The sequence below is a fragment of the Ptychodera flava genome, chromosome 22 (genome assembly GCF_041260155.1).
Source record: "Ptychodera flava strain L36383 chromosome 22, AS_Pfla_20210202, whole genome shotgun sequence".
Taxonomy (NCBI): Eukaryota; Metazoa; Hemichordata; class Enteropneusta; family Ptychoderidae; genus Ptychodera; species Ptychodera flava.
The window spans coordinates 20,868,823-21,157,180 of NC_091949.1; the positions used below are offsets into that span (position 1 = coordinate 20,868,823).

At 37.2% G+C, this 288,358-nt stretch overlaps 5 protein-coding genes across 16 annotated transcripts; 2 read left to right on the forward strand and 3 right to left on the reverse strand.

The window, feature by feature from the left end:
• The first annotated feature begins 15,654 nt into the window (after window positions 1–15,654).
• LOC139122923 (Golgi-specific brefeldin A-resistance guanine nucleotide exchange factor 1-like) lies at window positions 15,655–66,624 on the forward strand. The gene is given in 35 exon segments (XM_070688795.1): window positions 15,655–15,951; window positions 18,871–18,937; window positions 36,851–36,982; window positions 38,788–38,906; window positions 40,272–40,380; window positions 40,703–40,806; window positions 41,164–41,595; window positions 42,011–42,185; window positions 42,428–42,512; window positions 43,404–43,539; window positions 44,035–44,226; window positions 44,611–44,680; window positions 44,683–44,711; window positions 45,224–45,449; window positions 46,181–46,342; window positions 47,857–48,166; window positions 48,679–48,802; window positions 48,974–49,099; window positions 51,537–51,619; window positions 52,055–52,291; window positions 52,774–52,873; window positions 53,552–53,793; window positions 54,226–54,352; window positions 54,909–55,096; window positions 55,610–55,763; window positions 56,460–56,703; window positions 57,627–57,796; window positions 58,222–58,486; window positions 58,632–58,825; window positions 59,054–59,204; window positions 59,551–59,783; window positions 60,270–60,383; window positions 61,088–61,265; window positions 61,392–61,535; window positions 61,913–66,624. Coding segments are annotated over 35 exon segments (5,796 nt in total). The 5' UTR covers window positions 15,655–15,837; the 3' UTR covers window positions 62,173–66,624.
• Window positions 66,625–71,635: 5,011 nt separating this feature from the next.
• Window positions 71,636–147,740, reverse strand: LOC139122922 (uro-adherence factor A-like). Of its 4 annotated transcripts, XM_070688792.1 has the most exons (17): window positions 130,292–130,453; window positions 121,079–121,137; window positions 113,145–113,294; window positions 109,785–109,949; window positions 108,624–108,715; window positions 108,223–108,369; window positions 104,043–104,165; window positions 97,054–97,205; window positions 96,523–96,629; window positions 88,242–88,345; window positions 87,383–87,476; window positions 84,826–84,951; window positions 83,824–83,982; window positions 83,357–83,515; window positions 82,830–83,057; window positions 79,815–82,220; window positions 71,636–79,449 (listed from the first exon to the last, which is right to left on the reverse strand). In XM_070688792.1, exons 2-17 carry the CDS (start codon window positions 121,128–121,130, stop codon window positions 76,424–76,426), a joined length of 7,290 nt encoding a protein of 2,429 aa, XP_070544893.1. In that variant the 5' UTR covers window positions 121,131–121,137; window positions 130,292–130,453; the 3' UTR covers window positions 71,636–76,423. The 4 variants fall into 4 exon arrangements, with proteins under 4 accessions (XP_070544893.1, XP_070544892.1, XP_070544891.1 ...); XM_070688791.1 differs by lacking the exon at window positions 130,292–130,453 and adding an exon at window positions 147,622–147,740 and having other exon boundaries at window positions 79,815–83,057; XM_070688790.1 differs by having other exon boundaries at window positions 79,815–83,057.
• On the forward strand, window positions 147,734–155,304 carry LOC139122932 (uncharacterized). The gene is made up of 2 exons (XM_070688808.1): window positions 147,734–148,121; window positions 151,741–155,304. Exons 1-2 carry the CDS (start codon window positions 147,854–147,856, stop codon window positions 152,442–152,444), a joined length of 972 nt encoding a protein of 323 aa, XP_070544909.1. The 5' UTR covers window positions 147,734–147,853; the 3' UTR covers window positions 152,445–155,304.
• A 5,835-nt stretch (window positions 155,305–161,139) lies between these two features.
• LOC139122935 (core histone macro-H2A.1-like) lies at window positions 161,140–180,574 on the reverse strand. The gene is made up of 8 exons (XM_070688813.1): window positions 180,057–180,574; window positions 178,281–178,387; window positions 176,012–176,239; window positions 170,448–170,558; window positions 167,658–167,748; window positions 167,021–167,110; window positions 166,173–166,347; window positions 161,140–162,988 (listed from the first exon to the last, which is right to left on the reverse strand). Exons 1-8 carry the CDS (start codon window positions 180,226–180,228, stop codon window positions 162,829–162,831), a joined length of 1,134 nt encoding a protein of 377 aa, XP_070544914.1. The 5' UTR covers window positions 180,229–180,574; the 3' UTR covers window positions 161,140–162,828.
• A 7,254-nt stretch (window positions 180,575–187,828) lies between these two features.
• LOC139122936 (microtubule-associated protein futsch-like) lies at window positions 187,829–281,139 on the reverse strand. 9 transcript variants are annotated; one of them, XM_070688815.1, is made up of 15 exons: window positions 280,954–281,139; window positions 255,338–255,499; window positions 208,121–210,144; window positions 207,096–207,326; window positions 206,074–206,265; window positions 202,043–203,080; window positions 200,818–200,972; window positions 199,859–199,973; window positions 199,224–199,318; window positions 197,974–198,177; window positions 196,944–197,151; window positions 196,070–196,521; window positions 193,063–195,689; window positions 192,560–192,661; window positions 187,829–191,890 (listed from the first exon to the last, which is right to left on the reverse strand). In XM_070688815.1, exons 3-14 carry the CDS (start codon window positions 210,006–210,008, stop codon window positions 192,601–192,603), a joined length of 7,266 nt encoding a protein of 2,421 aa, XP_070544916.1. In that variant the 5' UTR covers window positions 210,009–210,144; window positions 255,338–255,499; window positions 280,954–281,139; the 3' UTR covers window positions 187,829–191,890; window positions 192,560–192,600. The 9 variants fall into 9 exon arrangements, with proteins under 9 accessions (XP_070544916.1, XP_070544915.1, XP_070544919.1 ...); XM_070688814.1 differs by lacking the exon at window positions 280,954–281,139 and having other exon boundaries at window positions 206,074–206,262; XM_070688818.1 differs by lacking the exons at window positions 255,338–255,499; window positions 280,954–281,139 and adding an exon at window positions 251,222–251,418 and having other exon boundaries at window positions 206,074–206,262.
• Window positions 281,140–288,358: the final 7,219 nt, after the last annotated feature.

A 288,358-nucleotide genomic window follows, 5' to 3' on the forward strand; every position in this document is an offset into this window, starting at 1 on the left:
TGAATTTTGAAAGTTCCTGGCCATTAAGTACTCTTTATCCCCGTGGTTCTGAGGACACCATGCAAGTGCATGTAGCATGTAACATATTTTTTTTTCATTTTGAAATAATATTGGGAGATCATCATGCAACTGACTGTGTCGTCTTCTGAAAATTTTTGTTGCCCTTGCCTTGCATTGCTATCGCTTCCCCGTTTTCATAGTATGCCTGCTTGAGAATTATATATATATATATATATATATATATATATATATATATATATATATATATATATATATATATATATATATATATATATATGTATATATACATATATATATATATATATATATATATATATATATATATATATATATATATATATATATATATATATATATATACATATCTGTGATAGTATAGGGGTGACCTTGCACACGCGCGAAATGCAGTTTTTCTGTAACATTTTGATCGATACGTGTCAAGTTTGGAGAATGGTGGCTTTGCCCGTAAAATGAAACTTTGCGACGTTTTCATCGCTATCTTAGATCTGTCGATAGTAAAGTTCAGTTTGTGATGTTCATCGGCTAACACTGAAAGGATTGTAATTACTATTTGATCAATAATAAGGCATAAACTTATCTTGAACGGCGGGTTAGGGAGTTCATTCTTGAGTTTCAAGATATGACGGAATTACGTGGAATTACAGGGGTTCGGGAATTTCCAGGAAACCACTTACCACGGTAGAATCATGCGGAAGCCATGACAAGCACGCCTGTAGCTCTCGCCCAACGAGCTTGATGCCCTGTGATGGCGCTCTCGGGTAAAATAGGAACCCATGGCTAGCGCCTGTTCTCAACATCCCGCTGGGGGCTCCTGTAAAAGGAGCGGGCGTTTTGTTCATCATAATTATCCGTGAAAACATACCAGGGGATCCTTTTTTCGAAAAGCTGGATAAGATTAGCATACCCCTTTGAAATCTGGTAAATACTTTGACAAAATGTTTAGCCATGCCCGCTCTAAATTTGAATTAACATCTTTTATGGCATCATTATGTACATTTTTTCCAAAGCCGCTATCATGCTGCTCCAGACTGTAATGAAGGTAAACTTTTACAGACACCAGCGATAAACTACAGATGCAATCTCCTGATCTATAGAACATTCACATAGCTCTAACTGTATTTGAAATTGTCTCTCATCTCCTAGATTGTTTAAATTAACACAAATAGCTCATTAATAACCCAGTAAAAAGACAGATGCCATTGAGTTGATAGCAGGCATTATTCCTCGGCGCCTAAGCAACAAAGTTATTGTATTTGGTCTGACTTTCCGGCAATGGGTACATGGACCTCATGAGAAGGGTTCAATTCTGATTTGGGTTCGTTGTTTAATTGAGTTTTAATTGTGTAAACTTATTTTTGGTAATTGGAAGATTGTTGGTTTCGAAACTTATCAAGAGATATAGATAAAACACAACGAAGGAACAGCATCAGCAAAGCATGGACTGTCACATGATCTGGCTGAAGAAATGCCCTTCAAAGTTTGCAACGATATTGTACGCATGTTCGTTCGTGAAGGCAAAAAAGGCAACAGTCAAGTAATGTTACTTTTATCGGGGATTTGTCGGCTTCAAAGAACTACCTCTTCGTTCCTCTATCGTTCTTCTTTCGTTCTCCTCAAAATCTTATAATCTAGGGCTTTAAATTATTTTTACATATGTATAATCTCCTCACTTTCTTAAAATGAAAGGTACTGACATGTTAAATACTGACATGTAAGGTATTAGACAATGCTTAAAATTTAGAACATAAAGTTTACACCATAAAATACCCTGTCCGTGTCACTCGGTACTACGTGGAATTTCTACGCGTTCTTTGTGCTGATCAAGCTTCACCATGCCATCGTTTAAGGAGTTTCGGGATTTGACCCGTGCACTGAAAATAGTTCAGCAGGATTATTTCACGCAAGGACAGAAGATTCAAACTGGTCTTCGTTCATTGTATGTCTAAATGATCGGTAAATATATGTCTCTTTTGAAATTGAAGTTATAAGATAGCGTCATATTTTCCTGGTCTTTTCCGGAAAACTGCTATTAACATGATTGGAACTAATTTGGGATAATTGTGGAGTAAATTAATGTTGATTTAGTCTATAAATGTAAGCTCATCTGCTTTTCTTTTTACGCTACACACTTGTTTTCATGAGTAATTTGTAATATTGCAACAATCAGCTATCAAGCACCGAACACTTTTGAGAAATTTGAAAAATATAATCATCCAATTATCCCAAATTAGTTCCAATCGTGTTTATTATAATAAGTTCAAGGTCAAGCCTCCGAAAACCCGACGGTAATTGACATTAATTGTGCACCACTATCATTGCACTCTACGTCCCTGTATACCGAAACTTGTTGTGCAGTGAAACTCACTACACATGATTTACGCATGCGTGTAACTAACCTCCCATCCTTACGGGGAATTTCCCGCGAATGCTTTGAAATAAAAACCATTTGTCAAATGCATGTGACCGTTCCCGTGAAGCTAGACTTCCTGATCCGAGCAGGCCTCACCAATTAATCTAGTAATACGACTGCAGTTACATGTAGAACATAGCTGCACAACATCGTCCTCTTGCACGGGTCCGTTAGCATCCAGCTGCCCAGACAAGAGACCTTGGCAAGCGAAGATGAGCTGCAGCTGCACGGGTAAGTTACACCTATTTGATTAAATTGTGTCTCACTGCTACCTCTATGGTTCACTGCTAAACGTAGGGTATTCCATCTGACACATTAACTGAGAATCTAGGAACTTGTAATTAATATATATATATATATATATATATATATATATATATATATATATATATATATATATATATATATATAATATATATATAATATATATATATATATATATATATACTGAGAATCTAGGAACTTGTAGTTGTCACTCTACAGGCTGTTTCATGCGCTAAGCAATCATCAGGAGCTTAGCTTAGCGCATGAAACAGCCTGTAGAGTGACAACTACAAGTTCCTAGATTCTCAGTATTACCGCCCTGCAGAAATGCATTGAGCACTATACTTTGCCTGCAGTGACAAGCAAACCATTTTCGTATATATATATATATATATAATATATATATTATATATATATATATATATATATATATTATATATATATATATATATATATATATATATATATATATATATATATGTATGTATAGGATAAAGCCCGAGTACAAGGCTCTTCTGGTATATAAAGTCCAACCCAACGATAAAATGTCGAGGCCGCAGGCCGAGACATTTATCGTAGGGTTGGACTTTATATACCAGAAGAGCCGGTACGAGGGTTTTATCCGACTTAAAAACTATCGCCCCTAACTGATATATTTTCGTTTTCAATGTGTTTACGTCAACCGTCCCCTTTGTCAATGTAACATGTTTAGGATATGTTAAAACTTTTATTTTTGAAATAGCCTTCCAATGTAATGGAACATCCTATAAATGCCCTAGGGCACATTATATAAATGCCCTAGGGCACAGCAGATTTTGTGTTGCAGCTGGTTTTCGCTGTGTTACAGAATTTGAATTTTAAAACGTACCAGATGGCTACAGAATATGACATGTTCGCTTTTGATTGGACAGTATTTTACTACGGCGCTGTCATTCGTTTCAGGAATTCGGTGACCAAGGCTTTACGAGTAAATAAAACACCCTGAATTGAGCACTCTGATTGGTCAATCAACAGTAGATAGTTTTTAAAATATATATATAATTTATTTTGGGGGTATATTTTGAACATTCAGTCATTCTGCGTTTTAATGAAATTGTTGACATATCAGTTGTCAGATAGAAATTTTAAAGTGTCAATTTTAAAATTTAAATACATTATTTTGAATGAGATGTGAATGTATTTCACACTTTCTATTTATAACCGGATGTCCCAAACTGTTGTACAGAAATGGAAGTTAATTTTAATATCAAACTGATAAACGCGGTAAAAACTTTGACGGATGTTATGTCATATACATTAAAGTCATGCGCCCAAAGGGTGTGCTGAAAAATATGTCTGACGTAATAACGTAACTCGCCTATTGTGTTAAATGCACTGTTATTGTTCAATTCTAGTCGGGACCAGAATTCACTTGTCAACCATAATAACACGGTTTTTCACTATACAGGCTGAGTTAACAACACTGTACACTGTGCTTTGGGAAGTACAGCAAGAAATTATGGTTTACATTAAAACAAAAATAGAGAAAAATATCATCAAATGTTAGCATCACTGGCCCTTCAATTAAAGATTCTCGAATCTTCAATACTACGATTTTAATTTTATTTTGCTTTTTTTCTCGACAGAACTGGATTCATCTCAAAACTCTACTTACAGTGTTTTTCACATGATTACACCGCCCACTCTTCAATCATGTGTTCCGTTTCCAGTGTATTGTTGCTACTATCCGCGCTCTGTCTAGTCTCGTCTTTTGCATCGACATGTCTAAATATTGGAAATTGTGCAGGTCGATACATCGAGTCCGATTACAGAAACCTGACGGTTAATTGTTTTGTTGAAAGTTTCGCTGCGCTGTTAGTCCAACCCAACCGGTATTCCACATTTCGAATGTATTCTGATATGTTTACAATATTTTTTGTTCTGTTGTTTTATTTCGTTGAACGTCGCCGGACCTGTGTTTTCCGAATACTTCTATACCCCTTTCGCTATTCATGGACTCTGAATCGATTGGTCATCATTACCGTCGTTCTACTTTGTCTGTGGCATAGCTGGATGGAGAATGACGACGACGTCGGGATACGTGTGCTGCATATCATCTTAATGTATGCTCTTCTCTTAGCTACCAATATTCTTGGTCCGATGATGTGCGTGTACACTGGCCGGTTGCCAGCTTTGTTCGTTAAGTTGTGCTCATCCGTGTTTTTCTTCAGTGTTAGCCTGAACAACCTACTACTGTTTACAACGTATACCTATAACGAAACTAAAGGGGTGATCGTCGACGATGAATGGAAGAGTGACAAAAATGAAGAGAGGATTTGGGATGAACTGAAAGTTATTGGGTTTACTGCTTATATCGCCGCAAGGTGAGATACAAAGTGTCTAATTTATCAAGTTTAAGTTTCTGATTGATGGGCAAAATGAAGTTAGCTGCTGATATTGTCAACGAAATCAAAGGATTTTGTCCATTTTAACTTTTATGAGGACAAAGGTAAACTTTGTGATCAAATATGCGAAGCCTTGTAACCTATGAAAATAAATAAAATTCGTTTATATTCAAACGTTGTAAGGTTTTAAAAAGTCTTTACATGTTGTTGATATATAATTTAAGTTTGGTATGACATGTGGTCAGCAAACGTAGCTATAGATAAATCAGTCATGACCAACCACATTGTACAAAAGTGTAGTTTTCTCCGATATTAAAATGTCGGTGTAGCTGCTTTACCAGATCCTTATGTAAGAATAACATCATGTCACCACCAAATGTGCCAATTATGTTCGATCTTCCACATCCGCAGTTAACTTTCAGTATAATCAGGGAATCCTTAGACGCCAAAAACTATTGTCTGTCATGATTGGTGGAGGAACTTATTTGCTGTATTACATGGGATCACCAACAAGGTGTTAGCACACTGACTCTTGACTTAATGGCCGTGATTAGTTCAAGCTTGAGGGCAGAGGAATCGCCACTAAAGGCTAGCAAATTTTTGTAACCCTCCCCTGCCTCAATTGAGAAATTTAGGTAGCTCGACTGCGATCTGGAGAAAAATTTATAACAATGCACAGAATAAAACAGAATTTTGCAAATAGATGACAGTTCCATGTTACATCAACAACAATTGCTGCAACAGAACAGTATTGCGGAGCAGCATCTCGAACTGTTGATACATTTTTCGGGGGGGGGGGGGGTTGTGACATATTTTCTGTTGTACTCCCCAACTATGTTTAAATGTGCAGTATGGGACTTGTCGGCAAACCTGTATATGTATGGCAGGACTGCCACACATAAACATCCTGAATCAATTAGATATTTTTCTAGACTATCCAAATAAAATAGATATTTATATTTACTGAACAAAGCCACTGACAAAAGTATATTTTCATAAAGGGCTGTGCTGAAAGCCACACATTCAATGGTTTAATAAGCTCTTCATACAGTTATGATCTTTGATCTTCAGTTGCCTCATTCACTCAAACAATAAAAATACTGAAAAATCCTTAAAGTTAAAGATATTGTAGCTTTACTTGTAATTGCTATTGATCCACGATATGTTGTCTGATGAAGTATAGACATCTATCATTTGTGCTCATCGGTAAACGTGGATATAAGTATTGAAGCCTCTAGTAAGTTTTATGATTCAGTGAGTGCTGGAACTGATGGAGTGTTGATTGAACAATGAGGTATGGGCGGCTGGTCTTTGAGTGCTCTTGAGGTCCCAAGTTGTCTAACAGCTAAGTACTTCATTGAAGACTGACTAAGTTGACGAATATTTCAGTGGGGATAAAAGACTGGTATGCATATGCACAGTGTAAATAGCCAATGTAAACAAGAAACGAAGGCAAGAACCGGGGATTGAGAACTGTCCTGCTAAACGTATCTGCTAAATCATTTTACATCTATAGCTTTCGTTGAATCTTATTCTTAATCCGATTACATTTTTGTATTTTTTTATGTTTATATATTTCATTCACTCTTACTGCATCCAACAGGCGTGGACCAATATCAGAATCAGTCAAAAACACAACATAGTAAAAACAATTACAAGACAAAATATAATGTACATGATATACACCAAAGACGATCATAACAGCAAATTACGATTTCTAAAAAACTTATTAGGTAAAAGGCAGTCGCCAAGGTCCTTGAGTGGCGTCTCCAGTCTTTATTAGCAGTTCATCAAGACTGTATAATTGAAGTCAAGATTTTAATAAAACAAAATGAAAATGAAAGTGTAGTACAATGGTCTTAAGCATGATCAAGGCCGTAACCGGGATAGATCTTACGACAGGAATTATCTAAAGTTTGAAATGAAAATAAATAACGATGTCTCAACATCAGTTCCTTGTCCGGTTTGTGCGTAATGTTCACCGTTAAACGTTGTTCACGAACTCTGCTGAAATCTGACCCGCTTATTTATCGTAACTTTTCCTAGACTGGATTTTGCCACGTTCTTTTGGAATATGGCTGTCCTCTCATTGAAGAAAGATGTCAAGATGTATGGCGGCCGGAACACGCTCTTGAGAGAAGTTACTGACGATTGGACACCGAATGAAAATGTCCCCTTCACGGACATCACAGAATTTACAGATCAACCTGATAATGTTCCGAATACGAATACGGAAGACGGACATGCGGAATGTTCCGATCAACCGGAGAATATTCCAAGTGCAAGAACAGAAGAAGGACAACCATTGGCACATGATTCAGGAGCTAATTGCAGCTATGGATCGGTTGATGATAATTGTACGACCGATTCGAAAGGAGACAACACTACAAGTAGAGGTGCCGGAACCGAAAATGTGAACGCTTTAGTTTGATAGACGGACCTGATAAATTTTTTGCACAACGTGAACCATTCGTCATTGCGCTCATTGCGACGTTCAGGTGATGGTGGTGCCTGGGAATTTGTCGAATGCAGTTGATTCTTTTCAGTGACAAAAATCTTGTAATTTAAGGTGTAGCCGTTAGAGAAAGATTACCCAATGCATGCAATCATAGACCCTAGTTTTTCGCAAGGTCTATGATGCAATGCATTACAGTGATTTTATTTCGATAAATGTCAATAGGCCAAATTGCAAAGAAACTACACGACGAAAGAATTTTTGACGTTCTCACGTGTTCATTTGTAGGTTTTTGAAAACTAAACTCACTTCCTGCTACTACCCAACTCACTTCTTATAAAAGTTCGGACCTGTAGAGTTTTTATGAACTTGCTTACCAGTACTATACAAGTAAATAATATATACCTTATTGTTTTTAACACACGCCGACCATATACAATGTAACCATGCACTACTGATCCAAAGACTGTTATCTTTAAGTTTGAACAGTTTGAAGAGCCTGTAGCTGTAACTGTGATAATTTGGTCACAGCAGTACATGTATATCTTTGTTTTGAATGTCACTTACAGCCGCTTCTTGTGCTACACACCAAACCATGTTGATAATATGCACAGTATTCAGCTTGTAAAATCAGCCTGGACTGGTGTGAACTGAATTGTTTTAGTTTTAGGTTGATGAGCTAAATAGTTGGATTTCAACATACTATGACTAGCAAAACAAAAATAGTGAAAAGTCATCAATTTGATAGATAGATAGATAGATAGATAGATAGATAGATAGATAGATAGATAGATCCATCGATCGATCGATCGATCCATCCATCCATCCATCCATCCATCCATCCATCCACCCACCCACCCACCCACCCACCCACCCACCCACCCATCCACCCACCATCCATCCATCCATCCATCCATCCATCCATCCATCCATCCATCCATCCATCCATCCATCCATCCATCCATCCATACATACATACATACATACATACATACATACATACATACATACATACATACATACATACATACATACATACATACATACTGTTACGTGCAGAGAAAACGAACAAAAGGGTGAACTCAGCAGTTTCCGTTTAAACAAAATTTATTACGAAAATAAAACTAATTGCTAAGTCAGGGATAGAGTACAAGCTTTAAAAGTGTACAGACTACTTATCTCAGCTGGGACGGCAAAGCTCCAGTCTCAGAGTTGTAACAGCCTGTCGGATGAATGAACAGTCCTTTGGCTTGCAGGCTTGAAGTTGCACAAAGTCCACAGTATAAATCCAGCGTTGGCAGTGAAGGTCTTGAAAAGTCTTGAGAATGACTACTGCTGGGTTTCCAAACACATGTAGTAACACACAAGAGACACGATCCCAAAAGTCTGACTGGAAGCTGTGCACGTCCCTTTTATACACATGTGCTTACATAAGGGCATATAAGAACAATCTAGAACTTTTATTGACATGCTAATTACTGTTCTAAAATTATCTCTCTTACACAGCTAACTGAATTTCCAGAACATTCCAAACATGACTAATTGAATTCAAGGTTGTGAGGTCATTAAGGGCAGTGACCTTGAGAATGTTCTAGACTAATTGAACTCAGGTCATGATGAGTGTGGGGGGAAATGACCTACATAACAATACATACATACATACATACATACATACATACATACATACATACATACATACATACATACATACATACATACATACATACATACATACATACATATTAAAATATGCTTATTACAATCATCTCATAATTTTTCATTTGCACTCAGAGGGAGGGGAACGTCTGAACTGTGCTCAAAGGTCGTATGAAACCCCGACCAACGTAAACACTGTATCCAACTTGAAGGCATGTTGGCGATTGATGAAAGTTAAAACATGTATGCCATAATGTACATTGTATTTTTTTTAATGTAGCAGCTATGTTGACGTGATGCTTCTAGATATCGTGCATGAAATACGTTTGTCAAAGAGAAGGTAGCGCAGTCGCAGTTCCGTCGACCTCCTCCCTTTAAACACTGATCGGAGTTTTCGTAAACTTTTGTGAAAGTAAAATATTGTAATGTTTTAACTGAATATCTTTCTATGTCTTGTATAGTACTACTTTTATGATGCTCTGGCCCGACATCTCGGCATATACTAGTTGTATAAAAGCTTGAACGTATTACAAAATCTTTTTTAAGGTGTGGATTTAAAGAAGGACATTTACTCTGAAAGTATATCTTACAACAAATCAAATCATCGACATTATAAATTGACTGATGGACTGTGCATGAAGTAAGACTCGAATGAGTCACCTCATTTTCCGTGAGTAATAGGCTCAAAAGAGTGTCAAAGGTCAAATGTTTGAAGAGGAAATAAACACACCAGAGTGATATAAATATTATTTTATCAGCGGCATTACATTTGCAGGTTCAAGAGATACTTGAACAGGTACATGTTTCAATCATTTTAGGCAGTTCACGCGTCAAAAATTAAAAGCCTTAAACTTTTGCCAAACCTTTCCTCAAGGAAGCTCTAGTAAACTATTGCCTTCGAAATAAAGAATAAGGGGTTACCATGACAAAAATTGCTACTTGAAAAATAAACAAATTACCGAATATTTCATAAAAGTAAGCAGGTGAAAATTTTCGTTGTGTACGCAATGGACTTCAAGTGGCAGACCGAACTATATATTGTGAAAACTTGAGCGTCCGAATACCTATCTCCGAAGCGCGTTATTCTAACTCTAAGTATAATGAATTACTTACTCGTATACGTTTATAGTCAACTGCAGCGCTAGGAATGTGTCTCTTTTGCAGTGTAAATATCAATTTTGATACAATGGATATTTGAATTCGAGTAAATTGTTCACAAATTTGAAATTTATCAAGTTTCATTATTGGTTAACATGGCCTTTACAACGTCTGATGCAAAGATAGGTAAGTTGCGCGATGGAAAAAATTACGCCCTCTTCAGTGCAATATTTTTTTATAAATCCGAATGACATAACAATTTTTTGCACACCAAGCTCCTAAAAATTCCATTAATTGTGCTCGTTCGCTTCACAAATTTAGGTGTCGAAACTTAGCGTTAGACCTAATGGCCCTTTTCACAGTATATTGCAACACAGGGAACATATTACATGAAATTCAGTTGTTTAATGATATGCTGAAGATGGATTAAAGAGGCACTCCCATTTGGTAACATTTTTAAAACACATTTTTTTAATGCCAACGGTCGATATTTGACGTGGCGACTGCGTGCGGATCGCGAAATATCGATAAAAACATGTCTTCAAAAAAGTAAAAGTTTGAAATCCGGTGGCCCACCTAAATTCAGCTTCCGAACATCGAACGTTCGGCACTGGGGCCATTGTCAGCTAAGCTATGGAGTACGAGTCTACACTGACGCTGATGTACGCCACAGTACCACTTGCGTCGGTGATCGGTCATGCCCCGTGGGAGAAAGCTGAGTCTTACTGACTTGGTGATAAAACGAAAAACAATTTTTGCTGATTCCACCAGAATTCGCATAGGTGACTAGCCCAGTTACGTGCGGTTGATACATAGCGGCCACCGCGCGGTACTAACTAAAAAAATGTGTTTTAAAAATGTTACCAAATGGGAGTGCCACTTTAAGAACACTGTTTTAGTTGCAATTGTTGTTTCAATCACGTTGTTGACATTGCAACGCTATAATACTTGAGGTTTCGTTGCTATTAAGTGTCATAGGTAGGTCCTATACCGAGTACATCGATCGCCGAAAGATTCTGTATATTCCAGGGCATAGAACACAATTTTTCAAAAGAAGTTTTATGTACAATGGGGTTAAAATATGGAATACTTTGCCTTGAGAGATCAAATCTAGCTCTTCACTTCTATTCTATCATTCAAAAGAAATTGCAAGTGCCATTTTTTTAAATAGATGGGATAATCTTACTTTTATGTAATTTTTTAATCTTTTTTATATTTTTTTTACTTGAAGCGTTATTACAATTTTTTCAGTATAAAGTTTTCTTCCTGAATTATTTTTTCAATGTAAATATTGTAAATGTTGTTTTACTCGACTCTGTGTGAGAAGAGCCTCAGGCTCAACAGTTTATCGAGTTTAAATAAAGTCTAATAATAATAATAATAATAATAATAATAATAAAGATTCACTCCTCCCTACATGCCCAGGAGGAGTAAACATAAACAACAACCAAATTTACTTATTTCTTCAAGCAATAGAGAGAATGTATTGCTGAGTATCCTACGTCTCAGGGTGACGATGGGCCGTTGGTGTCGCTCTTCAGATCAACACTTGTAGGCCAACATTGCTTTCCTGACAGAGTAATTTCTATCGGATAAAAGCCTTAACTCCGTAAGTTTTTCTCCGAGTCCAAACCTCCAACCCCACCAGAAACGCAACCAGGTTATATTAGACCCATTCCCAGGTTATTTCTATGTCATGTGAAGCAGATGATGGGGAGACATCATTAGTTAATTCTGTTCTAATGTGAACCACCTCTGGTGGTTTACACATCGCTGGTTTTGACCACAATTGGGCAAAAACGTACCGGCCAGCTGGCCGCTATTGCACAAGCGCACCACCCCGAACTCCATTTAATTAAAATATCTACTTTGAGGGTGCATCAATACAGGATTTTCGGTCACAACAAATATCAGTAGAACAGAGTGCGTTTCGATGAGAACACTTGATCAGGGCTGTCACAAGTGCGTTGGAACAACGACTTCCGTCCGCTGAGTTCTTCTTAGTATTTCACCTTTATTTTTTTCAATCTTTGGATCCCTCTGAATTTTAAATCGATTGACAGATACACATTTTCGGGCAACCAACACCCACGATCAACCTCACCCCAAACTAAAAGGATTAAATTACTGTGATGTACTTACGAAAAACCAAAATGGGAAAGACAATGGAGAAAGTAATACATTATGTATGTGTTTTACAAACTCAAACGGAAATATTTAAAAACATTTTGAAAGTTTACAAAACAATTATAAAGACGTAACGGAGCCAGCCCTATGGTCTGATGATGAAACTCTCCTCGGCACAAGTGAGCTTTTCAACCCTCTGAGATGAAGAATACTGATTACACTAGATATGGAAGAAGAGAAAACACATGTCGGACTTGAATAGCTCGTTTCGAATTCAATCGTTGTTACGGTATTACGAGTAATGGCCAACGATATCGTAGGAAACTGAATTTGATGTTTTTATATATATATATATATATATATATATATATATATATATATATATATATATATATATATATATAGATATATAGATAGATAGATAGATAGATAGATAGATAGATAGATAGATAGATAGATATAGATATAGATATATATATATATATATATATATATATATATATATATATATATATATATATATATATATATATATATATATATATATATTGTAACGTGGCTTGTTCGAGTGGAGGTCGTTACAGTTAAATTCACAGGTTAAATTCTAACCAATCATCAAGCTATATCACAATATATCTGCAGGATATCTGCAGGTCCTTCCTTTTGCACGCACTCATATAGAGGTAGAAAAGGTTCAGAACTTCAGACTCGGAGGAGAAGCCATGCAACAGAATACGTATGGAGGAAAAGGGTCAAGAAAACTGAACATATCATCATTGAAACAACGGATAATGAGAATAGATACGATTGAAGTTTATAAGATAATGAATGAAAGTGATTTCGCCTATCTGAGTTCATCTACCAGGAACTTATTTAACAAGGGAACAACAAGAATATACAGATATAAGAAGCCAAAGACACGACTTGAGATCAAGAAAAGTTATCTGCTCGGAAAATGGTCAATACCTGGATCAACCTCCCAAATAAAGCATTAATCGCACCAAATTTTTAATAATGTTTTAAAGCACGCCATCGACAGACATTTTAAGGAACAGGGGGATGCTTAGAATCCTGAGATAGGATCGCTACTAGTATACTGAGATGAACTGAGCGCTGCTTTCGTTTACCCACAATGCAAAGTAATGAACCGGTCTACGTCAGCGATGATTCCTACACATGCGCACCACGTCACGATAGCTCGTTCGCTGTTCAATAATCGGCCGACTCTCAAAATTACGAGTATTCGACGCGAAATCAACCGCCCTAGCCAAATACAATCAACAACGTATCATTGGTAAGGCTTGTTTTTAGTTTATTGTAGAATTTTGTCGTCATTACCGTCTAGATTTGACAGGAAACGAAACCAGTTGTTACTTTTCAGATTTATGCCTCTGGCACTTGTGTTGTCGGCCATTTTGAGCGAGCTGGGTTCAGCTGGTTTGCTTGTCAAGCGCATGTGTATCTATGATAATATCGTATCTGGTTCACAAAGCAGAAAGCTTTGTCCTGCAACGAAAATGCAGCCCAGTTTAACTTCAAATCTCATGAAGCTCATGTTGTTTTATCCTATATAAACATTGAGGGGATGTATTGGCTAAAGCAGCCGGCTCGACCGAGGCGAGGCGTATGCCTGCGCTGCATCACACAGGCAGCTTACATTACAACCATGTTCCAATCTCCTTCTGACACTGGACTTCTTTCTCATAAGTGTTACCCTTAAGTTACATACACCGAAGGTTTTTTGCGTTCGTAAACCAAAAGATACGACATGTGTTTCCTACCGGCATCACGGTCACACGTCTCCCCGCCTCTGCCGCGACGATAGCTATGCGGCGTTCCACTTCCGGGTTCGTGTGTCTATTGAAGTGTGGTTTATTGTGACGACACCTGTATAAACGTAATCGAAAATTGTAACCTGGTTCGGTGCTTGTCAGATGGGGCCACGTAATCACGCATCGTAATACCCCGTCACCGACATTTCAATCTCAACCGACATCACGCTGGTGTGCACCAACAGTAAACCCATTTCCCCGTGAAGATCGGTGCCTGTGGCTTCTTCTCGATAGGTACAGTAAGTAGACCATCAATTTGAGAACCTGGCAAATTTGTCTAGATCATTTGAGTTTGTCTACGTGCAAGCAATACAACCAGCACATGTCCATTCTACTTAGGTTTGACTCAACTTATGTCGTCCCTGAGCAGTGGAAGGACAACTGAATTCCTATTTCAGTCCAATTTTTGTGTACAGTGGTCCGGGTCATTTTTAAATCAATTATTTATGTTTGTACAAGTATTGATAGTGCGTTTTCAGTTTTATTTCGTTACACTTACATGTAAATGTAGTACAATACATTGCGAAAGATTGTCCATGGTTCTGTGACACTTTCGAAAACTGTCAAGATGAACAGTGGCTGTACCAACGGGTCAGCCAACATTTGGATTGGAGGTCAACAAAATTGAATGTACAAAGCGTGTTGCTTTCAAAATTTATGTTCCTTTTCAATACTTATATGACAACTACCCCAGCAGGATTTTTTTATTCATTTTTATAGTTCAATAATTATATAAAGTAATCTGGTTCATTTGGGATTAGCTGATTGATACTTTGTTTGTATAATGTTAAAATCCAAAATAGAATTAGAATAGGTTAATTTATAATAAGAGCACTAGGCCCACACAGATCACTTTCACAAAACAACATCATCCTAGGGGGCCAAGCTGCTTTACAAAGTGGAAGGTTCAACTAAGCATACGTTATTCCTTTCAAAAGGAGAATTGGGCCCAGCATCTTCCAGTGACAGGGTCCAAGACTCTGTTTTCATCATCTAGAAATGTGTATATTTGCTGTTCTTTGATACTATTAATATGATGTAGATTATAACATTCATCCAAAAAATTTGCCAACTACTGTGCAGCATTCATATTTCCTGCTTGCATACATGTATAGTGTGTTAGTATTATCATAGTGCTTTCCTCATTATCAATGCAATTTGTAAAACTTATCACATGTACAATGTAGGCTTCTGTTTGAGCTGATTTGTGTTTGTGAAAGACAAGTACCATACTGTGTAATTTTGTGAATTTGTTCAGTATGGTGTGATTTGATTTATTCAATGTGTCTATTTTTATTTCCAGAAAACACCTGGATTTTTATCATCTTCAGTGGACTTTCAATTTTAGAAACTACGGATCTCATTCGATTGCCACATAAATGGATTAGCAATCAGAATACCAAGTATTGTGCCAGCTTATGAAAGACTGATCACAGTAAACATCAAAGACAGACAGTGGTGCCACTGATTACCAATTAGATGGTGTGATTTGCGGAAGATATGTTATGCGTTGCTTAGAAACCAACAAACCTATTGGTGCATAAGTTTGGACACCTATCTGTAGTCGACATGGCAACGAAGATTTCAGCTCCTCCCAATGGAATTTACATCGTCCAGGGAGAGATGTCCCTGGTGGTAACAGCAATGAGACGAAATTCAAGATGGAGTTCTCATAGTCCACAGGTAATGTACAGTAGTTGTGAGAGTGTTATCAATCCACACTGAGCTCGCTGAAGTAAAACCCTAATGATTAAAATTATTATTGATTATTGATTCAAACAATTATGTAGTGGGTTTCAAAGTGTCTGAGCTTGTGGTTGAGGGGAAACACTGTCAACTTTGTGTTTGTGACACATACAAGTAGCCCTGTTTACAATACTGTAGTTGCACTTAAAGGTGCAGGTTGTTCCTGACCTTCATTTCAAAAGAAACTGACTAACTGACTATAATTTTAAAGGAAAACAAAGGACTGACAATGTGTAGATAGTCGATGTGAACTAGAACTCTTGCAAGGGCCACGGATTGAAGACTGGCCCTGTATGCTGAACTTGACAGTCAGCATACACATGTGATCGTCTGTAGAGCTGCATCTCTGCAGAGCTGCTGTCCTCGATCCCTGATTCTGGCATTGGTCCCTATTGACATTGACTGTTTATTTGATTTCTAATCCTTTATTTTACTGTGGCAGTTGTGTTCAGATTTTAAACCAGTTTGTTGAAAGATAAAGCTGAAAAATCTGCCCCTTTCAGAATATGCAAATACGTATGAATAATTAACTGATAGCTAAATCAAATTAGCAGCAGTGATCAAGTTAAAGTTAAAAAAATCTGTCTATTGAAGTTAGGATACACCATGTACTTTGGACCTTTTGCATTTGAGGACTGAACATCCAAAGCAATTACATAAGCTCACAACATCCTCATGGTCTATCTTGTAAGTTGTAACACAGACAGCTTTCTTTTCTTTTATTAAGTATTAAAAATACATTTCAGACAGATTTGGTTTAGTCAAGAAAAGGACTATACAATTGTGTCTACATGTACGTAATATAACATTTTATGTGCAAAGTAATATTCATTTCTCATCGACAACCCATACAGTCTTCTGACAATAGTACCCATACCTGATGATAGACCTATGTACCTATTTCAGAAATCATATTAGAAAAATTATAGTAGGGTAAAGTTTGTAATGACAGAAGCACTCAGTTGTGAATTCATGTACAATGTACCAGTACATACATACATGAATACACATGTACCTTTGATGTAATGATGTACATGTATGAGGTGTGGAAAATATCTGCCATAAAGGATTTGATTACAGTTACCTACCAAGCAGTGGTGCTTTATCCTTCGTTTTTGCCATTGGCTGTCATCAAGTTTAATATAAAATCAAATTTAGTAGTATGTTTGTATTCAAGAGTACAACCTGTTTGGCCTGTAATTGATTGTTTGGGTGAACGGGTTACATAATGTGACAGGTACATGTGACCCTTCAGAATAATCTCAAGTTGAGAATGAAATAATAAACAATAAACATACAAGTTGACTGTCCCTTACTTGTAAATTATGTAGCAACAACAGAAAATATACTTCATATCAGTAAAATGGTATGTTAGCATCGCTGTAGTGTATGGGACATGTTTAACACAGCAGAAATTCCTCAATTGTACTTTATATCGTACAAAATAATTCACACATGAATTCATGTTCTGTAGAGGTACACTATACATGTTTATGTAAGTGTAGATGTACATGTAGGCTGTGTGGCTTAATAAACAATCAAAGGTTGGACCATAGACCCTAAAAAAAAGACTGTCATTACTTTAGTATGACCTTTACACTTTAAACTTGTGCCCTTTTAGTGCGGGTTGATGTTTAGAATCTTTAATAGTCAGAACATGTTTCTGTTGAAAAAGTTTGGAAAAAATTGCCACTTTATGTGAGTGAATAAATGTATGTTACATTTGTTCTGAAGGAGACAAATTGACAACTTTACACTTACATATACTTTCCTGTAACATTGCAGTATGTCACTGTTACATGTAAAGCGTTTGCAGGCTTCATCATGGTTCTGATTCTGTGCCAACATTGACAAACTGTCAATAGTGAACATTTGAAATCTTCTCATAGCATTTTAACACTGAACGTTTCTGCTAAAGCTGGCAAACGCTTCCGTCCCACACGGTTCATTTCTGATAATCTGTTTCAAAGTTCATTACATGTACATGTAGGTGCCACTTTTTGTGTTATTTCCACACTTACTTTCAAAGAGTCTTGCCTGTAGTCTGTGGGCTTATACTGTAGTCTGTGGGCTTATACATATCAAAACTGGGTGAAATGAAGGAATGAAAATTGGCAGGCATTTGCACTGATGGTGAAGTGATTGTAAAATTGAAGCCATACACCTTGTGCTTTGACTGTCACATGTACATGTATACATAGGTATTTGGGTGAACACAAACACTGGACATGGTGCAAATATGTACTGGAATCCTCATAGAAACTGCATGTTGCCATCCATTGGAACACATGGTGTTGAATGTCATCCACATGCACGTTATGTATATTCTGTCTCCTATTTGCAATATGGAGACACTCTGACAGAAGAGTACAGTTATGTATTTGGAAATGGGAGGATTTTAAAATGAGGTGAAAATTGCTAAATTTGCTCACTAATTCTGTCAGAAATGTATGTTGTTATAACGCAGTGAAAGGCTTTGAAGACCCTAATCCTAGCAAGTTCATATTTCACTGTCAATCCTAGTTTGTGAAAACTAGTGAAGCAAAACATGTCCCATATGGCACACTTTAATAAAAGATTTAATATTTGAAAGCCCCTAAAACATAGATACTGTAAACATGATTTGTATGGACAAAAGTGGCGATAACAGCCCAAGCCAAGTGGGTGAAAATACATATGGTTTTGGCTGGATACCACTTTTTACTGACTTGCCCGATGGGGACGTGACACTGTCTTGAATGCAGGAAAGGTGTTAATCAGTAGAATTCAAAGAACATATGAGAATATTGTAAGGTATTTTAATGTCAACAAGATGCAGCTTCAAGTTCGTTCAAGATTATAAATTTATATTTTCAGGATGAAGATCAAGACCCGCTACTTGGGAGCTTTTCTCAACTAAAGGAAGTCATCAACAACATCTCTGGTAAGTAGCTGTCCACATGTGATTGTTTATCCATGCAGTACAACTGTCATTTATTTCTCAAGTTGTTTTAGGATGCAAGGGATGAAGACTTTCCTAGCTTTCAGTAACTTGTAAATTATGATACAAAGCTGTTCTACAGTATTTTCTATTACATTGCCCCTAAAACAAAGTGATTTCACAGTTTTGACGGCCTCAAGGTTGAATGTAACACATTGTGAAACGAAGCCCTCAATATTGTAATCATCAGGAAGGATGGCCCTACATGTACATGTCCCAAATATGTACGTTTATGCAGCATACTGTCCATCTGATGCTAGTTTTGACCTCAGTGAGTACATTTGGAAAGTTCTTCTTACTGGCTGTTTACTGTACCAGTCCCTCCAATATGTAATATTTTGTTGCATCAGAAGTGCCATGTCAGTGAAATTAACCCTTTTCCTGCCAGACAGTATTTAGACTATTACTTACCCATCAGCCAAGTCAGTAAAAAGCGGTATTGAGCCAAAACATGAGGTATTTTCACCCGCTTTGCTTGGTATGTTATAGCATCTTTAGTCCAAAAAAATCAAGTTTACAGTATTTATGTTTTCAACAGCCTTCAAATGTACAGTATTATGTTAAAATACACCATATGGAATATGTTGTGTTTCATTAATTTTAGCCATCTTGACCTGGTGGTGAAATATGGACTTGGCAGGAAAAGGGTTAAACAGGGGCACCTTTGTTATATGAAAACATGTGATGGAGATTGCTATTGTGTGACACAATAGTATATTTTGTACTTGTCATGTGCCTTGAAAGTAACATGTGTGTCATGGCCTTCCTTGTAGTCATACGTTTCCAGAAAGTCCATACCCAAGGTTTGATCATTTAAAATTCAATTTAACCAAATCTGCTTATGCATTCCAAGGCCTGGGAGTAGACCGAGCTTTCATTTGTCACACTTATGTTCATATTTTAATACCCAGAAAAACAGTTTTTCATAATGATTTTATCGTTTGCCATCAGTCATTTTCATATCTGTATGACTTCCTGTCTGTCTCTGTTAGGTGCATGTACATGTACATGTATGTCAAATGTTAAACGATAACAGCCGTAGCTCAAGGTAGTAGAGAAGCTTGTTATCATCTTGTTATGCCTGTCAATTACAACCTTAGGTTTAGCTCGTGCAAGGCGACTGTTTTACCAAGTCTAACCCAATGCGGAAGTGAAACATCCTACACATATATACAGCATACTGTATGTGTACATTAGTACATGTATGTGATAATCGGCATACTGTAATCTCCAAGCTATACTGAAAGCCCAGTGAACCAGTCTCTGTAGTGCAAAGCATACCAAATGTATACCCTCAGGTCACAAGTGTAATCTTGTTCAAACCTTTTTGTACAACCAGCATAACCTATTCACATAGGCTGTGACATATTCATCTTCAAATCTGCTTACCAAGACATCATTGATGGTTTATGGAGTTTACAAAGATCTGTTTACCAAACAGACAAGTCATCATACACAATGCAATTAACCCTTTGAACGCCAAAGTCAATTATATCGCGTTAAATTTTTTTCAGATTTTTGCCAAAATTTTGATAAAAAACTGTAGCCAATGAAATGCGGCGTCCATTTGGTCCAAAATTATAAAAAAAAATCGCAGAAAAAATCACAAAAATTGGTAAAATGTTGCACTAAAATTTTGGTGGGAATAAATTACAGCACTCAAAGGGTTAAAGTATGTTCATTGCTCATGGAAAGGTATTTTTCCACTTCAAAAGGATGATCTCAAGCATTGAAAGTGTCAATTCAATCTTTACATCTCTTATCTTCATCAAGTCTCTCCTGTGCGACTGCCACCTGAGATTTCACCTTAGGTGAAAATCTAGTCTGGTGCAGATTTTACCCTTTCTGGCTGAGAGTTCAGCACTGAACAGTATACTGTTGATGTGAACCACAAGCCTTGGTCACAGTAGTGTAGTTAATTGATCTGTGAAAAAAGGTCAAAATGTGTGCCTCTTTACACAGCATTGATAAACTATATACATGAAGAACTCTAACACACCGATCATCATTGCATAACATATTTCAATATTCAACTTTCATGTTCTGAAATATATAAGATTCTTCATCCAAGAAGTGTTCTCAGGGAAGAATAGTGTAGATGTGGGATTGCAAATCTGTAGCAAATAGTTGAACATGATCAACATTGCAGTAAAAAGACATGGATGCTGTTTACCAACATGTTACATGATGTCCTGTGATCAACTGGGTCAGGCTTAGACATTCTGTAGAAAGGGTCATTTATACTGGTACATGCATGATTATTAGTGGTAACATGCATTATACCAAAATTAATGTTGATGGAGGTCTTTCTGAACTGGAAAGAGATGGCAGCTTGGTATTGTGGTCAAGACTGTTTTGTTGTCTGTATCCGTACACGTTTTATTCAACAAATAAAATAAATTTATTTAACAAATTGATTCAACATACTACAGTCATTCGTCGAAATGTTTCGTGAATGTCAAATGAGAAAAATGTGTAGAATATGCACATGTAATAACTAGGGCTGAAATGGCTCACACTATCATCCTCTCTGAAAGTTCAAATTTGCTCTTGTTGACATCTCCCAAATTGTTATTGTCGGTTATGAAAAGAAGTAGTTTTAAATTTTCTTTGAAGGAAGTTCATGCAAAAGTTTAAAACTTGATATTGAGGCACATGCTATCTGAAAGGTATCTATAGAAGCTAAGTAGAATTACTTCAAAGTTCAAACCATATCAACAGCCTGGAGATATTTTGATGATACCCTGCCCCCTCCCCCACCCCATCCCCCTTCATGAAGGTACTTGTACTCTTTATGAGTGTTATTATTAGAATGCTGCGTGCATTATCAAAATGTTGATCTACAAATTTCAATTGCAAATTAAACTCAGTTGAGGAAATAGATTTTCAAAATTGTATTCATATTTCCTGATGTACTGACAGTCACCATTGTTTTCACTCACTCTATCAATGCATGCGGACATTGCTGTGAGTGTTGGTGGCATTGAAGACTGTATTGTAATATACTTTGTGTTATGTAAAATTCAAAGTCATTCTAATTCATTTATTCTAAATACATTTGATGGTAAAATTGCAAATCTTTTTTTAAAGACAGCGCATAATGCCATAACCGCGTCATTCTATAATACCCTGAAATACATGTGTACATACCTGCTCCACTCTATTGAAACAATGGGGGCATACCGGTAGAAAAGTCTGGCTCTCTTCTGAAACAGTTCAGCTAAAACACACCTCAGAAACAAAAAAATTTAAACACCTGTTCATATTCTCCTTCATAATAAAGAAAAACATCAGGGGTTACGTGAAAATTGCATGAGTATCTCACAAATTTTAGGATTAAACAAACAGATTACCTACAATTTTTATATTCATATATTTCACATTCAAAATGGTCACCATTCATTGACAGTGTTCGGTGAGAAAAAATACAGAGTTTTCAATTTTCATAAAAAACAAAATAGTTATTAAAAATGTAATTCTCTGCAGGTTTCACAAAAGCCAGTATAGACCATAAAAGAATCAGTCGAGTTTTGAATCTGATTATCTGTCCCTGAGGCACAGGCATCTGGTATCTAAATTGTTTGGGCAGATGTTCATAGCATTTCTACAATGCATTGTTTTATAGAGCTGATTTTTGGTACAATTGGTATTCACCCCTATTTCAATGTAAGTAGGTCTACAATCAGCATTTATAACAATGGGTTTAGGCCAAACTGCGTTTGTTAAAGGGATGTCAGCATTCACTCCAATCTACAAACAGTCATCCTTTATAGCACCAGTGCAAAATATTAGCTTTCTTTGTATGGAAATTGGTGATCGGTGTGCCACCTGGCTATCTTACTCAAATTTAAGTAATATTTAATTTCTTGAATGCCTCGTGTATCATTTGTCAAACTTGAATCAAAAGATCATTTCTGAAGTGTGAAATTCTGTTTTTCAAAGCAACAGGCGACATATGTAGAAGTTTGTTATTTGATAATAACAAGAAATTTGTAACGTTCCCCATTTCAAAAATAAATTTCCTTTTGATGTTGAAAGCTGCGACATCATGGCAAATGCTGTAAGATATTTCAGGCAATTCCCAATGGGTAATCACTTCAGAATGACATATACATATAAATGTCACTGATTTATTTTGTCAGTGAGTTATACAGTATACAAAAAGAAGATTACATATTGACCAATTGCCCAGATTATGCCTGTAAGGTATCTGTCAACTGCCTTGAAGGCAGTTTTGGGAATTACAGTAAATCACACACACTGTATGCATATCACTGTTAACCCTTTTCCTGCCAAGTCCATATTTCACCATCAGGTCAAGATGGTTAAAATTAATGAAACACAACATATTCCATATGGTGTATTTTAACATAATACTGTACATTTGAAGGCTGTTGAAAACATAAATACTGTAAACTTGATTTTTTTGGACTAAAGATGCTATAACATGCCAAGCCAAGCGGGTGAAAATACGTCATGTTTTGGCTCAATACCGCTTTTTACTGACTTGGCTGATGGGGAAGTAATACTGTCTGGCAGGAAAAGGGTTAAAGTGGCAAAATAAAATCAACAGTTGTAAACTAACCTAATTATTCTAGCAATCTGACTGAGATTTTAATTGTACAATTTTTCCCATAATTATTTAACTAGCGTTGTTGTGTCATCGTTAATAAGTCTTTTTAGTCCCCACGGACACCGTCCGGGGGGACTTATAGGTTTGGTCATGTCCGTGTGTGCGTGCGTGCGTGCGTGCATGCGTCCGTCCGTTCACGCAGATATCTCAGAGATGCCTGGAGCGATTACATTCAAACTTGGTACAAGGATTACTTCATATGTCATACAGATGCATGTCAATTTCTTTTGTGATGCGATCCAATATGGCCGCCAGGCGGCCATTTTATTACAATTTTTTCATGTACAGAGCCATAACTCAGGCATGTTCCAACCGATTTTATTCAAAGTTGGTACAAGGACATTGACCAATGTCATAGATATGCACGTCAATTTGTTTTGTGATACGATCCAATATGGCCGCCAGGCGGCCATTTTATTACGATTTTTTCATGTACAGAGCCATTACTCAGGCACGTTTCAACCGATTTTATTCAAAGTTGGTACAAGGTTATTGACAAATGTCATAGCTGTGCACGTAATTTGTTTGTGATACGATCCAAAATGGCCGCTCTGCGGCCATTTTATTACGATTTTTTTTATGTTCAAAGCCATAACTCGGGCATATCTCAACCGATTTTATTCAAAGTTGGTACAAGGACATTGACCTATGTCATACATATGCACGTCAATCTGTTTTGTGATACGATCCAATATGGCCGCCAGGAGGCCATTTTATTACGATTTTTTCATGTACAGAGCCATTTCTCAGGCATATCCGCATGTTTCAACTGATTTTATTCAAAGTTGGTACAAGGACATCGGCCAATGTCATAGCTATGCACATCAATTTGTTTTGTGATGCGATCCAATATGGCCACTGTGCGACCATTTTATTACGATTTTTTCATGTCCTGAACCATAACTCAGACATGTATCAAACGAATTCATTCAAAAGTATTTTTATCACAGACCTAATGAAGAGGACTCTATCCTCTCTGAGGACCTGTAATCAAAATACCCATTAACAAGTGGGGACTGTGTCATCAACGATGACTTGTTGTACTATGGTTGACAGCTATCAGTCAGTAAAACCAAACGCTGCTCCCACATACTGTACATGGAGCAAATGAAGGAGTCTGTTCAATACAGTGTGAAAACATTTTTATCTGCGGAAACTCCATATCTGATTGTGGCTTTCATACTTTACATATGCAGACAGAAGCTTCAGACAGTCGGAGAGTATTCACTTAAAGTTATGAATCTGAATAATATTGTTAACGGAAATAGTACACAGCACATACACTGTACGTACATGTAGGTCATAGATCATACAGTACATGCATCAATGTGTTTTGAGAATCATTTCAATATACGTCTCATCTTTCATCTTCCGCTATGGCATGTTTTTCTTGTAAATATCATAAAGTCATTTTAATACTTGTCTAATCACATGACTAAGATACTGAAATGACGGGAAATTGAATGTCAAGATATTGAGAAATGCATGGCAGCAAATCATACAGGGAGAAAACACAACAAATACCATGTCTAGTCTGTTATTAACCTTTTGCATATGTCATGAATACAATACAATAGCTAGTGTTCTCACAAACTTCAAGGATACAACGCACAGTATTAGGGAAATCCAGTGATTATCACAAGATGATATTTCTTGCCCTGCATCTAGTGGAAGTCATACATACTGTCAAATATTGATAAGGCCACCCACACATTGTTATCTATGTTGTAGTTGCAATATCGAGATTGGTGTACAGCAGGGATGTAGAAAATAGCCGACAGCGGGCAAAAACGACCGGCTGTAAGCTAAAATTTGCCGGCTGTGAAAATTTAGTTTAAGTAAAAAATCAGGACATTTTGCTCAAAATTCATGTGCACATAGACTACATGTACTTGTAACTGCCTGTACTTTTATTTTTGCCACCTGTAACCAAAATTTTCTGCATCCCTGTATGGGGTTTGACGAAGGGACAAATATCTATTGTGTACCTGACTATGAAAATTTAATTAATCTACCAAAGAAGTTAATGCCCTCATGGGAATAAAAATATTTCAAAGCTTTGTGTTTTAAAGGTTATCTGTAACATGAAAATGAAATTGAAAGAACTAAAGAATGCAAAAGAACAATTTCAAATATCAGTTGCCTGCTGTTCACCATGTAGGCGTCTTTCCTTTTCCTTTTTGCCGTTCAGCATTTTTCGTTTTAAATGTACCTAGAATGTAATGGTTATATATGTTGCATTTACTGACAGTGGCGAAAATAAGCCATTTTCTGTTAACAGTTCACTGAATTGGCTCAAATTTTATCTCAGGTTAATCCTGTTTGTCGTGTTGTTTGGATGAATAGCCAAACACTGATGATAATGATGGGGTTAGATGCCTTGCTAATGTCTGTTCTTGGGTTAGAAACCTTGCTGATGTCTCTAAGCAGTGATGTGTTCGTCTAATGTCCCCCCTGGTACTTGAATGCATTAGCTTGAGGAAACTAATGCAAAATTGTTGTTCGGTCACGTCAAGGATGATTTAAGTCCCTTTGTGAATATACATGTACATGTACATTATAGATGTACTTACCGTACTCGTCCGAGTATAAGCCCCCGGTTCGGCAACACTAAACAGCGGTAAAACTAGGGGAGGGGCTTATACTCGAGCAACCCTGTGTTATCTGGCATGGACGCTTAATTTATGCTAATTTTATGCACGATTTTTTTCAACACCACTCGATCTTTCTATCGCTTTCAAAATCGACTTACACATCCAAAGAAATTGATTGTACAATCTCTGAATACAGAAGTGACATTTTGGTGAAATTTCAGTGTCAAAAAAACCCCCAAACTTGAAACAAAGACGTCATGTATGCTGCTGATCAACAGTAATGTGAACAGGCATGCATTGCCCACACGGAAAGGCAACTCAATATTCCAATATCAAACTGTCTACATCTTGTGAAAACAACAACATAGCAGTGAAAATTGCAATAGTCACCAGGAAAAGTCTTCACAAATGAAAGGATAATTGCTTCAAACAAAAGAAACTGCATGTTTCAAGCATGAAAACATCGTGGCCGTGAATGAAAATGAACAATGGCTGACGTGAGTGAGACTGTTCTATTTAGGCGACGGGGTGAGCAGGGTCAAAGAATCAAGATAGTACTGGAAAAACGTGTCATTTTCCTTACGATATTGTCAAGGGAACTCCAGTTTCCCATCGTTTTAACATCTTTTAATAGTTTCTTTATTATCTAAAAGTAATTTTACCAAGTTAAATGACCAAATATACTCTCCTAACCTTTCTGTATTTGAGTTACACTAGGGTAGGGGCTTATACACGGATGTAATGTATTTTCTAAAATCCTCTAAAATCAGTAGGGGGGCTTATACACGAGCAGGGGCTTATACTCGGACGAGTACGGTATGCACTGATTAGGTCTATGAAAAACACTATACAAGGACGAACACTGGTTTAATCCAGTCTGTGACGGTACCACAACCGACTAACAAACCGCCAGCTTCCTTGTCACATGTGAATAATAACCAGCACAAGCATAACACAATCTGTATTTCATTTCACGCTAACATGATGTAAACAACTTTATTAATTTATTCTTTTGATGCACATTTTTCATGAAGCACAGTGAAAATTGTGACCCGGGAAAAACTGTTACCTGTTGGAAGCAGCTCTAAATGTAGTTCAAGTATTTAAACAAGTAGTAAATTTGTAAATTCATGTGGTGTTGGTTTTAGATAATGAACATTTGTTGTCCAGTGCATTCTGTTTTGTGCAAAGAGGCAGCTGATTTATTCATGATAATTATTTTGAAGAAAGTGAGTACAGTGTGTGGGAATTGATAGAATGTCAGTAACACTGACATATGTCATACAGTATTATAATGGCTCTACAAACTTACATTTGTACCTATAGCAGAATTTAGAAACCTCTTGTCACACTTTGATGATCAACACTAATTTGAAGAAGTTTACTTGTATTTTGGTTTAATACATGTACGGTAGATTGAACAGAAAACACTTTTCCATGGATTGAAAATTTAACAAAAATCAAGGTCTTGCAGAGGAAAACATACAGATAACTCGATTATACAATGTAGTCAAGGTACCCCACTTTCCAATATATTCATAATTTGAACAATTTTGCATCCATCAAAAGGTAAATATTGTCATAGATCAAGAAAATACATGGTTCCTGTAGTGACTTTTGTGTACATGCAGTACTGAATGTAAAACATTGATCAGTTCACTTTACATACATGTACGCGTATCTCTTTGTAGATTCTTGAATTCTCAATATTAGTGCTAGCACAGTGTCACAGTGTACATCTAATGTACATGTATTATACATGTATTGCTGTCAGGAATTGCATACAACCGCTCACACGTTCTTGAGCTTTACAGTATGTACATGTATGAGCAGTTTTGTCTTTGTCCATGAGATGATCATAGGAGAGGATTAGAAATATATCCGATTGAAGTTCCTGACAACTACATGTAAATATCAGAGGTCATATGAAATAATAAAAGCATTATATGACATTTGATACATGTCGGAATTAGATGTCAGGGGGAAAATGAATGTCGGCAAAAAGATTGAGATAAAAGCCCACAGGCCACATGTATGTTGCTTTTTATAATGTTCAGTATGTACATGCAAATCTTGTGTTTATTCCTTGTGTGTGCATACAGTGTACATGTACACTTATAGCTTTCACAGGACCATTTTCTATCACTTGAGATTTTCTTTAAATTCTCTGTTTTCCAGATATGTATATGGCTGTAAGTATTTACATTGCGATAGTCACATTGCATTTGTATCAACATTGGCGTACTTGTATGTGTATTTGTAAATATGTATTGTTCAAAATGTAGTTTTGGATGTCCTGTATGTGGTTTAAAGGCTGGGGACTTGATCCCTGGGATCAAGTTTGATCGAGTCTGTGATAGGATTGTTGAAGGTGTCATAGCCTGTTGTTTTCCATTGAAATTGTATAGCAAGGCAATATCATGCCTGACATAGGCCTTTAACCCGTCACCAGTCTTTGACACAATCTCGTCATTCTCTATGGCAAAGTTGGACCACCTCACATGTAATCGATGGGTTTGAAAAAAAACAGCAGCCGAAATGCAAGAGATACATGTATGAACTTTTGCCTGTTCCAACAGGCCAATATGAAGCATGTTGTGAAACATTTCTCATGCAAATATCAGGTTCAACTAAGGGGCCGTCGATAATAAAAGCTGACGCACAAGAAACGTAATTCCTTTGTTTTACTTGAAACCCCTTCCCTCCCCCCTCAAAACGAAACTTCTTATGCGAAATCAATTTCGTATTATGATGCCGATTCTGACAAACCCACAAGTACCTCTCCGAACTGCACGCCCATGAAAAAATACCGGAAGTGCACATTAATTAATAAACCTTCACTTTACGCATTTCACTTTTTGAGACAGAATATTTCAATGTATTTCGTACGTAGGGAAACGTTTCATGTACTTGTTTCACTTTGAAAAAGCATACAAGTTTTTATTTCACATGTATGTCTTTTCGTTGTCTTTTTTGTCTCCGTATTTTGTAGTCATTCTGTTCTCGATGAACGCGAAGGTTCTCGCCGCAAAGTCGCACTTCAAAAAGCAATATACGAAAATCCTTATGCGATTTTGACGCACACAAAACGAAATGAGCTTTTACCCCCTCCCCCCTATACAAATGAATTACGTTTGTCGTGCGACAGCTTAAATCGACGGCCCCTTATAAAGCACTAGTAGCACCTGCCACTGACCTGCACATGTGTAATGTTCAATGTTGTCATTGACATCTGACTTTAACATGTCCACCCCCATTTCCCTCTCTAGAAGTCCAACTTTACCATAGAAAACAATGCAGTTGGTTTAAACCATGGTGGTGAAAGGGTTAAGCTAGACTATACCGGTAGTTCACTTGTCAACAATAAGACTGCATGGGGAACAGTGCCATGCATTTTTCGAGGCTAATAAACATTTTTCATAACAATATTCTCTTGTAAGAAGAAGAAACTGTCCTAATTCTCTGAAACAAAAATCATGAAAGTCTCAGCTACTTATATCTTTACTGTACATGTATATTGCTGGAAGAAACAAGCATGTGCCTGTACATGTACATGTAATCATGTTTGTAAATTGACAGTTGTATTTGCATAACAAAGGGCATTATAAATCATTGTCCTAAATATATTGATGACATGGATTATTGTAGTAATTTCCAAGTATGGAAGGCTACCAATAATTCTGGGCAAGGTTGTATCAACCCATACCAGTACATGTACATGTATCTGTCACATGTAACTCAGCTCCATCCAAGGAAAACACTCATTTCAAGGAAATCACCTTTGCCAAACAAAACCAAGTCATTGATTCTATGTAAATACATGTACATGTACATACATCAGATGCTCTACATGTATCGTAATGATCACATGACTTTGGACACAGTGAGCAGGGTTCCAAGTCAAGTACTGACAATACTTATGTGTCTTGTACAGTGGTATGTCATCCTAATAAATTAATTTGTGTTATGTACTGATTAAAATGTATGCTGTAAGTGTGACACTTAGGATAGATGAGTTTTCATTGTGATAGCCTAAGATATCATTAGCCATTTCCCATTTGTGTACAGTACAATGTATGTAAATTGAGAGATGAATATCATACCAACTCTATCTGTACTTGAATGTTTTATATGCACGGTGCAAGCCCCTTGGTCCATTGTAAAGATCACATACATGTACACTCAGAATACTGACTGTTGGTTCTGTTCTGTTTAAACAGGCATCATGTGAACAATCATTTCTGAAGCCATACAATAAATATGCCTTAGACACTCCTGTTCTGATTCAATTCAACATCATACTGTACATTTAGTGTTGTGATAAATTGCCTGTCACTTCAAAAGTGTGCCCACTTTTTAGCTCCGCTGTCAGCGACGCGGAGCTTATCAAATAGGTTGATTTTCCGTCGTCGTCCGTCGTCCGTCGTCCGTCGTCGTCGTCGTCGTCGTCGTCCGTCAACAATTGCCTTCTCCTCTGAAACCGCAAGTCCAATTGCTTTGAAATTTTATATGCGGTTCACTTGGGGTGACCTCACTTAAGTTTGTTCAAATCGTGGTGAAATTTGCATATTTGTATTTTTGGGGCATTTTTTGGTGTTTTTGGTAAAAAAATCTTCTTTTCTCAAACCGCTTGTCCGATTGCTTTGAAATTTAATATGCAGTTTACTTATGGTGACTTCAGTCAGATTTCTTCAAATCGTGGTGAAATTTGCATATTTGTATTTTTAAGGCAATTTTTGTCATTTTTGGTAAAAAAATCTTTAAAAATCTTCTTCTTCAAAACTACCGGTCAGATAGCTTTGAAATTTGGTACATATGTCCCTAGGGATGATCTATTTAAGATTTGTTCAAATTGTGAAGAAATATGCAAATTTGCATTTTTAAGGCAATTTTTGCCACATTTTGGTCAAAAATGTATTTCTCAAAAAGTACTGGTCTGATATTTTGAAATTTGGTATACAGGTTTCTATAGATGCACTTAGTAATATATATTGAATTTCTGATGAAATCTGTAATTTTGTATTTTTGGGCAATTTTTGCCATTTTTGGTCAAAAATGTGTATTGCCAAAACTACTCATCTGATAGCTTTGAAATTTGGTATAGAGGTTCCTACACATGAACTAAATGATATGTATTGAAATTATGATGAAATCTGCAATTTGTATTTTTGGGGCAATTTTTGCCATTTTTGGTCAAAAAATGTGTATTTCCAAAAGTACTCATCTGATAGCTTTGCAATTTAGTATACAGGTTCCTACAGATCACCTTAATGATATTTGTAGAAATTATGATGAAATCTGCGATTTTGTAATTTTGGGGCAATTTTGCTATTTTTGGTCAAAAAAACGTGTTTCTCAAAAAGTACTGGTCTGATAGCTTTGAAATTTGGTATACAGGTTCCTACAGATGAGCTAAGTAATATATATTTAATTTCTCCTGAAATCTGTAATTTTGTATTTTTGGGGCAATTTTTGCAATTTTAGGTCAAAAAATGTGTATTTCAACAACTGCTCATCTGATAGCTTTGAAATTTGGTATACAGGTTTCCATAGATGAACTACATGATATGTATTGAAATAATGATGAAATCTGCAATTTGAATTTTGTGGCAATTTTTCCCATTTTTGGTCAAAATATGTGTTTCTCAAAAAGTACTGGTCTAACAGCTTTGAAATTTGGTATACAGGTTTCTATAGATGAACTCAATTGATCTTTTGAAATTATGATGAAATCTGCAATTTTTATTTTGGGGGGGCAATTGTTGCCATTTTTGGTCAGAAAATTTTATTCTCAAAACACTACTCATCAGATAGCTTTGGTTGACATGTTCCTAGGGATGATCCGATGTGATATATTCAAAGTATGATGAAATCTTCAATTGTGTATTTTTGCAGCTTATTTTAGCCACTTTTTTCTGGCCACTGCATTGAGCTATCAAAGATTTCCTCCTTCTTCATCAACATGTGTCAAAAATAGTTATTCTCTACATAAACACAGCGGAGCTATATCGGCCGCTAGGTCGCTTGTCTACTTGAAGTTGTCACAATTCATTCAGGGATCTGATTATCAATCTTGGCATTCACACCTTTTCAATAGGATTTAGTCGCAGGTGTCACTTCAAGTACAAGTATAGTGGGCATTCATCAACTGCAAAACTGATCAGAGACCAAGTTTTAACACTCTGCATCATCTTCACAATCTCATCTGTGTGAGCATGAGCATACTGTAGTCTAATATGTTATCATAAATGCATATATACAGTACATGAAGGATATGCTCAGTGATGGCTTTACATATGCAGCTGAATGTGCTCATGTATGATATAGGTTAACATGTCCATGTAAATATTTTCATAAAATAACACACTTGAGCCTTGCCGCAACTCTGGGTTAACAGTGCAAAAGTCTGGAACAACTGTCTATTAAATTCCTTGCATGATATATACATACATGTATGAAATAAATCAAAATGACATACAGTATTTTTAATTTGATGTGCCAAATTTAAATTTTACATATCTCAAAAATTTTAAATAGAATAAATTTTGAATGCCATGTCTCTATACAGTGTACATGTACACATTGATTTAATGATTCAACAAACATATTTCAGTATTTGTGACGTACATGTATTCTGAGAAAAATGCAGTTATAATTTGTGCAGTAATCTGTACCTTTTAGAGAGATGTAGAAAAATATGCAGTAAATGGTGAATATGTACAGGTCACCATGAATAGCGATTTACCTGATTGGAAAGGATGCAGGTTGGTGGTTACCATGGAAACTGTTGTCATGGTTGCACCATCTACGAAATCAGAGATAAAAATAGAATTGGATGTACACACACCTTAAAGCATTAAGTATTTTTTTGAACATGCTTCAAGAAGGCATCCAATGAATATTTGCCATCTCTGACTTGTCAGCCTGCTAATCGTGAAAGTTAATCTGGAATCGTGACTTCAGGGCCATCAAATTACTTTTTCCTGTAACAGAAATCAGGCGTTTTATGTTTGAAATGTTTCCTTTTCATGGCGAAGTTTTCATACTGCGCACAATAAAAATAGTTGTAGTAATTCATGCTTGTATTCTATTACCTGAAGGAATTTACAGAAATGTGAGATATCTAGAGATACATGTAACAAATATGGAAGTGAATCGTATATCATAAATTGTGAAATGAATTATTGATAAATTATTTTGTCAGGTTTAGAATGGCAGATGTTGGAAGGATTTCATATTAATAGCTTTTCCGTATCACCATGTTTGATAACGTCTCGCTTTCAACACTAAAGGTAAAAATACTAAGTGGGAAAAATTGAAACACACATCACATTGTGTATACATATGAAAATTTTCATTAACATGATAATTGAAAGAATTTTTATATCTGGGAAATATTGTGCTTGAGGCACATTGTTTATGAGTGTATTGTGTATTGCATTAGCACATTACATGTTTTATCTACAGTGTACGATTGAATGCCATTGTATTATTATTTCCATTCCCATGGGATGATTACATTCCTTGTGTTGATAGATGTACGCATTAATTATGTACACGCATTGATGTGTACAAAAAATTCTACCTCGTGCATTGTTTCTGATGTTCAGTGTTGTAATTTGTTGTGAACACATAACAGTGAAAGCATGTTTGCAAATAGTAACATTGGTAACATTTTGGCTGAACGACGTGATGCTAGTTCAAAAAAATAACATCATTATGTTTATTTCTACCAAAATAGATAGATAAAATTATCTCCTGAACTGTTGTAGGTTACATCAATTTCCAAGTATGGCACGTAGAAATTCAGCCACAATGGTGTAAAAATTGACATCACTGTAGTATTTGGTTCAATAATTCATCATAGGCTTTTCAATATACGTATGGTCATGTGACTGTACAATTCCATTGGAAAACGATATACATATAGAGGTATTTGTTTATGGAGTCAGAGGTGTATATTTGCTCTGCCGTCTTTGTTGGTGCTACTCACATACTAATCACTGAACAAAGGACTGTATCACCAATACATTATATGTTGCTCTTGCTCTTCAGATTTCACAGATTCAAGTTGCACATTTTACATAGGAAATGGTCCTTTTTTGTTCATCCATTTTAATGGGGTCAAAAGTTCAATAGTCATCACAGGCTGTTGTACATCTGTGTGTGATGTACATACACCGTAATCCTTATAGTGACAGGTACATGTACAAATGTACTTTGTTTGGTATTTCCAAAATGCAGTGTGTTCCACCATTGGTATACATGAAACTTACAGAATTTGGACAACATTTAATGATTTTCCATACTCAATATATTTTGGAACAGTAATTACACCTATCAGAAAATATACAGGATTGTAACCTATGTTTACTGTACAGGCTTGTTTTAATTCATTTCCATCATACTACTGTTTTGCTAGTCTAGGGAAGAATAAACTATTGATAGAAAAAAAGTTTGTGCACGGTATGAATATTATCAGTTCACTGTATAAAAAAAGTTTCAATCGCAAGAGGCATATTCTGATGTGACATATCAGAAGGCAAATGTTTATTTTAAATTAAACAGATAGCAAAGATTCATTTGATGTAGTTATAATTATAATTACTAATGGGTATGTTTTGTAAAGATTGCCTGTAAATACTTTTTAAGGTCGTATGTGTCTCAAAAGTGAAAGACTTCAACTTTTGCTCAAAGTTTCCTCAAGGAATATTTTAACTATTCTATTTCAAAATCAAGGACAAAAATTGGGGTAACAGTGCAAATTTTGGTACTAATAATAAATTACCCAAGATTTACTTATATTTGAAATTCAAAATGGCTGCCACCCCTGGGTTAACTGTATGGAGAATAATAAAATGTTCTATTTTTCAAAAAAAAAGACAGTAAAAAGGTTTCGCAGGCTGAACACTTAAAATGAACCCTCTCAAGTGGTAGATCAGAAAAGAATTGTAAAAGTTTGAGAGTCAAATATCTGTCCCGGAGGCTCTTCTTCCTTAAGTTTATTATTTTCAGGGTGAACCGCAATTATTATGAATTAATGAGTCTTAAATTGCAATGTACCTTATGAAATGTGGAGTGTTCCTGAAATACAAGGCATTCAGAATGATTGTGTTGCCATTAAATATCTATATTTTTTTCAAAAAGGTACATTGTATATTTGAATGCTAAAATTTGTGCTAAGTGAGCAGCTACATTGCAGTGAATAGGTTATGACCCATGTCTAATTGGATTCACTTAAAATACCTCTTTTCTACAAATGCTGAACTACATGTAACAGATCAGAGTTCTGAGAGTATTTCTGAGTAGGATATGCTTGTGTGAAGTCAAAAAAGAAATGGTTAATGACATCGTCCTGTGCTTGCATACATCTCTGTGTAGGTTATAATAGCCAGCCTGTGAAATGCCACGCAGGAAATAAAATCAGGATGCAGCTCAGAAGAACATAATGCATGGATAGGATAGTGTTCAGAACTACTCAATAACCCATTCACTGTGCCATCAATTCTGCTCTGTTGAGTGGTAAATTTTTACCGACACATACAGTAATTGCAATGACATACCTAATTATTAGTGATGCAGACGATTTCTCAATGTATGTGAATTTACACAGGCTTTACATCTACACAGAAAGTACTTTCATGCAGTAAATGTACATTGAAAGTCAAATGGGTTAATCCTGTACTGTAGTTGTATAGTGTACATTTATTGCAATTCATATCATAGATTGCTTTTCTACTTCTTTCAAACCAGAGCTGGTGTTTGTCTCCGGTACTTTCATTTGTCTACGTTTATTTTTGAAAGTCAAATGGATGAATCCTATAGTTGTACAGAATACACATACATGTACACTACTCCGTATCGAAAGTTGTATCTCTTTCAAACCAGAGATGATGTTTATCCCTGATCAACATACGGTTATTTGATTAGCGGCATCTGTGGTGCATCTCTGCATGTCACAGATTTAGAGAACACTTGTGGTGTATTTCATCAACAAATCAGTTCCAATGCTAATCATCCATACGTGTCCATCTGAGGACACTATGAAGGTTCTTTGTCGTGTCAAAATTGAGGACATTTGAGCTTTAGAATTGTACCAAATCCAACAGCCGTCGGTAATTTGTCTTTCACAGTTGACATGAAACCAATTTCCACAACACTGTTCTTGATATGCATTCATTCAACGTGCATTCAGTTGGAAAATAGCAAATTCACAACCTCTTGAACTGTGCTCTGTATATTTCACAGCCTCTCTGCAAGGAGAAATAAATGTTCTCCCAATCAACGCATTTCCTATGCATGATTGAGTCGCTACATATATGTACGCTTTTATTGGCAGTACCATTAAAAAATATGAGTTCTCACCTCTAGTGTCCATGATGCTTAGCAAATAGTCTACATGCATGTGCGTCTACAGATATCCATATGCATGTCTGTTCAGAATTCCGTTTGTTTTAACATCAGTTTATTTATTGGCAAATCAGACACAATAATCGTTGGACATACTGTATGAATCTGTATCAAAAAGCAACCTATAGATTTATAATCCTCAGGATTGTATTCCCGTAATAATATTATTGTGGCAGGTGTACTCTATAACTAACTGCCCATTTCATATTTACAACACAGACTTGAATGAAGTGGAACCCAATGCATTCCTGACATCATTCCTAGACGTGATCCGATCAGAAGATACAACTGGTCCCATCACTGGCCTGGCACTCTCCTCAATCAACAAATTCCTCTCATATGGACTTATAGGTAAGAAAACTTTCCAGCACAGGAGACGTCAAGCACCAATTGAAACTGATGCACTGAATCACAGAAAATGATTTGTTTTCTTTGATATATTATAGACTGGGGATTTGATCCCGGGGATTAAGTTTGTTCTAATCTGTAAGTTGATTATTGAGGTGTCATAGCCTTTTGATTTCCTTGGAAATTGTAATCTAGTAAAGTCAATTTCCTGGCAAGACAATCTGACGCCTGACACAGGCCATTAAAGAGAAATAATCAAATTTCACGGACTGTAGTGTATTGTTGTGTGCTAAATTTTCCATAAATCTGTCCTCAAGGCCAGATGTGAACAGGTGCTATGATAAATTGTTAATAAGGGTACATGTGTATCTCCTGGTTCAGATGTTTTTCTGAGGAAATCTTTGTATAATTACATGTACCCCAACTGAGCTGTCAGTGATTACATACAAGGTACAGTTGTATCAGTGTTTGCTCAAATTTAAAAACATAATCAATGGATGAACATTCCTGTGAATCCATGTAGGAATTTCACAACATTTAGCTTCACTCTACACAGTGCACTAAAAATGGAAAAGTTTCCATTATCAAAAAGAATGTTTCTGAGTCAGCAATATCAATATTGCTTGGCCAGTGATCTTGATTTTAGATTGGGAAGCCTTCGGATCACGGTAACTTTAGAATCAATCACACAGTTCTGCCTTGATTTGCTTTGAACTGTTCATTTCCATGTAAATTGCCCACTCCTGAACATGACCTCTAGTGTCGATGTCGATAATGTTCTAAACATTCCTGAATCCCTCCAAGCTGTCTTGCGAAACTGAGGGAAAAAACAGAGGTTACTACTGTACAAGTAATGTAACTCGATTAACATCAACCCATGCAATTTGTACAGATTCTCAAAAGCAAAATATAGTCAGTGCTTACATTCTGAAAATAGATCACACGACTTGGAGATGTGTATCTAGTTTGTGACTGCAAATGTCATACTGTAGATCATTGGAGATATGCTGTTGAGATTTATGGCTGTCTGTATAATTTTAGGAGACCTATAGACTGAACTTGATGGCATCAGACTCAGGACAGAATTTTAATTTGCATATGGTCAATACAATTACAGTACAGTATGTCTATCTCTTTTGCAAATTCATCGTCAGGGATGATAAAATTACAAGAATGTTAGAGTTAAATGTACACCTGTATGTTACGCTGTTTCACAAAACAAGTCTCTACAGTCATGCATCCTACCGTTTACATGTGTATTTTACAGTGCTCTGTGATACGCAGATCCCCAAATATGAAGGGATTGACCCAGGGTCCATTTACAATCACATGTAGTTTACTCCAAATCAGGAAAAAACTACATACGTATCATATTCTTAACCCTCTGAGCACCAAAGTCAATTTTTGTCACCTTTATAAAATATATCCTAGTCAATTTTTTCAGATTTTTTGCCAAATATTTTTCATTAAAGCCTGTAACAAATATAATTTGATGTCCATTTGGTCCAAAATTATCAAAAAACACAGAAAATTCATAAAAATTGGTAAAATGTTGCGCTAAAATTTGGCGGGCAAAATTACAACACTCAAAGAGTTCAGCTGGTTTGTATAGAATGACAACCAGTATGTACTACCTTGGTCTGTGTAGGAATTTTTAAGTTTCCTGTAATAAGCCGTAAACCAGTATGTGCAATCTTTTGAATTTTCTTCTGACTGACTTTCATACATGTAAATCAGTGGTCAATATAGCCCAGAGGCACATACATACATGTATACTGATGAAGACTGGTTTCTCTCTTTTTTCACAGATATATCCTGTGAGGGCGCTGCAGCAGCGATAGAAAACATGGCTGATGCAGTGACGCATGCAAGATTTGTAGGAACTGATCCAGGCAGTGATGAAGTGGTCCTTATGAAAATATTGCAGGTAAACATTGCAACTGCAGAGTGTACACTGTTGGAGGGTATAGATCCTAGATAATGTCATAGGTCACCATGGGGTCAAGGGGTCATCATTGGGTCAGAGATATTGATTTTTCCTTCATTGAAGGATGGAACTGCTAAAACTTGCACCACACAAACTATGACGTACTACTGATATTCCATAACAAAACATGGCTGACATGTGTCTTTTACCATATATGGAAAAATGCCAATTTCCTGTGATCATGTAACTCTAAGGAGTTTCTGCCTTAGATGATATAACTGCTTTTTTGCACTAGATTTTTACAAACGGACTGTAAGGGAAAGGTATGGTACTGTGTTATTTCTAATGTAAATATATTAATCATCTGTTTTCTTCAAAGTAAAACTCAAAAGCCTATGTATAACTTTTGGAATGATGCTTGTAATTAAAAGTCATCAAAAGCTTTTCAAATGGTCTATAACCCATTTATCTTGTTTGAATGTCTTGCAGGAGCCCAAAATTCCCAACCCATGTGAGACATTCAGTCATAGTTTGTTGGGATGTGATATTGTATTGGTGATGTCCCCTACACAAAAATTGTAGTTGAATACTGTATTTCATAGTAGACAATTGTCATCAGTGACCTTTCTTTTGTTCTTATCATTCTCTGAAAACAATGCTGTTTGCATTCGTTCAAGTCAAATGCCATGTGAAACATGTTTATGCTGGTGAGCGATTCATTCTCAAGCCTGAACCTTTTCAAACATTATGTAATAATTATATTGAGATGAATAAATCAGTTTAACCGCATTTACTGGTATTACAATACTCTGGTTAGTCATTTGTCGCCAGCTTGAAACCTGGAAACCCTCTTACTTTAATGTGCGGTGTCTGCCTATGCTATAGTATCAGTTTTACACAATGTTACAATAATATTTCCTTAAATTATGTGCACGCTACATACATGGGAACAGGGAATGGCCAATTAGCATTCACCACATGAAAATATATTCCCCTTGCGTTGTAATATAGTGTTGGAAGAATTCAATTGGTGTTCTCACATTCCTTGTTGCCAGGGATGTGAGACTCAGAATTCCTCCTTCCCTGAATATGATAGATAATTCTTGAAAGATTATAGGATTAGGATATCTTGTATTAAGGGTTTTATTTTATATAAGAGATATCATACTATCAAACTGTCAATTCCATATCAGTCAACCAAAGTACATAAATAAATTGGAACTGTGAAAGATACAGTAATAATGAGAGATTACTTTGTTAACAGCCGTATACCTGTGACTGTAGAGCTGCATCTTCTACATCGTATCTGTAGCTCTGACATGTCCCATCTTATGAATTGTATTCGGTATGATTATCTTTCTGCAGGTGTTGAGGACTTTGCTTCTGACTCCGGTTGGAACTCTTTTAACCAATGAATCTGTTTGCGAAATTATGCAGTCCTGTTTTAGGATTTGTTTTGAAATGAGGCTCAGTGGTAAGTGGTTTTGTACAACTTTTCAGATAAACAAAATAATGTGTGTACTTCTTCCATAGAGGGCGCTCTAAGTGACCATGAGATATGCGGAAGGAGTGGCTTTTGGCCCAAATGGCTACTTTTTTCAGACAGTACTTAGTCCTATCATATGCATACTTAATATCTTCACAGTTTTGTAGATTGGACTTCATTTGCCATTAATGTTGAAAATATTATATTTTCAAAAAAAGATATGATGTGGCATTTGGTGTGACTCCACATAACAATAGAGAAAGGTCAATGAAGTGATATTGTTTCATAACCTCTCATCTTGCCCAAATAGAACTACTAAGGAAGTCTGCTGAACACACACTGATGGACATGGTGCAAATGCTATTTTCAAGATTACCTTACTTCAAAGAAGAAAAACTTTCCAGCATGAGAAAAGTAAGTACTAATTACTAATGTGCAGCTGCTGGAAAGGTCATGTCTGATTGGTCAATTTTAACTATTTACAGCAACTTAAGGAGTCTGAAAGTAAGACTTTGTAAAGCTGATTGGCTGTTAAGAAATGAGTTAATGACAATGTTATTCTGTTAACCAATGAGCTACAATCTTCCAAGATCCTGCATATTGTCTCACTGGTAATGTAAAGGGCAACACTTGTACACTTCAGGCTTATATGATGCTTCACTGAGCTGCATAACATCAATATGGACTGCTATGATTTTGGGGCCACAACAATAAATCTTGTTTAAAAGTTCAAAGATGGAGTAGTAATAATTGTATTTGATTGTATTCCAGCTCAAAATGAGAGCAGGTGGAATTTCAGACGCATCCCGCAGCAAGAAACCAAAGAAGTCGCCCAAAGTACGGCAACGAAAGGAAAGACAACCGGCAACCACTGCGGAAGACAAAGAAAAAGACATCACGACATCGGTGACGTACACTTCAGCGCCAACATCCACGTCCGGCACCACAACAACAACCACCACCAATGCAGCCGCAACGACAACCGTGCCACCCACTGCGACATCGGCCTCGGCAACTCCGGCAACATCACCGGACATGCCTCAGGATTCCAACCCCATCACTCCAGTCGGCGACAGTGGAGTGGAGATGAAGGAGTCATCGCCGGAGACAGAAAACAAACCTGAGATTACAGTGACAATGGCTGATAGTGAACCAAAGTATGAATGTGAATTGAAACCACCAGAGGAACAAACTGAAATGAAGGTAACTATATACACTGACAGATGTACACTGACCCTTCTGGCTGCAGCTGTCTTAAAAACAAAATATTTGCTTCAATAGATGGACAGATAAGTGAAAGTATAAAGTTTAAACAGAAACTCCCTTTATAAAAGCTGGATTATCCTAAATCTATACAAATGTAAAAAATCCATGCTACTGATCGGACGGACATGCTACGTGTTCGGTCCCAGAATCCCAAAATTTTGCCATGTTTCACTAAACTTGAGTCAAACTTGAGTATTTTGGATCTCCAAAAGTCCTTGAAAGTTGCTTCAAAGCCCAAGAAAGTCCTTGAATTTTAAGTGACTTTGAGTGAATGTACCATGGGTGTAACAATTACCAGACATCAATACAGTGACTAAATTCATATGTATCCATGGTCTGTCTCTGTTCACAGAAAGCAGGCAGTGAGTGTGATTTAGCCACAGACTCTGAGAAAGCCGAGTCCTTACCTGAGATAGCTGAAGATCTAGACTCCGTCACTGAACAGTCTGATAGTGCGTCTGTGCAAGATATGGAATATGTCAGCTCCAGAGGGGTGCGATTTACGCCTCAACAAACAGCAAAAGATGGTATGTTGTCAGTGACAGAGTACTTTGTGCCTGGTAAAGGAGAGTACGGAAATGCCCTGAGGAATTAAAAAAGTTAATAATCTGTTCAAACAAACTGTTTCATGGTACAAACCTATGTGACATGGTGGTGTAGCTCTGTGTGTCCTAAACTGTGATCTCCAATGTGTCTCAGATATGATCTACATAGAGCGTTTTTGTGTACATTTATGTACTAACACATTTGTATCATTTTACCTTTGTAGGATCAGGACCATTGATACCACATGGTTTGCCGTGTGTCAGAGAGCTCTTCAGGTTCCTTATATCCCTCATCAGCCCACATGACAGGTAGGAAAACATGATATGCATACATGTGTGAACAAATGCGGAAATGTCATCAATGGAAAAAGTTGTTAGAGAATAGCATGATGAATTCAAATTGACTAAGCATAATGGTCTCGTCATGAAACTCATTGTGAAGATAAATTGAGTTGCATTGCCTGTATCGTCACAATGGGAAATCACTATTGTTAAAATGCATGAAACGCCAGATTAGCTGAAACAATATACTTTGGTTGTGGTGGGTGGTGATAATGCCACAGGAGCTGTAGTGTCCTTTCCAAGCACAGGTACAGTGGGGCTTGTGATGCTTGTCTTTGACAGAAATAAATAAATAACCAGAAGTGACCATTGAATCTACAGCTGCTGTGAAACTTCAGTGTATTCGTAATCATTGATATTTCAAGCTGAGGAAAGCAATAATCGGTTCATGTAAATAAACAGTGTAACTGAATCTAAACATGCAACCTGACAATAGAAAGTACAGGGTTTCTCAACCGTATGTGGAGTAACTTTGCTCATATAAACAAAAGTTTGAAACTCTGAAAATCCGCAGATGAAATTATCATGATTTGTAACCTCAACGTGATAAATTGCTGAAAAAGAATTTTTGAAATTTTAAACTGCTGATAGGTTTTGGAACGATAAAATTATACTTTAAAATAAATTTGAATAGTGATTGAGCATCATACACATACATATTGGTGCAAATTTGTGCACTATGAACAAAATTTTCTTTCCCTTTTCCTCCCAACCAACCGTAGCTGGTTTTATCAGTCAAGTGCACATTTTAATTATCTGTGGCCCCTAATATAATAATCAGACTTAATGACTTAGAAAGTTTGAACATCGTGTAGTGGATGGATGAATAAACGATGCAAATGTTTTTCATTGATACAGGCATAACACTGATGTTATGATTCATATGGGACTGAGTCTGTTGACAGTGGCATTAGAGACTGGTGCCGACCACATCGGATCCTACAACGCTCTGCTAAGTCTTGTCAAAGATGACATGTGCAAAAACTTGTTCTTTGTAAGTGAAAGTTTTTATATTTTATGCCATGTAGTGTGCGTTAGTGATTATGTGTGTGTATAATCCAGAGAGAGAGAGAGAGAGAGAGAGAGAGGAGAAGGGAAGGAGAAAGGAGAGAGATGGATGTTTTGTCCTTTTTCTACCAATATAAATTTTGTTAAATGTCTCTTGAAATAACTTTATTAGTATCCCTCAAAATGCTGCGTAAGGTCATGGGGTTCTGTCATATTATGAAATTCTTCAAGTCCAAGATAATTGCAAAATTCTGACTGTCAGTAGGCATCAAAGAGACAGTTTATCAAAGAGAAAATTATAAATTTGGACGATGTAAAATAGTTTAGCCGTCTCTCAATAAACAAGTTGGTGAGTGCTAAATTAGTGTGTAGTTTCTGAAAAGTATGGCCTATATAGATACACACAGTAAACAGAATGAATGTCAAAGTTGAAATGTCAAAGTTTAAATTTACCATTATGTGCATCCGCCTTTCCTTTCAGTTACTGCAATCAGAGAGACTGTCATTGTTTGCGGCGTCTTTAAGAGTTTGTTTCTTACTCTTTGAGTCCATGAGAGAACACCTGAAGTTCCAATTAGAGATGTATTTACACAGACTGATGGATATCATAGTGTCAGAGACACCAAGGATACCCTATGAACAGAGGGAAATGGCTTTAGAATCCATTGTACAGGTGAGTCCAGCTACAGTCTAGAGCTTTGCATAGAGCAGATAATTTGACTTGTTTTGAATTTCATAATTTAAAACAATTCTGGAGGAAGGGATTTCTTTAACAACATCAGGCCTGAGTTCTGGAAAGGTTAGATGTATTCCAAATACTGTTTCAGAGAACACAACTCGTTTTCAAATCATTTTCAGTTTCACTAAAAAGTAATGCTTTATGTGGCGTGTCATATCTGTTCATTATAGAGGAACATTTTAACTTCTTGAAGTGTATTCTGATATCTAGAGCATTTACACACAAAAAGAAACCTAAGATTAAAAAATGTCACTGCTAAAAATGTTACAACTGTATCCTGTCTAAGGTAAAATATTTGTTTTTGTTTTTGTTTTTCAGCTTTGGAGGATACCTTCACTGGTGACAGAGTTGTATCTAAATTATGACTGTGATGTCTATTGTAGCAACCTCTTGAAGATCTCACTAAACTTCTATCAAAGGTGAGTTCAGTATACATGTTAAAGGTAGTGTACCTGTCCAACTTTGGGCTTAATTAATGTATTAGTATACTCATAAAAATACACTCTATCGGTATTAATAAACAGACTTCTGATTTTTGATGCAGCTTTTCCATTGAAAAAGGTTAGTTGGCATGAAACTGTCCGATAGGGTATTAAAACTGCATAATGGAATTCACAGATTGTCTTCACAGCCATAGAGTCTCTGGTACATAAAATACACAGTGATGTAGTGCTATCAATGATAGTCTTAATGGTATTGATAGTGTCTTTGTTTGCCAATTTGATCACCAAATTATCTTGGTAGTAGCCATATAAAAATGTTTGTAGTGATCGACAAGCTGACAATCAGATGAAACCCTGGCAAAAATCATTGAATAAAGCCCTGGCAAAAATCTACAATGTAGCGAGGGAAATTTATTTTTCAAATGATATTTAGTACAATAATTTCAGTGTTCTTGCCTCATACAGTAATTTACATATTACTTCCACAGAATGCATTTCCAGTGGCTGGTCTTTACACAACACACCTGCTATCCCTAGACGCACTACTCACGGTAGTCGACAGCATTGAAGCTCATTGTCACAGTCGTATACTCAATGCCTCGGCAGCGCAACAAGACAGCGAGCAGGATGACTCTGAGCCCAGTGACAAGAAAGCAGTTGAAGTCACCATACACGTAGAAGACATTCCTGAAGAGGACGAGGAAGAGAAAGAAAGTGAGTATTTTCATAATTTTATCCTTTGAAAAAAGTCAATTCGATACTATAAGCAAGTCATTGTAGTTTTATCAACCTAATTACAGCACTTTTAATCCGTGAATGTGAATATTTATACTGCATTGCTCTTCACTCGGTTTCAATATAATACCCAAGCAGCCACAATTTGTGTGGTCTTCTATTCCAACAAGCTATCTTTCTGTGTGACTTTGTTGCCTGTGCTACTCTGTAAATTTCACTTAATTCTTACAGACAGGGCCAACATTCAACTTACAAAAAGCAGACTTTTATAATTTTGTACATTCCTTGAGAAAACATTGAATGTTGCACTGGTTGTTCTGAGCTTAACATTGTGTTAGCAGAAGGACTTTGCTGTGAAAAATGCAACTTCTAATTTTTACTATTTCCCATATTAGAACCCTGACCCTCAGGTAACCTATGACATGATGCAGAAATTATTTTATTCTGAGCAGGGTGCAAAGGATTAAAATCAATGTTCTTTAGAATTTTTGTGTGAAATATTTAAACCAAACTATTGACACCAATAGCTTTGAGTCAAAACTCAGCCATGAATGGGAAAGTATCATGGACAAACAAACTATTGTAACCCTTTTCATCACTTGATTGTGATATGTTCCTATTATTTTCAATATGATGGGTTGACCTATTGTGTGGAAATAAGGATGAAATTAGCCTGTTTTCTAATGTGATACCATCTATGATGTGTTCAGCTACAGGCAAGACGAGGACAGTGTCCACAGCATCGGCTGACGGTGAAGACTCTGGTACAGAGTGTGATACTCAGAACACAACGGCACCGCCTCCAACCACATCAGGGTATGCCATGGCGCAGTACATAGCCATGCAGAGACAGGAATCCAAGGATGACATTGGTAAAGCTAGGAATACCTTACATAATATAGTGGGATTAGTTATTCACTGGGATTTAATTGTACTTTTTTAGCTCATATTTGGTTTTATATATAAATACCAAAAAAAGCTTATATGATGAGTCTGAGTGGCATCTGTATGTCTGTATATTTGTGGGTATGTATGTGCGGATGTATGTCCGTCACACACAAAGGCTCCCATACCGCCAAAGCTACCGTCTCAGTATTTGGTGTAAAGGTAGATGTAGGGGATGAAATGTGAATTTGTTCAAATGAACAAATCAGTGTCAAAAATGTGCAAATGAGGTAAGAAATAGGGAAATACTGCAAGTGTGCAGGAATGGTGGCAGTGAACTGAATCAGCCCACACATCTGAATAAGAGGATTTTGACCTTTAACCTACTTGTATGCAGGGTACCTATTATGTTTGGGAGTGGTAGCAGTAACTGAAACAGCTAATTTGTCATTTCCTTTCATTGTTTATGAACTGTGATATATTAACAGATCTGCTGAAACCATGGATGTCTATTTTTGTACATCCATTGTTGAAAGATTCTCTGCTATGCATGTTGCTAAAGTTGACCTTCAGTACCTAAAGTTTCAGACCTTATTTACTTTTGTCATTCTTAATTTTCTGGTTTAAATATTTCTTGTTGTTTTTCTGGTTGTGCTGTGCAGAAATTGTCATAACATCAACGTATAATTTTCCTCCACTGAACAGATAGAAATAACACTTATTGTTGATCTTTGGTATGTACCAATTCTGATCAAATTTGAGCGACACCGTATAATTGCAGTATTTTTTATTGATAGGCATAATCCACTAGACTTGAACCCAGAGAAAATATAGATCATGTTGTTTTGCACGAAAAATCAGTGAAATTAAGTCCCAATGAAAATTAATGATTTTACAGTAATTTATCCATTGAGTACTTCAAAACATATGTCAGATTTTGCAACATGTTAACTGTATTTGCTTCATAAATTCCACACTACTAATCTCACAATACAATCAATGCACAGGATATTTCACCTCCTGTGTGCTGATTTTCACTGCATTTGATACTTTCATTCCTGAGATATTATGTACATTTCTAAGCATATTAATCTGAAAGCAGCCATCTTGCGGAGAAACATTCAGCCCTAGCTGTGTGCCAATGTAGGAAATTCATGAAAAAATTACAACCAGATATCTAGGCATATGACTTTTGGAAAGTTGCTCGCCTGAGGGAAAGAGTACCTGCATGTAGCTCATGATTACTGTCCAGCATACTGTATACTTGTGAATCTTGCTTCTTACTTCAGCAAAGCAAAATGAGAAATTTTTTACACCTGTCCATCAGGCAGGTAACTGCAAAATTTTACCTCCCTAGACTAAAATTATACTGACCATGTGCAGGCCTATACTGCCCACACCAGTATGGACAATTTCTTGATTTGTAGAGATCGTTTTTGAGTCAGTGGTTCATGAAATTGCCTCAGAAGGCTCACTGATAAACATTTATGTATCACGACAGGAAAGTCCAGTACTTGTGAAATCAAAAGTGGCAGAGACAGACGAACCAAGTTCTGCAGTAACATTCCCACAGTTGATGATCTCCTCACCATCAAACAGAAGAAGAAGCTCCTGCTGGTTGGCTCTGAGCAGTTCAACCAGAAACCATCCAAGGGTATAGCATTCCTGCAGGAGCAAAACCTGCTGAAAGCACCTCTCGATCCCAGGGAGGTTGGCCTCTTCCTCAGGGAAAACCCCAAGCTTGACAAGAAAATCATCGGGGAGTTTGTGTCGAACAAGAAAAACGCGAAAATTTTGGACGCATTTGTCAAGTAAGTGCAATACATTGGTTTTGTTTTTGTTTATACCCAACCACAGCAAATTACTGATAAGAACAATAAACCTATGAACACCAATAAAGTTTGAAACATACAAGCTGTATTAGCTAAATATAAGATGGAAGCCCCTCTGTGTGTGTATTGATCCAAAGCAACTGTAATCAGTGCAAGTGTTAGTAGATCCTACAGTATCTCACCTCTTCTAATCTTTGTTGTCTCAGGCCAGTTTATAGAGGTGTCCTTACCAGTAATTCGCAGTGGTTGCATTGCAGGCATTGTTCTTCCTTGACATGATAACGTTTTCCAAAATTTCACTTTTCATGTAAAAAAATAAAGATATCATGGGGATTTTTTTGAAATCTTGTAGAAAGTATCAAATTTTGATTTAGAGTATCTTGAGATGCAGACATGATGGAAAACAATTGCACAAATTTATTCTTTGCATCGTACTCTGTGACTTTCAAATTTTGAGTGAAGTTTATATGAATTTTTCTTGTTCACCACAGGTCATTCAGGTTTGAAAGTACAAGAATAGATGAAGCCCTGAGGATGTACCTGGAAGCATTCCGACTGCCTGGAGAAGCTCCAGTCATACAACACCTACTGGAACACTTCTCAGAGCACTGGCATGTAAGTATTCATCCAGGGCTGGTAGGGAAATGTGTTTGACTGAAAACACGGAAGCTTACTCACCAAAGTTTATTCACTCTAAATGATACACTTATGCTTCACAGCTGATAGGGACATCTGAAATGTTGGGTTTGCGCCAAGGCTGTAATGTTCCTGTCCTTTGTATTCCAGACGGCAAACCATGAACCCTTTGCCAACACAGACGCAGCGTTCACTCTAGCCTATGCCGTGATCATGCTTAATGTGGATCAACACAACTACAATGCTAAGAAACAGAACATACCAATGACTGTGGAGGTAAGTCAAACGTCACATTGTATACTGTACACCAAAGTCATTCAGACATTTATAATATGTCAGGCAGACAGCAGTGAAACAAAAAAATGCTTATTATAGAAATGCTATGCTTAAAAGTAATGTGTGGGTGATAAATGCACCATCAATTGTAAAAGAAACAAACAAAAACAAACAGACAGAGATGACAGCAACAGGCCGCACAAAAGATGCTCAGAAATTTGCCGTCGTGCAAGCAAGATTTTATTTGTTTGATTTCTACACTCCAAGAATTTACTGTACATCAACCCTGTACACATATTCTGCATATAAATTTTCTTGTGTGAGAGAGACCTTTTCTTATCGGTGCTCACAGTCTCTCTGTCCTTAATATTTAGTGTTCATATTTAACTCGACTAACTCAGCAGAAATTGCATCAACTCCATATTAGTAGGGAGGCCAACAGGTCGCCCAGGACGTGCTGAATTGACACTCAATCACCAGTGACTTAGTCATGTTCAAAATTGAAAAACATCGATAACGGGAAAGAAAATTGTGGAAAAAAATACATGAGGCTAAAAATTAAAAATGCAGCTATTCTCTCATATGTTTTTTATTTCTTTATATGAACTACTTACTTTTTGAATAAACTGCAAAATTGAGCTAGAAACGGTACCGGGAACGGCAATCTGAAACATGGCAGCACCTAATATTTACATCGCTGATTTTGAAATGCATTTTTGAAGGTGAGCCAATCAAAACATCCCTTACATCGAATACTCATTTGAAAGCCCAGATCTCGCTCTTTCTCGCGATATAAGGTTCTTCACCGAGATAGGGCAGTGTATATGACCAAATCCAAGACAAAAAATTGAGAGCGATTTTTCCAAGACCTAACCTGACCAACTCTCAGTGAAACGTCCTCTAGTGCGCAGTTTATCATTATTTCTTTTGAATTTTTGCTAGAAAAATGAGAAATTTTGAACAGCTCACGTATTTATTGACGGAGATATTGACCACGCTTCACAGTAAGTGAAGCTACCCACAATTCTCCATGATCCGTACACACGGAGATCACTCATTGAACTGGAGCAAATTTCTTCTGTACACAGAACAGCTCGGTCCATATATCAAAATTCTGGGACCATAGTTTTGATAATCATAATTCTCTAATTTCTCACGGTGAATAATGAGAAGATCAATCTCTTTTGCGCAGAGGAGATAGCAATTTTGTGATTTGTTGACATAGATTTTTGACAGCCATACACAATATTTTCAAGGAAACTAAGGGAATAAGTTGCATCTGTGTTGGCAAAAGAAAGGGTATTGATTTTTTAAATGTTTGTAACAAAGGAAATTTGCATGTCTGACAGGTGGTATGATGAGACCATCTTAGTTGCTGATAACTTTACCATGACAAGTATGCAATTTTTAGCACCTCCAAACATCGACTTCTCATTCAATTTACTCCTTAATTTTAAAGATGATCAATAATTTTGGAACATAGTTTTAACCAATAATCCTTAAATTAAATTCTAAGTTTCAAATTGTTCAGAAACTGATAAAATTGAAGAAGCCTTTACCAAATAATGTCAAAACTCCACATGGCCCCAGTGGTGATGTTTTGAAAGCCTTTATTTGGATAAAATACTTTTGTAGGTAGTTTTAATGCAGTAGAGCTATTCAAAAGTGTCATCAGCTCAAAAAGACCTTCAATTTGATATATCACTTATGCCATTTGAGCTTAATATTTTCATTTTGTCATTTCTCGTTAAGTGTCGTTCATCCGTTGCCATGGATAAATCCAATATGGCCGCCATCGTAATCGCGTAATTTTAGGATACATTTGTGTGTGCTATTGAAATCTATCTCCATGCCAAATTTGGTACAAAAAGATGTTTTATTAACAAAGTTACAGCAAATTTACTGTAAATTTCAGCTAAAACTCCTTCATTTTGTCCCATTGTTCCCATTGTTATTATATGTATTGTCTTTCTACAGAAAGAGTAAAAGTGAATGTTTTAAAAAGCTATAAAATTGTAATCGTTCATCCAATTTCGAAAATTAAAAAAATGTTTAGCTTCTCTCATTGAAATCTAAAAAACTACATTAATTAAAATGCAGATTGAACATTTCAAAATTTTAGTTGGCCTCCCCCATATTAGGCTTCCAAGACTGGTTTTTAGAGGCACCCTTCACATTCTGACATAGAGTTGTCCTGCCCATTGTGTCGATACAAAGAATGGAATCTTCTATAGTGTGCCTCTCATCGCGATAAATTCCTGTAGCGATCACTAACGCAAACCCCTCTTTAAGTTTGTATCGCTTAGAAACATGGACAAGTATCTTAACCTTGTGGAGCAATCCAAGAATGTACTTTACAATATTATGAAAGTCATAGCACTCTACAGGAGTGATAATCTTCAGTCCCTTGGTAAGGTTTTGCCAATCTGTCTTTCAGGAATTCAAGAAAAATTTGAAGAATGTAAACGGAGGGCAAGACTTTGATTCTGATATGTTGGATGAAGTGTACAGTGCTATCAAGTAAGTTGGAAAAACGTTAATCAAGATGTGAAAACTTAAATCGACATGTGAAAACCACCTCAACATGTGAAACATGTAACTCAATGTGTGAAAACTGTAACTAGCTATGTGAAAACTGTAACTCAACATGTGAAACTAACACAAAATGTTAAATCTGTAAATCAATATGTGAAATTTGTAACTTGACATGTGAAAATTGTAACTCACCATGTGCAAATCGTAACTCAACATGTGAAAACTGTAACTCAGCATGTGAAAACTGTAACTCAACATGTGAAAACTGTACCTCAACATGTGAAAACTACCTCAACATGTGGAAACTGTAACGCAACAAGTGCAAACTAACTCAACATGCGAAAACTCACTCTCAACATGCGAAAACTGAGTTTCTGATATATTAATGAAGTGTGTAACATTCACATCTCCTTACCACAGAACTGAAGAAATTGTAATGCCGGCTGAACAGACTGGTCTTGTCAAGGAACTCTATCTGTGGAGGGTGTTACTGAAACGTGGCTTTGGAACCGGTGGTAAATTCATGCACATTCCCAGTGGTTGCTTTGATCAGGATCTGTTCATGCTGACGTGGGGACCCACTGTAGCTGCCATTTCCTATGTCTTTGACAAGAGTTTGGATGAAACTATTATACAAAAAGCCATCTCAGGTTTTAGGTAAGTTGTGTAGGACCCAGTACCCGCCTTTCAAAAATTCTTGTTTTGCTTTGCAGTAAATATACAACAAAATGGTCTGCCCTGTTCCCACACCTCTGTTATATCTGTCAAAGATAAAAGTCTTAGGCAATCAGAGTAAAATGGTTAAATCTGCTGACTGACGTCATTAAAGTGTTTTATTATGCATCAGTGATCTTTTTAACTCGGCTGAATTCCAATATACATTGAAAACAGTAGACACTTTGGCAGCTGTGTCTATGAAATGTGGATGAAAAGTGCCACCATCGTTTGACAATTATGAGTTAGTCTAAGATCAATTCGCATTGCTTTCATAGATATTGTTTGGTTTACAGACACTGGCATAAAAGATTATAAGAGTTCAGAGTCTCGGCAAGTGTTGTGCACTTTGGATGGTTAAATATGTCAGAACAGTATGAAATGTTGTCTTTGTATGATCTCTGTATTTGCATTGATATTTACAGGAAATGTGCAATGATATCAGCCCACTATGGTTTGAGTGACGTCTTTGACAACCTTGTCATATCTCTCTGTAAATTTACAACCTTGCTCAACCCTCCAGAGGTAGGTATATTTCAAAGCTTTTCACAGCATTTCAGCCATCACTCAGCCCTGTATCACAATGCAGCTTCATTAGACTTACATGTACAATGTACCTTTATGATGTGGAAAAATCACATTACAAATGTGGATTGACCTTCAGCCAAGTTTTCAAACTTGCCTGTTACAGCTTGTAGTAACTTAATAGATTCAGTTGAAATAGTCATTCATTTCATTAAGGAAACTGAATTATTACATCTTCAAACATTATGAGATATTAATGTAAACATTCCTTTCAACAGAAGTGTAATATTGATATTTAGAAAGTAATTTCCAATATTTAGACTTATTAATAGCCATGAAGTAGATCACATCTGCAAGCTTATCAAACTGAAGTATATTTCAACTTTATTCTCTCTGGTCATTGCAAATTATACATACATATAAACTTGGGAATATTATTAGAATTAGAATTCTCTTAGCAAAGTCAGCATGTCTTCAACAGCGATACTATAGTTATTCGGTCTGCTTATATTCTATCCCTTTGATTATTGAGGAACGCTTTTCCTCATTAGATGTTGCCATCATTTGGTCTTGAATGTCTTTTCAGATGTATGGTAATAAAGTAACTGTTATGTGTAGTTCAAATGATGTATTCTAAGTGTGTGAATTTTGATGTTTTCTTTTTAAATGCCACCACAGTCTGTAGAACTGCTACCCGTGGCATTTGGCACCAATGTTAAGGCCCAGCTAGCTGCCAAGACAGTCTTTGCCCTGGCGCACCGCCATGCAGATATCCTACGAGAAGGCTGGAAGAACATCTTGGACTGCATGTTGCAGCTGTACAGGGCCAAGCTACTCCCCAAGGTCATGGTCGAAGTGGAGGACTTTGTGGATCCGTCTGGCAAGATATCACTGATCAGAGAAGAATTACCAGCGATGAAGTGAGTTACTGCAGTTGTACCTATTGTTGTCTTGCCTCTTAAAGGTATACTGTCACCTGTTCCAATTTTACCACAGCTACCATGGAAAGAGAAAATTGTACCAATCACAGATTTTAATCGGGTGGCCGCTTTTTAAAAACAGCGCCCTCACATGGGCATTTTGAATACCAAGGAACACCCCTTTGACCATATATGGGCATATTTAGATTACAGGTGACTGTATGCCTTTAATGCCAGCTTGTTGGTAACCTGAAAATCAAAGCAGTTTTCTCAGACTTTGCAGGATTAGGGTCAGTGTTCTGAAAGTTGTCAAAGTGAAGTTGTCAGATGTAATACACCATAATGTTTAAAATTTTCACTGAGTTGTCAATCTAATTTATAACTCACAAATGTTCCACAGAGGTATTGATAAGTGATTTTCTCTTCTCTCAGTCGTACAGATTCGTCAATCTTTAGTTCATTTTATCAGTACATCACACTGAACCCTGAACCAGCCAATCAGAGAGGTCCAACAGCTGAGGACCAGGAATCCATACAGCAAGCACATGCCTGTATCAAAGTAAGTTTAATTAAGAATGTCTGATTTTGTTTTCCTTGTTTGCATTTTCTCATCTACTCAATATGAAATATAGGACAGTAATACATGTATAACTCTCATGAAGAATGATGTGTGTTGTCCTCAGATAATAATACATGCACCTGTCAAAAAACTTGCTGCATTTGTCCGTGAATCCCCCCTTTGAAAGAAATTTTTGAAGTGTGAAGACCATTACATTATGATTTGAAGTTTCTGTAAAACAATAAATTGCTGAGATAGTTTGTTGGAAGTTTATAGTGCTGGCAGCTTTTTTGATTAATAACCATCACAAAACAAAATCTGTAAGGTGACTGAGTGAGTATCATGCAGACGACTGCATCTTCTCAAAACCTGTATGAAGATATTTGCATACAATTTTATACAGTATTAGAATGTGATCCTTCAAAGAGATCACAGCTTGAATCTCTCTGATTGATCATCTGTACTGATCTTTGCAATTCAACGTTGACAAGGATGGTGGCCTTTTTTACCATTTCTGTACATGATGAAAAGAGAAATAACCTTTCTCGTTCATTAGGAATGCCATCCAGAACAACTTATCACAGAGAGTAAATTTCTGCGACTTGATTCCTTGCAAGAGCTCATCAAAGCGCTGACGTTTGCGTCATCTGGTCCTGACACAGCCGTTTCGTTGGGCATCAATTATTGTGAGGAAGCAGCTGTCTTCTATCTTGAATTACTCATCAGGGTTATATTACAAAATAGGTAAGAATTTCAGACAGTGGTCATAACGTTTGAGAACGCATCAAGTCACAGTTTTTTCAAAGTTTTAAAAGGCGTGTAGCCGTATCTTGTGATAATGTTTTTCACCATTATTGTTATATTAATGTCAACTACAGATTCTCTTTTCACTCCCCACAACATAGTGATATACTGATAATTCAGCTTGTCAACTTTGCCTGTGTCCATGTAAAGTGAACCGTTATTGTTTATGTTTGAATTCTGGTCTGGACTAGAATTCAAATGTAAACAATAACAGTGCATTTTACTCATGTACAGATGCTGCGTTTACAAGCTGAATACTGTCTCGACATGCTTTGGGAGTAGAACCCAAAAATAGTGAAAAAAAATCATTAAAAAATCATGAAAATGTTACAGCTACTGGCCCATTAAATGGGCTTGTTTTTGGCTGATAATCTGTGTAAAGCAACTGTATATTTGCATCACTAAATATCATCAAGACTCGCTCAACGATCCATGACCCTTGACATTTCACAGAGACAGAGTGATATCTGTGTGGCAGGCCATCCGAGATCACCTTTACAACTTGATTGTGGACGCCACAGAGTACAGCATGCTGGTAGACAGAGCAGTGGTTGGAATTCTACGCCTAGCAATCAGATTACTACGCAGAGAAGAAATTGCCCCTCAGGTGAGAGCATTCAAGAATATAATCAAACATACTTCATGTTGTGATAAGTTTCAAAGATATTACATTGAATTGGATGACTGTAGAATTTCAAAGCAAAGGTTTACATGTTCCCTATATTACTACTGTGTTTCTTCAGTAGTACAATATAAGAGCCATAAGGCACAATATAATTGATTCTCTGTTTAAACAGATCAAACAGTGAATATTAAGTCGATGAGAAAAGGAGAGTGCGTGAAAAACAAAATAAACACCTATTTTCAAAAGTTCATTTGTACATGTACGTGGACTCACTAACAAAACTCAACATTTTAATAAGTAATGATAATTTTGTTCAAACATGTTTTAAGGAAACTTTAAACCATTCTTTTTCCATATAAAAATAAAAAAATAGGGGTCACTGTGGAAATTTTGGCACTAGAGAAACAAATTACCTTAAATTGATCTACATTTGTAATCCAAAATGGCTGCCATCCCTGTGTTTACTCTGTTGGGAAGTATTGAATTTTAAATTTTCTCAAAAACAAGATGGGGAAAGTCTTATAACTCAAAGAGCTTCAAAATGAACCAATTTAAGAGGTAGACCAGAGAGTACATATGTCTGTTAAATCTTGTGTGAATACTGTAAATGTAGGTTTGTATAAGAAAAATACAGAGTTTCACAGTACTCATAAAAGATGTAAAAATTTTGTCTTGAAGGTCCTAACTTCTTTGAGAATTCTTCTCATGATGAAACCCAACGTGATACAGAAAGTTTGCAGGCAGGTCTCCTTTGGAATGCATGAGTTACTCCGCACCAACGCGGCCAACATCCACTCTACCAGTGACTGGTTCTCGATATTCACCATCATGAACTGCGTGGGAGCTGGTATGACAGTGCCGCAGATGGTACAGTACCCAGTAGATATGGATACTGATGTCCCCAACGTGGTACTTGATAGCGGTAAGTGACTCAGTTGAAATATTAGCCGCGGCTTGTGGAGCAGATAGCACTTACCTGTCTTCAGTGGAAAGGTTCAACATTGACATTGAAACCAATATGGCATGACCAAAGCTTTATGATCAACAGGTTAAGGTAGAATGCGCCTTGAAAATAAAAGGCCAATAAACTTTTGCTCAAAGTTTCTGTAAGAAAACTTTAAACAAACCCCATTTCAAAATAAAAAATCAGTGTTCATTGTGCAAAATTTTATATTAGAAAAGCAAGATTACTCATATTTACTTACACTTGAATTTCAAAATGGCTGTCATTTCATGTTAAACTTTGGGGAAAATCAAATTTCCAATTTTCACAAAAATGACGTGGTAAAGGCTTTATATACTCCATGAGCTTCAAATGAGCTCCTTCAAATAGTAGACCAAAAATGTACTAGTATTGTAAAAGTTTGAGAGTCCTGTTATCAGTTCCTGAGGCGCATTGTACCTTACAATGCCCAGTGTTACCTTAGTTTCCAACCATACAGTCACCATACTTCATCACAAGAGTATCAGATCACTATGTCAATTGACATGTAAGACCTGACCATCAGAAATGTATCTTTGTCAGGTTTTACAGCACATTAAGGCCTTGACTACCATAGCCAGTAATATTCCACATATCAACACAATGTGAACATGCATACTGTAGAATCTTGCTGGAAAACAATTCAGGTATATAGTCATTATGGTGCCAAAAATTTCCATCATTCATGACAGTCAACAGGTTGATATACAAGTTAGTGTATTGAACCCTACAGAAGTGAAGTCATCTTCTTGATGGTTCAAATGTGTATAGAATGCACATATAGTAAAATACCAGTGTAGTGCCAGAATAATGTTTGTCTCTCTGTGACTGTATAATCATCTTTTTCATCTAAATTCTTTCAGGAGCTCAGTCAGACAGTGAATTATCCACAGGATCATACGGCACAGCCACCTCTGAAAGAGGCTATACTTCTGATAGTGAACTGTACGAAGCCCAGCAGAGAGTTGGACGCTCCTCAACAGATGTAGACCTTCACAGCTCAGCAAGTGGAGCAACAGGAGAATGGTTGCTGGTAAGTTTGTGATTTATTAGTCAGTGTTCATCAGTAATTTTCCAATTTATTTTTTTGTCAGGGTGGGGGGCAATATGACCCCCAAGGTATTCATAAGTAGAGTATACATTGAAGTCTAGATATACAATATGTGTACATTATTTGTAGAAGTCCATATATTGAATATATCTGTGACTTACAAGTAAAAAATAACATCATTTCTAAATGTGGGTCGGGCCGTTTGTCATCTGCATATGGAAAGTTAGGATTTGTAACACTGCTTATATACTTTATCAAGTGTGATGAAAATCAGTAGTTGCTAATGATTGAAAAAAGGTTCCACGGTCGCACATCAGTTTTGATTTCAAACCATCTTATTGAAAAATAAAAAAAGAGACAACTACTGGGGCTTTAAATAAACAATATTTATATGAACCCTTACGCAGGTTGGCAAAGAAGGGGAGATAGAGCAACGACAACACAACCACCACCATCATCACCATCATCATCATCATCATGGTTCCAAGAAGATACACAACCAGTATGAGATAGCCATTGATGAGGAATTACAACAGCATGATACCAAATCATTGATGAAGTGCTGTGAATCTTTGGCGTTCCTGGTCAGAGATGCAGCGCATGTCACTCCTGATAACTTTGAAAGTTGTGTCCATTGTATCAGGGTATTTGTAGAGGCTAGTGTCAATGGAGGTAAGTTGGTAAATTGTCATTGTGTCAATCTTCAAAATCAATCTTTATATAAATTTTCCAACAGTCGTGGATACTTTTTGGCCAATGACCCCTTTTAAAAATAAAGTCATTTTAAGATTCTAGCACAAACCATTTTAACTTTCAGGGAGGCTGTCAGCTGAGTACAAGAGACACAGGCACGCCAAGGAGAAAGAGAGAGACAAGAGTGGAAAACATAAGAAGAAAACTGGAATGAAGAAATCTAAAACTTCTCCATCACATCTATCAAGAGTTGCCAATGACAATGAAGATAATGAAAATGACGGCCCACCAGGAGGCTACCAGTCGCTGTCGATACAAGTGAGATTTTGTAGCATCCCACTATTCTTCATTTGTTCAATGGGTCAAACCCAGAATTTGAATAGTCAGTGGTACAAAAAAGTCAAACTCATGTAGACCAAAAAAAAGACGCTTTGTCAGTAATACATAATATGGACAATTCAAGTCAGTTTAGTTATGCACACTGTCCTATGAAAGGATTCTATTATGCATTTCTGATGTGGGACTCTGTTCTACCATTGATTCCAGTTATTGGATTTGATGCACACATTGCACACCAGGGCAGCCACCATCTTCAGTTCATGGGCGGAAGAACAAGAAAGAGAAGGTATAGAAGATAGGAAGGTTGATGCCGGTGCCAGTGCCCTCTGGATCAAATGTTGGTGCCCACTTCTGCAAGGTACGTACAGTCTTTACAATCTCAAATGCATAGGGGCTTTTCTTTTCTGAAGCTTTTACCCAGCCCACTACCTCAGTGAAAATTGTGTGAATGACTCAGAGTGCAGTGTTGGTGTGTAAAAATTCAACTTCACTTGCTTTAGCAATTGGATGTAACAGTCAGTTGTATCTAATGAGGCTTTGATCTACTGTGTAGCTGTTTTTCAGTAACAATTACAGCTGAAAGTCAGAAGAGGTTTTCTCAGCTAAAACCTTCTCACATACAGAGTTGTAACACTGAATCAAAGTGATGATTTATACATCGTTTTCACCATGTGTATATATGTCTTCTCCATGTTCATCTTCAGGCATTGCAAGGCTGTGCTGTGACGTGAGGAGACAGGTACGCATGTCAGCTCTGACGTACCTACAACGGGCATTGCTGGTGCACGACCTGAAAACACTGTCGGCAGTGGAATGGGAATCATGCTTTAACAAAGTCCTGTTCCCATTGCTGTCCAAGCTGCTGGAAAATATCAACAGTCAGGATCCAGTGGGAATGGAAGAGACCCGGATGAGATCATCAACATTGCTGTGTAAAGTGAGTCTGCGTTCCATCATGCTTTTTCCATGATTTCTTAACTATGTTTTAGAAAATCTTGAAAATATTCTTGCAATAAAATTTTGGTAACGTTCTCATATTATTTGCACAGTTTAGTACACAAATTAGTTTGTTGCAGATGATACTACATCAACTACAACAAAATTGTCAAATCTAGTTTAGGGACTTATAAGGTAGTGTCATTACTGAGTGTCTTAATAATGTTGACTATACCTGTACAAAAAAGGGTAAATTCTTTGAAAGTTTAATAATACACAAATGCAAGTGAATAAATAAATCAATTGGTTAATAATAAATGAATTGATTATAAGTATTTATGAAGGGATGATCCATTTTTGAATTGCCACACATTTGTGATGGAAAATGAATCAATAATGTTCAATCAGCCTGTGTAATTTCCTTTCTGCTGATAAAAATTCATCTTTATTTTTCATCAGCTAATTCATAGTGTCTTGAATATTTCAGGTGTTTCTCCAACATCTGACCCCACTGCTGTCATTACCGACGTTCACAGCGCTATGGTTGACCATTCTAGACTTCATGGATAAATACATGCACAAGGACAAAAGTGATCTACTGGTGAGAACAAATTTGTCACGCAGTATATCAGTACCTAGCGGACACCAGCCTCGCAAAATCCAGAGTCTCAAGAATGAAAAGGATCAATTTTGCCATTTTACAAACACCATGTGTACCGCAGTTTAAGGAGACAGTAGCTGTAGCTTTTTATTTTTTCACTATATTTATGCAGTTTCACGTTGCAGATACACAGTATTCAGCTTTTCAACTCAGCCCCTACAGTACATTTTATAAACTGCATTGTTAGTGTACACAACAATGCATTTTACATTGCAGAAGTTAAATAGTAGGTGTTTCAACGTGCTTTGGGGAGTTGAACGACAATTTGCAATTGCCATACTTAACAAAAATAGTGAAAAAAGCATCAAAAGATTCAGCTACAGGCCCTTTCAATTTGCTTGGTTGATGATATCAGATCACAGCTTTCTGTTAATCTTGTTGTTTTTGATGAAAAAAAAACAATATTCAAATGTACATTAGAGTGAAAAACAGTCTATTTTAATCAGAGCACCAGCTTTGGGTGTAGATGGAAGAAGAGATACCTAGGTGTACAAGAAAGTAGTTATTTATTCTCAAGAAGACACAGATAGAGAAACTAAAATGAGAGGGTTGCTCAGTAGATTTCAGGAAGTATAAACAGAATTGATCCCATTGCAATAAGTTCATCACCAAGTTCATCATCATAATATCCTTGTCTATTGCAGTCAGAGGCCATTCCGGAGTCCTTGAAGAACATGCTGTTGGTGATGGATACAGCCGGCGTGTTCAGTAACATGGACACGAAGGAAGAAGACCATTCCCAACTGTGGGAAGTCACCTGGGAAAGGATAGATTGCTTCCTTCCGGGGTTACGGAATGACGTGTTCAAACCGCAGGAATTGAGTAAGTGAATAATCCTTCCACAAATGACTGTTTACTTTATACTTGTACAGGATAATTTCCAGCCATACTGCTGAGATAGGGATAGAGAATATTGATATAATGAACTTTCCAAATTTTTTTTGACAGTGAATCCCAAACCAATGAAAAGCAAAGAGGTCACGGAAGCTCCAAATCAAGATACAAGTATACCAAGAGATAATGCGCCGCCATCTCCTCAAACAGTACAACCATCACAACCTCCATCAATGGAAGAAAACTCCATATCTGGAGGTAAGTATACACAGAAATACAACAAACTGTTGCGATCTTTTTGATGTTATTTTTGCATGTTATATAAATGGTTTGTTTTATCCAGCATGCTAAAACACAATTAGTCACCAACTGCAGGCATATTCAGCTTACAGCATGCATATTGATGTGTTAAAAAGGTAAATTGTAAGTAATACCTGTCACTCTGGAAAGCAGACATATAGGAACACTTGACATTTAACTTTTCATCACAATTCGCTCAGCAACAAAAAGGAAACGTCTAGCCCAATCTCATTACTATCAGTGGTGATTTTGGACCTGTCTATAGGGAATTAGGTGTGAACTGGTGGAAAACCCAGTCATGTGGTAACATGACTTTTCTCTTTTGTCCCAAACAGAGGTGAGCCCTCCAAGGCCAGGCAGTCCACAGCCAACGACAAGCCAGCCAATGGCACAACCATCGCCAGCAAGTGCCGGTAACATCATACTTCAGCCGCCACTGCCAGCACTGAGCAGTCCAGTCACCAGCACCAACACAGCGGTGACATCAGGAACTGTACCCATCCTACTCAACCCACAAGTTATGCAGGGTGCACCCCTGCCTGTGTTAGCTGTCACGCAGCAAGCACAGGCCATCACTACTGAGTCTGCTCAGTAACCTTTGACATGACATATTCTCAGTTGTTTAGATAGAAAAAAACAGAGAGAGAGAAAGAGCGAGAGAAAGGGGAAAACTATGCATGTATGTGTGCTTGTGTTCATGTACACATGTGTTGTGTGTGCAAGAGAGTGCAGTCGGTTGCAATTTTTCCCGTACTGTGTGTAGATACATATAGATATCACAACAAAATTAGCAACTTTATGAATTACTGAAACCTTCTACGGGAGAAAAAATGCATGTGTGTACAATACAAAGCAGGTATTTCTTATGTAAGTTTGCATGGAACTCCCACAATGAACTGGACTCTTCAGTCAGTGACTTGATTTGAACAGAGCGTACAGAAAATAGCTGCCTCATTACCTAAATCAACAAATACACATAGACTGAATATAATACTAAAATACAGCAGTTTGAAAAATAATATCAATTTTACCTGTGTATTGCTTTAATTTAAATGTACCATCCTTTACATTTTGTGTAGTGACTAGGTTTGTGATGATATTTTCATTTTGAATAGGTTTCTGTTGTAAAATAATTAATCGCAATGATGGATATACCTGATGTAATATAGCACTTGATTGGTGTAAAATTGTAAAGTTGTACTTAATAAGAAAAATTTTACCGATTCTTGTTCTGAACTGTCCTTTCCCCTCTCCCCCATGTAAATGTTTAAACTCCCCCCTCCCTCCCCTTGTGTATCATGACAAGGTGGTCTTCCAGTGTTGTATTTTTTCAGAAATCAAGAGTCCTCATTGTCCAGTTTAGCTGTACATCCCCATCCCAATTTTGAACACACTATTGAGATCAAACAGGGTCTCGTATGCATTAAAGAAGAATTTCAAAACAAAGAAGCATATCAAAGGTACATCCCGACTTCATTCTGAACGATATATATTAAGCATTTTATCTTTTTTCTTATATGTCATATGTGACACCAGTTAATGAAATTGTCGTATTGTGATTCAAAAGTCGTAGAAATCTGTGTTAATTGTGTCTCACAATGCCTTGGTGACTATCGTAAACCACTGTGCGCCTCGAAAACAGAAAGACCTAAACTTGTGCTCAAACTCTGATCGAGGAAACTTCAAACTATTCTCTTCAAAATTCAAGAAAAAAATCAGGGTTAACTTCTACAAATTTGTGCTGTAGAAAAAAATTACCTAAAATTTACTGACACATTGAATACAAAATGGCAACAATCCCTCTGTTAACTCTATGCCGAAAAATTGAATTTTCGGTTTTCACAAATGCAAGACTGAAAACTTTCATTAGCCAAGAGCTTCAAAATGAGCGCCCTCTAGAGATGGACCAGAAAAGTATTGTAAAAACGTGACTGTCTGAATATCTGTCTCCTAAGTGCATTCCACCTTAAGTAGATGAATTTTACTAGTAGATTGTACTAGTGCAACTAAAGAACTTTTATTGCTCAAGCACAGAGTCCCGGGATACATGCACTGAGCTAAGACTCAAAGATTGTGCATAGGGTGCACAGCCTGCGGTGGCTGAGCAAATAGAACTTGCATAATTGTTTTGTACAGTGATCAACATCATAGATTGACCGCTTTGCCATCAAAAGAGATGGCTAATTCATTATGTTAACTTGACAGTAATGCGACTGAATGTAAATTTTCTCGCAAGCTAGATTTTTACTGTCTATTCTCTCATGAAATTTACTGTAGTCTTGACACAGTTGTCATCTTGACACTGGGATGAAAGCTTTGTCCATCGCATTCAGGTTCGTTCTGACGTGCGAAGTTGAAAAGTTTATTTCAAAAGCGTGAGCTTGAACACTGGTCTTTGTTGAAATTTGTGATTTTCTCTTGCAAAGCAGATTGATCAGTCTGATGTGTATTTGAAAAGATCTGCCACAGATAAATTTTCCTATTTGTGCTCTCATTTACTCTTGGTATCCCATTCACGTGAAAAAGAAAACTGTTACTTCTCCTAGTTAGATAGCGCCTTAATATACAGTACATAGCGTACCCTTTAGAATGTTTCGCTTCAAAAAAGTTCTGCAACCTTCAAAATTGTTTCATCAATCAAGTTTCTTCAAAAAGAAAGATTGAAATGTTGCAAATACTATAAAATGACATGTCTTATAAATTGAATAATGTCGTATTCATCTGAGATACATACAGTGTCATACTTCTTCAGCTTATTCTGTCCCATGAAAATAAATACTGAGAGGTACTTTGTTACCCATAGAACTATACCATGCTATGTTTACTGAAATAGTAGTGTACATGTAAATTATGTCTGAATGTTTTGTATTCTGTTCTTATCAAGAAGCCTTTAAATTAAGTATACAGAACTGATCAATTTGGTATTAGCAGGGGACATACTTCCTATAGAAAACGAGTAGGGTATTTTTCACGTCATTTTCTGTAAAAATTTGCCATTCAGAGTTGTATGCCCACAGCTGTCCAAGATACACGTAATGCCCATTATCATATACCATATTGCTGATGAAAGGTTATGGCACTAGCGTAATAACAGATTGATCAAAATGTAACACATGTGAGTAATCTAGCTTCAGTTCAGAGTTGCATTATGTTGAAAGTTTCAGAGCTTTACTGCAAAGCCCCCACTGACCAGATACGAGTGGTAATTCCTTCGGTGTTATTACAGCTTTAGGGAAATTGTTTAAGAGTGGCCACCAAGGCTGATAATATCACAGTTTCACCAAAGGAAAGGACAGGGACACCAGGACATGTGTTTACAATGAACAGCGCATAATTCATGTACATCCCAGAAAACTTATATTCTTATAGAAATGCTAATAAAAATGTATGATAGTAGCAAGTATTCTCCAAAGACTGAAAAGCTGAGAAGTTTTGGATATACAAAACAAGACTGCTTACACATAGGTGATAGGTGTCAATCTACACAAAGGCTTGACTCAGCAAAATATTAATGCCATGCCCACAAGGCTCATGCAAGGTCTTGATTTGGATGAAGTGAATTCTGGCAGTCTTCAGAAGAAACAATGTACAGCGATGATATAAAAATGTATGGTGAACAAAATTAGAATGGAGAGTTTGATATTTGAAGCATTCTGTACAAGTTTGAAATTTAAAATTATTTCATTTATAAGTTTAGGTTCATGAATATCCAATATTTGTGCAACTTAATCTTTTGGTTTACTGTATATCATAAAATTTATTCCTAGAAATTAAGATTTGTTTTTTTTTATTCACTGTTGATTCAAGTAATAGAGCCTCATAATGTATGTGCAATGTTTTTGTCGGACGTTTTGGCATTGATTGAGTCGGGAAAGATTGTACACACTATGACATGAGACAAGACATAAATATTATATTTGATTTTGAGGTAATATACAAAGGTTAGAACAAAGTACCTAAATTTTACCATGATTGTTATCGTGTGCTTTGAAGGATAAACCAGTTGGACAAGTGCCAAATTTTATTATTCTTCAATTTGGCCCTGTTAGCAGGATGATGTATCCTTTTGCATTTTAGTTGAATTGAACTTGACAATATTCATGTTCAGGGGACACTAGGAAGGTACATGTACATTCAGTGTGTTGTATAGTTATTTTTTTAAAAGTCAGGAATAGCTGATTTATTTTCACACTTAAGAATCATTCAAAAACTACACACGGAGCAGTTTGTCCTCCCACAAAGTAAAACCTTTGCCATGCATGGCCATATTACAAACGATACACATGACACTTTTCTGAAAAGATCATACTCTTTGCTTCATTATTAAGTTTTAATGTTGTTGTTTTTTTGAAAATGGTTTCTTACATACCATGATGAAGATAAGAAATATTTTATAAGTGTCCATGTAAAGAGTCTTTGATGATAATGAAATATGGACATTTGCATATTCACCAAAGACAGTCAAAACTATTAGGTAAGGTATTCCAAGGAGGAGAACGTCCAATGAATACAAAAATGTGAAGTACATGTTTTTGTGTGTTATCGAATAGCACTTGGTTTATGCAAGTGTTGTGTGGTAAAATACTATTAAAAATGAATTTTTTGTTTCAGTACAAAAGTAGTTTTTTTGATTTTGTTTTGTCATAGGTTATAAAATTGGTGCAATTATTTGTTGTTTTTGGCAATGTAACAGTGGAATTCAGGAAAATGTCGCTGTTTAACAAACATCAGAGGAAAGTCCAAGTAATGATGCTACCTATAGTGCACAAAAGAAATTTCTGAAGTTTTACGTGTTTATTTCAAAACACATTGTAATGAGGGTATCGTGAAGTTCAATGAGGTCAGAATTCCTATCTTGAAAAAGGATATGATAGACAACAGTTCAAGTGTTTGGCAACTAGATTTACAGCCACACAACATTACATCTAGTTCATTTCCACCTTGTTCATTTGGCCATAATTTATATGTGTAAATTGACTTGGATGTAATTTGTTTGTAATGAATGTGTTGTGCATTCAGACAGTAAATAAAATATCTATAAAATACATTATTGAAGTAGTAATCCTTTCATTGATATCAATAATTGCAAAGATGTACATGTATATCCCATTGGTCAAGTTAAAATTTTTGGGTTAATTCCCACATATCTGTCGAAATTACTAGTAATGAAAAATGTTTAATTACCTTGTTGAAGAGTTGAAACTTTAACGTTGAAAGAAATGAAATACACAGGGCTCGAATACGATGTCGACTTCGAAATCTCACATGAACTTCAAAAGTATGTTGTCAACACAAGAAACAAAGTTTTTTTCATTCCTTTCAAGTTAAAGTTTGTATTAACGTTTTATTTCGAGAGCAGGCGTTTCTGATGAGAAAACCTTCAGTTCTTTAACTCTTAGCTGAAATTGTAAAAAACAGTTACATTGTAGATCAAGTGTATCTCTCGGTCTAGACTGCAGCTGCCCTATGCTGGTTTACTGTAATTAATCAATGGGTTGGTAGCTTTGAAATGTGTCGTGATACTCAAGCTAATCGTTTGGTTTGTGCGTGAAATCTGTCCGTCTCATACGCTGAGTTGCGGTACCTTGGTGAAACGCACTGTAATAAACCCGACCCAGCAATTGTATTACTATTACATTTTCACCAGTTCACGACATGTATGCACGGGGTCACTAGATTGGTATACCCGTTGCTCAAGTTGTTTACTGCTAGCATATCATAACAGTTTATTGAAATTCTGGTGTGAAATTTCAAAAAAGGGATTTTTCTTTACCTTATAGGTCATGTTTGTTCCAACCGTGTAACATTGTGAATATAGCACGGTTATTTTCACATGTTGACCATGCAACCAAAATCGCTGTATTTGCGCCATCAATACAATGGTATGATATAATTAATGTATGGCAAGTTAATGATTCTATTTCAGATAAAGATTATCAAGCCAGGACAAATTCTGGCATGCGTGAGTAAGGTACGAGCCATAGGCTACACACACATGTCTGATCAGTATGTTTGGCGATACGATCGAATATGGCCACAAAGTGTCTATTTTGTTAAAATGATTTTATTTCCATGAGAATAACTTCGGTTTACCTAAGCGATTGGTTTCTGCATTGACAGTAGACGGGGAGTCTATGGCTTCTGTCACAGCTGACACGAATACAACACTAAACTACTCTTACTTGTCATTGGTGGGGTGGGGGAGTCCTTCCTTTACTAATGTGCACGACTGCAGCTGCACACACTGTGTAGCAGTTGGCACATAACGAAGCCAAGTCATCGTAGGGTCAAATAAACAGATGAAAAATTTGTCATCAAAGATGAATTAATTATGTAACTGAAGGCGGTTGATCGTTGATCTTATGCCTAGCTCTCAGAATTGTATGAATTCCAGACTAAATATTATTGATCACGCACGTCTAGAACTTCTGCCAATGATGATCTAGTTGTGTTTTGTCTGGAAAAACAGACTAGGAGCAGGCACTTTCATTTTCGTCATTGTATTAAATTCAGTAAATTTTCGATCGGATTCGAACTTACAACGTACAGCACCCAGTCACATAGAGAACACATCGCAATCAAACCGCTCGGCCAAATCCCAACCCTTAATAAACCCTTAATAAAAGAGAGTTGTTCAATAACTTAAGTATTATAATTCACCTGGAGTTACATGTCCTATCCACGGAGCCAGGGTGGGGAAATAGAAAGAAGCGCACAAACCGCAGGTATATATGTCAGCAGCGGTCAAAATCATAGGCGCGTGGAGTGTTCAGTGTACATTGAAGTAAAAAAAAAATGCGGATATACATCTTTTGACTCCTTTGGTCTAGATCACCTCACCGTGTGGGCAAGGGTGTCATAAAAATAATTTATCACTTTTCTAAATATGCCATATGACTAAGCCGATCACGATAATGGACTGATACATGTCGTATCTGTTGATATTCGGGATTTTATATCAAATTTGATATTTCGAGTTTCGGCTTTGTGACCAATGTAATGACTATTTCATTTCAAGGCTTAAGGTAGACTCGGAACGCGCCTCGGGGACAGACATTCGGACTCCCAAACTTTTACAATTCTCTTCTGATATAGCACACATGTGGGGGTTCATTTTAAAGCTCTTGGTGAAAGAAAACTTATCACCGGTTTAGTTTTTCGAAATTCGAAAATTTTATTTTTTCTCCATAGAGTTAACACAGGGATGGCGGCCATTTTGAATTTTTAATATCGGTAAATCTTGGGTAATTTGTTTCTCTAGTACCAAAATTTGCACGGTGACCCCCTATTTTGATTCTTGATTTTGAAAGAGAATGATTGAAAGATTCCTTGAGGAAAGTTAGAGCAAAAGTTTAAGTCTTTCACTTCCGAGGTGCATACTACCCTAATCAAGCCATATGCAGTAAATGTAGTTCTCAGAATTGTTAGTTTTCAATTTATGTATAGGAACAGTCCTTTGGGCCTAGTGCATACTCCTTCCCTACTGTTGCATGTACAAGTAAAGTCGACTTTAAGTTCTTAACAGACAGCCTGCTGAAAACTCATTCGAGTAGCATATTTTGTGAAGAACCGAGACCATTTCAGCTCAAAATATACGCATACCATCTGTAGTCTGGGTTCGTGCAAGAAAATTCAATTGGTCGCGTGACTTGGCGGCCACATTGCGACTTACGAAAAAACGTAGTTAACCATGAAAATATTGCTTCTATAAATCACCTCCTAAATGTAAAACATGCATTTTGACCTATAATTTGATATACACGATCACTAATCAGACTATTGGACGGGTGAACGGCATTTTAGTTGGTTGGTTTGTTGGTTGTTGCGTGCTCTGAAAGTCATCTTGTATCTTAATACTTCTGAAAATCCGGCATGTCAATTTTCGCTTCACAACGATAGCTTTGTGCAGAGTTTTGCAGAGAGTCAATGGCTTAATTGCGTATATTCAAATAACTGAGGATCATTTCGACCTGTAAGCAGGCATTGTGCCGGGTATATTAAATACATTTTACTAAATATGTGCATACGTAATTGCGAGTCGCTCATCAGAGCAAAAAGATCGGGATTGATGACAAGTTGTCACTGCTTGTCAGCAACATGATTATTAGTCAACCAAGATGACATCGTTCACGATACAGCGTCTCACACGTCCTGACCTAACCTTGGTGTTATACCAAGTTGGTATTGTGTCGTCTTGTGTCTCATTTGCCGAATCATATACTTTTAATCTTTAATTTGAGGTAAAGTAAAGACTGAAGATCGGCAGAGGCAGCAATTTCAGCTGTGATGACGTTGTTGATGTGTGCAAGGACTATCGTACTTTTTATGTCGTCTGATCGATGATATCTTAATTACAATAATTACAAAGCGTTAACCGCAGCCGGCACTCCTAAAGTTAAGAAATCTATAGTACGAAGGTCGATGTAATTAAAAGAGTTCATGGCTTTTGCAGATAGAAGACTTTGAAGATATTAGTTTGTTGTGTGCACTGATTATTCATGAGTTGAGTAAAGCTGATAACAAATCACAATTGACGAGATTTTATCCTCAAATTCTACCGATGTACCTCGGTCAAACCCATATATATCCAATATGCGCGTCTCAGAGTCCCGTCTTATTGGTGCCAGATCAGCCATATATATTACCGTAACGGTACATTACAATGTACATTTTGTTGTATGATATGATCCAATGCAGTCGAATACGATTTGCAGGGGCCATTTTTTCAATTTGCACGTCCAGATAAGGAGGCATACTCCAAATACATTTAGAGAAAGCAAATAGTTTCAACCGATTTAAAATTTTACTGAATACTTTTGTAAGGCACGAATTACTTAACAAGAGCAATACGTGTACCACCGCAGAACAATGTGTACCACCTCAATATCTTTCGTCCATGCTTGAAAACTACCAGTAGAGGACTATTGACACAACGGTATTACTGCACGACTATAAACTGTGTGTCATTATTTCTTTCGAAATAAATTCCAAGGACCATCTACCACTACACATTGATACCGGTCAAAGTTTATACAAGGGGCGCCAATGGCGTTAACGACGACATACACACTATATGCCAGTTTTCAGGTTGCGTAACCAATTGCTGATGTCCGTAAAACTTTTACTCTGGAGATCAACTTATACAGAGTACTTTCCTGAATAAAGTTTATTTTAAATTTACATCAGCTTTATGTCTGGATAAAAGAATTAACTGGACACAACTTTCAAACGGAGGAGAGTGGACTAATATCGCGCAAACGATCATGTCCACAAGAACTAATGCGAGAACCATGGATTGAGGACTGCCGTTTTAAAGCGACAGTTCTCAATCCCTGAATCTCGGCACAATTTCGAAGCACATTGGCTATAGCCATAACCTTGGTTTCATTCAAGGTTTTATCATGCGAATTTCTTTCAAGCTATACCTAATGCACGACAGTCGCCTTTGAGTCAATACACCAACTTTAACAGATAAATTTTAACACTTTCATAAGCACTGTGGACTACAATACAATTACTTCCAAATCAATAAGGACATTGACTGGATTTTCTTCCTGTCAGTTGCGGGGTTATTTTGCCAACTTTTATTAACCGTGCGTAACTTTTGGTAGCGGATTAATCCCTATATGTATATTCACAGGAGCCCGTGGGTTGGGTAGTCGGCTAGAGCGATCGATTTTCTGCTTGATCTATCGATCCCGTGTTCGATTCTGTTTCACACCTTGGGAGTATTTAGGTTGCAGTGGCGGGCAGATCGAGCACGCAAACTATGGATCAAGCAGAAAATTGATCGATCTAGCAGACTACCCAACCCACGGGCGCCTGTGTGTATATTGCTTGTGATGTCTTTTTACCCAGCTGTGGTTTGAGCGCCTATTATGCGAGAAGGAATTAGCATGGCACGTCGAGCACGGTATCCCATAATATCCATTTCGTTTAACTGTTTATACAACCACTGTAACCAAAAGACGCTATGAAGGAACTCTGAAAGCTTGGTACGTATTACGTAGTGAAACGTACAAAATCAAACCACAATGAGTTGCAGAGTACACAAAAGCTTAGATTTGAGTATAAACAGCTTTAATGCGCAGTCATAAAACGTCTGAAACAGCAAAACGGTGGTACCACAAAAGTAATGCCCATGAATTCTTAATTCAATCCAACGTATAAATTTTTGTCTGTGAAATGCCAAGACTACAAAAATCGAATACAGTACTATCTATAAGTCTATTTCAAAGATACTCAAGGAACACTGTAAGACCATTTGAACCAACTCGCTGAAAATATATACCATTTGACATCAGATTATTGAAATAACTCACTGCTTATACGTCTACTGTCAGTGGAGTGCGAATACTATTCACAAGCGATATCAGGAAAACACCGTCTACATTATGATATACAGAGTTTGGAAATTGCGTGGAAACGACTGTGGACATGTAAAAAAAATGCACTGCACAATCGGATCACAAAACTACTGATATGAGAACAACATTAAAAGCTAGATTCTCGCATTACTTTTTGCTGTAGTAAACTATACACATAGTGGAAGGTCTTTGCTCTCTTTAAATTTGAAACTTTATCAAGCCCTTCACCTTGTGTTGAGATAAAACTGATTAAATACCAATGTGTCTGCGTTGCCTCCACGAACAAAAAATTTGCTTTGAGGAATCTATGTCAAATGCAGAATTGTGAGAGAAAATATTTCGAGGACGATGAGTATCAATCGTAAAGATCACTTTTTGTTATTTCACAACATTTTGGTCCCCCGACGGCAAAAAATTGGCAACTGATGTTGCTATCAGTAGCTTGACGCTCCGACCATGTGCAGTCTTGTCCAACATGTTTTTTGTACAGGCTTAACAACTGAAGTTGTGGTACAAACATGGAACTTCAAGAAGTCGTGCCTCGAGAATGACAAGTTTCTCTCATGAGCACGTACGCATGGAACAGTCATTTGAATACTTGAAAATAGTAGCCGCGTCAATTGTTTGAAAGTAACGCAAACGATCCGTCGCTCTTTACATCTTTACCAGCAGGGAATTTGGTCACGGTCCTTATATTTTCTATCACAGCCATGATTAATGATTCAAAATCAGACAGCATTTAACATTCCATCCTGAAAAATCCTGACATGTTAAACATCCATTCATTGAGAGATCTACAGACGTATGGCCATTGCAACAGTAACCGAATCTACTACTTGCAATTTGAAAATTCCACAAAGAAAACCAAAATCGTAAACGAAATAACTTTTTTGATAGGCGGAATAGATCTAGATCCTCTCAAGATGGTAGATTTTTGTGAGACTAATTTCGGTTGCAAAATCAAAAATAGTTGAACTCAATGTCTAACAATTTTGACTGTTATCAAGACATGGAGCTAAAGTGTACCTGGTAGATTGCAAAATATCTTCTGATATGCTGTATAAGTAAAGTGCACCATTGGTAACACTGTTTCTTGATTTCAAATCTCGGAAATCTATTTTAAACAAAAGACAAATGGACCTTTTTATGCCAAGGGTTATTGGTGCATTACTTCATACAGATCTAAATAAACACTACAAAAATACTTGGCAAAAATCGTAAAGATTACAAACTAAGTAAAAAAAGTTTATCACTACACTTAAAGGGCCAGTAGCTGTATCTATTTCTTTTTTCTCAATTGTGGTTTATGTCAATTGAAATCTCTTGTTCTACTCCCTACAGCACGTTGAAACACCCACTATTTAATTTGTCAACACAGCATATAGAGGTGTAAAATACACTGTTGTTTACATTTGAATTCTAGCTGGCCTAGACAAGAGTTCACTTGTAAACAATTAAGTCTAAATATGTACAGACTGAGTTGACGAGCTGAATACAATGCATCTTCAACATGCTTTGGGGAGTAGAACAAGAAACTGTATTGACATTAAAAAAGTAGCATCAATGACACTTTGCTCACATTTCGTTAGACATGACAGGCCTGAGTGAGTGTACCGATGATATTTATTAACTTCTACGGTATGGGCCTTAGGTCGTAATAATCATGACACATTTTGACGCACAAGCCATCAAATACCAATGTGAAGTGCATAATGAATGGCAACTGTTGCTATAGACACACACATATACAACTCCATGCAGCCTGGTACATCAAAATTAGTGATACAATCTACCATACCAAAGTAAAGATGACCTCTTGTAATATCATATTCCACGTAATCAATGTGACCAGTATTTGAAAATTCATCAGGCAGTAATGTTTAAGAAAACAACTTATCATTGGTTTGAAGATCTTCAGTTGTGTTTCTTTACAAATCATCACTAACATGTAAAATTAGGACCAAAAACAGCAAAAACTGTCGCTAAAATAATTGTGCAGGTTCTGTCACAATTTGAACAAAACTGATATAGATCACCTCTAAGGACATCCATATCAAATATCAAACCAATCGGACCAGCAATTTCAGAGTAGTTTTGACCGAATATAGGAGAAAATGACCCTAAGATACAAATATGCACAGTTCACAACAATTTGAACAATCTCAAATTAAGTTTACCCCTAGGAACATGCATAACACACTGCAAAACAAACTGAGAAGTGATTTCAGAGAAGATGATTTTTTGACCACAAATGGACCCAAAAATACATGACTTCTTCACCAGAATTTGAACACATCTGACTGACATCATCCATAAGATCATGCATACACAATTTCAAAGCGCAGTTTCAAAGGAGATGATTTGTTGACCAAATATGGGAAAAATTGCCTAAAAATACAAAAACAAAAATTTCACCACAATTTGAACAAATCTGATGAAAGTGAACCCCAGGTTCATGCAAATCAAGTTTTACAGCTTGTGGTCGAGTTGTTTGAGAGAACAGTTTGTGACCAAAAACAGGAAAAATTGCCCGAAAATAACAAATTTGAAATTTCACTACAATTTGAACAATTCTCATAAGTCGCCCTACTGAACCTGTATACCAAGTTTCAACCAAATCTGGCCTGTGGTTACAGGAACTTTGCAGGATTTTGCCTTTTACCTCATTTTGCATATTTTTGACACTAAATTGTTCATTTGAACAATTTCACATCTCCACCTTTGGGCATTGGGTACACCTGTACACCAAATACTACAACTATAGGTGCTGCAGTTTTTGATTTTTTGAGATGGATGGACATAGGTACGTACATTCAGACAGACGGACATACATACTTACCCTATAAGCTGTCTTTGGTACATATACATTTACCAAATTGAGCTAAAAATGAAAGGAAATCACAAAATATTACAGCTATTGGCCTTCTAACATGTGATAATGCCTAGAGGTTACAATTCCAAAGTCTACCTACAAAGTAAAGAAGTGTCTAAAATACCAACCATTGATTAGAAAGGGCTGGTTCATATCAAAAATAATTCATTTTCCTCTTACAAGACTGAACATTTTTTCAAAGGGTATTAAAGTAGCACCATATTGGTTTCCATAAACTGGAATCAGATATAGTTCTATAAAAATCACAAAAAAGAATTGTTCACAATTTAGGTGGCAAGAAAAATATTCTCATTTGGCACAGAAATGGATTGGCTAAGAACGGTATACAGAAAAAGTGACTAAAATTGTTACAAATTCATGAATAGCAAGAGATAATGTCATGACTATGTTTTGGCCTTGCTAGCATTATGAAAGGCCCTCAAGAAGAGTTCAGTTGTCACTGCATGATTGCGATCTGTACAAGAAGGAAAATGACACATTCCATTCTCACAAAAATATCTGAGGAAATATAACTATTTCTGAAACCAATGTCAATCTTTCAAAATCCTCAAGGATGAAAATTGTTCCTTTCAACTACACAACAAAAACATTAAGAAAAAGTCAGAAAAAATAGATGAAAGTCTACTTATAGTCTTTCCCATAATTGAAAGAGACATGTGATATGTTGTTTCATTTGAAATAACAATGCTATCATGAAAATTGAAGAGTTGAACAAATGCCATTTATGCTTTACACTTTCAAAGAATACTCTTTATACCTTGCTCCTTTAATACTTTGAAGTGACCAATGCTTGACTATGCAAGATATACAGTGAAATTATGCAGTCTACACAAAAAACGTCATTTGGCATTTATCTCTTATGTGAAGGAACATTTTCATTGTTACCTTGTCTAACGACTTGACAAGCTAACTAAAGTATGAATGGGAATACTCAAGATGTATAATGACTTAGTAGAATGAGTTAGTCAAATTTATGAATAATGTATGAAATGTATGAAGGCCATACTTACCACTCCAGGAGAACATAAAAGTTCCTTGCTCTGTTCTGACAGCAAATGGTTATTGAAAGTCTGAAAGACTTAACAAAGTTTACAAATAATGGCCTTTTGAATCATCAAACATGATCTCATTCTGAATTTACTACTTGGTGTTTTGACATTTTACAAAATCCAAAGTCAAATGAGCGATGATTTTAACATTTGATTTTTCAAACACTTCAGCATGCCTGCGACCAATGGCTCATTTTCAGATGTGCAAAGAGATCTTACTCTAGAATAGATATTGCTGGACAATTTGTGAACCAAATGGAACTAACTCCCTTTACATCGCAGAAAAACAGTGTTTTATGAAGAATAGTTGATGACCATTGTTCAGGAACTATTTTGTTCCCTTTTATTTTGCAATTTTTGGTTTGTAAATCAAGCTGGGGCTTAATAAAAAAAGTCTCTTGTGTAATTATCCAGCATGAAATTTGTTATGGAAATGTTACCTCCCTAATTCAATGTCACATAAAGATTTCAATCAGAATGAAAATCACTTCCTCAACATTAAGCTCTGACGCAGTTTTTCTTGATCAACAGATATGATTATGTTTCGGTCTCCTTAACCTTTGAGATGTCCTGTTTGGATGGTCGTTTGCCTATTGAAAGTAGTCCCTTCATGAGTCTTTCACTCTCTTTCTCTTTGTTCTTGTTACTTTGCAGGTGTATAACCTGACTGTCTGCCAAAGACAGTGAATTACACGTTGGGTCATCCCTTCGACATCGCTTTGCATGCTTGCAGACGTCTTCCAATGATTCATAGCTTCCATCTTCAGAACTTTCTGGCAAACTATCGTGTTTGGCATTGCCTTCTGTAACAGAGGTACTGCGATCATCTTGAGCTGGGTCTGTGTTGTCAAGCTCACGTTTCTTCTGTTTGGGTTCGTTGCTATCTTTGGTGGTTGACACATCATGTTTCAAGGTATTCGAATTTTGATCTTCTTTAATCTCCACAAACCTTACGTCATGATGAAGAATAGGTTCTGACCTCCACCTTTCTGTAGCCTTTCCATGACCTCTTTCAGAGACTGATAACTCTTGTTTGGAGGTGCTCTTCGGACTCCTCTCTTCACTATGCCTTGAATATCGATCCAACAAACCATGATATGCCTCCCTAGATAGATTCTCAGATTTGTCAAGGATTCTGCCCCATTCAACTCGACTTGACAAATATGGTGCATCATGCCGGCAATCTACATTTGGTGAATACCTGCCCCTTCGTGTACTAGAGTCTCTTTCCATCTTCTGAAATACGTCTAAAATTCTACGTATCATGTTTATTGCTCTTTCAACGTTAGAAGGTTTGCCGGAAATTTCAAAACAGTATTCCTGATCAAGAAAATTCTCCTTCTTAAATGGAGTATCTGGTGTTTTGATGTATGTATCTGTTTCTGTTTGGATCTTCTGGATTGTTCTCCCACGATTACCAATCACAATACCAAACAAATTCAGAGGTACAGGAAGAGATCTTGTTATCACATTGGCAGGGTTTCCACAAAAAGGACCAAAATCAGGGAAATTGGGACCTTTCCTCTCACTGCTGGATCTTGAGATCGGTGATTCTGATTTATATTCTCTTTTAGACCCTTTATCACTAGCTGAGCTGCGGTCAGAACTTCTTGACTCTCTTTCACTTGACTTTGCTTTGTCATGCTTGCTGTACTTTCCAATCTCACTTCTGATAGAAGGTCCTTTCTGAGTACCAGTGTCATCTTCCTTTGTTTTACAGGGTTTTGATACAGTCTTGAGGGACTCATCTCGAGGTTCTTGTATTTTAGAAGATTTTACACTGGTTGTATTTTCTTCATATGAATGGTCCTTTCCAGGTTTTGGATGGTTACCCTCTTTCATCACTTCCGCATCATTAGAGGGCACAATAGTTCCCATAATGGCTGTTTTTGATAGTCTGCTTTCAGCATCATCTTTAAAATACCATTTATGCTTTTTTTCTTGGAATATGGCTGTTCCTCCCTCTGAGGTTACATCTGTCTTATTGTCTTCATCAGAGTGGTTATTTTTCTGCACACTTTCCACAATGCGAGTTGTTCTCTTTGAACCTATCCTGTTGTTTGCTTCATCACATGCCAAACCCTTTAATGCACGCTCATTGACTACACTGACTTCAATATTTGGCTCATCTCCTCTGTTGTATCCATCACTTGCATATTTGTTCTTCGTTTTGTGTACTGAAGCTGTTGACTGACTTCTTTTCATAACTGAAATACTCTCCAGGTAAGATAGCTTCTGGTTACTTACGCCCTCTTCTTTAAACACTTTTTGAGTTCTGTCTTTCTGTTGCTTTGTGACAGAAACATCATTGCTATTACTTTTCTCTTTGTACATCAAGTGAGGGGAATGAGAAGTATATTTGATACTGCTAACCATTTTTTCTTTAGATGGCTGAATGTCCAACACTTGGCCACTCTGGTCAAATAGCTTCTCTTTCTTCTCTTTAAGTTCCCCATAAAGCCTCAAAACATCTTGTTGTTTCTCTGTCAATCTCATTAACTGCCTGATTTTCCTCTTTCTTCGTAAGTTTGCCATGAAACTTGGTGATTCACTTGTAGGGAGACTGTCACCATCATCACTTAAATAGTCTACCGCCCTCAATAATGCAGGATCCACAAATCCCTCACTGTTCATCTCTGCCTCCAAGATAGTTTGGCATTTCTGAAACTGATAATCACTACTGCTGACTAGTGTGCCATCTACAACTGATTCCAAGTACAGATGAGCGAAATCATCTTCGGAGTGTGTGCTGTGTCTTTCCGCTGCTCGTGTTGGTGTGTTAGGTGGAAGAGTAACCCTCTTAGTTGGGGAAGCGGAACAACTTGAAGAACTTGAAGGCGAAAAAGTGTGCTCCAGAAAAGGAATCTTTCTCTTTCGAGCTACCTTACTGACCTCTCCCTGGCAAACATTTTCTAGCCACTTGTCATCTGTATTTGCACTGTGCACTAGTTGCTGTGAATTACAAGTGCGTTTGGTTGGAGAGGCTGTGTTAAAATTTACAACTTGATCGTTGGACATAACAAGATGTTCATGTAAATTGGAACTTGGAGTTGACCACTTTCTTGGTATTACCCCTATCTTCTTTGGTGACTCACTATGTTGATTTCTTCCTGATTCAAGAGATGCTGCATTTTGATTGATAAGTTGACCTTGCTGCACTTCATCTTGATGATTAAGGGCTTCAGCAGTGTCTACGGTATATGCATCTACAGGCATCATACCATACATATACTGCATGGCTGTTGGGTCATATGCTGAGTGAGGATACATGTACGGCATAAACTGTTCCATTCCAACATACTGGCCAGCGTATGATGACAGATAGGCATTGTATTCCTCCCAACTGCCACCATAAGGGTACGGCCAATACTGGGACATATCATAAGGTCCCGTGTTATACATGGGGTTTGCATGAGGTATTCCAGCCATTGTGGAATTCATTTCCGTACGTGGTAGACTCTGACTGCTACAGGTCTGCTGCTGTGGTTGTGAAGGCATTGCATTTTGCAGTGACTTCATCTTTTCCATGGTCTCTTCTATGGGTGAGTTATCAGGCATTGTTCCTGTTGAAGAGATGAAAATACGAGAAAAGTTTAATTTAAAGATGCTTTTGACAGTGATGAGCTCCTCACTCACAAAAAAACATGAATCGTACATATACTTATTGACAAGAATGAACAATCCCGACCTTGTGATGTGATTTCAAGGACACAGTCAAATAGATAAATATTTGAGATGAAAAATGTAAATTTAAAATCTACGAAACATGATGATCACTTTTCTTTGAAGTCCAACAGAAAAACAGCCTTAACATCCAGAATCATAAAATGATGGGCATGACTGAAAGCTTACAGTTTAGAGAAATGTACAAACAGTAAAGCCATCAGTTTAAAGGTTCACAATGAACAGAACTTATGAATTTTCTTACCTCCACCTTCAACATATACTGCCATCTTCTGGACAAGGTTTACCATTTCTTGCATGGTTGCTGCATACTTAACATCCGATGTTGCTAGGTGAATATTACTTTGTAGGACACTGAGAAGGTTACTTATCATCTTTTTGCCTTCATCTACAGTTGGGGGCGCACTTTTGTCATCATCATCTGAACTCTTCAAGTGTCCATCTTCACTGGTGCTGCATTTGTTGACGTCCTCAGTACTTTCCTCTTGCCCCTCTATATCCATTAATTTGTTGCATTCACAAATTTCACCATTTCCTTTTATATTCGCTGTAACAATGTCACATGTGCCTTTGCATTGGTGTCTCTCTTTTTCAGGTGATGATGCCGGTATATCGGGAAGGTTAGTATTCAATTTGATGTGAGCTACAGACACTGAATTTTGCTGTTTTTTCAAAGATTGAACATCAAGAGGATCATTTTCTTGCAGTGAAGTATCTTTCCGTTGCTCCTTCACTGGGTTTTCACTTTCTGAGGCTGTTGCCTTTTCCTGCACACTTTCTTTGCCTTTGGCATTGACTCCAAAATCTCTACTACTTTCACTATGGATTTCATTTCCAACATCACAGGTTGTATGAGTCGCCACCCTGTCGCTTTGATGGTTTGTTTGGTCTTCATTGGTAAAATCTTTGTTCTCATTTGTTGAAGTTTCCCATCTTATAGGATGCACAGACATGCTTGGCTTTTCTTTCACTGGCTGCGAAGGAGATGGAGCAGCTATCGCATTGTCCTCTTCCTTTTTCTCTTGCACAGGATCTTTCAAACTGACAGACAAGTCTTTTCCAACACCTTTATCTTCCGGGGTGAGTGATGGTGGCACATTACAGCTGTGCACAGTCGCACTATTTTTCAGTACCTCTTCTTCTTTGCTATCGATGCCAAATTCACTTTGGTCAAAATAGCCAAGGGAACCATTACTTTTTGGAGATTTACTGCCTTCTTCCCTGTCAGGGATCTTTGCACTTCTGGTAGAAGTCTGTTCATCAATTCGTATTTGAGATATGGGGAACCTTTTAACACTTGCTATATCTGTAATTTCAACACCTGGGCTGTTAATGCATGGACTGTGAACATCAGCTTTCTTAATGTCAGTATGAGACATAGATATAGCATTTGTCGGTATGGTATGTGTTGAGCTTTCACTTGGATGTATAACATGTGCATTTCTGGCTTTCAAATCTTTCCTGTCTGTGCCATGTGCATTTCCGGCTTTCAAATCTTTCCTGTCTGTGCTATCTTGAGGTTGCCCATTGGGGAGCTTTTCCTCTTTTGGAGGTAAGTCCGTGATTTGAGTTGCAGTTTCTTTGGGCTTTCTTTTGCCTCCTTTGGAGTTCTCATATCTGTTTACCCTTGGATCCCTGGCATCAGATTTTAACTTGGATTCGTTTTGAATATTAACACTGTATTTCTGAGCCCTTTGGAATGATGTGAAATCAAACTGACTTCCCCTGCATCCCCTCAACATTAACCTACTTTTGGTATTTGGTGCTTTCTGGACAGTTCCCTTCTCATGCAGCTCTTCCTTTGTTTCCTCAGCATTAACAGATACTTTTTCATAACTGGAAAATGAGTTGTTATCGCCATCTTCTGACTTATCCCCTTTTGAACTAAAAGATCTCTCAGTTTGCGATTGTCTCCTATGACTTGGTTTGGTTTCCAGTGGATCACGGATTTGTACTGACACATCTTTTCTGGACTTGTGCTCATCTGCATGAAATTGTACATCTGGTAATGACTTCGTTGTGATACGATTGATCAAATTTCCAGAACTGTTGTTCTTGTTGAGTGTCTCTGAAGTGGAATCATTTGATAAACTTTGTCTGCAGACAGCTTGATTACACTTTTCTTCACGTTTAGAAAACAATACTGAGCCCACTTTGGTTATTCCTTCGGTTGATTTGTCACATTCTTTAATTACTTCTTTGTGACTAGGTTCTTTGAGCTTCTCAGCAGACAAAGTATGATTATCAACTTTGCTTTCATTAGATATGATAGTGTGGTTTTCAGCCATATTAGATGATGTTGATACTTTGGTGTTTTGTGACAAAGCTACGCTTGCATCTGCATCTGCAGAAACACCAAGTTGAGGAGAACTTGATCCATTTGAAGTGAGTTGAACCATTTCCGCACCTTCAACTTTTTCCTTTGGTGAAATTTGTACACCACTCTCTTGTCCTTTTATGTCAGTTGCTTTCTCATGATCTTGTCCTTTGGAGTCATTGACGTCTGGTGAGAGATTTGATTTCGGTCGATCCAAACAGGCATCTGAAACTGCCACTGTGTCATCTGTCGGACTATTCTTTACTGGGGCAGCATTTTCCATTGGATCTGTGTGTTCTGCTTCCTTCTTGATGGCAGTTGGTATATTCTGGACTGGAAGAGTGGAGATTGGTAATGTTATGAAAGTCTTCTTGATATCTGGCAATTCCTTTATCATGTTGACATTGTTTACAGTAGCAGCATTAGAACAGACGAGTGTTTCCCCATTACCATAACCATCATCATTGAGACAAACATTATCTTGGCAACTGCCACTTACAGTATTGCATGATTTAGTCGTTGCTTTCATTGTGGATTCTCTATTACCACTTTTAAATGAACAACCATGATGTTGACTACTTCCAAGTCTACATTTTTCTTTGAATGGATTCCTCTTATTGTAATCTATCTTTGCATTTTGCCTTGATTTGCACAAAGTGCCACTGTGACTGCTGCAGTGCAAATTTCTCAGCTTTGTAGCATCTAGCAAATTTAAGTGAACACCCAATATGGTAGCAGCATTATCTTTAAGGAGCAATTCAAGTTTTGGTAGTACAACACTGCATTGCTTGATGTTGTACTTGTTCTGCAATCTTTTAGTATGATACTTTGTCTGGGGTCCAGGGCAGAGCTGAGTATTAAGAGCAGATAACATATAACTTTGATCCTCCGGTCCATTTTTCTGTTCAAATCTCTTAGATGTTGTCTTTGAATATGCCTTACTTATGAATGTCTCTTTGTCTTCAATTTTATTATTGTCCACTGTGCTGTTGGGTTCTGGGTATTTTTTCCGGTAACCTTTCTGTGAAGATGTTGATGTGGCGTTGTAGTTTAATTGTCTTGATGCATCATGGTGCATGTCATTCTTTGTAACTGATTCTGTTTCCTCTGCCATCGAAGTCTGCTCTTCCTTTATGGGAGGTCTACCCATACCAAGACTAACAGATGCCACTGAAAGGGGAAATGCAAAATAATAACTCGTTTGTATTTCAAATTTTTAATATTTTACCAAAACATGAGTTTTATATTACAAAACACACTTGTCATGTGTGTTGTATCACCCTGAACAAATATGATCATGATGTCCATTTTCTTAAGGCCACATACTTACAAGTTTGTTGATGAAATGATACAGGCAGTGCTTTGGGTATACCACTGGTATAATGCATAAATATATCTGATATGTTGTATTTGCATTCGGCATGTGCATTTGAGCGTGCTGTTAAGTTCTGGGTATTTTTTCCAGTTACCTTGCTGTAAAGAAGTTGATGTGGCGCTGTAGTTTGCTTTTAATTGTCTTGACGCATCATGGTTCATGTCAGTCTTTGTAACTGATTGTGTTTCCTCTGCCATTGGAATCTGCTCTTCCTTTATGGGAGGTCTACCCATACCAAGACTAACAGATGCCACTGAAAAGGGAAATGCAAAATAACAACTTGTTTGTTTTTCAAATTTTTAATATTTTACTAAAACACGAGTTTCATGTTACAAAAAATACGTGTCATGTCTGTTGCATCACCCTGAATAAATAATGATCATGATGTCCATATTCTTAAAGCAACATACAGGTTTGTTGATAAAATGATATACATGTAGGCAATGCTTGGAGTATACCACCAGTATAATGTATTGATATATCTGATACATGTATGTTGCATTTGTATTCGGCCTGTGCATTTGAGCATGCGGTTGGGTTCTGGGTATTTTTTCCAGTTACCTTGGTGTAAAGAAGTTGATGTGGCGCTGTAGTTTGCTTTTAATTGTCTCGACGCATCATGGTTCATATCAGTCTTTGTAACTGATTGTGTTTCCTCTACCATTGGAATCTGCTCTTCCTTTATGGGAGGTCTACCCACACCAAGACTGACAGATGTCACTGAAAGTGGAAATGCAAAATAACAACTCGTTTGTATTTCAACTTTTTAGTATTTTACTAAAACATCATGAGTTTTATGACACCAAACATACTTTTAATGTCTGTTGTGGCACCTTGAATAAATAATCATATACATTTTATTTTCTTAAGGCAACATACCTACTTATAAGTTTGTCCATAAAATGATACAGGCAAGGCTTGGGGCATACCCACCAGAATAATGCATCAATACATCTGATCACGATCTTTTGTGGAGGGACTGTGATCTGATATGTTGCGTTTGTAGTCTGCATGTGTATTATATAGATACAAAACAGGCAGCTACAAAACTCCCTATTGAGTTGAGTGTACATTTTGTATTAACCCTTTACCTGCCATATCACTTCCCCATCAGCCAACTCAGTGAAAAGCAGTATTGAGCCAAAACCTTACACATTTCCACCCATTTGTCTTGGTCTGTTTCAACAGCTTAGTCTATAAAATTCACGTTTACAGTATATCTCAGGGGCCTTCGAATGTTCAATTTTTTGTTAAAATGCACCAAACAAGACATATTGTGCTTAATTAGTTTTAACAAACTTGACCTGATTGTGACATATGAACTTGGCAGGAAAAGGGTTAATTTCTCATGGTGTGGCCAATTTTATCGTAGGGAACACTTTCACACTTGATGTTTAGTTATTCGTCAACAAGCGCAATAATTACGCTAGTGACATGACAGATTTGTCATTAAAGTAACACATTTATAAGGGACTCCATCTTCACAAAAATGGTAGTACTTATTCTTAATTAGTTATTAATTACTATACCTAAGGGTTTGATAGACCATTTAAATATGCTTACCAAATTCTGATGGTAAGATCTGGTTATTCCTTGTGTCCTTTGATGTCATATATCTTATTTTTGTAGGATCTCTTATGCGGAGAATTCCATACAGGGTTCCTGAGCTTCTTGCAAGATTGCCAAAACCTGTAAATAAGCAAATATGCAATAAAGTACAATGTGGATATACTGCTAAGTTTTCAAAGTCTTTAATAACATATCAAATGGCATTGCTGTTGATTAATGACCCTGTAATAACTATCCTTTAACCATATCTTGGAAAGAATATAAAGTTTGAAGGATTGTGACATCACGAGACATGTCCTGTATTCTGTGACAAATTACTCTTGATATTTAACCACTTACATACCTTGCATGCAAGAAATTTCAAGCACAATATGACATTACTTTATACCTCAGGCACAAGAAAATTCTGGTGAGATTGCATATATTCACTTGATCTTTGGTATGTGTGTTACTTTTGGCTCATGCGGTCAACGGTTTTACAACGTAATGATGAAATGACCACCTTAATGTTGCTTAATTGACTGGACACTATGACATGGATGTAAAAATGGTAGTCTTTGCACTATGTAGCATCAAGTTTACAAGAAATGTATCAATGTAAATCTTGGTCCTGACTCTACACTTAAAGGTCACAAAATTGGTACCAAACACCCATATTGTCTTGTATCAAAAATATATATTTCACATGTACTAAATTTTTCTGAATGGTGGTTCCCATATGGTGTCCTATATATGTGTATATTGGTATATTGCCCCTATAAAATTTTTGCAAGAGAGTAGCAGCCAATAAAGCTGTACAGTTATTTTTGCAAGAAAGAACCTTGTGGATTACTTGTCTCTGTTTCATAGCTAATAATTTGCCAACAGTCATAATGGATAATTGAAATTTTCAAAATGCCCTTAGGAATTTCTTTCAAATTTTTACAAACAAAATTCTGTGGCATATAGGCAGATCAATTTTACACATAAACATCAATACCTTCTAAACATAGATATGCAAAGAAATTATGCAGATTTTAAAACTAAGCCTTTTATCAAGCTTTGATGTATTTACATTGAAGACAATATTGGTTTTTGTAACGTTCTTTCTGGAATGAACTCAAAATGGTAGATTTTCTGGAATTCTGTCCCCGTGTTGCTTGGTTTGAGGCATCTTGAATAATGAGGGTGCTGCTATCTCACTCCTTTTAAAATCCCGCCCGACCCTTTAAATAAATGTAGCAAGTTTCATTCAATTTGTTCAAGTCCTTTGAAGCCCTAATTGTGTAAATTCATTAAATATGCAAATCACCGTTTAACATGAAAATGCAATTTGTCTTTTCCTTCACTAATGTGTTGTTTTGAGTAATACCTGTACTTTAATTCTTAATTTATATTTGGTGGGTAGTAATCATATTACTGTAATTAAAATCTTATTAAATATGCAAATTAGCAATTAACTGATATGGAAGTGCTAATATCTTTCACTGCAATCGTGTCTTTCTACCCTCAACATGTATGGCAAGTTACATAAACTCACAGACAGAGGGGTCTTCCCCATAGACTGTCTACGAATAACTGTGGTTAATGTAATTTCAGCAAATGGGCAAGTGGGTTTTGTCCTTCCTAAACAGACTGTATGTACCTGATGTGATTCCAATCTGATGAAAGGAAAGGTTCTTGAGAAATCGTGTTTACAAACATCAGTATGGTAATAGCTCAGATAAGTTTAAATGCACACATGCAAATTTATGCTAATTCAAGAAATTGTATGTAAAGCATATTTGTTTATAATGGTACCAAATATCGAAGCAAATGGATGGGTGATTGATGAGATCTAAATGATTAAAAAAGTTGAAAAATGGACCAGTGGTATCAGAGAAGAAATATTCTTGATTAAAACTGTGAAACTTGACCCAATGTGCTAATTGCAAATTTTGTCATTATTTGAACAAATGTAAGTCAGGTCGTTCCTAGGGACTGTAACTCAAATATAAAAGTATTTTGAGAAGAAGAGAAGAAGTTAAAGGAGTGAACTGACAATCAACCTGACTGACAAGCTCTATATACCTTCCAGCAGAGTTAAGAGAATTTCAACTATTGTTTCATCTGCTGTGAACACTATCCTACTCATCTAATGCTTGATTTCTGTGATAATGTAACAATTTATGCAATGTGTAGTAATGAACATCATGTAAGTATGTAAATTGATTTATGATGATCAATACTAGTGAAAAATATTCATATGCCATAGAGGTACATTATCTAATTCCAATCAGCAATATTGTGACAAGCACTTCATAAGTTTAAATTTTCTTTGAGAACAGTATGACGTCTAATTGATATTTTATCAATCAAACCAGTTTTGCACAACAGAAAGTACAGTTACATTTGTATCACACAAAATATGACTGACTTTAATAGTTTCATGGGCAAGATTACTGGCAAGTTCATCGACATCAAAGACATTTGGTAATACAGAAGTACAGAAAACTTATAAACATATGCTGTCATAAAAATTACATAGGCAAGTTGACATACACAGATATTTCATTGTACTGTCATGTCTTACCTAGCTCTTCTGTAAATTCACACGCTGGTAGCAGGAATAGTTTGTTTTCCATTTTATTCCTTTTGTTGAGAGATGGCAAGATGGTGACTGCAGCCTGTGTACAAAGCAGTTCAATAATTGACACTTACAGTGATGGTACATGTATCATCTGCCCTTTAAGGTGAATAAAACTTGGCTCGATTGAACCCAGCTTTGGATTATCAATATTTTCCAATGGAAAAATGGTAACTTAACCCTTTCAGGACTAAATGCTAAAGCAATAATGTAACCCCCCCCCCCCCACCCCCCCGGCCCACAATGAAAGAAAGCAAACTTTGCACGACATAATGGACAAGGCAAAGCCAAGTATATTACGGAGTGAAAAGTTTGCTTCAGTCTATTATATGGCCGGGAAGGGTAAATTATTGTTATTATTAACAAAGCTAAAATATATGTATAGGGGCAGCTCTGGTAAGTTAGCACAAAGTCAGGCCTGAAAGGGTTACAACACATCCTCAAACAAAGAAGTGCAAAACTACCTGAAACTTTCAGTCATACAAATTCTGTTAAATTGTGTTATTGGCCATCAGGTGAAAATGTGTAATTTATAACCAGAACATACAGTATGTCATGCTTTTGTCTTAATTGATATTTTGAATGTAAGCAAATTAAGTTTAAAAAGTATGAAATGTGTAGGTTAACAGACAGTATGCGTAAATATTTTTTCTAAAGTTTTTGGCCTAGTTTATAAAAGCACCCCTGAGAATAAATCTGTTCTTACATGTGGCTGTTGTAAGTTAGGCTCATTTGAAAAACACATGATCACAAAATCCGCCTGATGTTTAAGCAGCCATTCAAACATTCCTTTCAGTTCCCTTACCTTGTTGCATCGGTGAAGATGGTTGACCAGTGCATGGATAGCAACTTGTGATGATATGTAGGGTTGAACAACAAAAACGTTGTATGTGCCTTCTACACATTCCACTACAATAAATATAAATTCAATTATTTACATGAGGATACCATTCAAAGTGGAAATGATGACTGTTAAAGCCTGTCTTTTTCACTTCTCGTCATTCCACTCAAGCATGTTTTAAGACCTTTACTGTATCCATAGATATGTCTGGTGCTCCACTGCCTATGCTATTTTGTTTCCACTTTTTTCAGCATTACGATTACTGTATCTCTGTCTTCATCTTATCTCATGTTGAAGGTCATTCCCATTTGAAGTCACAGATGATGGTCAAATCAAACAAACAATGCATGTTGTATAGTGTTTAATATACTGATATACTAACTGGATCTATATACAGAGACGAGATATTTTAATCTCTCAGATATTTGTCTGATAAGACCACAGAGTAACAAGTCATTGACAATGACATAGTCCCCCTTGTAATTTGGACTTTGTCACCGGAAGTGACTAGAAATTGAAGTCGATATGATGCGCACGAAAAAGGAAATGAGGGTACCAAAGCCCTGTCTGTGACTGATGCCAATATTGGATTGGTTTGCAAACAAGTAGACATTAGTAATAGTATGAATGGCATAGGGTTAGGTCCTTTTACCAAGTTGGACGAATTAGGTATGTCCTGCCCTGGCTCATGAAATGTCCAAATTCAACTAATCTGCATGAAACTTATCCAGGCATGTCTGAGTAATGGCTCTTTGACATAAAAAAGTCAGAATGCCAGATGTGAACCAAAAATGCCCCCATGTTCAGTACAGAACAGACTTCCTATAATTAGCTATTGATATTGCTAAATGCCTTTCTTGAATGGTAAATCTTTGTATGATCAACATCTGCAGCAAGTGTCAACAAATGTCATGCAGTCATTCAGTATATAGATCTCTAATTACAAACATTCTTTCCCTGTTAAGCCAATCTGGACTGCCACCCTAATCACAAACGGTCATTAAATAATCAATTAATAATTTATCGACAGGATGTCGCTACACACTTTTACACTACTGTCAATTATAGCCGGTCACCGGCGGCAAATCGCCGTCTGACACAGGTCTTGCCGCCGCCTGTTTTCCCTATTCAAGGCCTGCAATAATGATCTTTACACACGTTATGAATTCTTTCCTGTCCAAATTCTACCGTTGGCTGCGCTGTGCTACAGGGGCGCGGCCCCTAAGGCTCGTTGGTAGCCGATTTCTGATTGGTTTTAATCGGTACTGTCAAAAAGCTTTACGTGTTCTGATTGGTTTTCGGACGTACACGATCGATATGGCTACGAAAGTCGACAGCCTCGTTGGATTTATGGGTCCAAAAAGACCCCGAGAGGCTCACACTAGCTCTGGATATAAAGTAATGTCAATATTGTCAATCATTTTATTTTCCTGAGGAATTTCAGTGATCGGGGTTTCAATCCATCAATGGTATAGCATGCAATGCAGATTTCACGCCGCGTCTGAGCAAAATGCCATAGCATTACGTGTATTTAGCGACTGGAATTTTTGATTTGTTTTCCCGTTTGGAGATCGTGAACGCTCTTCACAATGAGTAAGAATCGTTTACTCAACGCAAAACAAACTTTGTGGGGATTGACATAATTTTTAGTGAGTTTTGACTACCACTGAATTTGTTTGCACCAAGCCGCCGTTCTATGAAATGTATTCATACGGTAGTACATGCTGTGTACTGTGATTGTTTCGAAGGCCCGAGTATTGAAGTTTGATAAATATTTTCCGACATCCGAAATCTTTCCTCAAAAGCAAATATCGGTATTCCGATCCTTCAAAATCATTTACCAAGACCAACATTTTTTAATGTTTAGGGCAATCACAAAATTTAGCTAGGCTTGACTATATACTTTCGCGGTATCTTGCACGTACGTGCGGCGCGGAGGTAAACCATGTTTTGGATATGGATATAACATGCATGTAGTGAGCCTACCCACTTGGCAGGCGTGGGTTTCGACAAAACTCTGACTATTGTGAGGGATATCAGAATAGATACTATGATAGTCATCAGGAGAAAATATTTGATCGTTAACTTTCACGCGCAAGGATTTACTACGTAAATAAATCAACATACTCTCAATTTTGTCAACTGAGAGGCCGACGGACAACGAAGGCACGCAATTTCATTAGTGGATGTAAACTTGAGTATTGTAATTGTTTGTATGACATAGTGTCTACTCAAATTGTCTCTGGTAATGGTCTCGTATTTACCCCATTACATTTGTAAATTTTCACGCTGGAAATTCATAGCCGGTAACTCTGAGGAGAGGTCTTGAAACAGACAAAATAAAATTACAGCAGTATCAACCAGACGCAGATCGGAATTTTTTGTCGTGACGTTATGACATCAGTTTTACAGTGGGGACAAGATTTTTTTAGATTCTAATACGATTAGCTGTTTTTGAATGGGAACGTATTACAATTATTGAATTACTTTCTGCAGATGTTGTTTCTTAAGAAATAGTTTCTGCAGGTGTAGTTTCTAAAGCTACATCTGAACACGGTCTTTTGTGGAGGGACCGTGATCTGAAGAAATAGTTTTTGCAGATGTGGTTTCTGCTGAAGCTACTGTTTCATCAGCCTGAGAATCACACAATATTGAGGTATTGTCAGCTGGTACTGCTATACCGATACAAGCCTTGGGCTTAGATGAGTACTCCAGTGATTCTGATTATGGTTCAGATTATGATCTTTATTAAGCAGGTTGTAATTCAACACAATTTGTAGGCAAATAATAATAATAACCTGGTGTATCAATAAACATATAAACTCTGTAATACTTCTGTTTGTCTTCCATAATTTATTTCACAAGATTCAATTTCATGTTACTTTTTATACTTCAGTTATAATAAACTTGACAGTAAATTGCCCTCAAAAGTGCCACCACAGGCCACCAATTGAAGATGAATAATTAGAAAAGCTTCAGCTTCAGGAGGGGCGACACCCCCCTCCTGGCCTCCCCCGCGTGCGCTTGCGCGCACGCCTTGCTCCGCTTCGCTCCGCACAAGGCTGTACCTCCTGTTCTTTCACTTGTACCCTTCTATTCTGAAAAACATTGACAGCCCTACACTTTTACACTACTAGAAGTACCATGTTTCATCAAATTTGGAACAGTATTTCTAGACATAACACACTAATTAGAAAGTTCATTAAATATGCAAATTAGCAATTAATTGACAAGATACTGCTAAATTTTTTTGTATGCTATTACAACACTTTGAGATCAACATCTGTACCAAGTTTCATAAAATTTGCTGCAGTATTTCTTTACATATCACACTGATTATTACAGTTCACTAAATATGCAAATCAGCAATAAATTTACACAATACTGCTTAATGTATTTGCACAGTATTAGACTACTGAGAGATTAACATCTGTACCATGTTTCATCAAATTTGGTGCAGTATTTCTGGACATTAGGAAATTAGGAAAGTTCATTAAATATGCAAATTAGCAATTAATTTAAAGTATATTGCTAAATATTTTTCTTCACTACTGTTCTAAACATCTGTACCAAGTTTCGTCAAATTTGCTGCTGTATGTCTAGACATATTTCCTTAATTACAGAAATTAATCAAAAAAGCAAATTAGTAATTAAACGATATGATCCTGCTAAATGTTGCTGCACACAGTTACAGCTTTGGTATATGAATATCTGTACAAAGTTTCATCAAATTTGAGTCAGTATTTCTTGACACATTATTGGAATTATGAAAATTCATTAAATATGCAAATTAGCAATTAAATGACATGATCCTGCTAAATGTCTTTGCCCACTGTTACAGCTTTGGTACATGTATATCAACATCTGGACCAAGATTCATCAAACTGAGTTGGTATTTCTTGACATAGCACCCTAATTACAAAAATTCATCAAATATGCAAATTAGCTATTAATTGACATGATCCTGCTAAATGTCTCTGCACAAAGTTACAGCTCAGGTATGTTTCCATCTGTAAGAAGTTTCATCAAATTTGAGTCAGTATTTCTTGAAATATCACCAGAATAGTGAAAATTCATAAAATATGCAAATAGCAATTAATTGACACAATACTGACATATGTCTTTGTGTGCTATTAGAGCTCTGTGTGACCAACATGTGTACAAAGTTCCATCAAATTTGGTTCAGTCTCTTACGAAAGAGAGCTTTTTCCAAAATCACTAATTACGTTAATTAGCACTGATTATGCATACCACACCAAACATAATGGACGTGCATTTATATGCCGTAGGATGGACAAACGGATGGACAGACAGTACCACATCAAACACAATGGACGTGCATTTATATGCCATAGGATGGACGGACGGATGGACAGACAGACAGACGGATGGGCACAGAACTTAATGAGCACATACATAGAAAGTTACATACAGAATTTCAACTTTCAGAATAGATTCAGTAGATTTTCAATTGGATTTGAACTCACTACATATGGCACCCGGTCACCTAGCAAAGACATCACAGTCGAACCCCTCTGTTTTGACCAAAATTGACAACAAGTGACCTATCAGCCAATATATTTCCAGTGTTAGATTTTATGATATCAACATTAATAGAATAACTGCAATTCAATTCAACTCAAAGAAAACTCACAGGCCTAGAGGAAATTGCTATTTGTCTTTGACACAGATTAATAAAATAATGTGCTGTCCAATTCTTGCATGGAAAGTGAGCCACCTCCAGATATGTACTCAGTTATGTTATATAGTGCAGCCTACTAATTGTGGTATTTGCTTATACTATATAATGAACTTTGTAGTGAAGATATGCAGAAATCGCACTTCCTATTTACTACAGTGGAATTTGATTGAGTGTCCGGTTTGCCTCGCAGAGCTCGACAAGTCTACATGTTGCTTATCATTAGAAAAGTAAACATTTGCAACAAGTTGAGTCTTTGGTGTTAGATTACAGCGCGCGGCGAACGTTTCCCAGACACTGTCTCGTCTACAATCACGACAGTCGTTTCAGCATGCCACTCACTACAAGCTTGGCACTGCACTACATACACACATCGAAGTTGTCATCATACACGGCAACGAGTAAGTTAGAATGGAGGAGAAGACGATATCAGATCTTTACCTTCAAAATTTTCTTCACCTTGCAGAAGCAATGTTCAACTAAACGCCTAGACCAAGTCCGGTTGATATTGAGGACTTTCTTCGAGATGTAGATTCGACACTCGAAAAAATGCCAGTGTATCGTTGGAGTTGTATTTCCTAACTTTGATGATGTGTAGTGCAGTGTCAAGCTTGTTGTGAGAGTGGCATGCTGAAATGAATGTTGTCATTGTAGACCAGACCAGACAGTGTCTGGGAAACGTCCGCCACGCGCTGTAATCTAACACCAAAGACTCAGTTTGTTGCAAAACTTTACTTTTCTCATGATAAGCAACGCGTAAATTTGTCGAGCCCTGCAAGGCAAACCGGACACTCAATCAAACTCCACTGTAATAGTAAGGAAATGATTATGATCATAACCTTAATAACCTATCCCTGAGAAGCTAAATATTGAATTTCAAAGCACTGTAAGACCAGTGATATGAAAAAGTTTTGACTAAAAACATAAAATATTTATACACAAATTTCATCATTGTTTGAAAGAAACTTGAATTAGGTCATCTCTGAAATTTTTTATAAAAATACTTGATTGGTATCAGACAAATAGTTTCATAGCAGAATTTGTTTAAAGGAAATTGAGCAAAAACATGACAAAAAAAATCTCACAAAGTTCAAGTAAGGCAATGACAATTCATACATAACTAAATAAGGGCATTTCTGAGGAGATACTTCTTGACTTTGGAAGCTGTACAACAGGGAATATACAATGTTTTGAACAAATATGAGAACCTTGTCCCTACAGTTTGCATACCTCACAAATTTTATCATCATTTGAATAAAACAGAAAGAGATTATCCTTTGGAATGTATGAAACAAATGTGATTATAATTGGTTGAATATTTTTTGACCAAAAAAAAAAATTAACAATAATTGAGCAAAAAATAAGAAACGATCCTCAATTTCAAATATGCAAACTGTATGCTAATTTTGTTAGAACTTAATAAGAATATCCCTAGGAAGCTTCTTAATGCATTTAAAAGCTGTAAGACCTATGGTATGGAGAAAGCCATGATTGACAAAATTAGTCCAAAGATTGCATATGCAAATTTTATCATCATATAAATAAAACTAGGTTTTTCCCAGTTCCTTGTGAAACCAAATTTGATTGCTACTAGATAAATAAGTTTCATAAAGATATTTGAAATAATTTTCTCCTAATAGCAAAAAAATCCTAAAATATCAAAAATTGAGATTTTCTCATAATTTAGACAAATCACTAATACTTCATCTATAAGAAAATGCATGCCAAATATCAAGCTGTCTGAAAAGCAGTTTGGAAGATTTACCAAAAATTTTGCAAAAATTGCCCTATTTCATCACAAATTTGACACATCTGATTTAAGTCATCCCTTGGGACCTGTATACAAAATGTCAAATTAATTGGACTGGCATTTTTTCAAGAAGAGATCTAAAGCTAAAACATTGATGGATGGAGAATGAGGATGGACAGCCAACACCAGATGACGGAGGATAACCACCTATTTGATAAGCACTATGTCGCTGACAACAGAGCTGAAAGTAGCCAACAAAAATTGTCTTAGCAAATTTCATTGCTATTTGAACAAACCTGAACGAGGTCACCTGTTGAAACCTTTGCACCATATCTGATAGCTATGCAGACTTTGATTCACAGGAGATTTTAGAAGATTTTGCCAAAAATTAGAAAAGGGGCCTTAAAATACAAAGTTGCTTACCAAAATTTGAACAGATCTTAATTATCTTTTTAAGGTTGGACATTTAGCTAGGGTGTTTTGACTTTGTGTCTTTGCTACACGACAGGGTTCCGTACATTCTGTTTGAATCAGATTGAGAATATATTTAATTTTCTACCCTGGGTTGATATCTCCACTGATGGACACGATTGTTTCCAAGGCTTTCTTTTGCCAGTTAAATGATGTATTCATTGCTTTGATAAAGTTTGTAAGTGATGTATGACAGCAAGTATGTATGTGCAAGGGTTTCATGGACTCTACAGCATGTGAAGGACTCTCAGTCAGATAAATTGTAACAACTTTGCTTGGTTATTGAACCACTCTTGTTTTAGCGTGAGGATTTGGCTGAACTGTCTTGACTGTGATGTCTTCAATAGGTGAAGGGTACTGTGTGTTGTGAGTTCGAATCGGATTTAGAATTTACTGAATTATTTAAGTTATACATAGGGACCTGTATAACAAAAATGAAAGCAATTCGACTGGCAGTGATCAAGAAGAAGCTTTAAAAGACGAAATGTGACAGACAACCACAGATAACAGATGTCAATGGATATACACCTATATGATAAGTTCAACATCGCACAGTAAGTGAGGCTACCCATGATTCTCTATGATCCATACACAGAGAGATCACTCACTGAAGCAAATTTCTTCTATACACAGAACAGCTTGGTCAATATTTCAAAATTCTGACAACATAGTTTTGATAATCATAGTTTTCTGATTTCTCACTGTGAATAATGAGGAGATAAACCCCCTTTCCGCGGAGCAGACAACAATTTTGTAATTTTGTCAACATTGATTTTTGACAGTCATAAACAATATTTTCAAGGAAACTGAGGGAATAAGTTGCATTTGTGTTGGCAAAAGAAAGGGTATTGATTTTTTTAATGTTTGTGACAGAGGAAATTTGCATGTCTGACAGTTGGTTTGATGAGACCATCTTACTATTGCTGATAACTTTACCTTGACAAGTGTACAACTTTTAGCATCTTCAAACATCGACTTCTTATTTAATTTACTCTTGAATTTTAAACATAATCAATAATTTTAGAACATAGTTTTAACAGATAATCCTGAAATTGAATTCTAAGTTTCAAATAGTTAAGAAACTGATAAAATTGAAGAAGCCTTTAGCAAACAATGTCTGAATGCACATATCAAGGGGCATTGTGGGTAGCCTCACTTACTGTGCATCGATGACAGCACACCTATAGATTGGGGTGATATGTCTGTGTGAACAGTAGGTTAAAAGCCCAGGTAGTGTGGATGAAAGAGGATGATAAACCATGTCCAGTGGTATGTATAGCATAGCAGTCTAGCCAATGTATGAAAACAAAGTCATGGGTTCCTACCTGGATCTGTCCATGAAGCGGCTAAACAGTCTCTACATCTCTCAGAGAAGGAACGTTGTTTTAAATAATCTATGGCAACACATGTATCAAAAGTTATGGTATCTGAGCTGTAAACAAAATGTAACATTAAGTGTTAACATGAGTGTGAAACAATATACTGTGAAAGTATGTTGTATTGAAAGTACAGGTACTACAATTGTTATAGCATTGTTAGGAGTATCAGAATTGCTTGTGTGAACTTAAAACCAAGGTTCCTGCTATATGTTTTCGGCAGAAGTGATTATATGGGTCCATAATTTGCTGATTTGTTTGACATTATTGTGCAGCTTATGTAAAAACAGGCATTGATTTCATGGAAGTGGGAAAAACAAGCAAGCATAGGCTAACAGTCAATGATTAACATAACTAATTTTGATGAAATTCCATCAACATATCAGGAAGAAAAGTATGTCATATAATAACTGTTATAGTGCCATTGATATATATTCATCAATAATTGGGAAATTTTACATCAAATGTTTCCATGCTTACAGTTTAAGTGGCAACTGTTTTCCCGCTACAAACTGCACAAGTCCAATGGCATTGTCTTTGTGTAGAAGCATGCCCTCCCATACTACCGTGTAAGGGATTTCTTGGTCACCAAACGGCACTGTTGTTGGAGCTTCATCGCAAACAGCTGGAATCTACAGGAAGGAAAATCACAGACTGATACACATGTTGACAATATAGAAATAAAGGGCCATGCCCTGACCATTAACCCTTTGAACCCGGCTCGGACATAAAAGTCTGATGACGTCATAGAGTACCAGGGGGTCAGGGTGCAAAGGGTTAATGTTTATTTATTGGCAAAAGCGAGAGGACAGCCAAAAATTAATGGGCAAGGCTTGCCAAACCTGTTCATTTCGGTTTTCCTCTAGCCCGTGCCCATAAATAAACGTTAATGGTCAGGGCTGAGTCTGTTATTTCCAATATATTATCAATGAACCCAAGAAAACTCAAAATTTATGAAAGACAATGGGGCCCCAGAACTTGTATTACACAAATGTTGTATTCACTGGACAGTGATATGCTGCACCATATGCAAGCAAAGTGTAAAAATAGTAGACATGATGCACTGTCATACGCACCATAAAATGTTGCAAATCTGGAGATTTTTTGGGGAAAAAGTGTCTAAACTTGGCCCAAAAGTGCTCCATTTTATTTTGTGATTGATTATGATCTTAAGTCAAATCAAATCGGTGCATTCAGTACTGATATGTGGCCCACTTACAAAAATTCACTGAATGAGCAAATGAGCAAGTAATCAATATGTCATGCCTATCAAACTTTCAGCAGAACCTAAGTACAACCAACATAACTCATAGGTGTCTTGACATTTAGTGCATTGCATTTTGATGTATGGTATGATGTAAAATAAATCGTTATAAATATGCAGATGAGATTATAGTTCGCAAGTTTGTCAGTATCACCAAACTTTTAGCATAGTTACACCCTAGAACAGTTTGAGATTTTGCAGAGTTACAACTTCCTCGCAAATTCTTAAGATTCAGTCCATTGATTATGCAAACAACCTAAGTTATCAAAATCGCACCAACAAAAATATCATCAGCTCTAGATCTGCCGATGATTACGCTATATACCAAATTGCATGACATTTTGACCAACGGGTGTTGAGTTGTACCAGGAACAAATCTCTCAACGGACGGACAGACAGACACACAGTGTCACATAGATAGATATTCATCGACACACTTTTGGCCTCCGGCCCACGGTGTCCAAAAAGGGCTATGAATATCATATAAACAGCCAATGTCAACAAGAACTACCGGTAATGCGGCCCAACTAAGAAATGACGGCTGCCGCCTTACAGTTACATCGCGGTGGAGTGACTGTGTTTACACGAGCACGGATTACTGAAGAACATATGCCAACTCGTTTGAGGTTCATCAGACGACCACTTGTGCTGCATGCTGGCCGAATCGTCTGAGATCGAGGTACAGCTCTAATATATTCGAGGATCTCGGCGACACTATCAAAATATACACTTCCACGCGGTCATTCATTTATTTATGCATACCTTCCGCAATATGCCCCACATTATTCTGTTCAGATCATGTAAGGCGATCGACAACTCTCCATCATGGCTGCATTACAAGATAAACTCAGTACAGTGTATCGCATACCATGATGAATGAGATCTCGTGAAATACGTGAAATATGTACTGCCCGTCTGGCTGCTTTCCTCCAACAATGACAACTTGCTGAAATATGTCGCAAAGGTGGTAAGCGACAAAAGCAAATGGCCCACCTAAGCCTGTGTTAAAGCTCGTGAATTGAATGACGATGCCCATGAATGCTAATACGTCTTGGTTGTAGCGTATATTTTTTCAGAACCGCGATTTGAACTGTCATAAATACCATCTGCCCAGAGATCTATATTCTAAGGGACTGGTCAGTTTCTTCGGCCTGGGGGGGGGGGGGGCGGTGGATTATTTTTTGCCGACGTCAAAAAGTGGCTGACCCCCCCTATTCCAAATTTTGAAAACAGGGTGACCCCCCCTATTCCAAATTTCGAAAACAGGGTGACCCCCCCCCCCCCCGGCACGCAACATAGGTAAAACAAAAGGTGGACATAAATTATTTATATATATATATATATTATATTTTACATTTTACATATATTTTATATTTATATTTTAAATAGTCATTCTATGTTTTAATGAAATTGTTGACATGTCAGTTGTAAGATAGCAATTTCAAAGTGTCAATCTTAAAGTTTGAATACAGTACATTTTGAATGAGCTGTATTTTGAATGAGCTGTGAATGTATTTCACACTTTCTATGCTTAACCAGATGTCCTGAACTGTTGTACAGAAATGGATGTCAATCATTAATATCAAGAGGAAAAAGCAGTGAATCAAAACTTTGATGGGTGTTAAGACTAATGCCAACCATATAATTAAATCTCTTGAGGAGCCATAGAGAGCTTTTTTAGCCAAATCTGATGTGTACAGTGTCTGGGAGGACCTTTTCTTGTAACATTGAAACCATAAAAGCACAGCTAATAATGACAAAAACTGCTTTTTTTAACTGTTATTTTGTTCACAAAAAAGCATCTTTCTACAGGAAACCTGTGACACAAAGGAAAATAATTGCATCAATGAGAAGGAAAGATATCTTGTCATTTTTCTATCTCTATAATAAGTCACTGTATCAAATATATATTGTGAAATATTTGTGCATGTTGCTTTCTCATACTGAATTCTCATAGAGAGAACAGAAAAGTATCAGGAATTTGTCATCCTTTTCATATGAAATGCAGATTTCATAATGGTACACTTTCACTTAGCAAACATCAAGATATCTCTGATTTATTAAAGTATGGCGCCCGAAGGGCGCGCCGAAAAATATGAAACATCCTGATATCTCTGATATATATGCCTTGTATATTAGAGTCATGCAACTGAAGGGCATGCTGAAAAATGTCTGATATATTAAAGTAATGAGCTTGAAGAGCACGCTGAAAAATATTGAACATACAGATATCTCTGATGTATGTATGCTTGATATGTTAAAGTTGGGCGTGCTGAAAAATATGACTGATTATTAAAGTTACGCGCCCGAAGGGCGCGCCGAAAAATACAACTGAATGATGAAATTTGTGGTTGACACTAGCATTTTAGGCAATGATGAGCCTGTGTCAAAATTCAAAAACACACTGACCCCCCCTATTGGGCATTTCAAAAACATGGTGACCCCCCCTATCACCAAAGTCAAAAACAGGGTGACCCCCCCCCCATGAATCCACCGGCCCCCCCCCCAGGCTGAAGAAACTGACCAGTCCCTAAGTTCAATTGAACAAACAATGTGAGCACAACTGTTCCGAGTTGTTGGAAATGTGTTCGTTTTTGACACAACCAGCCCTTTTGACACACCTGCATTTATGACATGATTATTTTACCCATATCATAAGAAAGCCCTGATCTAATGTACGTTTCCCAAAATATCAAATGACCTTTTTTCATAGAGGTCTTTTGTTATTTTAGCATCTTGAAGTAGGCGTTGACAGTTCAGACGGGTGATCCATCAAACGAAATAACTGTTGATTCCTTATGGTGCAACAGTGAGTCAACAGTAGGATAATATCTGTGGCTTTGTCTATTATTATTTTGAAGAAAATATGACACCAATGTGGTAAGCGATATCACACCCTTAACAATTGGCCTCTTGTTCCTTTTAAAGTATGCACCTCGAAAGTGAAAGATCAACTTTTGCTCAAACTTTCCTTAAGGAATCTTTCAATCATTCTCTTTCAAAATCAAGAATAAAAATTGGAGGCACCGTGCAAATTTTGGTACTAGAGAAATAAATAACCAAAAATTGTTCGATATTTAAAATTCAAAATGGCCGTCATCCCTGTGTTAACTGTATGGAGAAAAATAACTGAGCCGGTGAAAAGTTTTCTTATTTCAAGACCTTTAAAATGAACCCCCTCAAGTGGTATATCAGAAAAAAATGGTAAAGATTGAGAGTCCGAATATCTGTCCCCGAGGCGATATATGAGGATTACTGAACCATAATTTCCCCTGAATAACATAATTATGCGACATGTTTGAATCGACCGAGGAACCTCTTTAGGTCGTTTGATGACCGGGCCTTGGTTTTACGCACGAAAAATAGTGTTACATCGTACTATGCATATTTTAATTAATGTTGTATCTTATTTTCAACTTTTACTCTTTTGGGCTGAGCAGAAGTTTCGGACCGATGCACATTTCTGCAATGATTATCAATACACGTCCTGTCGTTCAAGCAATGACTGGCATTATTAATTCATTCAAACAGACATGAAACAATTTAAATTGGCCAGTACCTTCAGGGTGACCTACAATCGGTTATTGTTTGAATTAAATGTTGTCACACACACACTTCATTCAGTAACTTTTAGGCATAGTGATGGAGGGACTGTGTTCTGTGTTTATGAGAAACGGGCAAACTGAAATTGCAGTGTGTTCTTGTCAAATTATGTTCGATTGGGAAACTGTAATTACAATTTTGATTCAATTCACTGTCGTAACGTACTATCTTACCAAGTCAAAAGAGCGGTCTGAAATAAGGGAACTAACAGATCATAATCAATTTTATTCATATAGGCCTATACTCAGTTTGTGTCCGAGTACTTCATATGTTACGGCCGACGGTGTTGTCCGAGACGAGAGGAAAATACCTCGGCTGGACGATGTACTCGTATTTTGTAACCTTAGATACATCATTTTGAGTTGGAATTTAGTCAAAAGCATAGTATTTTAGTTGCGCTGTGCTGTTGCATGCCTTGGTGTTGACTGGGGACGCGTCCGGCAAGTCAGCTACCTCCATGGCTGAGCCTATGAAAATTCAACTCGTAAAGAAATCTCCGTTCATTTTCTTCACATATACTCACAGTTTTTGGACAGGTCTTCGTCTATTGTGCAACTTAATTATTATGGGGCATATTCTTCCTAAAAATAATGTGATTGTGTCTGGTTTTTATTGCTTTTAAATAAAACAGTTGGCAGGTCAAAGGTCAAATAACAGTTAAGGTACGGTCTGCACGTCAATATTATGGGCTCCGCGTCCAGTCGGTACACGATAAAACTCCCACTGGTTACAAAGAAACAGGTCATGTTGACTCTGCACTGTATCCGTGTAATAATTCATTTTATGAAACATGTTGAAGCTTAGAATACAGACTTATTACACTACATTGAAGAACACCAACGTGGGGTTTGCAATGCAACGTCAAGGCATCTTTTCCAAATTTGAAATAGACAAATTATCATTACATGATCGAGTTGCGTAGGGAATGACTGATCACAAACGTTTCGAATTTTAGGCGATAATGAATAATCGTTGAATCTTGTCCTATCTTTGTTCTTCTTGTTAGGTATAAAAGTTTCTTATTCTTGCACAAGCTTTGTCTGATTAACTGTAATGTCCTTATTTGTAACTCAAGTAGTTTGAAAGATTTGACTTCCTAAAAAAGATTGTGCGAGGATACCGGTAATTCTCATAGATGCAATTGATTGCTCATGAAAAGATGTTAGGTTTTTATATGACAAATGTCACTGAAAGAACTGGTAATTTGTATATCTAACTTCTAGTCTCGAAACAAAATCATTGATTTTCATCTATTCTGTGTTCCAGGGATTGTAATTCGTAACGCTGCAATATCACAGAAAAGCAGCTTTAACAACTTTGAGTATCGTTAATGCCACGTGAAATACATGTACGTCATCGGGTCATGAGAACCAAGAAGGCTGTTAGAGTGAGGTAGGCGAATATTCTTGACAGATCATGGAGTAGATCGTCAGAATGTTGAAGGTTTGTCATTAAAACGGTTACTCAGTATCAAGACAAGTGACACAGTGGTACTCGGAAGGTCGACTGACGAGCTCCTTAAAAATGATAAAGTGATTCATTAGCTATTACATCAATAATAAATTTGACAATTTTGTATTAAATTCTGACCGCTATGGCATGCTAGTAGGTACGCTTATCCTGTCCGAACAACTGGTACCACCACTCACTGTAAGTAGTTCAGGATGGTCCCATTTAAAATTGATAAAACATGTCCTACAGACCTGGTAACATTTTAACTTGAGTGGACATAATTACTGGACAAGTTGTGATGATGTCACACATTGTGTATTCGCAACTATCATAAGAATCGATGATGCCTATTTATCGATATTGTTATCTATATCAAACCAGTTAAAATCCGCAATTACGTTTTAACTTTAAATGCTTCGACAAAATTATTGAACGAAAGGAAATTACGTTAGTTATTTCACATTTCAGAGCATGTATAACGCACAGCTAAAGTAAATGCGAAATGGTGACACGTAAATGGCACAACCGCCAAATATTGTAGATTTATGAGAAATGGCAAATTGAATTCGTCTTCTGAACGTCACACATGTTATGTACGTAAGAGTAAAAGTATCAACTTCAATAATTCGTTGTGATTGAGTTGTATTATCGATGGCACATTTCAAAGTGTGCCATTGCTATAGTAAGTTACTACTCGGTGTTTTTGTTCGCAAGCATTGACTTCAACTTGCTGAGCTATTTTTGAGAATGTCAGCATAACGTTACGCAATTGTTGGACACGTTCACCAATGCCATCGTTTTGTTGGGATGGACACCTTATGGTTTTAAGCTGACTACGAAATAATATACGACCATATGTCTAAAATGTACCTGGGATTCTAGAATAAGACAGCTAATTTTTGCAATACAAGTTCTGCACGAAACTCTCTCACGAGCAGTATCACCCATATCATTTATCGAATTCGGACTATTGTTACAGTATACCATCCGATAAAAATGACTCGAAATTTCCCCAATAAACTATGAGTGCATTGTTGTATATTGGTTATCGGAGGGTTTGCTAAAACTCTACTGTCTCATGTAAGAACAGCAAAAATGTCGAAATAGATCTTTAAAATATACAAACAGCAAAGTAAAAATAGTTACTTACACTGACGGGTTCCTTGCACAATTCAGCGGGCTGTCCGGTTTCGTAGCTCACCACAGCATAGGGTAAGACTTGCCTGGGTCTGTTGCTCAGACCTCCGTACTTGTTAAATTCATACAGATATATCTGCAGAAAAGTAAACATGAACTTCAACATTATACACCTATTGCTAAGGATATGCAATTGAAACGACAATGCACACTTACCTTGAATCTCCGGATCAATATTTGAGCAGCATACATGATTAGCGAATCATTGTAAATGAGACAGTCCCCACATGTAATTCAGGCGATTTGGTTCGGTGTATTAACTGAATTGAAGTCAAAATAATGCACCAACTAGAATGTGTGACTGGTAAGCATAGGTATAGTCATAGCCATACGTCACATTATAATGTCTTTGACAGGTTTAAATGAAATTGGTCTTGTCGTGTCTGGATAATGGCTCCGGCCTGACAAAAATTAAAATAGTCCCCACGCGGGAACATTGGATCACATCACAAATAAGAATTGGTGTGCATCTGCACGTCATGGTGCAACGCCCTTGTACCAAGCTTTGTTGAAATCGGACCTGAAGTTTCTGAGTAATGGTTCTAGGAAGACATAAATGACTGCCAGATGGCCATATTAGATCATATCGCATCTGTATGTCTTGGTACAAGGGTAGAAAGAGAATCAAGACCTGGACATCACGATACTGCAATCTTGTAATAAAAATCTAAAGTGTTGCTTACAACGGACAACTTGTTAGTCAGCATCAGTTACTGAGAGCATTGCAATTCAGACTGATACCTTAACTCACATTCACTCGCATAACAAATGACTGAAATCTGTCTAGGCATGTCTGAGCACTGGCTAAACACCAACAAAAATTAAAACAAAATTCTAACAGGCAAACATAATTGACTGTATTGCAATACAGCTGTATGTCATAGTACTGTGTCCTCGTGCCAAGTTTGAATGAAATCTGTCCAGTCATGTTTGTGTGATGGCTCAGGGAGGACAAATAATAACAACCAGAATGGCCGCAAGAATGCCATATTGAATTCCATCGCGGCATAAATTGACGTTCAGATAAACGTCAATTTATCTACGATACAACTACTATGTCCTTCCGTGTTTGATTGGAATCGGTCCAGTCATGTCAGAATACCAACTCTACACAAAAATTAAAAGAAAATGGCCATCAATCGCTTGTGTTCGACCGTGTCGCAAAACAAATTAAAATACATAATATCAGTCATAGTATCAGTCAGGGCGTGTGTACATTATAGCTCTTCATACAAAAGACCACCTGGCAGCCATATTGGATCGGACGACGAAATAAATCGGCATGCACATGTAAGCTAAGCAATAGTGTGTAGTCCCTATACCAAGTTTGAAACAAATTGGTCCCGTCATGTCCGTTCTGACACACGCACCGACACACGAACGGACAAACGGAACCTAATCCATAGCTAAACTGACTGCGTGGCATACCTTTAAAATATTTGACGTACGATCTTAGCCGGCAGAGAAGTATTCCAGGTTGTCTATGAAATAATCTCCTTCTCAAAAGTAACATTTCTGTAATAACCACTAAAATACTGTAAACGAAGTACTGCCAGAGTAATGTAAGTGTTCCTTTGTCTTGCCGAAGGTGTGGCTACAAACATATAGGCCCTATATTACAATTTCACTTCTCATGAACGCATAGTGTGGACAATATCGTAGGGTTGAACAAAAACTTAAGGTTATATCACCTATTCGTTATTCTATATCGCGGCAAAATCGCATTCACCTACTTACGTACTTCGGCACCAACCATTGTCGGCGTATCATGAAGAATTGGAGGTTTGGTAAAGATACAATGTCTTCCATAAAAATCTGACAATCACAGTAGCCGCATGAGTACGGTTTCGATTAACATCGATAGATAATTATGCATAAGAGCTAGTGGAACATGGCAATTATGCCGTTCGTTCGAATGCGATGGACTTATTTTGAAAAGTGATGCCGTAAAAAATTCGTGTGGAGAACAAAAGTCTGATAAACGTGATAAAATAACAAAATAACCAGGCATAAACGTCGTTACGATGAGAATTGCGACGGGAACACTGTTCACAACTTACGATTTTGTCCTTGTATCAGCTTTGAAAAAATGACATTAAATCGATTAATGCATACAGAAGTAGTACTTATGGTTATAAAACGATGGTGACAATAATCACGGCGGCCATATTGTATCGTATCGCAAAATACGCATGGCAGTCTCACTGGATTCAAATGCAAGACCAGTCAGATGTTAGTCAGTGGCATCGATAGAAATCGGTTAATGAATATCTTCAAAATGGCTCCGAGTATAGGCATAGAATGAATGTCAGACTGGATCATATTGTAAAAAAAACGAGGAGAAAATGCACCCAACAGCGAGGTATGTTTTAGCGTCACTCCGCTTGTTCTCAATGTCTATCTCACGTGAAGGGGCCATCATTGTTCTTTTACAAGATGGAATGCGATCTCCTGCGGTTCTACTTTACAACTGAATTATGTATTTGTACAAATTGCTGTTCAATTCATCTTGGGTAAAGCATCAATTTCAAGCCTCAGGAATTCGTTGAAGGCGTTTACTCAAAGATTGAGACCATTGGTCTTGTAGTAAAGTGTATTTCTGGCATAAATTTGAACAACATCCCTCTTTGATTAACGTCTTTTGTCCTGAAAACATCTCATTGGACAACTCTAATAGTACCGACACAATATAGGTATAGCCTCAATTTTTACTTCTAATTGCAGCCTTCCTTTTATCTAAAATAGCGTTTGCCAAAATACGTAAATTGTCAGAAAAATCAAACAGGATATTCGATCCTTTAAATCTGCGTCCATGAACCTGTGGCGTATTTCTTGCAATATTGTGAATGTCACACCTGCCAAATGAATGACAGATGCTCTGAGCAGAACGGTGTCCCCGACTTTCTTGAAATTGACTCCACCTTTGCATAGGAGAACTTATCTCTGAGAATCTCGTATACCCTTGTTAAGCTTTTAATCCGAATGCAATGAAGCTGGGTTGCAAACGAATGTAAAATGTGAGCGGTAATCATTATTTATGATAACTATATCTGTCCTTTTTACATCGAGCTAGCTATAGCTGTGGCCCTATTTGTTGCAGCATGATTATTTGTTTGTTTACACTGTATGTAGCGATCCTTGGCAATCGAAGTGCAGCACCTGATGTTACAACAAAGCGGACTCTGGCCCTGAATATATGCGTATATAAGCTTCATCGCGACAATAGTGCACGTTGTGGATATATTATGGCGTTTACGAACATAGTAGGAAGTGTATCAAAATGCTGGTGTTTTATATTTTATCATATAACAACAGCTACCACACCTACATGTAATAACTTCAGCTAAGAATGAGAATTGACTTTTTCATCTTCGCATTCATTACATCGCCAGCACGTCTGCAAAACGTACTCTTGCGCCAGATCTCGTCGGTTTATTACAATGGCTCGCTTTCCAATATGTCCATCTAAATGATCGGTCTGACATCGATAAGTTCAGCTTGATTTGTCAAATAACTACTTATGACAAAGGTGCCAAAATACTGACATAGGAAGGTTTGATCGACGTTTGACGTTTGCTTCTATCTTAATATTTTAATGTACTGTAAAAGCCAAATGCTGATTGGCATAAATTTGCAATCTTCGTGAGGAGCTATTTCACGTATTTGTTAAACATTTGCACATTTTAGAAAAAAATGTGGAACATGTCCTGAAGTGCACTGTTCAAATCGAAAACAGACCATGATGCTATATTCATTTTTATGTTCATGGTTAAGGTGCGTTATTTCGCCAACTTGTTGACATTTGCTCAACTTATTTCACTCTGGTGTTCGTTACATAGATGGGCACATTTGCTCTTTTAGTTTAGATTGTCATAAATTTGATGGGTTTCTCTAGATGAACTACGGCGACAATTAAGGCATGAACTTGATATCAACAACTTCTCTGAATGCACAGCACGATTGTACGCCAAAGTGGAACTAAAGGTCCAGCCACAAAAGCAAAGTTCGAGCAAACAGAAACATGCCTGCTGTGTTCTGTCCATTTGTGTCCCGTTCTCAATTGCGTTTGAGCAAACCCACACCACTAAGGTCAAGGTTCACCGAGCTGTATGTTACCAGCAGCAACAACTTACCATGGTCCTTTTCATAATATTTGATATAGTATCCGTTTCATAGGTAGTGTCATATGATATGTGACAGTCATAGTTGGTTGTTGGTACAATTTTAGCATCAGCAAAACTTGCTCTTGGTAGTACAGACTTTACTCTTCCCCTGGTAACCTGTAATTAACAACATGTACAGGATTGTCATAGTTAGAAATAAGAGTAAGATTTGAATGAAAAGTTATCAGCAGCATTTACTTCAATTGTATAGCAAGGCAGCAAAGTCAAAATGCACTGTGCTTGTTCTGTTCGCAAATGCACTCCCTTCAGGCATCTTTCATAATGAGTTCAACATGTCAGAGATTGGTAAAAGGGTGAACTTGAGTATCTTACCAGCTTAGCAAGAAAACTTATTTTATATAATAACCTACCTTAAACACAAGCAACTTTGGCTCTGGAAAATTCCTGGCTGCGATACAAACATCCGGGCATCTCCAAAGCGATACTCCTTGAGTATTGTCGCCTGAATCGTGAAACAAGATGGAAGATCATATTCAGTCGGTTCTGTGACTAAAATTGAATTAAATTTGTACATTTACTGAAATGTAATGATTTAAAGAGCCATGCACTGTTTGCGATAAAACTCGGTGAACGGACAGATTTGCAAACATACATGCATGCATGCATGCATGCATGCATACATACATACATACATACATACATACATACATACATACATACATACATACATACATACATACATACAGGCAGGCAGACAGACAGACATACAGGCAGGCAGGCAGGCAGACAGACAGGCGGGCAGACAGACGACGGACGCTGCACAGCTTGTGTTGCCATATTTATATAAGCTGCTAGGGAGTAAACAAGTTATCGCAGGTCCTTGACTTGGCTCCCGGTGACCTATAGCACATCGGGGACTGTACAGCCATTACTGAGCCTTATCAGATTTAGTCAGGTCCTGTTATCAAGATTGACACAGAAGACTAAACCTCGTAATTGGCACAATTTGTTTTCTCTGTCGTCTGTCTGTCTCATGCTTTTACAGTATTGTAATGCGCTACTTTCAGGTTGCGAACATAATGCATCAAAACATAGGAAGTTTGTTGTGCGAAATAATTATCGCATTTTCGTTCACTCTTCACAACCAGATGATTTTCCCAATTTCGCCTGTTCCTTTGATAGACCATTAAATTGCCATGAGTATGATCTACGGTGAGAAACTAAAATGGCGATGTGATTGGTTGAATAATGACGAAAGAAGATAACCAATAATTATAAACTCTTGCTAATGCATCTCATGTAAACTATCACTAATAACAATTTAATGCGATGTAACTTGGATTGATCATTACAGAAATTGGCATATCATGACAACAAGAATCTAACACTGCCTAAAGAACAGTGGCAACACTCTTATTTAGACGAACTGCGTGGGTGGCTTTGGCAGTAACATTTTGACAAGTAGCATTTCGATCCGTCTCGATGACCTACGCTGTGCTCCCCGAAAAAGCATCTTTACTTACTTACTTTACTTACTAGGCAGTAAGGCCATGAAGTTTGCTTAAGCTTACCTATTCGTCCAAACGTTTTACTGTTGCCCTTATCAGTACACAATCCGTGTCTTGCGATGCTGAACAGTTTGGGACCATTATTTTCAAGGCGATACAAAAACAACTCTTCGAGGTCCTTCGTTGGTCTGCCCTCCGCTTGTATTTCTTTCCTTTTTGCTAGGTATTCTTCATGAATAGAGATAGATGTACAATTACAACATCAAGTCGTTAAATGTTAGGAACAAGTTGCTCATTTTACGCAAACAAACGTGAAAGAATGTTGACCTATTTTTGTGGAAGTCAGCAGTCGCCCCCATGAACAATAAACCATGGTATCATGTCATGATACAAACCTGACTCCTGCGTTCTACACGGAACAAAGACGCACCGTACCATGAAATTCTATGTGACCTATGCCAGGTAAAATCCGATAGTGTACACAGGAAGGGTGAAATCCGACTGAAAGCGCCGTGGGCCGAGACGTCAAGTCGGTGAATATGGTGTAAACTTCCTATACAAAATCATAAAACATACCAAACGTCATATATAGCGATGGTGAACACGGCTAGCGAGATCTCAATATGCTATTGAGGTTTACATATTCTGTCCTTGACTTTTTATGTCTTATCGATTGCAGCTATCAGCCTCGCTCCACCATTCGAAGTCTCATATTGTAAAAATCTCGCAATGTAAAACTAGAATCATCGGCACGACTTAGGATCAGTGTCACAAACATCTGGATACCAACTGGAAGTGTTTCTTGGGGATCTCCGTCTATGTATATTACTGTTTACGCTTACGACCAACCAAGGGTCTACCGATTAATTCAAAATGCTGCCTATATCCATTAATCAGTAAAAGCTCATCATATTGCAAATAAACAACGATAGCAAATACACGCTACAAACTCTCAGGAGGCGGGTATTTGAGATTCAGTTGTCTGTTGAGTTTGGCTAGGGTTGAAATAACCGTTAATTGTGTTTTCTGGTATTCCTAGACAAGCGTACAGTGACAAATGAGCTTTCTGATGATTTAGACTGTTTATGCTGACACACAAAACTCTACTCCCTAATTGCGAGAACTCGCGAGAGTTAGCTACTCTGAGTACAAGTCCGTTGCCTGTCATATGATACAAGTCCAGCCTTTACGAGTAATAATGCAAGTGAGATATCTACATAGTTACACAACATTGTGCACTTTTTTCTGGACTTCGCAAAGCCTTGGTCGCTAATATTACAGTGTCTTCTTTCTCTGCAAACGTCATAGCTACGTCAAATCTCGTGAAATCTCGTAATGGTCATGTTTTCTCTCTCCTTGCACAGTATGCATGTCTTTACAATAGCACTTTTCATTGCACAAAGGTGACTGGTGCAACTGCCCTACATTTGCCATTGGTCAGTTTGTCACAACAAGAAGGTAAAGCTCGTTTATCTTTACAAGTCCCTGTTATCTGAAAAGGCATTGGCGAATGCGTGGGCGTCTATTTGAGCAGGCCTTTTGAAAGGGTTATGCCACAGGCCTAACCTTAAAAGCAGCATCAGATATCAGTCGGTCGAGAGCGCAGTTTATCACTCAATCAATCTTCAGCAATCGTATAATGGTCAAGATACGTTGTGGATTAACTAACCTTGATCAGAGTGTCATATTTATTCGATCATCGTAACTCAAATGTATATGAAAGGTGCCCAAATGTCGTTACTCTAAACATGCTAATCTCGTACAATATGACTGCATGTTTAAACCCCAGCACTCAACACTATTGCAGCACTAGGCAAAATAATGTATTACTTTGGATGTAAGTTTGAATTTTTGTTACTGTAATGTCAGTTGTATTACACACCTCGAAAAAATACCCAAGGAGAGGTCGACATAAGATTTATTACCTAACAGACAGAACAATGAAAACACAAATATGATATGATTTCTGGTAGATCAGTGGTGGAAGTACATTCTATAAACATGTTTTGTTCTAAACCTCGAAATAAACCTACGTCGAAATAAAATGCAAATCCTAACTAGAAAATTCCTAGTAGATATTGGAAGTGCACCTACTATTGCTTAGCAGGCGGCTGCTCTATCCAATTGCACAGGGCATGAAATAAGTCTGGTTTTCGACTTTCAACAAGTCATCTACTGACCGCATTCGAGTAAATTGATGTTTATGTGAAGGTGCTTGATTTATCTTGATTTAGGAAATTCCTCAAATAGAGGTCTCATCTCTATAAAGGCTTCAGTGTAAATAACAGTATCATCAAGGCTTAAAAAGCAACTGTACATATCCTTGTGTGACATCCAATCCTAACGATTTCTGACTACTGAATGTGTTCTGGTCTGCTAACATACACAAGCTGCCTTACAATCATTAAAATACTTGATATGCTCACTGTTATCATAGACCAGACCGTGTAACGAGAGTTCTGATTCCTTGTTGCATAGCCATCAGGTATCGCAATAGGAACATGTTTAGAACATCTAAACATTTTATAACATGTCTACCCAATACCCTATGCACACTTAAAAAGAAACAAAGAGAGTCCACGAGATCTTATCCGTTTCTGTCACAATATTCATGATCACAAGAGACTATTTTATGGTGCTTCACCGCGGAGAACCAGTTCACGATTCGAATACGCCAACCTGTTATGACTTTCTGTAATATGGTACAGGACTGCACACAATCCCTGGCTTGTTTGTTTATTTAAACAACAATTACAATATTGAAAACTGCATAGCCTACAAAGTCACCAGTTTCTTTAACTTTTAAAGTATTGTTCGATAAAGCCACACCAAGATCTTATTAAGCCGCTTATTTGTTCAATCAGTGAAATTCTCTATAATTGATTAAATTCCAATCGTGCGATAGATAAGTTCTTGCCCATAGCAAGATCTTGCGAAAATGAGATATGTGATATGAGTGTTAGACAGGTTTCAGTCACGTGGAACAACTTAACTCATTAGTGAAAGCCATAAATCTGTAACGTTAACGGCAACAGTGGATTTCATGCAGTATTCAATACTGTATTACACAAGATGTCTTTCGTAATCGCAAGATGTGTCGTGGCAAGCTCAACGGTGGAATTCTCATCGACATTATTAGAATCAACAATCTCACTTGTGTCCGTTTTATAGTCTGCTCCGACTTTCTTACATCATTCACTAATCTACACAAGTACTGTCATACCAACAAGTTTTGTCGTCGCCGGTGTAAACTTGATCATATATTCTAATATTCTGTCACTGAAAGTATACTTCCATTTCCATAAAGAAAACTTCTGCTGTACATTATATCGTCACAAATAACGCAAATGATCTCATCTCTGATAAAAGATGTACGGAGAGTAATATACTGAAAGAAGATGAAATTTAATACAGCCAACCTACCTGCCTGCAGTCTTCTGTTTTCAATCAATTCTACAGCAGTCACTTCAGGTCGAAGAAACTTTGCTCCCCATGAATTTTTCCTGATTTCATTCTTGATTTCCATGCTTTCCTTCGACGTAAGGTCAATGCTTTGAAGAATTCCCCTTTTCTCTATAAACGGGAAATACAAAGACCAGACAAAAAAAGGACATTTATAGGTAATTTTTCTAAAATTACCATATTGTAAGTGACATCGTTCTATGGATATTTTACTTTGGTCAAACTATGTGAAAATGGGAAAATGTTGTATTTTAAAACCAATTAAAGTATTAACGGTAATGGTAATAATGATTAGCAAATCACGCTGACTTCAACGCCCGTCTACATTACTCAAACGACTATCATGCTATATTACCACCTGGTTGTAATGTATATCTAATATATATATAGCTTTAGAGATGAACATTTGAAACAAGTCATTGTCAATGACATAGTCCCTGGCAAATATAAATCTGTCAATGTGCCTCAGGAAAAGTTTACAAATGTAACTGTAAATGCAGTTTTCAAGTCCACAAATGCCAAATAGGCAAAAAAAATGTTTCCTACATCATTTTATATGTAAAGTAATCAGAGTAAGCATGAAAAAATCAGAACAAAATGGCTGCCTGGCGGCCATATTGGATCGTATTGTGAATAAATTTGACGAGCACATGTAAGTTATAGCGAGCACAGCGAGAGAGGCCCAAGGCCGCTCGCGAAGCGAGCACTTTAGATAACGTATGTACGTGTATTTGGAATGGAATGGAATCTCTATATACCTACGAGTACGAGTTTGAAAAGAGCGCGCTTCAGGTCTTTACACGGGGGCGGCCATTTTGACAACTTTGTCACGGATTGCGTGAAATAAAATATGCCTTCTACCACAATTCCCACCCGAAAATGGACTTTCCTGACAAGGGAAGCTCTCTGTTGCGAAAATAGTACCAAATTTGATTTGAAATGATTATTTTCGATCACTTTTAAAAGCCGGGCTCCGTAACTGCTGTGTGCAGCCATTTTGAAACAAGCCAACTCTCGCGAGACTGAGCAATACAGACTGCTAACTCATGCGAGAATTCAGAATCAGCTAGTTCCGAGCACCTTTTACAATATTCTAACCTAATCTAACCATGTAATTTGCCCAGAATAATTGATTTTCGTTGGTCAACTTGATTGTTGGGTAGTTTCAAGTTAAAATACTGAAATCTACTGTTATTTTTGAAAATATTTGGTAACCCTTCTCCATCTGCAGCACTTTGGCAAAATATGCAGCAAACATCGTAATTGGCATGCTATGGGAATATTAACCTCAATGTCAATACCTCACGCTGCTGCGCTCGCTTTCAGGTCAGACCTATTGCACATTATTGTGTAGTCCTGGTGCCACGTTGAAAAGAAATCTGTCAAGGCATGTCTTAGTAATGGTTCTGGGCATTAGAAAATTGCAAGAAAATGGCCGCCCGGTGACCATATTGGATCGTATCATGAAAACATTGGACATGCTAAGTCCTAGTGTGTTAGCCTTGTGCCAAATTTAAAAGAAATCTGTCAAGGTATGTTTTAGTAATGGATCAGAACATAAAAATAAAACGCAAGAAAACGGCCTCCTGATGGCCATATCGGATCGTATTATGAAGACATTGACGTGCGTATGTAAGTCATAGTGTGTTTTCCTTGTGATAGTTTAAAAGAAATCCGCTGAGGCATGTCTTAGAAATGGTTCTGAACATTACCAATCGCAAGAAAATGGCCGCCTTGCGGCCATATTGGATCGCATCATGAAGAAATGACATGCTAATGTAAGTCATAGTGTCGATGGCCCAGTGCAAGAAGGGGCGTTACTCAATTTTTCGACATACTGAGTTAGAGGGGAATAAATTTTCTAAAAGCCTCTAAAATTCATTTCATTTGTAGTTAATGGTTTTATCAGTCCTGGTTATGTCACACTGGAGGATAGTACGATTGGCCAATTCAGCGAACCTCAGTCACCAACTGCATAAAGGATTAACCATGTAAACCTAGACTTGTAGATGACAACGATTTCAGAAATTTTCGGCTAGATTTCACCCTTAATGTTTAGCACTCGGCAGTTTTCAGATGTAGACGTTACGCACATTGTTCAGTACAGTCGAGATGGTGACCGTCACAATTGGTTAGTACATCGAAAATTACTTCTTTGGATGGCTTTCCTGGACAGGTACTGCTCCTACGAATCAGGATTTGATCCTTGTAAATTTACAGTAAGTTATTTTTCACAAAATATCGCCTATTTTCGTCAAATTTTAATTTAACCTTGCCATCTTGAGTATGGAGAATTTTTCAAGCTTTGCGACGATGAGTCAACTGTCTTGTAGGTCATCGGAGCACGATAAAGCACGATTTTTTCGATCACCATGCATTTCCCGGTACCATTGACCCTTCGCTCAAAAAATAAGAACGCGCGCCAGATCAGTCGCCAAAATGTTAACCAAAAGCTGGAAAAGAGAACGAAAAACGTCCAATAACTCTTTGTAGAACATGGTCAAGGGGAAAGAAACTCAGAAAGCTATTTCTGAAGAAATCCTTAAAACTTTCCAACACACGTCTCAAATCGACTCGGGCTAAGACACTTCCGGGTAACCAACAGTTGCCCTCGATCGGCATGATCGGTAGATCTGTCGGGTCATATCGCGATCTCAGCATAACATTTCAAAACGAATGCACGTAACCTTTAACCCTTATTACATGTATAGTACATGATAAGTTCTTACCTTAACCCTCATTACATATACGGTACGGCATTGGCTCTTCCCATTACTTTTTATTGGTAAAGGGTAATGTCATAGATATATAAAAAGTCATAAATGAATATTATTATAATTATGTAATCAATTTATGAAAATTGCAAAATTTGGAGTTATTTCCACCTTGCACTAGCTTTCTGAGTAGAAAGACGTACCTCATCATCTGTTACGTGCTCTATGGGGCGTAACTCATAATATGTTACGTCCTTTATGCACAGGTCGATTTTCTTTTTTGATTAAATATTCATGAATAGCATTCTAATTATCAGACGTTTTTACATTTTGTTGTTTTTACATTTTGCCCGTGCAAAACAGGTGTAAGTGTTGAGTTACGTCCTTAGTGCACTTACTTTCTTGTGCAAAATGGTCGTTACTCAAGTTACGTTCCCATGGCAACATGAGTAATATTGAGATTTTTACTCAAAATTTTCATAAAAGATGCGTTTCAGAGTCCTGAACGAAAATATATCAAAACTCAATTTTGTCCGAAAAAATAGATACGCCACTCTTGCACTGGGCCATCGGTGTTATGCCCTTGTGCCAAGTTTAAAAGAAATATGTCAAGGCATGTCTCAGTAATGGCTCTGGACATGAAAAATCGCAAGAAAAATGGCAGCCTTGCGGCTATATCGGATCGTATCCTGAAGAAATTTGACATGCTGATGTAAATCAAAGTGTGTTGTACTTCTGTCGAGGTATGTCTTAGTTATGGCTCTGCACATGAAAGAAATTGGGCCAAGCATGTCAGGAATATCTGCGTGGACGGACGGAAGGACAGGGCACAATCTGTAAGTCCCCGGACTTTGTCCGCGGGCACTAATAAAAAGACGGCCGCCTGGTGGCAACATTGGATAATAGCGCTAAATAAATCAGTATACATGCGTGTGTATGGCATAAGGTTATTTCGTTGAACCAACTTTGAGATAAATACGCCAAGACATCTTTTTAGCTCTTGACATGAAATATTTAAAAAATGGTAGGTAGCCTGGATGCCATATTGCATCGTATAACGACTGAAAACAATAGCCGTGATAATCGATCGCGAAACAAATCGACGTGCAAATGTATGGATATGTTCTTGTATAAACTTTGACAGAAATCGGCTCCGAAATCTCTGAGAAAAGGCTTACGGGCGGACGCACACATGCAAGCACACTCGCACAGACGATCAGGACGGCAGACATGACGAAAAACCGTAAGCCCCAACTCTTTCGTCCACGGAGACCTAAAAACCTATGGCAAGTTGTAATTTCAAAGTCTGATGAATTTTAGTTCTGAAAATCTAAGGTTAGTCTTTAGCACTCTAGCACACTAGACATTGGCAAGCCTCGCCCGTTAATTTTTGGACTTCCACTCACCCTTGCCCATAAATAAACGTTGATGGTCAGCGCGTCTTCCGTTATATCTATATTGGTGTTTTTGTATGGAAAAGCTGTGGCGAGAAATGACAGGGTGTCTTAAGGCATTCTTTAGCGCGAAGTCTAAACTTTGATACTTTTGCACAAATTAGTCTTTAACCTTGCCTTCATTGTCCAGTCAATAGATTGACCTGCGCACATGACTTTTTATAGAGACAGGGATAAAAATCTGTTATGAATTTTGTCAGGTATTGAAATCGAATTATTGAATTATAAATTCTTTAATAAATGATCTGTGCAAAATTACTTTGCACTTTTTCCATACCGTTATGTCAGCGTCAACATACAATGGATTGTGGAGGTGATGAAGTTCGCATCTGTCAGCGCTGAAACATAAAGGCTTAGTCCTGTAATACTTTTGGATTTGTTATGAAAGACTCAGCTGATGCATTCCATAGTCACTATTGTAATACGCCACATGCTCATTCCGTGACGTGAAAATAGATACGTGTAGTCCCCAATTGACTCGACAAAAGTGACGTAAAAGGGTATTTTTGAAAGAATATTTCCCTAGGGAAAGCTTTTGGCCAAATTTGGACAAGTGCCCGCTCACGTGACCATACGCGTAGTGTCGTCTGCTGCTTTGAAACAATGGTGGGTGACTAGAACGTGATGAGCGCCCGAGGTTGAGCGACAAACACTTCTCTAAAACGGCAAGAATTTTCATTCCAACAGCGTAGGAACTTGAACAGCTCATCCACGACAAAGATTCAAGTGCAACCAAGGATGTTGCTATGTATGCTTAGGATATTTTTGTGAAGAAATTGGTACTACTGTACGGCTGTAGAGAAATCGCCAAGTAAACTTGTCACAATGGATTGTTGCAAAGCATATTATCAAAATATAAAACAACATGAGCTGGTGGCGTATTATAAAACACCTATAATCTGGTCTTTATTCGGGCTATAGCACCAGTACATTACGCCTCGTGGCCGTGTGTTACCAGAAACACATCGCTAAACCCCATGGCCTACGGCCTTGGGGAATAGTGATGTGTTTCTGGTAACGCATGGCCCCTCGGAGTAATAAGCGGGTGCTTTAGCCCTCATGACCAGGTAAAAGGTGTTCACTCAGAGTCTGTATTGCTGCTTTTGTTTTCCATGCACTGTGTTGTAGCTCAGACCATTCTAGTCGTATAGTGGGTCATAGACAGTTCGGAGAGGGACTTTCTTTTCATATTGTCTCTTTGTCTTTTGAGGAACAAGCGCTTTAACTTTTGACAATGTTTTCATACAAGATTATTGTTTTACTTATTTCATTCTTCGACTTGCTAACACGGTAAATTGTGTATAGTTGGCAAATTTACTGTTGACAAATGAATTCCGATTTCTAGTAAGTGCAAGAATTCAGTTATCAACAATAATAACCCAGCATTGCACACAGGCAGTGTTGAAAAGTTAATCATTCGTCATTTTGTTATGATTTTTGTCAATGAAAAAAGAAAGTGTACATAAGAAACAGAACAAAAATGATGAAACGTACATCAAAAGTAACAGTTCTTGGAGCTGTAGACCAAACCTTCTTTACTGAATAATAATTACAACCAAACACAACAGACTAATAACAATGGGATCATATTGTTATTTCCACTTATTACATTAAAAATAAAACATCGTCCAATATGAAGATCGATAAAATACCATCTCTGAATTATTTTCGTATGCATCACGAGACAAGTTCACAGGTATATATATTGCACAATTCGTTGAACATGTAATACGATGACAATCAAATAGCGCTGTACAACATAATAGTTGTCGGGCAGCCACATTGGCTCGGGTTGCGAGGAAATGTTGACATACATACGTATGCTACAGTACGTACACTCTCTTTGTGTTCGGTTTGAATGAATAAGGTCAGCCACATGAATCATAGATTCAGACGGCCAAATTCCTTCAAAACCTACCAAAACGGTACTAATCGTCTTGGAAAAACAACTTTACTTGCATGTGAAGGCAATATCACGTTATCCTTGCGCCAAATTTGAGCAAAATCTGAAGCACGAAAGTCCACCATGTGAGTCTACGGACGGACGGACGGACGGAAATGTCTAGATGTAAGGAATCAACAAGTTCCCGCTTGTCGGGGACTAAAACAACGGCACCACAATCAGCTGATATGCTTGCGGAGACCCGGACGCCATATCAAAATGGATAAGTGTGTCCTTGATGTTTGACCCTCAGCCCGGTAACTTATGATAAACAAAATACCGTAGTTCTTTAGAAGTGTATGATTGATACACCCAAATACATGTTTCGTTTACAAAAAAATGTCAACGCTCCTTTCGAAGGAATATAACAAGGTGAAAATACACAAGAACGACGGTAGATGTTTGGAATCGTGTTCTCGGCATCAATAATTATTTAAGGAAGAGGGCCATTATTTGTAACTTTTGACCATTTTTTACCCCGGAAAATTCCATGTTGGAGGCTCATATTTGTTGCAAAATGTTGTTTTACGAAGAAACAAACATGATTAGTGATGATCCACATAAAACTGCTAATTTTTGTCCAAACGTGTTGCCCTTCCGAGCTCGTTTGTTGACGTCTGGCATGCTCAGCGTGCTGGGGAGAACGCAGATATGGTGACGCCGCGATCACGCGAGATGTACAAGTTCACCTTTATTGCGGGATCAAAACAACATTGCGTCGTGGATTGCCAGACATCTGGCTACGTAACGTGTTCGGACAATGGACTACGACGTGAGTACCGGGCGTAAGTAATGAATATTTATTTTTAAATTGCTGTAAATGGCTCGCGCAGGTGCAGAAGAATGCCTACGTTGGAATCCGCGTGTCAACAGAGTTTGTATTTCTGTCCGGACAAAAAATTGAAATTTTCGTTGTAAAATCACATGTTATTTAGTTGTCGGGCACGTAATGTTTCCGAATAATATGCGATTCTCTGTTATTTGACAGACTCTTCAACATGAGCCAGTGATCATTTCAATCAAAACTAACGGAAAAATCGCCAGAAGATACAGCTAATGGAACTTTAAGGAAGAACGCCCCTCAGGCTCTCAAAGTTTATCAATATTTTCTGGTCTACCACTTGTGGGCGTTCACTCTAAGCTCTTAGTGTAAAAAACATTTCCCCTCTAAGTTTTTCAAACATCAAAAAACCAAAAGAGTTAACACTGGGATGGCGGTCATTTTTAATTTTCATATATCGGCAAACGTTGGGTTTCTCTGGTACAAATGTTTGGACAATGGCCCCTGATTTTTATTCTTGATTTGCAAATTTCATTTTAGAAAGTTCGATCAAATGTTTTCGTCTTTCATTTTCGAAGCGCATACTACCTTAATGAAAAAATGTCAATTCATTTATAACAACAACAGAATAGACTGAACAAGAGAGATGTTCATATGACATCGAGAAACGCCACTTGAAAAATTAATGCTACAGCTATTTGCTTGGTTTTTTTCATAATGCTCTGCAGTGGTTGGTTCCAAGTGCTCACGCATATTGGCGAAAATGCCCAAAATAGCAAAATCAAAATGATGTAACGTTACCTTTAAAATAAATGCAACTTAAATTTTAAAATATTCAAATTGCTAACGAGTCAAACGGAAAGACAAGACAACAGAATATTATAATACTATATGCTTGCTAGTCAAAGTAAAGTAGCAAAGGGTATTAAAACACGAAAATTGAAGCTCCAAGTTCCGTAAGTTCTTGTTAAAACATACAATTGGATTATTGCATTAATGCTTACCTCTGATCAACATGTTTTCCGCTCGCTTTGGTCCCGTGGCTCCACCGTCCATGTTTTACCTGTAAAAAACATTCTAGTTAATTATCAACAGAGAAGGATTTATGTGTATACTGCAAGCACACATTGGTGAATTTGTATCATGTGATTCCTTTTCAGTTGTATGAAAAAAGACGTTGCGAAAGGTTTTCCTGTTTATTTGAGAAGGGTAGTATGTACATAGTTTCATCCAAAAATTCACGATGTTTTTCTTGCTCATGAACTCATTCACCAAAGCTCTAGCAGTACATTTTTAAAAAGAATGAAGTTTGGGAAATGCATACGTATACCTACATTATTGTTACTGATGTGTGAGACAAGTACAGCAATATACATACATGACATTAAGAATACGATTGATGTCGTAAATTCGATCCGATAAAAATATAAATTAATGAAATTGAGGTTGCATTCATGTATCATACACACAATACCCAAGTGACCCTTAACACAATAAAACTAAACAAAATCCATGCTTCAGTTACTTGCAAATACTTCGGTAACCTGGAAGCTCTTAAACCCGCTTGTGAGTACTTCGTGATAAGGACCATTCGGATGTTGAAATAGTGGTATCATTGTACAAACAAACACGCTCGAGCTTGTCCTGTGAACTCGTACAACCTGCATAAGCATGTTTTGGTTGCAGGCCTGCCATAAATGGTTGCATTTATCTGCAAACGAACTGGTTTCTGTGACTACTGTGGCATGTGCTGCGAGAATTCGAACGCTTGGTGTTGGTTTGAGTTGCACAGAAATGACTGTTTGATTTTATATCTCAAAAAGCCAAATAAAATTGAAATTATGGCATTTATGGACAAACCTGTAAAGTTAGTATCCCACAAAGAGGCAAAACCGGAAAAGTTGGTATTGTTAGGACATAAAAGGTGACCTTAAGATCACCTCCGAAAAGCGACAGCAATTATTCTGCCATTTACATAACAGCCGTACACCTTCAGCTTTTATAAGAAATCGTCATAAAATGAGATGTGTTTGGCCATTTTGGAAGTCATTTTACGTCATTGGCAATTTCTTGCAAAGAAAGCATTTGGGAAACATTACAGGCAAATATTAAATTCAATATATCCTCGACCGGGCGAACCCACAACGTATGGTACCCGGTCAAAACCGCTCGGCTAAATCCACACCCTTATGAAGAGTGGTACAACAACCGAACAAAGTTGTTGAAGTAATTTTTCTGGCTGTGACCCCTCCACACCCTGTAGAGTTAAAGAAGCACTGGCACGTACATCACGCTATCATACATTGCACAGAAACTTTATCAAAGCAATGAATACATCATTTAAATAGGTGAAAGACAGCTTCGGGGACAATTTCGTCAGTTAGATTTGCGCTCTAATTCATGTTGTTTGACGTGTATAATATTACGCTTGTTTGAAAGAAAACAACCGAAAACGTACAAAGAAAACTATTAGAAACTATTAAAAGAAAACTATTAGATGGTCCTTGCATCAACATATCTACAGTATGGAGGGGTCGTCCAGCAACATCACGTGAAGGGGTAATGTCTGTCTGGAACTAGTTTACTGTGTTATCGGCATGCTAAATCCACTAAAATTGGAAGCAATTTGGATAAGGCAGGGTTCGTGGTTTCATACAGTTTTGTGCATGCGCGTTTGCATGTAGGTAGTTAGGTAGGTAAGGTAGGTAGGCGGGCAGGCAGGTAGGTTTTATGGTAGATATAGGGCTGTTGAATCAAAACATGACATACCTGCTTCTGAAACGATGAATGACAACATACTGGATTTGACTCAAAACTGTAAGTTGGTGGCTTCACCCGATTACAAATAAACTTTGTCGCCGCGGGTCAATCTTGACGGATGAAGTATTTTGGCAGGGTACGCTTACCAATTCAGGACACCTGGTACCACCACTAAAGAGCGGTTCAAGATGACCCTATTCTTATAGTCATTTTCTATTTATTTCTTGGACCTGTTGAATTCTTTATTTACCTTGAATTATACTGATTATCGGACCTGTTTTGATGTCTAGTTGTAAAATCGCTATATCAAAGCAGACATGTAACCTAAATATGGAAAGCTGCATGAGAGAAAATGCCGAGAGAGTTTGACCGGTTGACCTCGCTGTTAATTTTATGCAGGAAATTACAATAACAATGCTTGGTCGAATGACGCAGTGCCTTGAGGTGGGATCGCCAGTGGTATAGGGGGAGGAGTACCTTCCCGATGGTGATAAGTGGTGCGGATTACCGTCGCCTAGGTGACTGGCGTTGCAAATACCTGGACTGAACCCACGCGTGGACTGAACCATTTGGTTTTTTTTGGGTGTCGATGGTACTTTGACAATAAAAGTAAAGATGCACAGATATCGAGTTTATTGTCTTGTTTATGAGCGGCCAGTATTTCCAACAGCATGAATTACGTGCATTTGCCCTAGAAGAAATAAATAATTTCGAATAAAACATCGCGAATATAACCACATTCCTTATGCTCGACGTACCCCAAAGAACCATGAAATCGCCCGACTTTCGATTGAAGAGATGAGTTTTGCCAAACCGCGTATACAGAAAAAGTGGCAGATGACTTTATTTTTAGAATCATAGACAGTATAGCGAGATGTAAAAAATGTGAAAGAGGCTCCCCATCTAACTATCCTAAATGTTTTTGTGTCGAGTTTGTGTTTGATTCGTTTCGAAAATGTGTTCCTACATTCTTATCCGATTGTGTGTGTTAATAAAAATGTTTGTTTCGCTTTGGATATTTGTAGAGAAGTTTGGATTAGTGTGTACGGTAATGTTTTGTTTGTGTGGGGAAAGCTTATGGCGAGACGCAGCCGGACCTATGTTGTTACAAAAGTTGATAGAGTCGCCCTTTGACGCTTGCGTTTCGAAACCCGGTTGTGGTTTCTCATCAGTCGCGGTGTAGATTCTTTCCTTAGTTTGTGTTTGTGAAAATTTATTTTAATGCATTTTAGTGGTCTTGCTTTTCGATTAGCGAGGCAAGTATATTAATTTTTGGTCACGTTGTGAGTCCGTTTGGTGGTTCGGTTTGTTTGTTCTATGTTTCTTTACTTCGGTAAATTTTGTTTTGACTGGTGTGTCTTTTAGATTTTTGCGGAGGTTTGTGATTTTTTGGCAATAAGTACCACTGGGGGTACTGATTTTATGTTTATTGGATCAAGATACTCACAAGTATCCTGGTTGATGTGCTTGTTCTCGTACATTTTGATTCATAGTTCGTTTATTTTGTTTACTGTTTGTTCTGGCTTGTTGTGTATAATACTGAGTGTTGCGTAATTGCCTTTCGCATTCGAGTACGTAATCGTTTGTGTTGACAATGACGAAAACCCGACCCTTGTCGAGGGTTTTTTTCCCGAAATTTGCCTATTGTTTGCAAGCTGGTTTATCGCGATTCTTTAGCACGCGACATCTTTTGTTTCCTTGTTTGAAAGGGTATCTCTAGAAGTGCGAGTTTAGCAGCTTCAGATAGCTTTCAAGTTTTTGGTGTTTGTTGTTTGTGGAGCCCAATTTGACTTTTCTTTGAATTTGTGTTGTTGCGATTGTTTGTGTCTCACGATGTAGCGTAGTCACATTTTACGACTTTATTTGTTGAAATCCTGAGGTGGTTTTATTCTGTTTGGTTTTGTTGGCGTCCGAATTTTTGCCTAGTACTATTTTTCGGAGTTTCATAGTTTGAGCGATGATAGGTTGTTGTTGAATTTCATGTTGTTGTCGGCTTTTCTTTGGAAATAGCTGATTTATTTCCACGGCCATTTTTTCTGTCACGTTATTTTTATGTGTACGATTTTTGTTATGTTTGTGTGTTCTATGTCATTTTATGGGGGGTTTTTGGGTAGTTCTCTTTTTGGAGTGTTTGGTGGCCCTGAAAAGGGCCGCTTGGTATGGGTTTTGTTAGCGCTTGGCGCGTTTGTTTTGGCGATGAGCCTATAGCTTTTTTATGCTTCTTTTCGCCGATTCGATGTGCTTGGTAAGTAGGTGTTTGCCGCCTTCTTGTCACTGTGTGTGCGTACATGGACAGTCTGCATAGCCCTTGAATGTGGTCTCGATTTTGATCAAACCATGGAGGTACCTCCATGATCAAACTTACAATTGAGGAGTATATATCAAAACTGATAAATGATTTATGTTTTCACATGGGTTCACAAAAGTTTCGCCCCGGTGTTCATTTTTGGCCCAGGAATTCCATCTACCCACCCTTTACAGAGTAGTAAGCTTATGGGCAAGTAAATATGGATGCGCCGGTGCGATTCAACGATCAACCTCTATATCGCATCGAAAGTCAACAATTTTACGGCACGGACTATGATTTATAAGTTTATACACAGTCCCTCGTGGATAGAGAGACTGTGGTTTATATAAAAATTATAAGGCGCGGGGTATTATATATTGACTGATTACTGTAGCTATAGATAGGCTACATTCAGGACGGGCAGCGACGGGCAGTAATTAGTAGGCAAAACCACGGTCCCTCCACAGAGGGACCGTGGCAAAACAGGTGGTTTTCACCGTGGGCAGAACTCGGTGCAATGATACTGAACATTAATAGTTAGCCTGTCACCTTGAAGGTAATGCTGTAGGTGAAACAAGTAAGCTTACTTCAAACGCACGATGGTACAAACATTCCTACCTCCATGGTACAAACAACACCACAAGTGAAACGTACACATAGAAATACACGCGTTTCCTACGTTGTGCCCACCCGGGCCACGCGATTAAAATATGACTGATACTGCTGGATAGTGTTAATTGGGTCGGTAAACAGTCAACTAATAGTTTAATTGACTACCTGGGTGATTGGCAGGTCGTGTCCAACGACGCATATGCAAAGCAGGCCAAAAGACAAAAGCCCCCAAAGTTATTGACAGCTGGCCAGGGGTCACCATGAATACGAAATGAAGCTTCACTACGCAGAAACTGCGTAGTCAAGCCCTTCTTAACCGGTCAAACTCTCTCGGCACTTTCCGGCATGTGTATTCTAGCTCACAGTTTGGTCGTTTGCTTGTAGTAAGCCATACCAAAGTGCTCTAAGTTATGTAAATAGTCATACCATGAACCTACTGAAGAGGTGGGTTAATATTGAATAAGATCAGGCCACAACAGCAATAATCGCACAACGCAAGCAATGCCACGCTCGATTTCTTTTCTAGACTTGGTATATATGTAGGGCACCTTGACACCACTCGAAGTGCTAGGTTAATTTCTCTAGGTCTGCGAGGCAAAGAATATAACAAAGGGAGACGTGCTGTATTGACATAAGTTTATAAGGACGATGCTGCAGACTTGAGTCTCAAGGTCACTTGATCGTCGCAAAGTTACAGATCCTTATATGGCAAAAAGGGCATCATGCCATGTAAAGGGTGGTAGCAGTCAGGCATAGTACAATACCTTGTCCTTGGCACACTTACTGTGTTGCTTACCGAGTGCGGGCTAAAATAATTGGCTAAGATAATTGGAGGCGACCCAATTCCATTAATTTCCGCAAGGTAACGAAGGTCGACGGTCATTGAGATGTCAGCGCTACAGCTCTAACTTATATCGAATGCTCGATTTTCGTAGTAAGAGCATTCGTTCCGCATAGTCTTTTATGACGAGTCAAGATAGAAAACAAACAACCTTTCCACGATTGTGGTTTGACCAAGGTTTTCTACCTCCTTGGTTGATTGAACCCTTTCGTTTTTTGACAAAGTTAGCGGCGAATTGCACCTCTGCCACCTCTATTCATTATTAAGGCGGTACGCGCCTCGAAATTCAATGTCTTAAACGTAGAAACTTCAAACCATTCCCTTTGAATAAAACTCAGGGGTCACCGTGCATACTTTTGCACCAGAGACCAAATTACCCTATATTTACCGATGCTTGAAATTCAAAATGGCCGCCATCCCAGTGTTAACTCTATAGGGATAAAATCTTCGCCCCATCCCGGTGTTAACTCTATAGGGATAAAATCTTCAATTTTCACAAAAATAAACCAATGTATACTTTATTTACTCCAGGAGCTTCAAAATGAACCCTAGCGAGTGGTAGACAAAAATAGCGGCAAGGACATTTTGCTCTCATTCGGTTTGAATCGGTCCATTCAAGAAATATTTAAACCAGAAAAACAAGAATGACAAAAGCAAATAACGGCCACAACTTAAGTATTGGGGTCAACTTTAGGAACATACTTATCCACTTCTATAGCAATGGGACATGCAGATCCTACATACATACTTAATACAGTAAAACTTGTCTAAATTGAACACCAGAGGTACTGACAAAATTGTTCGGTCCATACTGAGATTTTTTAATTACTGCTATCAGTGTTATCATTCAAATGTAAACAGCACTTAAGTTAGTTTCACATAGTGAAATGCCCTCCAGTGTAGGAGGTGATTATAACATCTGGAATTATCCTGGATCCAAATTTCTTATCAGTTCTTCTGTGTCTTACATGAAAAAGTTGTAAAATAATCGCAATCATACCAATCCATAATCCAATGACAGTAGGTCGGAATTCGCAAGACAATAGTTGTAAACATAGACATAAAACAGCACAGAACAGACAGTAAATAGACGGTACACAAACAAAGTCATATTCATGAAAGAAAGATATATGGACCTCTGGCCAGAAGACCAAGAAAATTGACCCGCAATGAAAAATAACTTCAGCTTTGTTTTCTGGATCAAATTTCATTACAAATTGATATCAAATATAACAAAATTATGTTCACAGCCTTCAACACTGTCTCACAAAATATACTAAGTTGGTATAGGTCATTTAAGGTCACAGACTGAGAAAATTACCTAAAATATTCAAATTTAGGAGTTTCCCAACACCTTGAGCAGAAGATTTATCTAATAACATCCCTTTTATAACAAATTACAAAGCTATCAGACAACTTGTTTTTGAGAACAAGTTTCTTGACCAAAAATTACAAAATTGTCTTAAAAATACAAATTTGCATATTTCAGGACAATTTCCACATATCTAACTATTGTCATCCATAGGCATCTGTATGTCTGTGGTTTTAAAGGAAAAACATTTTTTAAAATTCTTGACCAAAAATGACAAAAATTGCCCGAATACGGTAATTTTTGCCAATTTTGTCATAATTTTAAGAAATTCGAAGGATAACCGTCCCTTGCAGACATCCAACCCAAATTTGAGAGTAATTGGGCTGGCGGTTTCAGAGAAGAATAATTTTTTACTTAAAATGAGGAAACTAACCAAAAATATCAGCAAAAATACAAAATTAAAAATATCTTCATGATATACATAAAACTGTATAAGGGCCACCTAAGGCCAAGAAACATTAAAAGTTTGTTTCTCATCCTTGCGCATGTCAATTAAGACCCGCCGCATCAGCCTTTTTTTCTGCTCATGAGGAAATAAAACAAATATATGCAAAAAAACATGATGATAGTGCATAACATGGTGCTGTATAACACAGAACTGTGAATAAAACAACTGACACTAACATTCCATTCAGAACTGTACAGATATGTCACTGTTATATTAAGCTGTCAAAACCGTGAATTGCTGCACTAAAAGTCAAACCACAAAACTGTTGCTATACAAAAATAATAAAGCAACACTGCTTTGCATAATAAGTTTATCTCTGCGTGCATTCCTATGCTGGTTTCATGTTTTTTCAGAGTTCTTGTTAATTGAAGAATAAAAAGAATTGAGAGTAAAGCAACAAGGTCACCGCATCATTCTTGAAATATGTCTACGACAAGAAACAAACTTTTTATTTTTTTTGGCCCAAGGTACTTGCATACTAATTTTCAAAGCAATCAAAACAGCAGTTAATTTTTGACCATTTTCCCATTTTTAAGCTCATTTACATAATTTGGGCTATGCAAACTTCATTTGAACAAAATCCCAAATACCAGCAAATACCAAGCTAAAAAGTGCAGCGGTTTTCAAGTTTTTGATGTTGACGAACATGCATACACACATATAGGCCTATACAGACGCAACCAATTTCAGCTTATACGATAACCTCACATTAGTATACTAAACGTGAGCTAAAAAGCATTGTAAACATTGAAGTCCGAATATCTGTCAACACGGGGCATTACACCTTTATTAAAGTCACATCATGCATGCGACTCCCATGCACAAAGACAGTAGCGATATGTGAGAGTTAGGCATAGCGGGGGTCTTTTTTGCAAATTAGTCCTATAGGCTTCTTCATTCTACTTTTTAAAGTGTTTATACAAACATTGTCTGTCAACTGACACATCAGCAAAGCAGTTCATAAAGGAGATAGGTGGGCCAAGGCGAAAAAAGCCACGTGATTTTCTTGACCTTTCCAACGAATTTAACCCCTTCGCAAAATTTGGACATAGTCCACTGATCAGCCTGTGCTACAATAGACCCTGGTTTTCCTGGGGTCGATTGTGCAGCCTTTATCTCTCTTTCAGCAAGTGCAAAACAAGCACGCAAAGGCTGTGATTTATTGTAGGCCCCTAATGAATTTACTGCAGAACTGGCAGCTGACTTTTTTGATAAAGGCAATTCCCTAAATGATAAACTACCCCAGTTTGGTTTTCAAACCATGGCGCAGAACTGCATTTCTTGCTGTGAACTACGACACACAACATTGCAAACCAAAGAAGTATGCATGACACAAGTTCCGTTGTAGGTCTACGTCCTCAACAAGGAGTTATCCATGGTCCCCAATACACTCAGCCCTGCTATACTTTGAAGAGTACTGCGTGCAATCACACAGATCTATTATTAAAATGCTATGGCATGTGCTTAGTGCTTTGAATGGTAACCAGGCTATTAAAATGGATTCCTGAATTGTGTGCAGTACCACAGACAGTGGAGCCGACGATTTTCATCTGACCTGTGCATAAGCTGTGGTAACACTGACTGATCCGGAACCTTCCCAAGTCGATCGCGGTCCAAGGTACATTTCAGTACTGGGGCAGCGTTCGATCGTTAGTGCCTACTTCATCTGTTACATATCACAAAATTACAGCACAAGGGTATCAATCAGAAGACACGTAGAGTGCTCACCGGCAGGTAAACACACATTAAAGACTAATATGATGAGAACTTTACACACTGTAACAGGGCGCACATATATGTATGTCAAAAGGTTACTGTGCTCGTTACGGCGCCAACCATAGTGAACCGATCTAAACAGCATCGCAGGTCTAGAGAAACAAATGATTTACAGTGTTACCTTTCTGATACGATTTCTTTGGTTGGTGTCAGCAGTGTTAAGCACCTGGTATTTTCTCGTTGGAAGTTACCATGACAACTGCTGTAGCAAGATCATCTGCCTGAGTGTTATGTTCATCGCGCGGGGAGAATGAAGGACGGAACAAACAGGCAATCAACAGTTACCGAGTTCAGAGGTCAAACACGTGGTTCTATGCAAACACACAAGCATGCAGCATGCAGCAGGCCTTATGTGACCGCGTCGCGTTGTGTCGCTTATCATCATGTCGCGTGTGGCGTGCAAACGGGAAAAGGGAAAACCAATCATCAGTAACCACGTGAACGCCTCTGCCATAATCACATGATCATTAAATCAGACGTGTCCACCGTGTTCGAACTTAAACACCGTGTTGTTGGCGTGGTAATAAAAATAATATTTTATAGCGGTTCGAAGTAAAGCGTTAAAATATTGTTTTGTCGGTACAGAGATATGTCGATATGTAGGCTGGGGTGGATCACAGCTGATAAATACAAAGTATGTAAACTGCAGCAAAGGAAATGACACCAGCTGCAATGCTGTTGTAATCTTGGCGGGATTGCCTGGATCGGTGATTGGTGGGACGTTTCGAAGAAAACATTTAGAGGCCGTTGATTGGCTGTGACTGTGGATGAAGTGAGGGTGCCACACGAGGTAGCACCAGTCCAGACTCACGCTTCAACAGGCCGGGGCACTGTGAGACACCGAGTCCCCCCCCCCCACCCTCCCTTTTATGAATCCTCTTTTCAATTTTCGTACTTTTTTGTAAATCACTTTCGCTTTTCCAGACAACTTGTTTTCAATTGTAAATTACCTACGCCTTTCCAGAAAACTATTTTCCCTTTGAAAACATTTTAGAACAAAGGGTTTTTAACTCTGGTTTTTAGCGCGGGGTAATTTTCTGTGCAGATTGCCGTAAGTCTTTTAACGGTACACTTCGCTGGTAATCTTTTTCAAGTGCCCTAGTCCAGAATAAAGCACGTGAGCCACACTCCTCATGAACAAAGTGATTAGTATTGTGTATTGTGTTTTCTGTTGGAAGATAGATTGAATGGGAATGTAGACGAAACTTAGAATATTTTAAATGTAACTCGGTACTTCGAAGAGGCACGGTTATAGAACGGTTATTATTTACGATCGGGGGGGGGGGGGAAAAAGGGGGGTCACTCAAAAATGATGAAGGGGGAGTCATGCAAAAAATGATGAAAAAGGGGGGCTTGTGTGAAAATACTCACGTGTGACCATTGTTATGTAGGTCATTCCCCCCCTCACTCATCATGACCTGAGTTCAACTAGTCTAGAACATTCTCAAGGTCACTGCCCTTAATGATTTCACAACCTTGAATTCAATTAGTCATGTTTGGAATGTTCTAGAAATTTAATTAGTTGTGTAAGAGAGATAATTTTAGAACAGTAATTAGCATGTCAATAAAAGTTCTAGATTGTTCTTATATGCCTTTATGTAAGCACATGGGTATAAAAGGGACGTGCACAGCTTCCAGTCAGACTTTTGGGATCGTGTCTCTTGGGTGTTACTACAAGTGTTTTAAAACTCCAGCCGTAGTAATTTGCAAGACTTCTCAAGACCTTCACTGCCAACGCTGGATTTACTCTGTGGACTTTGTGCAACTTCAAGCCTGCAAGCCAAAGGACTGTTCATTCATCCGACTGACTGTTACAACTCTGAGACTGGAGCTTTGCCGTCCCAGCTGAGATAAGTAGTCTATCCCTGACTTAGTTTTATTTTCGTAATAAATTTTGTTTAAACGTTAACTGCTGAGTTCACCCTTTTGTTCGTTTTCTCTGCACGTAACACCATTCTTCTAATTGTCATCAAATCGCGTTATTTAAAAGTTTTCAAAAGCTCAGGAGTTGGAGACCCCTCCTGAGCCCCCCCCCCCTCCCCCATTTATTCACTGCTCTACAGCTGCCTGGTCATCAAACATACATACTGGTATATACCTGATATTACAGTGAATAAAAACTCTGTTTCTGGCCTTAAACTGTCCCTCTTGCAATGATATTCTTGCCTTGGTTGCATCTCACTGCTGGACTCACAGGGTGAGTTTAATTCTTATAGATTCCATTTTTATAAACATAAAAAACATCAAGTGTATGAAAGTATGTTTGCGGTACAGATTATACCCTTATTCTGCCAGACAGTATTACTTTCGTATATGCCAAGTCGGGAAAAAATAATATTAAGCCGAAACCTTGAGTGTATTCACCCGCTTGGCATGGTATGCGACATAAGGGACCGTTCAGTTTTTACGGCCGGGGGGCCGGCAAAATCCGGGGGGGTCATCATAATTTTGGAATCCGCAAAGGGGGGGGGTCATCGCTTTTTCACTGGTAGGAAAGGGGGGGTCACCACATTTTCAAAAACATAATACCAACAATAAAGTTCACTTACGCCATGGCCATGATCGACCCTCTTTACCGGCGGGCCGCCTTCGGCGGCCCACTACAATAAATATACATTATATATTCCCATGACCCATGACCCTCTTAACGGGCAGACGCCTTTGGCGGCCCACTCCAATTAGGTTTACTTCATGCGATGGCCATGATCGACCCTCTTTACTGGCTGGCCGCCTGCGGCGGTCCACTACAATAAATTGACTTAATGTAATACCCCATGGCAATCTTAATGGCCGCACGCCTTCAGCAGCCCTGTCCAGTAAAGTTTACTTTATGCAATAGCCATGATCGACCCTCTTTACCGGCGGGCCACCTTTGGTGGCCCACTAGAATAAAGTTGACTTTACGTAATGGCCCATGACCCTCTTAACCGGAGGGCTGCCTTTGGCGAACCACTCCAATAAAGTTTACTTTATACAATGTCCATGGACATAAGTTGTCTATGGAAATGAAGTTAAAAATTGCCTTACAGTCGTCCTAATTAACAGACGTTTCAATGGATGTGGCTGAGAAGTTTGTGCACTGGCATCTCTGAATAAAGTGCGCCACGTACCGTAGTTCAAATCCAAACCATGCGGGTAAATTTGACATATGGGTTTTGGTTATTTTTCAGGGGGGGGGGGTGTCATCAAATTTTTTCGTCTGACAAAGGGGGGGTTCATCTTTTTTCACGAAAAATGCAGGGGGGGTCTATATTTTTTTGAACACCGGCGACAAGATTTTGCCGCGCCCCCCCCCCCAGGCCGTAAAAACTGAACGCTCCATAAGATTCGGTCACTAACCATGTTTACAATATTTTAAGCTTATCTGTTTTCAGAGGCCTTCATATATTCAAGTCTGTGTTTGAGTACAAGAAACGGGAGACTGTATTTATAAGCTTGATCTGATGATCACAGGAACGTAACAGAATAAGGGTTAAAGTTGTAGTTGTAGTGTTGCAGGTATCACATCTGAAATCATGCCTCCCTATTACCGCAAGCGCACGCACGTGCCGGCTTTGGAGTTCAGGTGCAGTCAACTCAGCTGTTCTCAAACAGTGCAGTATATTTCAACGCCAAACGTTTCTGATTCCCTTATCCGCTTTTTACTTTCATTTGTTGAACGTTTTGTTTTCTGGTGTTTTCGGTCACACCGTCAACTGATATTGTAGATGTCTGTAAATGTAAACAATTGTACGCGCTAGCAGCTGTGTTTTACTCGAACTTTTCTCAAGCAGACTTTCAATCATTCTCTTTCAAAATCAAGAATAAAACTCGATCGGGGGCCACAGTAAAATTTTTTGTGTGAGAGAAACAAATTACCCAATGTTTACCGATAATTGAAATTCAAAACATAATCGTGATAACATTCCTATATTATCTCTGTGGGGGAAATTAAAACTCCGGATTATCACAAAACATGCCGATTAAAACTTTATTTACTCCATTTACTCCATTAGCTTCAAAACGAGTCCCTACAAAGGGTAGGTCAAGTTAATATTGTAAAAGTTTGAGCTTCCGAATATCTGTCCCTGAGACAACAATATAATATAGAAGGCACAGGTAAATCGTGAAGAACTTTTTAATAAAAAGAGCGAAGTATATATGAAACAGGGAGGGGGGCATTTCTTAGTTTCAAAATATTAATTTCATTCAAAAACACTCGGGTATACACGAGATTCGGGTACATATATGCACGACAGTCAGCATGTACTGCTACCTTGGCTCGTGTTGCATGCATACCCAAATCGAGTGTATGTTATTGGGATTAATTAATCAAAAATGGATGATTAAAATGAGTTCAAATAATTACAGTGAAAATAATTTATTTACATTTTATTTTTTCTGATCACTAAAATATACACTGTTGCCCTTTATAAAATGGCTATCTGACGGCGTACGTTTATATAAGCAGAACAAGGGTCTTAACAGGACGCAGTTGTAATCAGTAAGCGTACAGACAAAATATCTGTCAAGTTTTTGTCTTTATGCCAACTTTAAGGAAATATGAACTGTGACAATTGCAGTTAATAGGAAAAAATAACACAAAATAGGGAGGCGAACGGACGAAACCCCACAGTAATCCGGTAGTGAACGTCATCGATCGATATTCTTTTTCTCGAAAATTGATAAAATGTCAAATTGTTAAATTATCATTTCCAATCGAGGTATATTACCAGTCCATGGGACGAGGAGCATCCTCAACCACTATTAGTTAGTGGTTCAACTATTTCAATAATTATTCAATTTTGTGTTTTCTCTTACATTTAGTTATTTGTTTCCTTCTTAAATCATGTAAAATTTGTTTATCTATTTATTTGTTTTATATTTATGTTTTTTGTTTGTTTGTTTGTTTGTTTGTTTGTTTGTTTGTTTGTTTTTTTGTTTGTTTGTTTGTTTGTTTGTTTGTTTGTTTGTTTATTCTGGCTTCCCCGTGATTCTAGTTGAACGTTTCCAAAATAATCATTCGGGGAACATCTTCTCCTTTCTCATACACTGGCCACCCTTCAACAAGTCCACTTCATACAATTAGAAATTCGAATCAACCCTGCCAAGGGTTGTAAGCTTAAATGGGAGCTAACGATTGGCGCCCTGTGTTCTACATTGAGACACAAGATACCACTTTGATGTATTAAAGCCTCTTCTCAATAATTAGTTTAATAAAGCAACATTTTTTCACTGGTGTTAGTGACACACAAACTTGTGTATTTCTAGCTGTGATATCGCAGCGGTGCTGCGGCACATCAATCGCTCTCGGGTCAAGGGCCATCGCCACAGTGGCGATGACCCTTCACCCGAGCGCGATCGATACGCCACAGCACCGCTGCGATATCACAACTAGTGTATTCTATGCAAACAATAAGTTTCGAGAATTGAAATCAGCTGCAGTGATTTTCAGAAACCCACAGAGACACTGTGATAAGGAGGAAAACAGACACAAGAAAATTTATTTTAGTCTCTACATACAACAGTCTGTAAGCTTATTAAGGTTGAAAGGGCTCTCGTTTTTTTCTCTCCATTGGTTCAATACAAATATTGAATAGAAGGGACAATAAGTTGACTGAATGCAGAAGACAGTTAGTTGTACACGGACCATCTTATATATCGTAAGGTGTAGACCATTTGATATTCTGAGGAGGGGGCTTGGAAGATGGATTCTGGGGCATTATTTGTTCCTCCCTGCTTCACCTAGAAATATTTGTTTTTCAACTGAGTGATTCAGACATCCTTTTTCATTTCCCCTCTCAGACGAATCTTTATTTTTCGCACTCACACTCATACATGCGCAGAAATGCCAATATTTCCCATTCTTATTCTTAAGATATTTTTCTTCTAATGACATGACAGAACTGAATAAGTAAAGAAATGTAAAGCAGCACAAAGTTTACTCGAAACTATAGGCAAACAATATTTGTTTCAGAATGCTGGAAAGTTGGATAAAAAAGAGTACCCTTTAAAATTACTGATGGAGACAAATAAGAAATCATCGAGGCCTCAATTTGTGAAGAAACTATTACTTCTCTCAGCGATTAAGTTTGTTCTCGGTAATAGGCAATTAGGTGCACAAACTGACCAAGGATTTGAAAGGCTGCAAATGCAAAGAGGTAGTAGAATACTGAAATGACACAATATAATAACTTTGGGGTAGTTAGGAGGGGGTGCCCCCTCCTGATACAGAAAAAGTTTGAATTTTACATATTTATTTGGTGGCTATTGTGAAGACTCAAAATATATGAGACATGAAATGATTTCCCATTATTACCTTGTCAACAGAGACAAGTGAATATTCCAATAGGAATTTATTTCACTACTTAAAGGGCCAGCAATGCTAACTTTTGATGAATTTTCACCATTGTTGTTTTGAATGTCAACAATAATTCCTGTTCTACTCCCAAAAACATGTTGAAATACATATTATTCATCTGCATATGTGTAAACTGCATTGTTTACTGTTGACAACTGAATTCTGGTCGAGACTAGAATTATGCGAATATAAACAATAACAGTGCATTTATACATATAGACGCTATGTTGAAAAGGTAAATAGTGGATGTGTCAACATTCTTTTAAGAGTAGAATAACAACTTGTATTTGACGTACAAAAATAATGAAAAAATCATCAAAATTTACAAAACTGGCTCTTTAACAGTGTATCTTATAACATATTTTGAAAGACAAACCAAATAATAAATTAAGGATATTATTAGGAAATTTATAAGTTGGTCTTTTTATGGCAAATTCTTGCACCCTTGCCCAACCCTCACCACATTGCATTGAAAATGTTGTGCTTATGGGAGGCAGTTGTCGAAACTCTGCTCAAAGGTTGCCAGGGACCCCCCCACGACCGATGTAAACAATGTATCTAGAGTACGTTGGCGATTGATGAATGTTAAAAAATGTTGAGTAAGAATTAATATCATAAAATTTAAATGTTGCAGCTATGTTGACGTGATGCATCTAGATATCATGCATGAAATACATTGTTTGTATACAATAAAGTCGCACATGCGCAGTTCTGACGACTACCTCCCTGTAAAGTTGTTAGAAATTTAAAAAGATATTTGGGTGAGTGTGAGGACCATTTTATGTACAACAAATACTTTTGTTGAAAAGTCATGATAAGCCTTGCTCATCATTTAAAGGCCAATAATGGACACATGAAATCTAGTGCAGGCAATTTGAATAAACTGAATTGGGTGGTCAAGATATTTTAAGGTGCAAAGATGAGAAAAGCTGTAGCAGAAGCACAACAAATGAATATGTTTCAAATTGAATCATTGGGCACATGTAAAACAACAGCAAATAATGTGTGAGTTAACATATTAATCAAATCACGGCATTAATGAAGAGTAATGAATTCAGATGTTATGTAAATGTCGTGACTAAAGGGCCGACAGTGAAAGATATTATAAACACGGTGCGCCCGAATTGGGCGTCCGGAGGGCTCGCCTAAAAGTTTAAGTAAATACTTAAAGTAATTGTCTGTGCATTATTTTTTACTTCATATCTGCTGGCAATTTTTTTTCTGCCATCCTTGGCTGGATTTTTTTCTCAAAGGCAACCTCTTGGAATTTTTCGCCCGAAATCTTCCAAGCCCCTTCCATCCTGATATCAAATGCCCCCACACTATGTTATCGCAATCTTGAACACAGGGTGCCAATCGTAAACTCATTTACTGCCCTTAATATGGTCAGTTTTGTCTATTGTACAAGCAAAATATCTAACTGCATCAAGTGGACCTAATAATCAACTTGACTAAATAGTAACATCCATGACTACGACCGCTTTTCTATGCTTATTCCCTTGACGATTCCCAGCAGACATAGCTTCCTGTGATTCACTAAGCGTGTTTACACTCCCAATCTTGAAGTTATCGATTGTCTGCGTGGAGTGATGTATTGTTTAAACAGATGTTAAACTTATCACAAATAACTGGAGATTGATGTTGACTCAAGCTTCATGTTGAAAGATCTCATCCTGTTTTGACAAACTTTCCTGTCCTCTATTCGATGTATCTGTATTTAATTAGAGCTGTACGCTAGTCATTCATTCATTCATTCATATACATACACATACACATTATGTATACTTGGTGTACTAAACGTAAAACCACCAGCTACATTGTAATTCATCAGGAATAAAGAAGAAACTCATGGCATTGACATTGCAAAGTATGGTGATTCGTTTTTGTTTCTCTGTCAGACAGTGACGTGTGTGTAGTGGCCCTGGTGTGTTGTGTAACTGAGAGCATGTAGTTGATTAAATGTAAACAAGACTACAGCCTGCCCTGAATGTTGTGAAAATAGTTGATACACGTCGATTAAAACAACGCCTTGACCAACAGCTTGAATGATTTTGATTGTAATACATGTTATGTGGATTTGGAAGCGATTTGGGACTGGTCAGTTTCTTCGGCCTGGGGGGCAGATGGATTATTTTTTGCCGACGTGAAAAAGTGGCTGACACCCCCCCCCCCCCCATTCCAACTTTTGAAAACAGGTGACTCCCTCATTCAAACTTTTGAAAACAGGGTGACTCCCCCTCTTCCAACTTTTGAAAACAGGGTGACCCCACCCCCTCCTGCGCGCGACAAAGGTAAAAAAATATATATAATATATATATATATATATATATATATATATATATATATATATATATATATATATATATATATATATATATATATATAATTTTGGGTATATTTTGAACATTCAGTCATTCTGTGTTTTAATGAAATTGTTGTCATGTCAGGTGTAAGATAGGAACTTAAAAGTGTCAATTCTCAAAGTTTGAATATAGTATTTTGAATGAGCTGTGAATGTACTCCACTCTTTTTATGCATAACCAGATGTCCAGAACTGTTGTAAGAAAAATGTGATTGTGAAATATTAGTGCACGTTGCTTTCTAATACTGATACGATTTCTCATAGAGGAAACAGAAAAGTATCAGGAACTTGTCATACTTTACATATGAACTGCAGATTTCATAATGATTAGTGCACTTTGCAATTTACAGACATCAAGATATTTCTGACATATATCTCTGATATATTAATTAATTGCGCCCGAAGGGCTCGCCGAAAAATATTAAATATCCAGATATCTCTGATATACATATATATATCTGATGTATGAAAGTCATGCAGCTGAAGGGCCGGCTGAAAAATCTTGTTTGATATTTTAAAGAAATGCGACCGAAGGGCGCGCCGAAAATTTTAAACATACAGATATCTCATATTTATATGACTGATATATTAAAGTTTTGCACTAGGACAGGGCTCTGAAAAATACGTCTTATTATTATTACAGTTTTGCGCCCGAAGGGTGCGCCGCAAAATGCAACTGAATGATGAAATTTGTGGTTGGCACAATGCATTTACGCAAGTATGAGCCGTGTCGAAATTCAAAAACACACTGACCTCCCCTATTGGGCATTTCAAAAACATGGTGACCCCCCCTATCACCAAAGTCAAAAACAGGGTGACCCCCATGAATCCACCGCCCCCAGGCCGATGAAACTGACCAGTCCCTTAGAGTAAAGGAGAGAAATCGGAGAGCAAACTTTGAGTCGTCACCATTGCTGTTTAGTAAGTTTAATAAAGATCCAATGTGCTACTCACAACCGACAACTTGGTGTGTCAGCTTCAGTTTATACTGAAGCATTACAATCCCAGACCGGACCTTAACTCAGAGACCGTAAAGGAATAGACGTGACAAGATGAGCTTGTTAGACCATAACCCCTTAGCACTAGACTTTGTGTCTTCTACTTGACAATTTATCCAAGACCTCACTTTTCCTGAAAGCTTGGACAATTTTAAATCCTATGTGTAAAGACTGTAGCCCCTCGGACTGTAGCCCTACTGAACAGAGTAACAGACTATTGAATGAAGAAATTTGTATCATAGGGCCAAAGTTAAAGCGTCATCAATTTGAGAAAAGTGTAAAAATTGTGTAAAGTATTATTATTTTATGAATGTGAACATCGTTGATCAACATATGATATTTCTGTCATTTTTGTATACTTTTATGAGCACCCACTGCATCACATTCCTGAATGATGTTCTGAATTTATGCCAGATTCGCACGATCATTTGCAGCAAAGACCCTCAGAAATAGGGGGTCTGTAGTATTATAGCAGTGCACAGTAACCCGCGGTGGCAGTATCATTAGTATTGCCTCAGCAATCTCTCCCTAAACCAAGGTCTTAACTTCAGAGTCTTAAACCTTTTCTCGTTTGTTGCTGAAAAAACTTTCGGTCATTCTCTCTTAAATTTAGAACAAAAATTTGCGATCACAGTGTAAAATTTGAATAGGAGACCCAAATCGTCTCAAGTATGCATTCAAAATGGCCGCCAATCTCGTTGTTGACACTATGGAGAAAAATTAGAGTAGTGAATTTTATGAAAACGCCATTGCGTACCGTGACACTCTGCTTTGTTGTATGTTTTCAAGAAGACTGACTCCTCGCACACTCAGACATTTGAATACAGAAAAAAAAATTGAGAGACTTGGAGGACTACAATTTTCATCAAAATTTGTCCAAGGGAGCCGGGTGCATGCTATTTTAAGGTAATTCGCGCCTCGAAAGTGAAAGACTTAATCTTTTGCTCAAACTTTCCTAAGGTAAACTTTCAACCATTATCTTTCATAATCAAGAATAGAAATTGGAGTCATCGTGCAATTTTTGGTACTGTTACTAGAGAAACAAATTACCCAAAATTTACCGATAATATCGGCGATATTTGATCTTCAAAATGGCCGCCCTCCCTGTATTATCCTTATAGGGGGAGGGGTGGTAAAATTCTCAATTTTTACAAAACTAAACCGGTGAAACTTGTATTTACCCCCATACGCGTCAACATGAGCCCCACAAGTGTTTTCCTTGTCATGCACTTGTACTGATAAAGGATATACCAGATAAGAACTGAAAATACTCACGTGTTTCATTATATATTGCAGTTATGTGTAAATTTTAACCTTTGCCACATGTTTTCAACTTCATTGAAAATATTATGATCAACGTAATGAACAATAATCACCGCCGATTAGGTCATGAAGTATACAAATATGTTCATTAGCTGAAATAAAAATATCACAGTTCTTTTACTGCTGTCATTGTATCACCACTTCATATATCAAGTGTAATTACCGTTGGCCAAGTCCTTAAAGCCATATATGCCGAGCTGTGAAAGCTCATTAGACATGCAAATTATAAATTAGCTGACATGAAAATGTGAAATGACTTTTGATATTGTTTTAACCTGATATAATCATCAATGTACATAGCATGTTTTGCCAACTTTGATCAAGTAAATCCCAGTATATATCCCTAATAAGCAAAGTTCATTAAATATGTAAATTAGGAATTGGCTTCAGTAAAAATGCTTAATGATTTTCAATAATGTTGTATCATGGTATCTGCAATATATGTAGCAAGTTTTGTCAACTTTGGTCAAGTTGATTCAGATATATATCTCTAATTAGGAAAGTTCATTTAATATGCAAATTAGGAATTGGCTGAAGAGAAAATGCTTAATGACTTTCAATAATATTGTATTATAGTGTCTTTAATGTACACAGCAAGTTTCATCAATTTTGATCGAGTCAATTCAGATAAATATCCCTAATTATGAAAATTCATTTAATATGCAAATTAGGAATTGGCCGAAGTAAAATGTTTTTGATTTTCAATAATATTATATCACAGTATCTTTGCTGTATATAGCAAGTTTCAACAACTACAATCAAGTTAATTCAGATATATATCCCTAATTTGGAAAGTTCATTAAATATGCAAATTGGGAATTGGCTGAAGTAAAAATGTTTAATGACTTTCAAAAATGTTGTATCATAGTAGCTCCAAATACATGTAGCAAGTTTCATCAACATCGGTCCAGTCAATTCAAATATATATCCTTAATTAGCAAAGTCATTAAATGTGCAAATTAGGAATTGGCTAAAGTTAAAACACTTATTGACTTTCAATAATGTTAAATCATAGTATCTTTAATATACATACCAAGTTTGGTCGATTTTGATAGAGTCAAATCAGACATTTATCCCTAATTAGGAAAGTTCATTAAATATGCAAAGTAGCAACTCTCTTTCATGTCACCTTTTAATGGTTCCCACTACTGACATATCTTGGTGTGATCAACATTTGTAGCAAATCTCATCAAATTGTGTGTAGTCGTTTCCGTTTTTTCTAAAATCATTAATTATGCAAATGAGCAAAAAGTATGCAAGGTACACCCACCAAAAACTAATCAGTTCTTGCCATTTGTTGACTGAATCTATGTACCAGATTTGATTCTGATCTGATAAGCCGTTCTTTAGATATCGGACCAACAGACAGACAGACAGACAGACAGACAGATAGACACACAGACAGACAGACAGACAGAACAGACAGACAGACATCGCTGCGACATATGCTCACGTGTGTAAACACGTGAGCAAAAAACTGGTACTTCCCAAGTTGAATAGCAATTGATTTGAAAAACATCAAGGAAAAAAACAGTCTTCAACGTACTACATTGGGTCCCATCGAAAGGACAACTGTATTGAGTGAACAACAGTACATTGGCAAAAGCAGATATGCGTTTGTAGATGTATTTCCAAAGTATAGTCTCGTATCTATTTCCAAAGACCACGATAACTTGCAATACAACACTGTAAAACATGTTGACGACCATATTTTCAAATTATAAAATTGTCGTCCTGTTTAAAGTTTTGTTACGACATCTGTTGAGACCGGGGTTGTGCATTTACATAAATCAACCAAAGATGTATGCCGCCTCCATATTTTGCATCACCAAACAAGACTAGGTGTATTTTACTGAAACCTTAGCTTGTCCGTATACCTTGTTTGAAAGACGTTGGTCAAGGGAGGTCTGAATAATTGCTCGAGATGGACAGACGCACATTTTCGATCCCCAGACGAAAGGGCGGACAGATGGAGCGAAGCCACAAGTCAAGCCCAATTTGCCAAGACGACTGTCGTGGGCGTTAACCATAGGATGGGGAGGCTGTCTTGTAGTTCGAAATAAACGTAATAAAGTGAATTTGCCAGAGGATTGAATAGGTTCCCTGCATCTTAAGGTAGTATGCACACTGAAGTGAAAGACAAACATCTGCTCAAACTTTCCTGAATGAAAATTTTAGCCATTCTCTTACAAAATCAAAAATAAAAAGATATGAACTGTAAATGCTCACGTGTTTCATTATATATTGAAGTTATGTGTAAATTTGAACCTTTGCCACATGTTTGCAACTTCATTGAAATCATTATGATCAACATAATGAACAATAATCACCGCCGATTAATTCTAAAAGGTCATGAAGTATACAAATATGTAATTAGCTGCAATAAAAATATTAAAGCCATTTGACTGCTCATATTGTATCACCACTTTATATAGCAAGTGTAATTACTGTTGGCCATGTCCTTCAAACCATATATGCCGAGCTGTGAAAGCTCATTGGATATGCAAATTATAAATTAGCTGACATGAAAATGTGAAATGACTTTCGATATTGTTTTAACCTAGTACCTGGTATAATCATCAATGTACATAGCATGTTTTGCCAAATTTGATAAGTAAATCCCGTTATATATCCCTAATAAGCAAAGTTCATTAATTATGTAAATTGGGAATTGGCTTCAGTAAAAATGCTTAAAGATTGTATAATGTTGTATCATGGTATCTGTAATATATGTAGCAAGTTTTGTAAATTTGGTCAAGTCAATTCAGATATATATCTCTAATTAGGACAGTTCATTAAATATGCAAATTAGGAATGGCTGAAGAGAAAATGCTTAATGACTTTCTTAATGACTTTCAATAATGTTGTATTATAGTGTCTTTAATGTACATAGCAAGTTTCATCAATTTTGATCAAATAAATTCAGATAAATATCCCTAAATATGAAAATTCATTTAATATTCAAATTAGGTTTTGGCTGAAGAAAAAATGTCTTTCGACTTTCAATAATGTTATATCACAATATCTTTGATGTATATAGCAAGTTTCAACAACTACAATCAATTTAATTCAGATATATATCCCTAATTGGGAAAGTTCATTAAATATGCAAATTAGCATTTATCTTTCATGTCACCCCTTAATGGTTCCCACTGCTGATATATCTTGATGTGATCAACATTTGTAGCAAATCTCATCAAATTGTGTGTAGTCGTTTTTAATGTATATCCGTTTTTTCTAAAATCATTAATTATGCAAATGAGCAAAAAGTAAGCAAGCCACACCCACCAAAAACTAATCAGTTCTTGCCATTTGCAAACTGAATCTATGTAATAGATTTGATTCTGATCTGATGAGCCGTTTTTGAGATATTGTGTACACAGACAGACAGACAGACAGACAGACACACAGACAGACACACAGACAGACAGACATCGCTGCGACATATGCCCACGTGTGTCAACACGTGAGCAAAAAATCGGGGGTTACCGAGCGAATTTTGATAAAAGAGAAACAAATAACCCAAGATTTACCGATACTTAAAATTCAAAATGGCCGCCATTCCTGTGTTAACTCTATGGAGAAAAAATAAAATTTTCGATTTTCGAAAAACTAAGCCAATGAAAAGTTTTCTTACACCAGGAGCTTTAAAATTAACCCCAACAAGTGGTATATCAGAAAAGAATTGTAAAAGTTTGAGAGTCCGAATATCTGTCCCCGAGGCGCGTTCAACATTAATCCTAATGTAAAGCTGAAAGTAATAATTTCATTATTTCATCTCACTGTAAGAATACAGTCAGCCCAAGCAACATACACCGAGGGTAATTTTGAAAACTTTAAAATTCAAAATTCAATTGTTAAACATAAATTGCTGGAGATTCTCATGAATACCACATCGATTTTCATCTTGTTTTATCCGTTTTGTTTGCACGTGAAATATATTGCCATGCTTTTGTCAGTCTGTGGGTGAGATATCTCGATTACAGTTGACCTGACTGAAAAAAAAAGTTACGTTGATTTTCTGTTGTTATCAACATAAGAATAATCTTTAAACTCCCTGTCATAAGGAGAAATCTGCCATTCATTCATGTATATGCAAAACATATAATTTCAAGTTTTTCAGAGGATTATTTCATTTTTGGAAACTTTATTATAACGTCACTCGATCCTGATAAATGGTCAAGGTAACAATTGTGTTAAGTTCATGACCTATCCCCGCCATGATAAACTGTGACCCTGACCTTGAACATTTTCAGTGATCTATCACATTATAACAAGAAGAAGCACCATATACCGTCCAATTGTTGATTTAAGTTCAGATGGTACAAAGCAGAAATTTTCGTTTTCATAAAAAGGAAATCAAGATCGTTTAGAGTCGTTAAATGAAGTCTCTGTGGCATCCTGTCGTCAAGATCGTGTACTTGCGCTGAGAAATGTCCAACCATAGGTACAGATTTAAGTTGGTTGCGTTAACCTTGACCTTGACTATGGGTATCGACTGTGCAGTGACATTTACTCATCGAGGGACCACTAAATTTCTTTTATCGTCCACGAATTTACACTCCGGTCAGCCAATCAAGGTCAACACATGGTTGACTCAGGTGTACTAAATTACACGAGTTACCTCATTTACTCATTTCTAAACCTACGAACTATATAAGTACTGAGTACTTCTGAGATTGGACCTACGCTCTCCGGACTAAATCATTAATGTCATTTCTGCTCGATGGCACTTGGATGCACTTCGTGTTGATAAATTTATAAGATAATCTTTGGACAACAAACAGTCCCTCCACCCACGGACTATGTGTTGAAAAGTTCTTTTTCAACGATCGCACATATTATCTTGTCCTGTTTATCCAAATCCGCATTGGTCAAAATACGGGTTAAACCGTTTTTCTCCTTCAGACCCTGCTATTTATAAATTTGTGACTGTGAATATTGTTGATAAAAGTCCAATTTTTCTGCCATTATTGTATACTTGCAAAACTACCCAACTGCGTGAATTTGGCATAAGTACTGATCATCATGCATTCAGGATTCGCGTGCTATTGGGTACTTTTGTGAGTGTACAATAATGACTGAAATATTAAATTTTTAGCAGCAATATTCATAACCATAAATGTATTTATGTGTCTGTACCACAACTGCATGAATTTGGCATAAATACAGATCATCATTTAGAATTCGAGTGCAGCTAGGTACTTTTGTGAGTGTGAAATAATGACAGAAATATTGAATGTTATCAACAATATTCATAATCATAAGTTATCCTTTCTTGCACTTTTGTTATGACTAATAACGCCTTATGACCCCGTTGCTAGAGCAGTAGTTGTTTCGTTTTCAAATGCAGCTCAACTTCACTAGAACAAAGGTCCGTGCGTGCCTATTGCTCGAGGTGCATAATACACAAGTTTCGTCATGTGTTTTCTCATGCTTGTTTGCTTTGCTGCGAATCCGTAGCCTTTGCCACTCGGGTAGCTTGGTCATTGCCCCAATCCCAAAAGAACATGTCAAGGAGTGGCAGGGCTCGTTTTCGCAGCAACATGATTGTGCATTTTAGGTATGTTTCAAATGCTCACAAGATTTACACTATAAATATATTGAATCCAGATTGAGACCCCCCCCCCCCCAGGGCGCACGACTACAGGAGGGGTATACATATATGGAACGTGCTTTTGCCCCCCTTTTCACCTAATGTAGACTTTTTACCCACCTACTGTTGATAAATGTGTGCTTTTGACCTTGTTTTCTACTCCGAACAACTTTTGACCCAAATATAATCGCTTTTCAAGTTGGCCCACGATTTGATAACATTAAGTTTTTTCAAATCAAATAAGCTTACTTGGCCATTTTGACCCATTTAAAGGAAATTTGTAGAGTTTGTGCTTTATACACATGAACTCTCCAGATCGTGTGGCATCAAAGTTTATGATCTTGGCAGGCTGGATAACAGGAACCACCGTAGTTGACAGCCCTTTTAAAAGCGGCTGTGCCTGCCTGCTGTGCGTGGGCTACCGCGATAAGGGTCAGGATGGCCAGGAACCTGGAACCTGGAAGTGATGTCGCCCTCTATTGATGACCTTCGGTTGTTCCGCTTTTCGGGTCAAACGCTTACAGCAAACAACGTCCTCTTGGTTGGGATCCTTTGCCTTGTATATTTTATGAGGTAAACATGCTAAAACCATCATAAGTTAGTCTAGATACTGAGATATTCTAAAAGGTGAGCCTCTTGAAGTGGGTTAGCTCGAGAAGCAACGTTTGAAATTACGGCTCAAGTGCGCGCGAGGACGTCTCACTCTCAGGCCCAGGGTCCAGGTACGTAACACATCATGGAGCCATGGAGGTACCTCCTGATCCTTGCTGCTCAGTGACAAGTAATAATAAATCGTCGTTGGTCCTTGTGCTGTTCTCATATGATAACTTACCTTGTGTCAGACAACGTCAGAAATTGACTGTTAGAGTTGATTCCGCTACCGATCGTCATTGGAGATGCTGCTACATGTCGTGAGCCAAGACACGTAGAGCTGTCGAAATCACCGACTTCATCGATCACAACTGGAGCCCGGTAAAGTTGCTATTGCCCCGACCCGATCAGTAAGTTTTGTCCCGTCTTTTGCGTCTGCGAGACGACGGATATACTGGAAAGAAGAACGGACGATGTCCCTCACATGCACCCTGACGAGTGCCTCGGGAAGCGCACCACCGGCACGAACCAATCACGCAAGTGTTTGGTACGATAACAAGTTTGTCGTGTACGGAGGAAACGCTGAGAGCAAATACCAGTGTTTCGATGATTTATGGGTTCTAGATACGTCGTCGATGACATGGTCCCAGCCCACGACGTCAGGCGCGTCACCGGGTCCTAGGTGCCACCACACAATGAGTTTGATCGGCAACAAAGCGTACGTCTTTGGAGGGTGGACAGGTACGTGTCTACATATTATAAACATGTTAAGGAGGAGCGACATAGGTTACTCCCCCACTTTCACGGTTCACAGCATAAAAGGTCAAATTTTCGAATTGTCAGTTTTTAGTTGCATATTTGTCTGTGAACTCTAAGCGAGCAGCATATGTGAGTCCAACTGTCTGTACCAATCCTATTTTTCTCATTTGTAATTTATTATACCGGCAAATGCTTTGAATCTATCCAACAGCTAATTCTAAGGGCCCGTTTGTTGGTTAACCCATTGAGTGCTGCAATTTTTCCCACCAAAATTTTAGTGAAACATTTTACCAAATTTTATGAATTTTTCTGTAATGTTTTTGATATTTTTTGATTAAATGGAAATCACATTTCCTTGGATACAGTTCTTTATCAAAATTTTGGCAAAAATCTGAAACAATTTGACTGAGGTATATTCTATCAAGGCAACAAAAATTGACTTTGGCTAAAAGGATTTTAAACAGTTCTCTTAGCAGGTGGCTTTCATTGGAGTTATGTCCACAAACAGTTTGTTTTGATTGAAATTCATGATAAACGAATTTACGATCACAGGCCAAGTTCAATCAAACATTCATGTGAGTGACTGAAACTTTCAAATAAAGCACTGTTCACATACCTCAGAGTCAGAGCCTTCCAGAACATATGAGTCAAATATTCCAAAGTTATCTATTGACTACCAAATTGAATATTTCATCGAATAGTATTTTGACCTATTAGAAATTTGACTTTTTTTCAGAATTCAATTTAAATCTTTAGATAGGTGGCAGTTATGTTGTTTAGTTCTTGCAATAAATATTTTGAAAAAATAAGAAGAAAATTATGTAAACAAACGTGTTGTTATTGTAATTCATCTTTGCCCACTTACTCAATTTATAGAAAATAAATTTGTGCAAGAGAAATACTAAAGTGATCAGGCAAATAAAAATTATGTTTGATTAAGGTCTTTATGTGGCTATGCCAGTCATAATTCTCACAGCTGCCTACCATAACAGGCAACTTCTGTTTTATTTATAACCCAATCTAGTTAATTGCATTTAGGACTAGTTTGTTTACATTATGATGTAGTCTATTTGTATTTGTACTGAAGTCTGCAGCAACTCTGAAAGTAATTTGTCATGGTCGTCTAGGCTTTCACAAAACAGGTGTTGGTATCGCTATACACCTCATTATACTACAGATCACTGTAACGGTTTTGTGCAGATTATTGATGATGTTTGATAGTTTTTGGTAATTTACACCTTTTTTCTAACCTAGTGTTCTCCCCAGAGCAATTATAGAGTGGTGGCCACCACTCTTTAATTTTTGGTAAACAATAGAAATCATTACCATATAACAATTGCATTTATTGCAAATTATATGCAAATTAACCACCACTCTACTAGAAAATCCTGGGGAGAATACTGGAACCACAAGCCTGACCAAACTATGTGGGCAAGGACGTGCTAAAAAGGGAGCAGTGTTGCCAAATTTCGCACTTTTCCACAGTTCATGATGCAGAATTAACAGAAAATGATGAGAAGTTTCTTTCCAAACTATCTTTCCAGTGACCAAGTTAGTTACAGCAAACATATTCTAGTCGTTTTAGTACATTTACATGTATGGTTCTGTGACCTCTGACCCCACGAGGTCACCCAGCACCTGCCTATGGCTGAATCTTGCAGTCCCATGTATGGTGTCTGGCTTTAATACTATAACTTAAAAATAAATGCCCGTTTCAACAATTCTGTTCTCAGTGAAAGCACTTTTGCACTGTAGACAAACTTTAGGAGAGAAATATTTTCAGGAATAAAGCGACCAATAAATTTTAAAGTAAATAAATACTATGACAACTTCTAAATCAATAATTGTTTATGACATAATGCACCGTTAATCTGTACAGCAGTTTAACCGACCATTATCGCCGTCCATAAATAAGCAACATGCACAGCTGTATACTGGGTGGACTCGTGGAGATATTGAAAAGGGGGAGCAAATTCTGTCTGTCTTATGGAGCTCACATAGCTGCATTTTCTGAAAGACAAGACAAAGCATGACAAAGATTGCTTGGCTCTAGATTTCTTTTCTAGTACTAATTATGAAAATTGGCTGTAATGGCTGTGACGTTTTGAAGTTTACTCACAATTGCAACAAGTACACTGACTTTAGGCTGGGCAGAGACTGGCATGGCAGTTGTCATAAAAAGACACCCCTTCACAGCAGGGCTCACATATATCGCACATCAATTATTGATGTGCACTCACACTGTTAATACTCAGATCAAACACACATTCAGCTATTATTGATGTGCACCCACACACATCTGATCAAACACGTTAAAAAGTAACACACGAACTGCTATTGATGTACAGTGTGCTAGACCACTGCTGTGTTTTTATATTGCTTGTCAGTCTGCACTGGGCCCAGATAAAAGTCACTGATAATCGTTACAATTTCAGGTAAACTGCAACATGTCCCAGCTGCCAGAATAGCAATTTGCAAAATTCTTGTACTAAGTCAATATTGCTAGAATGTCAGTGTACATGCTGAGTAGCCTTGTGTTCAAATATGACACCTTCATATAAATATCTAATATCATTGATAAAGGTGTTATATTTTATAAAAATTGGATTCTATAGATAACAGGCTGATAACTGTATGGTGTGATTCCATAAATAAATTCGTGATTCTACAAATGTGACCAAAAAGAATTCATCACAATAATAATGTTTGACCATTCTCCCCATATGAATTAAAACGATTCAACCATGGATATTAATATGGTTTGTTTGTCCTGCATATATACATGCACTGTTTCCTAAAATAAAAGCAATTAAAATTTGTCTACAGTTGGTATACAATTATTTCTGGACACTTCTTCTGTATATTTCATTTCAAGCACAATATAATGTAGTGCACAAAAGATTACTTATTTAAAGGTAGTATGTGCCTCGAAATTGGCCTTAAACTTTAGCTCAAACTTTCCACAATGAAACTTTCAATCATTCTCTTATCAAATTAAGAATAACAATCAAGGGTCACTGTGCAAATTTTGGTATGAGAGAAACAAGGTACCTGACATTTACTGATATTTGAAATTCAAAATGGCTGCCACTGCCATGTGTTAACTCTATGGTGAAAAATGAAACTTTTAATTTTCAAAAAACTAAGACAGTGAAAGTTTTTCTAACTCCAGGAGCCTTAAAATGAGCCTCTACAAGTGGTAAATCACAAAAGAATTGTAAATATTTGGGAGTCTGAATATTTGTGCCTGAGGAGCATTTATCGTAGGAATTTCCATTCAAGATATATGTAAAGGTGGGGATTGATTACCGTGCATGAGTACACCTACAATTTGTCAACTCAATAAATGCAAGCAGCAGGAATCCAGAACAGACAGTAGGGGGACAGTATATAATTATTATTTTACTCTCTATACGTATAAACACCATTACAGAAAACAGTAAATTTTGTCACTAGTCACTCTGATCAGATGATTTGTGCAAGTGAATAGTAACAAGTCTAGTCCGTTCTACTGAACTGATGTTCTTAATAGAAATACACCCCAGGGGAAACATAATCTTCTAGGATAAAGTAAAAGTTATTGATTCTTCTTTTACCACAGGTAAGCGGCGTTGCAACTTTCTGCATTCCTTGGATCTGGACAACTGGAAGTGGGAAGATCTAACGGCAAAGATGTCAGCTGTTGACCCCCATTCCAGTCACGCAGCTACTGTGATTGACTCCACCACGATTCTTGTGCTAGGCCGAGGGGAGACCGGCACCCACGCCAAGTACGGATGCAACATTGATTTCCTTGATACCAAGAAACTTCAATGGACAACATTTCCCGGGAGCTCAATTTCTCGCGCCGGGCATTCCATCACGTTTCAGCCAGATGTCTCAACCAGGTATTCGGTAGCTTTTGGAGGCAGGCAGCGACACATGGTGGAACACATAGTCTGCAAACCAAAGGGGAGTATCCCACCTGTCTTCCATTCAAAAATTCCGGATGAAATCCTCAAAGCAAGTAAGAAAGTTGAGGTACCGCCGGGCAGGAGCTATCACACTGCAACAGATGTTAACGGAATGCTGCTTATCTACGGTGGATTCATTGAAGGGAAGAGTGTCAGAGGATTGGTGGATGGAGTGGATCAAGTTTTCCTCTTTGATGTGAAAGGTAACCGGTGGCTCATTCCTGAGAAGAAAGGCGATTGGCCGCACAGGGCGGGACATACCGCTGCAAGGATTAGTGAGAGGAGTGTGTTGCTGTTTGGAGGGGAGCATGCCAAAAAATATTACAGTGATGTTCATGTGATATCGTGGTGATGAACACAGCAATGTCCAAATTTGACACAAATGGTTATCCATTTATGGATTTACACCAAGCTAATGCAAGCAGAGATTTCGAGTGCAGTGAGAACAATATCATTGGTACCCAGGATGATTAAATAATCAGTTTCTATCAATACTCATGGTCATCAGTGGTCAATGTTGAGATGGGACGTACTGAAGTGTATGGTGCATGCAATAAGTCAGTTTTAAACTGTTATTTATATGCCTCATTGACATTGTTTTCACACAGATAAAATGTTTTCTTGTGTCAGCTGTGCTTGATAAAGGTGTGGATGACCAATGGGGATTTTAACTATTGAGTACATTTTCTTTGCCGTCCAAATAAACAAATATTTGAACTATAAAAACTTTTCTGAGAGTAAAATGCTGGTGCTAAATTTACTAAGCCTGTTATTCCCTAACATACAGATAAACCAAAGTGACTCAGTCCCGTAGTTGGGTCTTTCTCTATTGGTATCACCATTTTTCAGAAAGTGAGGCTTGAATAAGAGGCTTCAGGGCCTTCACATTCTGTCTCTCTTAAAAATCCGTTAGGTGTAATTTTTGATGAACTTTTCATTACTTTTTCTTCCGTCAATAAACTAGAATTCCTGCTCAACTCCCAAGATCAAGCCAAAATGGGTGGTTTTAGTCTTGTCTACATACATGTAGCCTGTATGTAATGCCTTGGTGAATAGAATTCATTTATCAATATTTAACATTGAATACACTCGGCAACAACAGTGCATCATGTTGGCAAAAATAATACAGTAACTTTACTTTTCAACTTATTCAGGGAAAGAAGAGATAGAACATACTTCTTATATATGTACAATGAAAAATTGTCCCTTCAAATAGTCATGAGTGGAAAGATTGGGAAATTAAAAATTTTCATTTGTGTCATCAGCATTATGTTACAAGTAGACACAATTTAGTAGAATTAACAAAATTTATTAATTAGTTTTACAATAGAAATCATTCAGTGATTTCCACATGAGCTTTGATGTCTTTGAAGAATGACATTTGACATGTATAGTGTATTGGGAGAACAGCAACAATGCCAAATTATAAACAAAAATACAGTACGGGCATCTGAGTCAAGCTTTCGCATTTTATTCTGCAGTGTAAATGTCATATTCAAGAAGACATACAGAAATAGCCCTTGCATAATGATAAATAATAATATTTTGTGTGGAATTTAGGAGGTCCTGTCTGTTAAGTGTAGTGTTTCATGGGCACAACTGAAGCTTAGTGGAGACACCTTTGGTTGCGAACTAAAAGGGGTCCGAAATAATAAGTGATGGTATGAGTGGACTCCCTAGGTTACTAGCAATTCAAACAAATGTCTCTGTGTCCACTATTAAATCTTCATTTGTGCTGTTTCATGTAATGTTGCAAAACACAAGCACATTACCTTGCGACTATGACTGCTGACTCCTATCACAAGAGAATTTTTATAAAGTGACATAGAAACCCCAGTAGCATTTATTGATGATTGAACCGAGTAAAAAGCTTGCGTGGGCGGAAAATGCAATCTAACATTGCATGATATATATAGGTGACATACTATATGCTTCAACATGGGCGTAATAACTTTGCACTCTTTCATGTTTAAAACAAAGTTTCAAATAAAATCACCAGCATTTTGCTGTTACACTGATGCTTCATTCTCTCAGTCCGTATTTTGGATCAAAGTTGACGTACAGAGACAGACATATCAATTTTAAATGGAAGACTTTGGATTATTTTGTTGGTTGTCATTAATAATTCCACCTATAGCTTATGATGGCTTACTTGCAAATGAATCGATGTATTTTTTTAACTTTCCAACATCTTTCTGCTTTGCTCAGTGCAAAGAGAAAGACACATATTTGCACATACACAGGTGGGCGTTTGGTCGTAAACAACAAGATAAAATAATGTGTGGGCGATGCGTACAACGTCCTCCATACGACCCTCCGAGCAAATGCACAGGCTGTCATGTTTGAATGTGAAAATCTTGAGCAGAATTTTGCTTCTTTACTAAGTTATTATAATATATACTTAAAATATTGAAGCATCATTGAATTTTTTTACGGATAAGTTTCTTTATGTCTAGTCAAGTGTCATATTTCAAAATGGTCAAAAGTAAATTCGCTGTATATGATTTTACATTTTTTACTGGGTATTTTTGGCTTAGATTTTTTATGACAGTGGTGCCATAGGCTCTACAAAGCACTTGTAGAGTAGAAGTATGCTTTAGCAGCAGTCTTCTTGCAGTATAACATGATCTGTGAGAATCACGCATCTTCACCCAACCATTCTTACTTTTCAGATTGCCAGTGCATCTGGACTATTTTTTATCTCTGCATTGAGGTATGATAGACATGTCAACCTCCAGGGTCTGTAACTTTTACTCCTGTATATTACCAGATGGCAGATGTGTGCCCAAATATTGCAGTACAGGTATTCAAAACCTGAATGTCCATTATGGCAGCTAGGTTTGTATCGTCCAAGATGTTAAATTGTACATTATGAATACTTTTAATGTATTATAGTTGGAATTTCTATCATCGTTCATGAAATTGTTCCGGTACAGTGTGGAATTACAATTTTCATGGAATGAAACAGCTAATATCTTATTAACTTTTTTGCAAAAATATCGTAAATTTATGGCATTTTACAGCAATTGTAGAATCAGTTGCACCAATATATTAACCTGATGTGTCTGTTTTGTAAAAAGTATGTAAAGTTTGTAAATTTTGTAATGTTTTTTTAGAACCTACAAACCATAGCTAGGAAAGATTTAATGTTCCAGTTATAGATTGTCAAAAATTGATTTGTAATAAAATTGATACAGGCTGTTCATAAACTTTAAAATACTATCAGGTGTTTGTGTTCAGTCGAATTTAGGCTATTTTGAATCCTAGAATAACTTTGTCATGTCTCCTACTGCAGTGTTCAGTGCCCACTAAGCCAACTTTACACGTTATTGACTCGATGGTGTATGCTCTATGAATTATGAATCCACTAATAACAGGCTTTTGGCGCCAGGCCGACTATAAAAAATTTCAATTAGTTCCTAAATTTACTCAACGAATTCAGAATCTGAAAAGTTTGAGGACTCACTTATGATGTCACCTGGAGGGGCAAGGGGAGGGAGTAAGAGGAATGTAGTGCTAGTTGACCCCCTGCCACCCCCACTTTGGCCTATTGATAGAAGCAGTAACTGAGTAGTTTAGTAGCTTTCAATGAAATAGAGTTTGTAATCAGAACACCTACGCACTAGGGCAACTAAATCCTATATCTTGCGTTGATTGTTTGCATAAGGGTCATGAGACAGTTTGCAGAACCCTTTACACATAGGTGATGATGGTCAATATTAGTTTGTGTGTGCAGAAATCCAACAGTGTGTGTGTGTGATGAGAATAGACTTGCTTCTGGAATTATTCTTAAATAGTTAATTGTATGTTACTGCACGTTCCAATAGTGCCTGGTGTGTTCTGAACAAATAAACAAGAATACTTAACTAGTGTTAGGCACAGATCAATAAGTGAGGTTGTCCGTAAATACCAAATTTGAAATAAAACACTTTTCTATGGTAGATTTTTTACATTTAATGTAATATCTTGCTACTGTTAGAATGAAATCTTGCTACATTTAGTTTGAAATCTTGCTACACATAGAGTAAATCTTGCTACTCTTAGAGTGAAATCTTGCTACAGGGAGTTAAATCTTGCTACATTTAGTGTGACATCTTGCTACTTGTAGAGTGAAATCTTACTATATTTAGTGTGAAATCTTGCTGATTGCTGAGTAGAATCTCGCTACACTTAGAGTGAAGATGGGCTAGCATGCTACACTCAGTGTAAAATCTTGCTACACTTAGAGTGAAGTCTTGCTACACTCAGTGTAAAATCTTGCAACACTTAGAGTTAAACCTTGCTACATTTTAGCAGGATGTTGTATTTCCAAAGTTTTTACCGAAATGCCTGTCACCAGATCCTAGCATGAAGGGGAATGCACTGACAGAGGTGTGATTTTATGATTGTATCTGCACCTGGTATTACATGACTGTACCGGTATATTGAATTCCGTGAAGATAGACATGGCATGGTGTGACAATTTTACATTGTTTTGTTGTGGTATTTGCATAAGACAAATGTGTAATTTCTTTGTTAAAACATACAAAATTGTACTAGCTGCAGATCTTTACTGGGTAAATTCAGCATTGATATCAATGTTGTAGACCTGAGGCCATAACAATTGATATAGTAAGAAATTATTATTGCTTTATTCAGGCATGCATAAGTGATAGACCTGATACAGTCCTGAGTGAATACAGCATTGAAATTGTATCCCCTTCTGAATTTGCTTTTGTTGAACACCCAGGGACTGGCGTACTGTGAAACATTTGTAATTGTTTCAGATACATTTAAACTTGCAGAGAGCCAGTGAATATCATTTGATATTTCGTCTTTGTTCTCATCAGAGAAATAACAATATGAGGTTGTCAGCCTATTCCTAGAATGGAAAGTTTACAGGTATGCTGTAACCCTCCCACATATATAGATAGCAATGTAAACTTTTCTGATGGTCAGGTACTCAGACTTTTTAGTCGTGCGCATGGACAACGTTCAGGGGACTTACAGGTCTCGTCATGTCCGTGTGTTTGTCTGTCTGTCCATCCGTCTGTTCACTCAAATTTCTTGGAGAGGCCTGGACCGATTTCATTCAAACTTAAACATTATTCCTTGTGTCTTACATATGCATGTCATTTTGTTTAGTGATACAATCCAACATGGCTATCACACGCCATTTTGTTATGATTTTTTCATATCAGAAGCCATAACTCAGATTCTTCTCAACCAATTTTATTCAAAGTTGTACAAGGACATTGACCTATGTCATATATACGCATGTTGATTTGTTTCACAATACAATCCAATATGGCCGCCTTGCAGCCATTTCATTACTAATTTTTTCATCTCCAGAGCCATAATTCGGACATGTCTCAACTGATTTTATTCAAAGTTGGTACAAGGACATTGACCAGGTCTTACATACTGGTACATTATATATATGTCAATTGGTTTCACAATGCAATGCAATATGGTTGCCTGGTGCCAATTTGTTACGATTTTTGATGTCTGGAGCCGTAACACAGACATATTTCAACTAGTATCATTCAAAGTTGGTACAAGGACATTGATATATGTCATACATATGCACATCAATTTGTTTATGGCCATCTGGTGGCCATTTTGTAACAGTTTTTTCATGTCAGGGGCCATAGCTCAGACATGTCTCAACCAATTTCATTGAAAGTTGGTACAAGAACATTGACCTATGTCATTGATGTGCACACTAACCCTTTGCACCCTGACCCCCTGGTACCCTATGACATCATGCGGACATTTTTGTCCGAGCCGGGTTCAAAGGGTTAATCTATTTCCTGATATGATCCAATATAGCCACCAATAAGTTGCAAGTTCATTACATTTGCATAAAAGAAAAATTAGTACTATTCACTCTGTAAAATTTGATTAATGATTTTTGAAAAAGAGCTGTTTCTGGAGCAACTGCGCCAAAGTTGATGAAACTTTGTACAGATATTGGTCACACAGAGTTCTAATAGCACACAATGACATACCATATATGCCAGTGTTGTGTCAATTAATTGCTAAATTGCATAGTTGATGAATTTCTAATTAAGATAATATGTCAATCAAATTTGATGAAACTGTACAGGTTTTGATCTTACAGTGCTGTAATATGTCAGAGTTGTGTCAATTAATTGCTAATTTGCATATTTGATGAATTTTTGTAATTAGGGTGATGTGATCTCACAGTGCTGTAATACAATTCAATGACACTTAGCAGTATCGTTTAAATTAATTGCTAATTTGCATGCATAATGAATTTTTGTTTTTAGGGTGACTGTCCAGAAGCACTGCAACAAACTTTTTGAAATATGGTACAAGTGATAATCTGTCATTATAATAGGATGCAAAAGTGTTTGGCAATATCCTGTTGGTTAAGTACTAATTGACTCATTTAATGACCTTCTGTAATTTAAGTTTGGCAGCCCCAATTAATGAACAGGACTGTATCCTCTCCAAGGGGCTGGTAATTAAAGTACCCATTAACAAGTGAGGACTGTGTCATCAACGATGACTTGTTATTCAGTTGTTTTATGGTTTCAAACTTGACATGCAAATTACACATAAATGACATTGTTGGCGGGATTTGTCAGTTAAGTGGATATTAATGATGAATAACATAACTGTCAGCAGTGTTGCAGCCAGGACGCTCCCTTGCGATAATGTCCCCAAAAGGGAACCAAGTTTACATGTTGTCCCGCATTCTCACATTCTGCGGGTCACCTTGGGTGCATTCATGAGTCGACTGTGTGGAATTTATCTGCAATTAACATGGTGGGCTTTTGGCATGATAATTTTGGGGCTTGTATTTACTGACTTTCAGAGCTGTGAACTTGCTTGTAGTCCAACTGAGCTCTGTTGGAGGCAGATGCAGCATACTGCTAACAAAACGCTTGACTTTTGTTTTTTGAAACTGCTACAAAAATGATTATACAAAATTTGATTGACACATGTTGATACATGTTGTCCCCAAATGTGCAAAATGTTAAAACAGTATAATGGGACACAGTGTCCCCTGGTTTGAAAATCCTGCCTGCAACACTGTGTCAGCTGGTATACTACTTGGCCTTGTAGAGTGACCTCAGTTGCCTTTGAAGGTTCTATAGTCACTGTTTTACCTTGAACTGGAATGACCCTGCCCTACTATTACAATCAGATATCACTATTGTCAATGTACCAGTACTGTAATCTCAATATTTGAGCATTTTAAAGGTACCATGGACCTTGACATTTCAAGAGTTGAACTTTTGCTAAAGTTTTAATCATCATTACCAGGCCCTGGAAGTCTGTCACTGAGTATTACCATCTAGCATGACTTTAGAATACAATGTGAAAATCCTTGTATGATATTTGATGCACACAGAATCACACAAGTAATTTATGTAAATTGTGCATTAGCTCCTTAAATTGTAAAGGGCCAGAAACTCTAACTTTTGATGGTTTTTTCTCCATTTTTGTTTTTTGTCAATTGCAAGTTCATGTTCTACTACCCAAAGCATATCAAAACACTCACTATTTAGTTTGTCACGTACCTTAGCATGTGTAAAATGCACTATTATAGTTTACATTTGAATTCTAATTCATCTCATATGACTTGATTTAATCCTTTGTAGAATGGTGGGTCCAGTATGGAGGGAATCTAATGTGTTGTAGGATGACTGATTACTAAGCTTCTGGAGGAAAGTCAATATGCATGAAAATGATTCCTGAAAATTTGCACTGGTCTTGAAATCGGTAACAACAATAAACACTGTACTTGTAGTTATCAACTTATGTAAGTTTACATATGGGGTACTGCAGAATTTTCATGTTTGTATCATTTAGCATTCGTACAATATGTCAATGAAAAATTAATCGTAAGCAAAGCACAGGTCCAGTGCCTTGAATGCCCATACTCTGCAATCTGATCAGCCAGTGTGTCACCGCTATAGTATTCGTGTGCTATTGACTTAATTGTTGGACAAACGTTGAAACCTTTTCTCTCAGGGAAAAAAAAGTTCAGCCCGTACTGCCCTGCCACAAACTCTGCAACAGCTTTGTGTCAGCAAATGTGGCAAAAGAACTGCAACAGTGTTGTGACAGGTCTGTATGAAGAAATGTTACAGCTTTTCAAATGCAAACACTACGAGTCACATGTCTCATAAATGAATGGATGCATGCACGCGTCCCTTAGTTTTCATACAGCGTAACTACCTGTATACATATTATGTGTGCTGTCAAGTGTGTCAAATGGTGGAAGCAATATATGGTGAGATCTGACACAACAATGGAATCAAACTGACAGACGATAAACATGCTTGTCTGCATGCCACTCCAAAAGACTGGAGAAAGTGCATGGTTCAATCCACAAAGAGGAAATGATCAATAACTGTTAAAGACACATGCTGTCATATCCGGATCTGCCAGTGTATACAGCATAAAATGCATGTCATATTTCTAGAGAGGTTTCATGTGATGTACTATGGTATATGTAACACTAAATCAAAGGGATATGCAATAAGCAGCGTGAAATTGGAAGGTGGCTGGATTACCTGGTTTGCATAGAGAATATCTTCACCACTATGTGGCAGTAGTATCACTACACCCACACCTCTGGGTTGTGTTGCTGCATGTGTTCTGTCAGCTCTGTGATTATATTTCCTGACCCAAGACGATGGAGACACAATTACACCACAGTTTCACCAGGACTCGGTAGGAAGGTGCTCGGACTTCAATGTGTGTAGGTGGAATGTGAGGTCAAAATGACCTACTTATGTTCTTCGAACGTCCCACATACAGAGATCATAATATGCTCATACCAAGCAGGGATGTCGCCCACTGACCGATTCATAAATTTAATCCTCTATGCATTTTACTAAAGTTTCGGTACACAGTCTTTCCATTGTACTCTCAATAGCGCTGCTTTATTGAAAGTCAGTTCTGGAAACTCGGTGAATGCACATGGTAATTTCCCTATTGAGAACTTCACAGAAAATCTATATGTTAAAACTGAAAATGCAGAATTATTTATGAATTATGAAATAGTAAACAGCTAAAAGAGCATGAGATTTGTGAAAATGTTTTATTTTCTACATCTTAAAAACACATTTAACTGACAATAATTTTGATCAAAATGGTACAATCTAACAAAATAATCAATATACAGATCTATGCATGATTCTATCATGTTGTCAAGCAGTTACCACTTATTGTGTGCAGCAAGAGTGACTTTGTTAAAGAACTACAATACTGAAATATCTGTTAATTAAAGCACTTTATTAGTTGCAATTGTTTCTGTTTTTCCCATTATTTCTGTCTAGGATGTATGCTTTCGAGTTCTACTCCCACAACCATGTGAAAAGCCTGCATGTTCCTGAGCCTGTCAACATAGCCCTGCATGTGCGTGTAATGTTGTCCCATGTCATAGTTGACAACTGTATTCTACGAGACCTCATCGGTAGATGATGACGATAGCAAACATGATGCATTACAGACACAATGAATTATGTTGGCGACGGTCATTACCAAACTCAGTATGTCTTATTTTGACATCCTTTATGCAGATGAGGAACATGCACTCCTTTCCCAGAACAAAAATAATGAAATGTTATTAAAAGTTATTTTTCTGATACAGCCATAGACATGATAGCTACGTTTGAAAACAGACACCGCAAAATGCCCAAGGAAATAGCTGTGTTTACATTAGAGTCAGGACCAATTATGAATGTTTGGACGAAAAGTTGTATGAAAATATGACATTGTCAATACTGCTGGTTATAGTCATCATGTGACAATATTTTGTAAGGTTTCACCTTATTTAGAAGTTGTATCGTTCATTGAACCAATGAGGGTAAATGATCCATTGCATACTTTGCAACTGGCCATGAGTTGTTAACCATTATGGTTGTAACAGTGCCTCTGATTGGCTCATACTCAGTTTAAAAAAAAGAACAAACAGGGGCATTGGCTAGCATAGTGTGTTCACAAAACCCACAATAATATTTATGAGTTGTATATTGAATATATGTCAATAAAATCTGGTGAGTTCAAGGAAAATTTTGTACTGCACATGATTGAAATCCTGAAATTTCCTGCCATAAAACTCAACAAGTGTTGACCCTGTAACTGACATGTTGTAGTTTTGTATCGTAAACATAACTACGTAAATAACACCAGTAGAACAAATCCAAAGCATTCATGGACACATGCAAAATCGGTACATACGACCTGATCATCCCTACTCAAAATGGAATGACCTAGCCTCACTTTCAACTTTGACTCCCTATAATGGTCGATATACTTTCTCTGATTAATAACATTCTTATTATAGGGAAAGCTCTCATTGCACACTACACATAATAGTGCTACTCTAGCAATTATCACAAGAACTAGTAAATGAACTTGCAGTTATATTCTACTCAACACACTCACATTTTTGAAACTGTTGACCCATGAGTCAAAAGTATGCTCTATGTTAAACTCAACATGTACATATTTATTATGACCAATAGTAGAGTAACACACAGCAAATGTTTTGTCTTGACCATGAAAGAGAGAGCAGAGGGAATGTTGAGCAGACAGTTTGAAAAAAGGTAAGACAAAATTTCTCGGCTCGTGTCTTTCAGGAATTGCAGTCTCAGAATACATAAACGCCTACTAACAAAAGTATTACAGAAATATTGGGCCTATTAAACTCACAATAACTTGACAAAGGCTGTAATTTAGAGTTCAACTTTTGTTGAATCTGTAGCCAGTATCTAGTCTAACTTTGCCAATTCACTTGTGTAGACGCCGATGCTCTCCATGTCGTACAGCACAAAATAAATCTGTTTCAAGGACGATGCCATGACGCTGACAAAGTAGTTGGAGATGGCACGCAGGATGGTCTCAGCTGCTGTCTGTTTTGGAAATCCACCCCTGAAGAATGAAAGTGAACGTGAACGTGAACTTTAGATTCATGAATGGGAAGTCTTTTAAACGGGAAGCTACAGGACAATGAGGGATTACTGATGACATAGCCATTTGCATACACTGGGCGGGAGTTTTGAATTCTCATATTCTCAATTCTCATATGAGAAATTTGAATAATCATGATGGGCACTTTTGTGACGTATGCAAATAGGGGTCAAATGGTCATACAGGAAACACATTTTGATACATATACGTTCTCTGACAAAAAACGGAACATTGTTTCAGTTTATTTCCGACTCAAGTTTAGTCGCTATATATTCACAGACATCATATGCAAGATTCAATGACAATGAAAGCCTGAAACATGACAAAATTATGGCACTATAAGCATGGCTTTTTTCACATTTGCATAGATTTATGATAATCTGGCTTTTATAGGGGAAGTTCCTATTTAAGATGTAATGTCAAAAGTATTCATGCCTTGAAAAAACAAGTCATCGTTGATGACACAGTCCCCACTTGTTAATAATGGGTACTTTGATTACATGTCCTCAGAGAGGATAGAGTCCTCTTCATTAATTAGGTCTGTGATAAAAATACTTTGATACAGATGGCGCTCAATGGCAAAGAATGAGTTCCATGGTGATGAAAACATAAAACCAATGTAGGCCACCATCCTAAAGTTCATAAAATGAGTCAACTAGGAATTAATCAACAGGATGTTGCAAAACATTTTTGCATACAATTCTAACACTTAACAGATTATCACTGGTACCATATTTCATAAAGTTTGATGCAGTATTTACAACACTATGAGATCAACATCTGTATCAAGTTCATCACATTTGACGTTGTATTAATTTGTGGCTATATCACCCTAATTAGGAAAGTTCATTACTTATGCAATTACAAATTAATTAAAATGACACTGATAAATGTCTTTTTCAATGTTAAAGCAATGTGAGCTTTACATCGGTTAACATCTGTATAAAGTTTCATGAATTTGATGCAGTACATATTTCTTGACATATCAGCCTACTTACGAAACTTCAATAATTGACATGTTACTGCTACATGACGTGAAACAAATTGACGAGCATATGTATGAAATAGGTCAATGTCAACTTTGAATGATACTGGTGGAAATATGTCTGAGTTATGGCTCTGTACATGAAAACATCGTAATAAAATGGCTGCCTAGCAACCATATTGGATCGTATCACATAAAAAATCGACGTACATATGTATGACATAGGTCAATGTCCTTGTACCAACTTTGAATAAAATCGGTTGAGATATGCCTGAGTTATGCCTCTGTATATGAAAAAATCGTAACAAAATGGCCACACAGCAGCCATATTGGATCGTATCACAAAACAAATTGACGTGCATATCTATGACATTGGTCAATGTCCTTGTACCAACTTTGAATAAAATCGGTTGAGATATGCCTGAGTTATGCCTCTGTATATGAAAACATCGTAATAAAATGGCCGCCTAGCGGCCATATTGGATTGTATCACAAAACAAATCGACGTGCATATCTATGACATTGGTCAATGTCCTTGTACCAACGTTGAATAAAATCGGTTGAAACATGTCTGAGTTATGGCTCTGTACATGAAAAAATCGTAATAAAATGGCCGCCTGGCAGCCATATTGGATCGTATCACAAAAAAAATTGACGTGCATATCTATGACATTGGTCAATGTCCTTGTACCAACTTTGAATAAAATTGGTTGAAACATGTCTGAGTTATGGCTCTGTACATGAAAAAATCGTAATAAAATGGCCGCCTGGCGGCCATATTGGATCGTATCCCAAAACAAATCGACGTGCATCTGTATGACATATGAAGTAATCCTTGTACCAAGTTTGAATGAAATCGCTTCTTGCATCTCTGAGATATCTGTGTGAACGGACGGACGGACGCACACATGCACGCACGCACGCACGCACGCACGGACGCACGCACGGACATGACCAAACCTATAAGTCCCCCCGGACGGTGTCCGTGGGGACTAATAAAGCAGTCTGTGAATTGACTTTCATATTTAAAATCAACAAAGATAAATTATTTTATTAATGAGATCTGCATATCTGTTTCAAGAAATAGACCTAAATACTTTAATGAATGAATTAAGTTGTACCAGAGACACATTAATTTTCCTTAATGCAAAAATGTGTCAACTGTGTTGACTATTAAAGTTTCAGCATAATTGCAAATTCCGTTATGTTGGCAGAAAATCAATACACCATAAATAGAAGGGTGAGTGAAAGTTGTTAATTATTCAAAAGAATCTAAAAATCTGCTCCAAATAGCTCCATTGTATTATCATGCACTCAAAAAGGGAAGAGAATTCCAGTCTATGGAGCATAGGAGGAACTTCAATGTGAAAACCGCCCTAGCTTGCAGTGTTAACTCTGTGCAGCTTAATTAGCAACACTGCAGCCCTTGAACAGTCACAATTTTCCTTTAATAGAGGCAATTGTATAAGCAGCTTGTTAATTGAGTCACAAAACTTCAAAACAAAACGCCAGAAAACATCAAGATGACTGCCTGAATGCAGCCACATTTTGATTGTTCAACCCACTAGGGTGTCTAGCTATAACTTTGTCAAATAGTTTAATCTGCCTGCCCTTCAAATTTAGCCCTTTCAAAGCTGTAATTTTTCCCACCACAATTTAAGTGTAACATTTTACCACTTTTTAGGAATTTTTTAAATTTTTTTTATAATTTTTGAGCAAATAGACATCACATTTCATTTGCTACAGTTCTCTATCAAAATTTACAGTCATTCATTATGGGCTGGGAGGGGTACATAATTGCTTGAATATTGGCGTATTTGTTTCTCTAGTATAAAAATTTACAAGGTCACCCCTGATATTTTTTATTCTGAAAGAGAATGGTTGAAAGGCTTTTATAAGAAAGTTTGAGCAAAAGTTTAAGTGTTTCAATTTTGAGGTATATAATACCTTAATACAGAGAAGAAACGATCATATAAATCATATCCATCCATGCAATTGCAAATTTAATCACCATTAATTATCATAATGAGAAATATTATTACTGAGATGTTTTATTTCACAAACAATATTCACATGGCAATAAATATAATAGGCACCTATGTGAATTTGCAATTTTTTAATTGGCAATTATGATATATGTCATTCCATATTTTCACTGACCGTCCACTTCCAACAGATGGAATTGCAACTGATGCCAGGTTCTTCTCATCAGCCAAGGCTAAGATGTTCTTGATAGCTTTTTCCAAGTTTGATACAGCATTGGATCCACCCCATCCAGGACTGTTTACGTGGATGACATACTTGGCCGGGAAATTATGCCCAGGACAGATAGCAGCTGACAAATAAAAGAAGGAAAGGAGAATGCCTGAATGAATTATATAAAATAAATGATCAATATAAATAAATACTTTGTGATCTTGATCATTTTGATTGACAGCGATGAATTGTGAAATTATCAACATTTGTCACTATTCTCAAACTTGCGGAAGATGCTGATAATCTGATCAGAATAAATACAGTTTAAAATGTCTGTTCCAATGAGATCTAACACTAAAATGGCAGCTATAGAGAAAGACTGATTGAGTTTAATATGGCACTGGGATATGTTATCTCATCAAAACCAAATTTATTAAGACAATATTGTACTTAAATTGCAAAAATGATTATTGTTACAACATTTGGATACCATGAGACCATTCTCTGTATTTTGTTTCAAAATTGATCAAAAGCTCATCAACAAAGTTGTATTTTTCTATCTGTGTATATCTTCAATGTAGACCTGATGTGTCAAGAGATGATATCATGTGTAGCAATCTTCTCACACAGTTCAACAGTTCATTTCTTTGTAAAAATCCATCAAAGAATGGACATTGATCATGACCAGTAACAAATCTAATTGATGACAGTCAACTTATGGTTTGAAAAAAATCTGTGACACTTTCCGTGCTGTGTAGAGTTTGGGACAGTTTTAAAAAAAGCAGCGTAGTCATCTTGGCAATCGTCCCTACCTCCTGCAGTGTCGAGTTGACCATGGTTTTTCTGGAGGTCATCAACTTCTTTTCTGAATTCTTTTCCACCAGCTTTCTCCAAAGCTGAACCTAAAAGACACATAACACAGCCATGGTTATGCTGGAAAAGCTGTCACTCCACAGGCGGAATCTTCTCCGGGAAGAAGGGCAACCAGAATGCCAATGAACAAAGAATCTTCCAGACTGAATAGTGATGTTCATTCTTTCAAAACCAAACTTTACAGTCTTTCTTTGACATGTAAAATCTATGATAAGAAGGAACTTGACGAACATCAAACACAGTTTTAAAGCTCCATCATGATGATTTAAAGGGTAACTATAGCTGTAACTTTTGATGAGTTTTTCACTTCTTGCCAATATTACAAGTTCTTGTTCCACTCCCAAAAGTATGTTGAAACACCCACTATTTAGATTATCAACATAGCGTCTACTATCCGAGTAAAATGCACTGGTATCATTTACATTTGAATTCTTGTCTGGACCAGAATTCACTTGTCAACAATAACAATGTATTTTTTACATGTACATGCTGAGTTGACAAGCTGAATACTGTATAATTAAACATGCTTTGGGAAGTAGAACAAGAAACTGAAGCTACTGGCCCTTTAATACATACCGACTTCTCCGCCCATGTAATATGAACTGTTGGTTGGATGGACCACAGCATCCGATTTGATGGTAGCAATGTCAGCTTGAACAACTGTCAGCTGAGAAATATGAAAAATCCCGGCTTTAATTGGATTACTTAAAACTGCATGCTCATGCATATATTGCCATGGGAACCACTGCATACATATACATACATTGTATATGTGTGTAAATTTGCACAGCAGAAGAAGCAATTATACTATTATAGTATATAATTGCTAAAACATTATAGAAGGCCATTAACATCCATATTTTTTATGCTTTTTTATGTAGAAACATCAATGTTTTTTACAGAGAGCTGACAGTCAGCTACAGTGTGTGCAATCAATTTCTGAACATTTACAATGTGGATATCCAACAGATGCTTCCCCTCAGCCGCTTCACAAATTTTAAATCATAAGCAAAATCCAGGGCAACTGGTGGTTGGGAATTGCCCTTAATTACCAAACCTATATATTTGCATTTAGCTGTCACAGATTAGTTTCAATGCTGTGGCCGTTAATTCACATGCTGATCTGCACAGAGTATTTGGAGCTGCAATATGTTTTCTGCAGATACAAGTAATTCTGAAAGACATATTGCAGACTATTGCAGCTCTAGGCACCTCAAATGGTAGCTATCATGCAGCTAAACATAATATCAGTAAAACTTTGTTGACACTTAAAAATTGTCACCGCTCAATGGCAGCTCAAATGAGCAGAGGTATATGCCAGATGGTGAATGTCCAGGCTCGCGGTAATCTGACTACCATGGAAATCATGAATTGCTGAATTCATCTCAGTCAAGTTTTTCAGAAGGTAAAGAAAGTCTGCGGTCAACTTTCAAGAGGTCATAGAAAAATAATTTTCCCCCTAGATACAAGCATGGCGGGTTGAGCGAATTACAGAGGTGTCCTATTGCTTTGGTCATGTATGATAATTTGAAAAATTAAAGGATATGAACTAGCTGACTGCCTGTGTTTTTGTAGCCAAGTTTTTATCATCATTAATATTATTATCATGAAAAAAACCCCATAGAACTTAGAAATTTATTTTTACATTCTATACACATTGACTCAGAATAAGAAAACTGGGTGCACCTGAAGAACGGTGGGCCCAAACTTCCTTGTGAATGGGTTTTCTTAGGGACCCCTCAAATTCCTTTGTAGACGTGTACCTCTTATGACATGTGGATTTGTAAAACTGAGTTTTGGGTCCACTTAGTTTTCTTATGTCTAGTTGAAAACTGATTTTAACCACATCAGTCCCTCAATGGACTGAGCTTTATCCATAGTTTTCTCAAGTCACACGTGGTGTACTGTAGTATCACTCAGTTGTCCTATTATGTTTTCACTTATTGATATTTGTTTCATTTAAGTGTGTCTTTTTGTTTTTGCCAGTCTGCCCTTTGTTGATTCATAGACCCAAAAAATAGATTAACCTTGTAGGAGACTAAAGTCCCTGATCTTATTATTGAAACACTCCCTTTCATGACAGGGTTCTGATACAGGCCATATGTTTTCAATTACAATTATTGAATATTCACATGAGGCAATAGGAGTGAACAAGTCGGACCTAAAAGACATGAACATGTAGATTTCGGGATCAAGTTACCCTAGCAACAAAACTAATTTTTTTCATGCATCATTATAATCACTGATTACTTTTCATGTCTTATTTATTGCTATTTCAATAAAGACTACTAACACCAATTCATCTAGAAGTGGAAAGTTACCGACTCTGGTTACATGTCCAACTGTGAGATAATGAACATTCACTGCATTGGACTTCATGGAAAAACGTCAAGAGTACTTCCCTCTTGGGTGTGTTTATTTGTACCATGAGTTTGGCAGTTTGGCAAGAATTTTTTAGGAGCCACCTATAATCCAAAGCCAGGGTTCAAAAGATCAATCTGTTTATTGCCCTTGATTCTCAATAAATGAATACACTCACCATTGATAATAATGGGTTTGAGCCAATTAAGCAGCCATTTTGGTGAATGATTGAAGGCGAGATTAACTAAGGAGAGCTTCATTTAACCATACCAAATCCTTACAGAAATCGCACTTCCTGGGATCTTGATCGAGCCAAGTTTTTCGCATTGAGCAGAGAAGCAAGGTTGCCCACACGAGATGAGCACTCGATTATCCTTCTTGAATTTCAGATATCAACACCTTGTGACTTTGTGAGAGGAGCAAATTTATTTGTCCAATTTTGAAAGGTTTCAATATTTTGCACAAACCACTTATTTATACAGATGGCCTTCAAATCTCTCCATTTTCCTGTATACTGGTCTGCTCATCTTTACTCCAATTATGAAGACTCTTAATCTAGCTTCTTGACGTTGTCTTTTGGCCTTCGTCCATACACCATCTAGTCACAAGATTCACTTATAATGCCGTAGAATGCAAACAGCTCGTTTAAATGTGAATAGGCTCCAGCAGAGACCATGATGTCACTTGTGTCCCTTTGAAAGTCAATCAGTCACAATGATCCTCTAGTGTGACTTGTTCAGGGCGAAGCTACGGTATAAATACAATGAGCAACACCCATTTTGACTGACTGACTTTCAAAGAGATGCCAGTGGTATCATGGTCTCTGAGTTTATTCACATTTAAATGAGCAGTTTTGCATTCTATGGCGTTAAATGTGAATCTCGGGACCAGACTGAATGTAGACGAAGGCCGAAAGACAATGTCAAGATGCTAGTCCAAAAGATTGTGTGGGACAAGAGTGCAATGCAAGTTTCAGAAATAACAAATGAATTGTCGGTCACTTACTTTTTGCCCCAAAAACAATTTTTTCTCCGACAAGATGGTTATTCCACCTGCAGTTTTATTTGTAACTTTCCCTGTACTTCCACTGCTTGTACTCGGTGTAATAGGTATTGACTGAAAGAAACATGACATAAAAGAAAAAGAAAAAACCCAATCAAATCGGCCACTGTCAAATTCTTGTTTCTGCTCTTGTGTGTGGGAAGTTCAACTCTTGGAAGTTTGCAAACTAATTAAATTTTCAATCTTTTCCAAAAATTGAAACCATAAAGTAGTCAAATAATCTGAGATCCCCCTTTTTAAAGTCTGTTTTTGATAGATTCCATCATTTTCATTGCTATGGCTGGAATATTCCATATGAATGTGGGTGTAAAATGTTGAGGTTTCCAGGAACTTAATACAACTGGGAAAAAAATCACAAAATTGACTTACTACACAATACAAACTTTTGGATCACATGAGAAAAGAAAAGGGATGTACTTAAAAACATTAAAAACATTAAAAAGCAAATAGCATTAACGTTTGATGACTTTTTTCACATTATCTTTGAATTTTATGTTAACTACAGTTTCTTGTTCAGATACACAGAAATTCAGCTTGTCAACTCGGTCTATACATGTCTAGACTGCATTGTTATCCTTGACAAGTGGATTCTCATCTGGGCATGACACACATATAGACACTTGTGTTGATGAGCTGACCAGTGGGTGTTTCAATATGCTGTCATAAGTCGAACAAGAACCTACCATTGAAATACAAACCAAATGTTGTGTTAATCATCAAACTTTGTGGCTAAATGCTATTTTACAACGTTTTTCATGCAGGAAATCAATCTAACCACATCTTCTATAAAATCTAAGGATTATCACACTGGCATTTCTAATCCAATAAAATTCTTTATTGTGTGATCATGTATCACAGATACAACAAAACTGTCTTTCTCATCTAAGATGCTATACTGATAAAAATACAATTGTTGAAATAGTCTGTGCTAAATATTGTAACAGTAAGTGAACCAAATGTGAGCATGCATGTAAAATATTTGTCCTTGACCTTGCTGTTCTGCAGAATGTCAAAATTTGTGAGTACGAAAGGCTCTCAAGAAAAATGTCCTTGACCTTTGACCTTATTAAGTGCCATTTTTTATAGAAATACCTTTATAACATTGTAAAGTATGACGATAAGTACGTTTATGACTATTTTCACATTTCTAGCAAAATTTTTCGTTATGGCAATGATGGTTATGTTGGTTCATACTGCACGTCCGGAACTGTATAAAGAATGGCCAGTTACATCAACCCAAGGTTATAACAAGGACATGCGCCAGAAGTTCAAATATATATGACCATAAACGTCAAACAGTTCAATGTTATATGTTAGCATTTCCACATAAAAGGAGTCTTTCTTTGCTTTATTTCAGGATTAAATGCTTTTCTGGTTTGGAATGTTGAAATGCACTTTACACAATGCTGAAAGAATAAAAGTCTTGTTTTTCATTCATAATTTGTGATTATTAGCTATTGTTGAAGTTGTCAGCAGTTAAAAATGATTCCAAAGCATGGAACAGGTTTGTGGTTACACATCTTGATGGGAATTTATCAACTCCATTCTATCTGCTGATTGGCAGATTTGTATATTGTTACCAGGTGCACACTCCCGTCTGAGCACTCTGATTGGTCGATCAATATTCATTTGTAGATATTTGCATGTTACATATCTATTATACGGTGTCAATGATGTGAGTCAAAGATTCCATGACATCAATTAAATTTTTCCTTCGTTGATGTATTAAAGAGGTGTATTTCCATGCACAGATTTACATAGTAATAAGAGTGGCCAGAGTTGCCAAAATCAGACAGTGAAACTAAACAGCAGTAAGTAAGGTTTGTAGCAAATTTGAAGATACAACTAGCTCTTCTAAGTGAAGAAATGCAAGATAAAAGCTATTGAACAATGGAGTCTCAAACAGACTGACAGTAAAGCAGAAGTTATAGGTCAATCCACTACATGCTATAGTAATTACAATGCAACTAAAGCAACAAATTATCTCATTGTGCTTACAAGTCAATAACAAGATATAATTTTAAGTATTAAAGCTATAATACTAAACATCTGTTGTCATGACAACAACATACTCATATCAAGAAGAAAGATTGTATAATGTATTGCTAACGCTCTACAGGAGATATGTATAACATTTGATAATGACCATGTATTTTGAAGAAAACTGATGAGCTTAGTAAAAGCATGCCTGGTTTTTTGTTTTGTTTTGTTTTGTTTTTTAAGCATGTTGAAATTGCCTAAACACGATTTCCAATATCTAACTGCAAGCTGTGAACATTTTCCTGAGCAAATTAGAATAACATTTGTCCTGATTTGTCCTCTGTGAAACTTGGGCAGTATGATCAATTTGAGCTACATTCTTTCAATGAAGACAAGAAAGTCAAACTGAAGAGTCAGAAAGCGGTACAATAATAAGTTTTGAAATACGACTCAAGGCTGCTTATTCAGAGTGTTTTGTTCAGGGAGGTATAGCCAGTAATGGTGACTGTTTCTGGAGTTTCAAAAGTTACTTGACCAGCTTTTTCCTCGCTAGATCAAGGCAATGTATACTACAAGACTGATTAATTTACACTCTTGGTGGTCATATAAACATAACTGTGACTCATTTGCAGGTCAAGTTCCATGTGAAGAACTACTGCAACACAGCAAGAGTGAATTTCAAGTTCAACACAACAGACACTTGAAAGATACTGACATCACTGGTTCTCATGTGACTATTGACACTTTTCAGGTTTCAAATGACTCCTATAAAGTCGTTACTGTGTAAGTGTATTTCCTTCAAGATTTTATGACAACAAAAATTTGGTTAACTCATTTGAAATCCAGGTTATTGAATTTCCATTTAGAAATAAACACCGGTACATGGGATGTACAAAACACAAAAAGCCTTCACTGAAATATGTAATGGAATTTTCTGGTATACTTTTATAGTCAGGCTTTTCATGTTTTGTACATCCCATGTACCCGTGTTCATCATTTCTGAATCAAAATTCAATAACTGGATTTTAAATGAGTTTTACTGAATTTTCGTGGTTGTCTGTGTCAGTTCTAGTGGTCAAAAACTTTATCTGTCATAATGATGTGTGTCCAGTCTAAATGCGATAACAAAAATTTCATGCCGTTGACATACTTATTTGAAAAGTCACTCAGGTGTACATGTCTGTTGAGTTCAAATGAAGATACACTCAGTGCAAAGATAATGTTCATGTAACTACAGAAGTATGACATCCTATCCACCCCCCAAAATCTAAGTGGTACAGTCTATGTCATGCTACAGTGCAATCAATAGCTCAGCTTATCTTCTTTCCAAAGGGGTGAGAGGCTGTACTCTGTATGGTGGGCTTAATACTGCAAATATGATGATGAAATATAAAATGATATGAAATATGGATGTTACATCAAGCAGTTCAATGCAGGAAAAAATACATGACACATTTCCATTGTCACATACACTTTTCCTTCAGATATGTACCGAGTAAAAAATATTTCAATGACTCTTGTATGCAAAATAAGTCAGAAAGTAAATAATATTGACTGAAGCTTGTAAGTACCTATTCGGTGAGGTTAAACATAAATGTGTGGCCTATATATTTGTTGAACAATGACATTATCACATTCTGTGTGAAAATACATTGATATCATTTGAATATTTGCCGGGATCAATTGCTGTTCTTTTTGATGACGTGATGGTAAACCTACAAAGGTATTTGTTGATAGTGAATAGGCTTTCAGAAATTATGTTTTCCAAAAAATGCATCCATGTGGAGTTATAAAAGTAACTGAGATTGTTAAATAGGTGTGATGTCGGTACAGATTTGTGGTACTCTGTTTTTGGTTGCATTCATACAGGAAAACATGATGTCATTGCCACTGTAGTGATTTGTGCTCATAGAGGCTACAAAGTTCCATCATTTTCCTGAAATAACGCTATTTCTATGCTCTAAACGACCTGGAATTAGGATGTACACAGGTCATCACAAAAATAAAATGTCATGCAGTGTGTGGAAATGACAATAATCATTATTAATAGATTTGGAAAAGCACGTCAAGCTGTATCAAGATAAAGAGGAAGAGTTTACTTGTTTCTTAGCAACCACTGACCTTTGAACCTTACTGAGCATGTGCAAAAAGTGGAAGTACAGTAAGCAACTCTACATAGATGCTTATTTCTGTTAAAAAGTCAGCAAAAAACACTAAACCTTAACGTATGATAAATGCTGAACTACGTAATACTACAAGAATTTTCAAACACATGATTGCTTTCAAGATACAGATGGCAATGATTTGCGATACAAAACTACAGTTGTAATATGCAAATTAACAAAATACCAATCTGTAATGAATACACTGATTATATCACTTTTATAACTATGATTTGATAAAAATCCATTATAAGTTTTTTTATAGACCTGACCAGTAAACACCCTTAGCTAGTAAGCATGGCCCACCGAGTACAAGATTGTGTAGACTTAAAAGTGTGTACATATATCTAACAGAAAGAATTTCTTAAAATGAAAGTCTGGACATCTTCATAGCAGTGGTTATCTAAGATACTCTGAGGGATTAGCGACTAGCACTAGATGATTTTTGGACTAAAATTCCCTCACACAGTTGTTTTTTCTTTTTTCAAATATAATTTCAAATACTGGGTGTCTTGAAATGGTAATTATCAGCATCTTTCCACACAGGTAACAGAAAATTACTTTTAAAAGTTTTAAAAGTAGTGATATACGGTGTTAGAGGAACTCGAAACAAGGCAGTGCAACTAGTTCTGTTTACAGCTTTTTCACACATCGAGACACACACCAATATTTAATGCAGTGCTCTGACTGAGACAAAAGCTACTACAGAGATGGATTTCTTCAATTGTTTGTGATTCGCCTCTTCGATGTGACGTATCACAATATCTTGAATCTTATAAAGTCTGCTATGAGTTGGTTAAAATTCTGAGAGCTTGGTAAAATCGGAATGCCACATGTATAGTACTGAGAAACAGGAAGTACTGTCTGGAGTGAAACACATCTTGTTCCTAAACTTATTTTACCTAGAAGTCAGCTGACTGGCTGAAAGCCACAGGAAAAAATTACATTGCTATTGACATGTATGAAACTCTCTAAAATAATCTCAATTCAATGATTTTACAGTAATCCCAAGTTTTGTCAATTCACTCTAATGATATTCATTTCTTCTAGGTTTCAGAGTTTTTCTCCGTTCATCTACTGTTAACACATTCATCAAACAACATCACTTGTGCAATTTGAAATCAGATAACCACTGCTATGTCGGTATTTGTTCCACTCCTGCTCCCCCCTACATTCCGTGTAGAATGGCCCAAAACAGCCAATCAAACAACACAGGTCATACACCAAAGTATAAGGAACCTAGGGGTGAGCAGTGCAGAGTAAAAGACATGTGGCAGATAAAACTCAAGGATTTCCAAAGAGACAACAAACAACTTAATCAGCTGTTTTTTCATCAGGTTTGTCTGTTGCGGTTTCTTCCCTCACCTGTTTAGCTTTGCCCTTTGCTAATTTGTTTTTTTTCCCTTTGCTGAGGGGTGTACTCTTCTTGGCGGTAATTTTCTTGTTCTCTATTTTCTGTTTCTTGGTTGGGGGCGGGGTCGTAGCGGGTGTGTCGTACAACAGTTTGCTCTTGGCACCCCGTTTCTTGGCCAGGAGCTCAGGATGGATTTTCGGGAGAACACCTCCGGCTGCTATAGTCACATGTTTTAGAAGCTGTGTATTTGAGATAAATTATACATGTTGTATCATTAGAATAAGTCAGTACAACAATCTTAAAAGCACTAGAATGAGACCAACAGGGAAACTGAAGTGTACTGGATAATGTGCAGAGAGGAGACGTGTGCAGGTTTTAATGAAAGTATGATGTATCACAACAAACAAATGATCACTGATGGCATCAGTGACATTTGTCTGTAGAGTAAGACCACTTCTTACTTGAATTCACAGATTGATATATATATGGGCGGTGCCATGCACAGTACTAGAGATTTCCCATAATACATCATGGTTTGTACCAACGTAGATTCCCCTGTGAAGTCTACCATGTCTCCCATGTGTAGACAAATTCCTGGACTAGTTGTAAAAATTCTGAAAACGTACTTTTAAAAACACCTTTCTTCTCAATTCCCATTTTAAAGGATTAAGAAAATTGTGCTTGATTGAGAGAAGAGAAAGGATTTTTATAAATTTTCCACTGATTGTGTCCTCAGCCATACAGAATAAAGTTATGAGAAGTAGGGAGACTAGTTGTACCTGTTTTATCAAAACAAAGCACATTGATTTTTTCCAAATAGAAAAGACAAAAGAAATTTACATGCTAACTTTTTTCAGAGAATGACCCCTTCAGTTGGTCATAACTTGCTTCCCAAAACTGTGACATTTGTAGTACCTGAAGAATGTGACTTTTATGGTTATATAATGGTTTCTTTGAAATTTATACTACAATATCTCAACGTACTTTTAATAAATATAATTAATCAATTATCTTGAGACTTCATATAATTGCTTTTATGCAGAACTGAAAAAGTTATAAGAAAACTAACGTCGTTGGTACAAATCAAACAGCATTGTGGGTATTTTATTGTACTGTGCCATGCACATGTGGGGCAGAATGTGCTTACTATTTTCAAAACATCTGACACTACTTCTCGGTTGTCTTTAATGGAGTTCCATATATTTGTATTCTGCGCATTTGACTTTATTATGTGTATACCGGTTCTTTCTGGTTGTCTATCGGTGCTGTGCTGGTTGTGTTTGTCACTTTAGAACTTATGATGATGTAGACTTAGCTTGGTACTATTGTTCTGATACACACATACACATGTTGACATACATACTTTTGTGGATATTGTGTCAGTGAATAATGTACATGTGCGTTATGTACATGATGAGCTGTCAGTGATCTCTTTATAAAAATATACAACAGGAACTTAGTGGGCCTGTGAAATGGTCCAATACACAAAACATTGGGATTGCTCCTATTGGTCTGTGGGCACGAGAAGGTTACTCTAATGCATGTATATAAAGTAGTGGAGTGACCATTTCATGGGTCCTTTAATTGCATACAGTATTTTGCTACGATTGGGAAGATTGGTAAATGATTTGGGAACCATGGCAACATTTCTGCTGTCCCTAAATCTGATTGCATTGATATACCATGGGGGTAAAAACCTGACTGGGGAACCCTGGTAACATACCTGCTTACCAACTGTAACAAAAACACCGATATTTACCGAGAAACTGTCCGCTAAAAGTTACAGGGCTCATGATAACTGTTATCATTAATGATAAAAAACAAATATTTTTCATAAGCATTTTATCAGTACAAATAACATGAACAAAAATAACAAAAACAGTATCTAGTCATCTCCAAGATTAAGATGGAGACCATAGAAGGCCCTTGGTAAGGACTTTGACCACTATCTGCAGCACCCAGGTATAAAATATATGTCTCAAGAAATAAAATGTCACATACATATATGCAAGAGGCTAGTTACTTATAATTTTACAACTATTCTTAAAGGTATACAGTCACCTGTAATCTAAATATGCCCATATATGGTCAAAGGGGTGTTTCTTGGTATTCAAAATGCTCATGTGAGGGCACTGTTTTTAAAAAGCCGCCACCCGCTTAAAATCTGTGATTGGTTAGATTTTCTCTTTCCATGGTAACTGTGGCAAAATTGGAACAGGTGACAGTATACCTTAAAAAGAAACTAATCAATAACATATGAAATGAATGCTGGGCACGCACCTGGTGTAGCTCTTCATCATTTGCAATGGCCAATAGGATGTGTCGAGGAGTCACGCGACCCTTCTTATTGTCCCTGGCAGCATTCCCTGCAAGTTCTAAAATTTCAGCTGCAAAGGAAATCAAATGAGAGATGGTAACAATGCTACTGAGAATGTTTCTGTGACTCTCATATATGTTTTTACCTTACAATTATTAAATCACAGATATACAGTCACCTGTAATCTAAATATGCCCATATATGGTCAAAGGGGCGTTTCTTGGTATTCAAAATGCTCATGTGAGGGCACTGTTTTTAAAAAGCGGCCACCCGCTTAAAATCTGTGATTGGTTAGATTCTCTCTTTCCATGGTAACTGTGGCAAAATTGGAACAGGTGACAGTATACCTTTAAATCACAGATCCACAGTTTTGAGTGCATCATGAACACAGCTGTAGTTATTACTGAAACTGGTCAGTGAGGATGGGTAAAAAAATTAGCATAGCTGATATTCCTGCAGAGACTTTGCAGTTCTATGTTAAACTGATCATGAAACATAATTTCAACATATGCATGATCTATACAAAAATTTCACAGGTTCACATACAACAGAATTGTGTACACAAACTGTGACCTCTAACGACCTTCCCCTTTGGGTACCGGAAATAGGAAGCTGCTATTGTAGATTTATGAGTGGGGTAATATTTCATATTTTGACCAACAAGCACACTTTTTGTACACTATTTACGTACACACATAGACAGTGGTAACTTTTCAGGGGGACTTGCACCCGGGAAAAGAACAGCTTCTCTTGTTATTCAAATTAGAGACAAAAGTCATCTCAGGTAACGAGACTTCGAAAGTGAAGTGTTAATCACACATTCACAATACGACCGCTAAGTGGTTAATTAACTGCAAGGTTCAATGACCCAAGCACGACACTCTAATGAATTCAAACGTTTGAAAGTAATGCTTGTTCGCCCATTGTACTTCACGAAATGATCTGACATCCACTGAATTGTTGAAAATTACTAATTTTCAAATAATATCGATATCGTATCGAAAAGAGCAGTGCTGAAAGCATAAACATACGTGTTGATTCGTAATTGGTCTGCAGATAGTAGACGAGCAATAACCACACCGTGTTCAGAAAATTTGACCGACAATCCACAGGAAAGAAATTGACATGTTGAAGTCACTATTTAACACTGCAGATTAGCGGGTTTTCCGGGTGACATAATGACACAAATTATTCAAAGTGCATCATATGCAGTTACACTCGCATTATATTTTTTCACTCTTTATTTTATAAACCCCGTGATGATGGTTCCTTTCCAAGTGGGGCGCCATGACCTAGAAACATGCTCGCCCCCTTATTCTTCCAGTTTACCTGTGCAATGGTCTCTGCATGTCAACCATCATGAATATGTACGACTTTGCCATGGTCTGACATATCTACTAGTACAGCTACGTTGGTGACCCCGCAGTACAGGGGTCACGAAACAAAATCCTGATCCCGAAGACAGAAAGAACCGACAAAAAGAAATCTTTCACGTGAATTAAAGTTCATTTGTAGATCCTAGACAAATCATTTTGATCAAGGTTGCTCGAACATTCGTTCGAACTACGATCGGCGTTGCTGGGAAATGGCGTGAGACCTGATCAATCTAATTTTAAACATTCGCCATTTTTAAATGTCTGCCAGAATTGATCCGCCGCGCCGTCATGCATCAAGACTGGTTGGCACTCATTTCCCAACCTCAAGAGAGGTACAGACGACAATGACCTCCTCGTACTCACCGGTTAGGTACTCTATAACTGCCGCCGTGTAGACAGGGGCCCCCGCGCCAATTCTGAAATGATGTGTACTGCGCCTAAGGTACCGATTTAACCGTCCAACAGGGAACAAAACCCCAGCTTTTGCAGATTTTGATGTTGGCTTGCTGCGTTTCTTGCCGCCACGTGCTGACATCTTGTCAAGAGCTTGGATCTCTGAGTGCAAAAAATATCACCCCGTGGTACGTAGTGACTGGAAATGCGGACGCTTTGGGTGATGAGTCCGCGTTACAAACAGTGTGACGGGACGCACAAACAGGCTTTCACAAATTGTGGGACACACCCCCTCGGAAAATGTGTCTGCCAGTGGATAAATTATCCGGGTTACAGCGTATTGTCGTGTGTCAAGGTCAAAGGAAATGCGCACTGGGAGACTGGAGACAAGTCCTCACACGATCAAGTTGCTCGAATGATAGCACTTTAGCTTTGAATTCATTCATAAGAACAAAGATTCGGTATTGGCAGAATGGCTGTCGCTTTATGGATTTTCTGTGTATGTCTGACACAAGGTCACACGTCAATCACTTATACATTTGTCCAATAAAAACAGGTTTTCTTACGACTTAGCTCCTCCCAAGGCAAGAAGGAATAGGATCAGTTCTTACATGTTCAGGTGCCTTTCACTTTACTGTGTATGACGTCATCGAAACCCTAATATTTTGTAGGTCAATGTGAATTTCTCGACTTGTTCCAACACGAATTTGCTGATGTCATGATGCATGTTGCCGGGTATGACGTATGGGTACCTTATGCAAGACGTTTTATCCTTGTCACCTTATCTCTGCCGCATTCGTAATCTAATAAGGGCATCAACTCGATGTGTTTCAAACAAGTGACCAATCCTGTGCAGTATTTGAATGAAATGTAAAAATGATTCTGTACAGTTTTGTAAAATTGCCGAAAATCAGAGAGCTACAATTTTTCCAAAAGAATATTTGATTTTTTTTTTTTTTTTTTTTTTTGGGGGGGGGGGGGGTCTGAAATATTAATAAGCCTGCTCCATTGTGAATTTCTGAGATTTCATTGTTCAAGTTTGTGAATTGTAGCAAATCTTTTGGCGATTTTTTCAGGAAACTTTTTTTCCCACGGATATATCAAAATATTCAACATTGTGTGGCATATGCACTCATAAAGTGGCTTGGCAGAAACCTTACATCTATGCATTGACAACTTTCGTGACCTCTCCGTTATAAACCTTACTTTTGTAGTTGATGAAAATTAGATACATGTAAAGATGACATACTAGGGGCATATTGGAATGCACATTGGTACTTGAAAATGTGAAATTGACAACATGATACTAGTAGATGATCTTTTGAATTCAGCATAGACTGTAGGCAATCAAATGTCTTTTACTTTAAATTTTGTGATAAATTCTGATCATTATAATCCAGGAAACAGCATTTTCACCATCAAACTGTCACTCAAATTGATTAGAAGTATCATGAATTAATGATGAACAAAAAAACATCGAAAATAAGAATTCGTTGACTGAACTACAGTCTGGGCTTAGGAAAAACAGGCAAAAAAAGTGTGCAATTTTTCATCTCAAAATAGTTGACAACTTCTGCATGGTGAGAAGTTAGAAGTCAGATACCAGAATACATTAAAATTGTTGTGTTGTCAATTTAAAAAAAGCATTTGACTGTCTCTCGAGGTGTATGCCCTGTTTCTAATCATTGCAAATTCTGTTTCATCAATTTTTCCTGTATGTCAAATCAATTCAACGTTTGTTGTTAACACTGACAACAAAGTTTGTGATTTTTAATGCAATGTGTAACAGGTTAATAAATAGTATTAACCTCAAAAATATACCAGGGAGTTTCTGATCTCATAGAAATTTTTACTTTTTAATGGAAAATTCAAAAGGAATGTTTATATCACTAAAAGGAGAATCCAAACTGTTCAGGAAAGAGGAACACAATAATATTAAAGTTGTTCAAGACTAAATTTGCTTACAGAATACAGGATTGCAATTTGAGAAGGTTAATTGTAAAAAACGGCTAATTAATCGTAATCTTGAAGGGGTGGTGGTGGCTTTGAGGGGGGGGGGGGGTCCGTATGTTTTGGAAATGTTCAATGGGGAGAGGATGTGTATTTTTGATTGTATGATACCCATCCATATTTAAATGAATCATAGCAGCGAAGAATTGCAGCATTCAGTTGCAGTTTTGTGGTTTATAAAACTAGCAAACTGAGCTTGTCAGGAGATGTAATAGGAATCAAGCAAAACCCCTCGCTTTCCTTTGCTTCTGTCTATGGTTTTGAAAAGATTTTGATTCCGTTTTAGCTCCACTGTCAGTGATGTAGATAGGCTATTACCATAATCGTTCATTGTCCATCCGTCCTTCTATCATCGGTCAATGGGTTCTAGGGGTGACATTAGTCAGGTTTATTCAAATTGTAGTGAAATTTCCATATTTGCATTTTTGGGGCAATTTTTCCTGTTTTATGTCAAAAACTTTTCATCTCTGAAACAGCTTGTCTTATTCCTTTCAAATTTGACATTCAGCTCCCAAGGGATGATCTAAGCCAGATTTCTTCAATTTATGGTGCAGTTTGCATATTTCTATTTTGGGCAATTTTCCCCTTTTTTGATAAAAAAATCCTCTTCTCAGAAAACACTTATCCAATTAATTTTAAACTTGATAAAATGTACCTAGGGGTGATCCAGTTGAGTTTATACAAATCATGGGGAGATTTGCATATTTGTACTTTTTGAGCAATTTTCTTGTTTTGGGTAAACAAAATCTTCATCTCAGAAAATGCTTGGCCAATTTCTTTAAAATTTGATATGTAGGTCCCGTGGGTAGATCAGATTTCTTTAAATTGTGATTATTTCTGCAATATTATATTTTTGGGGCAATTCTTGCCATTTTTGGTTAAAAAACTCTCCTCAGAGTCTGCGTATCTGAATACTTTAGAGCCTAATGTATGCTGAGGTCCCTTGAGCATGGGTAATAATCTAAGTCAGATTCGTTAATCTTGTGACGAAATTGGCAATATTGTATTTTGGTAGTAATTTTTGCCGTTTTTGGTCCTCTCACAGTCAGCTTGTCCAACTGGTTTGTAACTTGGTTCACAGGACCTTAGGTATGATCTTGGTCAGATTTGTTAAAGTTTAGGGAAATCTGCATTATTGCATTTTGTGGCATTTTTTGACATGTTTTGGTAAAAAATCTTCAAAAGATTTTTCTCTCAAAATGATTTGCTATAATTTGTCTTTTTTGACTTCTAGAAAACTCACTCGAATAATAATTAAGTCAGTCAGCTGCTCACATTGATATACAAAGTCTTACTAAACATTTCTCATATGTGTTATGTCAAATATCACAGCCTCGCCCTATCAGCTTGCTTAAATAAAATCTGTCAAAGTTCTCTTTATGATTTGCGAGGTTTAATGATACTGCCACTGTTGACAATTGTACAGTCAGACCATACAGGGGCAAGGTAGTAGCGTAGTGTCAATGGTAATTTGCTAGATCAATATTAGTACTACATGATTTGATAGGGATAGGACTAAATTGATATCTATACATGAACGACTTATTTGTACCTTGATCACAGAATACCCATGTGAAGTGTGGGATAGGAGTTGCAAAAGTCGACAGGAGGTGAGAATTACTTATCATTTCTTCCAAATTTTAACCCTATTTATCCTAAAAACTTTCATGTCAGTTAATGATAATTTAAGTACAGTGATGTTTAACTTGACTTCTGCATCATTCATTCTGAACTAATTTGCATTCTTGTTTCATGAAAGAGTAACTTTCACCACACAGAAGAACACTACATGATAACACATTGACTCGACACTCCTTAACATCAACACACAGTTTGTTTCCACATTTATTGGTGTGTTACCATGTGTTTGTCATCAATCAATCCACAATTCACATGCATGCAGTGTCTGCATGATAGGCCTGGTTTGACATCAACCAGTCGGAAGTCCCCACTCAGAGTGTGACGACCATGGCCCAGTTTATCACTGACCTACAGGGTGCATGAGCTGATATGCAGGGCTGAAAATTAACAATAGTCCCTACAGACAACCAATTTACCTTGCCAAGGGACAAAGAATTTGTGGGAAATGCTTGTCAAACAGGACTTCCATATTGTATTAGCTCCACTGTCAAAAACGTGGACCTGTAATAGCCACCAGTCATCTGTCGATCGTCAATCAACTACCGTCCATGGTCTTCTGTCAAATTTGCTCTTGTTCTCAGAACCGGCTACTCAGAAATCTTTTCTACATATTGTGAGCAAACACTCAAGATGACCATACCAGTACCTTGGTTTCTCAGTATGATGGGAATATTTGCATGATGCTACTTTGAGGCCAGTTTTCTCATTTGTTGGCCAAACGTCAGGTTTTCAGATACCACTGATCAGATTACTTACAAATTAGATGTGCAGGTTTCTAGGGATACCAATATGCCAATATGCAGTTTTATGAAAATTTGACAAAAATTTGCTTATGCAAATTTGGTTTGTATAAAAGTTCCAAGCAATGACCTCTTGACCATTTAGGTTGGTTCAGATGACTGTTAAATTTGCATATGCAAATTTTAAATATGATTTTCTGTCAGGATATTGTTCCCTGCTGATACCACTTATGCTACGTACACCAGCCTGAATTGAATATGTCTAGTTTACCCTCATAATTGCTACTTCAGTATTTTGCATAATGAGAATATTATAAATTGTGTATTTTTTCTCAGTGCAAAGATCATTCATCTTCTATTCACACCCAATCAAGTCCATTTAATCAAATTCCTGAAAATTGACAGCAGAGCCATATCAGCTGCTAGGCTGTTTGTTCACATGTGCCATGGATAGAGATTGCAGTGTGCAGCTGAATGGGGTGTGTTTGTTCTGAACTGGCTTGCTGACTTTTTCAAACAACAGTCAGTGAACCTGTCTAAACCTGGTGAAAGTTGAACATTTGATAATTAGCTATTACCGTTATACTAAATCTTTGTTTGTAATACATGAAAAAACAGTACACGGAGTCTACTTGTACCTTTTTGAATGTGTTTATTTGTTTTACTCGGTTTGATTAACCTCTATGAAAAGAAAATTTAGTATGTAAGTTTTCTACTGTGTACAACATTTCGTCTTGAAAAGTGCTTTCATGCACTGTCACTGCGCTGCTTGGCTGTTTGGCTGAAAAATTAAACTAAATGAGAGATGGTCGTAGAGTATGATACCCATTTCTGTTTGTCAAAAATATATATTTGTATCATTTAAAATTTGCCATATGCCCGGGATTAAAGTGGACTACCAGATGTCTTTTTGGTACTACTAATTTTCAGAAATGGTTGTCAACTCCTGCTACAAAAAATTCAAGCCCTGTTTTCATAATTTATGTCTTGAATGAACCCTTTCAGGCCTAAACCATTTATAGGAGTTGCTGTGGTAAATTACCACAAACCAGGTCTGAAAGGTTAAAGTCTTTTTCAGTATTATATAAAAGGCTTTTAAAACTATTTTGGTGCAAACTTCACCATGTTTGCACAATACTTTGCATCGTTGCGGGCTTGCTTGTACTGAACAGAATACTTCCATTTATATTCCTTATTGTGATTAGCTTGGTTTCTGTTGAATATTAACATGGCTAATTTTTTTCCCCCAAATCTTTGAGGACCTTTGACCTACTTTCATGTATCTCTGCAACTGCAATATTACAGTATAGCATGATAGTACCTACTCTAGCTGATCACTTTCAGAACAAGTGCACTATAGACAGTGCCTGGTATTACATAGTAGTAACATATTCAGATCCAAAATTAACATTCCAGATCGTATCCCATTATTATCAGCATGCAATTTTGAATCTATCAATGTGTAGGGGCATTGGATAAAACTTTTGTTGAAGATCATAAAATATGTTGATCTCACGTCCAATCTCTCTTTCAGGTCAAAACTTCATATTGCGGAATGGAATAATAAATGTACATCTGTGTTTCAATTTTATGAACAATTTATAAAAACATATTATTGTTTAGCTCCCACATGCCGTGTGTATACCATTATATGGTAAGGAAGTTTGTTTTATTTGATTGAAAAATGTTTGTCATCTCTGTACGTATGTGTGTTTGTCGACATCAAAAACGAGGACCGTACCACCTACCATTTTGGTATTTGGTGTGCAGGTGCAACATAGTGTGGAGATGTTAATTTTTTAAATGAACTTGTTCATGTCAAGAATATGTAAATGAAGTAAAAAAGGCAAAATCAGTCAAAATGCTGAAAGTCTGGAACTGCTGGCCAGATTGGGTTAAAATTTTGTACACAGGTACCTTGCACATATTTTATCAAGATTTTTATTTTTTGTTATCTTTGGTCAAACTGCTGGTCCAAGAGCCTTGAAATTTGGCATAAAACACACAAACCTTACAAAGGCTTCAATAAAAGACAAGAATCTTAGTGGCTGATATATTAGCTCAGCTGTGATACATATAATAAGTCAGATGATAGGTTTGGGCCGCTTTGTCAATTAAGGGAATACTAATGAACATGGAACATATTTAGACATCAGCAGCAAATTTCAGAATATGTTATAGAATGTTTTTTGGGGTGGGAAAGAGTCCAACGGGTAACAGTTTGCATTTATCAGTGCCAGCCGTGACTGCTGGTAGTGTAGAATGTTGATGGCGCACTTTGCCTGAATACTTAGTCAGATTTAACCTTAGCTTACATGTAACTGTCCAGACAAATGTTTTGTTTGACCAAAACTGGCAAATATCACCCCAAAATATAAGAGTGCTGGTTTTATCATAATTTCAACAAATCTGAGTCAGGTAACACGAAGGAATCTGCACACCAAAGCAATCGGACACTAAAGCAATGGACAAAGGATAAAGTTTTTAACCAAACACTGCAAAATTGCCTCAACATACAGTATTGCAGGTTTTGTCACAATTCATACAACACTGATAAAGATCATCCCTAGGAAACTTCAGTTCACATTCCAAAGCAATCTGACGAACGTTTTTATAGAAAATTCTTTTACAAAACATGGAAATCATTGCTCTCAAAATATACAATTTCACCACGACTTGAACAAACTGACTAAGGTCAATCCGAGCAACCTCAATAACAAGTTCCAGACCAATCAGACAAGCAATTCAGAGATTTTTTGACTAAAACAGGAAAAAGTGCCCAAAATACATATATGCAAATATCGATAACCTGACTAAGGTCACCCCTAGCAATGTGAATACAAAATTCCAAAGTAAAATTAAGATTTTTACCAAAAAAGGGGGAAAAATTGCCCAAAATACAAATATGCCACTTTACAAACAATTTGAACAAGTTAGACTAGGATAGCCCTAAAGAACCTTCATGCCAAGTTTTAAAACAACCAGACCTGTTGCTTTGGAGAAGCTTGGAATGTGAGAAGTTGATGGACACCAACGCTGATGACTGAGGGTGGACTCCCACCTGTGTGATAAGCTCTGCGTCACAGACAGTGTATAACTAAGAAATCATATTTCAAACATTTCATGCCAAAATTTATAAAAGAAATTATAATAAACATCACAACGATCGGTATACCACTCAGTTGTGACCAGTTAACTTCTTATATCTAGCTATTGCTAATGCCCTTCAGTCGTGAACTGGTCAAAATTTCTTGGTAAACCCTGAACTTTGAGTGGTATATTGTTTAAGTGGATATTTTCCATTGTTAGAATAAGTTACCACAGTAACAAATAACACACAAATTCTCATCATACTCTTACATATAAGGTTTATTACACATCTTTTCTGAAATGCTTTTATTCTTATTCTATAAACAGAAACATTTTCCTTGATGGCAAGAAATTGTTTTTAACGAGCTCTTAGTACATTAATATCCTTCCAATTTACATGAAATGATTAAATTTCCTCTCTCTCTTTTCCATCTCTGAGTTGTAAAGAGCAATGATTGCAAAAGTTGTATTGATTGTCTCTCTGTCCCCTAAAACGACATGATATACACGTTATTAGCTGCAAGTTTACATCCATTTGTTCTAACATATTTCCTTAAATGGAAATGTTCGTACGATATCTTCATCTTAAAGTTGTTACATTGTTGCTAATGAGAAGATATCTGTTGTGTATTTACTCTGAATGATAAGCTAATTAAGGAGCAAACTGTATTGAGTGGTAGCATTTGACTCTGACTTGACCCCAAGTCATTGCTTTTCTTATTCTAACAATGACAATAATCTCAATTCTTTGTTATTAGCATCCAAACAGCACTCAGAACTTCTGAGATCTGTCGAAGAAGTCTGTGACCTAGCAAGACACTGTGGGAACTATACCTTGTATCAGGCTGCATAATGCTTTTGAAGAACAATGGTTAATCTGAATAGTATGCATCAGTGTTTCTGAACCTGCTTGAAGATAATACTATCTAAACTGAACTATTATTAGGGAACATCTGAAGCAAGAAATCCTCTCCTCGCAAGAGATTCACTCAGCCCTTAAAATGTAAAATGTAGTCAAGTTTCATTATTAATAGTGAGTAAACATAAAATGGGGTCAGACAGTAATATGGATGAACTGGCAGTCTCTGTGCATAGGACTCTACAAAAATAATAACACTGCATATTTGCATCTGATTATCATAATACTGACAGTAAAGATTATGATTTCACAACACTTTTTGAAATGGGAGCATTCTGGCCTGGAAAGGAACGCTGTCTTCTAACGGTATTTATTGTTTTTCAATGTCATGAATGTCAAACACCTATGATGATGTACTTCTTTGTATTTCTTCACTCTCTTAACTTTATCTTTGACTAATTCAAAACTTGAAATAATTTTGGTAAAATACTTCTTTACCATTTGTTTCTCTATCTGTACATTGTTCACAGTCTTACCTTGCTTGACTGACCTATCTACGTCTAGAGTTTTGTTCTACTGTCTGCAGGGGAAACCCCATGTCAAAGAATCCATCTCAGGTTCATTCCGGATTTTCAAGTGACACTGCCAACTCTTTTATGGCATCTTTTAAACAACTTATTTTTAATTTGCCAATGCTCAATATTTGACCTTGCAGTTATGTATGAAAACTTGTTGACCTTTTAATAATGATCACAATCATAATAAAAATAGTTTTAAAAATAGTATGCTGAGGTAAAAACACAACAAATACAGTAAAAAAAACCATTCTGTTAAAAGACATTGGGGTTTTGAAAAGTTTCAAAACATGTTTTTGGAGGAGTTTGTAATTCTATTGCACTGTATATTTTCAGTTCCGAAGATCAACATTCATCACTAGAACTCTTGGGAGGTGAGCTAAAGACTTCTGTTGTATTTGAAAACGATCAAGCGTAATGCAGTCCTCAGTTTTCATTGACTACGAACAGTATCAATCAGAATCAATGAAAAGATTACCGGAGTTGTTTTGCTAAAAAATGGCAATGATTGTGAAATGTTGGATTACACTAGCAGCCGGACATCATCTTATGTTTTCTTGATTTTGCTGTTTACGCAGATAATTGCAAGGTCAACTATCGACTATTGGCATTGAAATAAGGAGTTTAAAAAACATTTATGGAAAATGTCACTTTAACCTTGATCTATTTCTCTGTCTGTCAAGTTCATTAATAGTGCTGCTATACGCGTCTAAGTCTATAACTAAACCTTTCTTCAGCAAGTATCATGGAAGACAGACCTGCCATCTTGAGTCAGGACATCAACCTCAATGCTGTCTTTCTCAAAATCCCTGAATACATTTTCTTTCTCATCATTTGTAGAAGAACTGTATCAAGAAGTTCTTCAACAGATTCAAAATGAATGCTTGTAGATTAAATAATTGTCACAAAAATTGAAATGTAATACTGTTGTAGCATCACAAAGTTTCCCTTTTCAACTGCGAATGTCATCCCTTGGTGACACACATCAGCCTCTGAATCACATTCAGTTTAGCTCGTCAGACCATTCTTGGGCAAAAACTGTGAATTCAAATGCCATTTAAACATCGAAATTGTTTCCCATTTTCATGTGAAACCAGGAAAAGGTGACATCAACAGTGAATAGGGTCTTTGAATTGTTTAATACTACCTGTCATGGTTTGTTTGACAGTATAAGATTGGTTTATATTTACAAAGGAATACATCAGGTTTGCAATAAAATATCTACCAGTTTCTTTAATTTTGTTTGCTTGGATATTGCACATGGCTAATACTTACATGTAATACTGAAATCATAATTATCTACAAATCTAATAATCGCTCCTCTTGCACTGTGAAATGTTTAGTTTTAAAATTTCTCGAGGGGTATTTTTAAAACTGAAAGGCTTCCCTTGGAAAGCCGTATTGTAATCACAGGAAAGAAGATTGAATTTATTCATCAGATGTATGTTGTCAAAAAAACCTTTTGTTTGGATGAAACAAGCAATAAATAAATGGATATGGACAGGCCTTTGAAAATTAATGTGCACCTGATAATTTGTGAAAAACTAATATAAGAATTACTGTTGTGTGCAGCGTTGTGAGCTCAGTGGGTCTATATCCTCTCAGAAGGTAAACTCTGAAAGTCTAAAGCTGAGTATAACATTATCTGCTTGAGGATGGATAAGTGGCGACAGCAGATTTTTCCACCGTCATAATGCTATAAAATGTAGATCAAAATGACAAGAAATAATATCACAAATTGCATCACAAAAGGTATAATAATATTTAACATTATGATGAGGTTTAATACTGTAGAGTTTGGGATTCGGTCGTTCAATACGTTTGTTCATGATAGTATATATATTTCTTTCTGCAGACCATGCAAGTTTTTGTATCAGAGTGCTTTATATCCTCTGTGTTACAATTCTTTATGATTTGAGATATTTTCTCATCTCCATGTGACCTTGAAATTGCATCAGAATGACACCGGCTGCCTCAAGTGAACACTGACACGACTTCTTTGAGAAGTGGAAACTGTATTTGTTTTGACAACAATATCAAAACTCGTAGTTTAGCGGTGTTGCTGTATTTTTGACGTACCAAAAAGATACAAGAGAAATATCAAGTTCGACGTTCTACTTTGCATAAGATTGAGACCAGACTCTGTTTACTCAAAGTTACTGGAAATTCAAGGAGTTTTTGGCAGTTAATTTTCCAGGACAGAAAACGATTTTTTTCCCGGGAAAGTTCATGGGGTCAACGCGGAAATCTTCCTCATTGACATTCAATGTCTGATGGGTATTGTAACACTTCATAACTTTCCTTGAATATTGCATATTTGCAACTTCCTTGGCGTTCCAGGTACTACACTGAAGTTCCACGACTTTCCATTTTTTTGTACAAAACCATGTTACTTGAGCAGCCCTACAATGGCATGCATACATGATAGATTTTATACTTGACTGCAGAGCGCCCTCATAATGTTGGCCGCACGTTCAGTTCAATGTATCTTCTGGAAAACAAAATATCTGACATTGTCCTGTTTGATGCGGAAGAAACCATGTGTAAATGTCAATATTAAGCACCTCTTTTCACAAATACACTGGTCAAGGCTCGCTCTTAGAAGAATGAAGTTCAACATTACGTTCACACATTTTGGGCTTTGAAAAATTCCTTTTCCATGTTTTACCCGGATATTTTTTGCACAAGTAACTTGGATGTGCACAAAGACTGAGGTAGATTTTCGGACGCTGTTTCTAGTTCACAACACACACAGTGTGACAGATTGGCAGTTTCCTTGTAAATCTTATAACTCTTGGTGTAAATGTCTTTTCCGTGAGCCTGTCTCACTGATGAACTTTCTTCCACGGCTGTTACCATGGTGATGAACTCAGAAAACATCCTCAGCACCTGAAATGAGAGACAAAAGCGTTGCCTGAGACTGATGTATCAAATGATATCCAAGATTGAAAGACTGCGAAAAAGGACTGCATCGGCCATGGCTTCACACAAAATAGTGCACATTAACATGTCCCTACAGTAGGTCTAGTGCTGCAAAAAGCCACAGGAGGGCCCTAGGAATATTCCTTTGATTTCATGATGAGTGCTTCAGATTCGCTTTGTGTGCACACAGTAGAAGAAAATTTGCAATTCAGAATCATTAATTGCAATCAACAAATTAAAATTTTCCTTGTCAATTCACCTGCTCCTTTATTTTTCGAATCTCTTCAAGCCTGGAATTATTAATTGCTTTCTACGCAGTTAAAGGTATACTGTCACCTGTTCCAATTTTGCTACAGTTACCATGGAAAGAAAAAATCTAACCAATCACAGATTTAAAGCAGGTGGCCGCTTTTTAAAAACAGCGCCCTCACATGGGCATTTTGAATACCAAGGAATGCCCCTTTGACCATATATGGGCATATTTAGATTACAGGTGACTATATACCTTTAACACTTTCACCACCATGGTTTGTCCCAAATCCATTGTTTTCTATGGTAAAGTTGGCCCTGTATACAGGGAACTGGGGGTGAAAAGTTTAAAACAATGATACAGACAAGGGGTGAAAGGTCACTAACCTGTTAGCTGGGTGCCCATGCACTATATGGTGAATATTTGCTCAAATTGCATCGATACTGTCATCAGTGTGCAGTCTAGAGGCATGCAGGTCATCAGCATCACTGGCGGTACAACAAACAGAGGGAATGAAAACAGAAGTTAACAAATGGTGGAACAATTCTACACATACAAATTTCTTGGATGTAAAATAGAACTATAGACAGTAAAGCATCTTCCGCTCCACTGTCTGTGGTAGAACAGTTAGCTGGTATGTTTGTATTTGTGATGGTGCACACACAAACCTGTACAATAATCTTGAAACTATTTGTATATAATTTGCATACAAAAGACAAAAAGCAACAATATAGGCACTAGAGAGTGTTATTGACATACTTTCTTAGCATTTGACTGTGCATTTTAAATTTTTTTTTAATAAAAAAATAAATATTACAATGAAAATAAAGGAATAGCAAGTCTTAGAGAAAATATCAGTTTTGAATACATGGCATGAAAATACACTTACTTTGACACTTTGGAGAACTTCTTAGAAAACCAGCCTTTCTTTTGATCTTCTTTGAGAGGAGAATTTTGTGTCCTGGGAGACTTGGCATCACTTTTTACCTCTGAACTTTCAACTGCTCGTGGAGACCGTATGATACTCACACTATCTCCTGGTTCATTGGCACGCGATGATGTCTTTTCATTTCTAGTATCTCTCAATGCACGTTGGGAAACCGTGATTGAGGAGGACCTTTCAGATTCTGAAGAAAGGGATCCTATTGTACTGCCTGAGGACAGCATAAAGTCTCTTTTCAGTTTAAAAGTTGTCCTATTCCCTGTGGTGTCAGTAAACCTTCTGTCGCTTGTGGAGTTGTCCCTATTGGGTTTTGGCACACTGGACATTTTTGGTCTGTCCGGAAGAGTCTGTTTTGATCCAAGTGAACGCCTATTGATACTGACACTCTCTTTGGCGCTATCATCGTGAGTCAGGCACTCAGCAGTCGGCTGACTGCTTCTGTCTTTAGAATACCTATCCTGGTTTCTCAATTCCTGTGTTGAATCAATTCCAGACAGTCCACTGTTATCTTTCCTTGGAGAACTCAGCGGTTCTCTTATCCTAGAGGACCACAATTTTGGACTGGACGGTACTTTCCGGTATGTTGGTGACCTGCTATCAGGTTTTTCCTTTTCCAAAATGTCACTTTCACTTGTAGATCTTTGACCCACCTTTCCAGCATCACCTTGTGATACATATCCCTTTCCAACATCTGTGTCTCTCCTTGTAGACAGTATTGACAGAGGCTTTTCCGGCTGACCACTACTTGATATTGAACTTCCCGACTTCTCCTCAGGCACTGATCCTCGTCTCCCTTCCAACTGCAACCGCTTTCTGCCTAAAACTGGCGAGTCGCAAGGCGAATCTGACCCAGAATCCTTGTCCTGACCGAACGGCTGTCGGATTCGCAGGATGCTGATTCCGGGCATGGTCTTCCTCTTGCTTTCCGGTGTTTCTGCTTTGATGTTCTGGAACATCTCGACTTGTTTGATCACACTCGTGTTGATGTTGTTCGTGGAAGAGGAGGGGGAGTTACCCCTGGAACCCCTCTTGTCCACTAATCCTTCTCCAGAAAATGCCTGGCTAAGCTCTCTCACCCTCCCACCACTTCCAGTGCTTTGCTTTTCATTTCTCAAAGGTGAGCTCCTGTCATCCGACAACTGTAGAACGTTAGGCGAACTGCTGTATTGCATATCTGAAAACTTTTTCCTAATGTCTTTTACATTTCCAAGATTGTGGAGCTGACCTAACTTCATCTTCAGCTGAGGCGGTTTTCCCATTGATTCTTTTACTTCATTTGATTGTGGGGCTGTTTCAGTGCTCTCACCACTTGAGGGCGCTGATTCAAACTGATCCCTAGAGATTCTGCCGTCACCTGATTTATCAGTGTCAGATGGGTTCATCTGTGATCCAACTGATGCACTTCTAGGTCTCAGCTCCATTGTGATTGTCAGAGACTTGTTTAATTTTGACTGTGTTGTGGGCGTTACATTCTCCCTCTGGTCTGTTTTAGTACACGACTCCAGTGAACTCACAGAGCTGTCGTCTTGGCTCTTGTCAGAATCCCTTCTCAATGAGTTTCTGCCTGCAACGCTCATATCAACATGAACATGTCTAACGGGACTCTTAGCTAGTCGTACTCTTTCAATCTGTGGAGACAGCGAAATCATCTTTTTTGTTGACAGTGTCGGGGTAATCTGCTCAACTGATGGAGTACTAGTTGAAAGAACTGGCGATCTACGATGCCCCGGCACTGACATTGACCTTCGAGTCCTAATAGCACTGCTGACATCATCTGATTTTTCCCTTGGAGGGGTCACTTTCCTCTCAGCTCTGCTTCTGTCTTCCCGGACAACAGATCGTGACCTCACCTGACCTGTTTTGTTTTCATGTTTGTCTTGAGAGTTCACACCAATCCTTTGTATTGCAGTCCTGCTGATGATACTGTCAATACGCCTTTGGATTTGATCCTGGGAAGCATTTCTGGAGACTGCCCTTTCCGGCTCCTGCCCTAGAGCCTTTGTCTCTTTACTGACCCCGATATCCAGACCAGCCTCGGCTGACTGGGTGGCTCTGATGTCTTTTGTGAGTCTAGTCGGCACGAGTGAATAAAGACTTGGATACTCCTTCGATGATTTTCCTGATATGTCAGGAGCACTCTTTGTATGTTTGGGTTCTTCACGATGCAGCGTATCCCCCTTTTCAGTGACTGATAACTGATCATCCATTGATACAGTTGTGTTACAGCTGCGCTCCGTTGATGTTGTAGACTTCACATGTTCACTTGAGATGCTGCTCTTCACGGAGACTGTAGCCATGGTGATATCATCAGCTGACTTTCCGGGGGACTCCGACAAACCAATCTGATGATGCTCACTGGCCGGAGTGTCTTCTGTCTCTATGCATTTTGTGTGAGGCCTGCTGCTTACGGGCCATGGTTTCTGATCATCGTCTGAGCTGGACGTCGATGTTATGGAGTGTTTGTGTGTAGAACCACAGCAGAGCAGACTAGGAGCTTTTTTGAACTCGTAGACTTTCAGTGGTTTTGGCATCCTCTGAATTTCCGGTGAAGATATTTTCACGGTCTTCTTTTCCTGACAAATCATTGAAAAAGAGCAAATTAAAATCCAAACAATATGAAGGATGGCTGACAGTCTTTTGGAAACTGATCATTTGTTTCTCTTCATTGAAATGCCACTGATTCCAAGTGACAGCTTGAAATGTTGGAATGGAGAAACAGGCCTTCAATGATTGAGTCATTGAATTATAAAATTATATGTGTTCCTAAGTGCATCGTTTTCTTAGTGCTTTTTTACCTTACTTGATGGAATGCAAAGAGTAGTTTGAATACTGAACAAAAAAGAAGTATTAAAGAAACACATTTTCAAATGCAAATTTGCATCTCCAGATTTACAGTTATTTGACGAAATGGGAAGACAGCTTTTTCTTTTTATGTCTCAAAATATGGCATTACCATTATTACTTTGGCATGTTCATCATCTTCTGCGTCAGTAGGTTCTGATATGACAAGTGGCTCTAACTTCTCAATATCTTCATCAATGCCTGATTTCACCACTTCATCATTAGAAACGTCATCTTTCTTGCTGTTACTGTCTTCAACTTGAGGTTCAATAGAAATGTCAACTGTGGACCAACCCACGGAAGGCAATTTTTTCCCTTCACTGTGAGTCTGTTTACTGTCATTAGAAATCTTTGTTTCCAATTTAACTTCATCGGTCGCCTCTGTTGCTGCCTTTCTCCTTAAGACTGGACTGCCTGTCATTGGGTCTCTGCTTTCCATCCATTTTTTTCTCTTTTCCCTCGCTGTCGGCTCTGAAGATGGAGATTTACTCATGGTGACTGGATGAAGTTCTGTCAGAACAGGCTCCGTTGTAGGGGAAATCTCTAGGATACCCTCGACACTATCTGCAGAAAACAATGCGATTCTCATACTGTTATACCAATTTCGCCAGGCACTCCGCTTGTTCTCATCTGCAGCAAAGATGTGAACAATGCAAATATTTCACATTGTTCACATTTCTATCAATTTGAGCAAAAAGCAGAATTTATGGCACATATGTCAAAACTTCTAGTAAAAGTCATAAACTAATTATCAATCAAACTTACAGTATCGCATGCAGAAATTTTACCCTTCTGGTAATTATCTCAAGTATTTCCCAAAATTAACATTTTTTCTCATAATATAATACCCTTCACAATAGATATTAACATGTTACCATGTATGGTTTTGGATTGTCAAGACATAATAAATCCATGCTGTATTTTCTTGAAAGTATAGCACAGCATTTTGGAAAAGTGAACACTAACAGCTCATTTCAAGACCCTACCTGTTGATTGCATTTTACTCTCTTGAGTAAATCCAACAGATGGAATGGCAGTGAAGCTGCTCTTCTCACAAGTCGATATCCTCCCCTCCAAACTATTGGTCAATTCAAATATTTCTTTCAAATCAGCATCATCCGTTGACTTTGTCTTCTTTGTTGTGAACTTCGATGGTGTAGACTTTGTTGGAGATGAGCTCTGATGGCTGTTCAACTGCAATGGAATGTTAGACAGTGAACTTACACTGGATTATTGCCACTAAGACTCTAGAGGGAGCTGCTCAACTCATTACCCAGATCATCATCAGGAGTTTCATGTCAAATGAATCTAAAACAGTCTAGAGGTTGGAAGGGCTGTTCTCTGAAAATAATCATGGAGGGGAACTGGAGCAGATTCTGGACAAAACTTTGTATTTCTGATGTCATCAATATTTTGTCATGACATGTTTCTCAGAACTTATCATGAATCTGCACTGCTGGAAAAGTTTTTGCCAAAGTTAGGGCCACCAGAAATATGGTGAGCTGGAGTGCCTATTAATTCCCTACTTCAATGTCTTTGTTAAGGCCAGTACCATATAAGTTTACTTGGGTTCCCAAATTATGTTACAGCGGTTCCCCTGTTGTATCAATGCAATCCTTATTTACTTGGTTGGGGAAAACATAAATGGTACTGGGGGTTCTCACAATTTTCCTCTTTCCAAGCCTTAGCAAAAACTCTGCTAACATGGCTGTAGGATTGATAAAAACTCTTTCCTGACATTTTTGTAGACTGATTAACAGATAGAGGTACTTTACTGATTTTTAACTGTAATTATAATTGAGAAATCATGTCAATCAACGACAAAAGCTTGGGGGCAGTCACATTGATTCACAAAATATACCTCTTCTTAACCTGTTCACCCCAATACCCTATGGGAAAATCCAGACTAACTAATGATAACAATGGATTTTGGGCCAAACCATGGTGGTGAAAAAGGTGAATTATATAACACACGTCACACAATCTATGGACAGAGTTTTTGAAGACAGTTCTTACATAAGTCTTTTCTCTTGAACCAAAGCTCTTGACTCTCCTGAGAACACCGCTGTCTCTCATGGTCTTGAAGTAACTCAGCTCAGCAGCTTGTTTGTCCACCTCAGACTGCAACATGGCGATGTAGGCCTCCCTGTCCAAGAGATTCCATTCCATGTCAGAGATGAACTTGTCTTTGTGCAGCAATGCCAGCTGGAAATTCCTAACCTACAGAAAAAAATTTAAATTGAATACAATTATTACTAACTCAGATCTCATGTTTTGAAGAACACATTTTCTGCAAATACGTTCTTTTCTGAAAATATGTTCTGAAAATATGACTTTTCACCAATCGTATCATTCACCAATCATATCACTCTTTGGCTTAGGAATGAGACAAATGGAATAATTTGCATAAAATTTGCATAATAATTGATATGAATCACAAATCATCACTATGAGATTAAGACTTTTTATCAATCAGATACACTGCATGAACAGAATACACTTTTTCAATATTCTACCTGACACTATTACTCTCTGGATATGAAGCGATATGAAAGGAATAATATGCATACAATTTGCATACTATGAGGTTATTACGAAAATACCGCAAATGATGCACGAGGACATTGGCGCAGCGTATCGCCCGACGCGAAGCGGAGGGCGATGCGCGACGCCAATGTCCGAGTGCATCCTTTGCGGTATTTTCGTAATAACCTTATTATTATACATCTTACATTCCTGATCGGGGCATCAAAATGTCGGAGTAGTGACCGTTTTTGTGCAATGTCAACAATTTTTCTTCCGATTTATAGCGCAAGTGTGGAACGCTACTTCGGACGCGCTTCTGTAAGTTTTGGAGTGTGTGCACTACACACGTACGTACAGAGCGCACGCGAGACTTGTGCTGGCACTCGTCCAAGGGTCCCTTGAAACCGTTCTGCAGTGAACGGGCAGATACAGCCGCAGGGAATGGGGCGCCTTGAAACCGTACGTGTTACGGAACGGACGCGCGTTCCGTACGGCTTTTTTAGCGCACGCTAAATTCTATCGTTCTCGATGGTAGATGTATAATAATAACTGATATGAATCTGTTCCTCCCGTGAGATTAAGACTTTTCACTGATCAGATACACTTCATGAAAAGAAACAGCATAAAACTTTAATGTTTCAGTGGAAAAAACTTTTCTTCAGACCAAAAAAGTATGATAAAATCAAGATAGCACACACACCTTAACTTGCAAAACTGTAAAATCATGATAATATACACACCTTAGTTTGCAAAACTGCCATAGTGTCCTGTGCCTTCTGCATTTCCTCAGCATTTTTCAACAAAAGAGCAACTTCATCACCCTGTAACACTCGATCTGTGCCACAATTGGTAATAATGAAAATATACACAACCACTTATTATTACATATGCCTCATATATGGAATCTCAGGCGCTCCATCAGTATCAATGGTAACATGCTGATGACATCATGGGCTGCACAGTCATCATCTGACTAAACGTGAACCTGAACTATTTTCAACTTGACAACTTTTGAGATTCAAAAACGATTACATGTTTTACAAAGGAAATACTGTTTTTACAAAATTATGAGAGAAAAGTTTGATAAACTGCATGACAGTGATTTAAATATATTAATGCAGTGTTCGATCATTATAATTGTTCTATTTTTACAACAGATTTTTGTCTTGCATGGAAATGACGCATATGATTGTTATTATTTGACAGGCAAAGTGTGGTTTGCCTCACTACAGGAATCCCACAATCATATGGCCTACATAAAAAGTGTCAGGGTATGATACCAGAAACTCCAAATATGGAATATAAAAGAATATGAACCTAAAATGAAGAAATTTGTGAAGCAAAATATATATTGACATAACAAAGGTTTGTTTACCTTGTTTGGAATATTCGGAGACCAGCTGCAGGTTGATGTGTCTAAGATTGGTGACTTCTGCTTGCAACTTAGCTATAGTCTTTTCGTATTTCAATCTCTGGTCCATAACACTGGTCTTTTCATGATGAGGTAAAAAGAATGTATGAACATTTACTTTATACTGGCACGCTTAAAAAGGAAATGAATGATTTATAATACTGTAAATCTTAACCCTTTGAACCCGGCTCGGAAAAAAATGTCCGTATGATGTCATAGGTTACCAGGAGGTCAGGGTGCAAAGGGTTAAGTGGTGTTGGAAGAGTTTCATAACTATGTTTTAACTCTTATCATATTTGCCAACATCCATGTGACAACAACTTATGAGTGGTCCAGACTGTTTGGAATTTAATAAATGATATTATATCTTTAACTACTTCAACAAATGTGTAACTTAATAATGTTCTCTATGTCTATAAAACAATTTGACAGTGACTTGCGATGAATTTATAGTGGTTTGTTTTGACCGTTGGTAATACGGGAACTAGACTGTCACTGCGTCATTGGTGTTGTCTGTCGTTTTCCCTTGTGTGGAAGACACTCTTAAAGTGTCGTTTCTGTTCGGTTGTTTGTCAAGTCTTGCCTTCACTAATGGGTTTTGTTTCTTTGTGATTATCAGCTATTAAAGCGGTAATACCAGCCAATCACTGAGATATCAACCCTGCAAAAGTTGGCATGTCAAGCGTAACTACATGTATCAGCTAAGCAGTAATATAGGTCAATTATGAATAAATCAATTCTGCCAAAGTTGAAACATTGTCTAGCAGGAGGTCAGACGTAGTCAAAACTACTACACCTGAAAGCAAATGATACATCTTGGACAGTTAGCAGGCTGTGCATGGATGTGTGTGCTACTATAATATTCTTTAGCGTCTGATTCGCTACTGCAGTGTAACAGAGAAACAATGTTTTGATTACTGTACCTCCAAGGTTGACTTGTCTTGGCGAGTTCGTTGCCCATATGACTCCAGTTGTTCTATCTGTTCTTGTAGATACTGTAGAGAGGTGTCCAGGGTCTGAGGTTGTGGTGGTGTGTTGTTCGTGAAGTCCCCCGATGTGATCACCTTTCTGTAATTGTCTGAGGAAATAAGTTTCAATATTATGTTTTGTGACCAAAAATTCTGCATCAGATTCAAAAGATATAGTTTTAAAATAACACAGAAAATAAGTCATATCTACCGGTATGCAATAAACATGTTCTTTTGAGTTCAATATGAGAGCTCCATATTTGATGTGCTGCAGGTGAGTCCAATACATGATGAAGAGAGCCAAGTCTATGCATGACTATCTTGTGTGTAAACCCTACTATTGCCTATCCTTTGTCTCTGAATATGAAATGCTGAGAAAGCTTTGGTGAAGAAAGGCACTTTCAAAGAGACAATGTACTGACAATTGAAATTAAAATTGCCACAAAATAATGCAGAAAGCTTGCGTATTCTTGCCACACATGCAGAACTACCTGTAATCATCTAGTGTAATATAAACTTGCCTTTTTTAATTTCTTATTTTCAATGTTTTGCAGTTAATTTTGTAGTTTCAAAACTTTACTGCAAATCTTATACAAAGTAAAAATTATTGACGCTGGGCCATGATGTGCGATGACAAAATCACATGAATCATGGGATTGCAATGACGGCGATGATGCCGTCAAGAATTTTGGTCTTATTGTACTGCTGTGAAGCATGTACATCAGTGAGTAGCTTTCGGCTGTCATTGGCAGCCAGCTGCACAAGCTGTTCAGTTACTGTAATATAATCTTTAAAATGGCACACTTCTATGATCAGCTAATTTACACTTTGCAACTCTCCCATTGGAATTTGCTTCAATCAAGTAAAGTTGATTTGTTCCATTCCTGGGGAAACGATCCACTCTAATGTCCACTGTGAGTAATCACAAGTAAATTTAGAGTTTTGCTCTTGTCTATCCGCAAAACCACACCCATGTGTATCATAGCTTGTGGTGGTTGTCATTCCCAAATTTCCAAATAAAACAAAAGACTGTTATTATCAAGTTGTCACTTTTTTGATGTTACAAAAGTGACAGCATAGTTGAATCCCAGTTTGGAAACAAAATGTTGAAAAATTGTCTTGAAATTTAATGATGGACTAAATGACAATTTTATGTTACTATTATAGTATTACTACTTACCAAGTTGTTTGTGATGTTGCAGGTTCATCATATTAAGTTCTTGTTGGCATTTTTCCAGCTCAGATTTCAGCTGGTCTAAATTGCTGTTCCTCTGTTTCAGGTTGATTGACAATTGTTTGTTTCTTTCCTCCAGTGCTCTGTACTGTCCCTCAGACAGGATGTCAACAAACACACTCTCATCTCGGAGAGACTTTGGTTCAACTTCCTCGACCACATTCCTTTCTTGCAAAACTTCATGCGGCAAGTCCTCCTGTACAACAGTCACAATTTTTTCAACTTCATTTGAAGAGAGTGGCGTTGAGTGTGACGGTCTATTGCCACTGGTCAATCTATCCATCATATTTTCAAATCTATTTTCTGGTGAATCCAGTCCTGCGAGGATTTCCTCAGTATCCTCCGGCTCAATGATGACTGGTGTCACAGGAGAATACTGGAATACACTGCTGACGTCAGTGTCATCCGAGTCCAGCGACCCTGTCACTGACCTTGCCCTTGACCTCGGAGACAAATCAAGTCTGTTACTCCCTGTACTGATGGCACCATCACTAAATTTTCTTGGCAATGGGACATGTGAGGGCGCTGTTTCATTACTATCACCACCTGTGTCAACACGATGTGCTTTGGCTTCCATATCGCCAGGTGGAGGCACATTCAAATGTTTCTTTTTCTCCCACTGAGCAAGCTTCTTTTCAAACTCTTCGCTAACTCCTTCATACTCTAATTTCCCCTCTTTTGTCTTAAACACAGTTACGTTTTCAGTACTATAAATTTCAATTCGACTTGATGATGTCATACTTTTTTCCACGCTCTCGCTTTTCGTCCTCTTTTCTTCGCTGTCCTTATCATTTTTCTGCTTCTCTCGTTTTTCCTTCACACTGAGTCCCCGCTGTTTCTTCTTCTCCCACTCCTCTAGCTTCTTTGAAAATTTATCCGACACATTCTTCTGTAGTTCCTCCATAGTGTACATCTGTGGTGACATTTCCATGGGAGATGTCGTCTCGTTGGAAACTGATTTCAACCTCTCAAGTGGACTAGGACCTACAGTAACAGCATGCAAAAAAGTCAGAATATACCATAAAAAAATTTTTTATCGATGTCTCAGATATTCTGATTTTCTGTAAATTCTAAACAAGATCACAAAACATTAAAGATTTCACAAAGAGAAACTGATGCGTGATAGTAACAAGACTTTAAAGAAACATTAGCTGTAATTTTGGATGGCTCTTTCATTACTTTGTTTTTCAATGTCAACCACAGTTTCTTGTTGAACTCCCAAGAGCACATTGAAACACCTACTATTTTGCTTGTCAACACAGCACCCTTGTGTATTAACATGCATTGTTGTTGTTGCTGTTTGAACTCTAATTGGGACTAGAATTCACTTGTCAACAATTACGATACAGTCTGTTCATCTACAGGCCAAGTTGACAAGCTGAATACTGTGTATTTCAACATATTTTGGGGAGTAGAACAAGAAACTATGGTTGACATTAAAAACAAAAATAGTGAAAAAATCATCAAAAGTTATAGCTACTGGGCCTTTAACTGAGATGTGAAAAAATAAATATAGACATCACATCACTGCAAGAAAAAGATGAGAGTTAAAAACACAGATTGAGCTGTGACTACGTGATTATCATGATGCATTCTGAAACTTAAACATAGAGAGTCAAGATCAATGAATATCATGCTGTAAGTCTGTGATAGTGTCTTGATGATGTGATCAACATCTCATGAAGTGTTGCTAATTCAAAGAACATTGAGTTTCTAGCGTCATGATGAATATAATGGGAGATTCTCATTAAATTTGTTGAGTATTTGATGTGTCAGAAACTGGAGGCTTACTTATAGTAACTTTTGAAAAAATGTCATGATTTTTTGTGTGTGTTAGCTACAGTTTCTTGGTCTATTGTCTCTTACAGTGTGTTGAAATATCCAGTACTTTGCTTGTATCACTGACTGTACCGGTATATGTATGTCCTGCATAGGTGTTGATAATAAAATTCAGGTGTAGAACTTCACTGTCACACACTGGAAGGCAGTGTTGACAAACAAAATACCATAGCATATATATGTAGACTATGAGACTAGTTCATACATGGAACAGAAATATTGAAAACACGACGGTCCAAGTTGTATTTCTACTGAGGCTTTGACTATCTTAAGAACAACACCATGATACGGTACTCGTTGTTAGCGTTCAAAGACATTCAACATACGGTTTGAGGTCTGTTTCTAATTCCACTTTGGAATCCACGATCACTTGTGAAGTACATAGTTTTTGGATAAACTTGCATTGTGAACAGCCACATGCACTGTGGAGTATACTGTTAAAGAGAAACAGCCCTTTTCTTGAGATATCAAGAAAACATGGAATACTCGCATAAAGTCACTCAGTGTACAAAATAACAGCTGTACATAACTGTAAAAATGTCAAAAATTTACCCTTTCGCTGATTTAATGAATGCCATGGATATACACAATAAGAATTCCTTGGCATGACAATTTACAAACTTTTCATCAGTATCAATTTCTGCATTTTGGCAAAGCAATACGAGATTGCTTGGGGCAAATCTTTGAACAAAACTACACACACAACGGGTGCCAATTTCTCAGCGTATGAATGGGTAACCCTACAATTACACTTGACTATCAGTCATCATGTTTACAACCTTGAAATACCAGGCACAGCACAGACAGAAGGAAATGGACATGTACGTGTGACAGAGAATATATTACATAAAAGTTGACGTCACCAAGGGGTGGCATCATTTTAAGTGGGCGATAAATTGGACAGTTGTTGAGAATTACAAGAAGGCAGACCCTAAAGGTACAGTGAAAGACTTGGTGACCATGAAATTAATGTGTTCAACAATTCACAGGAAATTCTTTGAAGTGATTATTCCCAAAACTGAGAATGTGAAATTTTCGGTACAGGTATTGTTAGATGCAAATAAGTTTCTTTTGAGTTGAAATGAGTCTCTCCATTGTAGCAACTACCGGTACCAATGAAACAATTGCTCCGTTGTGCATGATGAAATCTATATGCGTAAAAAGAGCTGCAGTAGAAAGCTTGCAAAATCAACATGACTGTCTAGAAACACACTACACATAATGCATGAAGATGGATATAGAATTAAAATAGATGGGTACAGAACAACACACTCAACACAAATTTCACATACCTCTCTCATTATTTCATGTACAAACTATGTGCACATAGCATGTTGATATGCCATCGATGCATATGTATGTTAGCATTCAAGTGAGAGAAATGCGGAAGAAATTGTATTATCAGTTAGTGTTGAGAAAATGTGATCCTTAGAAGTCAAGTTTAAAGTCCGCCATACAGGAGGTGTAAATGTATATGGTGGTTGGCAATAAAAAGGCCTAATAGGCGTGAAATTTGTAGTTTCCAAAACGTCTCAACTACAATGTGAAGAAGCTATAACAAGACATTGCAAGCAGTGGTTGTGTGTGTATTTATATCAGAGCACACTAGCATATTATCAATTTTAATAAATGTTATGTTGTTGCCATATGGTATACCCACTTACAAACTACGCTTTGTTACAATGTATGTGACAATCAAGAGTTAAAAAAAATGGTAATAAATTGCCATGAAATGGTTTAATACCAAAGTGTTTGTTTACAATAAAAGAAAATAAAATGTGAATATCAGGGTGCTAAACATAACAACTATGACATCACAATAACCCTGCAAATTAAAACAATATTTTTGGGACATGCATCTCCAAATGAATTAGCTAGATTGGAGAAAGAAGGAAACTAATGATATTTTAGAACAGAATAAACAAAAATTAATGTTCTACTGCTGAAAGAGACATAAAAAGGTCCAAAGCAACAGGTCAAAGGTCAGTGTAACATGCAAATGTTAATGATGAAGAGATGTTTACGCCACTTCATGCAGGATGCTGTTTATCTTGTGATTCATTATAAAATCAAATCCTTCCTGCCGACGTGACGACAGAAGTTCAATGTTACAGGAAATCTACGTTTAAAAAACTCACAAGGTGCACTGAGTTTAGACTGTTTTTTCTCCCACTCAGCCAGCTTCTTTCTGAATTTGTCACTAAGATTGGCTTGCACAGCCTCATAGTCCTCCTGCGACAGGACTGGCGAGGACCAATCGATGGTGATACCTGCCGAGAAGGGGGCGCCCTCGTTGGCAGAAGTGGGAGAGTTACTTCCCACTCTGGCTGCTGCAAAGTTGGTGATTTCAATGAGAAAAAAAAAATATGTATGGAAAAGAATAAAAAAATCACGTAAATCATGAAAAAACTAAAGAACCAAGTGTCTTGGCAACAGAAAATAGGATAAAAAGTATTCTTATGAACAAGGAAAAACCCCCTGATTTTGCACTTTGCAAATTTGTCACTGCTTTACCGATGTCCTAAAACATGTTTTGGATATTGTTAAAATCCTTTAAACAACTCTAAATCCTAGCTTGCTCTATGGTACACTATCAGTTTATGAAACCATATTTGACATTATTAAAAAAAGAAAGTTTCTAATGACATTTGTACAGTAAAAGAAGACTGACCAGGTTTAATGGTCAAATCACTCAGAAATTAAATTTGAATATTTAGAATACTGAAGATTGACATAATTTTTGTCATGTACAACAGAAAATGAAAGTCCCTGAGACTCTTTGTATGCCAAATAAATATACTGACATATTTGGAAATTGAATACCATACATGGAAATATTAGGACGTATTGGTGATCTCCTAAAATAGAGCAAGGAAATTCAGAAAATACTGAAGTGTTTTATGTGTTTCTGCTGAAGAAGCTTATACGAAACTAAATAAAATTTCAACCTGATTGGATAAGCCCTATCAACAAGGATTATAGTCTCATAATAAGCAACACTGGGGTGGTACTAGGTAATGGATGTTGAAGCTTGATAAAGATGTCGTAATCCACCGGTGGTCACAATCTGAAAATCCAATTAACGTTAGTATGGCCGGCCTGCTGAAACAACAAGAAGATTATTTATGTAATGAAAATATAAAGTGTTTGGAGACCTCACCTTTCCTTTTACTTCCAGGACTGCTTCCAGAAGACTTCTTCTGTTTCCTGGTTTCCCATTCCTCCATCTTCCTAGTGAACTCTTCAGACACCCCTCCCAACAGAGTGGTTACGTCCACATTTTCTCCTTTCAAGGCAGCTAGGATGCTGTCATCCATGGCTTTGGCCTTGGACTTGTCTCCGTGAGAGGAACCATCCTTCTTGACCAACGCCTGCTTCACTTTGTCCCAACCTATTGATAATATAAAACAGAATTGCAGTCAATACATAGAGGAACGGACACAGCCCCTTCAATTGGATAGCTGCAAGTAAATGACCATATATTTGCAGTGAAACAGAGCTTGATAAAATAAAGGAAAGTTCTCTGAACATAAGAGTAAAAATGTTGAAGTTACAAGTACATGGTAAGGGCGACAACAGTATCGGTCTAAAGATACTCACAAGTCTAGTAACCATTTTCAAAATTTGCTTTCTGGTACATGTGATTTTGTTCTACACAAGCAGTGCTTTATGCAATTCTACAGACCATTTTTAGTGGTTGGCTGAAAAAATACCCATTCTATCCTGTGTGTATGTACATGGGTATGGATTGAATATTTGCATGACACACTATGTCAAAGCCAACAAACATAATAGAGTGGTTGGTAATAGAGCACTTAACAAACAGCTTTCACTAAAACAAATCGCCATAGCCATGAAAAACATACGGTACAATTTTAATAGTGTAAGATAACATCATTTTTGCTTTGTACGACATGTTGTAACCATCCCTTAATCAAACAGACATAATACAGTGGGCAATATGGTATCATTCGACGTGCCTACGATACGTTTTCATAAACTTCTACTGATATTCTATCATTTGATATGAAGCCTAATAGTCTGCTATTTCAGGTATCCAGACATGATGAAACACAGATGGGCAAAACCACCGAATGATTTGATTTATCCGAACAAGGTCATAAAGTCGGTGTAAGTTATGCTGTAAACAGAATGTTTTACAAGAAACAGGAAGGGCTGTATCACCTTTTACTTTCTTGTGGGCAGCAGATGCCAAGTCCTTGGTACGGAAGGATTTCCTGGTTGCCTTTGGTGACAAGAACGGCAATTCTCTCTCCTCTTGCACCGGAAGGTCGTCCGCTGTGTGCTTTTTGTGTTTCCTCTTGAATGAAGACGTCGGAGAAAATGATGCTGATGTCGGCGTAGTAACTACGCCTTCGTCTTGTCTCTTGGCATCATCGTTGCCAGGGTAACTTGCATCTTTATACTGCTCATGATTGTATTCCTGTTCAAAGAAAAGCTTTTTATTTTTCCTTTTCCCACTCTCCTTCCGTAATATGATGTCTTTCATTTTTCCCAGTGTTAAACTTTTCCCTTTGGCTTCGTGGCCATCATGTCCGTGAGCCATATACATCTCCTCCGGTAATCCTCTTTCTTGGAGACTTGAGGATCTGTTCAACTGTGGATCCTGTTTCTGATCAGACGTACCTGGAGATGATCTCCTCCGCCGTCTGTTTGTCGTCAACGACGCCTCTGTATTGATCTCCCCCCTCGCAGCTCTTGAGTCATCCACAAAAGTTTGATCCAAGTCTGAAGAACTCGTCGATAAGTCGCTGTCTTTCCTTGATTTAGCTATGAAGCTTTCAACCTCTAGCCAGTTTGAATTTTTAGCCTCATAAAAAGTCTCCTCATTCTCTGACATATCTGACTGACGACTGCTTGAGATGAATCGTTTCCGCCTACGATGAGTTTCTTCATTTTCAAAATACGCTCCACTGTCGACAGATTTTGTCTCTGTGACGTCCTCTGTTCTTGTGACGACTTCTTGTTCATCCATACTGTTTGCATTCTGCATTGTAGGCTCGCTCTTTCGTGTCGTCATTTGCGTCTTTTTACGTTTCACGCTGACATGCTTACTGCCGCTGAATTTCTCCTTGACCTTCTCCCATCGGGACATCGACCGTTTGTGCATTTCCTTGACCAGTGCATCGGCAGCACCGGGACCAATCTCTACAGATCGGCTTCTCTTGCGCTGGGCTTCAAAGTTTTTATTGAAAGCCCGCCTGCTTTTTCTCTCCTGCCTTGAGACGTGTTGGTGCTTCTCCTCAACAGCGTCATTGTCATCCACGCCAGTTGTCATGCTCTCACTTTCTAGCGAGTTCTCTTCAAACACCAAGTCGGCGTCGAAGCTCAGGGATCCTGGTTTCAGAAATTTTTGCGCTGCCGAACAGTTGCAATGCATCGCGAGGCATTCATTTTTCATCTCTTGTAGATTTTTCATGGCTTCCAGATAATCAGAGTGTTTCTTCAGCTCAAGATTTTGCTTCTTCAACTCCGACAGCTCTTCCATCAGTTTGACAAGTCTTTCCAGTTGCTCTACTCCACTGGTTCCTGGAAGAGACAAGAATCTCTCCGGCCTTGGAAGCCGATGTTGAACTTGTTGGGGAGCAGACACTGAATGTTTGAGTGTATGTCGCAGAGTGGCTGCTTCGTATCTTTTTTTATCATTCTCAATGTCCTGCCAGATGTGTGTAATGGCTTCCCAATCATCGTCTATATCAATCTGCTCACTAGAAGTCCCAGAAGCCATTGTGAAATCCCGACTGGTGTCATCTTTTCCGAGGCTAGTCGAAAGTTCAGATTCTGACGCAACTGTGATGGAAATTCCTCCTTCTGAATCACTGTCTTCATCCGTTTCTATGGATACAGCATCGGGATCTGCCATCTCTCCCGGGCAACTTCTGATTTTTCTCATCTTGTTGGTCATGACCAGCAAGGCATCTCTGCCTTGCTGTATTTCAGTTCCACTGCGTGTTTGTCTCATGTTACCTTTCATAGCCGGGGTAGTCCCATCCATTTTTGACTCAAACTTTCTGCCGCAAACATTATCATTTTTGTCAGTTTCGGCCATCATCTTGTCTGATATCCGTCATTTATCAATATTGCACTTGTGATCGCGCCAAGGTTTTGTCCAGCCATGCATCTTGCTGTGTCAGCTCACATGATCTTAACATTGGCAAAATCTCTTGTTGGTACAGAAACAGTGGATTCTGAAAGAAAAGCAATAAAAGTTGATCATTTAGGTGCCATACAATTTCTTCAATAAAAAGCTTTGATGCATAATATACATTCCATTAACTCTTCTTGCATTTACATTTAAACATCAATGGACTGAAAATTACCTTTATTGTGAAATTTTTGAAGGCAAATAGCTGTAATCTTAATTTTTTGTACTATTTTTATTTTGCATGTCAATTGCAAGTTTTTGTTCAACTCTCCAAAGCATGTTGAAACACAAACTATTTCGCTTTTCAAGACAGCATCCATATTTCTGAAGTGCACTGTTATTGTTCATATGTGAATTCTAATCCACAGTAGAATTCACTTGTCAACAATACATGTAACAATGCAGTCTACACATGTACAGACTGAGTTGACAAACTGAACACTGTGTTATCTCAACATGCTTTGGGGAGTAGAACAAGAAACTGTAGTAAATATTAAAAAGGGAAAGCAGAATAAATCATAAAACATTGCAGCTATTGGTCCTTCAAACAAACATGATAATCACACTTTGCCACTTGAATATATTTGTGAAACAAATATAAATAATTCATTTGTTTTCAAATGATGAAACATTTTGAGATGACTGACAAAATATATTATACACTAATAATCAATGCTCAATTTGGAGTTACTGAACTGCGTAAAGTATGTGTTAAATAAATCATTTTGTCTGGTCAGGGTTCTCAACTTGAGTTGCTGCCATCTAGTAGATTTTCAGCAAGCAGTGAGACGGAAGTGCTTGCAAATTAAGGTGTTAGGCAGAACGGCAAATATAAATTTACAGGACATCTGTACATCATGATTCTCGACAGCTTACATGTTGAGTCCTGCTGTAAATTTCCAACATGAAAATAGTGCAAGCTCTAACTGGTACTGAGGAAGAAGCGTGCAGTCTGGTTTTGTTATCAAAAAAGCTCTGTATATCAACTCAAGATGCAGAGTTACTGTACCGGTACATGATGTATTGACATCAGGTGGTGGTCTAGTGACATACAAAATTGAGCTCTAACCCCGTTTTTGGTACACTGTCCATGTAGCCGACAATGAGATGCTAATGATATGCGTAGTGTACGAGTTTAAGGTCTCCTCGACTAACTTTCAGCTGGTTGCTCACTTTCTACTGTTTTTATAGTATTTTATACAAAGTCACAGACTTATTCTACCTGCAATTTAAAACTGATAGTGATTTTGTAGCTCATTCTTTACTATTTTTCATAGTATTTGATAGCCGATATCAGATAGTTCGTGTTCGTGTCGGCTACATAGACGATCTGCTCAGTTTTTGTGCGCAAATGGTCTGACATACCAAGCTCCCTTAGCTTCTGTGAGACTTTTATCTATTAAAAAATCATCAGAGTCTGTGACAATACCATGCCTGCAGCACCGGCAGTCATATCTAAACTGGAACTGGCAAGCACTCCTGTGATAGATTTGAAATAATGAATATTTTTCACATGCAGATGCTATATTCCAGATGTCCATTATTTTATGAGCTGTGCTTTACACAGCCATATTCTGAACACTATAACCATTAGAGATTATGTAACTGTATTGTCATAGTGATTGTTAATTTGTATTGTCATAGTGATTGTTAATATTTAGGTATATCCTCAATGCACCCAGTAACAAATAAGTGTTGTCGCTGCTGAAAGGTCGGAGGTCAAAATATTGATCCTCAATGATATTTTTCGACCTATCCAATATTAATCTCCAGAGAATCAGCCTCCACTGTTGATCTGATAGTCCTGTATTGGGCCGGCTGCCAACTGACCAAGATCTTATTCTGCAGAACCGGTTACGACTATCCATTTTGCATGTCACTGCATTAACATAACTACACACTGGGTATATCGATCAGTGGCAATACAATTCCTTGCTAATATGCCATCAGCCAAACACTGCCCTATTTAAAACGAAAACAAACGACGCATGCCGACTGCAGTTTATTACTTTCTGTCCACCTATTTGGTTTGGAGATAGGAAGCTGATAGGTCATTAGGACAGAGTAAATTAACCGTGACTTCACTTGTCTAGAAGATTATTTCTAAAAACAGATATTAAATCTCAAATATCAGTATCGTTAAACTTTTTTGTCACTCTTAGTCATGACCCTGTGTTGGAACACGCAACTTGAGTACATAGTTAAGTTGCACAGCACTGAGCTCTGTATGTAGCAAATTAAGACATCCAGTCGTTCAATCAAAGACCCTACATCACAGTCCCTCCATCACGCAATATGGTTCAATAGAGGGTCGACTTTTTGGTTTGAGTTCATCGAACACAGAGGGTGACAGCATGCACTCTGGTGCCTATCCAGGCATGATACCTGGACCAGACGTGCAGGGTGAATCAGAACCAAATTGAATGTTTGTGTCACATGACTATATCATGCTCAACATGTTTGTGTGTGACTGATTTCCCAGAAGGTATAAAGCTGCCCGAATATCAGAATTGGTTGGGGAATATGTATGTAGCATTTGAAGAGGATACAGTATGTGTGTAAACAGGCATCGAATAAACATATGGATATTTTGATCCAAATATTTATTTTTTTGTCTCCATCCACTTTTTGACAAGAGGCGGGACCTTCAAGCCAAAACTGGCAGAGTAATGTCTATTGCTGCACTGGTGTGGCCTGACTCAGTAAAAGTTGACACTGCCAGCTTACCAAGCTGGCATAGTAGCCTCAGTGGCTGCACCAGCTCACTGATGCCTGCGAGCTACTGCACCAGCAAGAGTCAGCCAGCAAGGGGCTGTGAGAGGGTCTCCAATTAAGCTGGTGAAATAAAACAATGCTCTTAGGGAGTCTTCTTCCTGATGGGGACCCCCAGATCCACAGTTGATAAATTATGACATGTTCTACTGACACAAGGCCCGGCCACCATCTCCAAGTCCATATCCCTGTCTATTGTATATTTTGTCAATATTTATATTTTCAGTCACAGCTTAAGTAAACCTGGAATGACAGAGACATATCTGCACATCTTTTTTCAACAAACTTTAGTGTCTCTTTCTGCTCCGATGGAGAATTATGTACAAAACAGACGATTGTCCTCGGTGAATGAGTGAACTGACTTTTGCTCAGGTCGGCGTGAAATGTCTCTTCAGGCGAAAAAAAAAAACGGACACAAAGTCAGCGCGACTGTCGAAACGCAGCCAAATCATTTGGATGACTTTTTTCTTTCTGTGCGGCAAAAAACCTTATTGTGTCCATGCAAAGTACTTTCTTCCTCTGAAAAATTATTATACTTGCAACATTATCCATAAATCAAATGCTAGTAGACATTACTACCCTAACATTTCCACTCAGAACAGCTGTATTACGACCGTTGACATTTATCTGCATATATCCAGGCACAATGACCACAGGTTTGGTACAGTTCAAAACACTGAACATCAAAAATTCCATCGTTCCTATATCTTCTTGGAGTAACTACAAATACATTCGCGAAAGCAATCATTTTTCCTATGAAACTGATAGGTGTATACAAGTGGTACTATTAACCCTTTGAGTGCTGTAATTTTTTTCCCACCGAAATTTGAGAGCAACATTTTACCAATTTTTATGAAGTTTTCTGTAATTTTTTTGATAATTTTGGACCAAATGGACACAAAATTTCATTGATTATCGGATTTTATCCAAATTTTGACAAAAACCTAAAAAAAGTTGACTGGAGTACATTTTATAAAGGCGACAAAAATTGACTTTGGCGCTCAAAGGGTTAAGAAAATTCCAGAATAAATTTGTCACAACTATTGAGCAGATTTCCCTTAGTATACCATGGTAGTGAAATAAAACAGGCCCTTTCCTGTGACAGGTCTATAGCCGCCCAGGTTAGAAATATTTGCACATGTTATTGTGACTTGCATCTGTCATGCAAAGTTCAATTTGGTGATGTAATTCCCTTGCATGCAGTATGAAAGGGGTGAAAAGGACTTGTTAAAAAGCCACATAACTGTGGATGTCCTAGTGAGGTTTAATCATGTGTTAAAATCTTAAGGGAGGGTATTGGAACACCAAGAGACCTGCCGCTTCACGGAGGTTATTAACATACTTGTTATCTGACAGTGAAAAAAAAAACCCACTTTATAATCAGTGCAAGTGGTCTTTATACTTGTACATCAGCACAGACTAGCCAATTTGGACTGATATGTCTGGTATTCTCATAACATTTCAATTTTATGAGTTTTTAACTGCCTCTTCCACACATGTGAGGTCTCTGTGCCTGTAAGTCAAACAGCTGTCAGTAGGAAAGTCGAGTGGTTTGGCTGTAACCTATAAAATTGCAATGTCTGACAAGAAATAATATTATGTCACATAAGTTCCACTTTTATGGAAAAATGTGCAATAGTCTTTACTAAGTCTGTGAAAATATAAATTGAAAAATTCAACATCCTTCGAAACAAGTTCAAGTTGTTTTTTTAAGTTTAAACAACAAGTTCAAAAAGCCTCACATCAAAAGAGCAATATGAGATCAAAAATATTTAGATGGTGACCGAGTAGTGTGGTAATAATAAAATCTTGTGGTTTCACATATCACAATACTGTAATGCTTGCAAAATATTTCATTCTCAATTGAGAATAGTCACTTTTTTTCCATGCACTAGACCAGATTTCACGTTATTTGCTTCAAAATGAAAGCAACACTAACAACAAAAACTGTTATGTTTTCACATAATGCATCAAATCTACTGAATGCAAAAATCTACTGGGTGTAAATCAAAAAACATCAGAAATAAGTCATAGTTGATGACACAGTCTCCGCTTGTCCATTTTGTTATAATCTTTGGTGTCTTGGTAGCTGTGGTCTAGGTAGCTGTGGAATGACATTGATGCAACGGGTGCATCAGGCCTGTGACTTGCATAATAAAGTAATCTGAGGAACGTTCAATAAATGACTCATCTCTGCCGGTAATGACCACTGAAGGAACTTTTGATTACATCACACATAACGATGCCCTCACTGCCTCTTGTGTCAGACGGCACATACTATACACATGGTTTGGTGGAATTTTCAAAATGGTATGGGATCGGGTATGTTGTTGTAATCAGCCCTTTTGGATCATATAATGAAACAAATTAATGTGCACAAGAATGCAGCCATAGTATTTTATCTGCGTATCACGTTTAGTTGAACAAAATCGGTTCAAGGATGTTTGAGATATGGTTCAAAGACATGAAAAAATCGCAAAAAAATGGCCGCCTGTCGGCCATATTGGATCATATCATGAAAAAATTGGTGTTCATATGAAGGGCATAATGTTTTGCTTTTGTGCCAAATTTGAACAGAATCGGTTCAAGGATGTTAGATTTATGGTTCAAAGACATGAAAAATGGCAAACAAAATGGCCGCCTTAGAGCCATATTGGATCGTATCGCAAAATAATATGACATGCACATGTAGGCCATAGTGTTATGCCTTTGTGCCAAGTTTGAACAGAATCTGTTCAAGGATGTCTGAGTTATGGTCCAAAGACATGAAAAATCGCAACAAAATGGCTGCCTCACGCCCATATTGGATAGTATCGCAATATAATTCAACATGCGTTTGTAGGCCATAGTGTTATGCCTTTGTGCCAAGTTTGAACAGAATCGGTTCAAGGATGTTTGAGTTATGGTCCAAAGACATGAAAAATCGCAACAAAATGGCCGCCTCACGCCCATATTGGATAGTATCGCAATATAATTCGACATGCATTTGTAGGCCATAGTGTTATGCCTTTGTGCCAAGTTTGAACAGAATCGGTTCAAGGATGTTTGAGTTATGGTTCAAAGACACAAAAAATGGCAAACAAAATGGCCGCCTTGCAGCCATATTGGATCATATCGCAAAATAATTTGACATGCACATGTAGGCCATAGTGTTATGCCTTTGTGCCAAGTTTGAACAGAATCTGTTCAAGGATGTCTGAGTTATGGTCCAAAGACATGAAAAATTGCAACAAAATGGCCGCCTCGCGGCCATATTGGATCGTATCACAAAATAATTTGACATGGATATGAAAGCCAAAGTGTTATGCCTTTTTGCCAAGTTTGAACAAAATCTGCTAACGGATGTCTGAGTTATGTATGTCCAAAGACATGAAAAATCGCAACAAAATGGCCGCCTCGCAGCCATTGGATCGTATCACAAAATAAATTGACGTGCATCTGTAGGTCATAGTGTTATGCCTTTGTGCCAAGTTTGAACGAAATTGGTTTAGCAGTGTCTGAGAAACTGTTGATGACGGACGGACGGACGGACGGACGGACGGACGCACAGACGGGACCCAATCTATAAGTCCCGCCGGACTTCGTCCGCGGGGACTAATAAAAGATAATGAAACTGACATGTATGGACACATATCAGACTCCATTTCCTCAAATGTCAGAACTTGGTTTCTCTTATATTTAACATTCTCTTCATCAGTTCGACAGTGACCTTATCATATCATTGATAATGCCCTCTACTATCAATGATAAAACCATGACGATAAAATGATTTCCCTCAATCACAACAGACACACATGTACTCACAAAAACAAACATGTACACTAAACTAACAAAGGGACCACACAAAACTACCGGATACCAATTATTGTATAAACCACCAAATGTTAGAAAAATTCATCAAAAATACAGAGCTGTATGTACTGGCCCTTTACATACAGTGAAAGCGAAGCTAAGAAGGTAACTAAACTATTTTTCACTGTGAGCGGATATCTGGAAAAATCATTATTCATCTAACTAGAGAATTTGCAGGCAATACTGTATAAACCTAAACTGGAAGACTGGATTTTACATTTATATATAAATATTTTGCATTTCGGGTTCTTTTAAAAAAATAAACACTGAAACAACTGAAGGTCTATAACCTGTGAGTTAAAGAAGCTACACTGAATCAAAATGCGAGTATACTTTGAAACTAAGAAGTATATGAGGGCAGTGAGGCAAAAAAGTGTATTATTACCATGTATGAATCAGAAAGCCAAATCATTGAGCTAAGAACACAAAAACTGTAAATCTTTGAAATGAAAACAAACGAACAAAATACCAAACAAACAAACAAAAGAGTTAAGGTGCTGTTAGCCAATCAGAATGCTAGTGCTGTATCTAACCTGAGAACAAATGATATCGGAATGAGCTGCAAATCGGCCACGATGACGAGCTGTCAACGTATCAAAATGGTGTAGAACAGAAAACTCTGGCAAGTGGCTTTAGACAGCAAGTGTGAAGTATTTTTATTCTAATTTAATAACCCATGTTGATGTTGGATTTAATAAAGCACAGTACCATTTACAGTACCCAACACAAATTCTTTTCATCATTATAATGAGGTACAAAGTAAAGCTCACTGATCCGTGAAGACCTCATTCCGGCGTGAATGCTTGTTAAGTTTGGCCTGGATTTGGGTCACAATTTTGACTAGGCCTGCTGAGAGGGTGGACGTATGTTATTGAATAGAATGCTTCTAATGTCCGAATTGTCACAGACACACTGGCTGATGGTATGTTTGTATCGGCCTTCACCTACATACCAGTACATATCATATCTCACCAGAACTCTTTGAGAAACATGACGTTTCAGTCATCATGTTGACATAACCTCTGCAGGGAAAAATCTCTTCCTGAATCCGCTCTGGTCTGACACATTCATGCAATCATGTAAATGTGAAAATAAGAGACAAATTGATCAACCAAACATATAGGCAGATTGGTCAGACCGTGAATTTGTGAAGCATTGGTTCGCAAGGGTACAGTTTCACTGGCAAGATGATACAGTTATCTCAAAAATTTGGCTTGAAGCTCTCACGCTGGGCCAAAGATTCAGTCCGAAATTGTTGGTACTGCACAAATCTGACAGGTGCTGAATGAATATAAGCTCACAAAATGACAACCAGACGAGGTAGACCATCATATTATCACATCACAATATTTGCCTTGATGTAAGTTTGTCAAATGTAAGATTGGAGATGATATAATTTAGCTAAATTATCAGAATCTCACTCTGTAGCCTCAAGAATGTCTTGCCTTTAAAACGTACCATCAGTTAATTGTTATCGTTTATATCACATTCTGCAGAAAGGAGAAATAAATAGGTAAGATTTGCTTAATTTTCTTAGACATTGCATCAAATGTGACTATGTTTCCCGATCACTTCTGCAGATCTCTTAGTCACTTACATGTACATCATAATTTAAGTGAACGAGTTCATGAAAAACTCTTTGTGAGATTCTAAGGAGTTGAGCCAGTGACACAAGGGACACAAGTGGCATGAACGCATTCCTGTCCTCAAGTTAGGGTCATTAAATTGTGAATATAAATGTACGCTACAGTGTTCACCTCAAACTATCATGTCAAGGATGTCTGTAAGGGTTACAATAGTGACTGAAATACCTTCTTTTCATTAACTGTTTCTCATAGAAATGATCCTGGTGTCTTGAAGGTAAGTGTACACGTACACCGGCACATGTTTCTCTTGGCATAAGGTATCCATGCTGAAGATTTAAAATCTTGTGTGGACTCTTATTGTCTTCACTAAAAAGTAATCCTAGCATAACATAGGTGTGAACAAATGAATTAATTCTCAGTATATATAGTATACCATAGACGTAAACTTTTATTCTGAGTATTGTAGCTACAGTTTCCTGCATATCAAGGATATATTTTCAATGTTTGATATCCATTTTGTTGAGACAAGTTTCCCACAGCACATAGTACAATGTACTCTATATCCAAAAGGTACTTTTCTGTCTGTTGAAATAAATAAATCTAGCCGAGCAATTCATAGGCGAAAGAACCAAAAAGGGATGATGATTGATGTTCTCCTCAAAAAAAGATGGAGTTAAAAAGTGCAGTTGCAAGTCATGAATCGTTTCCAAATCTCAAGATCACTGCTACAACAGATTACTGATTTGTATCCTGCAGCTGTTTCACTATGATGTATGCAGAGACTGGGATCTAAATTTCAGGAATGGCTAACACAGTTGTTTGTCAAAAAGAGGTTTGTCCGTTTACAGGCAGGGTTTTTTTTCTGTCATGTCAGCATGAAGGGAAAGGGCGAGTGGGTGGGAAACTTTTACAGTGGGCAGGCAAATATTTTTTTGTTGAGTGTAAAGCTTTAAAGTCAAGTGCTACATGGCAAGACATAGGATTTTGCTGTAGTCATGGGGTTTGCTGATGGGGAGGATAAAATTAAAGCATGTGGTGGGAGGAAAAAAGGGCATCTGGGAGAACTGGTAATACATGTAAGGGAGTACAAGAGCGTTCCCTTCAAAGAGAGTGGGAAAACAGGAATGCTGACTACCGGTAGACAGGAGGGTAAGTACAGGTTGTTTCAACAGCGTCAGAAGGGCTTTATGAAAACCATCTCTTTCCTTCCTAACTTTTAACTTTTTTCACTGAAGTGTCTTCAAAAAGGAAATTTACATGTAAAATCACCTCTGATTACAATGTCTTGAGTTTGGTTTCTTTGCGGTTCAGACTGCTGTGACTATGCTCTCAGGTCCTCAGCCAAATTGGCTTGAAATGAAATTACACAAGTGCTCCATAAATGTCAGTTAACTCACTCACACTCACAAATACAAGATAATGAAGACTTTTGGATTGGTTTCATAAAGCATATAAAGATGATGATGATGACATATTGCCACCATCATTGTCCATCTGTTTGGGATGAAATCTGATACTTGATCCTGTATCAGTGTTCATGAATCGTGATCTCAACTTAAAATACAAAATTCTGGATGTAATTTATCAAAACTTAACACCCTGCGCCAATAAATGGATAACGAGTATTTGTAAATATGGTATGATCATGTGAACCACTTATTGAAAAACATGAAACTTAATTGATCAGCACGTTTGATGTAGATAGTTTTGTAAGAATAATGAATCTATCAAAGAACAGATAGTTTAGAGTAAATTTGGCATTCTCCAGTCATAACGACTCAGTCCAGCAATCTGTTACATTTCCATCAACGCTTCTAACAACTTTTTTATAAAAGTAAAAATATTCCTGAAAGTAACTTTCTAGCAGACTTAGAGGTTCTCACGGTACTAAGAGCCATTACACGTATGATTGATGGATTCTTTTGTACTGTCATCATCCAGTGTGTACAGATGTACTTAGTACCAAGCAGTTATAATAGTCCTGCTACAAGAATCCTTGAGTGCTAATATTCCATAAAGATTCATTAATGACAGACCTGACCCATATGGCAATAAAACCTCCGAATTCTTTTTGCAAAGCATGCCCATATTGTGTCAGTTGCATATGAAGGTAAGGCCTAAGGGATTGTGGGTAGTTCTTGTCCTAATTTCTCTGAGTCTGACTGGATCTAGGACACTGCTGTGGTATGATTTTGACTAATTCAGGGTATCATTAGAGGTTGAAGAGCATTACAAGTGTATTTGCACACATTTCAGGACTTCCTTCTAGAATAAAGGATGCCTACACAGAACAAATACCATTGTTGAGTAACTATGATCAACACTCAGGGTTTTCAGTTCTCAAAGGCATCTTTGAAAATGACAGTTTGCACAAAGTGCATGTATTTGTAGTGTTTCTAGCACCAGTTGCTACCATCTTACATGGCTCTAAACAAACTTAACACCATCTCAACACCGATTCCTTTTCTTCAAGGAGAAGCTCCAGACTGCATAAATATTGACTGAAGAATTAGAGAGACTGACACTGATCATTGAACATCTCCAGCAAAAATAAATATTGAATGATAGCAATACATGTGTAACCTGGTATTACGGTGGTGTGGGCCTGGTTACTGAAAGACCAAAACTTCATTATTCTTTACTTTGTGGTTATCATTTCAAGATAGCTTGTCTGATGAATGTCAAAAAGTGCAATTTGTTTCAATTTTCAGAAAAATGGCAAAAACTAGTCAACACAGCGACAGTAAAGTGGTACATGGTTACCATGGAAACAACTACTCTGGTGTGATTATAATGGACTAAAGAGATACTGTAAATCTAATACACATGTACCAGTAACTGGTACTTGATCTGGATATTACAGATTAACTAAGTTGTGACTCAATCATCCAGTCGGAAGAGGCCAGGTTACGGTAACTCAAATACTTATCACCAAAATTGGAATTTCATCGTCTGGTTACATTTCCGATCCGAGACTTACACGGCGGAAAACTTGTCAATTATTTGACATTGAGATGTTGTCTGGACAAGGAGAAATGAACAAGGCACTTGTTGCAGGGTGATGAGATGGTTTTCTGACGTGTAAACCAATCCAGAGACAGTTGTCAAATGACATAGTAACTTGCAGACATTTCATGCAAGACTCAGGAACTGATTTACTGAGACAGGATCGTGTGACGCTGGCCACTGTCAATTTCTGAAATACAGAAAATCCACCTGCAAATTGCTAGGATCTTTCATCCCCTGATTACGTGATCTGCATGGCATGGCTAGATTGGTATGGTATGCTTTCCCAGCCAAGGTACTGTAAGGGTCCCTGCCCGAATAAACACCCCTTGGCTTGCAAAGATGGGGATCTCACTGCTGTTTTGACAGCACAGTAAAGGTTTACACCGTAGCAACTGTTAGTTATCTAACATACCATGATGGAAACCACAACAGATTTTGACTCTGCAAACCTGCAAAAGAACAAAGAACAGCCTACTGAAGTTGAAATTAATAAGTTTTCTGACCAAATATAAGAAGAACACAGAAGAGTGCAAATCTAGGAGTATGGTGTCACAAGATGAAATTCTTTGCTTGGACAACTAAGTGATCCTGGCTGGTCCTAGGTACCAAAGAACGATATAATTCCAATGGACCACTAAACCATTACTGGTCTCAGGGACCATCAAATGAAACTGGTCGAAAAGACCACCAAACGATACCGGTCAAATGAAAAACTAAACAACACTGGATAAAGAGATCACTAAATGATGATGATATGGATAAACAGCAAACAGTACTGGTGAAAAAGACCATCACACGCAAGATGTGGGTTCAAGGGACGACAGAGAAAGAAAATCTAGGAGTAAGATGTCTCAGGACCAATATGTTACTTTGATAACCAATTGATACAGTTCAAAGGAACCACCATTATACTGGACCATGAATCTACCAATCAAGTTGACCTTACTACATGTTACAAACCGATCACATTGAGACTTGGAATGTGCCTTACAGCATTTTGTGGTTTAGAAAACAACATCCATAGAAAAAAAATACAGATATCTACCTCCCTGGTGTCACTGTCAGACTCGTCGGGTCCTTCAAAGCAAACAACCGCATCTCTCTCTGCGACTCACCAGCTGGTTCATAGGCTCTTGAGCATTTTAAGTCCTTGTCAAATTGTCCGTACATGTAAACCACGCAATCTCAAGGGCCGCTTGCTAAAAATAACTTAAATTGGCCGAACGCTAAGTGAGCAATTGGACAAGAATATCACGACATGTGGATATTCTCGGTTACTTTGCATGACCTCATGCCATTTATAGTATGCAGGGTTAAAAAGCCTACTGATAGCAAGGGGCCATACTGAGCACAAAGCTTCTTATTGGATCGGTATTATTTGGCATAAGGCATAATTGGCGGATAAAATTAACGACAGGATATATGATACAGTATGTGGAGGGGAATCTGTCGGAGGGTTATGCTTTACAGTTGACAGTATCCCACATTTCCAATTTTGCTTTATATCGCTAGATGAGCATCAAAAACTTGCTAAAAATATAAACGTTGAATCACATGGGTGCACAATCTTCAAGGATGTGAAGGAATGCAAATCTGAAGTCTCAATCAATGAAGAGTTGGTAGAGAAAAGATCTGAGAAATTTGCCAATGGCAGATTTGCCGACAAAAGCTTGTCTTTTTCCCTTCTAAATTCTAAGAAATCTCCTTCAAAATTAGTAATTTCACTTTCACCACACAAAGAAGGAAGTAAAGCGACAGTAAATTCATCGACTTGCCAAGTACACATCAAATTTTGACGTTTATCTCTGAAATGCTGCTCCGCTATGTAACCTTCATATCCAGACAAAAGCCAGACTCATATCAATTACTGTATCATACACACTATAAGGCTGATTTAATTACTTTTCAACATATTTTTTCAGTGAGTCAACTCAAAGTGAACGAAGCTGGCCATATTTCTAGTCAACCTTTCTTACAATGTGTACAATCCAAATATTTATTGTTACTGTTGGAAAATGAGGTCCAGAGTGAAATTCCAATACAGATTGCTTTTTCCACAGAATCAAAAAATATCACACACTGGACATAGCTTCCATTATGATAAAACAAATCACTTCCATCTGTCACACTTTTCAGACAAACTGGCTGGAATAAAAGAACAGACAATGATAGGATAAAAAAAACAAGATACTGTCTCGTCAAGCCCAAACAGACACTGCAAGGATCAACACGTTTGATACAAAATCTAAACCTCCATTACTGTAAATTTTCATGACATATTTTCCTCTATTTTCTTCTTGGTCTGTTGTACAATATTTGTCCTACTCCCAATATCACACATGTTTGTGTACAATTTGATGTAACTGCTTTCATGTCATAATATCCAATGTTATTGTTGAACAACTTTTGTTGTCCAAATTACAATTCATTTGTCAAACCATAGACCCTCGAGAAAAACCTCCAAGGGCTATGATCAAACACCGTATCGAGTATAAAAATGTACAATTTAAATATTGGTTAATATTTCACCCTCTAGTATCTAGCCCTTGTTTCAAATCCAAACTGCAGCTCAGTGTTGAGTTTGAGATGAAGGTTCAATACAATACCAAATATTTTGAATTTCAACATACTTCAAATGAAGGGAGAAGGAAATTGATTAAAATTGATGAAATTTTAGAGAAATATTTAAAATTATTATCCTTTTTAAGGGCCAGTAGCTGTAACTTTTGATGGTTCTTTTTCACAGTTTTTATTTTTAATGTCAACTACAGTTTCTCCTTCTACTCCCAAAGCATGTTGAGATACACAGTATTCGGCTTGTCAACGTAACTCAGCCTGTACATGTACAGACTGCATTGTTATTGTTGAAAAGTGACTTCTGATCTACATCTTGAATTAAACATAAACAATAACATTTTTTATTGTTCATTTAATGAACATCTTGCAGACTATATTTTTAAATTATTTAACAAATATAAACTAAGAAACAGCCAGATACAATTATATATTATATTACTTTGACTTGTCATATGAGAAAAAAATAAAATTTATATAACACTTTTGCTGTTACATGTGATGAAAATCCTCCATTTACAAGTAATAAATATTATTCTAATTATAATAATAATTATTACTATTATTAATATTATTATTATCATTATTATTGTTATATCAGTGCATTTTACAAGTCGAGACACAGTGTTGATAAGCTAAATGGTTATTTCAACATGCTTTTCTGAATACAATAATCGTCGACACACAACAAATAGAGTGAAAAATTCTTCACAAGTCACAGCTTATTGGCACTTTATGTAACAAAAAATACAATAACCAAAACAGCACAGTGAACGCAGTATCACTGAGGTAGCGTCATTTCTATGACAACGAAGGAAGCATTTCTAAAGACATGACAAAGCAATTAGAAACCATTAAACGGCAGACACTCTCAGCAGGTTTCCGACTTCCAAGAGTTGATAAAAGAAGTCAGTTTACAGCCCATATGCAGACTTTCAACAAAATGAACACAATTCTATCGGCTGTTTACACGCCCCTTCTTGATCCTGCTCTAGGTGAACTAGTTTCAAGTTGTCCAGCTTTTGCTGTATATTTATTTAAATTTGTTTGGTGTTTACTCAATTCATCTTCCAGAGGTGCCTGTTTACTCTGAATTCAATTTTGTTTTGACTGTGTGATGGAAATCCTTAAGCCGCCAGCCACTGTTTATGCTATCGTTAATTACCTTAATAAACGCTTTCACATGGATAACCTATAGGTTTGTCTTCAACTGTTGGATGGAAACATTTTGATGTTTTTCCACATTTCAGCGAATTTTCACTGGTTTCCAAGGCAACAGCTTACAGAGACTCTTTTGCTTGATTCAACGGGCAGTGCAATATAGGGACAATGGCTAGACAACTTATGGTATTTTTCTCTTATTGTTCTATAAAACAATATTCTTATTCTTTTCTATAGTACACTTGAATACAAAATTTCTGGCGTCAAACAGGCAGTGTGTATAATACATGATGTTATCGTAAACTTTTCTAGAAAAATTCAGTTGTCGACAATGTTATTAGATATTACCAATTCTTATGAAAAATACAGCCGCAGGATATGCCGCATCACTCGTTAAAATAACTTCAGTATCCCTGAAAATGCTGACCAGGTCATGGGGTTCTGTTATAGCACGTCTTACATTCTGGAATAACAAATGCAATGGATGACACATGGATAGCAATAACTAGGTCTTTACGAAGAGTACTGCACTCAAAATATTTGTGCCATACCAATAACGCTGATCATCATTTGCCCATCCCAAAAACAAAATAAGAAAAATTGTTAAGAATTTGAACAGCAAAATCTGCTCACAAAGTTACACCTTAGGGACAACTGCCCATTGTGAACGAATCAACTGAAGGCCCAATGGCATTACTGTCCGTGAATTGGGGTCAGTGCCTGTGGGTAGTAAATTTTTATAAATGGACACAAACAGCCATGATGATTTATAATCACAGGGGTGTAATTCATACCCTGACAAGCACAAGTACAATGATCAGTAAGTAACTACATAGCACACCACAAGTTTACAGCAGAATGTGCCTCAGGAACAGATATTCGGTCTCTCAATTGTTCAATGCTTTTCTGATCTACCACTAGTGTGGGCTCATTTCAAAGCTCTTGGAGTAAGCAAATGTCATCTTTTTAGTTTTTTCGAAAATAAAAAATTATATTTTTCCCCATAGAGTTAATTCAGGGATGGCGGCCATTTTGAATTTAAAATGTATGTATTAAAATGTTGGGTAATTTGTCTCTCTAGTACCAGACTTTGCGTGGTGACCCCTGCTTTTTATTCTTGATTTGGTCAGAGAACGGTTGAAAGTCTCACTGAGGAAAGTTTGAGCAAAAGTTGAAGTCTTTCACTTTCAAGGTCCATACTACCTTAACTTCAGTATGAACAGGGATAAATATCACTGTTTTTGACAAGTTGATATGCATCCAACAGTTTGTTCTTTGGCACGTAATTCTGATTGATGTTGGAAATTATGTCATCGTTTTCTTGAAAAATATTCCATTAGTAAGACCTGGCTGACAGGATGTTCTGATTTTGCAAAGTATGACTGTACTTCTAATAAAAATAACTTCAAAACTGATGCAACGGGAGAGCAGTCGTTTTAGATGCTTATTGAGCTGAAAGAAAATTCCACAGCCTAGAAAAGAAAGCCTAAGTTGAGAAATTGATGATGTTGTGTATAAGAAGGAACCAACCTAACACAAGTTACATTTTTATAACTTGTATTGCTCAACCAATTCACAAGCAAATTTTGGTGAAAATGATTTTATTTTCAATTTTAGAATTGGACTTCTACATCACCAAAGGGAGTTAAAGAGGTATAAAGACCAAAAACCAAAATAACGTAATACAGCTCTTTGGATTAGAATAATAGTTACTGTCAAGAATATAATTTTCCTGTTTTCTTTTGAGTTGATGCGAGACAAAATTAAAGGAAAGTTTACGCATAACATCCTGATATTTGATCCACAGAACAGCTCCAGTTTGCCCTTGCATCAGGGAAATGCAGTCTCAGTGTTACCCAATGATAATAATCACATGAACTTTGGAGGGCTTCGCGTTGCATAATACTCGCAAAAGACACTGGGCCAATCTCCCCTGACACTCTGTCCCTATCAAACTGCAAATATTGCTGAGTGGGAAATTAAACATAGTGTAAACATACTGTGTGGCTGGTGGGACATGTTTAATTGTCAAGGCAAACTTTATGGAGTGGTTTGACCACTGCACTGCTCTGCTTATTACATCAAAACCAGCACTTCCTACAGAACGGCGACATAAATCTTATGTAAGATATCACAGGAAGTAAGGCAAGGAACAGTGAGTGATTTAAAAGTTGGAATGATAGTAAGGAAGGATTAATAAAAATAAATTTAACAGCACATCTGCAAATAATCAAACGTTACTTGTTGTATCTGCAAGGCAGCACGCAAAATGAATCAAATCACTGTGATGCCAAATTTTCAATAAATCAATTAGATCAATAAATCAGTTGGAAGATTCACTGAGCTGATTCTCTACCACAACACACCATGTTCTTGTAACCACATTTAAAAGAAGTTGAAATTTCCTCAAGTTCTCTGACATTGAGACAACTGTTTTCTACACTTTTCCATCTTACCGTACTGTGAGCGCTGGGTGTTAATAAATGTCAAGAAAGTAGGTCTCTACAGAACTGGAATTCCACTCATATCAGGAGAAGGAGAACCTTTAAATTTTACCATTCAAAGTTACCAGAGACGAAACACAATTACAAGCCTTGTTTGAGTACAAAACCCTGTCATGAGTAAATCAAATGCTTAAACCCATTGTGCCTAACAAGTGACAATGCTCACCTTCTGTAAACATGATAAGAAATGATTGTCACCAAACCACACCATACAGTTGCTGTTGCTGGATTCTGCCAGAAAAGAACCGGTGTCACACTCTGCCAGCTCTCGTATGTCCACACACACACACAGTGGACAGAGAAGTTATTTTAAAGCTGTGGAGACAAGGCCCCCTAGTTGGATGGGAATCTGAGACCTGCATCGTCAAGGAGTAGGCCTGCAGAACCTCCCTGGTCTTGCACAACTTCATCAAGTGTGAAGCGACGGGACAACCTATCACAAATCCTGGTATACCAGTACATTCCTCTGAATTTCAACTCAATTGTTTACCTTTTTTTCGATCAAGCTTGTTCACACATCACACTTAAATGAAACTTTAACCTTCATACCACAGCTTGTGTGAAGGAGTTTTGAAACTTTTCGCTGGATAAATTACGTACAGTACATATTGTTTGTATCACTTCCTTACAGATAACATTTAAAGCAATATCTTTGGTTTTGAACGACAAAAATAGACAAATTGAAACCATTCAGCTGTCAATTACTGGCCTGGCGATGTTATCAATATCACATATATGGCAGAGACATCACACAAACTATGTCCCTTCATGCTGAGTTACAAACCACTCGGTAAATGTTATGTTATCAAGAATGACTCTAATTGCGTGGAGACACTTGGGTTTGGCTAGACTTAGTCATTTAACCTTTTGAGCGCCAAAGTCTATTTTTGTCCCCTTATAAAATAAACCCCAGTCAATTTTTCTCAGATTTTTGCCAAAATTTTGAAAAAGAACTGAAGCCAATGAAATGTGATGTCCATTTGGTCCAAAATTATCAAAAAATTACAGAAAAATTCATAAAAATTGGTAAAATTTTACACTAAAATTTGGTGGGAGAAAATTACAGCACTCAAAGAGTTAACTTCAGACAATTTCTATTATGGATAGTTTTATCTTGCCAGGCTGTATAATATTACAGTCATATAGTCTTCTTTCTTTTTGCATTAAAGTCATCACAGAGTTTAATCACTTGTAATCTAATGTACTGCCAGCATTACAAATTAAAGTTCATGAAACTTTACAATGATTTGTATGTCAACACCATCACATCCTTCTATCGGTTAACTATGACAGTAACAGGATAAATGCGGCACTGGAAATCAAACAAATGCAGTTGTAAATGGTGTATCCACAATGCAGCTTATCTTGTAATTAGGCTAAAGCTATGCTGTGTTTGTCCTACATGAAGGGGTCAAGTAGGGTTGCTTTGTATGGTAACCAAGTCTCTGTGTACATTTTGATACAAATGAACCGTAACGCTGACACAAAATCTGCGACATCCTTCAGTTCATGCCCTCTGTGAGACGAATACTGTGATGTACAGGAAGCAAATACCTTCATATCTAGTTTTTCTTGTTTAAAAATCGTAACATTTTATTTCTTACGTTGACAGGTATGACGCACATGCATTTCCGTCAGGGCCAAACCCCTTCTTGATAGTATCCTGCAAAATTTTGGTTGCATTGGCTTGCAATGGCTCTACTGTGATAAACATGAATATCACTGAGGTCAGGTTCAGGTTCACAAAGTCATACTTTCCTGCTCATTTCTAGCCTAGAATCCTACACGTACGCTTGCCTCGGTACCTCCGACCCACTCCCGGGTCGGAGGTATGGAGGCAAGCTTAGACTTGTAGGATTCTAGGCTAGCTCATTTCTAACCTTTCATCACAAATTTAGCTGCAACTCTACAATTTTCTTGGCCAAGTTGGAGCATTATCCATGTAAAGGTGCAGGTTGAAAGTGTTAAATATTATGGGTTACCAAGAAATAGTGCTATGTTCTGTTCGTGGTATTGTCAAAAAACTTGCACAAATCAAAAGAATGTCAAAAAGTTGCATGAATCAAAAATATGTTCAAAATAAAGGAATGATAACAAATCGATAAGGATTGCTTGCTCATCTCAGGTACTTGTAGTATATTTTCCTGAAGGCACATCAAAATATGAAAAAGAAGCTGACAGTAAAATGCTCGTACAAATGAAAACTTTGTATTGAGGGGGTTAAACTCAATCATGATTTTAACTTGCCAGGCATTCATGCTTTAAATAAAAACTTCAAATTTAATGCTTGGAAACTGGTATTTTTCAAGCAATTTCAATAAAAGGTATTGAACATGTTAAAATTAAGTAAACTCAGTGTGTTTATTTTGTAATAAGTCTCACAAACGTTTTGTCGACGCTACTGATTTGAATTTTACTTCATTTATTACCAACTGGTCTTGGAGGCCTTCACTAAAAATATATAGAAAAAGAAATTTATCGTTTTTATGAATGTATAAAACCTTTTCTTTTTGAGTTCAAGATACTCTGATAATGACCTTCACTCATGAACAAAACTTACTTTTCTTTTGATCCTTTGGCTTTCAAGATCGACTCTTTTGTTCAGGACTTTGGGTTTGAAAAGTTGACTTTCAGCAGTTGAACATTTTTCTGGTGCAAAAGAGCACATAGTTCTGGCTTTCATAACCAAATTGCTTAGTGAATGATGTTTGAATTGAAAGCAACAGAATCCTATCAAGTTTTTATTTTTGATAAAAAGGGGTAGACATGAGTCAAACTGTGGGGGCCATAAATTTCCACAATGCAGAATTACACTTATTTCATAGAAATATTTGGAAATAATAAATGTATCTGGCCAATATTAAACCACCGTGAATACATATGAAAATGAGACCCCCTTGTTCAATTTAATTTACTCTCTTGAAAAACTACCCAGCAGAAATTAACTGATTCACTGACAATATTTAGATAAAAAATTCCACGTCTAGGCCACATTCTGAGACAGAAATTCGCACAATATGCCTAACGCGTTGTTTTCATAGAAACTGGGACAAGAGTTTCACATGCGTAACATAGCTTCCTTTTGTTTTGTGGGTTTCTGACAAAACTGGGTACCCACTCGATGACTCAATCACGCCAAGAATCTGCTGATACCAGTAGAAAAGGATGGCTGTTGATATTTCAGTACACTTAAGGGGTTCACTTCCATGGATTCTAAATTTAGTTTTACACGGCACTCTGGATCTTGTTTTCAAAAAACCTCAAAATAGAACGAAAGGAATTCAATATGATATGAATCTGCCATCAGTCTGAGAAAACCACTTACTTCACGTAGCTGCCTTGAGAAAACAAGAAATTCTGTCAAACAATTTAACACGATCATTGAAAACCATCTTATTTGTCGCCAGGGCGATCAACAGAAATGCAGGCAAGAATACCATTAAAACTTTGAGCGTCACACATTAGATGTAAAAAACATCACGGAATGCTCCGTAGCATTCCTGTAGGTCACGACATACAAGAACTAACAGACATGAAAATTATTTTCCATGTCATTTTGCCTTCGCTACAATCAATCCGATTACTTTCCCTTCTGTAAGGCAGTCAAGTAACGATATCTTGAGGTGTTTATAGCAAATAAATGTTGATGATTTTCACATTTCAATAATGGAACATTTAGAGGTCAACCAAAAAAGTCATGGTACCACAATAATACGGGATGAGTACACTGTACTAACTCTCAGATAGACAATCTTTTTGCCGGTCATTTTTACTGGGCTGTGCTCTGTGACTGTAAAGCAACACAACACAGCAAACAAAGTCGGTAGTATTGAATTCAGTAAAACAGGTCATTTTTGACAGATACAAGGGTTTACAAGTCTTGTTGAATTCGGTGCCAATATACAGGTCGGGTCACCACATACATCATATCAATGTGACCTTTTTGAACTTTGAACTTGTCAAAGTGAACAATCTGAAACTACAAAATGTAGGTCAGCACCTACATTGTACATCATCATGCATGTACACACGTCCACATCTCTTGCTTGGTCACAACTCTTATCAGATAATGTGTCTTGCGACAAAATACTTGATTTTCTATTACATTATTGTACACAACTGAATTAAGGTCTGAACTACAATTTAAAGTTATTGTCAACAATAAAATTGCATGCAAGTACACAATGCCTCATGTTTGCAAGGGTGATATGTATGCTAAAATACAAGGAGACAATTTATGACAAAATGCTTCCCAAAAATATTATTGAAAAGTTTATTTATTGTGCCTTTAATTAGCCTTAAAGTATGCAGTTTTAAGGTGGTTGGAAAGGCTATTTTTGCACCAATTCTTTTCTCAGAGTTAATGTCAAGTTTCAAGTGTTAGAATCAAGATATTTAGTTCAAATTTTCAGGATAACTCCCTTAGTTAATATTTTCTCCAAAGAATATAAAAATTGTATATTTGCAGCCATGATTTTGAAATATGACACCAGTAAATATTAAAATTTAATTTTTCATATTTTTTTTACATATTGAATTTATAATAATTGGATAGTATTAATATTACCAAATTAGTTATAAATATGTTGACACTATTTATTGTAAGATTTGTACGGCAGGATTTGTAAATAAAATTTGTTTTCATGATTTTACATGGGTTTACATATCAAAAAATTATTAAAAATTCTTTCAAATTTCAAAATGTTATTTTTCAAAAAGTACTTCAAATACACAGAAAATTGTGCCGTACAAATCTGATCTGTAACCTTGTTAATAGGCTGTAAAAATTCCATGTCCATATCTCATTTTAAAGTTGGATTAAATTGGTATACAATTATGTAGGAAAACTGTTATTCTATCAAAAATGTTGAAAACAAGCCATATTTGCACCCCTCTTTTGAAGTCATAGAGCAGTTTTTTTTGTTAATCTCACTTTTGACACCTCTTTGACACTCAAAGAATCTAAAAATGCATTTACAATAGAAGTCACTCACTCTGAATGCCAGCACCACCTTGTCAAACTTTCCTGAAAAACAGCAAATAATGACTTTCCCTTTTCAAACATTTTATTAGAAGCTAGGGGACCTCTACCATAGTTAATACACTAAGGACTCCCCAACTTCTTCTTATTTGGTCAGTTTTCAGAAGTTTTAACAGGCTATAACTCTGCAATGCCTTTGTGCCCAAATGTCTAGTTTTTTTTATTCCACAGAGAATGTTGACTACTTTTATATTTTAATAGTTTTGTTGAAATTTATAACTGACGCTCTAGCCTTTCCAACCACCTTAAGATAATCATTACTCTACGATAGAAAAATTACAGACAAGTTTGCAAAAGAATTTGAACAAAACACTGGATCAATTGTAGCATAATAGTAGTTTAATGACCCAGCTGTTGTTTTTCATTTCAAGCAGAATAATATGTTTATTTTGGACTAGACAACTTTTTTCATTTCAGTTCAAAATGATTCTGGAAGTTACCGTAAAAACCCGATCAATTCGACCACCCTATTAATTCGACCACCCTATTTTTTTCACAAAACATAATTTTATTTGGGCCCTTTCAAATCGACCACGACTAAAATTGGGACTTTCTCGATATCTATTAATTCGACCGAATTACATACCCTTCAAAAACTTCCTTCAGTTGGTGAATGAACGATATTTCAAGACATCGAAAACCACCGTTACGAATACGATGAACCACGGGTCAGACAAAAAGGCAGAAATGAGAACAACAAAGGGCTTTGTAAACGGCTTTCAGATTGGTTTTCATTGGGTCACATGATTATTTTCGCTGAGTGGGAAACCTCAGTGATTTAGTGAGCTGGATCTCAGCCGCGGCTTTCGAAATATGCGTGAAGTTTCAGCGTGTGTGAAGTACCAGCCCACTAGTCTCTGGTTTTGTAACTATTTTCTCACCTTAATATCGAAGAAAGTAAGAATAAATTACCTACTTTCTCCCTTTCTCATTGTCTTTTCCGAATTCTTACAATCCCGTGTCGATTGAAATTTACAGACTCTTTCTGTGTGTGAATCAATATCCCTTCCTAATTTGACAGATATTATGTTCTAAACCACACGTTGTTTGTACCTAAAACACATAGACAGATGTGCCCCGTGCACTAAAAGAATGAGTTTGCGAAATCTTTTGCGAACGCTGAAAAAATTGCTGAGGAAAAATCGATGTTACATGTCGGTAAATACGGCCGCCGCGCCGCGTGCGTTCTTACCGACTGGGAACAGACTAATATTTTCAAACGCAAATGGGGACAGTGTCAAGGAAAGAGTAAGACGACGACTTATTTTTTCAAGCTGAAGAAAATGCTCTTTCTGGCTGTTTTAATGACTCAATCGAATATTTTGGTTCCCAATTAATAAATCATACACAATCTCAATTCTCGGTTTTGTGGCAATTTTTGTCGACCGATAAAAGTCTTTTCATCTTCAATATTCCATTCTAATTTCACCTATATAATATCCTAACCTCCTGTGACTTTCTTCTAAACGTTGATTTGCCTTGTGCACCAAAAGAGATGCTGTATTTATGCCAAACGATGAAAAGATAGCTAGAGAAATAACCATGTATCAGTCAGTATGCCGACGGCAGGCGAAACTCGGACGGCCATACCGATTGGGGAGAGAGCAGAGTAGATCGAAACGCAAACGGGGTGTTATTATAGGAAAGGGGTGACTTATTTAAAGCTGAATAAAATGCTGTCTCTGGTTGTGTAAGTCTGTCGATCGAAATATATATTTTGTTCCCAGTTGATTAATCATGTGGGATGGCAGTCTCGATCTCCCCTTTATGGTTCGATATTTACTGACTCGTTTCCTTCTCATTTTTGTCAATCGATGAAAGCATTTTCGTCTAGCTTCCTTATTCAATCTTACTTTGACCGATGTTATATCCTGACCTACAGTGTTATTAGTTTTGACCAACGTACAAAGACATTGCCCATGCGCCCAGTTGACGAGATATTTTGCAAAACGGTGAAGAAATATTATTATTTATTTATTAGCCGTGTTCACAATAATGACACTGGCTCAGAAAGAAAGAGAAGGACAAGAAAATGTAACACTGAAATATTTGAACACGTACGGCCATACTGTATGCATGGGGGCCCCGGAGACATCGATGTCAGTCTTTCTGGACTGTTTACATGTTGCTTAGGGGATATCAAAGGAATTGAATCAGTTGGTTGAATAAAACAAAATTTTTCGGACAATATTTTAGGGACTGGTCAGTTTCTTCGGCCTGGGGGGGGGGCCGGTGGATTCATGGGGGGGGTCACCCTGTTTTCGACTTTGGTGATGGGGGGGTCACCATGTTTTGAAATGCCCAATAGGGGGGGTCAGTGTGTTTTTGAATTTCGACACAGGCTCATCATATGCCTAAAATGCATTGTGTCAGCCACAAATTTCATCCAGTTGCATTTTTCGGCGCGCTCTTCGGGCGCGTAACTTTAATAATCAGACATATTTTTCAGCACGCCCAACTTTAACATATCAGGCATACATATATCAGAGATATATGTATGTTCAATATTTTTCAGCATGCTCTTCAAGCGCATTACTTTAATATATCAGACATTTTTCAGCACGCCCTTCCTGTACATTACTTTAATATACAAGACATATATATCAGAGATATCAGGATGTTTCATATTTTTCTCCGCGCCCTTCGGGCGCCATACTTTAATAAATCAGAGATATATGCCAGAGATATCTTGATGTTTGCTATTAAGAGAAAGTGTACTATTATGAAATCTGCATTTCATATGAAAAGCATGACAAATTCCTGATACTTTTCTGTTCTCTCTATGAGAATTCAGTATGAGAAAGCAACATGCACAAATATCAATGTTACAAGAAAAGGTCATCTCAGACTCTGCACACATCAGATTTGGCTAAAATGCCTCTCTATTGTTCCTCAGGAGATTTAATTGGATGGCTGGCAAGTCTTAACACCCATCAAAGTTTTTGATTTACTGCTTTTCCTGTTTGATATTAATGATTGACATCCATTTCTGTACAACAGCTCAGGACATCTGGTTAATTGCATAGAAAGTGTGAAATACATTCACAGCTTATTCAAAATGTACTGTATTCAAACTTTAAGATTGACACTTTGAAATTCCTATCTTACAACTGACATGGCAACAATTTCATTAAAACACAGAATGATTTAAAATATAAATGTATGTAAAAGATAACATATATATATATATATATATATATATATATATATATATATATATATATATATATATATTATATATATATTATATATATATTACAGTATTATATTGTTACATATTACAGTTGTCGTGTGCGGGGGGGGGGGGGGGGGGGGTCACTCTGTTTTCAAAATTTGGAATAGGGGGGGTCAGCACTTTTGACGTCGGCAAAAAATAATCCACCGGCCCCCCCCAGGCCGAAGAAAATAAACTGACCAGTCCCTTATGTCAATGTTGTCAATGTCGGACTTTTGATTCGATTGAGAAACCAGAATCACCTACAGAGATGTCTGTATTAAACACGGACCAGAATTCGGAATAGTTTGTTGTGCTACTGCCGGTCGGATCCAGTCGTGGTGTCTCTCCAATAAAATTTCGAAGCTATATAGGCCTATACTTGTCGTTTCGATTCACAGGTAGCAGTAGGCCTACACCGATGACCAGATATTGTATGTCTTTGCCACCGTGTCCCCGTGATCGATGAACGTCCTTGAACCTATAGACGTGACCATTGTTTTACTGCGCCCATAGCGTGTAAACCCCTGCTCGTTCCCAGCAGAGTACTTTTTGAAGTTCTGTACATCAGTGTACACTGTGTGTATAAGCCCTAAACCTAGTTTAATTCAATTATGGAAAGGTATTAGTAAAGAATAAAGGGTCGTTACAGTTGCTAAAATTGCGAGAAAAACGGCATGTTTTTCCAGTACTTTTACAGTTCTGTGCTTTCCGTCCCCGTTACTCAAATAGAATAGTCCTATTCACAAGCGCTATTGTTTTAAATCACGTCCAGGATGTGCTGTTGATTTCATTCTTTCGTGCAATTCCATTCGTTTGGAGCAATTATCTTTCATTTGACTGCTCTGTGGGACTCTTCTGGATATGGTTTTGGATAAAAAGAACTCTACAGTGAAAGACATAAACTTCGACGGTGATAGGTATACAATATCGGTTCGATGTGTGAAGATATACAGATTACAAGTTATTGTAGAAGTTCTCAAAACCAGTAAAAATAACGTAGACGTACATCGCATGCTTTCTCACAACGAACGAGCCGTCGGTTTCCATAGCTACTACATGAAATCCGGCCTCACCGATGTCCCTGTCCTGATTCGGAGAAAACTTTCAAGCTGCGAGTTGAGGTTCAGATGTCGATTTTTTCATATTCAAAGACTGATTCACAGAGAACGCCCGTCTTGTTTTTAGCACATGAGGGCAATGAAAATTCAAAGCCAAATAGCCAGTGGGAAAAAATTCGACCGGACGACTCGCTCTCACCAGCGATCGCAATGAAAAAAAAATCAAAGTCTCTGAAGTTGGTATCATTGCTCCGCCATGTTTACTGTTTGTTGTACAGCCAGTTTAAAGTCACAGATTTTCTTCACGGTAAAATTCATATAATTGCCATACCGCGAAGTTCCCTGTGCAATATGTCTTATGTCAATATGTCTATTTGGCAGCAAAAGCGTCACGGACATTCGATCGATGGTGATGAACTTTCTCCAGGCCGCGACATGTCACCAGTTACGAACTTTACCGGTTTTCGATACGAAATATGCAATATATTATCAGCATTGTTCACGTTGTGTTTGAGTCTGATATCGAATATAACAGGAAAAAACTACTAGTAACGATTTGAGTGACGATAGAGACCATGCCCGATACGGAAAATTGACATCAACTACTTGCATTGAGCAGTGACCTGAAACTTCAGACTTATATATAAATGTCGACAATATAAAATATCGAAATGCCGGAGAGAGAGAAAGAGAGGGAGAGAGAGAGAGAGGTTTACGCTGTCGCGATCTGATTATACTGTTTCGGATATGACTTCGGTATAGACGATACACAGACATCGAAAATGTACACCTACTTTCCAGAAATTCGACTAATCTTATAATAAGAGTAGAATAAATATAAAAGTGTTGGTTGAAGTAAATCTTCAGATGTTGGTTTTCCAAAGTTAGACAACACTTAGACTTACACTTACAGAAATATGGTCGTCATAGTCTTCTCTTAAAAAATATTATCTTCAACACCACGTTTCTTATGATCGGTGATGTCATTTTTTATTATTTTTACAAACTTTCAATGCATCAAACGCCATTAGACTATCTCATCTGCCTGTCTGGGAGTTACAATATATTTCCAATGGCTGGCACACGATGTCAACTTACGCGTCGTCCTTCGAAGCGGCCGGTGGCAGTGTCACAGATCGCTCCGTCTGTAATCGCGGCCACTTTGATTTGATGTGACACCCAGGTGCGTTTGAGGTTTTTTGTTACCTAATTTGTCGACCTCACAAAATTTCACAGTCCATGCTTTGAAGCAGTCTCAACATGGCAAACATGTCTCGCGTAAATTTCATCCTCGTCATTCCAATTAATTCGACCACTAAATTATTTCGGCAGTTTTAATTTCCTATAAATCGACGATTTTGAAATCGTAATTATTTTTTTCTGGTCGAATTGATCGGGTTTTTACGGTAGGTTTGTTTGATAATTAATGCAACTGTAATTGCCGACACATGATTGACTTCTAAAGTGTGCTTCAAAACTTTAAAACATCTGGCAAAAAATAAAACATTTTTGGTTTTTTTTAGCTTTTGAACTGTTGGGGAAAATAAAAATGTCACGGGTACACAATGGAGCTTATGAAAACTGAGACTGTTATAATACAGTCACCCATGATTTCAACATAACTTCACAATATCACCACAACTTGACTTGGCTGATAAAACATTTCTGGGTTTTTTGTGACATTGATAATAAGGATTTTTAGTCTTGTGAAAAAAAAACATCTGACAGAACAATTTAATAAAAGAAAATGCATGATATACTTGGACAAAAATTGTTTGCACTTGTCAAGATAATTTTGGATGCTATCTGAAGTTATCACTACCTTTGATAACACATGATGGATTGGACGTCCAAAGCTTTCCAGTTACTGTAGACAACAAGACGCAAATGATGGTATCACGATCGGATCACGGGGTACATGTACAGACAGAAGAATTCAAATCGGTTGGAGAACTCACAGCAGTGTAAGGCTATCTGAGATCATGTTCGAAAAACCCAAAGGTCTGGTGTCCAGACATCTGGCTTAGATTCATACAACATGACACCACAAAATGCAATGAAATTTACCAAAAATATCTTGATGTCTGTTTTTCTCTTGACCTAAAACACTGCAATTGACAGCTGCAACACTGTTGTGATGTGGAAGTTTTCAGAGTAAAAAAAATTGCCACTTTTAAGTGGCGTTACTTGATCCTAGAAAATGTCTAAACATTTAAAAAACACTGCTGATTGCCTGCGAAACTCACCTTTCACTAAATTAAACAACTTCCAGCACGCTGACTTTGGCTTAATCGAAAAACAGAGAAATCTCAAATGGGTTGCCAAATCAACCTAGTACCCACTTGCTACAAATGACCTGACGTGAAAACAACACCGACTAAAAGGTAAAATATTTGAACTTCAAGTGCTATCCACACATCATTAAATGTACAAAACTCACCCCATTGTTAATCAGCTAGTACAACTGAAATAATTCCTCCATCATTTTCCACAAAACCTGTTTTTCAGTTGACCCGATAACCGCGACCCAGGAAAGCATAAAAAACATAATGGTAATATTCTAAAACAGCTGCATGATATAATCCGGTCATAAATTAATTGCTCGCACAGTCACTGCACTTGTTGTCATCATAACCATAAATATTTCCTTTCCAGATGCATACAATTACGTTTCGACATGTTATATGATTACCATTCCATGACCTTCCAGGGTACTCTATAACTAAAAGTACAGCAGAAATACTAACCCTTGGAGCGCTGTAATTTTCTCCCACCAAAATTTTAGTGCAAAATTTTACAATTTTTTATGAATTTTTCTGTAATTTTTTGATAATTTTGGACCAAATGGATATCAGATTTCATTTGCTACAGTTTTTTCTCAAAATTGTGGCAAAAATCTGAGACAAATTGACTGGGGTTTATTTTATAAAGGGGACAAAATAGACTTTGGCGCTCAAAGGGTTAAGACTGTATCATGTGCATTGGCCTGCAGAGGACATGAGGTCTTGTAGGTTGTGTGACAGAACCCAAGAATTTCTGGTCAAGAATATGTACTTGTTAATCAATTGTAGCGAAAAGACCTGGCCGTCAACCTAAGAATATTAGAATGCCCTACATAATTCCCTCTGGAGCAGATCAAGGGCTACTCTGTTAGCTTGTATCTTGAGGGCATACACAATTATAATTGCTAACATTTTTGTAGCGTCCACCAGATATTTTTATGATCTGTACCAATATACACCAAGGTTATTTGGATCAAAAGGTCGATGTTGATGCATTTTGATCTCAATTTAAGGTAGAATGCGCCTCGGGGTCTGATATTCGGACTCTCAATTTCCAACAATTCTTTTCTGATCTACCTCTTGCCAGGGGCTCATTTTAACCCTTTCACCACCATGGTTTGTCCCAAAACCATTGTTTTCTATGGTAAAGTTGGACCTGTATACAAAGAACTGGGGGTGAAAGGGTTAAAGGTCTTGGAGAAAGCAAAACTTACACCGTCTTAGCTTTTCAAAAATCGAAAATTGTATTTTCTCCCACAGAGTTAACACAGGGATGGTGGCCATTTTGAATTTTATGTTGAGTATGTTGGGTAATTTGTTTCGCTAGTTCCAAACTTTGAACGGTAACCCTGATTTTTATTGTTGGTTTGGTGAGAGAATGGTCAAAAGTTTCATTTCGGAAAGTTTTAGCAAAACTTCAAGTCTTTCCATTTCAAGGCATGTGCTACCTTAATAATTTGGACTCTGACTCAAGTTATGCAGGAAGTGTTCATCTGTTGTGGTAACATTTTTAGCCACAACATATATGTAACACACTATCCTTCCCACTTAATCTGTACGGCACAGTTTTCCGGTCACGTGCTTAAGAGTTTTTCCTTGATAACTTATAAAATGAGCGGAGATGATGTGTTTACCATTAGGAATGTCATTGTTCTATCTGTTGATTTTCTTACAAGATCATTGCGGCAATTTATCAGTGAGATAGAGGAGTGTGAAAGACGATAACTCCGCTAACCTCATCGGGAATGATGGCTGGCCAACTGACGTCAATACACAACATGATAGCAACGTGAGACGGAAGAGATATTGGGTTGGCGATATGCCGGTCGGCAGTTCAGTACCTCAACTGTCAATTTATCAAATGGCGTGTTCTGTAAAAGAGTATGCCTGCCAAGTTTGCTTTACTTAGTGCAGTAAAACTTATGAGGTCAATGTCCACTGCTTACTTCTTGTGTGAAGTAACTAACCGCGCATGATTTCATCAATACACATTTGGGTGCTTGCATCAGTGAAAGATGTGTAGACTTCATGCTTTCGTATTTTTGAAAATTACTTTCTTCGAAAATCAGCTATCTGACAGATGCTGTAACAGACCTTTTCAATTCCTAAAGCATCTACTTCATTTACCAGAACAAATTTGATCTGTACTATTTGATTATTACCTGCTGTACAAAGTGCAACTAAAAGACATCTTTCTGTAATGCATACATGTTTTTTTTTAAGACTGAATGCCACTCAACTTTTACAAACAGATGGGCAAGTCTTATCTGCTGGAAGTGTATTACTGTAATTACACTATCTTATCTTAAACATTGTAGCCACATACCAGTGAGTGATATGAGGGTACAACCAAAATGTTTCAACTAGCAGCTGTTTGAGGATCTTGTTTTTACCTGTTTACATACACGTATCACCATAACATTGGTGTATGACAGTCATAGCTGCCTAGTTGTTGCTAAAACCTCTAAGTTTATTGCATGCAATGCATTAGTATCTGAGTATCTATGAAGGAATAACCCCAAACAAAAATGTGTAACTTGTTGACTGGTTTCAGATATTTATCAAGAAAATGTCTTTTCAGGGTGTTGAATTCACGTTGTTTGGCCATGATGCACTTACAGTTGAGGTACTTTGAATTATCGTCAAGTTATGTGTGAAGCAGAACTGTATATATAGCTGAAATGAAGCACTGAACAGCCAATGAAGTAGCCTTTCATTCTATATGTACAAGAAATACTTTCCTATATCATATGTACTATAACTTTCCGGGAGGCATAACTGATGGTACATGTATTTTGGACAAAAAAAAGATCAATAGCAAAGAATATCAGCAATTTGTGGATGACATGTCAAATTTACTATTCTTGATACAAGCTGTATCAGGTCTTGCACAAGGTAAGTCATTGCTAGGGGTAGACTGGACCGCAAAACAGAAGGCAGTGAACCCTTTTCATACTCAACTAGGGATAGCGGACCACAAACAAAACAAAATGGTTCTCGTGAAAATAATGTTACATAAATGGAAGCCAGGCTTACTGAAATACTTTATTCATACCTTATACATCTTTTATGACTACACAATCTTCAGAAAGGCATTAAAAACTTGAAGTTGACTGGACAAACTTGCCAATTTCACATTTTTTATTTGTCTTTTTCCATCAAATGCTTGCAATAATGACCGTAAAATTGAGTATATATCACATCCAATGGCCACTAGGAGCAATCCTAACATTGGTATGTTCTTAGCTTGACCATTTCATGGACCCTTTAACTCTACGCTTACAAAATTTCATGTCAGTGTACGGTACACTGAATGCTTGCCTCTTCTTCAATTCCATCACATACACAGGTCATTCCACCGAATGCATCAAGCTTGCTACAGGCATATATGTGTATAAAAATGTCTGCACTGGGCCATGAGCCGCCATCTACAATCATAAAATACTCTATTATTGACAAGCTACATCCATATGTGCATCAGATTCTTCAGACATAACAGGTTATTGCACCACAGTCATTGCACAAACACATTTTACACCCTGACCTACTGACTAACATCATAAAAGATTGCGTCACAAACAAGACGGCGCAGTCACATGTTTTATCGGATTCTTGAATAAACACAGGTCATTGCACCATACTCATCGTCAAAACACATTTTATGCCATGACCTACCATCTAAAATTGTAAAATATTACTTCATTCAAAGGAGAACCCATTTGGCAAGGTGCCAAGACCTCCATCAGAGACATGTCAAAAATATTATGCTCTATCCTAAGCTGTGATGATCTTCAAAAAATATCCTTGAAATTCCAGTGATTTTTATCTGTCTTCATGGACTTGAAGCAAGTGCATTTCTAATCTGATAACAGGATAGTCGAACTATTTTTGCCTGGAACTACTGACCAATGGATGGTAACTATTTGTGTTTAATTATGAAAGGTAGAACAAACCTTGAAGTTATTGACTAGTGTGGGGGCCTCTGATAGGCTACAAGTGAAGCAAAGGTGGTCTGTGATTGGCCTTGTACTTATAGACAGTAAGGGCCTTTCCCACTTTGTCCAAGGGGTGGGTAGCTTGGTAATCTGATGCACCTTGATGCATGAGCAAATATCATGGCTTGGTCTCAATGTTTCAAGGTAAAAACACAAGGATACAGGGAAGTTGATAAATTCAGCACTCTTTCACAAACTGTTTCCAGTGCACGCACGGTTCAGTCAAGAAGTTGACAACATCAACACTCATTCAAAAACTGCTACTCTAGTATTAAGTTCAGGCATTAAACTCCTCTAGATCTTCAAACACAATATATCACCAAATAATTGCAAAATCAATTTTGATGTCATACCTTTCTTATGCCCAATGATGAAAGAGAAAGCTTGACCTTATAAACGTCACTTTATACTTTTCAAAACACTATTAATACACGCACTTGATTCTATTAAGATTAAATCATGCTACTAATCCCCTTCAGTGTAAATATTTAGAAAATATTGGCAACAATTTGATTTGTTGTACATACAGTATTAACAGAGAACCATGGCTTGCCATAAACTTAGGGCAGTACACGCCTCAAAAGTGAAAGACTTAAAACTTTTGTTCAAACTTTCCACAGTGAGACTTTCCCATTTTCTTAAAAATCAAGAATAAAAATCGGGGTCACAGTGCAAAGTTTAGTACCAGAGAAACAAATTACCAAACATTTACTAACATTTTATACAAAATGGCTGCCATTCCTGAGTAAATTCTATAAGGGAAAATAAAAGTTCAATTTTCACAAAGCTAAGAAGATGAAAATTGTTCTTACTCCAAGAGCTTCAAAATGAGCCCCATTAGTGATAGACCAGAAAAGAATTGAAAAAGTCTAGAAATTAGTCTCAAGGTGCATTCTACCTTAAAGGAGACTAAAAGCAACTTATTTGTCTCAATGTAAATTTGCAGATTTCATAATTGAAATATATTTTTGCCAAAAAGGTTATACACATAATGGTACATTTACTTGGCCATGCAAAAGGGATGAATTTCAAAAGTTAAACAGAACAGTGGAATGTCTCTTACAATACATAGGATACACTTTGATATGGCACCTGTGTTAAAACAGGTTGTCCTGAACTTTTCTATATTAATGGGATTCACTGCACTGTTTACTATATATCATGAATAAATGGATGTTAACCACCAGGGTACTATGTGTTTGCTCTCTATCAACAAAAGTAATATCTCACACTTCTACTGTCTGTGGCTGATCATATGCAAATTAATGACCTCGTTTAAATGTCATTTTGGTGTTACCACCTGGCTAACATTGTCGATCACTCACCTGTATATTTCGTCAACATGATTGTCTATACAGCACTCACTGTGAGCAGAACTACTTCCAACGTACCACTGTCATTTTTACATGAATACTAGCTTCATATCAGACTTTGGATCGAGTCATATTTGGTTATAATTTCACAATGGTTCAACTACATTGGGTTACATATGATGCTACCTCCATGACGGCTTGTGAAGAAGTGGTCGGGGAATTTTGTCAATTGTGTACACAGCTAATTATAAACTTTAGAAAGAACGTACACAAAAAGCAACATTATACAACCTAAGAGAAATAAAAGCTAAGAAATGCCACAACTTTCAATGACATTATGTAACAGGAAATCCGAAGAGAATTCCGCTATGTAAACAAAGTATCTCACCTCTGAGGCATCAATCTGGACCAACGTGTTGGATATTTCAGTGGAGACCAATTCAACAAGATCTAGCCAGACTACCTGAATGCTCGCTGCTTGATGAGAACAGTAAACAAAATGTATTGTTTGCTTTGATAGCCTCAGGGTACAGCACCTTGTGTGCATTGGTATATGGGTCATCAGTGTGTGTCGGTACAAAAGCCAATCGGGGATGTGGGAAATATGATGATCCGCTTTACGATCAATCAACCGATCAATCAATCACTTTACAAATGCGACAAGTTATGATTTTTGTGTAGTTTGGTAGTACCAATGTATGGGGCATATTTTTGCATTATTGCAGAACCTATCTACAAACACAGCTTAGTGAAAGCAAGAGTCTTATGGCAGAACATATGCAGACCTTAAGGTACAGATATAATGACTCAAATTTTTCACAACACTTTTCTGATCTCACATTCATGTTAGCTCATTATGAAGCTCTTGGAGTGAACAAAGTTTTCACAGCCTGTTTGTTTAAAAATTGAATATTGAATTTTTCCTAAGACACAGATGGCGGCCATTTTAAATATAAAATATCATTTACTAAAATGTGCCTTGAACCCAGATTTCTTTTTGTGATTTTGAAAGAGAGCGGTTGAAAGTTTCTTTGAGGAAACTTTGAGCAAAAGGTATTTCAATTTCAAGGCACATGCAACCTTAAAAGCACTGTTCGCGATCCCTGGGATCGCCTTTGCTCTAGTCTGTAAGAGGATTATGGAAGTGTGATAGCCTTTTGTTTTCCATTGAAATTGTAGTCTGGTGGGTAAATTTTCTGATGAACAATCTGGTGCCAGCACTGGCCTTTAAGTCACAACTGTAACCTTTCGACTGCCCCTCACCCCCCACCCCCCAAACCTTGAAAACCTAGAACTTTTTGTAATGGCTTTGTATGTGTTCTGTGTCTACTCAGTGCCTACTATAGGAAGACCCCAGATGAAAACTGTCAAAGGTTTTCATATTTTGAACAATAAAGATACTTGAATGAGTTCCAGTTCTCAATCTTTTTTCAGTACTTCAGAGCTGAACCATATACAACATAGAATTAACCATCCCCTAGACTGTATGATTGAACAATGGTTTATTTGCATTACAATTAATGCAATCATTATCTCTTTAAATGTGCTGATTGTGATGTACAAATTTCACTTTGTTTTTAGGCAAGCACATATACTGTATGAATTATATTTTTCTATAAAAGCACAAAGTCCCACTCAATTATTTATTTGAAAGGAAAATTGCATAACAATCAGCTAGACCTGAGTCGTCTTGGCTCACGAACAGCCGTATACTAACAACTGCAGAACATTACTTGCACATCCCCCTGTACTCACTCTTGCACCCACTACTGCTAATACAGTTGTTGTAAAATGGCCAATACTAGTTGTGTTTTTGCGTGCTAGCACATCTTGAGTTTGATTGAAAGATCCGTCGCTCAAGGATCTTTCAGTTTAATCCTGACACAGTTTGGGGATGGGAAAGCGTCAACTTGTTTCACTTACGTTCAATAAAGAAGAATTTATGACGTCGTAAGCAGTCCTTAAAAGCTGGTTATTGTTGCATAATTATGGACTGAACTCAAGGACAAGTGGGGCAATTAAGGCAAGTACTGATAGAAGCCAAGAATGGCTACTCTGAGTGGTCAGTGCCTTGGATCCTGTAAACAACATAATTTACAGTGTTAAGTAGGAAACTGACAGTATGTCTACTACAGCATTGTCCAGAACATCCACTAAATCGGCCAAATGTTTGGGAACAGACTTGCTACAAAGAGATTCTAGTTTAAACTACAGGAAGATTCTAGACTAACTACTGTGCAGCTTTCTGAAGCGACAGATGATGTATAAAAATAAACCCTCTAAGAAAGTATAGAAATTTTGTTACACTGCATCTCTGTATTATTTCTGTTTGACACTGCTGTTCAATTTGTGAAAAATCATACCTCTCCGAGGCTGGCACCTGTTGCCACAAAGAGACCGGTGATTTAGATGCAACACAGTCAAATCCAACAGACCTGCAAATAGACTGCGCAGCTAATGATGAATGTTGTATGCTGAAAACAATTTACGCCACTATACACACACATACATGAATGCTAAGGCACAGATGATGCTCTCCTGTACAGAGGATTTCAAAGAGCTTTCAATGAATAATTGAATGAAAGGGTTAAGATGAAAGAGATATTAGAAATGAAATATTGCTGATGTCTGCAGATAGCCACGTAACGACAACTATTCCAAAGTTAGATTATTTCCAACTTGACGACAATGATTTTTGCTGCAGTGGGAAGCAAATGAATTTAAATCAGTACCCACTGGAATGCAGAGCTGTTTTCACAAGAAGAATATATTTACTACCTTGAGATCTTCACAACTCTACAAGGCAAGTAGTCGTAACTCTGTCGATATTTCAATATTTTTGCTTAAGTATGTCAATTACAAGTTCTTGTTCTACTACCAAAAACATGTTGCAATGCCCACTGTTTAGTTTGCCAACACAGCGTCTATGAGTGTTAAATGCACTTTAATTGTTGTCTATATTTGAATTCTAGTCCTGACCAGAATTCACTTATCAACAACAGAGTGCAGTTTACACATTTATAGGCGGAGTTGACAGGCTAAACATGTGTAACTATACACGCTTTGGGGGAGTAGAACAAGAACGTGCAATTGACATTAAAACAAATTATAGTGAAAAAAACATCAAAGGTCATAGTCACTGGCACTACAACACATGGATTTGATATGATCCAAAAATCACAAACACAGACTAGCATACTGACAACGGTATCATCTTGCATTCCTTTCAGGTCCATGATTGATGTGTAAGAAGCATGTGACATCCTTCAATATGAAGTAACATTTTTCACCTGAATATCATATGGAAACAAGCGTGCACTACTTGAGTTGCAAAACATGCCCTTCTCTTCTTCGGGGAGGGGAGTCCTCTTCCCATTACTAATGAATTATGAACAAGTAAACTGTACTTTTTCCTGCGTTGTCCTTGAGAATGGCATGCCTTGAGACCGAAAAGCCATCATAATGATGAATGGAATGTATAATGCCTGATATTGACCAGCCAAAAAATGGAAAACAACATTGTATATTTAAGCGTATCAGCAGACTATGTTCTCTGTCGATTCAATATCAGAAAGGACATGGTTAATACACAAAGTGAAGATAGCATTTAAATCTTGGTAGTTGCCCTTGAACAATTGTACAGAAGCTGGAGGGGCAGCTTTGCTGTTATCTTCACAATGCTGCCTCCCTCTGAAATAAACCATCCAAGGTCAGAAGATTGAATGAGGATGATGTACCGTGACAAGATGGGCGAAAAGGAATCACTTGCTGCTTGACAAATTAGTTCTGATTGGCTTGCCCTGACCTTTGACCCATAATAGGGCTGGTTACAGAGAGTCCTGTGGCCACACATTGTGTGATGAGACACCAATCTTACAAAACTATTGGGGAATGTAAACTAATCCCTCCAGTGTCCCTACGTGACCTCACATTTTACCTTACCAACTTATGTAGAACAAATTAAGTAATTTCACCACAGCTGTTTAAGAAGGCCATGTGAACATTTCTCATATCACAATTTACAGAAATCGTTTAACTGTCAAAGGCATTCAACACTGACTTCCCTACTGCATGTACCAAGGCAAAGTAGAAGACCTTGGGTCAAAGTTCACTGTCTTGTAAATCTATGTATATTAAAATGATTAAAGTCACGGTAATGGCCTTTACCATTATCAAAATTCTGAAGATGCCTTTTTACTTTCTCCAGAGAAAGACGTTTCTATTTGAAGGTTGTCAAACCATATTCTCTACTTTCTGTAAAACATAATTCAAGCTGAGGTCAACAGAAACAGAACTCAGCTAGGGTAGGTGTGTACCGGGCCTGGGTCAAAATACAAACTAAAACCAAGAGTGTGGCTTCTTGTTTTGGCAGCAAAAACATGGATCAGAAAAAATTACTTTCCACACAGTGTATCCTGGTATGCTACGTACAATCTCAAATCTTAGACACCAACTACCATGGTAGAACAGAAATGATTACCATTGATAAACTGCAGAACATTCTCATGATGACTAACAAACTGCAAAAAATAGTGACATCCTCAAATTCTAAGGTAGTATGTTCCTCAAAATTGAAAAACTTAAATATTTGCTCAAACATACCCTAAGGTCACTTTAAACCATACACTTTCAAAATCAAGAAAAAAAATTTGGGATCATCATGAAAATTTTGGTATGATTTATAGAAGCAAATCACCTTTAAATTTACTGATATTTGCAATTCAAAATGGCTGCCATCCCAGTGTTCACTCTGTGGGCAAACATAAAATTTTCAATTTTCATAAAAATGAGCCAGTGAAAACTTTCATCTGTCCTCGCAAAGTATTCTGCCTGAAAGAAAATAATATCCATGCACCCCTTTTCAAACTGGATAGGTATAAGCTTGCCATAGAAGACAATAAAAGCTGTACTGAGATATGTAAGGGTGGCCGCTAGACAGAGGGTAATAGGCAGAGTGTTCTGTTAAGAACAAGGTAAAAGCTACAACTATACTGCAAGACTTTTTCTGTCTGTCAAGACTTAAATCAAATCCTAGCTAGACAAGCAAGATCCGCTACTTAGATAACACGTTACTGCACCAGAACACAAATAGGGAACTATAATTATTTGCATATAGTGTAGTGAATAGAGTGGTCTGGTGGATGGATTATGATCGCCTTACCTGCAATATATCCGCGTACAGCTCTCAAGCAGTAATTATCACAGGGCTAGAGACATGATAGCAGAAAATTCTCATTTGTAGTCATTTCCAGATTAAATACAAAAGAACCCTTTTTTGTTTCGGGACGTACTTTACCGGCACATGTTTACAAGTGTAAAGACAACCCACACACTACTTAGGTGATCAATTTCTCCTTGAAGGACACAGGATTTACTTTTCAAATCATGCGTGCACACAGCACACCTAAACCTTTCTCTACTGAACGCTATTTGAACATAGGAATGCTTTCTTTTTGAGCTCACCAGGGAACGCTTGAGTGCTGATAGCTTCCTGCCTGACTGAAAGATACTTTAAGTGTACCTGTATGAATAAACTGATATACAGTACTAATGGTTTGAATATGCGTACAACCTGTCTTTCCACTTTCTTAAACAGTAATAACATCATCAAACTTTTGTCAGAATCGTTGCTTTGATAGATCTTTGACAAAAGCCAAACTTCCAAATTTTTTTTTTAAATTTGACAAGAACTGAAAACATATGCAAATATTTTTTGCTGGGTGATTGCCGTTTTTTATTTTTCGGGAAACTCGATGCTCGGTTGTGCAACTTTATTCAGTCACAGTGTCTAAGGCGTCTGCAGTGACGGTGGCAAGTATGTACACTATGCTGAAATGATCCCGACTAACAAAGCTGTTTCACAATGAATCACATTACAGATATTTAACAACAAAAGCACCCCATGTTGACTGCACTGAAGGTGTTTTTAACAAATTACTGCTACACATCAACAACATTTCACTGTACGGGCCTTCCATTCAAAACAAAAACCGCTATCCTAGTGTTAACTTTGTCTAACTTCTTGCGTTCTTCAAACTCTCTCTACCCCTTTCTCTTCAAAAATTTTAACATACCCACATTGTACGCTCAACAATTATTTTCAGACAATAACATTGAGAAGCACGCCATGTACATATCAACAAATCACGTGCAGCTAAAATTCTTCAAGATTATTTTTTTGCATATAATATCACAAAATTTCTCTTTCATATTTTCTCTCATAAATAAATTTGTCCACAGATATCACACAGTAAAATTGGCAGTCTACGTGGACTGATAACAGTGGTACTAATCCATGTTTCTCTGGGTTCCTGTCTTCTGGTTAACTATGCTATGCTGCTTTGGAACAACTTTGACATGAACATTTCAAGACTGTATATAATAATACCGGTTAACTATACTTATCAGTTTTATCATGTTTATATTGGTAAAAAGCAGGACTTTTGCACCTGTTACAATTCACAATTGTTCTGAATTATTCACACTGATAAAAAATCACATGTCAAAGATAATGCTATATAGACGTGTGCTGCCGGAAAAATCAAAGTCGAACAAATACATGTACCAGTATTTGTTGGTAAGCCGGCTGCAAGGTTTCAAGTAAAGGACAGCAAGATAGAGATGTTAACAGATTTAGACATGCATGAACTGGTGCTGCAAAGCCCTTGACATGGCCAATAGAAATTATCCATCACGTCTCGGTGACAGAAATCAGGCAGGCGATGAGAAACAGTGATTTTCTGAGCCACAACATACCCCTATTCCGTTCTCCGATTTTCCATCCAGCGAGCAAAACATCACAGTCAAAGGAGACCTCTTTCTTCTCAGGCCCCGCTGACGTCCAGACGGTCGATGCAGAATTGTAAAACACTGAGATTGTTAATCTTTTCCCCCTGAAGCAGACCATTTAAAACATCCGATGTTTATTCCGAGGGCACTTGCCCACAAGTGATAACTTATAGCCTACTGACAGACCTTTATACAACATCAAAACAAATTACCCAGGATGCTATGCAAGGAATGTTTATTTTTGGGACATTTAATTGCACAATAGTTATTCCCATAAACTTGACAACTTAAGTCTACGACTGTTTTTATCGTATTAATGGTGGTGACTTAATAGTTTAAAATTTACGTCTTTACAGACCGGCAGTACTCAAGGCCATTGCTGTATATTACCGGTATATCTCAAAGTGGTGATGGCAAAATATGAAATTTCTTGTCCTATCAGACTACACAGTTAATTATGTTTCACAGGTGTTGTGGTATGTGTCGTCTCATGTTTGAAAGGTGACCTAAGTTCATTGATCTGGTTCACTGAAGGTCCCACACTTGATTGATTAAAGTGAGATCTTTTTTTTCTCAGCTGAATCAACCATCGAAGGTTGAAGACCCTGCAGTGTTTTCATGCAACAAACATGTTAAAGGCCATGGGACAAATTCCCAAAAGTTCAAAGGTCACATTCACAACATTCTGTGACCTGGGCAGCGATACACTGAGCTACGCGTATGCAGCTATGAGCTTTTCGTTCCTCCCTCTCTCTCCCCCAACCCACATCCTCAATCAACAAAATCAGCAGATATGTAGTATATTCGAGGTCTTGCCTCTCTGTACAAATCTTTATGTTAAAGAATGTCTCCTATTAAAATATAAATGAAAAGAACCATTAGGACAGCGCTTGGCGAAAAAAACTTTTTCAAGATAATATCTATTTATACAAGGTGAAAAAGGTCTTCCTTATTAGGAAAGTCTCATTCCACTCATAACATTACTCTGAAATTGACTGACAATATTAATAATCCACTCTCAGTGAACTATAGTGTGTGCAGAAAAGTTTTCACCTTCATTTGAGTTGTCACTTGCCCTAAGTGACAGTTTTGTGACTGAGTGATGTTGAATTAATAAATGCCATTTATGCCAGACCTACTAGTGTTATGTCAACACAATACGACAAATTTATTTTAGGCAACGTTGAATATGCAACTCAAGTGTAGAAAATTGGTCGTTGTACTCTCGAATACAAAAGGCCTGGCGGTGCACGATAAAGAGGACTATTGTGTTGAATGTTCACTCCACAATCTGTGTCTTGCTCCGACACATTCAGTACTTTAATCCCGTCACATGCATTGCATTGAAAATTGCTGATGAAAAAGACTTCTGGGTTTCAAATCAGACCTTGCCGTGATTTGTAAGGCCCACAAGGAAGGTCCCTGCACTGGTTTATACACTGCAATAAAAAGACGCTACATTGTCCGGCTACCAAGGGGAAGAACTTAGCACACCTTTCAATAAAAGTCATTGTTTTGTTGAATGATAGGGGAGAAGGGAAACCATGCACTTTTCACTGGTAATTTACTCTATATTCTCTCTGGAACCTTGCAAGAATGATCAAATCCCCAAGAGAGTAAAAACCGGTCAAACAGAACCGTCTATCTCTCTCTCATACGTCTTTGTGTTGTTCTGTCTTTTATTGTTGTATTCATAATGCCTAATCTACAACAAGGCAAGCCTTTTACAAGATGCCATTTGTATTATCCAGGCAACAAAGCTCCAAAACTGACAATCAAGTCAAAAAAAGGAACACAAACTTATCATTTGCAGCAAATTAATGGGGAATTTTGTGACTTATAATTGTTGATTAGGAGTCTTTGCAAGACAAAAATTATATTTACATTGAAAGAGAGGGAGTACATTAACTGTACATGTACTTGACTTATTAGGCACCTGTCATCCCTTTGATTTGCTTTTCTTGACATTTAGCTCAACGGATCAACTACAGTTCCTCGATATTGCCAGCAACATTTTAAAATACCTGGTACAATCATACAGAAATCCAAACCCCTTCTTTCACACAACAGTATGTGGATTATCTGTGTTGCCTGTGAAACAAAACCCTGAGATGTGTACCTGGGAGAATTACATCCTTGTATTGCCCTTGTTTTTATGTGATAAATGCAGTCTGACTTTTGAAGTCAATGATGTATTTTAGTATTCTGTGTGATATGAATGCCTCTTTCAGCATTCTGAATGCAAAGAGGAATTAGACCCATAGGAGGCAATGCATCCAAGATGAAATAAATCTTTACCTATTTCTATTTCCAGAAAAAGCCTGCGGAAAATTGTATGTCAATACATGTATAGAGACCAGCAATGGTGCCAGATTAGTATAGCAAAGCTACACAAAATTGATTTCAAAAAATGTTTCACATCACAGACACACTAGGTGAAAAGTATCTGCCTAGACAGCAGGGACTGTAGACAGGACAATAATGGCTTTGTTGTTTTGCATTTTCAGAATGCCAGTGCGTGCAGGGAATCTATGAGTTGAAGCTGAAGAAGTTGAGCATGGTCTGAAGTCCTCCCTGCCTTCTGTTTGCAGCCATCCTTTCCTTAAAGTTGAATGAAGTATTGCTGATGAAAGTACTGATAGGTTCACTCGTTGATTGCACTGACTTTGATCGTCATAGTGATGAAGATAAGTGATGATGATGATGATGATGATGCTGATGATGATGATGATGACGACAACGAGGACGATGGTGATGATGATGATGATGATGATGATAAAACGGTACTGACAATGGTGATGTCAATGATGATAATGACAATGATGTTGTTGATATTGTGTTGTTGTTGTTGTTGTTAATATCAGTGATGACAATCATAATAATGATGATAATGACAGTATCTTAGCCCTATCTCTGTCCCCCACAGAGTCTTCAGTATTGTTGTCTACATTTGTCTACCTGGATATAGTACCAGTCATTCAGTGTAAAGTTCTACATCACCCACAATCGCTAGCAGCGAATTAAGTTTACACAACAAGAGAATAAATATTTACAATCGTAGCTGGCCTACACTATTTTTAGAGCGCAAGTTTATGCTAACTTAGTATTCAAGGTGTTCAAGTTTTGGCAGATTCCACTGAACAATGAAACTAAACCATAACTACAAAACAGCCAGATTTCATATGTACATAATGAGTACCAGTACGTGTGCTATGGAATTTCTAACTTTGCTTTGCATCAACTTATGACATGTAACATTTTATTTCTGTAACATATTATGACAAGAAATGTACTGAAGGCAGGCTGGCAGACTTTAAACCTAACAATTATCTGGAAAATATCATCGGGAAACACCAAAGAAAGCTTTGTGTCAAGAAAAGTGCATTGATAAGGCAATGATATTTTTCATTAAAACTGTGCAAAAATTAAAATCCATGGTTGGTTTGCTCAAATTTATGAGTTCAGTTACAACTTAAGCCTGTTTAAGTTAACTGCCAGTATGACCGAAAATTACAGACAGTCATGCTGAATTAAGTCTCACAGCAACTATGACCTTCAAAGTTTTAAGCTTGTCAGGATATGCTGAACATTACATTGTGCAAATGAGGTAATAAAATTTAATTGAAGAATTTCTCCTAACAAATTTCACGCCTCAGACATTGATAACAATAAATTAAACATTCTCAACATTTAATCCTAACATCCCCATTCCCCTTTGGTACGGAAGTCCACTAGTGTCGCAGAGTATATGACCAAACCAATGTTAAGTGGTGACAGAGAGATGACAGATACACATCGTTCCTGTCACATCAGTTTAGTGGAACTAAATCTCTTGTACAACTGATAGTTGCGGTATGTTCACGATAGGGCAGTTGGTGCAGTAGGCTGTTGAGCTACATGTAGCAGCACTGAATATCTCATGATGAAGATGTACTGGAATCACTGATATCGTCATGTTTTTCAGTATAATGGAGTACAATTTAAATCTCATTTTAATAACTATTGTCTATGAACGCCAAATATAATCACACCACAGTTTACAGGATAAGACAAAACATCGGCTGAAAGAGTGTACATACTCACCATTCCGACGCTAGCATTGCTCTCGGTATTTTGACGTTCTCCAGAAGTTGGCAGCAATGACGACCAGCCCTGCCACACGCCCAGCGTCCTTTCTGGTTGTAGCACACCGACTGAAAGTTTCAGCACCCCGTCCGATGGCTCTCCTTGTCTATCCGAGGTCACCTGCAAAATATAGGACTTCTTTTTTGTATTGATTCAAGCACTTGAAGGGGCAAAGGGCTGGCCGCACAATTGCTGCAAAGCTTGCGATGAAGTAGGTGAAGTATTGTACTGCCTGGGTTGTAAAATATTTAACGAGCAACAGAGGCCTGTTTCATTGCCTGAACTCTCTTTTTTGTTCTATGTAAATATACAAGCCTCCGAAGAATGCCGCACTACTGGCGTTCCTTCTAGGGCATCTGGCTATGCGGCTATTTTTACATCGGATCTCCGATAGCAGTGGAGTGAAAACATTCTAATTATCTGATGATACACTGGATCATGACTTCATTGCTTGTGCTCCCCATGCAGCTGTATTCACAAAATAGCTCACCGTCCAGAGTATTTACTGGGAAACTTTCTCAGCAAAGAAGCTCAACAGCACATATTTAGAAAAACAACACATTCCTATCACTGCATAGAGCGTTCCCTCACATCATCAAAATGAAAAAAAATGTTAAATCTGTTGATAATCGACATTTAAAAGTTTTTTAACAACAGTGGATAGGAAATCAGAACAACTATATCATTGCTACACTTCTTCTATAAAGTATGAATGGTTATGGCATGGGTATTAATTACTGCCAATCAATTCCTCAGATCTGAGGATACATCAACAGTTTATTATGATCATAACCTGAAAAACAGCCACATTTTAAGGATCCACTTTTTTGTGCAGCTTTGTGATATAATATCATTGTGAGCATAAAATAAAAATACTGAAATTCATATCGACCAAAGTTTAAGAGATTCATTGTTCTGTCCCATTGTGACTTCATTGTCCTTCAAAACTGAACATTTAATACTGCGATGTGTGCCCTGTTTTGTTCATCATAATTGACTGGGTGGGATGTGAAAGTAAATAAAACAAGCTAACGGTCTTTTAATAAAGTTTTTATCACTTTTTCACTTTTACAAACACTTCCTTTTTTATTTTATGATCCACTGATTGTAGTTTCATTGGTAGATAGAAATAAGCCCCTTGCAGAATTTATATCGCAACATCAAACAATAAGAAAAAGTCTAGCATTAAGCCATATTAAATTTTTCGGCCCAAAGATAAAAAGCCCTAATGACTTTAAAATTCAAGCAGATACACATACAGTATGGTAAATTCGCGTACACAGTAACTTCAACTCCCATGTTGCCATGGTGACAAATCACATGACACTAGATTCAACAGAAAATCGATCAGAACCCATACACGTACTGGCACTGAGTTTGCTGGTGTAATTGTTATTCACAATTACGGCCTCATTTGATTTTCCAATCATGTAAATAGCACGGCCTCATTTGTCACAAGTGTCACGCAGTCGGAGTCCTTATTTTGATATTTATTGAAATTTACCACATCTGTTAATATTGGTATCACAAAAGTTGGCACACCACACATTGTGTCCTAAAATGGGTTCAAGGAACTGAAACTTGGCTCATGTAAAGATTCTAGACTTCCAATGAGTAACTTCCAAAACAACAATTAATTACCCTAAAATATCACAATCTGTATAGTAAGTTAGCTGAGCGGATTTTGCCCTTGGTTTACGACCAAGACACTGTACATTAAATGAAGATTTATGTCTCTGAATGTCCATGCCAATTATGGAAACATTAGTTTTCCTTTCCTGCCGTTTAAGATGGTCCTAAAATGTTTTAACGATCTATTTAATGTTGAGCCATGGAGAAGAAAACATTTGATGGTGGTATACTACCAGGGAATGTACACAAGATTCAAAGTGACATTGCTAAAGAGTTGAAGACACCCTAACCTCTTTGTACCATAGCGGTGAGTAAAACTTTGAAGTGTTGAACGACATATTTAAAAATCTACTATACAACAGTTAACATCTCATAAATTATATCAAGAGGGCTCTCTTGGCATTTTGTCTGATATCCACCTCTGTAACACAGCAACAACCTCTCTGTTGAAAGGAAGAACTATTTTTGGCTTTTTCTGTGCATTCACAATTCTAGGTGTCAAAATTTTTGACACTGATACTGACTGAAGATTTAAGACACATTAAAGTTTAATTCTATATGCCAATTGCAAGTTCTTACTCTACTCCCAATAGAATGTTGAAACAACTATTATTTAGCTTGTCAACATAACATATTTATGTATAAAATGCACTGTTATTGTTTACATTTGAATTCTAGTCCGACCAAAATTCAATTGTCAACAATAACAACAATGCAGTTTACACATGTACAGGCTGAGTTGACAAGTTGAATACTGTGTATACTAACATGCCTTTGGGAGTAGAACAAGAGATTACAGTTGATATTAAAAACAAAAATAGTGAAAAAGTTATCAAAAGTTAGCATTACTGACTCTTTTAAGCTCTTATGTGAAATTTTGGTAAATCTCTGCATACATAATAAATTTCACATTTCACGCATGATCATCTGTATTTTCAAAGAATGAATGAATAATGTAACTATGTGTGCAATCTATTAAAGTTGTATCTTCAGTAATTTACTAAGGAGCCGTTGTAAAGCGAGCTATGTTGCTTTGAACATTTCAAAAGGCCTTTTTTGGGGTACTTTTCAAAGATTTGGAAAGTACTGGCCAGATATACTGTTGTTCACCAGATTCAACACTTTTCACGGCAATTGTGATCACTGTCATAGCAGTATAGTTACAATATTGTACTCTACCTTCCAACTATTATGTTGTCCCAAGTTGGAAAAAAACAAACAAGGACTGCTTCGGTCTTTGTAAAGCTGAAGTTTGAAGCACACTCTGCATTATATAACTTTTCACAATAGTTACATCAAACTGCCATTAGAGCCTCAAGCAAAGTAAAAGTTTCCACCATGCTGGTTGATTGATACACTGGGGACTATCAAGATGTTACTCTAATTAATGACAGAATAAATCAGATAAAAGATAAATACTGGACTATTAGGATAATGACATGTAAAGGGTCTATATAATCAGTCATAATGAATATTGAAGTAATGATTAAGTGTGTTTTGAGGACTGATGCATCCCATTAGTAGTTTCAATGATTTACTTGGTTCACAAGACCCTATTTACTCTTTGCTGTCAGTGAATAAACCATCTGAGAGTTCTTTAATTAATCGCACAAGATTTCATTATTTGCAGAGACCAGTGTTGATATTAGACTGCTTGGTCTACTTTATCCATACAAAGATGAGTGGAGTTCCAACACACAGATGGTCGTAAACAGTGGAAGGGCTGTGGCTATAAACTCAGCCTAACAAGTTGCCATCAAGAACAAACTCCCCTACCAACACCAATGGCCTGCTATCTCCATCATGGTTATTGCTTAACCCTTTGAGTGCTGTTATTTTTCTCACCAAAATTTTAGTGCAACATTTTACAAATTTTCATAGCTTTTTCTGTGATTTCTTGGATAATTTTGGACCAAATGGACATCGAATTACATCTGCTACAGTTTTCTATCAAAATTTCGGCAAAAATCTGAAAAAATTGACTGGGGTATATTTTACAAGGCAACAAAAATTGACTTTGGCACTCAGAGTGTTAACTTCACTATGGAATGGAAATTCCTCAGGTTTGTATGCCGTAACTGTCTTCATTGAGCTTCTTCATGCTCAACTTGATGTGTTTTTGTTATGTTAATTTACTGACTGATTTGAGGTCTTTATGCACTTTACCTCCAGTCTAATTTCTTCTGATTGAGAAGATAGCCGGAATGACAATGGTAAGCCAGTTACAAGCAGAACTTCCAGAATGAGACCACGGCGCCAATGCCAATAGCTCGGAGCAGACCCTGTATTCAATCCTTACTGTGGCTTAGGTAACACATTCACCTTTGACTATACAATGTACAAGTCACAAAAAATACCCTGTGTATAATACACATTGCAACATGCAAGGCAAGTTAGCATATTTCACACAAATTTCTTCCTAACTCTTTTACCATCACTTTGTCTTGAATTACGATTTATCTTTCTATTGTATATAACACACAGAATTTAAATTCTTACACATTTATAACATATTGTACTGTACATTGCATGTCTTTGCAAAAGTTTGGCATACTGGCGACGTAAAATCAGTGTACATCATATTACTTAGCTAGTATACAGATTCCATGGTGAACTTACGGAGGAGATAGTGTACATTACTGAACTTTTTTTTTAGATGATTTGCTTTGATTTGAAAGTTTGAAGAGATAGTTGAGGTGTGGAGATTTGGGTAGCATTGAAAGACGTACTGCAAAAGCAGGAGGGCTACATTTTGGAAAATTGCTGGCGTGTCTACAGCTGGAACAATTTCATTTCTGTTACAATTTCTGCCACCTAGAATATTTGTTGAGTAAAATGGGTTTTCATTCCTTCAGGATGAATCACAAAGCACTACAGAGGATTGTTGGCGTAATTATGCAGATGTGTTTGTCTGATGGTAATGTCATTACTCGAAGTCAACCCTGGAGCTGTCATCAGACAACATGATGCAAAGCTGCACTCTGATCTGACAAAATCATTGCCATCTATATATTAGGTGATTGTGTAAACATAAACTTTCTGCAATTGTTTGTCAATTTGTCAAATTAGGAAAAAAATCATCAATTTGAGGATATGCATTAAGGTGATTGTAATTAAGCTGCTCATTTCATAATACATTCAAACTATCAAGTAGAAAGTATTTTTACTTAAACTAAGGTATTGTCTGGTTTTGGAAGGGGCTTTCCAATAAAGGAATGTTTAACTAACAGGAAACTGTCTGATGAGGTAATCTTATCAGTGGTAATCTTGAAGATATACTGAAAATAGTTTTGTTTGCAAATTTGATCACCAAAATTACCTTCAAGTTGATAATTTAACTACATGTAGCCATTTCAAAAAAATTTGCCGTAATTGGCCAGCTGGCTGTCAGCCTTGTGATGGATTGAAAACCTTGGAATACTGTACATCCCTGATTTTCTTCAATGCAAAACAGCATTCCTCAAGAGAGATATTCATCAGAGTGCATGACAGAAATGAGGGTCAGTGTTCGTGACAACAATCTGGACTGTGTAGTTATCAGTGACCTTGAATACAAGGTGACAAAGGGCACAGGTCAAATGCTATTACAAGTCGAAAGATCATTACACTATCAAAAGGGGTCAATGATGCAATTTGTCCAAACACTCAAGAAGGCACAACCATGGTAACGCTTTGTGGTACTGGTAATTCCATGTGAGTCGAACTGTTATTCCATGGAATTTAGGGATGCAGAACTGCTAATGTCAGGATTGTTGCATTGCATGAATGAAACTTTGGAAAAGCATCAAATTTTGAGGATACTTTTTCCATACCTTTTTTTACACTGATGGATATATGGGGATCTACTGCAGAATTTGTGTCACCTTGAGTATCAATTTAAATAAACAAGCTTGTGTGTTTACCTCACGCATTCCTTCCAGTAAAATTGCATACCTGCGCAGGTGCATGCAACACATGATAATGGTCTCAAAAAGCATCAGATGTGCACACCGTCAGTGCGAGCAAAAATGTTTCATATATAAAATCACCCTTTGATTCACTTTTATAGAGAAATTTGCCATTTTTGTTCAGTTCAGAGGATATTATCGTTTCATTTAGTTTGCATGTTTTTGGTATTTAAAATGATTATTTGGACATTAATTTCCTACCAGCACTACTGATTATATCATTTTTTCAAATTTACTCCAAGGATGAAGAACTTGTAGTTGAAGACACTGTGGAGGGACAATTTAATATACAAACTAACCTGGATAATTCCAAAACACAGAGTTTTCAAAACACATTCTTATCTGTAACATGATTGCGTGTTGTCACTTTTGAAAACTTAACTTACATCTGTCAGTGTCAAATTCCTGGTTCATCCTTCGGTCAATTATTTAATCAGTTGACTGGTCACATATAATGTGACCTTACATGCTTTGAATGACCATTAGGGTTCGGGGCTGAATATTGGACTTTGAGAGTAGAAAAGTGCATGTTGCAGCGATCGTCCAAGATAATGCAGCTCATATGTAAATTGAGGCCATCATAATTACAAGTTACCTCCACATATATATGCATGGGCACATTACAAAGAAAAGTTTATGCTTATTATTTAAAGGGAGTGTAGCTATAACTTTTAATGATTGTTTTTATTATTTTTTCTAATGTCAACGACATATTTACTTTTTATTCCCCAAAGCATGTTGAGATACAGTGTTGAGTTTGTCAACTAAGCATACAGACCCAAAATTCAAACTTGAACAATAACAGTCCATATTACACGTATGGACGCTGTCATGACAAACTAAATGATACATGTCGGTGTTTGGACCTGCTTTGGGGAGTAGAACTTGCATTTGATATACAAAACAAAAATTGTGAAAAAAAAATTGTGGCCAGCAGCTATACTGGTCCTTTGAGAAGAACACCACTCCCTGTTTTTTATTGCAAATTAAAAATTGACACACTGCAATATCCACGCCACAAAACAGAGGTTTTATGATAGTTAACATTCTTTCAGTGTCACACAGGTAATGCATAAACGTCTGAACAAGATGGCCAGATTGAAATTCCAGTTTGTACAAAAAATGCTGATTATCTATATATCATATACCTTGTTATATGTTCTGATTGGCTCCCATCCTGAGTGCATCCGAAAAGTAAGAGATAATCCTTAAACACTACTTGCCACGTACAGACAGAATTTGCAGGCTTTGCAGTACGGATAGAACGTGCAAGTTTTATCTTCTTGGCAAAAGACAATGAGCTTTTGTTGAAAAGAACTATTTGCATACACTCCTAAAAACTGAACATTAACCCAGTAGTGCAGTCTTATCAGTACATAACACACTGAAAGTCACAACGGCACACGCTATTGTTCATTTGGAATTATTCCAATATCATGTCAAAGCACAGAGACAACATCAGAGTTTTTTTAACAAACTTATTCAAAACAGTTCAATTGTTTTCTCATAGACTGTTATTTATAGGAAAAATCAAAATTTCAGCTCAGATTCAGTGTTTTCCAAATTACCCATTGTGATTAAGTCCTACAATAATGAGTATGTAAATTTTGTAAACAGAAAAGAGTTTGGTTTCAGGTCATGGGTTGACTGAACTCGATAATCAATATCAATCAAATGTAAATTTTTGTTTGTAAAATAGTAAAGTCTGGTTTTCTGACATAGATTATAATCTTCACAATATTGATCGCAGGCTGTGATGTAAAACACAGACAATTAATTTTATTCCACAACTTCTTGTGTGGCGTTCTGCACGCAACCAACAACACACTGTATCAATGTCCATTAGAGTAGCTTGTGAAGAATTTACTCTTTAAATACCAGGACTCTTTTATCCTGTTCACCCCTAATTCCCTGTAAACAGCTCCACAATCACCATACACAACAAGGGGTTTGGGCTAAACCATGGTGGTAAAAGGGTTAAAAGCTTCAAGGTGATACAGATCACACCTTTCAAAGGTCGTTTAAGTTTATGAATATTCTGAAGGGATTAAAGTATGATGTAAAATACACTTGTTTACTTTTATTTCAACTTTTTTTTTAATAGCCCCCTTTCTCAGTTATTTTAGTGAAGTAGTTTACGCTAACTTAACTATAACTGTGGATCAATGTAGGAAACCACAAGCCTTAAATGAGGAAATATGAGTAATGCTGTTGGGCAATATACCGGTACATAAATGTAGAAGATGAAGTATACCAGTAGTTTCCTAGTAAGGAAGTCTCCTTTTTGATCAATTTTAAGTGGTACATGTATGCACCTTAACTTTTTTGTTTTTAATCGCAACTACAGTTTCTTGTTTTACTCCCAAAAGCATGATAAGATACTCACTATCTTCAGCTCATCAACTTGATCAGCCTGTACATGTAGAGACTGCATTGTTATTGTTGACAAGTGAGTTCTGGTGTTGACTGTAGAATTCTAACTGTGATTGTAAACAATAACTATGCATTCTGCAGGTATAGATGCTGTGTTGACAAGCTAAAAAGTGGGTGTTTCAAGTTGAAAAAGAACTTGTTGAGGGTTGAACAAGAACTTGCAATTGAAATTCAAAACAAATATAGTGAAAATGTCATCAAAAGTTACAGCTACTGCATGGCCCTTCACATTAAAATGTTCATTTGGTGGTTGGTATCAGCAGACTGCAACTTGTTATCAATATCACTTCCTCTTTTGTGGATGATAAACTATGCTGTATTAGCATGTAACACAGCCTGTCACCAACCTGAACAGTTACTTCAGATATGTATTGCAAACAATGATGAGAGAGATTTATCATGATTAATCGTTAGAAATGCACACACACCCACTCCAGCATTGGTGAACAAATGGCAAGATAAAACGGTTAAATAACAACATTTATTGATTTGGTTATTGAACTATTTCATGTGCAAATTGGAAGATATAACATTTTGTTGTGAGGCGGATAAGACAAGATGAGGCTACTTGCAAAAATTTTATTAGGCAATTTTCATGAGTCATATGAAAGAATTTAAGTGCACAATTAAAAAGTCTGTTGATATTTTGAGACACTATACCTTTCTCCTCCTTCATGAAATTGAAACCACGTTTGTTTTTTTCCAACGCTCAGAGCTAAGACATGTCTGTTTCCAGACACCAAGTCACTGGGTATTAAACAGGCAATTTATTTCACGCAAAGTGCTTCAGTTGCAAGTCAGTCAGAATGAATTTTTACAAGTACTTGCCAACCTGTTATCTGCTAAAAAACAAGTCAATTTAATTGACATGTTTTTCTGGCAGATAACGTCAAATTGTGACTGAATTGATGGTGAGTGAAAGAAAACTGTTGAGTAACTGTTGCTATGGAAATTGCATCATCTAAATGTATTAATATTAAGCTCATTAATAAAAACTCAAAGTACAGTCTGTTATCATAATTCATTCTGTTGTTAGAAAAAATATTACTTTACAATTCTTGGTTAATCTCTGTTTGTTTTGTTTTGTTGTACTTTAACCACAAGCTATAATCTATTGTCCCATAAACCAGTCCTATTTATATTAATCTACTTCACTTGTAACTTGGTTACTACGTGATTTTCTGAGTTTGTGATCCAAAATTAGAAGTGACAGTAAATATAAATACCTGTACACATTTATGTATTTATTTATTTATACAACAATGGGAAATATATGTACTGTATGCAGAACACTCTTATGTAAGTTCCGTCAGAACAGTGCTAGCTAAAGATGTAAATATATCTATGCTATTTGTTTGTTTGTTTACTTAATTTGTTTATAAACCAGTCTTCCTATTTATTTATTAGTTTACTCATACATTTCTCACCTCCCCGCATATCAATGCAATTAGAATAGGGGACAGAAGAAATGTAAACGGGCAAGGTTTCTAAATTATGATTTTTACTTATATTTTAACTTTTCATTGTGTATTTATTTGTTTTGCGATTTACATGTATTCTTTTTTTACACATACCAATGTAAACATCTTTCCAAAAGAGTACATACATGGTAAAAGTCATGATGTTTTTGTGAAGTGCATAAATGTGCCAGTGTTGATACAGCAAGGCCTTAAATGATTCAGTTTTTATCTGTTTTTATTCATAATCATACAAAATAAAGAATTCACCAGAAATTTTTCTCCTTCTTTCGAAAAATGTAGACTTGCTTAAGATTTTTCAGATGGCTGCCCAATATGTTGAATCTGAAGTTTCCAAGGCATTCAAGCCAGCTGCTGGATGCACAGAGATTGGCAGATTGTTATTGGGGCCCAGAAATCACTGTTCAAAACCACTATGTAAAATACACTAACAGCATGTCATGGTAAATAACACCAAGCCACAAGGACACAGTTTGAAGTTTCACTTTAAATATTTCACAGCGGATGACTATAAGTGCTAAGAGTTATGCAGAGGTCAATCGGAGCAAAGCTGAGAATTTACGCAAGATTACCATAGTTCATGCCAGGGTTTACAATGCCCTGCAGAGGAATTTTAAACAGTAAGCTTTATCAAAGGTCTCCAAAACACATGCACATTGAATTCTGTCAATGTTGTTTCAGAAACCACCTCCTTCACTACAGTTAAGCTCAGGTTGAGAATCAAAGAATCAAGAACGAAGAATCACAATAAAAATAGCATGAGATTCATACTCATGGAAAATAAAATAAAAACAATGTAAGTGAATCCAAAAGTTCAAAAAATATTACAAATGGCTCCTGTTGTTGAACTGTCATTCAAGTGCCATGACCAAACTATCATTTTTTGCCTATGCCATTTGTAATGTAATAGAGGGAAAGCGACTCTGCAAATGTACATTTAAATATTGTTCTTTTTTTCTTGCGTGTGTATAGTAAGATTTATGTTGTAAGTGTACATTATCAGAGTCCCTCTCTGATATTATGTTTCACTATTTTATGTACAGAATTGGTTAGCTTTGGCGAGACATACATGTAGCCATAATCTGTGCGTCAGACTGAAGGAACTGTACTATCACTACTTTGACGCTATGTTTCAAAGATTTGCCAGAGTTCCATCATCAGCCCCCAAGAATTCATCTTCAGTGACTAAATTGTGTGGAATAATTGATTGATCGTATATATTACCATGTTGTCCTATTAAAGTTTGTTCTGTAAGCTTGCATGTAATAAAGACAAGTCATTGACAATGACATAGTCCCCACTTGTAATAGGAGTATTAGTCTTGAGGGGGCAGGGAAATGAGGTCATTAAGAAGTATCACTAAAGTGTATATGTTCAGATCTATGGACACATAGGTCTATGTCATTGTTCCCAATTTGAAACAAGAGGCATGTCTAAGTTATGGTTCTAAATCGGGAAAAAAGATCAAACCTCTAGCTGTATTGGCCAGCCAAGAAATACATATGTGCATAATAAATGAGGTACAAGATGTGACATCTTAAGGTCTATTATCCTATCAAAATTGAAGCGTAAAGAACTTGTGGTTACCGAGTTATGCATATATATGCATATTCAAGGTCATAGGTCATCAAGGTCACGTGACATTTTGAAAAAAACATTGTATTGCTAATTAATCCATATATGCCAAAATTCAGACCTCTAGCTCTATTGGCTTGCCCACAATTATATATGGGCATAATTAACGAGGTAAAGCATGTGTTGTCATAAGGTCTCCCATCCTACTAAATATAAAGGACATAGCACTTGTGGTTACTTATTTATTGACATAATCGTGTATTTTAGGTAAAAGGTTATTGAGGTCACATGACATTTTGTCAAAAAATTTCTATCCTATAGTCTATCCCTATATACTAAAAATCATACATTTACCTCTATTGGCTTGCTCAAAATTAGATATGCACATAATTAATGAGGTACAATATGTGGCGTCATAAGGTGTCCCATCATGCCATATATGAAGGGTGTAGCACTTGTGGTTACTGAGTTATGGACAAATATGTATATTTGAGGTCAAAGGTCATTGAGGTCACTTTAAATTTTTTCAAAATAATTGCATTGCTAAGTTATCCCTATATACCAAAAATCAGACCTCCAGCTCTATTGGCTCGCTCAAACTTAGATATGCACATAATTAATGAGGTACAATATGTGGCGTCATAAGGTGTCCCATCATACCAAATATGAAGAGTGTAGCACTTGTGGTTACTGAGTTATGCACAAATATGTATATTTGAGGTCAAAGGTCATTGAGATTACTTGACATTTTGTCAAAAAAATTGTATTGCTAAGTTATCCCTACATACCAAAAATCAGACCTCTGGCTCTATTGGCTCGCTCAAAATTAGATATGCACATAATTAATGAGGTGCAATATGTGGTGTCATAAGGTGTCCCATCATACCAAATATGAAGGGTGTAGCATTAGTGATTACTGAGTTATGGACAAATGTGTATATTTGAGGTTAAAGGTCACCAAGGTCACGTGACATTTTGTCAAAAAAATTGTATTGCTAAGTTATTCCTATATACCAAAAATCAGACCTCCAGCTCTATTGGCTCGCTCAAAATTAGATATGTGCATAATTAATGAGGTACAATATGTGGCGTCATAGGGTGTCCCATCATACCATATATGAAAGGTAAACCACTTGTTGTTACTGAGTTATGGACAATATGTATATTCGAGGTCAAAGGTCACCGAGGACACATGACATTTTTTCAAAGTGTCTGAGATATCTGCGTGAACGGATGGACTCACGTGGATGGACTCACGGACTGACATGACCCAATCTATGAGCCCCCTGGACTTTATCTGTGGGGACTAAAAACTGTGTCACTGCATCCTTTTTGCAATATGAATACAATGAGAAACTAAATTTTTATTTTTCTTGGCCTTATACATGGGAGTCTATGTACTGCCTTATACATGGGAGTCTATGGACTGCCTTATACATGGGAGTCTATGGACTTCCTTATACATGGGAGTCTATGGACTGCCTTATACATGGGAGTCTATGGACTGCCTTATACATGGGAGTCTATGGTCTGCCTTATACATGGGAGTCTATGGTCTGCCTTATACATGGGAGTCTATGGTCTGCCTTATACATGGGAGTCTATGGAGGTGAAAACTAAAAAGTCCTCTACCACGGCCAAATTTGATCGCATTGTGAAACAAATCGACGTGCATCTGTATGAGGTATGGTACTATCCTTGTACCAAGTTTGAACGAAATCGCTCCAGGCGTCTCTGAGATATCTGCGTGAACGGACGGACGGACGCACGGACGGACGGACGCACGGACGCACGGACGGACGCACGGACATGACCAAACCTATAAGTCCCCCCGGACGGTGTCCGTGGGGACTAAAGAAAAAGCAACTCCACACATGGTTCATTATAATCTTTTGTTTTTCCTCTTTTTTTCTTTTTGTTTCTTGTACATAGTACTACGTAATTTGTACTTCCCAAAAACTATTCGGTGTCATTTACTGTTACAGTAATTTTTTCGTTAAAATCATAAAACTGCTTACATGTATGTGACTGAGAAAGGTCTCAAGCTGGTGCAGATCATATCCCCTTGAAGTCAATCACTAAATTTGTCCCTCTAGAAATTAGCTACGAATGCCATGGGACTTCTACTTCATGCTTAAATATAGTACCGGTATGCCTGATTGTGACAGACCGTTAAGTATGCTGCATACTGCTTGTACTGTATGTACATCATGTAGCTCCAGCTGAATCAGACATGTAGGGATGCAAGTTACGTAATTTTTCCAAATTCCAGACTGGAGTTGGAGCTTTCACAGACAAATGAGCAGTTTTATGGCTTTTACTGCACTGTACCAGAAAACCAGAGCATGACGTAGGTTTTGGGGAAGTTTACAAAAACTATGGACAAATTCTATACAAAAACATGAGTCACTGAACAAGATTTCGCTCCTCTGCATTGTACATCTGAGCAAGGTAACTCAGCAAAACAAAGATTGGAATTTTGTTTTGGAAAGCGCACAGGATGAGTTGGTCAAAACATTACAGAGCAATTAGCAGTCTTTTGTCTTTGAAGGGAAGACAAATAATCATTAATGACCTGGCTGTTTTTCTAGTCCTCCAAATGATAAATGTTACAACCACGGTTACTCTACCCCACCATGTTACAACACATTTGTTACCTATACTATTTATTTTCATTGCATCTTTCAGAGACTGACCATTAAAGGGACAAAGTCGGCCATTTTTCTTGAATTTGTTTGATACGAGATACTACTTATATTGTTTGACATGTTGAAAGATACTGAATAAATGGGTGACCATCCATATATTCAACCCCAGATTTAGACAAATTAAATGAAACCATTGCCCCCCCAAAAAAAGAATTAATCATGTATCAAACAAAATTCATGAAAAGTGGCCGACTTTGTCTCTTTAACCCTTCACAGCAATGATTTGGTCCAACTCAAAAGTTCCAAAGTTATATCAATTGTGGCAGTGGACCTGTTTTCAGGGAATTGGGTGAATGGGTTAGTGAAGCAATGCACAGTTGAAGTAGCCTCTATGATCTCTCTCCATCATGGATTGATAAGTCAGAAATCAGCAGACAAGTATCAAGAAAGTGGAATTGTATAATCTGGATCAAAATACCTGTTATGGTGAGGCCTTCCATGAATCGGCATAATGATTTAAAAATAAAACCATTGCACAGCTGTTAGGAAAATTATGTACTTCATTATGATTCAAAACCTTGATGAGGAAAAAGGTGATTTTGCTGGTAATTAGTGCAAATGGTATCCCTACAGAAAGACCTTGAATGTGGATGAGTAAAACCCCATCTGGACAACAGCATACTTAATGAGATAATTTTTGCAAAGATTTCATAGAATGCAACTCAAACAAATTGCTGGCCTCTACAATCTTGCAGATCAATGTGAAAGTTGCTCTCATGAAAACATGGTGCGTGAACAATTTTGTATGACCCAACTTTCAGTAATAAAGTCATTTATAAATGATGGTTTTTACCGTTGTTTTTACTTCATACCCAAACACAAACAAAACATAAGGCAGATCTATCTGGCCATTCAATCAATTTCTCTTCAATCTAAATATTAAAATTTCAAAGTCAGCTTTGTGAGATACATGTTTGAACACTCAGGTTACACAACCAATAGATCTATATCTATCAGTGGTTTCAAAAGGTGCAATATCTGGACAAAGTCCCCGCACCATTGAAAGCTAGTAATCCCCATTAAGGTCACTGTTCCAGTCCCTGGAGAGGGACTCTGCTTTATCAGCAGTTGTGTTGATAGATAGAGGGGCTGAACTGTTATGCACTCCACCCCTCCTATCCGATTTGAAGTGTTATGTCAATTGACAAAAACAGCAATTTAATCACATCCAACAATTTATCTAGACAAGCAAAACATTTGGAAGAATAAAGGGTCTGCCCCTTGAGAGGCATATTATTGCAGATTATAACAGCAGAAGCGAAACTTTGAAGTCAATGGAGATTTGCATATTAATCCTTTGAGCACCAAAGTCAAATTTTTGTCGCTTTTCATGTACACCAGTCAATATTTTCTCAATTTTTTGCTAAAATTTTGCTAAAAATCTGTAGCAAATGTAATGTGATGTCCATTTAGTCCAAAATTATGGAAAAAAATTGCATAAAAATTCATAACATTGGTAAAATGTTGCACCAAAAGTTTTAGCGGGAAAAATTAGAGCGCTCAAAAGGTTTAATGGTTCTACTCCGGAATAAAAAGGACTGTGATGCGTTCTACAGACTCAGTACGCCCAAAAGATCACGTGATGCCGGTACAAACAAACCCACATGTGTACTAGCGCGTATGGAAATACACGTACGTCTATGCGCGTTTGCGCACATGGCTTTGTTTGTACCATGGTCGATTCGAATTCCGGGTCTGGCTTATTGTCGACACATACTGGGATGCTCATGCTCAATATTGCATAAATTGCACAGTTGCATGTGCATCATGCAACACATAACCTCCAGTGCAAGCAGAGAGAAACAATTTATGAATTAGCAATGACCAACATTAAAAAATAAATAAATATAAACAAGCTACAAACTCTATTTAATTAACTGCTACCACAGTGGAGAATATAATTGTGAAATTTATTTGCTTTTATTTACAGAAAAAATAATTTGATGCAGAACTGACAATAGGAAAAAAAAAATTGCCGTCTGACAGTGACAGTAAAAAAATTTCCTGCCATACCCATAGCCTCTATTCCTACCTGAAATCAAATGATTTTCCCCTAATACTATGGTTTCAGAAGCCCATACAGATTATTCGTAATAATTGGACCAATCACATCACTCATTGTGGGTACTTCATGCTGCTCAAGCTCATCCCAAGATAAAAGTTGACATACATGTATTAGGACAGATACTTAATCACAGGCTATACATTAATTTCCTTCATGCAATGCCTGTTTTGATCACAGGGAATTGAGTAATCTTGTTGTTGTTGTTGTTGTTGTTGTTGTTATTGATGGTGATGATGATGACGATAATAAAAAATTTTAAAAAACAATTTGTCATTCCTTTGCTGTTGTTGTCGATGTTGTAGATAATTGTAAAAGAAAACTGTAATCGTGACCAAAAAAACGACGTAGGTCGCCCAACGTCACTCCCGTCCTATTATACAACCAAGGGTGGAATCGAGATGCCCCTGATCAAGGCTCATCAGCCACCTTCAAGGCCAAGAAAAAACACCCAATTCACGAGCGATCGATTGTAATGTGCTATCATAGGCACTGAAATTTATCTCACTGACCTAATTTGGCTTCACTTGAACTACCGACCTGCAAACGAGTGGAAAAACGGCGATTTCCAAGTCGTACCCGGTCAAATCGATCACATTTGAACTTCCCGCTCGATGGTGATGGGTCTGTCATCACTGGGCATTTAAATTGACCAATTTGGGGCCCTGTAAAGGCTGCTTCGGCCAGCTCTCATTACTAATACATGAGGAGGCTTGTCCTAACGCAAAATTTCACTACAGTTTAAACTTCGCCGTCTCAACTTCATTCAATTTCCATTCTTGTAGTATAATACTTATATGGATACCAATGACAAATCAACCCGTCATTTACTGTAAACTATCACCTGGACTACTCATTCACAACGACAATGTACACTCACTCAAGTACGAGCCCGGATGTTGATTGCGCTTGTATCCTTGTAACTGGGGAAATTCAAATACCCGGAAGTGTACGCTCTAACTATCGACAGCATATCCTGACGTAAAATGGCAGATTTCCTGACAAAGAGTTGGTAAGTACCCGTTTATCTGCATGACTATGAAGGTTTTTCTACTTTTTCGCGTACTTTTGAACGTTACACGTACGCGTACGAGCAGGGAGCATTGAAACATAAACAATCGGCTGGCCGAAGCAGCCTTTACAGGGCCCCCAATTGTTCAATTTAAATGCCTAGTGATGACACACCCATCACCATCGACCGGGAAGTTTAAATGTGATCGATTTTGACCGGGTACGACTTGGAAAGTGCCGTTTTTCCACTCGTTGCAGGTCGGTAGTTCAAGTGAAGCCAAATTAGGTCAGTGAGATAAATTTCAGTGCCTATGATAGCACATTTCGATCGATCGCTCGTGAATGGGGTGTTTTTTCAGGGCCTTGAAGGTGGCTGATGAGCCTTGATCAGGGGCATCTCGATTCCACCCTTGGTTGTATATAGGACGGGAGTGACGTTGGGCGACCTACGTCGTTTTTTGGTCACGATTACAGTTTTCTTTTACAATTATCTACAACATCGACAAACAACAGCAAGGAATGACACATTGTTTTTTAAAATTTTTTATTATCGTCATCATCATCATCACCATCAACAACAACAACAACAACAACAACAGCAACAACAATAACAACAAGATTACTCAATTCCCTGTGGTTTGATGAGCTTGAACAGACCTCATACTCCCATGATACACTACTTCCTGATCAGGACACCCTATACAGCTCAACAACACTTCTTCTCGGCCCTAGAGGTTGGATGTTGTGAATAAAATAAATTTCTCCCTTAACATTAACAGTGCAATATTGCATGAAAGTCCTGCTGGATAGAAAAACCACAAACATAAAAGTAACATCAACACATCACATGTGGCCTTGCTCGTATAGAATGTATCAACTGTATTCTATAATATTTGACACAACTCATGTCCATCACACTGATACGACCCATACGACACCAGTATGTAAGACATGAGACAAGTGTACCATAACTATACATGTGAACCTGCATGTGCCTATACAGATACTGCAAAAACCCTATTAATTCAAGCACTCTATTAATTTGACTACCCTTTTTTTCTCAAAACGTAATTTTATTTTACCCTACTATATATCAGTTCCACCAACAATGGATGTTGAGACTTCTCAATCTCTAATAATTCGACCAACCAGTCATGACAACCCATTTTGAAAATTTTATTTTCATAAAGTACACAGAACAATTCAATGTATAGTACAGAATGTCTAAGTCTGGACTTCAGGAAAGTCACTTTTATATGTTTCAGTCATCCAAGATGATGCACATATCACTTATGAACTGTCAAAAAAGTTGAAATCCCTGATAATTCGACCACTAAAATTATTTTGGCTTTGTTAATTTTCTAATAATTCAACTATTTAAAATTGTAATTATTTTTTTCTGGTCAAACTGATAGGGTTTTTATGGTACATTCAGACACTGCATGTTGTGAGCAAATGGTACAGTGATGGTGGTGAACTACATACTGCTAAAGGAAATGTAAATAACCAGAAGTATTTAACCTGTTGACCCGAGTACTGTGGTATCTCTCCATTGTTATCCAAAGTGAATCTGGACCAATTCATGAAGAGAGAGGTGCAAGAGGTTAAGTGTTTACATTGTGGAAAATGACAAGGGTTGAGGGTGGGTTCCCGGGACCTACATCCTACTTAATTTTAACACAGACGAATTCTTTTCTGTAAATTGTGTTAACCAATGACCGAAACATCAATGTTGGCAAAACATCATGGATGACAAGCTTTGTACTGCAGTGTTTTGATATTTAAACTGTGTTTTAATTGTTGTTTTTTTGTACTATATATGATATTTAGCAAAGGCAAGGTATAATGGAGGTTTTGAAGAGTTAACGAAAGGAAAAAATATGACACAAAACTCAATTAAGTATAAACAATGAAAGAAATCACAGAAAGAACTATAGAAACTGTACACTTAAAAGATACAATGCACAATAGGGACAGATATTTGGACAAAGTTTTACAATTCTTTCTGATCTACCACTTGTGGGGTCTCATCTAAAAGCTCTCGGAGTAAGAAAAATTTTTGCTGTCTTAGTTTTTCAAAAATCCAAAATTTGATTTTTCTTCGTAGAGTTAAAACAGGGATGGCAGCCATTTTGAAATTCAAATATCGGTAAATGCTGGGTATTTTGTATACACTCAAAGCCATTAAAAAATTCAACAACTTTTAAGGACTTTTCAGTAATTTTTATGGATCTTTTGCAGTCAAAAATACCCTTTTCCAGATATCACTTTTACAATATGTTATTTTTTGTGCATCATTTTCCAGATATCACTTTTACAATATCAAACTGTTCATCTTGTCATTTTTGAAAATTGTGAGTATATAATGAATTTTCCAGGATTTTCCAGGAGTCAGTCTCATTCTCAAGGACTTTTCTTGGATTTCCCGGAGGCTACAAAATTCAAGGACTTTCCAGGGGCCTATACCGTCATGTGAGTTGTTCTCACTGCATTACAGGATTACATGTATAGATGTACATGCATGCATGCAAGAGCTGTGTACAATATCCAAACTTTCGTGAAAGTCGACTCAGAATGTTCATTTCATGCGTCCTTCACTGTTTGCCTTGCTAATCCCTCCTTCCTAAAAACAGCATGATTCCATGTTGCAATGTTCACCAAAACCTAGGTTTCAAAGTTAGTTCACTCTAGGCCATCAACAAGAGTGATCAAATCATGCGTAACAATTTAACACATGTGGAATACAATCCTTAGTGACATGGTGACATTCAAAACAACATGAAATCCAACTTGCAAGGTCACTGTACAGTAGTTGCAATTAAGCCTGCCACAACTGTGAAGAACATGATGCTGATACAAAGGTCAAAATTGATTAGAACGCTAGTTAGAATGAAACGAACCAGACAGACTCATTAACTTTTATATTCAGTCTCAGGGTTTATACCTATTTACACATATGACCTTGAAAACTAGGTCACTAAGGAGAGAAAAAAAGTAGCTAAGTCATGTATCACTGTTAAAGATCAATGATTTGGAATCTGGGTTTTGTTCAAAAACTTTCAAAATTTTCAGACAATTTTCTTTTTTTCTTCAGCCAACCTTACTTTATCATTTTTTTACGTGACTTCAGAATAGAGAAAACCATCAGACATCAGATAAAGCATAAAAGATTTTCTACCATACATCGGCAATAGGTACTTATGGATGCAACTACTTAGCTAAGAATAATCATACTACACACACATATATATATATATATATATATATATATATATATATATATATATATATATATATATATATATATATATATATATATATATATATATATATGTACAATAACTGAGATTGTCTGTAACTAATGTATTAATTAATCTAAGAAGGACTAAACACCTGTCCAATCTGGAAGTATAATTCATCAAAACCATACATGTATACAGTAGAAGCATTTTGTCTCTATTGTCAATGTCAACACTCACATGAGTAAAGCAAACGCATAAAGGTATCAAAGGTTTTCATCTAACTTTGTACAATTTCAATGAAAAGTCAGAACAAACAATTAGTATGTTCCTAACAGTTCAATATGTGTTTCTTTTAATCAGGCGACTGAATATATCAATTTTCTTTTCACTTTGGGTATCAAACAGTCTAGTGATTGAATGGTTTAGCAGCATTTGGAATTATCAAAGTTCACAGAGATGAAATGTTTAGTAAACTGAGTAAAAACATTTAATGAAAATTACTTAATTGGCAATTGACCTAGGTGAATACATAGCATATCCTACTTCAGTCCATGGAATAATGTAAGGTTAAAGAAATACCCATAGGGACCACTACAGAGTCAGTTACTTGAACAGACCCAAGACCTTTAGTATTTTCAAGGTAACAAACAGAATTAATGAAGTGATCTTGGCTGATGGCTGAATTTGCTATTTTATAATATGTTAAAATAATCATAGACGGTTGAGTAGAACCCCTGTCTGTGGTTAATCTAAGAGAAGGATTAGCTATTAATCTGAGATGGGATCAACCGTTGCTGTAGTCATGGCTATACGCGGGGACACTTTGGTGTACTATCAGTACTTGGGAAACAGATCACACACTGCCAGTGCTGGTCAATATGTACACAGTGTACACATGGGTCTGAGGAACTGTTTACAAATGGCCGCATGAAAGATATCCATTACAAGTTGAATGTCTGGAAAAGTGTGAACAATGACACAATGCAATGTACTGTACACACATGCCCCTTTTTAATGCACTGTGATTGCAGCACAAGTATTTGAGTATTGGGTGTGATACTTTGCACAGGCCTCTGTAATTTCAGAGTCTATACTGGATGCCAACCTAGCCATGCTTTCATTGGTGGCTAGGGGGACACTTGAGTGTAGTCAAGACACTGTACTGTACGCTGTACAAACACCAAGGTGATGCCAGACAATTTCACAGACGCTCTCTAATTGAGTAGTACTGAGACAACAAATATGAGAGATTTGTGTTCTATTTGAAATGTCTTTTCAGCCCGATTCAATTAATGCTTGAATTTGCACAATGTGCAGAATTTCACACACATGCGAGTTTGATAGAAAACAGAAACCTCTTGTTGAAAATGTGATTTCACATCGTGAGTAAAACCGACCAGAAATGTTGAAACCGGCCAGCGAGCTCATCATTTGTCTAGAACCTGTCCATTGTTTTTGATATCGTGCCAAAAGGTTTTATCAGGGTAATAAACTAAAACGGTGGCAAGGTTCCGGACAAGCTTATTATGAAATTACCACCTACAGCACTTTGATAAGATTTCAACATGTCGATGAGGGTGTAATTGGATATGATCGAGTTCTTAAAATTGCGATATTTTGTTGGAGTAAATCAAAAGGTTATAGCAAGAAGGAAAATTGAGTGGAATTTTACTCTTTATATCGTAACTGCATGCCTGCAACATCAAGTATTAGTGAGGATAATTGCAGATGCTGTACTTATACATTCACTGTTATTAAATACTATAACCGCAGTACCGGGGCCGTGCTTATACTGAAGACCTATTCTGAGCTTGCAAAACTCAATGCAGAGCCATCGATTGGTGTTGGTGGGACACGCAACACTTTGTTGTAAGAACTACATGTATCAGGGCACATACAAAATTATATAAGCCCCTCTACTCTGCCAAAGTTAAATCTGAACATATTGAAGGAAAACATTTTCCAGGCAAGCACATACCTGCTAAACTGTGCTCCGGCTTGCTGCAATTTACCTCAAGCTGGTACGTACTACTAGTCTACGTACAACTTACTCTACGTACAACTTACATATGGAATTTTGACAAGAGCAGGGACATGGCAGCCTATCTCAGCGGCAGAACAATGCCAATTAAAGTAAATATTTGCTCAAGGCTTGTCTGCAAAGATAATTTTCTTGTATTGACATCCTGCAGCAATGGTGATGACACTCCTTAGGGCTAAATATTTGGGGATCTCTCTGTCAACAGCACTGACAGTATATCTGAGAATGTGACACAATAAGTGAAGAAAACAGACGGTTTTGATGCCTGAACAAATTGTCAATAGAATGGCATGCAGTTTGTGAGGTAAATTGTACATGTGTGTGGCTGACGTTATCAATAATTGTTTGTTTTACAATAGCTGTGATTCTATTAATTGTCACAGACGTGTTCAGCTCTTCCGATGACGTCAGTGATGAGCTGTGATGCAGACAATGGGATACTGAAGGAAACAAGATATTCTCCAAAACATTGTATTTTATCTTTAACCATGACTCCACCATACTGTACGTGAGTTCAAAGCTTGCAAATAATACTGTGTGCATTGCTTGCAAATAATACTGTGTGCATTGATTGGACATTACAATGATCGACCGTAGACAACCCAGCATACAGTAACTGTGACATAATGACATGTCAAACACAAATAAAGAGCTGACTTCAAGACCTCAATCGTAAATCAATGACTGCAAATATGACAATAAATGCATGAGTAATTGTAATGTAAAGAAATAAAATCAATATGTGAGAAATGAAATGATAAACTACAAACTTTGACCTCTTCAAATACAATAATTTACGTATAGGGCTTTACATGTTTGTTTTGTGTTAGGTAAACATGTTAACCCCAATTATAAGTGACAAAAACACTGTAGGGTACAGTTGTGTGCTGTAGCTTGCTACATGGAGATCTGTCTGTCTTACTCAAGTGATAAAAACCACATGATTACTTTGTTTTTGTATATGGCATTTCACAGCTTGACAGCTCAATTGTTCAAATCTTTACAGTATAAATAAATAAAAATCAATATATATATTATATATATATCGAGAGAGACAGACAGACAGACAGACAGACAGACAGAAGAAGAGAGAGAATACAGATACAACACCCATCCATCCATCCGTCCTATGGTATGTTATTTATCTTTCATGATGTTCACATTGTTGTACAGATAAACCTGACTGAACGATGAGAGTAGAAGTGAATGGACCAATATGACACTGTGTCAAGTTTTGATTATATTATCTGGCTGACTGAAGGTTCAAAAACCTTTCAGTCTACGATGACAACAGTATCCGAACATAACAGAACAATTACAGTGAGTGTGAACCTCATTTGCTTTGTTTGCTTCACACCGTATATACGGTGTGACCAATCCATAGATTAGATTTGTGAAATTTCATGGTATGTTATATCAAATCAAATGTTACTTTTAACTCGCAAGGTACACTAATATACTATCAATTACCAACCAATCATGCAATGTTTATTTATTATTCCAATATGCATAACCAAGATTAGCTAGACAAGATTACAGACATCTCAGACTCAAAATTTTCTTGGACTCATTCATTTTTGTTCCCACACATGCAAAAATACCTGACAAAGGATACTGTAGGGGATGTAAATACAGCAAAAACATTTTTGTAAGAATTTGAAAGTTAAATTTTTCAGAAGAGAGTTAAAACAGGGATGGCTGCCATTTGAATAGCAAGTATCTGTACGTATTGGGTAATTTCTTTCTTTGGCACCAAATTTTGCAAGGCTATTCCTGTTTTCCTTCATGCTTTTGAAAGAGAAGTGTTTCAATGTCAAGGCGCTTACAACCCTAACAGAACTGATGCAAGCGTCAATTGCTGTAACTTTTGTGTATCAGTTTCTCCTGTTATCTCACTCACGTGTGTAGCGCTGACAAGACCTGGCGCCAACTTCCAATCCATTCATAACAAAACTTTGTTTACAACAGTACTATATATTTGTAAGAAGATGCAGGAATGTCCAAGCATAGAACATTGCCGTGAAATGCGTGAAAAACTTGACAATGGATATGTAAATGAGGTTGTATTGTTTCACTGCACAGGAATGCCAGATGATGGCTTGCATTATATGTTATAAACAGAGAAGTGTGTGATGACTGGGAAATTTGAAATAAACAATCTCCCACTCATCAAAGGTGTCATGTGACAAGGTGATAGACATTCAATCATCATCCTATTGACGCCTGTAACAAGATTGATGTCATGCCAGCTGACTGGATGGATGGATGGATGAATGAATGAATGAATGAACAAATGAATGAATGAATGAATGAAACCTCATTTCCAAATTTCTGAGTGCTCTACAGACACCGTGAGAAAAGTACTCTTTGATGGTTATACGATGACTCCAGACTTCTTTATTTCAGAAGTGTTTCACTGAATAAACTGTGAAAGGAATTTCCGGCAGTCAGCTGTGCTGTAACTTTATTTTCTCCTCAACAGTGATGACAGAAAACAATAAACCAAAGTCTTAAAAAACAAACACAGAACACCGAGGAGGGTCAGCCTTCACAGGGCTTCAAGTATGGTTTCAGGGGATGAGGCATGCCACAGTCACGTTCACCATTACCTGTACAGATATGGTAATTGCATCACACACCTTGAAGGCCAATCCCGGAATTGACAGAGAGATCGAACTCTGCCGTGAAACCAACCACCCGGCAGTGACTACGTTTTAGACACTGCCCAAACACTTAATCAAATAACGGTATGAAAAGGTAAAAGATAAATTGTTTTGAAAACAAATGGGGAATTCTTTAGACGTGCTCTGCGGTTTCACTTCCTTTCACTATTTTTGTTCGGGATCTCTTTTGCTGTGTACAATGTTGCCATACCCATCTTTTGTCGTCAACCATGATCTGGTGGTTTTCTATGCCTGTCGTGTGTTGGACTGAGAGATCACACGGTGTGTTCACAAATCAAGGTTGTGTATACTTAAAACAAGCATTTCAGTTTCAACTTGGAAAAGTTGTTGTAACGAGTGTTTGCCACCCCTTATGAAGCTTGTGTAAACATTTGAAAACGCTAACGAAATGCCACCTGTTGATTTTATGCCGGTACAGTGTAAGGTTGTGATGTTCAGTAAAAACATTGAACATGAACGAAGAGAACACAGTTACAGCATTGATTTCATGTCTTCATTGCTGAAATCACAATTTGTCATTCATTCATTCATTCATTCATTCATTCGCCACAGGAACTCTACTCTGAAACATCATGGAGGTAACCTCCATGGAAACATTAACAAATAGCCTTCTATATAACTTTCCTTGTGCTGGATCTTAACCTACATTTTTGAAACTTTATAGCAGATTACAGTTGACTACTTTAAGCTTTAGAACATAAACCTATTCAGGTTTTTATAAGAAGAAACATAAAATACAGCTTAGATTTGGAAACTCTTACCTTGTGAAAGTGAAGTCAGTTCAGAATAACCCATACAAATAGACTACAAAATCTCCCAGTAAACGTGTTCCTGGTCTTAACTCAAAGCCGCTTAACAGGGTAACCGCATATAAGTTTGGTGTATCTCACAGCTATGCCTGGGTCAACTTTGATTTATGACTGATGTTGGTCAGTGGCAGTCCGCGGCCGAATTCTAACCCAACCGACTGTTTAGATATCCTGACTGGATCTACTGAGTGGCCGCTAGATAAAAAAACCCAAACAGAAACAGGTTACTGATGAATATTGAGAGCCATTGTCAACATGTCAAAGGGCTTTTTGACCCTTGAATTTGAACACAAATTAGCCACTGACACAATGGAGCTCTCCTTCTGCCGGACAATGCCTCGCATAATTTGTGTCAGTCTTTTATATATTGTTTGACACCTAATTTACAACTGTGGACGACTCCTGCCACAGCTATCAAGCAGGTGTTGGTGTGAGTTTGGGCTGCGCCCTCGACTTCAGAATGCAGTTGAGGCAGTTCAATTTAATCTGGCTTAAAGGATTACAGCACACTAATAAAATACAAGTTCAAGTTTGGCAAATTAACGGAAATTCTAACTGTCAAAACAGCTCGTAAAAAGGGGTTAAAACACGTACTGTAAACACAAGTGAGGTATCAAAAAATGAACAATAAATTGAACAATCATAATGGATTATGTAGAATGAACACACAAGCAGCTATATTGCAATAAATTTTGACGTCATTTTTTGAAAACAGGAGAAAGGTAGTTCCACATGTTTGTTTTACAATCTTGAGGATTCAAGTACTGCTTTTCCATCAAGGCAGAGTAACATGTCCCTGAGCGCTGACATGTTTCCTATTGGTCTACAAAACCCCTTGTATGGTATGTGGATCCGAGGAGAAAATACAAATCTGAGGTTTTGAGTAGATGGAGGTACTCAAATGTGTTATGGATGAACACTTCATACAGGCACTTGCTCTGGGTCAAACCATAGACAGTGGAGAGGAAGATATTAATATCGAATTAACCTAAAATTCCCGGTCAGAAAAGTTTTCAAAAAAAAAAAAACAGTGATAAATTATAACAGATTACTTCATGTAATGAGAAAAGTTGCCATGATGCTGTTCTGTATTTTCTGGTTTCTTGCATACAAAGCTTAGTTTATTGAACATTGATGGTGTATAAAGATACAATTCGGCAAGTCTGGGCCTACAATATTGCAATTACACATCATCATTGGCAAAATCTAGGAGGTACAGCTGCTTCATAGTTACAGGAGGGCTCATAGAAGACCTGTTTGTTGTTGGAAGGAAGGCTGGACAAGTGTTCTATCCATGTGTCCAATGTTATTGTAAAAGTTTCAAATTTCACCTGTCGAATAATGTCTCTTCGGCAAAAGTAAAGCGTACGGTTGCTCATTCTTGATTTCCTTATCAGGGACTTCCAGAGTGTCCATCTTTACAAATTGTTTCAGTTATTTTGGGTGTCATGGGATCAACAAATCATGTTGTCCTGCTGACTTAAACATATATGCTAAATTTTCAATCGTCAGACCTCTACTCCCCCCCCCTGCCTGTTGATCACAAGAAATGCTTTGACAGCATGAATATGTAATTTCTGGTACACATCAGTAATGATGTCATCAGCATATTTACATGTTATGTGTACACATGGTGTGAGTAGAGCTCTGATGATTGATAATTCAACATTTTTCGGTAAGCACAACAACATATTACATAATTTCACATATGAAACAAATATAACCAAAATGATTTAAAAAGATATACTGCCCTTATCTTTTTTAAGTCATAAGCAAATATCTATTCATTCCTGCATTTCACATCGCAATGTGATAAGACGTGTGACATAATAGAGCTATTGCAAGGAAGAGAAATACTATTCGTAACTGTATTCTCTTGAAAATGCCTTTCTGATCCCTATGCCCCTGATAATACGTACATCTCTGATAAAACATACGTCTCTGACAGTGGAAAAGCTCTTGTTTTCAACCATTTGCCTGTCAGCTTTTTGTAACATGATGAATGTAAAGCATAAAATCTGATAGTCTGTTTACTGGATACACATATCAAGGAACTAACACACCAACATACAAATTCCAATGAGTTTGTCAAACTTGGCACAACCAGTGCCACTCTTCAAGTTACGACAACAGCTGGCTTCCGTACCCGTACTGCTCTAAATTTCAAACTGACAAATTATTTGTAAACATGACTTCTTGAACTGAGACTGTTCACTGAACAAAAATTCATCAAGACCAGTATGGTTACCTGCCTACCCGCTATGTTTGTAAATTATCCATTTAGAAAACTTGGTAGTTGTGTTCCTATCGGTGTTAGTTTCCTGTGACTGATTTCATTTAACGTTTTTTATGCATACTGTCAAACACATACTATCATACAGTATGCTATACGTTCTCCTACTTTATCTTGACTGACGATTATTTGAAGTGTATATATTTCTAATGTATTTATTCTGATTCAATCAGAAATGAAGAACAAATTATGCGCAACATTATGTCTAAGTATGTAGCATAGATCTAATTTCGTGTAACATACGTCTAATTATGTGCAATATATGCCTAATTATGTGCATCATACATCTAATTATGTGCACCATATATATATCTCAGAAGATATAGTGTATTGGTACGTCAGCTGAATAGTTTTTTTTATAACATCATTATTAATATTATTAGTAGAGAGATACAACTGCAGATGTTGACAGTGACATTTTTCGAAATCTACTAACTTCTTTTTCATACGATTATGAATACAAAAAGGAAAGTTGAAAAACAGAGGAAAGTTTGTACACTGGGTGTTTCTACCTTCATGTATGTTGAATATTAACCAAATCACTTGAATCAGAGATGCGGGTCAATTTAACATCTCTAAATTTAGAGCTGATTGTGTTTACATTCTGCTAAAGCTGTGCAAAGTGCCCTACATACTGCAATAATTTTCCATCATTTCACAACCAAACACGTTGGCGGAACAAGTCAATGAGTATTCAAGTGGGCAGAATTCAAGTGCTTTTTACCCATTGATGACCAACTTAATCTAAGGTTAATCACAGGTCGGGCTCCATTACCCCAGTGTCAGCAGATCAGTTACCATGGTTACATCTTACAATTGTGGTTGACCATGTACATTGTTAAAAAAACCTCTATGAAAATTCTGGTACATTCTCAGTGAGCCACATATACAGGTACAGAGGACAGACACATCAGTTTCATGTCTTATTCATCAGGTGACATACCCATAGCGTCCCCTGCATTGATGGAATTAGTCCCTTGAGATTTTTTTCATTATGCCTTTGGGAAGTACAGGCGTTCTGCAACAGTGACTCGAAGTTCGTCTTTTCACTTGCAAATGTTGATTTTCATTATCTGTTTTTTATCGTGTACCATGAATGGTCAAGTCTGCCAAGGAAAATTGGATTTAGAGTGTAAACTTGGAGTAAACAAAATTCAAAATCTTTGCCATGGTCTTAAGCTGACCGATCACATTAAAGTAAGTTCTTGTTCACCCCGACACTGTTCTTATTTCATTTCATGACAATAAGATACTACGCCATTACCATGAAGCTCTTGCTGCATTCAGCATTTACTGCCGCATTAAATCTACAATAACGACAGTGTAGTGTATCAACCCTTTGAATGCTGTAATTTTTCCCACCAAAAACGTAGTGCAACACCTTACCACGTTTTGGTATTTTTTTCTTTATTTTTTGATAAGTTTGGACCATATGGATGTCATTTTTCATTGGCCACAGTTTTTTATCAAAATTTTGGGGAAAAAAATTGGAAAAATTGACAGGTTTATGTTTTGTAAAGGCAACAAAAATTGACTTTGGCACTCAAAGGGTTAAAACAAGTTGCGGATAGACCTGTTTGTGACTTTGTTGCTCATGATTGTGAAAACATGCAAGTTACTGATCATGCAGAAAAGGTAAGGTTGATGATGTGCACGCCTTAAACCGTAAACAGCAAAATGATTCGGAATTCTGGTACGGAATTCAAACACATGTGCCAGGCATATAACATGGCAACTCAGTTGCCATTTGTAAATGGTACAGATGTGGAATTAGCACTAATTTATTGCAACAAACGTTGCAGGAAACACATATTTTAGAAAGGTGAGTGCGATACTCAGCATGTGTGATTGCTAATGTGCCTAGAAATGTCAACAAACGTGATAAAGAATGCGATAAAGTTGGCAGACATGATTAATTTGAAAGATTTGCCCTAAAATGGAACCACTGGTTATAAAGAAAACACACAAGTTCTACCAGTCAATTTATTCAGTTATGTCTTTGTTTCACCCTGAAAACATGAAAAAAACACACTGGTTTATTCTGCATGCTGAAAACTTGGTTTACTTTATGGTTTGGTCTGTGCGTACCAACACTCCTTGGCTATGTTGAATAATTGCCATGGCCTGCCCAGCGATGATTTATTTCTTTTAATCAGGGACCTGAATTGCTATGATTAAAATCACCGGTACTCCACTGCTTGTCGGATTAACAATTCTCTACATCACTGACAAATGACTGCCAGTAAATGGTGTTAAGTAAACAAAGAGGTTTGTTAATCCCTTAATTATTCAGAACCTTCCGCCAAATTAGATGTTAACAAATCACTTGCCACAATATTGTAATGGATCTAGCTTTAAAAAGAGAGTCTGTAGCTTTCCTATATTGTGAACTCCTTATCATTCATCAAAAATTTATAACTGTGCACACAGTGACTGCACCTACAAAACATCTAACCAAGTATCACAAAAAAAACGACATCGATACAGAATACATGGGTGAACAATTTAACAATTGATACTGGTAATCCTTGGGGATCATGTTTTTTTTTTTGAACAACAGCACATCATGGGATAAATCAGTGTCATTTCCAAGTTCACAAATTTCATTAAAGGAAGGTTTATCAGGAGTTTGTGGCCTTACAACTTATTTTGCACCGACCATGACTTATTTTTATTAGGACCACAAAAATGTATTCTAAAACACGGGTAACTATATACACTATCACTGAAGAACATGTATCAGGGGTTGGTTCACTTCCACATGACAGTGTGGAGAATATTAATATCAGTGACCCTCTAAGGGATACATGTATGATCATGTATAAATGGCTTCATCACGGAAAAAACAGTGTGGCAAGACATCTCAAGAAATCACCGAAAGCTGTCTGACTGTGATTTTGAGTACTTCATGACTGTTCAGTTCAACTGTACAAGTGGCAAATGGGTATAAGGCACACAGTGATAGCTTTACAAAAATGAACTCAGTACAGCACACTTGTATTTCAGAATTTCATTGGGCTAAAGAAACTGGACATTGTCCTGCAGTGGTATGCTTCCATATGACATGACGCCCAATTGGACTGAATTATGAAAGTGAAGTATGTTAGAAAACTGGGCAAGGTATAGTAGCGTGTAAATTAACCTAGATTGGTGACCTAAATATCTACTTGTACTGGAGCTCACTGAATTGAACAGCCTGCTCAAAGGATTTCAAGCTTCTCCTATATGTCATATGAATTTCTTTGCAACTGTTCTTGTCAATCAAAGAAAGGAGAAAGGATATTGGGAACGAATAGGAAATAATCAGATTACTTTAATTTGGGTTGGACACTGGAAAGTGCGCCCTCAAACTGCACTGACCTGAATTTTAGTGTTGAAAACGTAAGTTGTTAAATATTTCTCATGTCCCTGTGTGTCCTGCGTAAAAATCGACCTGAAATGCATGACCTAACTTTCTATTCCATTTTTTCACTGAGACCAAATATAGTCATGGCACATTTTTCTTTGATGAATTATGGAACACACACCAAAGTGGAAAAGTGGGCTGCCAAACCGTAATTTGACCGGGATCAAACACAAAAGTTAAAATAGCTAGAGTAAAATCTCCTGCACATTAAGCACGTCAGAATAGTGTTTGAAGGACAAACAGATAAATGAGAATAATTTTGTTCCTCTTTTGGGAAAGGAAGAACAGTTGACATGTGTGTCATATTGTACAGATACATGAGGTTTGTGTGGTATAAATAATGTTTTTCTGGGCTGAACTTGTTAAGTTTCTGTTTGGGTGTTTTCGCTGGCTTAATTAATATGCCCTCTCAAGTTCAAAATGTACACTTTATATGGCCAGGCATAGGGCACTGGAAGACGGGTGGCATGAACGATGTCGTTGTGGCTTGTCTTTGTTTTTTGAGATGGTTTTGTTAAGAAAGGCATCGAGATTCTCCCTTTATCACTTCATCTGTTTTGATGTCTGCAACTACCTTGTATCAGAGTCAGCAACTTGATTTTCCGGAGGCACTGCTCAGCTGTCCGGTTTAGCTCCTTTGTCGTAGCCTAAATTTCAGCTATTTTTTTGTAAACGTGGCTGTCCCTGCATGTTTGGTTCAGCATTTGTTGGATGCTTTCGTTTGCACCGACTGAAATCAGTTATTTGATTTCATCAGACCAAATGTTGCCCCGAGATGCAGTAGTTTGAGCAGCTGCTGATATCCAAAGTGAGTTGAATGTCATATTTACAAATACCTGCTGCATGAGGGCGTTTAGAATATTCCTGGAGTGGCTGAGGTGTAAAAAATAGACCATGCTCAGGCCATTCAAACATCGTGTTATAGAGAAAGTTAATCATACACAGCTCAGGTCTGGCAGGCAACACTGTCTCAAATCTGAAAAGTTCCAAGATCACTATGATGGGAGCGTCCACAGGTAATTTTTTATACCAGTATTTGACCTGAGATATTTCAGAAGTGTTTCAATTGTCCGTGTGTGAGCACTATAATAATGGTCCCCATGCTAATCTAATCAGATTAGAGATGCTATCTGTAATCCAATTACACCTTCTGGTAAGTTCTTAATCCAATTATGGTCTGTACAAGGTACAAGTTACAGTATTATGTGCACATGTAACTCATTTTCGCAGTACACCTAAGTCAATCCTTGAATAGTACAAGCTAATTGTATTGGTCATCGATAAAACAGGACCAGGTCCAGTCTAAAGTAAAATTTAAAATGCTGCATGCAAAATGTATGCTGATTATATGTTAACATCGATTCAATAACGCTGTTCAAGGTTACAGGTTTGTTACTAAATATTGCTGTACGCGCGCGACATCGGACACGCAGCTTGAAATGCGGACAAATTTTATCAATGTTGCATGTGTGGCTGTTTTTGCAGCTTGTATTCTGAGTCGTGAATATGTTTTTTAGTATTCACTGTTACACTAGCAGTCGCCCACTGAGATGTATTTTCGTCGTTCTTGCATGCCTAATTTTCAAAAGCATAATCTTAAAATGCGGACAAATATTTATTTTTGCATATTAATGAGAGAACAGTGACGTAAACTGTGA

Excerpts from the sequence above, each read along its gene's own strand:
- LOC139122922 (XM_070688791.1), bottom strand. The coding sequence starts at position 121,130 with ATGGACGGTGGAGCCACGGGACCAAAGCGAGCGGAAAACATGTTGATC. Across the intron at positions 113,295-121,078 it reads GGAAAACATGTTGATCAGAG|AGAAAAGGGGAATTCTTCAA; the intron begins GTAAGCATTAAT and ends TCCCGTTTATAG. Across the intron at positions 96,630-97,053 it reads AAACAGTTGCCACTTAAACT|CTCAGATACCATAACTTTTG; the intron begins GTAAGCATGGAA and ends TTTTGTTTACAG.
- LOC139122935 (XM_070688813.1), bottom strand. The coding sequence starts at position 180,228 with ATGTCAGCACGTGGCGGCAAGAAACGCAGCAAGCCAACATCAAAATCT. Across the intron at positions 176,240-178,280 it reads ATGATGAAGAGCTACACCAG|CTTCTAAAACATGTGACTAT; the intron begins GTGCGTGCCCAG and ends TCAAATACACAG. Across the intron at positions 166,348-167,020 it reads TCAACTCGACACTGCAGGAG|CTGCTATCTGTCCTGGGCAT; the intron begins GTAGGGACGATT and ends TTTATTTGTCAG.
- LOC139122936 (XM_070688815.1), bottom strand. The coding sequence starts at position 210,008 with ATGATGGCCGAAACTGACAAAAATGATAATGTTTGCGGCAGAAAGTTT. Across the intron at positions 198,178-199,223 it reads TGGCAGTTTTGCAAACTAAG|GTTAGGAATTTCCAGCTGGC; the intron begins GTGTGTATATTA and ends TTTTTTCTGTAG. Across the intron at positions 192,662-193,062 it reads AAGTTCTCCAAAGTGTCAAA|TGATGCTGATGACCTGCATG; the intron begins GTAAGTGTATTT and ends TTGTACCGCCAG.
- LOC139122932 (XM_070688808.1), top strand. The coding sequence starts at position 147,854 with ATGTCCCTCACATGCACCCTGACGAGTGCCTCGGGAAGCGCACCACCG. Across the intron at positions 148,122-151,740 it reads CGTCTTTGGAGGGTGGACAG|GTAAGCGGCGTTGCAACTTT; the intron begins GTACGTGTCTAC and ends CTTTTACCACAG.